General features: G+C 42.6%; 8 protein-coding genes and 2 long non-coding RNA genes across 17 annotated transcripts in view; 6 read left to right on the forward strand and 4 right to left on the reverse strand.

Moving 5' to 3' along the window:
- The window catches only part of LOC146556007 (pleckstrin homology domain-containing family A member 5-like), a 153,186-nt gene extending 137,288 nt beyond the window's left edge, over nucleotides 1-15,898 (forward strand). For 6 of the 7 annotated variants that reach the window (XM_085252358.1, XM_085252362.1, XM_085252361.1 and 3 more), the window contains 3 exons: nucleotides 3,404-3,549; nucleotides 3,849-4,003; nucleotides 12,811-15,898. In XM_085252358.1, coding sequence (XP_085108484.1) covers nucleotides 3,404-3,549; nucleotides 3,849-4,003; nucleotides 12,811-12,845 — 336 coding nt within the window. In that variant the 3' untranslated portion in view covers nucleotides 12,846-15,898. The remainder of the gene's footprint in view (nucleotides 1-3,403; nucleotides 3,550-3,848; nucleotides 4,004-12,810) is intronic. The other variant, XM_085252359.1, reaches the window with a different exon arrangement.
- Nucleotides 15,899-17,421: 1,523 nt separating this feature from the next.
- On the forward strand, nucleotides 17,422-27,167 carry LOC146556008 (zinc finger protein aebp2-like). Its single transcript, XM_085252365.1, has 8 exons — nucleotides 17,422-18,332; nucleotides 24,397-24,625; nucleotides 25,780-25,887; nucleotides 25,972-26,158; nucleotides 26,232-26,356; nucleotides 26,441-26,508; nucleotides 26,614-26,727; nucleotides 26,804-27,167. Exons 1-8 carry the CDS (start codon nucleotides 17,812-17,814, stop codon nucleotides 26,814-26,816), a joined length of 1,365 nt encoding a protein of 454 aa, XP_085108491.1. The 5' UTR covers nucleotides 17,422-17,811; the 3' UTR covers nucleotides 26,817-27,167.
- Nucleotides 27,168-31,706: 4,539 nt separating this feature from the next.
- On the forward strand, nucleotides 31,707-33,853 carry ndufa5 (NADH:ubiquinone oxidoreductase subunit A5). Its single transcript, XM_085252578.1, has 5 exons — nucleotides 31,707-31,956; nucleotides 32,591-32,635; nucleotides 32,808-32,924; nucleotides 32,996-33,061; nucleotides 33,656-33,853. The coding sequence occupies exons 1-5, from the start codon at nucleotides 31,936-31,938 to the stop codon at nucleotides 33,755-33,757; spliced, it is 351 nt and encodes a 116-aa protein (XP_085108704.1). The 5' UTR covers nucleotides 31,707-31,935; the 3' UTR covers nucleotides 33,758-33,853.
- On the reverse strand, nucleotides 33,834-113,566 carry cog5 (component of oligomeric golgi complex 5). The gene is made up of 22 exons (XM_085252575.1): nucleotides 113,508-113,566; nucleotides 113,026-113,165; nucleotides 102,931-102,988; nucleotides 102,398-102,452; nucleotides 92,146-92,215; nucleotides 89,883-90,003; nucleotides 62,402-62,532; nucleotides 59,360-59,519; nucleotides 58,087-58,199; nucleotides 57,901-57,978; nucleotides 54,670-54,751; nucleotides 41,263-41,467; nucleotides 40,179-40,340; nucleotides 39,854-39,953; nucleotides 39,439-39,549; nucleotides 38,917-38,979; nucleotides 37,269-37,372; nucleotides 36,264-36,501; nucleotides 36,095-36,171; nucleotides 35,019-35,145; nucleotides 34,819-34,898; nucleotides 33,834-34,167 (listed from the first exon to the last, which is right to left on the reverse strand). Exons 1-22 carry the CDS (start codon nucleotides 113,551-113,553, stop codon nucleotides 34,059-34,061), a joined length of 2,430 nt encoding a protein of 809 aa, XP_085108701.1. The 5' UTR covers nucleotides 113,554-113,566; the 3' UTR covers nucleotides 33,834-34,058.
- LOC146556011 (uncharacterized) lies at nucleotides 48,655-50,111 on the reverse strand. The gene has a single exon (XM_085252024.1). It carries the CDS (start codon nucleotides 49,964-49,966, stop codon nucleotides 49,358-49,360), a length of 609 nt encoding a protein of 202 aa, XP_085108150.1. The 5' UTR covers nucleotides 49,967-50,111; the 3' UTR covers nucleotides 48,655-49,357.
- On the forward strand, nucleotides 66,431-80,610 carry LOC146556012 (G protein-coupled receptor 22-like). The gene is made up of 5 exons (XM_085252576.1): nucleotides 66,431-66,622; nucleotides 67,940-68,668; nucleotides 69,638-69,782; nucleotides 70,108-70,254; nucleotides 73,290-80,610. The coding sequence occupies exons 3-5, from the start codon at nucleotides 69,660-69,662 to the stop codon at nucleotides 74,340-74,342; spliced, it is 1,323 nt and encodes a 440-aa protein (XP_085108702.1). The 5' UTR covers nucleotides 66,431-66,622; nucleotides 67,940-68,668; nucleotides 69,638-69,659; the 3' UTR covers nucleotides 74,343-80,610.
- Nucleotides 113,567-114,561: 995 nt separating the features above from the next.
- LOC146556013 (uncharacterized) lies at nucleotides 114,562-119,426 on the forward strand. The gene is made up of 2 exons (XR_014889326.1): nucleotides 114,562-114,942; nucleotides 118,578-119,426. It is a non-coding gene; the product is annotated as an uncharacterized LOC146556013 (long non-coding RNA).
- Nucleotides 119,427-121,988: 2,562 nt separating this feature from the next.
- tmtc1 (transmembrane O-mannosyltransferase targeting cadherins 1) lies at nucleotides 121,989-216,113 on the reverse strand. The gene is made up of 19 exons (XM_085251029.1): nucleotides 215,545-216,113; nucleotides 199,108-199,285; nucleotides 188,522-188,595; nucleotides 187,678-187,854; nucleotides 172,218-172,299; nucleotides 170,199-170,302; nucleotides 166,503-166,692; nucleotides 158,987-159,108; nucleotides 157,138-157,305; nucleotides 150,391-150,504; nucleotides 147,598-147,741; nucleotides 144,387-144,495; nucleotides 144,164-144,266; nucleotides 141,983-142,118; nucleotides 138,213-138,357; nucleotides 137,951-138,088; nucleotides 132,394-132,516; nucleotides 124,612-124,689; nucleotides 121,989-124,071 (listed from the first exon to the last, which is right to left on the reverse strand). Exons 1-19 carry the CDS (start codon nucleotides 215,838-215,840, stop codon nucleotides 123,946-123,948), a joined length of 2,607 nt encoding a protein of 868 aa, XP_085107155.1. The 5' UTR covers nucleotides 215,841-216,113; the 3' UTR covers nucleotides 121,989-123,945.
- An 8,946-nt stretch (nucleotides 216,114-225,059) lies between these two features.
- On the reverse strand, nucleotides 225,060-227,606 carry LOC146556015 (uncharacterized). 2 transcript variants are annotated; one of them, XR_014889236.1, is made up of 4 exons: nucleotides 227,187-227,606; nucleotides 226,973-227,090; nucleotides 226,316-226,367; nucleotides 225,060-225,262 (listed from the first exon to the last, which is right to left on the reverse strand). It is a non-coding gene; the product is annotated as an uncharacterized LOC146556015 (long non-coding RNA). The 2 variants fall into 2 exon arrangements; XR_014889235.1 differs by having other exon boundaries at nucleotides 226,973-227,606.
- A 51-nt stretch (nucleotides 227,607-227,657) lies between these two features.
- LOC146556016 (uncharacterized) lies at nucleotides 227,658-233,745 on the forward strand. The gene is made up of 12 exons (XM_085252354.1): nucleotides 227,658-227,910; nucleotides 228,027-228,169; nucleotides 228,335-228,479; nucleotides 228,576-228,619; nucleotides 228,762-228,791; nucleotides 229,105-229,149; nucleotides 229,959-229,997; nucleotides 230,175-230,195; nucleotides 230,296-230,440; nucleotides 230,621-230,695; nucleotides 233,142-233,357; nucleotides 233,467-233,745. Exons 1-11 carry the CDS (start codon nucleotides 227,679-227,681, stop codon nucleotides 233,162-233,164), a joined length of 942 nt encoding a protein of 313 aa, XP_085108480.1. The 5' UTR covers nucleotides 227,658-227,678; the 3' UTR covers nucleotides 233,165-233,357; nucleotides 233,467-233,745.
- Nucleotides 233,746-274,240: the final 40,495 nt, after the last annotated feature.

The raw sequence follows: 274,240 nt of genomic DNA on the forward strand, positions 1-274,240 counted from the left end.
CCGAACTTGACAACGTAAGACACAGACATGAAACGCATGAAGAGCAGGGGAGATTTAACATGGTTGGAAACACGAGGGGAAAATAATAACTAGAAACACTTAGGCATAATAATACAAACTTGATAACATAAGACACGCAGCATGAAACACGAAGGGTGAGGGGAAGCTTAAATACAGGGGAAGAAAACACAAGGAGTCTAATAACCAAATGAACTTAGATAACCTAATGAACAAAATAAACTCAAACTTAAAACGCTGGGTCAAAAGACCCAGGACCATGACAGTGTTGTTGATCATTTTAAAAGTAAGCAGCAGTATTTTAAATTGGATGTGGAATTTAATGGGTAGCCAGTGCAGGTCAGCTAGAACAGGGGTAATAGAGGCAAACCTCCCAGTTCCCGTCATTTTGAACAGTTTGCAGTCTATGAAGAAGGGCCGAGTGAAGACTGAAATAAAGGGAGTTGCAGTAATCCAGCCTACAGGTCACAAAGGCGTGAACAAGCTTTTCCAGGTCCTTATGCGGAACATAATGCTTAGTCTTAGAAATGAGACGCAGTTGGTAGAAACTAGATCTAACTACAGCGGACACTTTGCAGCAACACACCCAAACTGCTAACAGTGTCAGAGAGGGAGCTGGCAAGGGAACCAAAGGCATCACAAAACTGTCCACGAGGAATATTACTATCAAACACAATGATTTTAGTTTCCTAAGAGCCACTCTTTGAAAGCAGTGCAGAGACCAGGCAGGATCAGTAGATCTGTATATCGTCAGCGTAACAGTGATAAGCGATATTGTATTTCTCAAAGATTAGAGAGTAGAATAGGGCCCAGCACAGATCCTTGAGGCACGCCACAGCAGACGGGTGCAGCGGAGGAAGAGCAGGTGCCCAGGTCGACCGAGAAGGACCTGTTGGAGAGGTATGATTTAAACCAACCACGGGCGACACCTCTAATGCCTACAGTATGCTCAAGCCTCTCTAACAAGATGCTGTGATCCACCATGTCAAAAGCCGAGGATAAATGCAATAGAGCTCGGACCGCAGCACGTCCAGTATCAGCAATTAGAAGAAGAACATTAAGGACTCTAAGCTGTGTCAGTGCTGTGACGTGGTTTAAAGGCAGACTGGAATTTATCAATAATGTCGTTCACATCCAAATACGCCTGGACTTGTGAAAGAACTATCCTCTCGACAACTTTAGAGATCGGCCTGTGATTCACATAATTATTACTATCAAGGTTTCTGTTGCTGGACTACGGCATGTTTCAAAGCTGACGGGACGCAGCCAGAGACTGAAGAAGGATTCATTAAACATAAAATACTGGGTCCAATTACGTCGAAGCAGTCCTTGACTATGCGAGACGGGAGGATATCATATATAGGAGTAGTGTTATTCAGTTGTTCAGCTAATCGCTTCAGAGTAAGGAGTGACACGGGCTCAAACTGATGGAGGGTTAATGAACAACCAGGAGCAGAAACAGGAAGCGAGGAAGAGAAGAAACTTTATCTAAGAAGTGATTTAAAAGTTGTTCACAAAGATCCGGCGAGCACGGCAGCAGCATATCAGGACGGGGATTGACCACCGAATTAAAATTTTAAATAGCGTTCAGGGGTTGTGACCATGAGCCAGGATCATTTTTGATAAGAAAGCCGCTTTCGCCATTTTAGCAGCAGTTTGAAATTTCGAGCGGCTGACACATAGGATTTCACAGGATACCTGGAGTTTATCTTTTCTCCACCTCCTCTCATCATGGCGGCAAACACGTCGTAAGGCGCGTGTGGAGTCGTTTAACCAGCGTTGGGAAAAGGCTGTAGGGCGCTTCATTTTAACAGGTGCAACAGTGTCAAGGATAGAGGAGCATATGGATAACAAGGTGTTTGCAAAGTCTTCAACCATATGAGAGGCAGAACAATCAAAAGAAGTGGACGCAGAATTCAGGAAAGACAGAGAGAAATTTGCCACAGTTTCAGCATCAACTACACGTAAAGCAGGAACTCAGGGTGCAGTATTATCTAAGTCAACATGACTGTGGCGTGGTCGGAGATCCCCACATTGTTTATATCCTTGATGCAAATGTCCAAGCCTTAGCGTGGGTAGGTTCATTTACCCACTGAACGAGGTTAAAAGAGTCAGTTAATGCAAGAAAGTCTTCAGCTGACGGGTCGTCCTTACAGCAGACGTGTATATTAAAATCCAGTAATAAGAACACAGCCATGTTTAAAAAGAACAGATCCTACAAGGTCGGCAAATTCAGAGATAAAAGTCTTATTGTATTTAGGTGGGCGATAGACCGCGACACACAGAGTAGCCTAACAGTCAGTCATCTCCAGCAGCTGAGCCTCAAAGCTGGGGTAGGTAGGGGAGGGGAGCTGCTGGAGGTTATTTTTAAAAACCGAAGCTAAGCCACCACCTCGGCCAGTAAGTCTAAAAAAGGCACAGTCTGGGGGGAGAAGCTCGGAGAAGGGGATGGACTCACCGGGGCGAATCCAGGTCTCCGTCAGGAGTAAAACGTCCAGTCCAGTAGTGAGGAAAAAGTCATTTAAAAGAAAGGTCTTGTTCGCCAGTCACCTGACATTTAGTAAAGCCATACGAGTCCAGGCAGCTAGGTCACCACTGGTAGCACGTCGCAGAGCGCTTAGGTTGTTGTGATGGACGCCACGTCTGGAGGACGTAATCCAGGGTCGAACAGGAAGGCATGCAACTGGGTATGGGTAGGCTTGTAATCAGCGGGGCAGATCCACCGATGGCTCAGTAGTTTAGCATCAAAGCGGTCTCCGGAGGAGGGGAGGAAGCGTAGACGGCCAGCATATGGATAATCCGTAGCCTTTGCTTTAAGGTAAGCCTTGAGGCGGACGCGGAGACCCCTCCTTTTACCCCGTTTCCTGTAACGTTTCTTGTGCAGGTTGGGAAGGGGTAACCAGGAAATACTGGTGGAGGAGTCTAGCCGTAACAGGGTGGCGTCACCCAGGTTCCAGCATGGATCGAGCGATGCCAGTAAGAGAATCGGAGATTTAAAAGCGTTTGTCTGTCGTAGGTTATTATTGCACAACCACACGATGAGCATAAAACCAAAAAAATAAGGAGTACTATGCCAAAGTCCAGTAAAAGGGGAAGGAAAGGTAGAAAGCAGAAGCACAGGCGAGGACGGCCAGCCACACACACCGGCGCCATCTCAAGAAATGATGATGTCAATAATGCTGACTCAGAATGACATTAGTCGCCCTTTAACAGGCTTCAGCTGTCTGTACCAACTCCAACAGCACACTTCATATCATACAGTCGTAGCTGTTGTGTAAAAACAGCCACAGTCAGTTTGCTTTGAATCATTTCTTAAACTGACACTGCATTTATTTCCAACCTTCAGATCCCTGCATTCTCTCATGAAAGTGAATCTGTGTTTTAGCTGTGTGAGAGTCAAAAGGTGGTGATCCTGGACTTGGGCACGGAGCCTCAGCGGGTGGAGATTGTGAACCTTGAGCCCTTCGAGGACGATGAAAGCCGAGAGCAAGATCTGACCAGCTCACCTACAAATGCCACCACTGAAAACAGGTGTCTGTGTGTGTCTGTGTGTGTGTCTGTGTGTGTCTGTGTGTGTGTCTGTGGGTGTCTGTGTGTGTCTGTGGGTGTCTGTGGGTGTCTGTGGGTGTACCTATCTTTGCACTGACACAACAGCTTAGAGCTACATTGGAAACACAGCTCACTGGAGCACCAACTCGATAGTATTTGTTCTCTGCTGTCATTACAGAGAAAAGCAAAACAAGATGCTGTAAAAATACTGAGCTACAGTCTGATGTCCATCATTGAAACTAATCAGTCGTTATGACCTGTTCTGCTTCTACCAACTGTAGCTTCCAGATTGTTGAGCCTGAGACTCCAAGCCCTGAGCCCGAGGTCGAAGAGATGACACAACCGTCGAGGGGAGATAAGAACCTCGGGAAGAGCCTGGATTCATACAACCAGCTGACAGCAGACAACAAAAAACACAACAACAGTATTTTGGCATGTAAGTCAAAAGTCTTTCAAAGACCTCTTTGTACCCAAATCAAAGGCATATTAACTCATCACACGTGAAAACATTTACACTGGTTAATCTTACGGCTTACATATGTCTCATGTATATCGAGATCATCTTTTTTAAACCGACGTTAGTAAAAACTGATTCTCAGGTTAGTTTCATTTTTCCACTGGACATTTTGACCTGATACCAAAGTATCTTTGAACACTACAAACAAGACTAATTTATTTCAGCAGTAACTTTAGCTACGCTCTGTATCCTCACCAATCCTGTGTCATTATCCATGTTTCTGTGTGTACGTATGAGGGAAAGTTCAACATTGAAAACTGAAATAAGTCAGAAATGTTGTGTGCTGACATCATCGTGGGGCGTTGCACAGGTACATTTAGAAATATACGAGTTATCCAACAGTCGGTGGATATTTTGGCATTGCATAACCAGAATTACAGCTTATTGATTACTAAGCGGAGAAATCACTTTATTTATATTATTGCAACATGTGAATACATTTGATCAAATGTGTCATTGAACTTTGGCAGATCTACATTAAGCTAAAAGTATAAGATAAGAAGACTGAAGTGTCGGGGATGAAACCTTTGCTGCATGAGGAACTTATCCTTGTTCTTCTTCACGCTAACAGCTGCTGCCAGAGGCTTCAGGCTGTGATGTTTACTGTACACCAATCAAGAAGGATAAGCGTGACCCCTCTTATGCTTTCCTGCCTTTAGAAAGCATCTACATGAGTCTTACGTGACCACTTGTGGTTCGATCTAACTTTCCTCTCTGTGTATATAGAAATAAGTGTTTTCATTTTACATGCACCTTTATGCTGCGTCTAACCTGAAGCTGGAATAACTCAGGTGGCTGCTTTCAGTTTTTTTGTTGTATTGGCTGTAGAGGTGGAAGAAAAGCCCACTCTGTGTGTGTTTTGCTGCAGCTGTGAGATGTTCATTCTGATGGCTTTTGTCGTCATGGACCCTGTGACTGTTTTAGGGAGATGAATATTGACCACTGGGCATCTCGCGGTTCAGAAAGCCATAGAATACTGTCATGGTCCTGCGGCCATGACTCAGTGACTTTGTGTTTGTGTTCCTTATTGTTATTATTCTCTTTATTATTCTTGGGCTGTTTTGGGATGGTTTGTGTTTTGGGATTTTAGATACTGGGTTTTGGGTTTGTGCTCCCTCTATTGGTCCCTGGTGTTAGTGTTCCCCTGTCTCGTCAGGTTAATCAGGTCCAGCTGTGTCTCCCACCTGTGTGTGATTTCCCAGTGTCTCTTTGTGTACTTATAGTGTGTGATTTCCTCTGCTCCTCGTCGCGTCGTCTGTGTTCATACCCTGTGAAATCCCCTGCGTGCTCTCCCTGCTGTTCTCCCTTCATGTTCAGGTTTGCCACTCCTTTGTGTAGTTTATCCCAGTTTAGTTCATCCTTAGTTCTGTTTTGCCATCTCCACTTTATGTTTGATATTGTCAATAAATCGCCTTCACATCTGAGTAAGTGCTGCATTTGAGTCCTCCTTTCCACTCTTCACACGGCCGCTGCCCCGGACTGTGACAAATACACTGTAATGGAGAGATAAGAGAAATACAAGGAAGCTACACAAGACACATGTTTTCTGCTTTGAATGGTTTGAAATGTTTGGAAATGCCAAAATTCTTCTTTCCCCTTCCCCACATCTGTCTCAGAGCCTACAGACATTCTTGGACTTGAAGCTTGGTTTGTCCTCTACGGCAGTGTTTCCCAGCCTTTTGGAGCCACGGCAAATATTTCATGTTAGAAAAATTACACTAAACAAAAATGTCACAAAAAGCATATTAATAATTTCCCCCCGCGCAGCAGGTATAGCTGACTTGGCTCAGGTTGTGCCCAGCATAGCTTCTTTGCTTTCTTCTGACCACTACTCCTGCCAGGGCCTTCATCTGGGTCGGAGTTTTCTGCAGGACCAAGTCAGCCTGACTGGTTCTTTTCAAATATTTATCTGTTACGTGCTGCTATGGGCTCAAAATGTGGTCATAAATATTTTGTATGTGTAAAAAAGATTTGTGTGTGCGTAAAAAAGATTTGTATGTGTAAAAAAGATTTGTGTGTGCGTAAAAAAGATTTGTATGTGTAAAAAAGATTTGTGTGTGGACTTAGAAAAAAAAAACCATGCAAGTTACAAGTACGAATTTTGACCCTATTTTTCTTCCTTTCATCTGATTGGTCAATGTCATGTCAATCACAAATGTAACAATCCAATCAGAGAACAGATGGGTTTGGCTGTCGGAGGGGAGCTTTTTTTGAACTGCAGGTCCTTGAAGGGTGATACAGTTTGAAGCTGGAGGATCTCTATATAAATATCCGATAGCAGCTAGGTCCCCTAACTTTCAGTAGCTGTTGAAAGGAAAAAGTTGTGGTATATCAGTGGTTAGAAATACCATTATTACTTTAGGATTAGTTTAACACAAAGTCAGGGCTGACCCAGGACCATTGCTGTGAGTCACAGTGCGCAGCATAAAAGTCCTTTCACATCGGACGCAGGATGTGCTGCTAATGCTAACTGCTAACTAAAAGCAAAGGATCCAGAATTTGTTGCGCTGGCTGCTGGGCTCTGTGTGCAGCAGCTCTACCTGTACTAGATGCACCTGCTCCTTGTCTTTTCTATCTCTGACTTTATGTCCTCTACAAGAGTTTTTTTTTTTGCTGGTTCTTCAAATGTTCAATAAAAACATGTATGCTAATTCATAACGAAGAAAGCTTTGTAATGAAGACTGTCATTTCCAAAACACTGCCCGCCCCCACCCTGCGTTCCGCAGCACTGTTGAAAAGGCTGTGGAAGTCCCTGTATTAAACACTTAGTCCTGTGACACAAAAATCACCAAACTCGGACGACCACAGACTGTTTTCCTTCGTGGTGATGAAGGAAAACGCTGGGTTGGCATGTAAAAGGGCATTTATTCCCTTCAAAGACCTGCAGTTCAAAAAAAGCGCCCCTCGACAGCCAAACCCATCTGTTCTCTGATTGGATTGTTACATTTGTGATTGACATGACATTGACCAATCAGATGAAAGGAAGAAAAATAGGGTCAAAATCCATACTTGTAACTTGCAGGGTTTTTTTTCTAAGTCCACACACAAATATTTTTTACGCACACACAAATTCTTTTTTACACATACAAATCTTTTTTACAAGTACAAAATATTTATGACCACATTTTGAGCCCATACGCTGCGTCGTCTCACAGCATGACGATTATGTCATTTCTTCTTCTGTTTTACTGGCAGTTGACAACCCATTTATTAGACCAGGTAGTTGTACTGCCCTCTAGTGGAAGAGAATGTAATTGTTCTGCCCGTTACTCACGCCAATCACTTAGAGCAGGGGTGTCCAACTCCAGGCCTCGAGGGCCGGTGTTCTGCAGGTTTTAGATCTCACCCTGGGTCATCACATCTGAATCAAATGATTAGTTCATTATCAGGTCTGTGAAGAACTTCAAGACATGTTGAGGAGGTCATTTAGCCATTTAAATAGGCTGTGTTGGATCAAGGATCTAAAACCTGCAGGAAACCAGCTTAGAGTACTAATCAGGTAGAACCAGAGGCTGTATCCCAATTCAGGGTCTGCAGCCTTAAAGGCCGCATTTTAAGGCCGATCACGTCACAGCGACGCAACGAAGACTGTCCCAATTCAAAGGCTGCACGAAATGCAGCCCTCAAATGCGTCCTTCGTTTCCCCGGATTTGAAGGATGGGTCCGTGTATCCTCCATGGCCCAACATATCCCAGACTTCATAGCGCGGCGGTGGGTGTGGATAATTTTGCCGGAAAAAAACGGCGGATGGCTGAAGCGGGGCGGAAGAAGAGTAAACTTTCAAAAGTAAGTACTGAATATGATGTCACTTATTTATGTGCGAATGTTTAATAACGAAGAACATTAAACATTACTGTTGGCCACATGTCGGCAAAGTTATGTGACATTAGCGATGTTTGTACTAACTTGGTTCTAAAGCCTTTACTTTAAAATATACGGCGTTCAATAGTCGACCTTAATCTTACAGAGAATGTGATGATTTTATGGATAATTAAAGTCAGTCATATATCCACAAACACAACAAGCTGAAAGTCAGTGATGCTGCTCGGTTTGCAGTCCTGAATATCACGGCACAAGCAGGATCCACTGCACTGTTAATGTTAGCTATGTTATATTGCTGCCTCTGTTCGGTGGTGTCGAGCCAAACGGACTTTAACGTGTGTTTGAACGAGCTGACGGTTCACTCGTTAAGCTGAAAGAAAGATGCTTTAATCACAGCAGTCACACATGTGTCCACTGCACCATCTGGGACTCTTCTTGTTTACACTCGTAATAACACAAACACTAAATCCTGCTTCTCTGTGCTGTTGTGTAGCAGTGTGTACACCTGAGACTGTCACCTGTCTGTCTGTCCTGCACTCTCTCTCTGTTTCTTTCTCTCTGATTGTGGAATAAAAGTATGAACATGTGTTTATAAGTTACACTTGTGTTTGAATCCTGCAGCTTATCACACATTTGATTTCCATGTGTGACGACTGCAAGTGTCCAGAGTGAGGACAGACTGAGGGACCCACTGCTGCACATCATCTGTGAGGCTTTGCACCCCTGATGATCCACCAGGACAAACTCAGCAGTGTGTGAGGAAGAGGAGGAGGAAGAGCCAGCAGCAGCTGACAGATGGAGAGAATAGACAGACTGTTCCCTGTTTGTGAAGGACTGCTAGGAAAGTTTAAAATCACTAACTGTTCAAGGTTCTTCATTCGTCACATGCATAGTAATACAAGTACAGTGCAAATGTTTGGGCAACCTTGTTAATAGTCATTATTTTCCTGTATAAATTGTTGGTTGTTGCGATAAGAAAATTTCAGTTAAATATATCATTTAGGAGACACACACAGTGATATTTGAGAAGTGAAATGAAATTTATTGGATTTACAGAAAATGTGCAATAATTGTTTAAACAAAATCAGGCAGGTGCATCAATCTGTTGTCATTTTATTGATTCCAAAACCTTCAGAACTAATTATTGGAACTGAAATTGGCTCGGTAACCTCAGTGACCCCTGACCTACATACACAGGTGAATCCAATAATGAGAAAGAGTATTTAAGGGGGTCAAATGATAGTTTCCCTCCTCCTTTAATCTCCTCTGAAGAGTAGCAACACGGGGGTCTCAGAACAACTGTCAAATGACCTGAAGACAAAGATTGTTCAGCATCATGGTTTAGGGGAAGGACACAGAAAGCTGTCTCAGAGATGTAAGCCGTCTGTTCCCACAGTTAGGAACATATTGAGAACATGGAAGACCACAGGCTCAGTTCAAGTTAAGGCTCGAAGTGACAGACCAAGAAAAATCTCAGATAGACAGAAGCGACGGTGAGAACAGTCAGAGTCGACCCACAGACCTGCACCAAAGACCTACAACATCATGTTGCAGCAGATGGAGTCGCTGTGCATCGTTCAACCATTCGGCGCACTTTACACAAGGAGATGCTGCATGTGAGAGTGATGCAGAGGAAGCCTTTGCTCTGCCCACAGCACAAACAGAGCCGCTAAAGCACATTTGGACAAACCAGCTTCATTCTGGAATAAGCTGCTGTGGACTGATGAAAATAAAACTGAGTTATTTGGGCATAACAAGGGGCGTAATGCATCGAGGAAAAAGAACACAGCAGTCCAAGAAAAACAACTGCTGCCTCCAGTAAAATATGGTGCTGGTTCCATCATGCTGTGGGGCTGTGTGGCCAGTGCAGGGACTGGGAATCTTGTCAGAGTTGAGGGACACATGGATTCCACTCAGTATCAGCAGATTCTGGAGAATCAGTGACAAAGCTGAAGCTGCGCCGGGGCTGGATCTTTCAACAAGACAACGACCCGAAACACTGCTGAAAATCCACTAAAGCTTTCATGCAGAGGAACAAGAACAACGTTCTGGAACGTTCATCTCAGCTCAGACCTGAATATTAATGAAAATCTGTGGTGTGAGTTAAAGAGAGCTGTCCATGCTCAGAAGCCATCAAACCTGAATGAACTAGAGATGTTTTGTAAAGAGGAATCGTCCAAAATACCTTCAACCACAATCCAGACTCTCACTGGAACCTACAGGAAGTGTTTAGAGGCTGGAATTTCTGCAAAAGGCAGATCTACTAAATATTGATTTCATTTCTTTTTTTGTTGATTTTGTTTAAACAATTATTGCACACTTTCTGTAAATCCAATAAACTTCATTTCACTTCTCAAATATCACTGTGTGTGTCTCCTATATGATATATTTAACTGACATTTTTTATTGTAACAACGATTTATACAGGAAAATAATGACTATTAACAAGGTTGCCCAAACCTTTGCATCCCACTGTATAACACACAGTGAAATGTAACCTGACACGCTCCTCGTCTGTCCTGAATCAGTCTTATTAGGTAATGTTCAAATAATGTTATCATCCCAGTGTTTCCAGTGTGGGAGAAAGTACTCAGGGCCTTCAAGTTACACACTATGAAAGGCAGCAACAAGTTTAATGTTCAGAAAGTCTGTATCAGCAGCAGAATGGAGCTAAAATAAATGTTGGTTTCAGTTCTATGAAGCTTTGAGTATTTTGGATCAGTAGCTGCTGTGTTTGTTGCATCATATTGCGGTAACTGTTTATATGCTTTATATATTCTGAGCTAAGTTGATCTATAGTGTTACATCATATTCTATAAGGATGTTATGTGTTTGTAGACTTTCTGCCCAGTTTGACCCATTTAGCAGACGTCAGCCTGTTTAAGGCTCTGATATCTATTCTGTGTGACTTACAGCAGTTATGACATGGTCTGATTTTCTCACCCAATAAAGGAATATTTCATATATCAGTCTACTCTTCATTCTATCAGACACAGTTATCACAGCTCCTACATTTGCTTTTTACACATGTATGTAAGCATTGAGCCAAATTTAGTAATGCCAACGTATTAAAACAATATTTGTCTCTTATATATAACACATCTATAGATACACTGTCAAAGATACTTGTCTTTGAGTGAAGATTTAAGGAAATATAAATAAATGCAACTTGAATCTTTACTGCAGCTCAGTATTTGACACAGAGTTCAAACTCACTGCTGTAATAAATCATAATGATTAATATAATAACTTTAATATTGGTCATATTATATTTACATTACCACAGTGAGATGACTTTAGTCTCATGAACAACATCAGCTAATTGTTATTTACTAGCTAATCTTAAATGACTGTTCAGCACAGAAATGAAGCCCAACAATCGTGTTTTACAGTCCTGTGGTCTCAGCCTCAGATACTCAACTAATCACACAGAGCTCATGTAGAAACAAATGAACAAATATTTTCTCCTTCATTTCTGTCAAACAAAGCTGTTTGAAATGTTTCCAGCTGTTAGTGTCATGGTTGCTAGGCAACCTGGGCAGCATAGCGAAGGCTAGACCGTCCCATTTCAGAAGCCTCGCACTCCCGGCCTTAGCGGTCTTTGAGTGGGCGGCCCTTGTGGACCGTTAAGGCTGCAGACCCTGAATTGGGATACAGCCAGATAATCTTCCACGGCACACCTGATCATTTTTCACGGCACACCGGTGTGCCGCGACACAGCTCTGTGAGACCTTACATAGACAGGTGGGCAACTCTCAGAATCATTTCCAATCAACTGAATTTACTACAGGTGGACTCCAGTGAAGTTGTTGAAACGTCTAACAGATGACCAGTGGAGAGGGGATGCACCTAAGCTCAGTTTTGAGTGTTATGGCAAAGGCTGCATTACTTTTTAATTGTAATACATTTTCAAAAATTTCAAGCCAACATTTTTCACTGTGTCATTATTTAGTAGAATTTTAGGTGAAAGAATAATTGGATCCATGTTAAGGCTGTAACGTGACAGCATGTGGAACGAGTGAAGCGCTACGAATACTTTCCAGATGCACGGTACAATAAAAACCATAAAATACTAATTAAACACTTTGAATCAACTTCTGTCTTATGACTGATTCATTTCCCGTTAAATATTGACTAATGACTGTTTGTCTCCAATTCATTTCATCTTTATATACAATTGACTGTGATTCTTAAATGCAGCTGAACGTCTTTAGCCTCAGGTTTATTTTTGGACTTACATGCCTCTGTACACTGCTGGTGTACAGAGGCATGTTTTTGATGCTTATACTGTAATCTCCAAATTAAATACACTGTAGAGCATAGTGTCTACTAGAACATGTGCAAAGCTAACAAAATTCACCCCCCATTTTATTAACTACCAGCGTTTGTTAATAATGTTCAACCATATAATTAGTGTTGTTATAGACTGTTATGTGCTGGACCCCCAGCACTGAGTCAACGACGAAACAAGTTCCAAAGAAAGTTCATCTTCATTCACTGCAAACTACAAACCAAAAGTCTGAAGAAGATTTTCTCTTTAATGTTGTTTGTTTCATTGTTGGCCTTTCACGCCGTGTTACGTAAGATATTATGAAGCCAACGATTATTCTTATTATTTATAAAAAACATCTTGTTTTTTATAATCAGCAGTGCTCTCCACTGTGCAAGTATAACAACAACAACAACAACAACAATAATAATAATAATATACCAGTTGCAACTAAATCACTTTCTATCTTATGACTCACCAAATACTTGTTCCAATTCTCTAGAAGGATTATCTTCTAATACCCAATAGTTTTAGTGTTAATAAACCTACATCGATGGTTAAAGTACTAGTAGGTAAATAAGTAAAAAAGAACAGCACTAATCTAAATTTCATTCTCCTCTTCTTCTCTTTGCAGCGCAGACGTTCACTTTGGTGAGCAGTGACACATGAGCAATGGCGGCCTGGACATCCTCACTGGCGTCCCATTGAGCTCAAATGTATCCAGCCTGCACAGAGCAATGCTTCCTGCATTTACAACTAAATCTGTTGGCACTAGTGTTACGTGCCAATACAGAGACGGAGACTGAGAGGATGATGATTCAGACTGACCGACACCTAGACGACCAGCCATCATATTCAAAGAGGCAGATATTCTGTATCTTTAGTGCTCATTAGATCTGCCGGCACATACTCTGTCCTTAAGCAAAACACATTCTGTGGAGATGTCAGCATATTCTAGGACTGTAAAATGGTTTAGTTTAAAAATTATGTGGTTTAACTACAAAATGCCTGAAGAAGCCCAGAAATTCATTGCTGTAGTGTTACAATAAAGCTTTGTTCAGCGTTCAAACAGCTGTGCAAAATATGATTAAAAGCAAAGTGCAATTCCAACTCCAAAGTTAAAGTACAAGTTATTAAATGTTTAAAAGATCAATTTTATTTACATAGCACCAAATCACAACAGTCACCTCATGAACTGTATATAGGAAAGAAGGACCGTGTAATTGTGCAAGCACTTGGCGACAGCAGAAAGGAAAAACTCCGGTTTAACAGGAACAAACTTCCAGCAGAACCAGTATCAGGGAGGTGCAGCCATTTGCCATGGCTGGTTGTTGATGTGAGGAAGATGGGATAAAGAGAGCCAGAGATGATAATTATTACTAATGATTAAATGCAGAGAGGTGTATAAACACAGAGTGGAGAAAAAAACCTTCACTCTCCACACGTTTCAGAAAGTTTAAGGAGTGTTAAAATACGGGAGCAAACCTGGTCTCAGTTTTTAATGTTTCACGCATCTAATTCAGTATATTGAAAACACTGCATTTCTCAGCTCAGATTTAATGTTTGATATGTTGCCTTTGTACTATTTTTTTTAATTGAATAAGGCTTTAAATAATCAAACAAGTCAAATTACTTTTTACACAGTGCCCCTGCTTTTTGGGAATGTGTTGTAAACAGGAAGGAGTTAACCAGCGAGCAGGTGACCAAACCCCAGATGAAAGGGAAAGGTTTGCCTTTTCCAGGCAGAATGTAGCCACTGCTCTGGTGTGAATACTTCTGAGTAGCCCTGAAAAGCCGAGTGGAGCCTGATGCTGACTGGAAAGGATTTAGACCTCGCAGGAGACGGATAGCGTCCAGTCACTTTTATGGACCGTGTAATTTAGTTAGCTTCATAAAATTTGGGTGGTTTACTGATAATGGCTTTGTAATCTGTGGCACATGAGCAATCCAAAGCATTTCCATGATCCAAAAGGCCCACATATAGCAGAGTAACAAACCATTCATCTTGTAAATGGAAATTATGACACGTGGCTCCTTCCTAACCTCAGGACAAATGGCCAGTCCTAACATAAAGTGTTTGTAAATGTCTTTGGAAATAGCTGGATAAATCCCTGTAATCTAGACTCAGACAGATGTGGTGTAAGGGGGTGATGGAGAAACCAGTGGACTGTTCTGTTTAGTCTGAGGTTAGCACTAACCCCATCAAGTATCTGAAGGGTGTACTCCTGAGTGAGGGGAAACTAAGCAGATTGGACTGGACATTCAGTTTAAGGGTTAAGCTTTTAATTTAATCATCAGTTTTGACATCAAGCACATCCATATATATAAATAGTTTATTTGGCTGAGTTCAGGTGACGTGATATTTTGCAGTTGCTCACTGTATTGTGCCTTTTCGTGTGCATTCGTGTTTCGGAGTGAGAGGCAGTGGAACATGGGACTGAAAGGAAGGAGGACCTGAAGTTGACAGAGATCCCTCCCATTTACCAACCCGGTCATGTTCAAATCTTCGCCTGTGCTTCAACCTTTGTAGTAGCCAGTTGGTCCAGACACTGTCTGAAACATAAACTCAGATTATTCACTTTAACCATTTTTTAAAGATTGTACTACTTATCTGGTAAAAGTGAAAAGAAAAAAATCTGAAAACTTAATGTTTTCCTTCCATTTGTTATGCTACAGCCATGTGCTGCCACTGAGGCAGCGTGTTGTTTTTCTCCAAAACACCATGTAGGAATATTTCTGGGCAGGCAAGAATCTGAGCTAAACCATTGTACAGTCTCACTTTTATGTGTGACTTCTTTTGGATATAATGTAGCCTCATAAAACTGTGTTGCCAAATACATACACGTGTACAGAGCTTTTGATACCTTACTAAGTGCTAAAGTCATCCTAACATAACTATTAAAATAACAGTTATCTATAGTTCTGGTGGATGGGATATTAGCTGTTCCTGAGTTGCTAGAGATGAGTGTACAGCTGTATATATGAGCATCTGAGAAGCCTCATCACAGATGGCACAGCACCAAACGACACAGACGCAGTGCTTTACTTTAACCCCAAGTGGCCGCTAATCTTTAACCTGCTCGGATCTGGATCCTTTGGTTGATTTCAAACTGGAGGGATCCCACATCTTTTACACCTGCAAAATAACAGATTAGCCTTCATTTTAATATAAGTATATCCATATATTATATGAATATTAAGCTGTTTTTTTACTTTAACAAGGTGCCACATCATGCTGCTGTTTGTTTTTGTTTTTTTACAGATTAAGGTATGAAGTTAGGATTGTTTATGTTGAGCAGATGGTTTGAATACCCTGACGTGCTTGCAAAGCCTCACATAATATGCGAATGAGTTGAATTTGAAGTCTACTTTCTCAGTTTGTGTCTCTCTTTGTTTTTCCTCACTTTGGTTTGTATCAGTTAGAAAATACACATAAAAAGGATTTAGTTTGACTCTGTCCTAGGTGGTGGAAACTCAGAAAACGGCACATGTACAAAGCAATAAATAGGTATTTGAAGCCCCAGGACATTTAAAAAATTAAGAGATAAATAAACTGTAAAAAAAAAATTAAGATAAGATAGAAAACTTTATGTACACAGTGAAAAAAGAAGAGTGAATATTATAAGTATAAGAAATTATTATCATTAATATTAGAGTCAATATGCAAAACATTCATTTCTCATCTGTTTTATATCGTGAAATAAATGTTGATGTTCTTAAAACATGCTTGTTTCACTTTTCTCTTTGAAGTGATGCTTTTCAGGGCGGATTCTTTCATCACAATTCTATTTTATTTAAATAGCACCAAATCACAACAACAGTCACCTCAAGGTGCTTTGTATCGTAAGGTAAGGTAATACAAAGAAAAACCCAACAATCATATGACCCCCTATGAGCAGCACTTTGGCGACAGTGGGAAGGAAAAACTCCCTTTTAACAGGAAGAAACCTCCAGCAGAACCAGGCTCAGGGAGGGGCGGGGCCATCTGCTGTGATTGGTTGGGGTGAGAGAAGGAAGACAGGATAAAGACATGCTGTGGAAGAGAGACAGAGATTAATAACAGATATGATTCAATGCAGAGAGGTCTGTTAACACATAGTGAGTGAGAAAGGTGACTCAGAGACACTCAACCTATTATAAGCAATCATTTTAGCATGTGCACCCTCTAAAGCTTTTGATGACTCCTGGTATCAATCACAGGACTCGTTGAAGGACCACACGCCCTGTGGATGAAATGATTATGTCTAATTCTGTTCCACACCACTGTGTGATCTAAAACTGATGGGCTCAAATGTTTTTCTTCTCTGAGGATCAATGAGTGGTGCTCATCTAGGCTTCTGAAGAGAAAACCACTAATCTAGCAAGCTACTGTTACCTATGGGCAACATGTTTGTAGGCTTCCAGTAAAGCTGCAAATATGTGGATGAAGAGCCGACGTCAGGCCCAGAGTTCCTGTTCGATGTTAGTCACCATTTACAGTCTCACTATGAATATGGAAAAAAGAAGATACATTTTTCAGATGGTGATTTACTTGGAAGCAGCCTCATCCTACAGTGACCGGTCGTTACTATTTGCCAACAAACTGACACCAAAGAGATTTCCGGCACATATGTATGTAGAAGTGAAACGAAAACGGTAATTAGTGAAACATACTGGCATACATATACTAACTTTTATTATGGATTAGTCAGCCAACTGGTCTCAAGCCCAGTGTATTGTATTTACCAACCATCGAAAGAAACAGTATTTACTGAAAGCCTGTTTCCATCCACACACAAGCAGAGAAGGGACAGGCCTCCATTTCACCCAAACAATTGATCAATGACGTCAGCACACTTCTCGGCTTCTGTCAGTGGGGTGAGCTGAGATTGAACTCGGGAAAGTGTTGATGCTGACACGAAGGCTCCGAAAAGCTCCTGAGAGCAGCGCTGGCATGAGGAACGCGGAACAATGTGCCTCTTCAGCACTTTCTGCCTGGACTCCTTTTTCTGTTTGTCGGAACACGTGGAGCTTAGAACCACAATGCCACAGATCATGTGTGCTTGCGAAGATGACTCACCCGCTCTGCAAATACAGACATTTATTCATTTTCAAATAAATCAAATCAAACTGTGTGAATATTTTAAAGTCGGTAACCTTTATGGGAGACGCGGTCTCCCATAAAGGTTACGGTCTGGACTGTGGGCCGGTCGCTAGTCTATAACTGGACAACCAATCGCAGTCAAGTTCACACCTACAGGAATGACCGAGTAACCACATCTATGGCTGCGGGAGGAAGCTGGAGCGTCAGGAAACTGCACGAAAGCCCGGATGATGGATTCGCACTCAGACACGTGTATAAGTTACACGTTAACGTCAAAGCTACTTCTGGGTTATCAGTGTTATTCGTAACTTACGGTTAAACTACAAACACGGTCTTCCTCGCGAGTTAACTGAGCGCTAACGTTACATTTAACGGTGAACGACAAAGTGTGCCATCTTCAAATAGACCAGCTTCGGCATCGCTGACGTCGACGTCATCAAACCCCCTGTTGTGCTTTACGCTACAAGCAAGCGTGAGTGCAACAAGGAGGGCAGCCCGAGGGCAACTTTTCCGGTGAAACGTCACAAAAATAGCCTTTGGTGTTGCTCGAAAATGCGGCAGATAACGACGGAAAGAGCCGAACAAGATTATCAGCGGACGTCGAAAGAAAACGACACCGGTGAGACGACCGTAACCGGCATGGAAGGACAGGCCGTCCCCGATCCTAAACAGGAACCGGGCGACAACAACGACAGCAGGAAAGCGGAGACCAGCGGAGTGAGTGGCCGCGATGCGGCGGAGGAGCACGGAGACGCCCCGTCCCCCGTCCCCGACCAAGAAACCGCTCCGCGTACCGAAAAGTCGGCTGTTGGCGAAAGGGCCCCGAACCTCGAACTGTGTGAAGCCGCGAAAAGTCCCGCACAGGGCAGCTTGGCAAGTAGCACCGATTTCGCACAAGAGGGCTCCCGGGTGCTGAAACAAGAACAAAGAGAGGGGGGGAACGCGTCCGCCTCGCCGCCTGCTGACCACACAAAGACCGCGGACAAGCCTGAGCACGGCATCAAGAGACGGGCCAGCACGGAGCTCACCTCGTCGGACGGAGAGCCGCTCAGCCGGATGGATTCAGAAGACAGGTTTGTTGGACTGAGCGGTGGCCTTATCTTACAGCACCATGCCAAGTTCACAGCTTTGAAGCAGTTTGTTTACAGGTGAAAAATGTTCGCTTCCGCCGGGTCATGTAGTTCTTGAACGTCTCTATAGGACACGCTGGTCTGTATTTAGTCCTCTGTAGCGTGTAGTGTGGGGGGAGTGTTGGCTCACAGCAATGCTCGTTACACAAATATGATGTAGTCTCATGCTAATACTAAAGTACAGCTGACCTACATGTCTTTGTTCACCCCCCCGGGGGGGAACCATACCCTCACACGTGCCATCTACCTATGTGATCAATAAACCAGGATAAATTAGCCAAATAGGAGCAGATGTTTCATGAAGGTCACAGTCTGGGATCATTCTCGGTTGATAAGTCTTCTTTCTTTCTTGGATTTGTGAAATAAGCGTTTTATAAGCAGATGGACAGAAAACTCGCACACACTGGTTGTTGCAGATTTTTGGCATACAAGGATGCTTTCATGGAAACTTCTTGCAGCTGTTTTGTAAAAGCCTTCCAGAAGTAGTAACTGAGTATGGATGTATAACCAAGAGGCAGCTGCAGACAGTCGTTGTTTGTCGTGTAGGATTTGTGAGTCATTTTCTACATGTGGGTTTTTGTTGTTCTTTGTTAGTTGGGTTCTTGCTAATCATACATCCATTCTCTGTAAACTATACAGTTTCTTCCTTGTTGTGTCGAAAATATGATGACCACAACTGTAAAGCATGGAGAGTGAGGACCTTTTATAATGCTGAACTTTTTGGATGTGTAGGCTCTCACCACAAACGATTGTTGATAGCATGCTGGGGAACTTGAGTGTCGCTAGCTCCTAAAAATAAGATGCCCACTCTGTTTGCATGAATCAGCCTCCCTCCCAACAACACTCTTAATCAGCTTCTCTCTGCATCGTGTTGTTTTACTTTGGAACATGTCATTTCCTGTCAGCTCGGTTCTCTTCAGTTTTTATAAAGGCATAAACACAGATGACATCAGGTCTGAAAGTGGGACTGCCAACCGCCCTGTGGTTAGTGTTAGCAGTGAAACGTATGGAGGCAGTAAGAGACAGGTCTGCAGGGTTAGCCCGGGGTAAACGCGTCTCACGTGAAGTCTTTATTTGTGTGACACATTTTGACTAAAGTGGAAAAATAGACACCACCAACAGTTTTACACCAGCGGGTCCAATCAGTGGACAACACTCACGCAAAGAAGATGATGTAATTCATAATTTCCAAAAAACAAAACCCCAAACTGGCTGCTTTATGATGAAGCCCAGGTTATAGTGGTTGGTTTTACTGGTTAACTGAAGTTACTCTGTCAACTGTTCATCCACCAAACCGAGGTGACTGGTTTCCATCTGTCTTTGTCATGAGGGTCGAGGTTTAAAGAGCTTCGGCAGTTTGAGTTTAGACCTCGGTCTGTTTGTTTTATCAAATACTCGCTGAAAAGTCTACAGTTGTAAAATGGAGTTATCAGCAGGCTGATGTTATCTGACGGTGTTAGCTATGAGTATCAGCATTTCTAACAGCTGATCAATGGAAATGAAAAACTGAAGAAATGTCAGACAAACCTGTTTGTTTCGCTGGAATAAAAAAGCTCCCTGTAGAGGTTTTACACGTCACGCCGGTGTTGCTCGAGCTGTCGGCCACACTGCGCGTGATAATCACTCATACGTACTTTCACATGGAAATGATCACTGTTTTCTTCTTCCCCTCACAGTGCTGATATTCCGCTGCACATTGTTGTCCAACAATAATCAACGACAGATGTTTTTTTTTCCCCATTTTCTTTTTTCTGAAATAGGAAAAATGATCAGTTACGGGCATCAAATCAATACTGTAATTATTAGAAGTTACCGTGGTTTTCAAACATTCAGGTATCTGTTTCAAAGAAGATGTGACCATTTGAGCATTTTACATTTATCATCTTCATCTGCCTCCTCCAGCACTGCTCCCTCCGTCTCCTCTTCATCCTCTTCCTCCTCACCTAAAACCTCACTCCTGAGCTCTAGTTTGGCTTCTACCAAAGGAAAGTCTACATGAACGTATTTAATCTCGATATTGTTGTGATTGGTTATTTTCAGCAGACGTGCGACCCTCCCGTCTCTGGAAAGCTGACAAGAGAAGGCTAAACAACAACATAACGATCCAAGCTACCACACGTCTTAAACGTTTAAGCTCATTTCTCTCTGATCAACAGTTTGATTTAAGTTTATTTGCTATGTGCGAGTCAGCCCACGTGAATATCAGCGAACAGCAGCGCCTGCTGACACAAAACCCCAAACGTCCTCACCGGTGTTAATCAGAAGCTACGCCGACTCAGTGACAGCGCGTAATAAAAATCAGGTGCTGAGCAGTGACCGTGGTCCTCCACGGACTTACAGTCACATCCTGACACAAAGTGCTGATGAGCATTCAAACCTTTAGGCTTCACATCTCGTCCAGTGTCATTTGAGGGGTTGTTGATAACATACTGATATAAATTGTGTGCCGTGAAGTCGGGAGAAGGATGGCGTTACACTTCACAGCATCAGTAAGCACACTCGGAGGCCCAGTCATATTTATAGATCTTAGGGGTATTTACTTTGGCAGTTATTCTGAAGCATTATCCAAGTTATCTTTCATTTCTGCGATCAGCACGAAGGAAAACTGGTTTGTAAAATCATTTAAATGTAGTAAAACTGAGGAACTGTCCTCTAACATGACACAGCCAGGATCACCATCTCAGCCAGTGTTGAATCCCCCGCAGGCATCCTGCCATGGCTCTATTTCTGTATTGATGATGATCTGTGGTTACCTGTGAATTTTTAAGACTTGCGGTCTTCCTCACTTGAAGTAGTCCTTGTGAGAGCCAGGCCGTGCTCCAGTTAGCCAGTTTTTCACTGCACAGTGTGTCTTTATACTGTTTGAGGTCGTGACCTGTGACAGAAAGTAGCAACCAGACCCGTACACGATCAACTGTCACAAAAACAGCTGCCTGAAGGCGCTCAGTCATGAACCTCGTGGACTGGAGCCTGAACAGAGATTGAAAATGTGACGTCATTCAGGGGTAAAACCGCAAAGGATTCTGGGAACTCGTGGCAAGAGGTACTAGCGCACGCAGGCTTTCAATTGAAATCAGTTACACAGCGATAAAAAGAAACACAAAAATGTCAAGAAGCTGTTGTATTATTAACTGCAATAGCCGGTCGCATGACAGCCACGGGAAGCCGACGGGTAAAGAGATCGGTTGTTATCGGATTACGTCGTTGAAGAGAAATTGTTCAGCCATGTTTCCGAAGTAACAAAGACGCGACGGATGGCCTGGATTGCAGCCATTCAAAGAGCAAATATAACGTCCCAGAACACTCCAGCTCACAGGTTAGTCTGCTCCAAGCATTTACACGAAGGTCAGTCTGCTGTTGTAGTTAATGCGTCATTTTCTTAACATAATTGGTGATATAGGTTACAAGTCTGGCGCTGAACAGAAATTGTCGCGCTATGCTCCTTTATTTATTGTGTTTATTGTGCATAAATAGTGAATTGTCCTGACACAATATTGTGTTTCGCTTCTGTTATTATGGTACATTGACAAAAACATATACTTTTATTCACAGGATAAAACAGTTGTTTTGTATCACTAATTGCCCAGTGCGATTACAGCATACAGTATTATTGTCACTGCTACATTTCTGTGATGAACCAGAAATTATTTCCACTACTAATTAATTACCGTTGAGCTCAAAGGTCCTATTAATAAACGGTTAACGAATGTGTATTTATGACGACGATTTGTGAGACTGGTAAACTTATGATACGTACGATGGTCTTTCGTTCTACACGGTGCATTTCAAGGTCCTGCACCCATCCGTCGGTAAACTGTACCTGGGATTGTTGCAGTGACCTGAAGTTACTAAACTTCATGAGTGTATGCACTCACTCCAAGAACCGTATGATTATAAATCTGAGCGTGGTGAAAGTTGGGCAGCACGCTGACGTATTTTGTCCCTCTGTGTGCTCGTGAGGGTCTGACCCTTTCACTGGTTTGCTTTTTTTCCTCGTATCTTTTCTTTGACTTTTCATCAAGTCTGTCTTTGTACGGACCGGCATTGTTCTCCTTCGTTTTGTACAGAACCTTTTTGGGGGGCAAAGAAAAAGCAAGAATTTATTGGAACCGAAGAATGAACGTTTTGCGGTGCTGCAAATGCTTGCATTTGATGCGGTACTTGGATTGTTTTGTCACGAGTTCCCGGCATGCAATGCACGAAAGTCACGTGGTCTGTCAATCTCTACTGTCTGATGTGGTGTCAGACAGTTTTCCTACACATTAGTATTGGATAGTTTGGATATTGAGATAAATATTCATCGAGTTTTAAGAGTTTTTGTAAATCTTCTGGACTCACGGTCAATTTTCCCTCTAAGCTGCGCGCGTGCGCACTGCTGGCGTCTCTGCGCACAGAAAAAAAATTACCTGAATTGAAATTAAAATTAATATGTCAACAATTCTGTTTTGCAGTGTTAGTCAGTGACTGGCTGCTCCCGTATGGGATCAGAACGATGCCTCCTTATCCCATAGTCCAGCCAATGATGCGATTCACATTCGTGTATATATGCAGCTAATCAACGTGGTTGACTGACAGCGTCCTTATGTGCCGACACCGGTGTTTTAGCAAAGCGGCTGATGTGGAGTGAAGCCACGTTAATGACAACGTGTCCAACCATTGGAGATGTGAGCAGGACAGACGGAACAACTGACGGACAAAGTGTGGACTTTATACCAGTTTGTAAATCGTGTTGATCGGCCACGTAAAACCAGAGTTATGATAAAAATATCTGCAATGTTTGTTTTTCTTCCTGAATACTGTCGTTGTTTATATTTACTGCGGGAAGAAACTGTAAAAACGGCGTTTTATAAGGAAAACGCTCGAAAGCCTGTGAGCCAAAAAACCCACCAGCCTTTCCTATTGGTGGAAAAATGTACCATGTGGGCCAATCAAAAAATGGCAACATGGCATTTAGTTGTTTAGGAAGGGGGGAAGTTTTAGGAGTGACGGCGTGTTTGAGATGTGAGATGTTTGCGACGTTCAGCGTAAATCTTGTGTAGTCAGTGTGTAGTTAGTGTGTAGTGAGTGTGTAGTTAGTGTGTAGTGAGTGTGTAGTGTAGTCAGTAGTGTTGTGTTGTGTGTCAGAACAATGAGTCGCCTGCTGAGTGTTACAGGTGTTACAGCAGTGATACATCTGCTGCTGTCAGGCCTGCAGGTATCAGGCTGTTGTTCTCCTTCATCTCATAGTGGACAGAAATTATTTTTGGAGCGGCACAAATAATCTGTGTGGCATCAGATTTGATGCAGAACAGCTGATTGTTCTGTAAATAGTTTGAAATGTTTGTTTAAAAAACGCCTTGGCTGCATTTTTAGGTAAACAGCTGCAAAACACTTTGTTGTTTGCAAAACTCAGTAACTTTTTTGAAGAAGTAACTATAATTTAGATCATCCAACCATAGGCTCCTAGCACAACCTAGGACTCGAATGAAGTCGAGAGGCGACCGGGCCTTTGCATCCGTGGCACCCAGACTCTGGAATAACCTCCCCGTTCATATTCGCACTGCCGAGTCTATCCAGTCTTTTAAATTACGTCTTAAAACTTATTTTTTTACTTTGGCTTTTGATTCTGTCTAGTTGGCTGTTTTAGCTTGTTGTGTTGTTACCTATTGTTTGTTGTCCTCTTCTATTGTTTGTTTTAACTGTCTCATGTTTTTATTGACTGTGAAGCACTATGGTCAACACTGTTGTTTTTAATATGTGCTATATAAATAAATTTTGATTTGATATAATTAATTGCCCAACATTGTCTGCAAATACAGTAAATAATGACCAGAGTTACAGACTCTCTCCCAGACCACAGCTGTGTACAGCTGTGGAGAAGGCTCTGTTCCTAAACTGGTTTTAGTGGTTCATCCTGCACTGACCCCACCCATCAGTTGGGTGACGAGTGAAATAAAATACTTGACATGCATTTATTTTCATTCTGTCAGATCATATTTTGATTTCTCGTCTTTTGTGTGTGTTTCAGTATCAGCTCCACTCTGATGGACATGGAGAGCACAGCGTCCAGCGGTCGCTCCACCCCCGCTATGCTGAACGGTCACACAGGTGGAGTAGCAGGGAGTGGTTCACTGGTGGCAGGGGGCAAATCTCTGAGCTACACCTGCTGCTGGGATCACTGCCAGCTGCTGTTTCCCAGCAGCCCTGACCTGGCTGAGCACATCAGAGCAACACATGTGGATGGACAGAGAGGCGGGGTCAGTGACACGTTACTGTGTGTGTTGGTTTCAGATGGGTGGTTAGAGGCCAGGCGAGCCATCGTAATGTCAAACCAGAGGTTCCAGTCAGAAACAGCAGATGGTGAAAATGGAGTCTGGACTCAAAACGAGGTTCAACAGACCAACATGTGATCTGGAGTTTCAGCTGTGTGCTGGATTCATACGTCAGAGTAGTTTTGATAGACGCGACGTGTTCGAGTTACACTGAGCTGCCTGTAACAACCTTTGGTTAAGCAGTCATGAGCTCTACCAGGCGACCGCCACTGTTCAGAAAATAAAAAGTGCTAATGCCCACAAAGAAAGAGGAAGTGTGAATTTGGTTTGTTTTCAGTGTTTTTCTGTCTTCTAACCCACCTCCCTGCATTTAGTAGTGAGGGTGCAGAAAAAGAGAACTTCCTCTTAGTATCGTGTAATGTGTGTAATAATGCATAAGTAATGAAGGTACACACAGTATTTATTTAGCACTAGGGTAGACTTTAAGCGACACCGTTTATTTGCCTTCATACCAGCACGTTTCATTCACCCCCGGTGTGAATGTGGGGTTCAGTGTTCACCACCTCCTGAGTAAAACCGGCTGGTTGTGTTTGGACTGATATTTGCTCTATTAAAGCTTTGTGCCAGTCAGTTTGATCCCAAACACAAGGAGAGAAGTAAAACTGGAATAAAGATGTTTGATTGACGTGGAGGTTTGATTTATTCCAGCAGGAAATACGTTTCTGTTGGTCAGAAGAAAGAAGAGGACAACATAAACGAACACAGCCTTAGATGCATTACTGTGGCTCGTCAGCAGTTTGCTGGCTAACCCAAACTAAAGTTGTCTTGCTGGGAGCTTCTGGTTTATCGAGGTTACTGATTGGTTGAATCCTGCTAACGTGTTGCTAATGACAGGCATGCACACATTTTTAAATTTGATGACGTTTTTTAATATTCACTTCAGTTCAGTTTTATTTATATAGCACCAAATCACGACGACAGTCGCCTCAAGGTGCTTTATATGGTAGAGCCTGTAGTGAGGGGACGGTCTCGTTATCGCTCGTGTAAACCTGGTCAGACGTCGGCACTAATGCGCGGTGCATGTTAGTGTGCAGCTCTAGCTCTGCCGCAGTAATGTGTCTTTGTGTTTGTGCCCACAGGTGTTTGTGTGTCTGTGGAAGGGCTGCAAAGTCTACAACACGCCATCCACCAGCCAGAGCTGGCTGCAGAGACACATGCTGACCCACAGTGGAGACAAACCTTTTAAGGTGATCGCACACAGCTGACGTCACGCACGTCACCGTGTCTGTTAGTCTGCCTCGCTCGCGCACTCATGTCTGTGTTTCCTCCAGTGTGTAGTCGGGGGCTGCAACGCCACGTTTGCTTCCCAGGGGGGGCTCGCACGCCACGTCCCCACGCACTTCAGCTCCCAGAGCTCGTCCAAAATGTCCAGCCAGAGTAAAGTCAAAGAGGAATCTCCATCCAAGGCCGGCCTCAACAAGAGGAGGAAGCTGAAGAACAAGCACAGGCGCTCGCTCCGTACGTACCGCACACACGCACAGCGTCCCTCCAGGTTCACACGTTAAATGAATTCATCGTTTCGTCTTTCTAGCACGACCTCACGACTTCTTTGACGCTCAGACCATGGACGCCATCCGCCACCGAGCCATCCTTCTCAATCTAGCAACACACATCGAGAGCCTGGGTAATGGACACAGTGTAGTCTTCCACAGCACGGTAATCACACACACACAGACACACACACATAGCAAACACACAAAGTCCTGTGCAGGTGTGATGCCATGTTTTGTGCGTGTTCAGGTAATTGCCAAAAGGAAGGAGGACTCTGGGAAAGTGAAGGTCCTGTTGCACTGGACACCTGAGGACATGTAAGTCCTCCCCAGCTTCAGTTACACAGAACAGGCCAGGCTGAGTGGGGGAACCCACAGTGTTAAACATGCATGTTAGTGTAACCGTGTTGTCGTTCGCGTCAGACTGCCCGACGTGTGGGTGAACGAGAGCGACAGAGTGCAGCAGAAGACCAAGGTGGTTCATCTGTCCAAGCTGCCCTCAGACACGGCTGTCCTCCTGGACCCGAACATCTACAGGTACGCCTGCAAAGATGCTTTTAGATGCTGACAGAAAAAGAAAACAGCTCTGATGTTTTTACCGTTTCTCTTGCAGAATGTTCTTCTGAGCGGCTCGTGGTGACCTCGGCTGTCGCTCCCTCGTCGGTGGGACGTAGAGGGACTTGTTTGTTGTGATTCGTGTAGCCTCCAGTGTTTTCTACATTAGGTGCTGACTTTACTGAGTGTATGTAAGTGTAAGTAACACAACTAGGCTGGAAACTGACAGCTGTAACTGTAGAGAGAAGCAGTCTTTGTAAATACAGGAGATTTGTAATATATTTTTATACTTTGGATTTTACCTGGACTGTAGATAGACGTCTTTTTTCTGCCAGAACATTTTGGATATTTTAAAAGAGGATATGTTCATCGTGCATACACTGACACTGTTCTGTATGATGTCATTAAACTTGTCCAGTGTCCACCTGCTCTGAAGTCTTTACCTCCTAAAAATCTAACATAATAATATATTATGTTAGATTATAATTTGTTTATATAATAATTATAATCTAACATAATATATTATGTTAGATCTGTACCCACATATATGAATGTATGTGTGTATGTGTATATATATATTTATATATTATATATATATATAATATATTATGATGTAATATATTACTAGTATACTATTACTAATATTAGCTATTATCTATATTTTATAATATATATAGATTTTATAATAAAATCTTATTTTATTTAGTATATAATAAAAAAATATAATAATTAGATTAGATATTATTAATTATATATTATGTTAGAGTCATCTGTATGATGACAACCTTCCACTTATCCCTAGATAATCATTCAGGATACTGGCCCCCCAAGGACTAGAGTTTGAACTTGATGAACAATGAGCATTTTAATAATCTACATTATTATTAATATTAAATAAATTAATATTAAATAAATTCTAACAACAGCTGATCAAGCTTAAACGTGCTGCTGTTGTTTAGCCCGACCTCCGCTGGTTTCCTGTTTCTGGCGCAGAGAAAAGCCGATCAGCTGATCATTGATCAGTTTCATGATTGAATTAGCAACTTTCTAGCTGAAGTAGTACGGCACAAATCGCGTTCCTTTTCATCTCAACTTTAAAGTTCGACCTCCTCGGCTGTAATTGGTCCAGTCCAGAGTCGATCATGACCAACTGGCCAATCCACCACCTTTCATTTATACCGTTAAAAAGAAAAGAAATAAAACCCCATCGGCCCATAAAAACGAAAACTGACGAGCAAATTCATCCTGAGACTGAGTATGCAAACTCAGGCTCTGTCCCAATTCAGGGTCCGCACGCTTGAAGTACGCATTTTAAGTGCGATTACGTCACCGCCACGCGACGACGGCTGTCCCAATCCGAAGTGTACTTCAAATGCATACTCCAAATGCGCCGTCGATTTCCCCAAATATCAAGCGTGGTCCGGTGCACGCTTCGTGGTCCCATATATCCCACAATTCATAGCGCGGCGGTGGGTGTGGATAATTTTGCCGCAAAATACGGCAGAAGGGAGCAGTCGAAGAGTGAACTGTCAAAATACTGAATATGACGTCACTTATTTATGTGCGAATGTTTAATAATGAAGAACATTAAAACATTGCTGTTGGCCACATGTCGGCAAAGTTGTGTGACATTAGTGATGTTTGTACTTTCAGCGTTAACTTGGTTTTAAAGTATATATATCATAATAATCTGACAATACTATAATATTGGCCATATTTATATTTACATTACCACAGTGGGATGATTTTAGTCTCATGAACAACTAATTGTTATTTACTGACTAATCTTGAAATGACTGCTCAGTACAGAAATGAAGCCCAACAATCATGTTTTACAGTCCCGTGGTCTCTAGTGATGGGACGTTCTGTATCGAGGCTTCGAAGCTTGTGTCGAGTAATTGAGGGAGCGTTTCCGCGATGCGCGTATCGAGGCTTGCATCATTTATGGGAGGAGCTGAAAATGATGACGTCCGAAGCCTCGCTGCCCGGCTGTACCACGTGACTGGTTCATGAAGTGGTTCGAACTTTGCCGCGAGATATGACAGCGATATAAACCCCTCAGACTTCATTCAAAATGTGGGTGTTTGATGGAGAGTTGTTAGTGAGAGTTTGGAGACAGTTTGGAGGTTTATGAGAGTGAGGAGAGAAAGTCAGGAGAGAATGGAGCCAGCTAAGAAGAGGAGGATGTCCTCCCCTGTGTGGGAACATTTTGATCTTATTCCTCCCAACAAAGTATGTAAATTTCTACAGAAGATGTATTTTCATAATACTGATGGTGCAATACAATTTATGTTAAGCTGTCTTGACTTTTGTACAAGGTGAAGTGTTTGCTATGTGCCAGGGAGCTGGGCTATAACAACAACACCTCATCCATGCTTAGGCACTACAGAGCTTTGCATGAGAATAAGGGGGACACCGATTGTGGAGCAAGACCAGGTGAGCCATCAAATGCAATGATAATATAGCATGCAGTGATGTTACTAAATGATATAACAATATTATACAACTGTTATAAGTTACGTGTGTGATATTTATATTTGTGCTTTGTTCTCCTGAGGAAAGACAAAGACAATCTCAAATAGATGAAGATCTGGTTAGCATGGTGATTGAGGACTCCCAGCCATTTAGCATTGTGGAGGACAAAGGATTCAAAAGATTTGTTAAATCATTAAATCCTAGCTATGTTCTCCCCACTGAAAAGGTCATAAAAGCAGTGAAAATTTAGTTTTTACAGAATAAAATGTGAACAGGCAGGAGTGTGTAGCTGTCCATACCTCAACGTTACAAAAGCACAACTACTGTCCACACCCCAACCACACCTCACCTCACAGTAAATGATCATTTCCATTTTAAGCATTTCCAAATGATCATTTTCCATACTGCCAGTATAAATATAAACAGTATACTGCCATCACTACAATATACATGTTTTACACACTCCTTTTGTTGTTGACATTTACAGGCTGTGTGCAAAAGGCCACACTCTTCAAATTCATGCCAACTAATATTTTTACGTCCAGTAGGTGTCCTACTGCAGTTTCTCAACAGCTCAGTTACTTCTTAAAACAGAATAATTGCTACGATGCCTTCCAGTCAGGTTTTAGACAGAACCACAGCACTGAAACCGCTCTGACCAAAGTGTTTAATGACATATGTCTGAATACAGACAGTGGAAAAATGTCAGTCCTAGTTTTACTGGATCTCAGTGCAGCATTTGATACAGTTGACCACAACATATTACTCAAACGACTGGAGAACTGGACAGGTCTTTCAGGAACTGTACTAAACTGGTTCAAAACATACGTAGAAAACAGGAAATACTTTGTATCAATAGGTAACTTCACATCTGAGCAGACAAGTATCACATGTGGAGTTCCCCAAGGTTCCATCTTGGGACCCCTTCTGTTTAACATCTACATGCTCCCACTGGCACAGATTATAAACAACAACAAAATAAACTATCACAGCTATGCAGATGACACACAAATATATATCACAATGTCACCAGGAGACCGAGGCCCTGTACAGGCTCTTGGTAAATGCATTGAGGAAATCAATGACTGGTTGTGCCACAATTTTCTCCAGCTAAACAAAAACAAAACTGAGGTAATAGTCTTTGGCGCCAAAGAAAAACGATTACAGGTCACCAGAGAACTTCAATCTATACATCTAAAAACCACAAACCAGGCGAGAAATTTGGGTGTAGTGATGGATGCAGACCTAAACTTAGAAAAACACATTAAGACAATAACAAAGTCAGCTTACTATCACCTCAAGAATATATCAAGGATAAAAGATCTGATGTCTCAACAGGACCTGGAAAAACTAGTCCATGCATTCATCTTTAGTAGGCTTGATTACTGTAACAGCATCTTTACAGGTCTACCTAAAAAATCAGTCAGACAACTACAGCTCATTCAGAACTCTGCTGCTCGAGTCCTCACTAAGACCAAAAAAGTGGACCACATCAGTCCAGCTCTGAGGTCCTTACACTGGCTGCCTGTCCGTCAGAGGATAGACTTTAAAGTTCTGATGCTGGCCTATAAAGCTCTGAATGGTTTAGGACCAAAATACATCAGTGACCTCCTGACCCAGTATGAACCATCCAGATCCCTCAGGTCATCTGGATCCGGTCTTTTATCAGTTCCCAGAGTCAGAACCAGACACGGAGAAGCTGCATTCAGCTTTTATGCTCCTTATATCTGGAACAAACTCCCAGAAAGCCTCAGATCAGCTGAAACACTCAGTTTATTTAAATCCAGGTTGAAGACTCACCTGTTCTCAGCTGCATTTGAATAAAGCACCAAATCCACACTTTAAGCTTAAATTTCAAAACTTACATTTAACTACTGATTTTATCTACTGTTCTGATTTTATCTGTTTTGATTTTATATACTGTTTTGTTTGTTTGTTTGTTTGTTTGTTTGTTTGTTAATTAGTTAGTTAGTTTATTTGCTTGTTTTAATCAATTTTAAATCATGCTTTTTATTTGTTCTTGTTTCTAATGTCTCTGTAAAGCACTTTGAATCACCTTGTTGTTGAATTGTGCTATACAAATAAACTTGCCTTGCCTTGCCTTACTAGAGCAAATGAAGCTTCAAGAAGCTTTGCGCTGGGATGAACCAATTGGATGAAAAGCTTCAGTGCTTCATGAATCTTCATCTGCCCATCACTAGTGGTCTCAGCCTCAGATACTCAACTAATCAAAGTGATGTCATGACGAAAATGCATGACTAACAAAACATTTGTTTCTCCTTCATTTCTGTCAAACAATGCTGTATGTAACATTACTCGCGGTTAGTATCATGGTTGCTAGGCAACCCGAACAGCGCGACGAAGGCTAGACCGTCCCATTTCACAAGCCTCTTACTTCCGCACTTCTCGTACAGTACACACCGTACGTAGTACGCGTAGTGCGCGTACTTCAAGCGACACAACCTCAGCCTGCTTGGATAAAAGCAAAACGTTCAGATGTTTGTACCTACATCCGACCTATGCTATGCTAGCGTGAATACATAGCATGTATATAGTTTTACGCTGCTGTGATCACAGAACAGTCCGCGTTTTCTAATTTTTAACATTTATTACGACAGGAACAAATCGTTTTTCAAAACGCCGAGAAAAAAAAGACAACACCGACGTCATATTTAGCAGCCGGAAGTATCATGACGCATTCCTGACGTCTGGAGAATGGCTGGGCTGCTGAAGAAGGTATGAGTAAAGGTCATGTCTTGTTTTAATGTAAGAAACACAATAAAACAGCTGTATTAGTTTTATTAAGGTGACGGTACTGTCACCTCCGTTTGCGCGCTGTGCATGTTGTGCTAGCATGCTAACTTGATAAGGAGCTAGCACGGCAGTGTCCGGTCAGAGCAGGTGGCAAACTAAAGGAAAGCTCACCGAACACTTTGAATCCGGTCCCACGGTTAAGTCAGCCGAACACCCGTGGGAGCTTTTGAAGAAACTGGTTAAGCCATACTTCCCTTACATGGCTAACTGGAGACCCGAATCTGGACCAACAGACCTGGAAAATAAAATCCCTGCTCAGTGCAAACCTGCCTGTAATGTTAATAAAGTGCACATATTTGAAGGTGAGGGCTGATGGATTTCAGAGAATGTTTTTTAAGGAAGTTCCACATTAGCAGGGAAATGTTGTTGGAGGTGATTAAGAACCACAAGTGTCTCGTCCAAGTCATAAAACCAGCTGTGGAGCTGGTTGTTGACAGTGCGAGCAGACAGACTGAGGGTTGGTTTAGGCCGAGTGCCGATGCTGGAGTCACGTGGTTAAAGGTGAAAGCATTGACATTAGCCACTCTTGGACAGCTCTCCTTTTCCTCTCTTCCAGACGACCGGCTTGGTTGGCCTGGCAGTGTCTCAAAATCCACAGGAGGTGAGCAGCTGATGGTGACTGCACCACATACCTCATTTTTAATCTTTCCCATCGCCTGACTGTGACCAGACTAGTCCTGGATCACACTCGTGTTATCCGTGTGCCGTTTATGGAGCTGTCATTGAAGCTGAGGGAGTTGAGCAGTGTACTCACCCTGTGCTGTTCCTCTCAGCGTCTCAGGATCCTCTACACAAAGATCCTGGCGTCCTTGCAGACCATGCCGCAGGACGCTGCTTACAGGAAGTACACGGAGCAGCTGGTCAATGAGCGCTTCAGCCACGTGAAAACGGTCAGTGTGTGAGCAGACAGACGAATGACAGAGGAGCTTAGATGAACTGACAGGATTTGTGTTCTTCACAGGAACCCGATGTTGAGAAGCTTGAGAAGAAAATTAACTGCGGTCAGATTGAAGAGGTCATTTTCCAGGTAGGTGCGGTCAGTCTGCCTCACTCTGATCAAAGTGATGAAGCTGAGTGGAAAACTCTTCATGTACAAACCTAAAAGTCACGACTTCGTGTTCAGCTCGAGTGCAGAGGGGTGTATGACATATATAGCCTACATACATGAACACAGTGACAAGCTTAGTAACGGAAGGTGTTGGAGCGCAGGTCCAGATCATTCTGGTTCACTTTAATCCAGGGATTAAAATTGAATCCCTGGATTAAAGTGATTCCGACTGGTTTGAAGACTGCTAATACGCTGCTGGTAGTACTGTATTGCTCCCAGGTCTTTAAATGAGCGCGTGGCTTTGTACAGACTGCTGCCTCTTTTATTCTGAGAGTGCTTTTCTCACCAGAGTAGCTGACACACTCGTAGTACAGAGTTACTGTTTGTTTCACACTGAAGTCGACATTAAATCACTGATGTGTTCGGTTGGTTCCCGTCAGCCTTCATACAGACCGGACGGTCTCGGTGAATATGTGAACGCAGTTGTCTCAACTTAACTAAAAAGTATGGTTGCTTTACAGTATTAGTGTATACATTAGTATTTGTGGCTGATGATTTTTTTCCTGCGCGCAGGCTGAGTGTGAGCTGGCGTTATCGAGGAAGATGTCCGAGTGGAAGCCGTGGGAGCCGCTGGTAGAGGAGCCGCCCCCCAACCAGTGGAAGTGGCCCATCTGAGTCTGCGTGTGTAGTGTTCCTGTCATACTGTCTGTGAAGGCAAAACCTGTGCTTTCAATGAAGTACTACATTAAAGTTTTGGAAATATTGCCTTTATTCAGATGAGTTTTTGATGTGTGTCACAAATTATTACTTTTATATCAGCAAGTCTGTTCTAAGAAGCTGCGTTGTCCTCCTCTGTGGTTCGGACGAGGCTCTCTGCTGTTACTGCTGAGATTACTTTTACTGTAAATACTCTCTCTCGACCCCTGGACCACACTTGTTAAAAAATGAGCAGATTATTTGTGGACCCAAACACAGGTCAGGTGCTGGTAGCCCTCTGTAACAGCTGGAGCATGATGGGATAGATGGGGGCGAACTCCTTCCCCTGCCGAACCCTGACTGACTGCACGTAGGCCTCCAGAGCGCCCCTGAGAGGACAGACAGAGTGAGCACATCTGTTATCACAGTGCACACAAATCAGTTGTCATATCTGACTTGTATCCAGCGAGGTGTTCAAGGTCAGTGTAAAGAGTTGGTGCCTCAAAACTGCGAGTCTTACAAGAACAGTGTGCATTTTTAACACGTGTCACATTTGGCCTCTGACCTTCAAGGTCGACAGACTTGAAGGTCAAGGCGATAATAATGCAGCATACAGCCATTTAAAACATTGTTTGTACTGGCAGTTGGTAGGGAACACATGGGGATTCTAAATATGGTGTTTTTGGACCTCTCACTACTTCAAGCTCAAACTAAATGTCTGTTTGATCTTCCTTTGAAGCCAAAATGCACCATGTAGTACAACAAGCCCAACACCTAATGCTGGCGTAAATATTTTTCATGCTATTCTTACCTGATTTGATTGTAGTGCAAACTAATACTGAGTTAGGACTCTTATTGGCAGTCAGCAGTGACTCCTTAAATTACACACACATCAGTCAGTCTACCACTAGAGGGAGCCCATTCATCACAGTAAAGGCCCCCTGAGATTAGGTAATCTAAGATCAGGTAACAGTGGCAGCTCCTGTCCTGTTGTACAGACCAAAGTGTTCTAACAGATGTGTTTACGTCACCGAGCCTACCTGATGAGGCTGAGCTTGTCTCTCTCAGAGGGATGATCATCCAGCCACTGTGAGTACCTGGCGATGGACCACTCTGCTCTCTGTGGGGGACAGGCTTATTGAGATGGTGCACTGTACACACTGCAGAAGTGCCACATGATGATGGACGATTCAGCTTGAACTGTGTGTGCGCGTGTGTGTGTGTGTGTGTGTCTACAGGCCTGGTGAGGTGACTTCAGCTCCGGTGGGGCTCTGGTGAAAAGGAAGTGTAGTAAGGTGCTGTAGGGAATCAGTTCACCGACAGCTGGACTGCTGGCTATCAGCTCACTGGTCTGGAACAGCAGCGGCCTCAAACACAAAGCAAACAGCACTTTTTACCTTCCATGTAAAACATCTGCTGCTCATCGTGTTCATTCAGAAGAAAGACGAGCTTACAGGAAAAGCTCTCTGATAACCTGATGAAAGCCTCGGTCATCTGTGTGAGCACCTGAACGAACACTGAAACTGTCTGCCTACGACTGGTTCCATTTCCCCGAAGAAAAAAATCCAGTCAGAAATCAAATGAGAGTTTTATTAGCTTTTATTTCTATATTTTTTTAATGTGATTTGATCAAGACATTCTTTGATAATATTTCACTTTCAATCTGAAAAATGTTATGAAAGCTTTGAAATAAACATGGTCCGGTGCACCCCGTGGCCCCCTTTACACCCACCCCTGTGCTGCAGGTAACTAGGCCGGCTGCTGTCAGCCTTCAGTATAACTTAAACTGGTGTCAGACTGAGTTACTTTGTAATGGCTGCAGCTTTACTGCACATCGTTTCAGTGTAAGACAAACGGCGGTGGGTCATGTCGGAGTTTGTTGATCAGGTGGTTTGATGAAGGACTCCTGCTGCTCACTTTTTCCCAGTAAAGGTTTTACAAACTGATGCGTTCTCCCAAACTTGGACTGGAACCAGAGCAGGTTTGTGGAGTTTCGATGCTGGATAACTCGCTGTGCCTAAACTCTCAGCTTTCACCAAAATAACATGAAGGTCAACAGTTTCTTATGTAATATTAAAAACAACAATAAACTGGAACTAGTATGTACGTACTGTAGATATGTAGTATTTAAAATGCAGTGTTTTACTATGAAAAATACACAGTGTCTAGGTCAGGACAGCACCGAGTGCATGTAGGTAAAGTCCTGCATGGTTAACATGATTCATCACCATTACTGCCTGTTAGGCCGTAATTCTTTACATGAAAAAACAAAGTGCACCATCTAACTGTGACGACTGTTAATTGAAGCCAACACACCTGAAGGAGCGCAGCATCCTGTAGGGTTTCCCTAAATCAGACACTCGTCTGCACAGAGGAGCCACAGCCATCTCCATCTGACACGCGTAAAAACAGAAAAGTCAAAATGAAAATCGGCCTTTGAGCGAAACAAGGCCGAAGAGCAGAAAACAGATGGCATCTCCGTTACCTGCGCAAAGTCAGCAGCCAGTCTCATCTTGCCCCCCTCCCCCAGCGGACGCAGCAGGCTGCCGTGGCGGATGAACAGCTCGATGGCTCTCTGGGCGATCGACTCCGTGCTCTCGAATATGAAGTCCACACACTGGAAGTGTCTGAAATAGTCTGCCATGACTCGGGAGATAAAACCCTGCAGCTCCTTCATGTACAGAGAGCAAGGAATATCAGGTCTGTCGGGGCTGGACAGAGGCCTGCAGCACACACAGCACATCATCATGTGTTTAACATGTGTTTGCTGTGCATTAACACTCTGAACACAACTGTAGAAAGCAGATCAGTGTGAGGAAACCTGGCTTGGTACATGTCACTCTTTTAGTGATTTTTAGAAACTAGAAGATTTAGTGAGCCCCCCCACACCACACCACACCACACCACACCACACACACACACACACACACTGAGTCTGCACACTGTGGTCAGCCGTTTGCTTGTGGGGGGCCTCTGATCCTTAGAGGTTTCTTTCAAATGTTGTAGGGTTGTTACTGTATGACATTAATCTCAAAACAAGACATTTTTTCTTTATTACCTTCTGTGTGTCACTTTTTGTGTTTGTAAACGAGAGCATGTGTTAGCGTCAGCTGTTTGATTCGTGTTAAATGATGTTGGACCAACTGCTGAACAACAAGTGCAGCCGACGACGAGCAGGACGAGATGAGTCCAGCTGCAGCTTTTGGACTTTAATCTTCATTCATAGCAGTGACGACGTGTTGACGGTCCTAGTCTTGGACTTACTTTCAAAATAAGACTGAATTCAATCTGAAAATCAAGTGTGATCTGTACCGTCAGTGAACCAGAGGCACAGTTCTGACTGTTAGAAGGACTAAAACCACTCATGAAGGTCTTCGATTTTCTAGCTACAACCAATAAAAATGAGTCTGATTCATGTTGCAGGCACATTCGGTCCAAAAACATTCTAACATTATATGTACTGAGCTGTTGTTGATGCAGAGAGGCTGACCCTGAGAAGTCTTCTTGGTGTAAGGTGATAATGATGGCCTCTATGGAGTCGGTGACTGACTGCAGGAGAGGATGCACCGCACTTCTCATCAGCGCCTGAACTCCCTGAACCAGAGGTCAGAAGGAGAAACAGAGTCATGTGACAGGACAGAACAGGAGGACACCAGCATCACGCCTACCTTAGCAACATGTGGAGTCAGATGAGCAGACTCACGCGTGTATAGATGAACTGACATCCACAGCCTAATGTTTTATCACATTTTATAGTGTTACGGTGAAGCTCCAGATGGACAACAGCATGTCGGGCCAACAGTACAGCTAGCAGAGCTGCTAACAGTAAGATGTGTGTAAGATGACAGCTGGAGCATCAGGACACTTAGAAGATGATTAAACTATAACTTTAAATCGAAATGAAATAAAAAATCCCCCTAAACTGAAACAAAAAAGAGATTTTGTTTTAAGAACAAAGATCAAAACATACAAAGTTTTAAACTCTGTGTTGACCTAAATATGAGCCTAATGTTGTCATCACAGCTCTGATAAACTAATGTAAGCTTCAGGCTTTGACTGGAGCCTCCAGCACCTGAGAGGAGTCTCCACGTGTTCGCTCACCCACCCAAAGACAGAATTCAGGTGTTCCAGTCACTTCCACGGCCACAGGTGTATAAAGTTTAGCAACTAGGCAACGGCTCGCTCTTAGCAGCTCAGTGGATTCCAGTTTGGTACTGTGATAGGATGCAACCTGTGCAACAAGCCCAGCTGTGAAATTTCCAGCAACTCAGTGATGAAGGCAATGTAAAAGAGCTTCATGGAGCAGGTTTCCACGGCTGAGCAGCATCTTCATCGCCATATGCAATGCAAGGCATCGGATGCTGTAAAGAACACATCTCCACTGGAGTCTAGAGCAGTGGAGCGAGTGACCAATAACGTTTCTCTGTCTGGGGTGGATGAGTGTACATTTGGTGACTGTCAGAATAACAGCAAGTGTGATGAAGAGTGATTACAGCGGGGGCTGTTTTTCAGGAAGTGTTAAGCACTTCAGCAAACCGAGACATTTTGGACACTTTCATGCAACTTTGTTCCAACACGACTGCACACAAAGTCTTTAAAAACACAGACACGTGTGGTGTGGAAGAATTTGACTAAAGTCCTGACTTTAACCCGAGAGAAAACCTTGGGAATCGTTAGAGTGGAGACTGCGAGCCAGGCCTTGTTGTCAAATATGAGGGTGTGACCTCACAAACCACACGTGACCAGAAGCTGAAGCCGACATCATCAGTTCAGTTTCAGTTTTATTTGTCATATGCAAGTTAGCACAGGGTCAACATTGCAATGAAATGTGTTTGACGAGCAGCAGTCACTCAGCAGCATGGTACAGTAGAATATAATAAAATAAAATAATAAAGAAAATAGAAAAATAGTAAGGAGCAAATATTAGAGAGACATGGTAAAAGAGAAAAGATGACTAAATATATATATGTATCTATAAATATAAATATATGTACACTAGTGATTAAATAAGAAAATCTTGAAAAGAAATATGACGGGAGGTCACAGACACAACTCGAGTTCACCTGTGTGCGAAGACACAGCATTAGTGATAAATACTCGCATACCAGAGAAGTACTTAATTACTGCTAAGAGGATACCTCCAAAGAAGCAGCGAGGGACTCTGCAGCAGCTTGTGGACATGATCCCAAGCCTGAAATGATCTATGAGATAAAACAGGTTAGCACACACACATCAGTCACACACTGCATCGTGTTGAATTTGGGTAAAAGACCATAATGTCACATTTTTTAATCATTCCTAATCAACATGAACAGAAATGTATTGATTAAAGTCTGAATGCATAAATTACATTTGACTGTTTCAAAACTTTTTTCACCCTTCAGAGTTTCAGTGAAACATGAGATTAACGCAGTTCTTACGTTACGCCAACATTATCATCATCATCATCATCTTTTATACACATTTATAGACATGAACTGTCTGGGAGTGGACTCAAACTCACGGCCTTGCATTAGCCTTTGCTCACACAGCTCGCCTGAGCGAGCTATCCCAGCATCCTGTGCCTTTCTTCTGCTGTGACAGTGGGTTAATAGTCCACGGGGGAGAACACACTGTTGCACATGCTGCTGTAGTAACTGGACTCAAGGTCTTACTCCTACCTTGGTGACAGCTTGCTGCAGGCGGTATAGAGTGTTTACTACAGCAACATTCCTCCGCTGGCCCTCTGTTAGTGGACCAATCACTTGGCTGGCATCACCCTGAGTGCACAACTGGAGACAGAGTTTGAGAGGTGAGAGCAAGGAAGGAAACGGCATCCCCACAGCTTTCTTTGTCCTAATGGGTTTACGCTGTGGCAGTGCTAACACAGCAGGCTCAGGGTACATCATGGACACGCTGGCAGCTAACACAGACAGCCACGCACCTTCACCCTCATCAGCGTGGGAGGGAACCACAGCCACATATTTACTATTCTGGACTTAATTCTGTAACTCCTCTTGGAACAGTCTCAGTGATCAACATGAACGCACCTTCAAAGGTTACTTTAGCACTGCACACACTAAGTGAGGTACGCACCAGCTGTTCAGACTTGACACAGAAGAGCTGGACCGTCTTGGCGGCGTTCTTGGCCACAGCCAAAGAGAGGCTCGGATCCACCGAGGCGACATTCAGCTCACTGCAAACAACCAGCAGAGTCAGCGTGCCCGGCTTTAATCACACACAGTGTTTTCACTGATAATGATTCAGAACATTCCAACAGGAAAGAAAAATCATGTTTAAATTTGACCCCCAACCATTCACTAGTTTCTTCTTTTGATTTAATATTTCAATTAACGATCCACTGATCAGTATTACGAAACTACAAACTCTTGATATGTTGGATAATGAAAAGCCTTCACACCTGTTGATGGTCTTGATGATGCTGTCTAGCTCATCGCTGGAAGGCAGGTTGCGGCCCCCCATGGGAAATACCAAGTTGATGGGATCGAAGAGGCGAGAGAGAGACCTGGACAGGTAGGCTGCCTCGTACGGCTGCAGAGAGTCCTTCAGAGCCTTCTCTGGGCTACACGAGCACACACACAAAGATACACACTGAATTAAATTTATTAATTAAACATCATTCAAAATAGAACTGAGATATACACACACACACACACACACACACACACTTTGCTGGTGAGAAGCTTTGAACAGACGGAGACTTTCCTTTAAGGTTACGTTTAAAAGCACAAAAACATTCTCAGTTATCATGGTGTCATCATCGTCATAAAACAAAGATGTTCTCTGTCTGACATAAGTGGAACTGAAACGCCACCTTATCCAATCGTATTACTGTTCAGTGCAGCTGAGTGCTGATTCGTTTAATAACTGTTATACATCGTGACAATGCAAGAAAAGGAAAGTACATAAACTGTTGCAGTTATTCCTTTGCTTTTGCATGAAGAGACAGATGTGTGTAGCTTGTCACTCTACTTCCAAGTATCTGCCCTCACATCCTGTCATTAGTGCACACGCACTAACATGAGAGGACTTTGTGTCTGCCATGTCTTTGTGCCCCATCAGTAACACGATGCCTTTGTTCCTCAGGTTTTTGCTGCACTGTGTACACACAATCCCTCATTGCACTGTTCTCTGTTAGACCTTCTTATCAAACACTGTCCCATCTGTTTTTGCCCTCCGACAGTGAGAACCAATCAGATTGGCTTCACTGAGCAGCACAGTGTTTTTCTTGTTGTTTCTTAACGGTCGTCTCTGCTTCTAAAAATACATTTAGTGAAGACATTTGACCTGTGACCCAGGAAGCCTTCGAAGCTGTAGGAGGACACAAACTCTGCCTGTGAGTCGAGCAGACTTTCTACTTGAATGTTTAACTAAGGTGTGACTCAAAACAAGAAAACTCAAATACGCTCTGAATTCAACTTTTTCTCTGTGCTTCAAACTGAACAAGCTGTTGTGTGCGTGCTGCTGTGTTTGACTGGGCTCACTTGTAGTCTTGTTTCCCATGTGTAAACAGGTCCTGGTTGTCTGTCTCTACTGTGGAGACATCCAGAGACGCGTCCATCCCACCGCTGCTGGTTAACGCTCCTTGCAGACTGGTGCTGTACTGCTGCAGTCGGCGCCACAACTCGTTGTAGAGTCGCAGGAGTTTGGGATACTCCCCTTCAAATGCCTGCTTCAAGAACGACGAGGCTACAAAAGAACCACAAACAGAGAAAAACACACAATTAAAGTTTGGATTCATGAACAGAGTCTCAGTTTTTTCTGAGTGAGACCAGAAAGAGCGATCTCACAGACATCCCGCTCAGCAGACGTTTGCAGGATTTTGGACACTTCACAAGTGCTCGATCAGGTTTCTCTGAAATATTCGTAGTTTTTTCCACAACGTGCACGTTACAAACCGAAGCGCAAAACCATGTCAGTGAGCCAGCAGTGTCCAGTGTACTACGCAAGGGCGTAGATTTGGTTTTGGCATTGATGGGGACGGATGATTCAACCACTGAACCCTGTCCTGTTTCTTATTTTTGTCCTTTTTGTCTTTGCTTCTTGATAAAAAAGGAGAAATATACTTGCCTACATATGCTATTCTGCATGCTTTTAAACCATTTAAAATTACAATTCATAGTTTTATATGTGAATTATGTAATGTTAAATTACTATTAAACAAATGACTGACTAAGTATTTTAGGCTTTAGTTTACTTCAGCCATAATCCATATAAATCAGGTATCATGCTAAAATAAAAATAGCTTCAAATACAGTCATGAACCAACAAGTCATCATCCAATTTCACCTGTGATCTTGTGTCACCATCACTCTCTGAGCTTTGTGTTGGTTCTTCTGTCACCTGACAAATAGGACATACATGACAATAAGAATAAAATGTGGAGCTGCTTCAGTGTTTCTGTCACTTTGTGCAGATCTTCACTCATCAGTAATGTTTGTAGGCTGAGTGCATTTTTAAAACAATTTGTGCAAACTGCACTACAAGGTGGAATATTTGTAAAATCATGACGACCTCATGACATTTTGTCTCAAAATTAACCCTATGAATATGTCAGAGCCATTAGGATGAAATTATTGTGTCACCAACATTTTAACGTTAGACATATAATTCTAACAGCCTCTGTAAACTAATATCCGGGCTGCTCGAGGCTGCCGTTTTCTCTGACAGTTTCAATCAAAATTAGAAATGCTGCTCTGAGACTGAGAGAACTAACAGTGCTGCCTGTTGTGCAGGTAGTTTCCAAAACAGGTTATTCATGGTTACATACAGTCTTAGACTGATGTGGGCCAAAGCCTAGCATCGCCTGTAACGTTATTATGACGGACACATTTTATGAGTGAACTTGACTTTAAGTGACTGACAGGTTTCTTTGAAAAACACTTTCTTACATCCAGGTTCTTCCGTTTTGCTGCCGTCCTCCTCTCCTCCTCGCAGCGCAGGCTTGCCGCTGCTAAAACTAAACAGAGCTCCCTGAAAGGCACAGCCAATCACATTGGCCATATTTGTCACATGACTAGGACTCCAGTAGAGAAGTAATTTAACTCTTTCTGCTCCGCTGGGTGAATGAGACGCTGACAGATCGGTTTTTCTTACTATCGGGATTGTTGTTCTTTACTCGAAGAGATCAAATTATTGGTGGGGACAATTCAATAATCGCAGGATATTGGTGGGGACATGTCCCTTCCGTCCATGCCAAATCTACGCCCTTGGTACTACGGGACATTGTTAGCCTAGCTTAGCATTAATACTGGGAAAAGGACAAAGCGCTAACCTGGCTGTTTCCAACGTTCAAAATATAACCACCTCTATGAACGGGCTTCATGAGACTGGATTAATTTCAATTTAGTGGATTTTACATGGAAGGAAGGGCGAGTGACAGGCTGATCAATGCAGACGCCAACCAACGTGTTAAAGTGGGTGTGGTTTTGGCTCAGCTGAAACAACAAAGAAAAAACCTCATCAATTTCCTGAAATACGTGTAAAAATGTTACACTGACAGGAGGAAATGATACTTGTTAACAGCAAATATATCTGATAACAGAAAGAAAAATACGTCAGATGGAAACAGAGAGAGCAGAAGGACTAAAGTGACGACAACACACAGACTTATGCAACCGAGCCTCCAAATGACCAAATTATTCAACAGATCACCTGTTTTACTTCTGTTCTGGAATTCATCTCTCTCTCACACACACACACACACACACTGTCATGTTCGGAGGCAATAAGACGCAGGGTTCTCAAGCACGAACCACTTTTATTGAATTGTAGCAGCAGTGTACGTCGCTACATCAATTTCTGGAAAAACACATATACCACCGGTCTCCTAGCGACCTCTAGTGGCTGCCCTCATGGTAGCCTTACTAGGACAACATAAACAGATTTCACAACATGTCCCCCTTTAACAAAAGTACTTTAAACATAAAACAGTGTTGTCAGAACGCAGGACATCACGGGGGTAGACTACCCTCAGTCCTGATAAGGGATTATTCTGCCCTTAGAACATAGAAAGGAGATAGTCCTCAGTCTCTGAATCTGAGAGGTACTTTAATCTCCCGCCCCCTGGAAGTCACTCTCACAGGTGTGGTAGGGTGGAGAGGAGACCCTGGGACAGGGATTGGCAATGTCTGCCTTACTGGTGGTTCTTGGGAAGCAGCCGCCCCTTTAGTTGGTGTAGCTGGAACAGTGCTCTGCTGCTGCTCCTCAGGATCAGCGGTGCCTGGGACAGGCTGAAGGTGTCGTCTGTTGCGGCGAGTCACGTTCCCATTCGCCATCTCCACCAAGTAGGATCTCGGCTCCTTAGACTTACTGATGACCTTGGCTGGAGTAGTCCACCCCTGTGGACACTGTGCAAACGAGCTGGCCCCAGTGTTTTCTGGCATTTTCAACTCCTCACTGCAGGCATGTCATGTGCCTGCCTGCTTCAAGTCCTCTACCATAATCCCTGTCCCCAAGAAACCTAGGATCACTGGACTAAATGACTACAGACCCGTGGCTCTGACATCTGTGGTCATGAAGTCATTTGAGCGCCTGGTTCTCTCCCATCTCAAGACCCTCACGGCCCCCCTCCTGGACCCCCTGCAGTTTGCATACAGAGCCAACAGGTCTGTAGATGACGCCATCAACATGGCCCTACACTTCATCCTGCAGCATCTGGACTCCCCAGGAACCTACGCCAGGATCCTGTTTGTGGACTTCAGCTCTGCCTTCAATACCATCCTTCCAGACCATCTCCGAGGCAAGCTTTCCCAGATGAATGTGCCTGATCCCATCTGCCGGTGGATCACTGACTTCCTGACGGACAGGAAACAGCATGTGAGGCTGGGAAAGAATGTCTCGGACTCCCGGACCATCAGCACCGGCTCAGGGCTGTGTTCTTTCTCCTCTGCTCTTCTCCCTGTACACCAACTGCTGCACCTCCACCCACCAGTCTGTCAAGCTAATCAAGTTTGCAGATGACACCACCGTCATTGGACTCATCTCGGACGGGGACGAGTCTGCCTACAGGAGAGAGGTTGAACGTCTGGTGTCCTGGTGCAGCCACAACAACCTGGTGCTGAATGCCCAGAAGACAGTGGAGATTATTGTGGTCTTCAGGAAGCACACAGCTCCACTCCCCCCCATCATCCTGACTGACACCCCCATCACCTCTGTGGACTCATTCCGCTTCCTGGGTACCACCATCACCCAGGACCTGAAGTGGGAGCCCACCATCACCTCCGCCATCAAGAAAGCCCAGCAGAGGATGTACTTCCTGAGGCAGCTGAAGAAATTCAACCTGCCAACACGGACGATGACGCAATTCTACACTGCAATCATCAAGTCCATCCTCACCTCCTCCATCACCGTGTGGTACGCTGGAGCCACTATCAGGGACAAACAGAGACTGCAGCGTGTTGTGCGCTCTGCTGAGAAGGTGATTGGCTGCAGACTCCCATCTCTGCAGGACCTGTACACCTCCAGGACACTGAGGCGTGCAGCTCGGATCTCAGCTGACCCTTCTCACCCTGGACACAGTCTGTTTGACCTGCTCCCCTCAGGCAGGAGGCTCCGGTCCATTCGCACCAGAACCTCTCGCCATAAGAACAGTTTCTTCCCCTCTGCTGTTGAACACATGAACAATAACCGTATGACTGTTCCCACCACTAACACATGACCCTATGCTGTGTTCACTGCATCATTCCATGTTTGGCACTGATCACCACCTGCACTCATGTATATATCATGTATATATCTATCTATCTACTTAGCACTTTTAATTCTTATTCTCATTTTTATTTTCATGTCTATTTAAGCTTAATTTATAACAGTATTTATAACAGTATGTTTGCACTGAAGCACCGCAGCAATTTCCTAATGTTGTAAACCCGCTCAACATTTGGCAATAAAACCCTTTCTGATTCTGATTCTAACGGGATGCCCCATCTAACGAACATGTGTTTAAGCTTGTTAATGACCTGTCTGCTGGTTGTTGTAGTGAGGGAAGCAATCTCAACGTCTCTTGAAAAATAGTCAACAACGACAAGAAAGTTCTTACCCTCAAGCTCGCAAAGATCAGCTGCAATCTTTTGCCAGGGGCCATCGGGCAGAGGAGTAGTCACGAGAGGTTCCCGTCGCTGTGTAGGCTTGTGCTCTCTGCAAAAGTTGCATGACCTCACCTTATGTGTTATTTGAAGTCCAATGTTGGGCCACCACACTGTTGATCTTGCGCTCTCTCTACATTTAGTTAGTCCTTGGTGGCCTTCATGTAATTGGTCAAGGACACTGGGTCTGAGTGCTGTGGGAATTACGATGCGATCGTGGTAGAGCACTAGACCATCTGATTCTGAAAGGTGGCTTCTAGCTGCATAAAAGCCTTGCAGTGGTGAGCTCTTTGCCATTCTCCGAGGCCACCCTTGTCTGGTGAAGATGATTGCTTTTTGAAGTTCTGGGTCCCTCTGTGTTGCTCTACGAATTTCCTCCAACTTATGTGACTTGATAGGTTTGCTTGTCACTACGTTGCTCACATATGCCTTGACCTGGCTGTCTGTCTCGGACGGGTAGCATCCATGCAGTGGATGTCTGGAGAGTGCGTCCGCCACCACTAACTGTTTACCGGGAACATGTTCAGCAGTGACATTGAATCGCATCAGTCGCATCAGCAATCTCTGACATCTCAGTGGCGTTTTATCAAGGTCGTATGAGTTGATCAAAGGCACCAAGGGCTTATGGTCAGTTTGTAGACGTACATGACCCATGCCTTGGATGTAGCGGGTAAAACGTTCGCAGGCCCAGACAGATGCTAAACACTCTTTTCCAACATAGTTTATTAATCCGAGTACCTGCCTGAGTTGTTCTACATTGGTGGGGCTGGGCATCCTGGCAATAGCCTCCACCTTGCCATCATCAGGTTTCACACCATCCGCACTGATGATGTGACCGAAGAACTGTAGTTCATTCTTTCCAAAGTGGCACTTGGACCTGTTGAGCTTAAGTCCTGATGCTTTGATTGTCTGTAATACTGCACCTAAGCGTTGGTCATGTTCCTCTTTGTTAGCCCCGAAAACCAATATGTCGTCCATCACGACGACAGTCCCCTCTAGGCCCTTGAGCAAGGTGCTCATGAGCCGCTGGAAGATCTCGGGTGCTGAAGTTATGCCAAATGGCAGGCGTCTGAAGCAAAACCTGCCCATGGGAGTTATGAACGTGGTTAGTTTTTGGCAGCTGGGATCCAGTGGTATTTGCCAGAACCCACTGGAGGCATCCAAAGTGGAGAAAACTTTAGCCCCTGCTAACTTAGGAGTTATGTCATCCAATGTGGGCAAGATGTACCGTTCACGCTTTACTCCCTTATTCAGACGTTTTAAGTCCACACACACCCTGACCTCATCCTTGTTGCGCTTTGGAGCAGGCACCATTGGTGCACACCAGTCTGTTGGCTCGATGACTTCCTCAATGATGCCAAGTTTGAGCATGCGCTTTATTTCCTTTTCCACTTTTGGAAGGAGAGGAAAAGGCACCCGGCGTGGGGTGGTTACACTGTATGGCACTGCATCTTCGGTCAGCTCGATTTTTACAGGTTCACAGTTCAGCAGGCCAATTTCTCCGAACACATCCTCTGTTAAGTCACTACTGATTTTGTTAACTCTAGTGACTAGTCCCATGCGCTTTGCCACTGTCTTCACCAGTAGGTTACTTGCATATTGCCCTTTTATAACTGTAATCCAGTACTGGTACTTTTGGCTTTTGTACACTGTAGTAGCAAGGAATTTACCCATGCACTTGACTTTTCCACCAGGGCTGTACACAGTTGGCTTACACTGGATAAGTTTGGGTCTCTGCTGTAGCTTATTAAGGGTCGTTTCTGTCATAACAGTGGTGTCTGCGCCTGTATCAATTTTGAAATCAACTGGACTGCCATTTACCAATAGCTCAATGTCCCAGTCGGCATCTGAGCCTGACTCCTCAATGACTGTTGTTTTTGGCTCAATTACTGCTCCCAGGAAAAGCTCCCCTATGAAGAATGAATCCTCATCTGAGTCCTGTACAGCCTCAGCCCTGACCTCTTTTAGCATTTTGGTTTTGCATACAACTTCAAAGTGTCCCAACTTATTGCACTTTCTGCATCTTTTATTGCGGGCTGGGCAGTTTTCTCTTTTGTCATGCACCCTGTTGCATCTTTGGCATTTTGGTTTACTCTCACCATGCTGTTGCTCACGTACCTGATGAGGTTGGTAGTAACTCCTTCTCATGCTGTTATAATGCCTCTGTTTCACCTCATTCACCGTGCTTTCCACTTGGTCTGCACTTTGCTGTTTGACTTGTTCACTCTGGCGTGCTAGTTGAATGGCTCTATCCAGAGTTAAGTCCGCCTCGAGCTGGAGTTTTTGTGAAACATCTTTGTCAATTAATCCAATGACGATACAATCCCGGATCTGCTCGTCTTTACTGCCGCCGAACTCGCAGTGCTGCGCGAGCTCGTACAGGCTCCGCACGAAAGCCTCGACCGTCTCCCCGGCCCTCTGGCTCCGTTTGTGAAAACAGGCGCGGTCGTGGATAACGTTTCTCTTTGGGACAAAGTGCTCATCGAACTTTTGTATAACCAGATCATACTCAAACTGCGGACTTGGCCTGGCCTCCGTAGCAGCAGGAAACACAAATGAGCCATATATTGGTTCGGCATCTCTCCCCATTGAGTAAAGAAACGAGTTCACCTGCACTTCGCCGCTCTCCATCCCTAGCTTGGACGCCACTCGAAAACGGGAGAATCTCTGCCGCCATATCGGCCACTCTGCCAGCTGTGTAAAGTCGAACGGCTCCGGAGGTCCAAATTTAGCCATTTCTTTGTGTAACTCGGCGTGAAGTCCTCAATTCTGACACCATGTCAGAATCAGAATCAGAATCAGAATACTTTATTCATCCCGAGGGAAATTAGGGGTTACAGCAGGCAGCACGCTAATGGCGCATGCGCACTCACAAAGGAACCTTCTGACCAACTTTACACAAACATCACATTGGGCAGACATGTCAGAAGGTAGGCTGATAGGAAAAAAACAACGAAAATACACTACATGAGGTAAGAGGAGGAGAAAAAAAACTCCACTCAGACTGAGCTCCTAGTGGGAGAACAGTTTGATAACAGAAAAAACACCTCAGCACAAAAGCACATGACTATCAATACACCATAGAAACACGAGACAAGCAACAGGGCGGGTAAAGGGTAAGAGAGAGCCGGCGTAGACAGCGCATCCGGTCCTGCAGCATCTGTGCTGGTCCAGTTGACTGCTATCATCCCCGGTAGGGCACAAGCATCGAAGGCGTTGGAAAGGGAGGGGGATGAGTGAGTGCTTATCAGTGTAAGTGTGTGTGTGTGTGTGCGTGTCCATAGTTTAGCTGAGACAGTGTCCTTCGGCCTATCAGGCTAAGTAAACAGTCCTCCAGCCAATCCAGGTGTCCTTCATGGGGTGGGAAGAATAGTCATCACACAGTCGTTATCAGGGAGTTGTTTTGGTGGGCTCCAGCCTTGGGCCTGCAGCTGGAGCCGTGGTGTCCAAATGTTGAATATTGTTGATTTCTCCTTTGTGAGCAGCTCGAATTCTAGCACTCCGAGGCTGGTCTCTCGATCTCCCGTTGAAGAGCTGCGAGCCTCCCCATGATGGTATCAAACTTCTGTTCCGTGGTGTTGTTAGTCTTTTGATTCTGAGACCTCACAACTGCAGTGATCCGTTCCGCGATGTTTTCCAACTGTCGCTCAAGGGTCTCATTTTGAGCAGGCCTCTCTCTGATGTTTCCCCTCATACGCTCAATGGTGTTGTTTTGAGCCTTCACAGCAGCTGTAAGCGTCTGCAAGGTGTTGACCATATTACGTTCGTTGTGAGAGGTCGCACCTCGTCCCGTCGCTTCGAATCCAGCGGGCAGCCTTGTGGGGGTTTGAACAGCCGGTTCCGCTTTCTTATTTCTCTGATAAACCAGGGCTAAGCCAACGCCGATCAGCATGAACCCTGTTATCATGGTTCCGAATAGGTAGATATCTTCAGCGTCCTCGATCGACAGTCCCGCCAGGCACACGGTCCTCCAGTTCTGCCACCCGTCCATCGTGTAACCGGCAGGGAAAGTCCCTCCAGGGAACTCAGGCTCTCCCGAGCCCCGACTTCTCGTTGAGAAAAGGGTGTCAATAGCACTCAGAGACCAGTTGATCAAATCCATAATTCTCTTTTAGGTTTAGAGAACGACAGTGAGAGACTGTTCCAGGGAAAGTAAATTCACACAAGACAAGACAAGGACATAGAGGCGAAGCAGGGAAGATAAGGGTGAGGAGGAGAGGAGAAAGTGCGACCGCCTTCGCTGAGAGCTCAAGAATAGTTCGGAGGCAATAAGACGCAGGGTTCTCAAGCACGAACCACTTTTATTGAATTGTAGCAGCAGTGTACGTCGCTACATCAATTTCTGGAAAAACACATATACCACCGGTCTCCTAGCGACCTCTAGTGGCTGCCCTCATGGTAGCCTTACTAGGACAACATAAACAGATTTCACAACACACACTCACACACACACACACTCACACACACAACACAGAGGCCATGACAGTGAAATGTTAGCGAGCAGCCAAATCCACCTCTCCTGTTCTCACTCGCCACCCAACGCCTCCATGTGACAGCGAGAGAATAATTGCGTCAAAATTATTTACTTTTTAAAATTTATTTATTTCTTTGTTTTTTTGAGGGGCTGCTTTTGTCGATTCATCACCGGTACAGCAGGGGTGCCCAACTCCAGGCCTCGAGGGCCGGTGTCCTGCAGGATCTCACCCTGGGTCAGCACACCTGAATCAAATGATTAGTTCATTACCAGGCCTCTGGAGAACTACAAGACATGTTGAGGAGGTCATTTAGCCATTTAAATCAGCTGTGTTGGATCAAGGACACATCTAAAACCTGCAGGACACCGGCCCTCGAGGCCTGGGGCTGGACACCTGTAGTTTACAGAGTCTGATAAGATGAAGAACACCTGAGGGATGATTACTGAGTTAAACCAAAACCTTCAAACATTTTAAACTTGTTCCAGATGATTCTACTCACCAGAAACACTGAAAATGGTCAATACTGTAATCAATAATCAATACTGACAAAGTTATTACTGAATTTTTTTTTGTTGGTTCTTATGTGTGTTTAAAACTTTGCAGTTAGACACGAGGCCCAGCAACCCCAAAAACCACGCCACATTTCCAAATGCTCATTTTCTTAGCCAAACAAAAAACCTGATTCCATCCACCACCATCTGCTGACAGACTAGACTGAGGTCAGCAAACTCAGTACAGATGCTCAGATACCCTCCCCCTGACTCCCTCCTCCAGCTCTTCCAGGCAGACACAGAGGTGTTTCCAAACCAGCCACACTGACCCATCTCTGCAGCATGCCCCAGGTCTGTCCCCCTGCAGGCCAATCCTGAAACACCTAAACTAAGAAGCGTCCAATCGGGATCCCAGCCACATCCGCAAACCACCTCAAACGGCTGTGGAGGTGCAGCAGATCTGTTTTGAGCCTTGAATGATCAAACTCCTTCTCCTGTCTCTGAGGCACGACCCAAATCCCTGAAGCTCATTTCTGCTGCTTCCAGACACCGTTTCATTCTTTTGGTTTCTGCCCACAGCTTTTGGCCACAACTGTCATCAACTAACTGCATCTCAAAGACAATTTGTAAGCTGTTTGTGAAATCAGAAACAGCATCTCATGTGTGTGCATCATTACAGGGTTATGTGCTAATGTTCACTCACAGCATGTCACACACCAACACCAGTGCAGTTTGCAATGGCTGCCCAACAAAGGGACACGTACAGGGACCAAATAGCTGAAACAGTGAGTCCAACACTATGTTCTGAGATAACCCGTATCAGGACACTCAGTCACATCCCACAAAACAAATTCTCCAGTAGACTTGTATACTTCTTTAAAAGGGGAAGCCTGCCAATCCAGATTCACTGTCCAGCCAAGATAGCCCCACAGCATCGAGAGTCCTGTGGAACTGAGTGTAAACCCTGTAGGGAGAGGTTTAACTCTCTGTGAAGGTCTTCAAGGGCAAAGGCTCAGAGAATCCACACGGCTCTCTGCAGGACAGGGGAAAGGCTAAAGCCGGTAATGTCTGGTTTTACATGCAGACATTTTTATATAAATAGACCAAAAGATTGCAGCCAAACGTGAGTACAGGGACAGGGTGGAGCAACAGTTTGACAACCCTCGGAGTATGTGGCAGGGACTCAACACGATCACAGACTTTAGAGGGAAAACCAGCACACCGCAGACCACGGCCTCTCTGTGTGAGGATCTAAACGTATTCTACGCTAGATTCGACACGGCGAACACCATGAGACCGGACAGTGTGCGCACCGCGGATGACGTCAGTGCGCACACTGTGTCTGAGGAGGATGTGCGGAAGTGCTTCAGGAAGGTGAACGCACGCAAAGCTACTGGTCCGGACGGGATTCCCGGCCGCGTCCTCAGGTCATGCGCGGCTCAGCTGGCTGGAGTGTTCACGCACATCTTCAACCTTTCCCTCTCTCTGTCTGTAGTCCCAGCCTGCTTCAAAATGGCCACCATCGTCCCTGTACCCAAATCCTCCACCATCTCCTCATTGAACGACTGGCGACCTGTAGCCCTGACCCCCATCGTAAGCAAATGCTTCGAGAAGCTGGTCAGGGACTTCATCCGCTCTGCACTACCCGACTCACTGGACCCTCTACAGTTTGCATACCGCCACAACAGGTCCACTAATGATGCCATAGCCCTGACACTACACACTGCCCTGTCACACCTGGAGAAGAGAGACACGTATGTGAGGATGCTGTTTGTAGATTACAGCTCAGCATTCAATACCATCGTTCCCTCGAAGCTGGACAGGAAACTGCAGGATCTAGGACTGAGCAGCTCCCTCTGCAGCTGGATCCTTAGCTTCCTGTCTGACAGACGCCAGGTGGTCAGACTGGGCAGCATCACCTCATCCCCCATCACACTGAACACTGGTGCTCCACAGGGGTGTGTACTGAGCCCTCTCCTGTACTCACTCTACACCTACGACTGCACAGCCACTAACAGCTCCAACATCATTGTGAAGTTTGCGGACGACACTACAGTGGTGGGTCTTATCACCAACAGTGATGAGACGACTTACAGGGAGGAGGTCAGCGCCCTGACCCACTGGTGTCAAGACAACCATCTCACCCTCAACGTCGCAAAGACAAAGGAGTTGATAGTGGACTTCCGGAGGTGCAGAGAAGTACACACCCCCATCACCATCAACGGCGCTGCTGTGGAGAGAGTGAGCAGCTTCCGGTTCCTTGGAGTACATCTGGCTGAGGATCTTACGTGGTCAGTACACACAAACAAAACAGTGAAGAAGGCGCAGCAGCGCCTCTTCTTTCTCAGGAGACTGAAAAGATTCGGCATGAGCCCCCGCATCCTCAGGACCTTCTATCACTGTGCCATTGAGAGCATCCTCACTGGATGCATCACCACCTGGTATGGCAACAGCACCGCCTACAACTGCAAAGCTCTCCAGCGAGTAGTGCGGTGCTCTGAACGGATAATTGGAGGTGAGCTTCCCTCCCTCCAAGACATCTACAGGAAGCGGTGCCTGAGGAAAGCGGGGAGGATCATCAAGGACTCCAGTCACCCCAGCCATAAACTGTTCAGACTACTTCCATCAGGAAGGAGGTTCTGCAGCATCCGGTCCCGTACCAGCAGACTGAGAGACAGCTTCTTCCACCAGGCCATCAGACTGCTGAACACGTCATAGACACCTCAGCTTCACTACTGGAACTTCAACATTATGCACTCCACACTGTATATAAATGCCACTTGTTTTGCACATATTCAACTCTGTATATTTTATATATTTTATTATTATTATTATTATTATTATTATTATTTTTTACTATTTAATTTGTAAAAATGTGTATACACACACACACACACACACACACGTAGGAAAATATTTAGTATACACATCCAGAAATGCATACACTATTATATATTGTACATATATTTATTAGTTTCAGGTTGGCCATTCTTGTATTTTGCTCGTTTGTGTTGTTGTGTTTGCACATCTCTGTTGCTTGTGGGGCTCGCACACAAGAATTTCACTCGCATGTGCTGTGCCAGTGTGCCTGCACATGTGATGTGACAATAAAAGTGATTTGATTTGATTTGATTTGAGAGTGTCTATTCTGTCAATTTCAAGTGCTTTGCGTGAAATTTCAACTGGGAACGAAAATAGATCTACTAATGGAAAATGACAAAATAAATATTATTACAACAAATGATTTGAATGTAGAAATAATGGTCATCATTTAACTTTGTTACAGACATAAAGAACTTGGAGTATTTCTAAAAGGAAGCACGCTGGTATGGTGTTTGCATGTCCGGCTTCCTCACCGAGCACGAGAATGGATTTATTTAGTATTGTTGTTAGCACTGTGGCTTCACAGCACGAAAGTCCTACGGTTCAGAGCATACTGAGGTGTTTCTGTATGCAGTCTGCATGTTCTCTCTGCATACTCTGGTTTCCTCCCACAGTCCAAAAACATGCATGAACAGACCACAGGTGTGAATATTCGAGTGTCTCTCCGCGTCAGCCCTGTGACAGATGGGTAACCTGTCCAGTGTTCTCCCTATGACATCTGGATTGTATGTAAACACAGAAAACAGGATGTGTCTGCAGGTTTGGGACTGAGCTCACCCGAAGCACAGCGCGCTCTGGGACATGGCGATGCTTCTGTTACATATGCACAACACAGAACATTTACTTTCTTACACAACAGCTCGACAAGTGGAACAAACTCTGTTTGAATCTGTGTGAAAAGAAAAATCATGACAGACGGTGCACAGGAGTGAAAACGGGAGAATAAACAGCCTTACCTTCAGTCGCTTTATGAAACTCTTCACTGAGCGTCGTAGTTATATTGTTCCAGAAGGTGTAGAGGATATCAGGTTGACTATCCTGTTGGTAAAACAAAGGAATACTGATTATCTGACACTCGACCACGTCGCCCTGATTAACCAGCGCCCTACAAAAACCTTTTTTTTCCACGTTACAGGAGCGCTTGTTTCCCCTCCATCACAGTTTTTCATGTGATAACAGTAAACCCACCGCACGCCCATTCTACTCACAGAGAAAATCTCTGTGTGACACTTTCCCACGTTTGACGGGTTAAACTCACACCTGCATCGACACACAGGAACTACAATCAAAACTCGTATGAAACATGAACTTGCAGACACATACACACATCAACACACATACGGTAACCTGATTGTGGAAAGTGCTTTAATTATTTCATGGAACCGGGCATGTTCCTGTGTATTGTTCTCAGTGCTCTATTAGAGAAGCATGCTGCAGGTCTGTTGGGCATGCCTCTGACCTCCCACTTTCCCCACTGTCTGCACATCTGTCTTTGTTGGTTTCTGTATTTCTAATTAACAAAAGTTACTTTGAAGTTGGAATTTAGAGACAAGTTTCAATTCAGTTTTTTTCAAATTGAATTAAGTTTTATTTATAACAACAGTGACCTCAAAATGCATTATATTGTAAGCTAAAGAGCCCCCACTGCTTTTATGAGCAAGAACTTGATGAAAGTGGGGAGGAAAAACTCCCTTCAGCGTAACCAGAGGAGGGAGGGTCAGCTGGGTATGAGGGGAGGCAGACAGGACAAAAGTCACTCTCTGAAAGATCCAGATCCATAAAAACTTAATGCGTTCCAGTATTAGCGTCACAATCCGTCACAAAAATAAGGATTTAATCTGCTTCTCAGTAACGTAGAGCCATTCATGGATAGAGCCTGCTCAGTGCTCAGTGAGGACATGCTCAGCAATCTTGGCAGTACAGACAAGTTTTACAGTTCATGCTTATTTTGCCAAAGCAACACTTTGTTAACTCTGGGTTGGTGGATATGCTCCAAGTTTCCAAGCTGTAAATCCAATGTATGTGAATGTTATTTAGAAAGCACAGTCCTTGTATGAGTGGGTGTGAATATTGTATGTAAAGCCCTTTTAGTGTTCAGGTAGAGTACAAAGAACCGGTCTGTGTTTTATTTACCGTGAAAATTCAGGCTTGACTGTGAGTGGCTGATTGCTGGTGTCTGTTCATCTCCTGCTTACAGTATCCTGAACTTATCATCTGATTTTTACAGCCAGAGTTTTAACACTGTGGTTTGGAAATGAAAAGACACGGCAAAAGGTTACAGGGCTGGTAAAGAGTACTGGCAAGGACTGGCTCATCTCTGGGAGTGGGTTCATATCTGGCTGTTGCATTCTCTATTGCAGAATCCACTCGTAGTTACAGTAACTTCATATATTACTGACATATGATTATTAATATATTATTATGATTTTAGGTGAATGACACTGACCAAGTGTGGAGAACTAAACAGAGTTTCATCAGCTCAGTTGTTCAGGTCAGCCACATGTTTGTCACACAGAGATTTTCTCTGTAAGTAGAATGGGCGTGTGGTGAGTTTACTATTATCACATGAAAAACTGTGATGGAGGGGAAAACAAGCGCTCCTGTAACGTGGAAGAACAAACAGGTTTTTGCATAATTGTGTGTAACTGTGCATGAAAAAGCCCCAGAAATGTAACAACTACTTCAGAATCAGCGAGGTGTTATTCAGCTACACTCCTGAGTACATGATGCAAAATAACATCTTCCTCATAATAATTTACAGCTGATTCTGTCACATTTACATGTCTGAATTAGTGTTCAGAACTTTGACTGTACCTTCAACATATTTTCATGTAATGCTTTCAGAGCTGCTGACAGCCAGTCCATTCTTACATGTATACTTGTGTCCATAACAGTGAAGCTGATGGTGCTGCTGCACTGCTGAGGAGACTTGCATTTAGACATGTCATTAGGTCCCAAACTCACACCTCCATCTCTGGGTAATTGGTGAGAGCTTTGTTTCCATAGTAACATTCTCCTGCTTTCATTTCTACAACTCGGTTTCTGTGGAGGCAGGCAAACGAACTCGTGCTGCTGGCCGCTGTGTGAGAACGTGTTTGCACCCGTACTGATGTTTGTCACACTTGAATGTTTCAGATGATCAAACAAATGTAAATGTTAGACAAAGACAACACCAATAAACACATAATGCAGCTTCTAAATGAAGGTGATTATTATTAAACCTGCATGGCCCCCCGGTTATAAAATGAATTAACTGTGGTGTGTCACAGTTTGATTTCTTCAGCCACACACAGGCCTGATTACTGCCACACCTGTTCTCAATCAACAGATACCTTAAATAGGACCAGCCTGACCAAAAGTATTTGTACTCTGTTACTTTACACCTCTGGGAAAATGGAGCCATGAATTCTGCCGTCGACCAAAACATCCTGAAGGAAAGTGTCCCAACATCTGATTGTGACCTCAAGCTGAAGCACGCTTGTGTTCTGCAACAATGATCCAAACCACAGCAGTGAGTCGTCCTCTGATTGGCTTAAGAAAAACCAAATGAAGACTGGTCAAATCCTGAGTTGAATCCAACTGAGACGCTGGTGCAGGACCTTAAAAACACGGTTGATGCTCAAAAACCCTCCAATGTGGCTGAATTACAACAATTCTGCAAATATGAGTGGACCCAGATTCCTCCACAGAGCTGTAAAGACTCACTGCCAGTTATTGCAGACGCTGAGGGGGCCCACCAGGGGGCCATCACTTTTACACGTGCAGATTTTTCACCTTAATAATAATCACCTTCATTTAGAAACTGCATTTTGTGTGTTATCTTTGTCTAACATTTACAGTTTGATCTGAAACATTTAAGTGTGACAAACATCAGGACGGGGCCAAACTCTTTCTCTCAACACTGTATAAACAAATCAAATGGGCTTGATCTCAAATTTGAACATTGTTCCGGTTTTTTAAACACCTCTTTGGGACTCGTGCTTCCTTTGCGAGTGGGACACCAGGGGAACAGAATACTGAAAGTAATTATAAAAATATAATTTACTGAGGTCTGCAGCAAGTATTTTATTTCCATTTGGACCAACTGACATGTAAAGTCTCCTGGTTATTCTGCATGTGACTTTTGCTTGAGTATTATTACTGGGTTTCACTAATGAAACACCAGAGTAGCAGTATAGCTCACCCACCTTGATGATCTCATCAATGAAGCACACGTGAGTGACGGGGTCTCTCTTCTTCATCAGGACTTTCTGCAGGTGCTGTACCTGAAACGACACACAACAAAGATGGCCTCGTACTTAATTCATCAGCCACGCTGGCAGCTGTGCTGTTTTATTTAACGCTCGGGCTTCAGTGTGTATATGTATATGTACTTGTCTGGATGCAGCACATATCTGGTCCATCAGTTTCTCCAGGTTGGTCCACAGACCAGCACGGAAAGCAGCTGTGTTGCCTGGTGTTGGTAGCACTGCTCTGCCAGGAGCGCCTAGAGGAACATCAACCACAAATCATTTCCACCAACAAAGCAGCTTCCTAATTAGATTTTCTCCAGGTTTACTCAACATGTGTCAACGATTTCTTACAAATATAGTCTCATAAAGATTGCAGATTTTAACAAATTTAGTGTGAAATACTGCAGTATATACGCTGGGGACTAGTTTCAGTAATGGAATAATACTGACATACAGTTTTTAATAGTCTTGTGGAGTTCAGTGGCACAGAGGACCGAGATAAGTATTTGCTCATTTGCCATCAAACACATGAGCAACATTCTTAAACCACAGAGTTTAGTACAATGTGCCCTTTGCAGTTACAAAAGCTTCGACTCTACCTGCTTTCCATGAGGTTTGGAAGTGTGTCTGTGGTGTTTGTGGGAATTTCTGGCCATCTTAGCAGCACATTGGTGAGGTCAGACTGTAACCCCCCCCCCCCCACAAACTTGGCACAGCGCAGTGAGACAAGCATCATTCTCCTGGCAGCTGCCAAACCCAGACTGGTCCATGTGGAGAAGCGCAACTCGTCACTCCATAGCTTCGCCACACCACTGCTTCCAACACATCGCTTTGGTGATGTAATGCTTGGATCCAAACAGCTTCTGAAGCTCTGTACACACCGAGTTAATCTGAAGGCCCCATGAAGTTTGGAGGTCTATAGCGACTAACTCTGCAGAAAGTTGGGACCTCTGTGCGCGATGCGCCTCAGCATCCGCTGACCCCGCTCTGTGACTGTACACAGCAGAGGTCCTGTCATTCCCAGTCACTTTGTTGGAATACCGCTAACAGCTGACTATGGAATATTTGGTAGTAAGGAAATATCACAATAGGTGGCATCCCATTACAGTACCAATCTGGAATTCACCAAGTGACCCATTCTTTCACAAATGTTGGCAGAAGCAGTCTGCATCACAAACACCTTCATTTAGAAACTGCATTTTGTGTTTACTTGTGTTATCTTTGTCCAATATTCAAATTGATCTGAAACATTTATGTGCGACAAAGGGGGTAAACACTTGTTCACACCACTGTTTTTCAAACCAACTCATGAAATAGATCCAATTATTAAATGTTCTTCTGTTTGATCATTACAAATTAGAACAATGCACTCAGTGGGCAAACCTTTCTGAAGCACAGTCTTCTTCAGGCTTACCTCTGGGGTTAGCTGGCTGTGTCAGGCCTTTGATGTCAAGAGCACTAGTGATGTTGTCCTGTATGGTGGTCTGGTAACCCCCAACCACATGGCTGATGGTTTCTCTGAGATTACCCAGATTATAGAAGACCTGAAGGGCTGTGCCAACCTGGGTTGGGTTCTGATTATCAAAAGAAAGAGAGGGGGGGGGGGTGAAAATGAATGAGGCGTCGATATCAGCATCTGTTTGGTGACCGCTTTAAAAGCGGTCACCAAACAGCTTAATCTCACAGAACGAAGCAGCTGCAGGTCCACTGCTACATTCATTTAGATTTAGCTTAATTCACACAAGAACAAAAAACATTTGATGGAGAGAAAAGTAACATTATTGTTTTTGTCAGTGTCAGTTATCTTCTATAAAAGCCTTTCTGATAGCATTAATAAGGTCGCTAAAAATGTTTTGGCTAACTTGACCTGCATTACACTTCTTAGCTTTGTTAGCGTCTTTGTTAGGCATATCTACTGTAACACTTGATAAATCCCCGCCCTGCAAACAAGCACACTCACACACAGACACGCGTTGTGAGTCTGTGACTCAGTGCTCGAGTGTTGAATGAATCGGTATCCCGTCTAATCTCCAAGCACGTGCCATGCTAATTCCCATTATGGACACAGTAATCAAAGAAAACATCAGAAGCACTTAGATACAACGTAGCAAGTTAATATGACTGCTACATAAAGCGGAAACTGTCCTCGGCCTCTACTGTGTGCATTCATGGATGTCGATCGCCTCTGTAGGGCAGCACTATCTCTTCAGGATTATATGAGTGCCACGTCTCTCTCATGAAATGTGCCAGGGGGTAAACTTGCCACAGTCTTGTCGTCACAACAACGTTGCCAGAAAACAACCAGAAATACTACAGAAGTACTGGCTGCTGTTCATTAAGAAACATCCTAGTCATTTTTTAATTTCTTCAAACATGTTCGTCAGAGATGTTGAGGAGTTGGTAAGTCTGAACAAACCTGGCTAGCTGCTCTCCTGTATTTCCAGTCTTTATGGTAAGCTAAGCTAACCTGTCCTGATAGCAACCCCAAGAAACAGACAGCCCCCTATCAGCAAGCACTTGGTGACAGTGGGAAGGAAAAACTTCCTTTTAATAGGAAGAAACCTCCAGAAGAGCCAGACTCAGGGATGGGCGGGCATCTGAGAGTTATACCAGGGAGCCAAGGTTTCTTTCTCAGAGGAGTCACAGTATTCAGAGTCATATGCAGTAAAAGTATTCAGAAGGTAACCGACCTCTTTGAAAGTAGTGCGTCGGCACATGGTACCGAAGAAGATAACAGAGAAGGAATTATGTGTCTTTATTTAGTCACAGTTAGGGACATCTACTGTAATGAAATGTACTCCCAACTGCTGTGTTATCCATTATTATACATTTAAATTAAATATTATTAATGATCAGGGAAAAGAGGGTTTTCAAGGAATACTGTGACATGTTTAGTTTCTATGCTGTATGTCAAACCAAGAACCATCCTGAGAGCTGGGTTAACAATCACAGACAGCATTTCTAGAAGCAGTCAGCAGCTGCAGGGTTTCCCCGTCGGTGACGATTTTATCTTTGTGGTTTTATCAGGCAGTTTTCTCTGGTTTGCAGCCAATGGTGTGAAGTTGCAAAAATGAGAGTTAGCACCTTAGAGTCAGAAAGGGCTGAGTTCCAATTCAGGAATGGGCAGCTGCCCCACAGGAGCAGTGGAGTATCTCTGGGTCCTATGCGCTAGGAAAGGTAGAGTGAAGTCGGACACTGGCAGACAGTCGGTGCAGTGTCGGCAGTGATGCGGATACTGCAGCAGTCAGCGGTGATGAAGAGAGAGCAAGCTAAGCCGATGATTTCTAAGCTAATCTGTGTTCCTATGAAACAGTGAAAGCACCAACGGTGCTACGTTTACATTTAGAAACCTTAACGTTAGAGTCTGACAGGACATCAGACGAACCCTAACAGCGCTCTTCAGTGATGTTCATGAAAACAGAGTTACCCATAATATTAACATTATAGACTTTAGCCACTGTTTGTTTTTTTTAGATAAAGAAGAGCAGTGTGGGTTTTTTTGTTGTTGTGTTTTTTTACGTGGGTCAGTGGAGCTCCCACTCACCAGATGGGCTACAGGGTATCTGCTAGCAAAAATCAGAGGACTGAGGTGAATCTCCCACACAGCCTAGCCAGCACGTCCAAGCTTACATAACATTCACAACAAGCAACTGTGTAAGAAGCTGTCACTGTGTGTCCATACAGTACATACAGTATGTGTGATGTGTGCGTTTTTCATATGTGTACACACACACACACACAGCAGTGGTCAGGATAAAAATACTTCTCCTGTGGGTGGAATACACCAGGGGGACAGAGGTGTGTGTGTGTGTGTGTGTGTGTGTGTGTGTGTGTGTGTGTGTTTTTCTATTTCTGGAGGAACGGCTTATTGTCTCGATGCAGACATAGACGTTCACAGGAACCTTACAGTCACAGTCTCCTACTAATCTCCACTCTGTCAGCAGCTGCAGACACTCCTCAGCATCTCTTTGGGTTCACACACCTAAACATGAAATAGCTCTAATGTTGTTATTTCTTCATCACCATAAATGAACTCTTCTTTCGTAGATGTTTCATTATCAAATATTGCAAAAAAAATGTATAACCTCTCCCATAACTGCTGTTTTTAAAGGATCACAAACGTATGATGCTATTTTGTGTTTAACATTTTCACTGCTGCTTGGTGAGAAGTATGTCACACTCTAACATGCACGCTACTCACAACAGCAGCATCTAAAAGCCGTCACATGGAAACACGGTACAGCTCTCACTGTGACTGCCAGCGACCTCCAGAAACCATTTGCCAACTGGTTTCAGAATAGCCACAACCAGTTAGTGGTTGCCAGGTGAAGACCGACTGGTCTCTCAGCCTGATAAGTCACTGACATTCTCCCTTAGGAGACTTAAATCTCAGGCAGCACACCGGGTCTCAGACAGCGCAGTACAGGTAGAAAACAAAAGAACGGAAATTTTCTACCTGGATTTCCATTCCTTGCTCCAGCAACCGCTTGGCCTGGTTCTCCACCTCGAGCCTGGCTCTGCTGATCAACAGCAAGTCGTTCTCGATCACCTCGATGCCACTCAGATCCACACCCTGCGACAGATAGTCTGGAGAAAGCACACAGGAGAATATTGAACGTGGATCTGTCAAAAGTTATTAAAGAGCAAAGCCTGAACTTTACCATCAACATGAGTCAGAATCTGCAATTTAAAACAGACACAAAGTATCTGACTGTTGATCCCGGACAGTCCCATACAGAGCACACAAGCATACAAACAATCTTTCCATTTAGAAACGGTCTCTATTTATTTTTTTGAATGCAATGTTGGACTTGCTGGGATAGGCTCCTCCCCCCTGTGACAGATGGATGTTTCCAGTACACGGCTATGTTTTGATAGATCGAGAGGACAGAAAAATAAAAGGACATCAGCTGTTGAATATGAGAAGAGAGGCGGAAAGAGTGACCGGGACTGATAACAACCCATTTCAGAGATGCTATTTGTCTAGAGAGAGAGAGAGAGAGAGAGAGAGACAGTGTTTACAGGCAGGTGGCAGGATGAGGCACAGAGGACGAGGGAGTTGGACAGGAGCCACCTTCGAGTCAAACCGATCTGTTTGAAGCCTCAGACCCAGTGCGATGGTTTCCGTGATGAAACAGATGAGCTCCATGTCTCTTTGCCTCCTTCTAGGTTTGTGTTTAACAATGAAACTGGGTCTTTTCTGACTCGTGTCTAAATATGCACAGATAATGCAGGCCATGATGTGCTAGACCCAAAAGGAAAAATTTGACTTTTGTACACACGTGGTGAATTCATTCAGCGTATGAAATAGAGAACAAAGAGATAACAGTAAGAGCTACTCTATCACACCACGCATGGCAGGCCCAACTACACCCAATGAGCCTTCACTGCGGTTACTTCCGCATATTTGAGTGGTTTTACACCAGATGCCGTCCCTGATGCAATCCCATTATGATTCCCATCTCCACCCAGAAAAGAACCTGGGATCTTTGGCTTGTTAGGTGGATGTGTCAACCACTACAGTAGCCACTCTAATGGGACAGTGTTACACTTGCTTAGATGACCTTTGCAGAAAACAAGAGTCATGTGGATCTTCAGTAACGCACAAATGGCCTGGGATCTGTGGGATTTTTTTAAAGCACACAACTATTTGCATTGTTTACACACAGGACCAAGTGATGCATGGAGTAGACCAGTGATACTGAATGGAATAAGACCTAGAGGAACCATAGAGGAGACAACAGGGCTGCAGAGCTGGAGCTGCTGCAGTTCAAAGGGAACATAAGAACACGGTCACCCAGAGGCAGAACAATGAGAGCAGTATTACGCGCTTCATGGAAACGTAGCGTTTCCCAGACCACATTGCAGCAGTACCTGGCTTCTGTTTGGCCACACAGAGCTCCTCTGACTCGTTATCATTCCCAAAAAATTCATTAATACCTCCCTGTCAAAGCTGCCAAATCCTTAAATGACATTAAATATAGTTTGATTTTGCTCTGGACCCACGCGTCAGCCACAGAGACTATTTGGTTAGATGTGCAAGTGTGTCAGGAGAGACCACTGAAATATGCCTCTCGCTTTACAGTGTTTCTCATACACACCAGAAATGGCACTGGGTGAATGTCAAACATCACGCTGTTATGACCAAGTGTCATATACTGGACGCTCGGTAATCACAGCAGCTTGGAAACACACCTCAAACTTCTCAGTTTCAAAGGGGCTTTAATTTCATGAGATGCTTCACCTCCCATCTGAGAAGGTGATGATGAAACGTCTTCAGGAACCTTAAAGAAGTCCAGACCCTTTTCTTTCCAAGCTCCTTAGACCACGATGACCTTCTGACTGAGAACGTACGGTTACAGTGTAACCTCGGTTCTCTTAGTGAGAGACTCTCTCTCCACACCGTTACATATGTAACGGTGTGGAGAGAGAGTCTTGATATGCTAGAGAACCTTTAAATTTCAAGCTGAAATAATCCGTTTCTATGCAGATGTTTCAGCTAATTAGCAAAGTTTTTATGAGCCCATACTCATGGTCCTCCTGATAAGCAAACAAACAAGATCGAATAAAAGAAACCTTTATCAGGTCAGCTCACATCTGCACTAAAAGACAAAGGGAAGCATTGAAATAGAAATAAAACTGAGAAATGGATCCATTTGTTACTGTGAAACGTCAAACATACCAAACAAAAACAGGAGACAAAATGACTTTCTTCAAGCTGAACTTAGAAAGATTCTCTGACAAATACTTTGTTGATAAAAGGGGAGATGTGTTGTAACACAAAGCAGACAGCTCTGCAGGAAGTTTTATTTTTAGCTTTCAAGAAGAAGAATGCCTGAAACATCTTTGTAAACACAGCACGTAAAGAAGCACAGAGACTGTGCAGCTGCTGAGCTCAAGGCTATCACAACTAGTCCTTCTGTTTGTCCATTTGCTTAAAGGCACAATGTCAATGATCTCTAATCTTTGGGTATTAGCTCTCCCTCATACATCCTAAGCATTTCAAATAAATACATAATAAAACCAAAGAAATTCATTACCCGTGAAATTAATCTGAATAGGTTTGCACTTAAAGAACCGTATATTTGGCTGGTGGGTGTTCTCATATAAACACACAAGATAAAAAGCTGTTCTTAACAATAATAATAATAAAAAAGCAACTGGGGGTGTTCATGAGGATGAGCGAGATGGGGAGACAGTTCAAAGATATACCTCTATACTCATCAAAATATTCTTGTTTTCACACAAAACTAGGATGTTTGGATGTTATTTAGTGCTTACCTGCTTCCTCTGCAGTTTCAAAGATGGAGCGAGCTCTGAAGTTGTTCAGGGATGACTGTTGGATTTGTGTGTGAAGTATTTGTGCACCGGCATTATTTGTAAACCAAATGTGTGAAGCTTGGACTCTTGGCAATAAAAATGAGACTCTCCCTCTGAAGCCTAACGTCAGTGTCTGTTAATATGGCATTTGTCACACAAAGTTGGTTGTGTATTCCTGAAAACACACTTTTGCTTTCAATGTGCACGTCTGTTTGAAATAGTGGAGACGACGTGTCACTACATTTATGAGCTCTGCCGTGCTTAGAGCAGCATAAGAGTTTAAACTGAGCAGAAATGTTTGTGTTCGGTCTCCTTCCTGTTTTCTCTCACATTTCATGTAAATTGTCATCAGAGAAAAAGCCTGTATTCAGTTCCTCTTCATAACCCCGGGGTCGGCCATCTCTCTCCTGCTAAACACCTGATGTGGCTGAGAACAGGTGGACTGCAGAGACCATCATCCCTGTTACATTTCTTGAATAAACAGATGAAGAGCAGCAGCCAGATGTAGTGAAAAATCATGTTCACCCTACACAAAACAGACACGGTCCTGATCTGAATTCTGATCCAACGTGTCGGGGTTGGCTTTGTCTGGTGGTGCTGTTGTTGCCATGCCAATGACAAGTAGCTCTAATTAGTGCACTCGCGAGCTACGCCGCAGATACGCACGGTGAGCAATAAGGGCAACACCGCAGCTCCTTGAATGGTAGCCAGATCGGGACAATTAAGCATGCAGCATCGGGCAGGTGCTTTGCAAACACAAACACCGGAGGAGTGGCCAAAGTCCTGACAGGAAAGATGCTGTCGTTGGTATCGTCATGGCCACTGCTTTAATGAGGGCAAACAAACTTATGGGGAGATGGTGCAGAAGAAAAGGGAAACAAACAATGACTCCTGCATGCTGGAAACTTATTACAAGCAGCTCAAAACACATATACAGTACAGGAAGAAACAAAGCATGAGAGCGGGAAAAACATTAGGAGAACGTCTGCTTTGTAAACCCAATTAGTTAAGCGCAAAAGAGCAAAAAGAAAAAAAAGAGCAGGAAAAGATGGTTTGATGGTGGGGGGTGATGGAGGGGGCGGGAGCAGTGGATGAGTGGGATGGGCTACTAGAGGTGGAAACGGAGACAGGCTGACAGAAGAAGCGAAGCAGAGCGCAGAGAGAGGGGGAGGCAGGGCTGTGGTCTTACGAGTCCCTCGCTCTCTCTCTGGAGTTGCATGCAGACAGATTTCCACCCAGAAAGGATTCAACAGTGTGATCGCTGCACGACGGACTACTGAGCTGAACCTCACATCACCTGAGGCCACTGCACTACCTCACCTGAGGATGAAGGATCACTGAGAGATGATCTCAGCAGGTAAACTAATGCACATCATCATCATCATATAGTGCTGCTCTGACAGCATGTGAATGTGCTGCACCGTAAAAGGAATTCATTTGTAGATAAACACACACAGCGTGCTGACATGTTGCTGAGCTGTGAGTCACGATTTTCCAGCAGTGATTATTCCGAGCGGAGAATAATTAGACCAAATGAGCGGCTGGCAAGCAGCAACAAACACTTCTTATAAGATAAATGCAGCGACTTTGCTGCCCCCTGAGGAGATGGACACAACAAAATGCTGATACAACACCAAACTCATTTACATGCGTCTTTAGGCTGAGGTCAGTAGGACAAACCTTATCATGTCACAGATAATATGAGCTTAAATAAAAGAGTAATTTTGTGTTCTCAAAGGGGCATTTTTAAGATTACACTACAGCAAATGAAGGTGTTGAACTCTGCTTGGGGACAAACGTGTTGACGAAAAGTCTGAGCTCACAGCACACAGATGTGCTGCAGCTAACACTTATTATTTGTTCAATGTGCAAAAATACTGATGTACCTGAAATTTACCCTGTTTTTAATCAGTGAAGACACCAGATTTATACATTTAGGTATTTTTAATCTTTTAGAATAATCAAAATGGCGCATGCACTGTTGGCTCCAGTAATGTTTTCAGAAATGTATGAATCCTACATTTACATGAGGAATATTGGACCAGGTGTGGCATGATGCCATCATTTCTGGTTTTAGATTAGATTTTTTGTGAGTACAATTTAATTCATTCAAAGTTCAATTACTCAACTGTAGGTCTGTGAAGGTTCTCAGTCATCCAGGTCATCGTAGTCTAAGGAGCTTCTTCAGTTCTAAGGAACTGAAGAAGCTCCTTAGACTACTCAACTGTAGGGAAATTTGGATCTCTATCAGGAATTATCTGATCCGATTAAGACCAGACAGTTTAAGTTCAGATATAGTCATGTGGTGACAAACCGATGTGTGCTCTGTTTTTGACCCATCAGTGTCGTTTCATACACATGAATTAAATTCAGTTTTATGTATACAGTGCCAAACCTCAACAACAGTCGCCTTGGTTGTACTGCAGAGAACCAGCTCGCAGTATTCAGCACTCATTTTGTGAACACCACATGATGAGAACCATCAAAGACAAAAGGCAAGGCATCAAAAACTGATTAAACGCAGACTGTGCACATGAAGAAGACGGCAGAGGGACCAGGCCATGTGTTAGAGGATGATCAACCAGTTGAGTTAAATGATAGAGATGTGATGTGACATCCAGACCAGGAGGAAAACATTTCCTAATAAAAAATATTTCACCTTTTCCTGCCCTAGGGTCATATGGAATTTGACTGAGGAGGAGCACAAATCCTGATGACAGAGGGACATGGCAAAATTCTCTGCTTCAATCAGTTCTTCCAGTCTATGAATGATAAATCAGTGGATGGACTCCGTTAGTCCGACTGGTATATAAGGACTCTCTGTGCATGTGTGACTATCTCGGTGCTGACCTTGGTGCAACACTCCCTGCCCTTGGACCACAGGCCTCTAAAGTTCAGAGCAACAATCAAACAACCTTCCTTCCCCCCATTTTCAACCTTCTCCTTTCAGTGTTGTGCAGAACACGAGAACCTGACAAAGTCTCACAGGTGCGTTAGCCCCTAACGGGACTTTCATAATCTCCAAAGATCAAAAGCTGAATATGTCCTGAAAACCTGGAAGCAGAGCAGAGAGGAGGATTGTTTTGGTGCTGGCATCATTTTCAGGCAGAGATGACACTGGAGGCAACAGTTTAAGCACAACGGACAATGACAGGACAGAGCTTTACATGAAAGACGCCATTGATGTTAGTTCACTGGTGCAAATCACATGCACCCCGAAGAGGGGTGGGTGTGCACTGCACAGACCTTTACCACTGGATAACTGGAACCAGTATCCCTGAACATCAAAAGCTGCAAAAGAGATGGATCAAACAAATGAACTTTACCAAGTCCGGAGACAGTGGAGTGGTCCAACATGCTTCTAATACTGCTAAGCTGGAGAGGACACCGCTAGGAGGAAGTGGTGAGTTTAAACCTCTCGTGTCAGTCTTAGACGATTACAGTTGACTTGTTCCCAACGAGAACACTACAAGTCCTAAAGCTAAAGAACCTGGGTGTACGTGGAACCAATGAAAATGTGTGTTCAAGGCAAAACAAATATATACATAAATGTTTTTATAGATATTTTATATATTAAACAGCTACACTAATGGAAAGCTTACTTTCACTTGGCGTGGCTGTAAACATGGAAAATAACTACAGTAACTGCAAAAAAAAATGTTAAAAACACTCGAGTAAAAGGTCACTGGCTGTTCTCTTCACACACCTGGCCAATAACGACATGCTTTTCTTGGTTAAAGCACTGCTCTTTATACAAACATGTGTCCAGTTCCACTTTGGTAAAATCATTTTAAGCCTTCTGGAGTCTTAGAAATGTTCTAATACAAACTAACCTAACCTTAACCATTGGCACATGTATTTGATGTTCAGGGTTTTCTTTCCCGTTTGACTGCAGCTATCCAAAGACCGTCTTTGGTTTTTACCGAACCCTTTTCAAATTTCTACTAAATGAATTCCTGCATTTTGCTGGTGAATGATCCTTTCAGTCTGAAATCTTATCACACACTTACCCCATCCATTTCTGACGTTTTCAAGACAACGAATAATCATCATGAAAAAGACATGCAAGCAGTTCTGAAGATATAATAGTGTCTGTAATTCTGACCGCTTAACACTGATTTCTTTAACTTGGTTTCCACTGTGAAGTATACATTACTTAAATTAGATTTTCAACAAGCACAATTAAATGATCAAAGAGTAGCAATGTCATGCAAGGGGAAAGCTTTGTGCTTGTAGACGATCCATTCTTCACTAAAACCAAGCGCAGTGTCCTTTGCAGGGTTTGCCGGTTTGATGACACTTGAACAAATCTTTCATATAACTAAGCTTTCACACTTCTGAACAGTCTGTGTTTGTGCAAACTACTCTTCAGGCCTCTTCCTCCTATCAAGATAATGCACACGTCCTCAGTGTTGATGTCTGCAGCCACCATGAGCAACACGACTGTGCTTGACACCGCTGACCCATCTGATCTTGACATGAACTCTTCTGAGGAAATATATCCCATCAGCTTCCAGGTATTGCTGCACCCTTATAGACGCATCTTAGATTGAACTTCAAAAGGAGATCAGAGACTCTGTGACCTCCTTTAACTTCTTTAATAAAATGTTTCTAATATAGGTGCTTTTAAGTAATAAAATTATATTATTGTTTTTAAACATCTGATGTCTTCTCACATCGGTTTCTTTTATCAGCAATTTCATTTTATTATTATTACTATTATTAGTAATATTACACAGCTGTAGGATATTTGCTTACAGTCAAATAAAAAATACGTAATTTAACTTCTACAAAATGTTCAATGAAGCGTCCTCATATCCTCCAATGTCTTTCTGTCGACAGGCTTCTCTGACAGGCTTCTTGCTGTTGGAGATCATTCTGGGTCTGAGCTCCAACCTCACTGTGCTGATCCTCTACTGTATGAAGCAGAACCTCATCAGCTCCGTGTCCAACATCATCACCATGAACCTGCATGTGGTTGATGTGTTGGTGAGTAGGGATGTGCGCCAAAAACAGCTTCACAGCTCTGCTTGCATTGATCACACTATGTGCTCACTGTGTCAGGCAACTGGTTTATCAGTAACTCAAGTAATCCAACAACGAGCTCCAATTCAAACCATCATGTGTCAGAAAGGCATAAACAGCCTCATACCAAAGCAATATCAGCACAGCAGATAATGAAAAGCTGAGTGCGAACATGACAGTGAGGAACACAAAAATGTGCATTTTAGCCTCATTCTTATTTATGCACACACTGCCGTTACCTGCTCCAGCGCCCAATGACCTCTGAAGAAGGCCAACGCCATTTCCTCCACTGCAGTCATCGTTTCCACTAACAACACTATCAGAGTCAGCTGCTAAGAGGCATTTCATAGCACTATGGGTTACCACTGAACGATTCTGAGGTTCTCACATCATTGAGAACGATTATGTCACTAACGTTTGTTTTCTAAGAGTGTAGTGTTGTTTAACTGCTCTACAGGGGAAGACCCTGCAGGTGGAGTGGATGTGATGAATCATAGTCAGCCCATTAATAATACTGTATTTTTAAAAATCCTATGTACTAACCTCGCTAAACCCATATTTTTAAATGTCATGCAAAAACACAAACTTGTAGCACATATCTGCATCTCCATTACAAGCATGTGAATAGGTTCAGAGACTGAAAGCAGCAGTACATTTTGTCCAATTAAAGTTGACACTGAACCTTTTGTTGAGCAGGTAGATGAAACCATATGTAAACAGTAGGGGTGCAACGATACACAAAATTCACGGTTCGGTTCGGTTCGATACTTTGGTGTCACGGTTCGATATTTTTTCGATACAAAAAAATGTTCATGCCTTTTTAATTTGTCATTTATTAAAATTATAAATATATATTTTAACTCAAAAGTACAGTTTTTAAATTTAACCCTAACCCTTGTGCGTTTTTTTTATTTTGACAGCGAATGCGCACCTGCGGACCACTTATGTGCAGCCCTGGTTATTTAGCTCGTCATATTGCAGCCACAGAAATTCTTTTGTCCATGAAACCATAAAGCTGCACTTTCTTTTTGCCTTATAGTCTGATTTGTCATAACTTCTCCGTTTTGTGGTAAGCTTTTCTTTGGCTGTCACTTCTTCACCCTGACCTGTCTTATTTGGCTCAGCAGAACTGAAATGCTTTTACACACGGACTCACATAAGCTCAGCGATTCTCTGCGCGATCAACCTCTCACATGTTTAAGCTGCGGGAGATTTCACTTGTCATGTTTGCATAGTAAGCTAACGATTAATAAGACGATGTCAGAGGAATTGGTGCACAAATTATCATCACTCACAGATCAGTGCTGTCGCTCTCTTTACACAGTTCGCACGATTGCAAAGTGAAAGCAAAAAAACAAGCGCAAATTCAAACGCGACTTCAATATGTCACATATTGACAGTGGCTCACCGATGCCAATGACATAATTACCCAGCTACATTTCTGAAAGAATGCAAAAGCATTGACATATATTTTTCCTTCCTACAATAGCCCGACGGGCAGGGCAGAGAGATTTTGGTAGCCCGACTGGAAAAATCGCTAGCCCCAGGACGTCGGGCTAGCAATATTGCGAGCCCTGTATCTGATTGAGGAATCCCTCATCTTTGGAAAAGAGAGTTTATTACAGAGAAATGGCTCTTTCCAAAATAAAAGCTATACTATCCGCTTCTTCTGGGCTATATTCTCAGCAGCATATTAAACATATCAGGTCCCCATAAGGAGAATCATGTGCTAACAGCTGTCTAAATGACTCGGCTAAAGTTTGTAGCATGCATGCTTGTTGTTTTTGTCTTTGCACTAGGATGTCGTCGGCGTAAATGTGCAGTCATATTCGTTGTGTTCCCACTAGTGCTTTCAGGTTAATCTCGTTGAAATGACCTTAACGCCACAACACGGCAAATCTCCGTTAACGAGCTACCCCTGATCGCCCCGTGCATGGGGCTAGACGGTCAACACGTTAACGAGCTAACTGCGCTAACACACTAGTTCCCACCCATGTAATTGAGCATTGCGTGGCACATCCAACATACCGTTTTACTTTAGTCCATGACGCGCTTACCTTCAGAGTCATGCGTCACATGAAAACCAAAATAATTCCAAACGCCAGATCTGAATGAGGGTGGGGGAGGTTCAATTTGCCATGTTGCAAGGAGAGCTTAACTTCTGTCTCGCTAGCTTGCACTGCGCTCTTCCTTCTGACGATGCTGTCTGTGTTGAGCGCTCAGTGGATCTGCGCTCGACAGTGCAGCCTAGGCGGAGTAGTCGAACGCAGATTCACTGAGCGCTCAACACAGACAGCATCGTCAGAAGGAAAGTTGATAAAATAAATTACAAATTTTGTATTGTTCGATACATATGCGTACCGAACCGAAAGCACTGTATCAAACGGTTCAATATCGATACGAATATTGCAGGGTCTTTATCAAAAACTCGTCCCCAGTTTGGCTGTGCACAGTTCTGATTGTCATATTTAACTGTATGTTTCTTTTCTTCCTGCCCACTCCTGTTTATCAACAGCAGCAGAGGTATACCAAGGTTAATACAGGCAATTAATACCAAACAACACTGTGGGAAAAAACTTAAACAGTTAACAGAAATGCATATTAAAAATACTGGTAGCTGCCAGTGTTACCCCTCAGCCTCACAGTAGATAGATATGATTTCCTTCTTATCTTATTGCAAGATTTTCAGGAAACCAAACCTCTGACCTTGACCTTAAGGTCGAGGTCACTGAAATTTGAGCTCATCTGAGATGTTTAACAGTTGTGCCTATGGTATGAATTTCACAATCCTACGTGGCTTCTTTCTCAAGCTATCGGATTCAGAAAGTTGGTTGCCCGCTCAACAATAACTCATCAGCCTTTTACAGCCGAGGGATAAAAACTGGACTTGGAGGAAAAAATTAAAGAATAAATTCAATAAGCCTGCCTTTAACCAATACATGAAATAAAATCAAACATGTTGCATTTGGGACATGATCTGTCTCCGTCTCTACTTCCAGATATGCGTGTGCTGCATCCCACTGACAACTATGGTGATTCTGATTCCACTGGAGGTGGACACAGCCATGATGTGCTGCTTCCATGAAGCCTGCGTCTCCTTCACGAGTGTAGCAACCGCCGCTAATGTCCTAGCCATCACCGTGGACCGTTATGACATCTCAGTACGTCCAGCGAACCGTGTGCTTACAATGGGCCGAGCTGTGGTTCTGCTGGGATCCATCTGGGCTTTATCCTTTTTCAGTTTCCTCGTTCCATTCATGGAAGTGGGCTTCTTTATCAGATCCAGTTCATATCTTTTGAACCAGACTACAGTGGTGACTGTACCTCATACAAATGAGTACTACACAGAGGTGGGTCTGTACTATCACTTGCTAGCACAGATTCCTATATTCTTTTTCACAGCTGTTGTAATGCTGGTGACTTACTACAAGATTCTTCAGGCTCTTAACATTCGCATTGGAACACGGTTTCAGAACAACTTGCCTAAAAAGAAGCAAAAGAGCAAAAACACCATCTCTCTTAGCACTGCAACACAAGCAGAGTCAACTGAGGTTTCACAGAGCAGTACAGGTGTCAGGGCAGGTGGAAATGCACCTTTGGGCATGCGAGCATCAGTGTCTGTGATTATTGCACTAAGACGAGCCGTAAAACGTCATCGAGAGAGAAGGGAGAGGCAGAAACGAGTCTTCAGAATGTCTCTTCTCATCATTTCCACGTTCTTATTTTGTTGGACTCCAATAACTGTACTCAACACGATCATCCTCAGTACTGGACCCAGTGATCTGGCTGATCGCCTCCGCCTGGGTTTCTTGGTAATGGCCTATGGAACCACCATCTTTCACCCACTCCTCTACGCCTTCACCCGGCAGAAGTTCCAAAAGGTTTTGAAGAGCAAGATGAAGAAGAGGGTGGTGTCTGTTGTTGAAGCTGACCCTACACCAAACAATGTGGTCATACATAACTCATGGATCGACCCCAGGAGAAACAAGAAGGTCACCTTTGAGGACACAGATGCCAGACAAAAATGTCTATGTTCACAGGACGCAGAGTAATGGGGCTAGCTCAAATGTAAATATGTCAAATATATACAATATATTGCTAAAAGGGAGATGGAGATGGAACAGGGGAGAAAAACTAAAGCTAAAATGGTGTGCTGATTAAACAATGGAATGCTTACACTATATTGCCAAAAATATTCCATATTATCAACAAAGAATTCAATTCTGGATTTAACAGGAAGTCAATGAAGGGAAGCCAATACAGGAGAAATCTGCTCTCTCTTTCTAGTCTGACTCTTGCTGCAGCATTTTGGATCAGCTGAAGGCTTTTCAGGGAGTTTTTAGGACTTCCTGATAATAATGAATTACAGTCGTCCAGCCTGGAAGTAATAAATGCATGAACTAGTTTTTCAGCGTCACTCTGAGACAGGATATTTCTAACTTTAGAGATGTTGCACAAATGGAAGAAAGCAGTCTTACATATTTGTTTAATAGGTGCGTTGAAGGACATGTCCTGGTCAAAAATGACTCCAAGGTTCCTCACAGTGTTACTGGAGGCCAAGGTAATGCCATCCAGAGTAAGAATCTGGTTAGATACCATATTTCTAAGCTTTTCAGGGCCGAGTACAATAACCTCAGTTTGATCTGAAGTAAGAAGCAGAAAGTTAGCGGCCATCCAGGTCTTTATGTCTTTAAGACATTCCTGCAGTTTAACTCATTGGTGTGTGTTATCTGGCTTCATGGACAGATAGAGCTGGGTGTCATCTGCATAGCAGTGTAAATGTATGCTATGTCTTCTAATGATGCTGCCTAAGGGAAGCATGTATAATGTAAACAGAATTGGTCCTAGCACTGAACCCTGTGGAACTCCATAATTAACCTCAGTGTGTGAAGAGGACTCTCCATTTACATGCACAAACTGGAGTCTATTAGATAGATATCATACAAACCACTGCAGCACAGTACCTGTAATACCTACAGCATGTTCTAATCGCTCTAATAGGATATTATGGTCGACAGTATCGAACGCTGCACTGAGGTCTAGCAGGACAAGCACAGAGATGAGTCCACTGTCAGAGGCCATAAGAAGATCATTTGTAACCTTCACTAAAGCTGTTTCTGTGCTGTGATGAGCTCTGAAACCTGACTGAAACTCTTCAAATAAACCTCTGCAGATGATCTGTTAGCTGTTTGACAACTACTCTTTCAAGGATGTTTGATATGAAAGGAAGGTTGGAGATTGGCCTATAATTAGCTAAGACTGCTGGGTCTAGAGATGCTTTTTGAGTAAAGGTTTAACTACAGCCAGCTTGAAGGCCTGTGGTACATAGCCGATTATTAGAGATAGGTTGATCATATTTAAGATTGAAGCATTAATTAATGGCAGGACTTCTTTGAGGACGCCAGGTGGACACAAGAGATGAAGGGAGCCACCAGGCTGAAGAAGGAGTCCCATCGGGCTTGGTTAGCCTGTGGGACTCCGGAGGCAGCCGACAGGCACCGACATGCCAAGCAGAACGCGGCGCGGGCAGTGGCTGAAGCAAAAACTCGGGTGTGGGAGGAGTTTGGAGAGGCCATGGAAAAAGACTTTTGGACTGTCTCGAAGAGATTCTGGCAAACCGTCAGGCGTCTCAGGAGGGGAAAGCGGTGCTCTACCTGCACTGTGTATAGTGCTGGCGGAGCGCTGCTGACTTCGACTGAGAAAATTGTCAGGCGGTGGAAGGAATACTTCGAGGACCTGCATAATCCCACCGATGCGTCTTCCGAGGAGGAAGCAGAGTCTGGGGATAAGGGGAATGACCCGTCAATTTCTGGAGGCGAGGTCACTGAGGCAGTTAAACAACTCCTTGGTGGCAGAGCCCCTGGTGTTGATGAGGTCCGCCCAGAGGTCCTGAAGGCTCTGGACATGTAGGGCTGTCCTGGTTGACACGCCTCTACAATGTTGCTTGGAAATCAGGGGCAGTACCCCCGGACTGGCAGACCACGTGGTCCCCATCTTTAAGAAGGGGGACCAGAGGGTGTGTTCCAACTACAGGGGGATCACACTCAGCCTCCCTGGGAAAGTCTATGTCAGGGTGCTGGAAAGGAGAGTCCGTCCGCTAGTCGAACCTCGGATACAGGAGGAACAATGCAGTTTTCGTCCTGGTCGCGGAACACTGGACCAGCTCTTTATCCTCTCAGGGATACTTGAGGGTGTATGGGAGTTTGCCCAACCAGTCTACATGTGTTTTGTGGACTTGGAGAAGGCATTCGACCGTGTCCCTCGGGGTGTCCTGTGGGAGGTGCTGCGGGAGTATGGGGTGTCTGGCCCATTGCTACGGGCCATTCAATCCCTATACAACTGTTGCAAGATCTTGGTTCGCATTGCCGGCAATAAATTGGCCTCGTTAGCGGTGGGTGATGGGCTCCGCCAGGGCTGCCCTTTGTCACCGATTCTGTTCATAATTTTTATGGACAGGATTTCTAGGCGCAGCCAAGTGGCGGAGGGCTTTCACTTTGGTGGCCTCAGAATCTCATCTCTGCTTTTCATGGATGATGTGGTTCTGTTGGCTTCATCGGGTGAGGGCCTCCAGCTCGCACTGGAACGGTTCACAGCCGAGTGTGAAGCAGCGGGAATGAGGATCAGCACCTCCAAATCTGAGGCCATGGTTCTCAGCCAGAAAAGGGAGGAGTGCCCACTTCGGGTCGGGGATGAGTTCCTGCCCCAAGTGGAGGAGTTCAAGTACCTCGGAGTGATGGGAGAAGGGAGCCGGAGATTGACAGACGGATTGGTGCGGCGGCTGCAGTGATGCGGACGCTGCACCGGTCCGTCGTGGTGAAGAGGGAGCTGAGTGTAAAAGCGAAGCTCTCAATTTACCGGTTGAGCTACGTCCCTACCCCCACCTATTGCCACGAGCTGTGGGTAGTGACCGAAAGAACGAGATCGCGGATACAAGCGGCAGAAATGAGCTTCCTCCGAAGGGTGGCTGGCCTCTCCCTTAGAGATAGGGTGAGAAGTTCGGCCATCTGGGAGGGGCTCAGAGTAGAGCCGCTGCTCCTCCACATCGAAAGGAGCCAGCTGAGGTGGTTCGGGCATCTGACAAGGATGCCTCCTGGGCGCGGTGTTCCGGGCATGTCCCACCGGGAGGAGGCCCCGGGACAGACCCAGGACACGCTGGAGAGATTATATCTCTCGGCTGGCCTGGGAACGCCTTGGTGTCCCCCCGGATAAGCTGGAGGAGGTGGCTGGGGAGAGGGAGGTCTGGGCTTCTCTGCTTAGGCTGCTGCCCCCACGACCCGGCCCCGGATAAAGTGGATGAAGATGGATGGATGGACTTCTTTGAGCAGTTTTGTAGGAATGGGGTCTAAAAGACACGTTGATGGTTTGGAGGAAGTAATTATTGAAGTTAACTCAGAAAGATCAATTGGAGAAAAAGAGTCTAAATGAATATCAATGGTACTGAAAGTAGCTGTAGATAATATTACATCTGTGGGATGATTATTGGTAATTTTTTCTGTAATGGTTAAAATTTTATTTGTGAAGAAGTTCATGAAGTCATTACTAGTTAACGTTAAAGGGATGGTTGGCTCAACAGAGCTCTGACTGTTTGTCAGCCTGGCTACAGAGCTGAAGAGAAACCTGGGGTTGTTCTTATTTTCTTCAATCAGTGACGAATAGTAAGATGTTCTGGCTTTGCGGAGGGCTTTCTTATAAAGCAACAAACTATTTCTCCAGGCTAAATGATGATCCTCTAAATTTATGACACGCCATTTCCTCTCCAGCTTACGAGTTATCTGCTTTAGGCTACGTGTTTGAGAATTATACCACGGAGTCAGGTACTTCTGATTAGAGACCTTAGTTTTCACAGGAGCTAAAGTTGTATGCAGGGAAGAAGTAAAAATATTTTAAAAAAAGATAATGGACCTGTGTGGCGACACTACCACTACTACTCCCACTCTGCAACATGTTGGTACAGAGCATTGAGGAAGATAATTATATTATTAAGATTAAGATTAAGATTATGATTATATCCTTAAACTTAGTTACAGCACTTTGTGAAAGACATCTACTCTGATCAAATGTATTCCCCACTGCTATGTAACCCATTATTGTAAATTTATATACCATTAGAAAATGATCAGACAAGAGAGGGTTTTCTGGAAACACTGTAAAATGTTCAGTCTCTATGCCATATGTCAGAACAAGATCTAGGGTGTGATTAAAGTGGTGGGTGGGTTCTTTTACATTTTAAAAACTGAGAGAGACACTAAATTAGGCACAGGTGGACAATAGATAACGACAAAACTGCTTTGTTTTTTTTCCTCATTTTCCAACGAAGGGCAGACAAAGCTAAGTGTCAGCCTTTCAAATGATTTAAAACTGTCTCTGGGTCTTTTGATTGTTGATTAATAATTGTTTGGCAAAGTTACTCACCTATTCAAATCATAAAATTCTGGTGTTCCAATCACTTCCATGACCGCAGGTACATAAGCCCAAGCACCTAGGCATGCAGATTGCTTTCCACAATTACTTGTGAAAGAAAAGGTTGCTCTCTGGAGCTCAGTGAATTCCAGCATGGTAGTGTGATAGGGTACTACCTGTGCAACATGTCTAGTTGTGAAATCTTCTCACTACCAAATATTCTAAAGTCAACTGTTAGTGGTATTGTATTATAGCAAAGTGGAACAACAGCTACTTAATGTAGATCATAGGTAGACCATGTAAAATCACAGAATGCGGTCAGCGGATGCCGCATAGTACACAGAAGTCGCCAACTTTCTGCAGACTCAGTTTCTACGGACCTCCAAACTTCCTGTGGCCTTCAGATGAGCTCAAGAACAGTGTGTAGAGTTCTTCATGGAATGGATTTCCATGGACGAGCAGCTGCATCCAAGCCTTACATCACCAAGTGCAATGCAAAGTGTTGATTGTAGTGGTGTAAAGCATGGCACTACTGGACTCTAGAGAGTCCTTCACTTCTTTACAGTGCAGAATCTCACTTTCCCACCTGGCAATCCAATGGACAAGTCCTGGTTTGGTGGTTGTCAGGAGAATGGCACTTGTCTGACTCTACAGGGCCAAGTGTAAAGTTGAGTGAAGGAATTGGGGTGAGGGATTGTTTTTCAGAAGTCCGGCCCAGGCCCCGAGTAGGGATGGGTACCGGTATCGCACCGGTTCTGACATAAACAGTAGTAACCAGACCGAAAAGCAGCGCACATTTCGGTGCTTTATTTCCCTGAGATGTCATACACTTTGGATTTTAGCCAATCATTTTACCTTTCCAAGGATAGTCGGCAGGCCCAGGTATGTAAGTTCTTTTAGAGCAGAGCTACAGATTAAAAATGCCCAAGGCAAAGCGGTCAAAAGTCTGGCTGTACTTCACAGCAAAAGATGCAAACTCAGCAGCCTGCAACAAGTGCTTTAAGGTGATACTGTGCAAAGGAGGTAACACCTCGAATCTGATGAAACGCCTGGCGACGCATAGCGTTTTGTTAAAAGCCGAGAAATGCACCGTATTTGATAGCTTGCTGCGAGACCTCACACCGAGTGCAGGTGTGGTGCCTGTTATCGGACCCGGAGTTAGCAACATCCCCCAAAAACACGAAGAGGAGAGTCCTGGCCCCTAGCCCTGCCAGTGTAGCAGAAATGATGAGGATGATGATGCAGCAGCAGCCGTTCTTCTCTGCATGAGTAGCTTAATGTTGTTCGTGTGTAATTTACGTTGAGTAGGCTAACCACGTTATTACATTAATGCATGTAAGGTGAACTAGCAAACACCGTCGTAGTTACATGCGGCTGTCTTCATGTTTGATGGCAGGTACTCCCTTCACCCTGGCCAAAAAGGCTAAAATGACCAAAGAAAAAGTGGAAAACAGCTAAACATGAGAAACAAATACTTTTGGCAATATAGTTTGTATTTAGTGAGCTACCTGAAATATAAACTAATATGCCAACTTCAGATAAGCCAATGAGTTCATGTCCCCTGAAAACAAAGGAATAAACAGAAAAAAAGAAGGGTTTTGTATATTTTGTATACACATCACATGTCATAAGGGAAATCACCAGTAGCTTGAGTTTAAGAACTGCATATCGTTTTTTGTTTTTCTTATCTCAGTGCAAAAGAAAATTCTCAAGATAGGCATCATAGATACACGAAGAGAGTAACATATTGGTATGTGCTGTGAAATGTTGTGGAGTGCCAAGGACAATTTAGTCAATAAATGCTCATCTAAGCAGCAGTGTTTGTTATTTTCTGGTAATACAGTATGAGAAGAACATCTGTTCTGTTCATACCTTGATATTGTTTGTTACCATTTGTAATAAACTACACAACAAGTGGCAGTACGCCTGGTGATTTTCCACCTGGAGCAAGCGTGACAAGCGAAATATCATTTCTCCTTCACTTCCTCCCTCACCCTTCATCAAATTCCTATTTTTAGATTTTTCTGGAAATGATGCAAAGGCTTCAAATCTATTGACTCAACTACTCATTCTCTAAAACAACCGTTTTAGAGACCAAACCATTGTTTCTCAGTGGCTCAGGAGGTATAGCAGGTCATCTATTAATCAGAAGGCTGATGGTTTGATCCCCACATAGGCCTTGGGCAAAACACTAACTCCAGTTGCCCTCCGATGCATCCGTCAGAGTATGAATGTGTTCTTAGATAGAAAGCACTTGCATAGAAAAAAACATATGAAAAAGCGCTTGTGTGAATGAGGCAAGTTGTATCAAAGTGCTTATAGTGGTCAGATCGGGTAGAAAAGCACTATAAAGTAAATTATATAAATTATTTAGGTACAGTGCGCATGCCTTACATGCTGTAAAAGTGCCTTGCAAATCACAAGACAACCCTCTTTAGTCCAACCAAAGTGATTCCCGGACCCAGGAGTGTGAAGCACAACCAAAACAAAAGGAATTTAGTAAAGCTGACTTAGTTGTTGGAAGGCAACCTTCTGTTAGAGCAGACAGCACAAACTGAGACCACCGATACAAATGTGTTGCCGTGTTGGAGAGCACTGAGGACTCTGACCCAATTTAACAGCTCTTTGCAGCCGATGGAATTTGTGAGTGAGTGTGTGTTTACATATGTGAGTGTGGTATGAGAAGTGGTCACAGGCAGCTGAAAATACTTGTCCTTGTGAACCTGTTCTGTATCGCTTAATGCCCTGTGATAACTAAGAGTAGTGTAGCACATAGATAACTGATGGCAGTTACATGAAATGCTTCATTATCACTTTTTCTCTTGTGACACTAGAAGGTCACACAGGCCTACGCAGCTACAATTACAACTGGGAGAATCAGCACAAGGCTGTGATGGAGTGCTGACAGAGGGCATCAGGGTCTAAAGGCCACTTTTGTGACCACAGAGAGAATTAAAACTTTAAAATCTGAGGAACTTGGAAAGAAAAGCGACTGGACTTCTTGAAGACGTTTCACGTCTCATTTGAGAAGCTTCCTCAGTTCTAAGTCCAAATGGTGGACAGTCCCACGTATCGCCTTGACAACATTAAAATCACGGTAGGCAATGAATTTTTTGATTTTGAATGATCAAAAAACCGAGATTGAACTATTTGGACCTCCTGACCCTCGTTCCTCTCTTAAGGGTGACCTTGGCCCTTTGGAAAACTCTGTTCTTTGATGGCAGATTTTCATTTGAGAAACAAATAAATTCTGTTGTAAGAGCCATCTTCTTTCAGCTGAGGGCCCTTGCTAAGAACATCTTCTCACCCAGGCTCGACCACTGCAATAGTCTGTATTTTGGTATCAGCCAGGCTCTGCTCTCTCTTCTTCATATTGTTAAGAACGCTGCAGCCCAACTCCTGCCAGGCACACGTAAACACCATCATATTTCCCCAGTCTTGGCTCGTTTACACTCTGCTTCCAGAACGTTATAGAATCAACTGTAAGATTTCATTGCTCGTTTTTAACTCTCTAAAATAGATTAGCTCCTTTGTACCTCTCTGTTCTTTTAACCAAACATACTCCAAACCAAACTCTCAGGTCAGCTGATAAGTTGATTCTGATTGTTACTAGAAGCAGACTGAAACACAGAGGAGACCGAGATTTGTGATTGTTGCACCTAAACTTTGGAACAGTCTGCCTCTTCAAATAAAGATCTCTCCAACACTCGACATTTTTAAAACCCGTCTGAAGACACATCTTTACTCTCTAGCTTTTAATTGTGACCCAGGTGTTTAGCTTTTGTGTCTTGCTTCTTTATTTTTCACTCTGTACAGCACTTTGGTCAACCTGTGTAGGTTTTAAATGTGCTTATAAATAAATTGACTTAAGAGGGTCATTGACCCACTATTGATAACACTCCTCATCACATGAGCTAAGGTGTGAAAAAGGGTGTGGGTCATTATCAGTAGAGGTTTCCGGTGAAACCACTGTCATCAGTCAGGTATGCCCATGCTGGGGGTGGGCATTAAACAACCTGGGGTCAACCTCATGGCTCACAGCTTTATCAGATCTATGATATCCTTCACCCACTAACAAATCACAGAGTTCAAAGCACAGTTTACTCTACTGAACTGAACAACAAGGGGCCTTAGTTGGGACTCCATGTCTCTGAACAAGGCCAAACTGTGAGCAACAGCTTCCAGCTCAGACGCTCAAAGTATTTTATGATGGGAAGCCCTCCTGGCATCAGAAGCAAACGAGTGGCCTGTGAAGAGAGTGAAATCCCAAAGTACAACACCAAGATTACTGTTAGTGTGTAGTATCCACTTTGAAACATACAGATGGCACCTTTGGAGTGATGGCTCTGGAATGACTTTCCTTCATTCCCATGTTTCACCAAATCAGGGAAGTTTTTTTATAAAACAACTAGGTGGGAATAAACACAGACATCTGGGTAATTAAGTGTGTCTTATTGTTCATGCATGTCTTTTTTCAATTATTATTTTGCTTTTCATCTTGGTGTCAAGCACTTTGAATTTTTCTGGGAAAGGTGCTTTATAAAAAACTGAAGAAAGACAGACAACACAACAGAAAGTTTTCAACCAAGAGCCAGAAAGAAGGTTTGACTGGAGGCGCATGCAAAAAGTGTGCAGTGTATTTGCAAACTAAAGAGCCATTTCATAGAGCTCTGTGAAAAATAGCCAAAGCCTCCATGCACTGAGTGTGTTTAGGGCTCTGAACAGAGGTGTGGGCACGGATATTGGCACTGAGCCTGCTTCCAGCATCGCGAGGACGCTTTGCTGATGTATGCAAAGTAGTGCTGTCAGCGTTAATCTCATTAAAATGACATTGACGGCATAAGCGCATTAAAAATTCAAATTCAAATTTTATTTGTCACGTACACAGTCATACACAGTACGATATGTAGTGAAATGCTTGGACAACTGCTCGTGACCTAAAGAAAACAAAAAAGGAAAAGGCTATGAATAAGATAGGAAATAAATATGAAAAATTAAAAAGGGTAAATTTAACTAGGAAGGAATAAAATATAAATTAAGGTTAAAAATGAAATAACTGTACAACACAAATTAGAATGAAGGGTAAATTTAACTGGGAAGAATAAGATAAAATATATAAATTAAAGTTGAAAATAAAATAACTGTACAACAAAATACACATTACACAATATAGAACTATATAAGAATGTATGAAGAAATCTAAATATAAATAAATATATACACAATAACAGCAGCTGTACAAGTATTAACCGGAAATGAAGAATATAGTGACCAGTGTTGTGCAAAAACAAAGTCCAGAAAGTCCAGTGTGTGTGTAAGAACCATATGTGTGGGTCAGTACTGTGTGGTGGTGTGATTGAGAGACTGTATCGCCTGCGGGAAGAAGCTCCTCCTCAGTCTCTCTGTGTTGGTCTTCAGGGAGCGGAATCGCTTTCCTGACCTCAGCAGAGAGAACAGTCTGTTGTTGGGATGGCTGAGGTCCTTCACGATCTTCCTGGCCTTGGTCCGGCACCGCCTGCTGTAGATTGAGTGCAGGTCAGGGAGCTCGGAGCGGATGGTGCACTCAGCTGACCGCACAACCCTCTGTAGAGCTCGTCTGTCCTGCATGGTGCTGTTCCCGAACCAGGTTAAGATGTTTCCCGCCAGGATGCTCTCTATGGTGCACGAGTAAAAGTTCCTGAGCACCTTGGAGGGCAGTTGGAAGTCTCTCAAGCGTCTGAGGTGGTAGAGACGCTGTCGGGCCTTTTTCACCACGGTGTTGATGTGACAGGACCATGACAGGTCCTGCGTGATGTGAACTCCGAGGTATTTGAAGCTGTCCACTCTCTCCACTGGGCACTCGTTGATGACGGGGGTCTGGTAGTTCCTCTCCTGCTTAGTGCTGAAGTCCACTATCAGCTCCTTTGTCTTACTGACGTTTAGAAGGAGGTTGTTCCTCTGGCACCAGTTCTCCAGATTCCTAATCTCCTTCAGGTAGGCCGTCTCGTTGTTATCAGAGATCAGGCCCACCACGACGGTGTCGTCAGCAAACTTGATGATGGTGGTGGAGCTGGTAGTGGCCACACAGTCATATGTGTACAAAGAGTACAGCAGGGGGCTCAGAACACACCCCTGGGGGGCTCCAGTGCTGAGAGTGGTGGAGGCTGAGACATGTCCGCCCATCCTTACTGCCTGTGGTCTGCCAGTTAGGAAGTTGGAGATCCACTGACACATAGATGAGCTGAGTCCCAGATGCTCCAGCTTGGTGGTGAGTGTGGAGGGAATTATGGTGTTAAATGCAGAGCTGTAGTCTATGAAGAGCATTTTAACATAATTCCCCCTTCTAGTGTCCAAGTGAGTCAGTGATGTGTGGAGGAGATGAGAGATGGCATCGTCTGTGGAACGATTTGGACGGTAAGCGAACTGTAGTGGGTCCAGTGTGTCTGGTAGTGAAGAAATGATGAAGTCTCTGACCAGGCGTTCAAAGCACTTCATCACTACTGAGGTGAGGGCTACAGGGCGATAGTCATTGAGAGAAGCAGGGTGGGGTTTCTTCGGGACAGGAACAATGATGGACTCTTTGAAGCATGTGGGGATCACCGACTGAGGTAAAGAGATGTTGAATATCTCAGTGAACACAGGAGCTAGCTAGTATGCGCAGTCTCTTAGGATACGACCTGGGATGCCGTCTGGTCCTGCTGCTTTCCTGGTGTTCACTCTCTTGAAGGCTCTCCTTACTTCATGCTCGGAGATGACGAGCACGTTTCCGGTGCTGGCAGTATCTTCCTGTCTGCAGCCGTTAGCGCCGCTAACACTAGCATTGTTGGAGTCCTTAGCTGCAGCCTCGAAGCGAGCATAGAAAGTGTTCAGCTCGTCTGCCAGAGTCACGGCCGCGTTCGTCATACCGGTTGTTGGTGCTTTATAGTCCGTTATTGTCCTTAGTCCCCGCCACAGGCTCCTAGAGTCACTCTGTTGGAGTTGTGACTCTAGTTTCCTCCCGTAGCGCTGCTTCGCCTCTTTCACCGCCCTCCGCACGTTATATGACGCGGCTTTGTACGGGTCCATGTCCCCCGTCGTGAGTCCCGTGTTGTAGGCAGCGGTGCGGGATCTCAGAGCGTCGCGGATGGTTTTATCCACCCACGGCTTCTGGTTGGGAAACGTTGTGATAGTCTTTGTCTCCACGGTATCATCCGCTAGTTTCCCGATGAATCCCACAACCGCTTCCGTAAACACGTTGACGTCATCGTCGGAGCTGTTTCTGAACATGCCCCAGTCTGCGTCATCGAGTGCGTCCTGTAACGCGGCCACCGATTGATCCGTCCAGCGCGCGACCTTCCTCTGAACCGGAACTTCCTGTTTCAGCCTTTGTTTGTATTTTGGCATGAGGAAGATGGCGGCGTGATCAGATTTGCCAAACGGGGGGCGGGATTGTGCCTTGTAGCCGTCCTTGACCGTAGTGTAGCAGTGGTCCAGTGTCCTTTCACCCCTGGTGGGGCAGGTGATGTGTTGATAAAAGTTCGGCGCTGCGCGTTTGAGGTTGGCGCTATTAAAGTCCCCCGTCACAATAAGCGCAGCGTCCCGGTGTTGTGTCTGGTGCTGTGTGAGTGCCTCATGCAGCTCGCATAAGGTGGTGACCGTGTCCGCTTGTGGTGGAATATAAACGGCACTTACAATGACCGATGTAAATTCCCGAGGTAGATAAAAAGGACGACACATGATGGACAGTAGTTCCAGATTTGGTGTGCAGGAGCGTGTGAGAGGAACAACGTTCGCACTGTTGCACCAGTTGTTGTTCACCATTAAACACACGCCGCCTCCCCTTGACTTCCCCGAGTCCCGTGTCCTGTCCATGCGGTGAACCGAGAAGAACTCGGCCGGCTGGATGGCGTGGTCCGGCACCGCTGGGTTCAGCCATGTCTCGGTGAAGCAGAGGAGATTGCAGTCCCGAATGTCTCTCTGGAACTTTATCCTGGCCCTGAGGTCGTCAAGCTTGTTCTCCAGTGACTGGACGTTGGCGAGCAGGATGCTAGGCAGAGGTGTGCGGTGTGCACGAGCTCTCAGCCTGTTCCTGACGCCGGCTCGCTTCCCTCTAGGCCGCCGCCGCTTCCCTTTGTTCTCCCTCGAGATCTCACTCGGCCAGCTCGGATCCGGAGTTAAAAACTTCGAATTGTGAGTACATTGTATACCAATAGAAACAAGAGTGTCACTGTCATACCTAATGTACCCAATGGTGATGATTTTGCCGATTTAGAAACGCTGAAAACTAACTTAAAAAACAAAGACAAAGAAAAAGTGGTCGGAGCAGTCGTGACGGCAGCCGACCTCACCGGCGCCATCTCATCTTATCTTATATTAACTAATCTCCGTTAGCGAGTTAGTGCCGTGCAGCCGCCCACGATCTGCACTAACGCTTTAACGAGCTGACTGCGCTAACGCGTTGACGCTGTGCAGCCACACACACGGGCCGATCTGCGCTAACTCGCTAATGGAGATTTGCCGCGTTACATGCATTTTAATGAGATTAACGCTGACAGCACGAATGCAAAGCTATCCTGGCTGGGACTCCCCATACTAGCGAGCTGGAGGATCGACCTTTGACCTCTTTGGATCGGCTCCATTCACACCCATTCATACATGCACTAATTTTCTATGTAGAAGTGCTTTCTGTCAAACACATATGCTATCAATCTAACATGGGTCAGTGTCTGGCACCACCAGGAACTGAACCATCAACCTTCCAATTAGTAGATGGCTCTATACATGGGCCAAATAACTCTGAGCCACTGACCTGACAGTTGTTAGGCTGGACGCTGAATTACTATTAGCATTAACTAATGTTTCCACCACCATAACTTCAGTTTTCAGCATCACAAACATGTTGTAATACATGTACGTAAACCGAAAGGGTTTGTTGTTGTATGCAGTCAAACTGTTTCTAAAATGGAAACCGACGGGCAGTCATTCTGAAAGACTTTTCTCTTTTGAATATTCATTATTGCTCATTACTAAGAAAAGTATTTCTTATCCGATTACTTCATTAGTTGATGGAATCATCGATAGACTACTCGATTACTAAAATAATTAATTGCTGCAGAGGTCTTGGGACTGTTTGAAAACTGGAGTTTGTGAAAAGAACTTTACAAAAATAAATAAAAAACTAAACACTCGACAAAGTCTTTTGACTTCTCCTCATCATCAGCGCGTATGACGAAATCCTGTCCGAGTGGCGACACCTATGGTTTAGGAGAATACTGCGCCGCGGGTATAAATGGCTGCATCTGTGCGATGACCACTGCGAAGGGTATATTGGCACCTTAACTGTTCATCTTCATATTTTATTTTACCTTCTGTAGGTTTCTTGTAGATTTTCAGTGTAAAACAAACAGTAGTAGAATGGGATCAGTTGGATTGTCTTCACGTTGGAGCTTGTTGGGCAGACGGTTTGATTAAGGACTCCTGCCAGCTTTGTCCCAGGTTTTTATGGCGCTTACAGTAACAAAAGTGTTACAGTGATGCTAGAAAAGCTTCCTGCACTGCACCTGTTCTTTCCACTGCTCTCTGCCGTGAGTAGACGGACGATAAGTGCTACACAGTTGTGACTTTAACGAACCATCGAAGCAAAAGTTTTACATTTAAGATTTGTTTTTCAACAATTGATTACTCAATGAATTATTTCAGCCCTAACTGAAACCCACAGTGATTCCCAGTAAGGGTCTGTGCTTTGCACAACTGCAATCCTATCATTGTGCTGCCTTTGGTCTCTTCCAGTGTATCAAACAAGCACAGGAGGAGGTAAAAACACACAAAAAACAAACACCTTGTGCTCTGTTAACAGTCTGGTTACTTTGTGGAACTAAAGAGGGTAACGAACATCTTCTGTTCACGCTTTCAAGCCAAAATTCAGGCTAGTTGTTATTTTAAAAAATAAAATGATGTTTGAGTGTGACGACCTAAAACACATCCATTCTTCTAAACTGGGGGAAGCATGCCTCTTCTACTGAGCTTTTCTCTGTTTATGTTTGAGTCTCGTTCAGGTTCTGGATAGTGTTCTGCAGAATCAGCCCGGAGCATGCAGGCGTCACACTACAATTTAAAAATCAACAGTCCTGTCGTCACTGGAGCCACTGTACAAAACTCTTTTCATGTGATTGTATGGACCAAAAATACTTTTATGCTGCAGGGTTCATTACAATATCACATCTAACCCTGAACATCGAAGCGCCGAGAGTTCAGCCGTTTCCAAACTTATAGATATGTTAACCAAGGAAAAACCTCCTAAAAGTGCAACCTGCTGATGTTTTCACAGGAAAATTAAACGTCTACATATTCAGTCCAAACAAATCGAGGTAGCCCCTGAATATGACATTACATGTCTACATATTTGTTCATTTCATCTTCTTTGATGAGAAATGAGAGAACCCGGAGTACCCGGGTTCTCTCCGGGTACTCCAGCTTCCTCCCACCGTCCAAAGACATGCAGCTTGTGGGGATAGGTTAATTGATTAATCCAAATTGTCACTAGGTGTGAATGTGAGTGTGAATGGTTGTCTGTCCCTGTGTGTTGGCCCTGCGACAGACTGGCGACCTGTCCAGGGTGTACCCCGCCTTTCGCCCTATGACAGCTGGGATAAGCTCCAGCGCCCCCCGCGACCCTGAAAAGGATAAGTGGAAGCGAATGGATGGATGGATGGATCTTCTTTGATTGTCTGTGTTAATAAAAACCTGTCTGTTTCAAGTCTAACCTAAAGAAAGTAACACTTCATTGCCTTTTCCACTCAACAACAAGGTGAATATTGTGACACGCTGCGATGATATACCTGCTGCTTGGTCTGTGGTGTGTTTGTCTTCGGGACTACGCTGTTGTTTTTCTCTGTAGCCATTTTTCTCGTTCAAAAGCGACTGTTTTGATTTTCGTGAACGAGATCCTCTCACCACTCATTGACGCAGCTGACTAGCCAATCAGTCGCATGCAGTCTGTTGACTTTACTTGGCCAAGCAGGTACTAAAAAAGTAGCTGGTATCAAATACAAGGTACTACCACCTAATGGAAAACCCAAAAACCAAGCTGAGTCGTGCCGAGCGGACTTGAGTAGGTATTAGTGGAAAAAGGCTTTAAAGTTACCGGTGTTCTAGGTGTCGAGTAGATCTGAGTTGTGAAAAACACACAGCTGCTTATGTAACAGTTGTTCTATGATAGACATGCATGTCCTTACCAAGCTCGTTAAGGCTCTGAGCCGCCTTGGTGATCTCCCTGCTGCCTCCTTGCAGCTGTCCCTGAAGCCTCTTGCTCAGATACAAGATGCGAATGATCCTCCGCAGAAGGTCACAGGCACCCTGCAGCAGTGAAGAAGGGAGGTGTTGAGACGACTGATGTAAACAAGAACTGAGAATTACACAACTAATTCCATTAATTGAGACACGGCAAAAAAGCAGTCAAGAACAACATGTTTCCAGTATGCTTCTCATTTTCATATCGCATTAAATGGTTTCTGTGCGATATGACGACATATATCAAGTGATGAAATTAAAACATCTATTGTTTCATACTATACACTATTGTTTGTTTTGTGGTGTCTCTATGTATAGAGAGCGACAGCACTGATCTGTGAGTGATGATAATTTGTGCACCAATTCCTCTGACATCGTCTTATTAATCGTTAGCTTACTATGCAAACATGACAAGTGAAATCTCCCGCAGCTTACACATGTGAGAGGTTGATCGCGCAGAGAATCGCTGAGCTTATGTGAGTGCGCGTGTAAAAGCATTTCAGTTCTGCTGAGCCAAACAAGACAGGTCAGGGTGAAGAAGTGACAGCCAAAGAAAAGCTTACCACAAAACGGAGAAGTTATGACAAATCAGACTATAAGGCAAAAAGAAAGTGCAGCTTTATGGTTTCATGGACAAAATAATTTCTGTGGCTGCGATATGACGAGCTAAATAACCAGGGCTGCACATAAGTGGTCCGCAGGTGCGCATTCGCTGTCAAAATAAAAAACACGCACAAGGGTTAGGGTTAAATTTAAAAACTGTACTTTTGAGTTAAAATATATATTTATAATTTTAATAAATGACAAATTAAAAAGGCATGAACATTTTTTTTGTATCGAAAAAATATCGAACCGTGACACCAAAGTATCGAACCGAACCGTGAATTTTGTGTATCGTTGCACCCCTAAAATAAATAAATAAATATATATATATATATATATATATAATGTTCTTCCTCTACACCCCCCCAATTTTTGCACATGTCGAGGAGCGTGTCAGGCTACATTTCACTGTGTGTTATACTTGTATAACTATGCATGTGACAAATAAAGAACCTTGAACCTGTCAAATGCTCAGTAAGCCAGCAAGCCTGTCTCCTGTCTGTGACACTGTTTGAATTGTGATCAATGGTTTATCACCAATGTGCTACAACTATCTACTTATGTGAACCGTTGCTGAAGCACAATGACTCAAAGAACAGACACAGCGTGGAGTCGGTATAATCAAAAAGTAGAATAGCAGATGGAGCTACTGCGATGTCACCTATTGGCTGCTCACGTCCAGTTTTGAAGGCTGGAGATGAGTGCTTACACCATCTCCATCTTGGTTTTAAAAGAAAACTGGTTGTGATAAAGAAAAACAGATCTTAAATGGGAAACGTATCTGCGTACACTTTTCGGTCAGTCACTGGGGAAACCGTGAAAAAACTTCAACAACCAAAATAAACCATGAAAAGCAAAGACAGCGGCAGCGCTGACACCGTTTAACACTGAACTTGGCTCTCAGACCAACAACAGCAGGGGCGCCCCACAGACCGGCTGCAGGACATCCTCTCTATACTGCCTCCATCTGACCACAGAGCTCACTGCAGGCAGACGAACGGGCCCTGGAGTGGAGCGGCATAATTCCACTTAACTGTAAAACCGCACGCTGACTGGCCTGGACTTGTCATTGACAAGCCAATAGCCAATGAGTGTGCAGTTTAAAATGTTTTATACAGTCTATGCAAATTATCAGACTTTGTAAAATGTCACCCTTTTACAAATAAAACTACTAAAATAAATCTGCTGAGAACTGTTTTATTTAACCTTTGCACTCAGATGTTGTAGATGATCCCACACTGTCTCACTGACAGCTGCTGAGTCTCATACTAGAAGCACAAAACAGCTGACATGCACAACACAGAGGCATCAGCCCCAGAGGGACTCCTGAAACACGCTGACCTTTTTACAGCTGTTGTTTCATCAATATTTAACCCTGAGTTTCCTCGTCTGCACGAGCAGGAGGCGTGGAGCGCCGTGTTCTCACAGAGCTGCACAAACAGCAGCTCGGAGTTCAGGCCAACAAAAGCCGACCTTCTCGTCTGCACCGTGGTCTCTCTGGGTTTTCAAAGGTTTTTCACTCAAACTGTCACGTAAAGAGTTGTCATCTATCATTTCAAATGACACTCAATCATTTATTCACAAATGACATGATATTCAACTTACCTGCAGCCTGGCGAGCTGAGTGATCCTGGCCACAATCTTGTTGTATGGCTCAACAATCTTTGTCCTTATCCTGGAAGGACATCAGTGTTAGATCAGACAGATAGAGCTGTACTGCAGCAAAAACTGTACCTGGAACAACCTGGAACAACCTGGAACAACCTGGAACCTCACACCAGCTTTTGGAATGTGCATACAGGCTGAGGTTTGTTACGTTAGTCAAGGTGAGTTTCCATGTTTTATTACAATCTGTGGCAATGCCGCACAGTCGACTGAATTTTAATACTAATCATCGGTTCTCACGATTAAATAAACAGAATCCAATGATATCTAAAACATCAAAGAAAATCAAGTTCTCCTTCAATCAGCGCCTGACCACGTGCCTTCATCTGCCCGTCACAGCTGTTTCCTGCACAGTTTAGCTTGACGCTTCCTGGATGTAACACTAACTTAAACCAATACAAAACAAAATCAAATGTCTGCCACTGCAGAAGATGAAGAGTTTGTCCCCCAGCACCTGTGGACTGTGTAATGATTGTGAACATCAACGTGAAAGCGTCTTGACTCGTTAAAGATGTAGCCAGGCGCCACCCTATGCCAGGAGGAAAGAATCACCCACCGTGGTATCCGACTCTTTCTGGAGCAGCTAGTACCAAAGCACACAGTGTTTTTGCTTTCCCAAACACTGACCCACTTTGACCTCCTGTCTATGAGGGTCGGGTAAACTTTGAGCTGCTGACAACAGGAGCAAAATATACATTCTCAGTATCTTTAGCTCCCGTCTGTCCTGAAGAGAATCCCTCCATCTCTGCCCCTTTTTGTTGTTTTCCCTTGGGAATACTGCATCCCATCCACAAATTCTGCAGTCAAACAGTAGCCTGATTTGCCCTGGTTTCTGAATGATAGATACCAAAACTTGGCAAATACTAGAGATGGCACGATACCACTTTTTCATGTCCGATACCGATATCATAAAGTGGATATCTGCCGATACCGATATGAATCCAATATAATGTGTTTTTTAATCAATAAAACTGTTTTTTAATATCTTGCTGCTTTTTGTATAAGTTCATACTCAAGTTAAAAAAACAAAACAAAAAAAACACTAAAGCTATTTTGTTAAAAATACACTGCACCCAAAATATTTCATAGTTCAGTAAAACTGATCAATCTAATAAACTTAAACCTGCTCCATCCTCCCTACTCTGGTATTTTAAAGAGTACTTAGCAGAAATATTAAGCAACCTAACTAATAGGGCTCTAAAACTCCCAGCAACAACAAAAATAAATAAATAAAAAATAGGGAACCACCCTCCACCCTCCACCTTATGATGCTTAATCGACGTAATCAACTTTAATTTGATAGAGGTTGGAAAAAAAAATGCACAGAAATAAATTATTTTTCAAGAATAATTAAAAGTGCTTGCTCCTCCCCTTTGTGAGTGTGGACGCTTCATCTCTTTGCTCTTGAATGCTTTGCTTCTTATATTGATTTTATTGATTTTATTGATTTTTATGCTGATTTTTTCCCTTTTTTCCGTGTGAGCTTACCTGCGATAACTTCTGGACACTTGTAGATCATTAGGACTAAAGTGTTCTTAACAGAAACAGCAACATTTTATGGTTACCTTGTCCTCAGCGCTCCGTGTGTCTGTGGCCTAGACACAGCTGAAGCCTGATTACAGCGTCTGGGCACCGAGCAGCCTCAATAGCCTGGAAAGGTGCTAACCGCTAGGCTAACTAGCAACAAGATGCCTTCCCTCTCCACAGATGACTACCACAGCCTCCTGCAGAAGATTGCAGTACTGGAGACAAAAATTCATCGCTTAGAAGTAAACGTGGAGGTAAATGGACTGTGTGGAAATGAAACAACCTTGCCTTTGATTCAAAACAATGGCGATGAGCAAGCTAGCACACAGCTAAGGAGCACAGATAACATGACCAAGAAAGTAGACTCTGTGCATTATTATAAATCCTCAAGTGATAATCCCCCCTTAGACTGTCTTGGTGCAAAACCAAGACATAAATCATGTCTCCTGGAAGGGGGAGGACGTATCACAGGCAGGGCACAGCGAGCTGAAATCTCTGAAACCGACTGGCCTTCACTTCCTACGAGACAGAGAAGCTCTTCTACCCCTGTATACGGGAGGAAACAGGACTGGACAACCGTGAATAGGAAGGTTAACAACAAACCTCCAAAACAACTGAATGTGAAACTGCAGAACAGATTTGCTCCACTATCAAAGGACCCTGGATCTATATCGGACAACCATCCATCTAAAAGCAGCGAAATAAGGTCTGAAAATCTGTTGAAAAGTGAAAGGCCACAGGGAAAGCTAAAGGCTAGGCCTGAAACTCTGATTGTGGGTGACTCTGCCGTAAAGGATGTACAAAGGATGTGCGGTAAGAACACTAAAGTCCTCTGCTTTCCTAACGATATGGTCAACAACCTGAAGGAGAGAATTCTTCAAATTGCAGATGAATATCCAACTGTGACAAACATTGTTCTGCATACAGGGTCAAACGATGTGTCCAAACAACAGTCGGAGGTTCTGAAACGGGACTTTACTGGATTATTAAATACTGTAAACTCTCTGAATGCAGCTGTATTCATCAGTGGGCCTGTACCGCCGGTCAGAGGAGGAGACGAGAGATTCAGCAGGTTGTTCACACTGAATAAATGGCTTATATCAGCATGTGCTGACCACTCAGTGCACTTTATCGACAACTTTAATATTTTTTGGGAACGCAGGCATCTGTTCAAAGCAAATGGATTTAATTTTAACAAGTCAGGGGTGAAACTGTTCACCTCCAACTTGTTTTATTCCATACGTCATCCATCCGTGCTTGGTGCCAAGGCTGAGATAAACGAGGAGTTATCTCATAAAGAGGAACAAACAGTACTCCAAGAACAGACAAAGCCCAGCAGAAACCTTGAGGAGGAGCTCCATTTGCCCCCACCCGGGAAGAGCCTCAGAAAGGAGAGACATCCATGGCATCTGAGGAAGAGCCTCAGAAAGGAGAGACATCTAAGGCAAGAAGAGGGGTCCCTATTTGCCTCCAACTCTCTCAACAACACCAACGACCAGGACAAGGGACCACGACCTTCCCCAGTCCCCCAAACCCCTGACAGGCCATCACCCTCCTCCCCCTCCCTTTCTCCCTCCTCCCCACACCTGAAATTCACTGAGGAGATGATGGAGCGGGTCAATGCTGGGCTCAGATCTACCCCCCGTCCGAATCCCTTTTTGTCCCCCATAAACCCCCCACCAGAGCGGCCAAAGGTTCGCCATCGAGCCCCACCCTCAACAGAGCAATCGAAGTCACATTGCCCAGCCTCGCCCCCCTTAGTTCCTCTTCATGCCCTGTCTCCGCAGTCTGATGCGTGATGTGTGAAGGGTCCGGGCTGTGAGGATTATGGCAGTGATGACTTTTCCCAGGAGAAGCTGGGACCCTGTTTACTAGAAGGTTTTAAAATTTCTGTACTTTTAGGTGACAGGAGACATGTGGCCTGGTCAAAACACAGAGAGCTGCACTCTAAAAGATCTTTAAACATAGTAAACATACCTTGTGTGCCACAGACTGCTCCCAAACACGAGGGGACAAGTAATACCTCTAAAACACTTAAGTTGGCTTTATTAAACATTAGATCTCTAGCTGGGAAAACATTTTTAATTAATGATTTAATCACTGAGCACAGCCTTGATTTTATGTTTTTAACTGAAACTTGGTTGGACCAAAGTAACAGTGGAGCTGTTCTCATCGAGACGACCCCTCCTAACTACAGTTTTATCAGTGAGGTCAGGGTGAGCAGGAGAGGAGGAGGGGTTGCTGTCTTATTTAATGAATCATTTCAATGTAAGCAGCTATCTCCTGGAAGTTTTCAGTCTTTTGAATATGTGGCTTTACAGCTGAAGGCCCCATCCAAAGTTGTGTTTCTTAATGTTTACAGGCCTCCCAAATACTGCACAGACTTTTTTAATGACCTCAGTGAACTGCTGTCTGTGATCTGTGTTGATTTTGACTGTGTAATTATTGCTGGGGATTTTAACATCCATGTGGACAACCCTCAGGACAAAGGGACTAAAGACCTGAGTAACACTCTGGGCAACTTTGGCTGACTCAGCATGTAACAGAGGCCACACATAATAGAGGACACACTCTCGACCTACTGATCTCCAAAGGCCTGAGCATTTCAAAGGTTACTGTGTCTGATGTGGGCCTGTCTGATCATTACTGTGTTTTCTTTGAAAGTAAAATCTCAGCCCACACAAATATATCACCAACAGTGATCACAAAACGGTGCATAACTGAACACAGTAGTGCAATTTTTAACCAGGTCTTCCCATTAACACCTGACCTGTCCAGAGGGTCAGTCAATGAGCTCGTCAATAGCTTCAATGCTAACATGTTAAATGTAATGGACACTATTGCTCCCATTAAGGTGAAGGTTATCTCTGGAAGGAAAAAGTCTCCATGGAGAAACTCCACACTGGTGAAAAATGAAAAAAGAGAGTGTAGGAAAGCTGAGCGCAGATGGAGAAAAACAAACCTCCAGGTTCATTATGACATTTATAAAGAGAAACTTCACAATTATAATTTACAACTGAGGAATGCAAGGAGGTCCTACTTCTCTGACATCATCACTAAAAACAGCCATAATGCTCGGGTCTTATTTTCTACAGTTGACAGGCTAACAAACCCTCCTGTGTCAGTGGCAGCTGAACTTCATTCGACCATGGCCTGCAATGACTTTGCCAAATTCTTCACTGAAAAAATCCAAAAAATTAGACAAGCAATTGGTACATCAACAGCAGATCCAGGATATGTACTGTGTCCACCAAAAAACTGTTTAAACACCATGAAACAGTTTCAACCTATTAACAGCAAAGACCTGGAGGACATCTTAGGTCAACTGAACTCCTCCTCCTGCTGTTTAGATGTCCTTCCAACAAGTTTTTTCAAAAAGGTCTCAAAGACTTTAGAGTCAGACCTGTTACAGATCGTCAACTTTTCTTTATTATCAGGTGTGTTTCCAGAATCACTAAAAACTGCTGTAATCAAACCTATACTGAAAAAGGACAATCTTGACAAGACACAAATGAACAACTACAGGCCGATCTCAAATCTCCCGTTTTTAAGTAAGATCATTGAAAAAGCAGTTTCTCAACAGCTCAGTTACTTCTTAAAACAGAATAATTGCTACGATGCCTTCCAGTCAGGTTTTAGACAGAACCACAGCACTGAAACCGCTCTGACCAAAGTCAAGTCAAGTCAAGTCAAGTTTATTTATAGAGCACATTTAAAAACAACCAAGGCTGACCAAAGTGCTGTACAGTAAATACAGATAAAAATACAATAGAACACAATTTCGTAAAACACCTCGCTGATCAAAATAAAAAAAAAATAAACAAATAAATTAAACCTTTCTAAAAGCCAATGAAAAGAGGTGAGTTTTAAGAGCAGTTTTAAAAGTTTCTAGGCTTTTGGAGAATCTGACGTGAGGAGGTAAACTGTTCCACAGTCTGGGTGCAGCCACAGCATACGCCCTCTCTCCCTTTGTCTTTAATTTATACCTGGGAACATCTAAAAGCATCAGATCGGCTGACCTCAAAGATCTCCTGGGGCGATAAGTACTAAGGAGTTCTGACAGGTAAGAAGGTGCAGTGCCATTTAAAACCTTAAAAGCCAGCAGTAAGATTTTAAAATCAATCCTAAAAGCAACTGGGAGCCAGTGGAGAGAGCAGAGAACCGGAGTGATGTGGTCTCTTTTTTTTGAACCGGTCAACAGGCGAGCGGCAGCGTTCTGCACCAGTTGAAGGCGATGTAGACAGGAACGATCTAGGCCAGCATAGAGGGAATTACAGTAGTCCAGCCGTGAAGTAATAAAAGCATGGACCACTCTTTCTAGATCGTTCCTGCAAAGGTAAGACTTGACTTTGGCTAAAATCCGTAAATGATAAAAAGATCCCTTAACTACAGAGCTGATTTGTTTATCAAGTTTAAAAGCATTGTCAAAAATAACTCCAAGACTCTTAATGGAAGAAGTGCAATCGGAGGTTAGGGGTCCCAAAAAGTCAAGAGAGAAGTTGGGATCTTTAGGAAGCCCAAACACAATGACTTCAGTTTTGCTTTCATTAAGGTGTAAGAAGTTAAGAGTCATCCAAGTCTTAATGTCAGACAAGCAGGAGAGTAGCGGCTGCAAAGAAACATTGCAGTTCAACCTCAGAGGGAGGTAGATCTGAATATCATCGGCAAAGATGTGGAAGGACACATTATGTTTACGGAGCACATCGCCCAGAGGGAGCAAGTACAGAATAAACAACAGGGGGCCTAGTATGGACCCCTGAGGTACGCCACAGGTTAAAGGAGCTCTGGGAGATGACAGTTCACCAAGGTGAACAGAAAAACTCCTATTATTCAAATAGGACTGGAAAAACTTTAAGACAGTGCCCTTTAAACCGACACAATGTTGAAGGCGGGCTAGCAGTATGTTGTGATCTACAGTGTCGAAGGCTGCTGTCAGGTCCAAGGTTACTAAGACAGCAGCACAACCAGAGTCAACAGTTAAAAGCAAATCATTAAAAACTCTCAGTAGGGCGGTTTCTGTGCTATGCCGAGCTCTAAAACCAGACTGGAACTTCTCATAGAGATTGTTGTTGTCAAGAAATAGCTGGAGCTGCGTGAGGGTGTTTAATGACATATGTCTGAATACAGACAGTGGAAAAATGTCAGTCCTAGTTTTACTGGATCTCAGTGCAGCATTTGATACAGTTGACCACAACATATTACTCAAACGACTGGAGAACTGGACAGGTCTTTCAGGAACTGTACTAAACTGGTTCAAAACATACTTAGAAAACAGGAAATACTTTGTATCAATAGGTAACTTCACATCTGAGCAGACAAGTATCACATGTGGAGTTCCCCAAGGTTCCATCTTGGGACCCCTTCTGTTTAACATCTCCATGCTCCCACTGGCACAGATTATAAACAACAACAAAATAAACTATCACAGCTATGCAGATGACACACAAATATATATCACAATGTCACCAGGAGACCGAGGCCCTGTACAGGCTCCTGGTAAATGCATTGAGGAAATTAATGACTGGTTGTGCCACAATTTTCTCCAGCTAAACAAAAACAAAACTGAGGTAATAGTCTTTGGCGCCAAAGAAAAACGATTACAGGTCACCAGAGAACTTCAATCTATACATCTAAAAACCACAAACCAGGCGAGAAATTTGGGTGTAGTGATGGATGCAGACCTAAACTTAGAAAAACACATTAAGACAATAACAAAGTCAGCTTACTATCACCTCAAGAATATATCAAGAATAAAAGATCTGATGTCTCAACAGGACCTGGAAAAACTAGTCCATGCATTCATCTTTAGTAGGCTTGATTACTGTAACAGCATCTTTACAGGTCTACCTAAAAAATCAGTCAGACAACTACAGCTCATTCAGAACTCTGCTGCTCGAGTCCTCACTAAGACCAAAAAAGTGGACCACATCAGTCCAGCTCTGAGGTCCTTACACTGGCTGCCTGTCCGTCAGAGGATAGACTTTAAAGTTCTGATGCTGGTCTATAAAGCTCTGAATGGTTTAGGACCAAAATACATCAATGACCTCCTGACCCAGTATGAACCATCCAGATCCCTCAGGTCATCTGGATCCGGTCTTTTATCAGTTCCCAGAGTCAGAACCAGACACGGAGAAGCTGCATTCAGCTTTTATGCTCCTTATATCTGGAACAAACTCCCAGAAAGCCTCAGATCAGCTGAAACACTCAGTTTATTTAAATCCAGGTTGAAGACTCACCTGTTCTCAGCTGCATTTGAATAAAGCACCAAATCCACACTTTAAGCTTAAATTTCAAAACTTACATTTAACTACTGATTTTATCTGTTTTGATTTTATATACTGTTGTTTGTTTGTTTGTTTGTTTGTTAATTAGTTAGTTCGTTTATTTGCTTGTTTTATTCAATTTTAAATCATGCTTTTTATTTGTTCTTGTTTCTAATGTCTCTGTAAAGCACTTTGAATCACCTTGTTGTTGAATTGTGCTATACAAATAAACTTGCCTTGCCTTGCCTAAATAGATTCAGCATCTTTCTTCTACAGACTGCACAGATGGTACCTTCCCAAAGGAAAAAGTACTATAGCTTACTAGGGCATATTAGACTTAACAGTTACTATATACAGTAATGGACTTCTATACATTTAAATCAGATTAAAACTTTGGGTGTAAGATTCAGATAATTATTTATTAAAAGCTAGACATTTTAAATAAGAAAGAAATGTCTTTGTGCCCCCTTTTCCCTGTTCATGCCCTATCGGCCCCCCTGGCTAAACTTTGCAGATCAACAAAGGATAATATATCGAGTGCGGGAGAGAGTGTGAGTGGCAGCAGGAGGGAGAGAGAGAGAGAGAGGCAGTCGCTCCATATATCGGCTGTCGGATCAGCATGAGCACTGCTGACGATCCTTTCCATGCACATAGTGGTCTTTTTTCTTTGGTTTCTTTTCAAAGCACATCCAAGAGATGTGAGACACTCGCTTGTTCTCGGTTTTTAGACAGATGCCGTTTTGGTGTTCATGATGTGAAGAAAAAGCTCATCTTTAACTGACGGTGCCCGTCTGTTATCCTCTGCGGCATGACTAAAGCTCTGGTAGCCAGTGTTATCCTGAACTGGCTTTTCAGAAGGCCTGTTTGCGCACTCACCTGTAAGCCTCACATGGTCAGAAAAAAACTGAGCTGGACGGTCTCCAGAATTCTGGTCTTCAATAGGTTCACAGTAGGTTTGTGGGCAAATGTCTCCTACCCATCAGAAGTCCAGGCATTGGGCATATTGTGCATGGGGTGGTCCATAATACCGACTGTGGACCTCATGGACACAGATAATGTCCCTTACGAGCAGTGAGAGGATTTCAGCTGCTGGGTCAAGAGGTAGTATTTTGGCAGCAGCAGCTTTGAGATGAGGCTGATGAGTAGCGGTCTCTGGTGTGGGAATTTCCTGTCTATTATTGGGAATCGAGCTAAACTCGTTGGTAGTCCAAGGGATACACAACCATCTACAGCTTGGATTATGAAGCCAATGGCCCTTCTTCCACACACATTTTCTTTTTTTAAGGACTTCCTCTGGGACACACACTGACTAAACACAGCTTTGAACTTTGCCTTCCCCAGTCCTCTGTGCAGCTGGATGTTGTAATAGGAGAGTTCTTCCTGGTTTGCTCCCCACCTTGCTCCTCCTCTGAAATCCAAGACCGTCATGTCATGCATGGAGGTGGACCGTTAGGAAGAGCCGGCATGCAAAGAGCACTCAGAACAGCGCATTACAGTGTTGCAATCTCTAGCTTTGTGGTTCATAGATATGCAGCATTTTTAATAAATGGAATGCTTTTTGAGGAAACTTTTAAAGAGTGTGGTTTCTTATGAACGGGACAATCCTTGTGTGGATCCATACCAGGCTTCATGGCTACAGTCTCAGTCTTACTGCAGAGTGTCAGAGAGAGTGAGGGGTGTCATGTTGGAGCTCTGAAGGGAAAAGTTTGGGTCTGTTTTCATTTCTGTGTGATAATTAACAAAATGAAAGAATGAGAATAATGGCTAATGAACAAAGTGCTCGTTTGTATCTAGTCCCCTGAGTCAAGTTCTTAAGTGTCTTCATTTTGCCCATGACTAAAGTGTGCATTAACATCTTCATCAGTGACACAGCAGGGAATAAAGGAAGGCCGGGGACCACGACTTCACTTTTACCATCGTCACTGTCTGTAGCAGCTTCTGGCACCTTTGCTGCAGCTAGAGCAGCTTCAGTTTTGCCTCCTTCATTAAGCGCATTAAGAGTTGCATCCATGCCAGCTCTTTCAACCTCCGAGTCTATTTGGCATCTGCTCTGGTGGGAGCCGATTTTGCTTCTACTGGCTTAGAATGACATCGACTTTGCAGCCTCACCTTTAGAATTGATGCTTGACATGTTTCCAGCTCCCAAGGACCTAGAGTGTATCCGGTCCACTGTGATGCTCTGGACGTTTATTCTTTTCACTCTATTGATCTCACCACTACACTTTTTTAGTTCATTGTTATTTTTGTTAACAGACCACACTAGATGCCCAGTTACAGAAATCTAAAGGCAGTAAAAGGAAAACAGTGGGTGAATGTGAAGAACTAAGCCAAACATGTCTACATATTTCCTGTTAACATCAACAGTATATAGACTGGCTACAGTCAGAGGCAAACACGTTTACCTGTCAACAGCTGCCTGTAGAGCACTAATCCTTGTCTGCATCATCTGAAGGACGCCTGAAAACAACATCATAATTTTAGTCCTTCAGGATATTTTGAACTTGGAGCTACTTTGTTACCAGACTTATTTCAAGCAATGTTAGATCTTTCTTTTGGTAAACTGCAGGAACTGCAAGCATCTGAAAAGCCCATTATGAATGTACTCCTTTAGTACTTCTGCAAATGTTACCCATCCATCCTCTTAATGATCAAAGTTCAGGTTCATTTGAAAAGTATAAGTTTAATATTAAAGCAGATGTGGTTTTACGGTGTAATAACAGTAATTAATTCCTTCCTAAGTACCAGCAGTTCTAAAAATAGCCACCGTTCACAGATGATCAAATGTTGACTGTAGTTGAACTAATCAAAGCATGGCATTTGTTCGGCATAGTGATTCACACGATGAAGCCTAAAACTGCTAAAAATCAATTTGTCTGTAAAAGAAGTTGACAGATCTGAATTTATGAGAGTAGCTTGTGGAAAAGTGGCAATTTACCTTCCAGAGACTCTATCCCAGTAGCCTGAGCAAGTAAGTCTTCATGTCTGGCCACAACCTGGAAAATATAAACATAAATATAAGAAGACTGCACATGTTATGGTAACTGTTTGTGCTTTATATGACATATTAATGTTTGATTTAAGTTGCTTTTAGTCACATTTTATATATTCACATTGTTATTTTCAGAGATGAGCAGTAACGCGTTGTTACTGTAATCCGATTACTTTCTTCAAGTGACGACTAAAGTAAGTGTAGCACTTACGTGGAGTTACATAAAGTACCGATGGATAATTACCAAAGTAATAAGCAATTTGGGCTAGTGTCAGAAGACTGAGAACGACTCTTAGAGCTCTGGTACACGAATGGCAGAGAAACCAGACAAACACAGTTATGTGGCTTTAAAAGTACTTTAGTGATGTTAAGCCTTGTAAAAGAAATTTGTAAACAACACAGTATTACAACAGGTTTTAACAGAATGTCAAGTATAAAAATTTCCCCCAAAGTAGCAAAAAAAAATAGAATTAAATAAAATTGTGCACAAGTAAAAGAATTAGTCTTTTTTAAGTCCAAATGGTACCGGTGGGGCCCATAGAATTCATCTGACAAGGAGTGTGTGTGTGATTGTCTGTCCTACCGTACTACTTGTACAGTAGAGGACTGTAGTCCATCAATGTGCAAATGAGTGTGCGTGTATATGTATATCGCCTCCTAGGATCTTGGGTTGGCTCGCCATCCAGTGAACACTGGAACACTCTGGGTTCTGGAATCGCTGACCTGGTCTTTGGATTCGTCCCATATAAAAACCTGACCGCCGTCGAGTGGATGCTCAGCATTTACATGGAGCCACAGCTCAGTAAACCCTCCGGTTTCGCTCTGCCCGATAACAAAAGTTTTAGTCCGTCTGCTCTGTTCGGCTGTAGAAGCAAGAGACTGAAAACTTGGGAGCTGGTACTAAGGAGGGACAAGAGCTGCCTAGAGCTTCACCGATTGGCTGACATGTGAGGAGTGGGGTAAAACAATTGGCTCTCATCAGAGCTCATCAACCCTCTGAGAAACTTAACCCTTGTTTGACCAGAGCATATCATATATAATCTGCATCCCTTCTATGTTTAAATAAATATTTTGATCTCATTTCACTTTCATTAACAGGGACAGTAAGAACAGAACAATGAACATTAAATGTTTTAATTTTTCTTCTCTTTCTGTTTGAGATGATTTTAGGAACTGGGTTACACCCTCCCCTCTTGAATTCATGCAAGTCCCTTTGCATGTCTACTGTGAACTGCATCATCTAAGAACAATAATTCAGCTTTAGAATTTAAAGAGTCAATGAAAGCTGTGGTTAAACCCTGAAATAATGATTTGACCACAGTGACAAGGGGATTTCCCAATTCAGCATAGTCTAGCCTTTTTGGTGGCTGGCGACTTCTTTCTGATCTTCGAACAGGAATTTCTTTGCTTGTTTGTTCATCTCTCTCTTTGTTTACTGTTTCCCTGTCAAATATCAAGTCCTCTCCTTCCTCATCACTCCCTAACATGTCCGAAAGAAGTAGGATTTGTTCATCCCTCATGTCAGGGCGATCCGTAGAAGGTAAGTCTCTTTCCTTTTCAGGTTCGTCATTTCCGGGTAAGTCTCTTTCCTTTTCAGGTTCGTCATTTCCGGCTAAGTCTTCCCCATACAAGGCTTCTCCATAACTCGCAATCTGATTGTCATAAGGTTGGTTATGGTCAGCATGACTGGCTGGAACAACATCGGAGATGGTGTCTGCACAAGCTGGAGCATTACCAGCCAACTTGTCTTGATCTGCAGTCACATCATCTTGACCAAGACTTGATTTATGGGTCAGCAGAAGATCTCGCTTGACAATGTACGCCGAGTCATTTGGCACTGATCTATCTGCAAACCAGTGGACTGAAACAATATCATCCTCGTCCGAGGGGTGATCTGCTCTTTCATTGTCTTTCTGAGTGGTCCGTCGCGTTCTGGGCCTTTTCTTGGGTTCTGGTTGTTCAGGTTTCACTTCCTTGGCTGCAGAGAGGAACCCACAAGGGAGTAAGAGGTCTCTGTGTAGGGTGCGTATGGGGCCATCCCCGCCCTCTGGTTTAACGGTGTAGACAGGGAGGTCTCCAGCTCGTTTCACCACCACATAGACGGTCTGCTCCCATTTATCGGCGAGTTTGTGTTTTCCTCGAATGCGTATGTTCCTGACCAGCACTCGGTCCCCGATTTCCAAGGTAGATGTGGTCACATGTTTGTCAAATCTGGTTTTGTTCCTTTCGGCTACCTTTGCAGCACTCCGTGTAGCTATTCTATAGCTCTCCTCAAGATGGGATTTGAGGTCCTTAACATATTGGGAGTGTGACTTGTTTTGTTGTTCTCTCACAGGTAAACCGAAAGCCAAATCGACAGGCAACCGTGGCTGACGCCCAAACATCAGCTCATACGGTGTGAATCCAGTTACCTCGTTCTTGGTACAGTTGTACGCATGAACTAAAGGCTTTACAAAATCCTTCCAATGTGACTTGTCTTTGTTCTCCAGAGTTCCAAGCATACTTAAGAGTGTTCGGTTAAAACGCTCCACCGGGTTGCCCCTGGGGTGGTACGGCGTAGTCCGAATCTTCTGTATGCCTGCTACTTCACACAGCCCCTTGATCAACTGAGACTCAAAATCAGGCCCTTGATCGCTGTGTAATTTTTCAGGAATGCCATAGTGTACTATGAAATGGTCCCACAGACACTTTGCGACAGTCCGAGCTTTTTGGTTCGATGTTGGGATAGCGACTGCATATTTAGTAAAATGATCTGTGATGACAAGAACATCTTTCACATTACTGCTGTCTGGTTCAATGGATAGGAAATCCATGCAGACTAGCTCGAGGGGTCTTGTCGTCATGATATTCACCAAAGGTGCAGCCTTCTCAGGTAACGTTTTCCTGCGCACACACCTGTGGCAGGTCTTTATCTTTTTCTCCACATCTGAGGACATTCTTGGCCAATAGAACCTGGCTCTGACCAGATCGAGTGTGCGCTCTATTCCCATATGACCCATATTGTCATGTAGGCTTGTCAACACAGACTCTCGCAGGTCTTCAGGTAAGACCAACTGGTAATGTTTATTACCGCCTTCTCTTCGTGTTCTGTAGAGAATGTCATTGCACAGCTCGAACCTGTTCAACTCTCTCAGCAACAGGACTACGTCTGGAAGTTCTTTCCTCAATGTGGGAGGGGGTTTCTCCCCACTCTCCATCTGGGTAATAACATGTCTGATGCACCGATCAGATCTCTGGCTGTCTCTGAGATCTGCCGGTGACAGGTGGGGAATGATGTGTAAGCCTCCCAATGTTTCTTCCTGCTCAAAGCTGTCAGGTATAGCATCTCCAGAAATGGCAAGACTTTCGACAAGGGTTATACCTGCATCATCACCCAAAGCTTCAGAGGTGGTTGAATGATAAACAAACTGTCTCTCACAGATAGCATGAACAACGTCCTGATCGACTGAGTCAATATTGTCTGGATCTGACAGATGTTGTTTTGCGAACTGGCATATCCGGTCTCTCTCTTTTTGAGATGTAAGGTCATCAGGTAGCCTGCCATGAGGACGACGCGAGAGTCCATCGGCATCTCCATTTTGTTTTCCAGAACGATACTGGAGTCTGAAATTGAAGGTAGAGAGGGACGCCAACCACCTGTAACTGGTTGCATCGAGTTTTGCTGAGGTGAGGATGTAGGTCAGAGGGTTTGAGTCTGTGACAACGGTGAACTGATTGCCATAGAGGTAGTCACTCAGCTTCTCTGTTACAGCCCACTTTAAAGCCAAAAACTCGAGCTTATGTGCTGGATAGCGGGACTCACTACTTGACAAACCTCTACTCGCATAGGCGATAACCCGCAGCTGTCCCTCCTGCTCCTGGTATAAGGCTGCTCCAAGGCCCGTAGTGCTCGCATCCGTATGAAGGATGTAAGGCAGCTTTGGGTCAGCAAAGGCCAGGACTGGAGGCGACGTTAGCTTGTCAATGATAGTCTCAAATGCTTTCTGGCATGCAGGGGTCCACCGTCCATAAAACGGCTCCTTTGGATCATGATACTGATTACTCCTCCCTTTTGATTTGCAATGCTTCCTCAGTGGTGGATAACCGGACGTTAGATCGTTCAGCGGTTTCACAATACTTGAGTAGCCTTTAACAAACCGTCTGTAATATCCACAGAACCCAAGGAAGGATCTCAGCTCCTTAAGGTTCTGAGGGACTGGCCAAGTTTTAAGTGTGGCTGTCTTTTCTGGGTCAGTTTCTACTCCGTGTTGAGAAACAACATGCCCCAAGTACCGAACTGAGGACTGGAAGAACTTGCACATCTCGGGGGACAGCTTTAAGCCATACTCCTTTAAGCGTTCCAGGACTTTCATGAGTCTGGCTTCATGCTCCTCAAGGGTTTTCGAGAAAACTATGAGATCATCCAGGAAAACAACAACTTCCTTCAGATTTATGTCTCCCATGCATCTCTCCATAAGCCTCTGAAAAGTACTTGGCGCGTTTGTCACTCCCTGTGGCATACGGTTGAACTCCCAGAAACCTAGTGGACAGACAAAGGCAGTCTTGGGCTTGTCACTCTCTGCAACTTCGATCTGATAATAGCCGGATTTAAGATCGAGTGTACTGAACCACTTGGAACCTGAGAGTGCGGTGAAGGTGTCATCCAGTCTTGGGAGGGCGTATGCATCTTTCACTGTTTGTAAGTTTAACTTACGGTAGTCAACACACAGACGTACCTGACCGTTCTTCTTCCTGACCACAACAATTGGCGAAGAGAATGGGGACTCGCTCTCGCGGATTACTCCAGTTGCGAGAAGCTCTTGCAAATGCTTTCGAACAGCCTCTATGTCGTGCGGGTGAATCGGTCGGGCTCTGTGTTTGAATGGTGTCTCATCTGATAGCTTAATGTGGTGTTTGACCTTGTCCGTCCTTCCAAAATCCAGATCAGTCTGGGCGAAGACCTCTGGCATACTGCTCAGCTTTTGAGTAATGCGGTCTTTCCAGTCAGAAGGGATGGGAGAGTCGGCAAAGTCAAATGTCACACTAGAGGTCCTGGATGGTTCACACTCTGATGGCTCACTCACAATTTGTTTGTGAGATAGGACAGTCTGTATTGCACTGAGTTCTGCAATCACACTCTTTGCTGGGATGGTAATGTCATGCTCTGACTCATTGGAAACTACTACAGGTAGCTTGCACAACTGGTTATTTGGCAAGTCAAGGAGACAGGTTTGCACCAAAAGCCCCCCAGGCAGGGAAGATACTGAAGGATATTCCAACAGGGCAGATCTCTCAGTGTAAAATTCCTTGATTGATACTGTCCCCTCAAGAACGACTGTTTTCCCAGCTGGGACGTTCACTTCATCCTTGCCACGCATCCTCACTAATCCAACGTTTTCATCTGAACCTTGCTTTTGCCGCAACTCCAGTACTTTGAGTACGGTTCTGTACCCATGAGGAATGGGATGGTAGCCCTCTGGGTTTGCCTCTCTGTACATTTCATACACTACATCAAGAGTGTTTGTTCCTATCAATACACAAGACTTCGTTAATGTCCCGGTGTCTGGGACTACTAGAGCTAGCGTTTTGACTTCTAGTTCAGCACCAAGAAAGTCTTTAGGAAAGGTGATTCCAATCTCAACATAACCCAGGTAAGGTACAAGCTGCCCATTGGCCCCTTCAACCTCCAGAAGGTCATGTAGTGGCTCTATCTGTTGCTCAGACAAATACTGGTCATAGTAGGACTTGGTGACAGTGGTCACTTGAGAACCTGTGTCAAGGAGACAACTGCACACCTTACCTTTGATCGTGACTTGACCTGTACTCTTTGTGCCTATGAGCCTCTTAGGTAGTCTGAAAGGTTGTTCTCCAACATGGGATTGCCTCAAAGTGGCCTGTGCTCTTGGTTTAGCTTGACTTCCAGATTTAGCGGGACGATGTTGACCTGCTTCAGTCCCAGTTTGCCCCACAACTGAGACTGCGTCTAAAAATCCTGGTCAGCAGATGGAGTGTTTTGCATCTCCCAAATGCGACGCTTCTCTCTCAATTGCTTCCTCTTATCAGCGACAAGAGTGGGGTCTGGGTCATTACTGCAACTTGCTGAGATGTGGCCATCCTGACCACACTTGAAGCAGTACCATGGTTTTGGCTGGGTGCTCTGCCGCAAGTTGGCAGGCTTCGCACTTGTGACCTTGATGCTAGGTGTTGCCATAGCCATCTCACGTAAATCACACTCGGCCTTGTCCTTAGGCTTCGAGCTTTTCTTCTGTTTCTTTGCCATCAAATTAGTAAGCTGACTCTGTAGGGATGCAACTTGCTTCCTCAGATCTGTCAACGGGTCAGAATCAGATTGAGTCACTGCCTGTAGCTCACTACAGGTGCAAGTCTTTTGACAGTGCGCCACAACCCGCTGCCGGGTTGAGCCAAGGTGTTTCTTCATCCGTGTAGCTTTAGCTGCCAGTCTATCTTCTTCTGTCCGGAGCATTAATAGAAGTTCTGAGAATGTTGGGGGTTGGCTTTTCTTGTTTTCAAGATTAAGATCTGAGAGCAAGGTGTGGTCCCAACATCCACGACAAAACTGCTTGAGAATGTGTTTATCGGCATCCCCAGCAGAGACTCCTCCCCTCTTCAGAGTAAGGTTCAATGCGCCCTGAAGACGGCAGAGGTACGCAGAGGCCTTTTCACCAGGATCCTGAAGAGTGTTCATGAATTGGGCGAAAAGCTCCTCTCCATCTTCCACTGTTCCAAAAGCTGCATCCAACAACTGAAGGTAAGTCTCAGGTGTAGCTTCTGGGCTCAGTCTGTTGACAATGTCAGCTGCAGGGGACAACAAGCTCTCAAAGATCTTTCTAGATTTTTGAAGTTCAGACATGGCAGGGTCTTTCCTGAGAAGTTCGACATGTGAACGCCATGTGTCATAATCTGTCTCACCGCTGGGTCTGGGGATCCTGCCAGAGAATGACCGGAGTCTCATTGGAGAATATGAATGTGCAATCAAGTCATCTTTCTTCACGATGTGTTCCACAATGACTTTCTGAATTTCAGGTGGGTTGAAACTGTTTGCCGCACTAAATGGGCTCTTTTTGAAATCAACAGGTAGGTGTGGCTCCGCACCACCTTGAATCAATCCTACCTGGGGTGGATCTTCAGAAAACTGCTGGCGTGCAATCTCAGAAGTTTCAAGAGAGGGGTGAAGCTGGTTCTCCCTGTCTGGATCATCAACTTGCATGGAGGAGAGCATACATTCATCATCGGTCTCTGAACTCCCAATGATTTCACTGATCTCTGTCATCATCGACTTCAGTACCTCTTCAAAACTTTTGCCACTCAGTTTTGCCACCTGCTTTATTTCATCTAAGTAGGACTTAGTAGCACTGCCACCCACCTTGGCAGTGTAAACGCTGGAGAGAGCTCTTACATGGTATTTTACACCGGGCTTCCCTTCAACTTCATATGTGTATGGCAAAAGATCAGTTAAGGCATCAATGGCGTTACCACTTCGGTACTCGACGATCAGGTTTTTGAAAAATTCTGAGTTTGGATCTACAACTGGGACGGCTCTAAAGGTACCATACTGCTTCAAAAAGTCAAGAACCCCTTCATCATCCAATGAATTGAGTGTACCACTAACAATTACTGCATTGGGGACTTTGATACCTGAGCTCAATACAAAATCCATCTTGTGGCAATAGCAAAAGATGTTTCAATGACAATACACACTTTAAGGAGGTTTCACTGCTGATATTCATGCACCAAAGAGCTCCTGGCTGGCTCGCCACTTTTGTAGCACTTACGTGGAGTTACATAAAGTACCGATGGATAATTACCAAAGTAATAAGCAATTTGGGCTAGTGTCAGAAGACTGAGAACGACTCTTAGAGCTCTGGTACACGAATGGCAGAGAAACCAGACAAACACAGTTATGTGGCTTTAAAAGTACTTTAGTGATGTTAAGCCTTGTAAAAGAAATTTGTAAACAACACAGTATTACAACAGGTTTTAACAGAATGTCAAGTATAAAAATTTCCCCCAAAGTAGCAAAAAAAAATAGAATTAAATAAAATTGTGCACAAGTAAAAGAATTAGTCTTTTTTAAGTCCAAATGGTACCGGTGGGGCCCATAGAATTCATCTGACAAGGAGTGTGTGTGTGATTGTCTGTCCTACCGTACTACTTGTACAGTAGAGGACTGTAGTCCATCAATGTGCAAATGAGTGTGCGTGTATATGTATATCGCCTCCTAGGATCTTGGGTTGGCTCGCCATCCAGTGAACACTGGAACACTCTGGGTTCTGGAATCGCTGACCTGGTCTTTGGATTCGTCCCATATAAAAACCTGACCGCCGTCGAGTGGATGCTCAGCATTTACATGGAGCCACAGCTCAGTAAACCCTCCGGTTTCGCTCTGCCCGATAACAAAAGTTTTAGTCCGTCTGCTCTGTTCGGCTGTAGAAGCAAGAGACTGAAAACTTGGGAGCTGGTACTAAGGAGGGACAAGAGCTGCCTAGAGCTTCACCGATTGGCTGACATGTGAGGAGTGGGGTAAAACAATTGGCTCTCATCAGAGCTCATCAACCCTCTGAGAAACTTAACCCTTGTTTGACCAGAGCATATCATATATAATCTGCATCCCTTCTATGTTTAAATAAATATTTTGATCTCATTTCACTTTCATTAACAGGGACAGTAAGAACAGAACAATGAACATTAAATGTTTTAATTTTTCTTCTCTTTCTGTTTGAGATGATTTTAGGAACTGGGTTACATAAGGGATTACTACTGCAAAAAAAAGGTAATTAGATTACCGTTACTTTCCCGTAAGCACGCTGCGTTACTGCGTTACTAAAACCGTGATTTTTTTGTGAGGGTCTCATGACAGTGACGTAAGCGAGTGCGATAGTTGTGGCAACAGCTGTGTGCAGATCAACAAAGGATAATATATCGAGTGCGGGAGAGAGTGTGAGCGTGCAGCGTTTAAAGCGTGGAAGTACTGACCTTACTTTGAGTTTGATTCCACAAAAAGTGACAAAAACATTAATTAGCATCCGCTGTTCACTGCGTGGGAAGAAAACTTCTTTTTACAGCGAAAAAAACCCCTAAACTTCCAAGCAAGCACCGAGTAGCTACGACGTAATGGGAAACTCACAGAGAAACTCTTCAACTGACCGCTACAACACACCTGGACCAGGGCAAACATCCGCCTGCTATACAGGTGAAAATAGAGCAACAGGACTGCTGAGACTTTGACTTTATTTATTTTCTGCTGTATTTTACTTGCATCTATTTGAAAGACTGAGTGTAAACACAAAAAATATTTTATTTTATGTGCTGGAATGTGCAGAAAATAGGTTTAAATGTTAAACTAATTTCTTCCAGTCAGAGAATGGTGCATATAATTTAATGTTTGCTTGATGCATAAAGTTAAAAGATTAAAACTAATAAAACAAGTTTTAAAAAGAGACTTTTCCATTTGATTACATTTTGTATGACGGATTAGGCAGAAAGTAGAATTGGGCTGAAAGATCTATCACTTTATCACCTATTCAGGTTGTAAATCATGTTTTTAACCAAGTAACTAATTACTTTTGAAAATAAGTAATCAGTAAAGTAAAGGGACTACTTTTTTGGGGAAGTAATCAGTAATTAGTTACTGATTACTTTTTTCAAGTAACTTGACCAACACTGGTTATTTGATTCTAACTTTCAGCACTTCTAAAGTGGCTAAAATTTCAGTAGACTACCTTAGTGTTGGTATTTATTGTTAAAACAATAATAGTAACTTTTTAATGGCTTAAATTTTGTTGTGACGTCCAGCATCTTGCCCAAAAATACTTTGGCAATCATGTTTTGCATTCGTCAACACATCCTACAGGTCAACTCAGGATAGATCCAGCGCTCGTCCTGAGTTGTCACACTGATACAGACATTTAAACTTACACTGGGTTCATCTATTTGGATCTGCTTAGTTTTCTCACAGTAATTTGGGAATGCTGGTTATTACTGAAAGTTTATAAATTAGTGCATTCTGAGGGAAACAGTGGCCCAGGTGAGCTGGATTTGTACCTGGGTGTGTAGCTCCTTGTCCAGCTGACTGATGCCTTGTGCCAGCTTGGCCAGCTGTTCAGCGATTACAGCATGGTGAATGGCCTGAGCGGTGTATGTCTTCACATCAAAGTCCTTTACTAGGAAATCAGCATAACACTCTGCAAACACAGCAGTCAGTTTTCAAGCCATTAACTCTCCCAGTCTCACATATTAGACAGCGAGCACATAATCAGACACGTCACTGTCTAATTATACAATTAGCGACTTGATGGGTACCAAATGTAGTTTCTACTTTTTTTTGTCACAAATACTAATTTAGCCAAATGAATTGTACAAACAATGCAAACCAGGTTATTGATGTTAATGTCGCTTCTTCACTGGCTAAAGAATTTTTTACAGTCCTGCGAGACTCTCGCAGCTTTTGATAAAATGCCTTCAAACGATCGACGATCGTATTTAAAGTCGATGCACCAATTCTGTCATGATAAAACTCATTTTACCATCCTTCAAAAGTGAATTCGTGGAAGCTTCTCTACCGTCCTCCATCTTGACAGTTCCGTGTGTGACGTAAATGTGACGGAGTCCGGAAGCTACATGAATCTTAAAGGGACACACAACCAAAGAACTCCCCACAAAACGTCTCTATCGCCCCCTGGTGTCTGGCTGCAGTATAGGTCATAAACCCCGTCTCCTTCATGTTAGCGGATGGGATTGAGGTCAGACTAAAACAAAGTTCCCCTCAAATACATTTTTTCCCAAAGAAAAAAAATCTGCCATTATTAGCACTTCTTATCTTGCTGATTTGTGTTCAAGGAGTTTCCTTTCTCATAAGTGTAATTCTAATAATTCTAATAATTCTGAATGGCATTAAATTGGTGCAACGTCACCATAACATCTAAGATGAGCAGTCGTCAGTTAATCTGTGCACATGAGTGATTTTACCCTGATTAAAGAAATAACTGTGAGCCTGAATGTTGATTAAAGTCATGCAGACATTAGATCTGCTGCTCTGACTGAATTGAAGGATGTTGGGACCTGCAGCTGAAGATGAGACACTAAAACAGTTTATATAAGAAACTGAGAAAAGTCGCCAGGCTGCTCAGTCACTAACCAGCATTACAGTTACTGTACAATTATTATTACTGTACTGTACTCTTAGACTGTAATGCACGTGCATGAGGGGAGGGGGGGGGGGGGGAGCACCTGGCCCTCTCCTGATTGGTGCCCGAAGTGCCCTTTTCTTTATTTTCTATGTGTGCATGTGGACTCCTGCCTGTGCCCCTCAACAATAGCATTTAACTATTAATCACAGTTTTGCTAATCAGAGGGATCTGGCTTCCATCAGTCACATGATGACCATTAGCCAATGATCGTCCTTGACGGCAGAGCGGGCTGGTTACGAGCCGGGAACAAGCTCTCAAAGAGCATGTGCATGTTTTGCCCATTGTTTTGCCCATTGAAGCCAAAACGTCTCTATCGCCCCCTGGTGTCTGGCTGCAGTATAGGTCATAACCCCCCCCCCCCCTCCACGTTAGCAGATGGGACTGGGGTCAGACTAAAATAAATTTATTCTCCTCAGATTTTTTTTTTTCAAAGATTCTTTCTTTTGTTTTCAATAGTTCTCATCACGCTGATTTATGTTCAAGGGGTCTCCTTTCCCATAAGTGTGATTCTAATTCCTAGAGTGGTGATGTTAAATTGTTGTGAAACGTCATCATAACAGCTTTGACTGGCAGCTGCAGTCACGGAGAAACTTGCGTATCTCTGTTCGGGAATAGCAGATAGAGCGTAGGCTCTGAGAGGAGTGCCAGCGTTTACGCTACGAAAACACGACCGAGTGTTTTAACCTGACAGCCTGAGGTAGTGAGGCCTCGTGAGGCGTTTCAGCACATTCCCAAAACTGTATCTGTTATATTCTCTCTTATAACTTAACTGGTAAGTAACGACGCCTTCTTTAGTTGTAGTGATTTACTTTAATAACCAGTCTAAGGAAAGGCGCAGGCATATCAATGCGCACATACACCACACTTTGTGTTCTCTACTATGTAACAGAAAGTAGTACCACAAACTATAAACTGATTTTACTAAATACATAACAGTATCGATACTGTGTCGACACAGTGTTGCTGTTTTGCTCCATACTGACACCTGCTGGACCTTAAATATCATTGCAGGCAACTTACTTGAGACTCACAACAGACACTGATTCAATGACCTAGTCATACTTGTTTACACTGTAAGGTATTGTACTTTCCATGGAATCATTTTATATCTTTTACATTTCAAATATTGTGAATGACATTAAGTGAAAATTAAAATGAAAGTATTGTGAATATAATATTACCCATTTAAATGTAATTGACTCAGAGTTTAAGAAAAATAAGTTTATTCAATGTTTTTGCATTCAGTCTATTGTGTTTTTTTGACACCATTTCCCCAGCTTTGGAAAACTCAGAGGCATAAATGAAGCTGGGGTACACAAAAACTGTAAAGCCAGGTGGAAAAGGTTCGGATGTCTTCCTTTTCCCCCAGTATGTTAAAGGATCCTCTGATCTTGGAATGTTTCTCTCCGACACTCTCCACAATACTAAGGGGTTGGCAGTCTTTTATAATAAAATTCAGGACTGCCTGGTCCAGAACAGTCTTCCTAGATGTTTGATTTCAAAATAATAAAACACATTTTAATAAAAAAAAAAAAAAAGATGATAAAGCTGTTCAGTGTCAGTATAGGCCTACCTGTGTTCATTCTCGGTGTGTTTATCTCCTCATCTTCATGTTTGGCTCTGTAATGCCTTAACACTGAGGAGGTGCTTTTGTTTGTGTAAGAAATGCAGAACAGATGCGACATTTAACCTGCATAAAATAAAATAAATAATTTACACTGCAGGTCACATTGCTGTTTTTTCTATTCTGATAGATCACACTGAAACAAAGACAGACTAACTATTTGCAGTTAAAAGATCAAAATGATCCCCCGCAGCAGAAACATTTCTTTTTCTTTCGGGCTCCATTTTGTTATGGAGAGATGTGTATTTTTTTTTTTTATCTTTGCGAGAGTAATTTTGTCTTTTTTTTGGTGGAGACTCGTTCCGTTGGCAGATGCGGATGCGGTACCTTTTAAACACAGTTTGGCGCGTTGGCAATGAGCGATACAGCAGCTGTATCGATCACGTGACTTTTTCTTAAAGCGACGCACGCACCGATACAGGTTTCACTCTGTGAGCTTGATACATGCGTCGGTGGGTACAGGTGATCAACCACTTCTCCAAAGCTTCTGGCCTACAGCTGAATATTAATAAATGCGAAATTCTAGCTCTGCATGAGTGTCCCCTGCAAGCAATAAATAATATACACATCAAAAAAGAGGTGAAGTATCTGTGAAGTATTTGGAATACTTGCTGAGAATGCAGATTTTGACCTGTTGATTAGGACGTTTTTGTTTATGGGAAAAAATTTTATTCACAAATGCAGATACTTTAAAGCTAAACCATGTATAAACAGATGGCTGAATGACTTTAACTTTCCCTGGCGGGTCGCGGAGTATGGGGGTCACTTGCCCCTCCCTTCCTTCCCTCCCCATCTCCAGCTGCCTCCCTCTTCCCGCTCCACCACAACCACCCACACATGCAGGGCCTTGGAGTAGGGGTATGTCACCAGGGTGCAGAGGAGGCTACCCCCCTGTCCCCTTCTGGCTGCCTCTGCCTCAATTTTATCCCACAACTTAGACATTCACATTACTCACACTCTCATTACACATACATATAGGACCTTGGGGGTGGGCACGCTACACGGACTCCAAAAGACCATCAGGGTGTACACCTCACCCCTGGCGTTGTTGCCCACCTCTCAATTTTGAATACACGTAGACATTGAGGGCTAGCAGGAGGGACTATGCGCTTACCTGCTGCTCCTTGGCAGGTAGCTCCATGCCCTCCTGGGTTTTAAATGCACCTTAGAACACACATACATCAACACTACAATGAGTGGGTGGAGGGAGGTTTGGAGTCTTCTCTCACCCCCGTTCTCTGCGGCCTGCTGGAGCAGGGGGGCTAGGAGGAGGAGTTGGCCGTCCGACTGCGGTCTGGAGTGTGGGGCCTCCCTGCTGCTGCGGAGTCGGGGCGGTCTGCCTCTCCCCACCGCAGGGAAAAGGGTAACACCACCTGGGTCTGGGTGCAGTTCCCCCCTCCAGGGGCAAGGGTACCTAGACCCGGTTCGTAGAGTACGCTTGGGGAGTGTGATCGTGTGTACGGCGTCTCTTTATGTCTGTCTCCACGTTGGTTGAGTGTGGAGTAAGTGCATATGAGAGCATGAGGGTGGGAATGGATGTTTGTGTCTGTGTGTGCCTGTATGTCTGTGTCTATATGTCAGGTTGGGTGTCAGGCGCCACCTCTCTGGGGACATCTCAGGCCCTCCAAGGTTTGGAGGCCTATCTCCCCCTACCACCACTTCCCCTGCCAGTGGCGGACTCCCTCAGACATCGGTGCGTTGGTGGTTCTTTGTGTCTGGGGATGGGCATCCAGGTACACACCGGCTCACTCCTTGGCGGCCGCTTGTCGGGGCCTGGAGCCTGGGGCTCGCTCGGGCCACTTCAGAGGTGGGGTGCCCCCGGCCTCTCGGCCTGGGGCTCGGTCACTCAGGCACGGCTGGCTGCCGGCGGAGCTCACGGGTGCGTCACTGCAACTCCCCCTGGTTTCTGCTCCGCGGCTGCTGAGTGAGTCCTCATCTGGGACTCTCCTCAGCTCTTTCTGGGACAGTGGCGCGGCTGCCCCTCTGTTGGTCTTCCTTGGTCTCTTGTGTTCTGGGGGCCTCTGGATGTCTGGAGTTTTGATCTCCTCCATACCTGCTTCATGCCCTGGAGGACGGGGCTGTGGCCCCCCCACACCCTCTAGCAGATTATTACATGAAGGAACCTTTTAAAAAAACAAAAAACAAGCGCGTCCATGCTCACAGGTGTACACACGGGTGATCACACCCACAAACTACACCCTTTTTGGCTCCTACCTCAAAGCACACTGTGTTCTGTTGATCTTATGTGCTGCACAATAATGTTTAATATTTAGTATTTACTGTCATATTCCCATATATCATTGTGATGCTGTTTATTCTATTACTCTTGTTCTCTTCTGCTTGTTTTCTTTTTTCTTTCTCAGCAGGTGATCCAGGTGATTGATATATGCATTTTTTTTCTCTGCCCGTTCTGTTGGTTTTTGTTTTTTTGCCCTTCTCCCCCGTCCCTCTTCTCAGCTGTTTCTCTTTCCCTCTTTCTTTCTCCCCTTCTTTCCCCCAGTCAAGTCTGTCCCGTATTCAGCAAGTGAAAATAAAATAAACAATAAAAGGTGAATCAAATGGACCATTACGGCAAGGCTGGGATGGTCAGTTTGGTAAAGTAAATCCATTGGGCATCTTTCTTTGCCTTTAGACAATAATTCTGATGGCAAAAGAGCCAAACGGGACAGGCAAGAGGAAAAAAAAAGAAAAAAAGAAAAAGAAAAAAAAATCAGCTTTATTTCAATTTTGAGGGATAAAATTTATATTTGAGTTTGATGGTTCTGTTGTCTTTGTGATTACAGGAGCTGCCTTCAGATTCAGACCTCAGCAACACCCAGTGACAGCAGACAGATCATCCAACATCAGAATCAGAATCAGAAAGGGGTTTATTGCCAAATGTTGAGCAGGTTTACAACATTAGGAAATTGCTGCGGTGCTTCAGTGCAAACATAGTGTCATAAATAGCACTTAAATAGACATGAAAAAACATGTTCACATGTTAACTGCAAAATGAACCGATGACAACAGTACAAAGGTCAAAGTACCACACGTGCTGTAGTGAAAGCTGCAGCTGTTTTTGTCATGGTCCTGGGTCGTGTGACCCAGTGTTTAGTCTATTTTGATGTTTATTGATTGTTTAGGTTCATTAAGGTAGTCCAGCCATTTGTATATATCACCCTTGCATTACGTCTCCCTTGCCCTTCGTGTGTTTATGTCTGTGCGTCTTGTACTGTCAAGTTCATGCTGTCAGTATTGTCACCTCCCCCTGTACTACATCTCCCCGGTTCATGTCTCATGTTTCCTGTTTTACTTTGAAGGCCTGCATTCACTGTCAGTGTATTCAGTTTCACTCCTCCTGTCCTGTCGTTAAGTTCATGTGTGTCAGCTGCGTTCCCATGTGTGGCCACTTCCCCTGATCATCCCTCATGTGTATTTAGTCTCTGTGTTTCTTACAGTCTGTGTCGCGTCGTCTGTGTTCCCACCCCCCGTGTTTCCATGCCCGGTCTGTTGTATTCTAAGTCATAGCCTTACCTTAGTTCATTCCCAGTTTAGGTTTCTGTTTAGTTATTGCTTTTGTGCTGCCCTTATTCTTGTTTGTTTCTCTTGTGTTACCAGCCACAATAAAAGGCTCGCCTTCTGTTAAAGCTCACTCCCGTCTGCTCACTTGTGTACGCACCTGGGTCCATTACACGCATTCTCCACTCGGTTCGTCACAGCGGACCGTGACAGTTTTATTGATAAAGTTCCATCCATCCATCTTCATCTGCTTTATCCGAGGCCGGGTCGTGGGGGCAGCAGCCTAAGCAGAGAAGCCCAGACCTCCCTCTCCCCAGCCACCTCCTCCAGCTTATCCGGGGGAACACCAAGGCGTTCCCAGGCCAGCCGAGAGATATAATCTCTCCAGCGTGTCCTGGGTCTGCCCCGGGGCCTCCTCCCGGTGGGACATGCCTGGAACACCTCATCCAGGAGGCACCCAGGGGGCATCCTGCTCAGATGCCCGAACCACCTCAGCTGGCTCCTTTCGATGTGGAGGAGCAGCGGCTCTACTCTGAGCCCCTCCTGGATGGCCGAACTTCTCACCCTATCTCTAAGGGAGAGGCCAGCCACCCTTCGGAGGAAGCCCATTTCCGCCGCTTGTATCCGTGATCTCGTTCTTTCGGTCACTACTTGATGGTATCGTAAAACCATTAAAATATATATTCAACTTGTCGTTTCAAAAAGGAGTTTTTCCACAAAAAATGAAAGTTGCTAAAGGTATTCCCATTTACAAAACCGGTGAAAGACATAATTTTACAAACTATAGACCAGTGTCAATACTCTCCCAGTTCTCTAAGATACTGGAAAAACTCTTCATAAAAAGATTTGACAGTTTTGTGGAAAAATATGAATTAATGACAGATAGTCAGTTTGGGTTCAGAAACAACAGATCAACAGCTTTGGCACTGATAGATTTAATGGAAAAGATAACGGAATGTATGGATAATAAGAGGTATGCGCTCTGAGTTTTCTTAGATCTAAAGAAGGCGTTTGATACTGTTAATCATGAAATTCTATTAAAAAAACTGGAAAAGTACGGGTTTAGGGGAGTGGTTTTGGAATGGTTAAAAAGCTATGTAGGGAATAGGCAACAATATGTACAAATAAATGAATATAAATCTAATTTGATGGATATAGCTTGTGGAGTACCTCAAGGTTCAGTACTGGGTCCAAAAATGTTTATTATGTACTTAAATGATATCTGCAGAGTATCGGAGATTTTAAAGTTTGTAATATTTGCAGATGACACAAATATACTGTGTGCAGGTGGGGAATTGCCACAGGTTTTGGAAATGATCACACAGGAATTAACGATATTAAAGAAGTGGTTTGATATAAATAAATTATCATTGAATCTAGATAAAACCAAATTTATGTTGTTTGGAAACCAAAAGAAAAACATCGAAGTAGAAATATGTGTTGACAATGTATATTTAGAAAGAGTAAATGAAATAAAATTTCTTGGGGTGATCATTGACCACAAGCTCTGTTGGAAGCCACACATTACTTATGTTCGGGGGAAATTGGCACGGGGCATTGCCGTCCTGGGGAAAGCAAAGCATATGTTGGATCAGAAAGCACTGCACATTTTATACTGTGCTTTACTACTGCCATATATGAGCTACTGTGTAGAGGTCTGGGGAAACACATACAAAAGTAACACACAAACAATAACTATAATACAGAAAAGGGCCATTAGATTAATAAATAATGTAGGGTACAGGGACCATACAAATGCACTCTTTGTCAAAATGCAAGCTATTAAATTCCAAGACTTGGTGAAGCTTAAAACAGCGCAAATAATGTATAAAGTAAGAAATAAATTGCTTCCCAAAGAAATCTGTAAATTGTTCATAGAAAGAGAAGGTGGGTATAACTTAAGAGGGAAATGGAATTTAAAAATACAAAGTGCTAGAACAACTTTAAGAACTATGTCAATTGCAGGAGTTAAATTATGGAACAGTCTAACAGAAGAAATAAAAGACAGTCAAAACATAAAACAGTTTAAAGTAAAATATAAAAACCTAATTTTAAATAAGTATAAGAATGAAGAAAACGGGGTTAACCCAGGATGGTAATGTTGCTGGTAATGGTGTTGCGGTTCTTTTTTGGTTGTTTTTTTGTTTTGTTTTGGTTTGTTGTTTTTCCATAACTTGTGTATCTGCAAATATACACATTCTGTATTTTTCATATGAAAGAAACTATACTGTGGTGGGGCTTGCTAATTTCTTGTTTTTGATTTATGTATGTTATGTTTTGTTTTACTTCATATGTTTATATGTTTCATATGTTGTTTGTTTAATTTAAGACAAAAAAAAATTAAATGAATGAGAGGTAAAACTTGAGGGGGTAGGGACAAATAAGTAAATACTTCAGCCTACTCCTTTTCAAACAAATAATGGAATGATATTTTGTAATGATTGTGAAGGCACATGTTTGAAATGTTTGAAATAAAAATGAACTGAACTGAACTGAACTACCCACAGCTCGTGGCCATAGGTGAGGGTAGGGACGTAGATCGACCGGTAAATTGAGAGCTTCGCTTTTACACTCAGCTCCCTCTTCACCACGACGGACCGGTGCAGCGTCCGCATTACTGCAGCCCCAATCCATCTACTGAGAATATTTCATGTTTTTTTCTTAGACATTTAAAAGAAGAACAACTCCAAACACCATTTAATAAAAGATATATTTTATTTTCTTGGTGCAACCCAGTCACTGCACTAGTCACTTCACTTTCATCTCATTGGCATTCCACAATAAAATTCACTCGAGAGAATCAATAAAACCACAACGATCAGCGAAACACCATTCCTCAGAGGTTATGTTGCACATGAACCCACAAGTTGGAGCTCCACACAGGAGCCGACACATTAGCTTATTCTACTTGCTGAAGACTTGTGACATCAGGCTGTTTATTCTAGCTTCTGCCATAAGTGGAGATCAGATAAATATGATTTAGGTAATCTAGAGAGGAAGCAGCTGTTACCAGAATAATGACATTTTAAGAGAGCTTTACACATATATTCATTTAAATATCCCAGCAGAGTGGGATCCAAATGAATCTGTCCTTATTTCCCATTGGGTTATACAAATATAAACTTCACTTACTTTGCAGATCTTTAAATAACCTTCTTTAGTTAATATAGTTACTGATTTAATCATGAGGCCCAAGAATGGAGCTCAAGTATGATAGCGGTGTGCGTTGCTTATCTTAGCTGAAAAAACATTATAGACAGAGGCAATCTGATGTCTGTAATGAACTCATTTAAATTTTTATTCACCATCTGATGTTTGCTCATTTTCAATTAGAGTTTGGAAATTTTATTTTCTAAAAATGTAAAGTTAAAAGTCTGAGGACAGACAATGCTGCAAACAAGACAGCGTAACACTGCCTGTGTGATTTTTGATGATGGACACAATGTATCAGAGAATACAATCATGTCATTGTTACACTTATACCACTGAACAATGTACAAGGAACCAGTCAAGCCAAAACTTCCTTCTGCTGCAGAGAAGTTCAGAGTTAGCAGTCTGAAAGTCCCCAGCTGCTGGAGGGCAGGAGCCATAAACTGTAACAGCAGAAATGGGACTACTTTTGTGTCCCGTGGATACAATATCAGAGCATCAAGACACTGTTTCAGCAAAGAGCTCCTCTGCTGAATTTCAGAGTTGCTCAGAGTTAAATGTGCCTGATTGATTCCAACTCCAAAGCCACATTGTACTACCACTCATTTTAAAATAATAAGTAATCAATAAAAACTTTGCTGAGACGCTTCATTTTGAATTGATAAAGAACAACAATCCAAATGACAGCACGTTCCAAGAGTTTGTGTGAGTTGGTTTGCTGTGATACTGACGGAGATGGAAATCATTGCTGGCTGGGATTTGGAATTTTCAGAAGCTGGAAGTTACCAACATCATAAATGTTTGGCTCTGAGGCTTACCAACAGTTAGGTTACACTTGGTCTTGATTTGAGATTTGTCTTCAATATTAATTCATGCAAAAGCATAAAAATAATCGATACACCTCCGTTTATGGGCATTGATTCACAAAAATGTCTTTGTGTGAAGTGTAGGTGTCTTATGTCAGGTTGGGACATGGTTTGTTTGCATGAAACAGTGGGCTCTGATGTTCTTCGTGTCCATGAGCTGAAAGAACCCCAAAGCAAACAGGTGACTTCTGAACCTACATCATTTTATTATTCATACCTTAGGGTCAGGAAAATACCTGCCCACTCGTTCCCTTCATTAAATCTGCACACTTTTATTGCATTAATGTAAATATGTGAATCATTTTCAAAGGCAGAGCACAGAGCTCAGGAAGATCTCTGATTAAGTGCCTTAAAGAAAATGAAACGCAAATGTTGAAAACAGATATGCATGTTGAAGAAAAGCTGATGCAGGCTGGTAATGCACAGAGCTCTTACCAGCTTCTCTTTGTATCCTTCAGGAAAGGCTTTGGGCCTGTAGTTGGGGGCCAGTCTCTTTGAAGGCCCGAGAGGTTCACCCTACTTCTTTTCTCTCCTACCCATCGTCGTAACAGACTAAGTTTATTCAACAGTCTTAATGGGTGGTGTTTGGGCTCCAGAGCAAGTGTTTGTCCCACTGTGTCGTGTCACTGGCACCAGTCTACACAGCCCCTGTCAGTCTCCTCTCCAGTCGGTCCAGCTTGGCAAGGTTTTCCTTCAGAAGTTTGGAACCTGGACTGAGAAGGAGGGCGCGTTGGTAGTACATCCTGGCAGCTGCATAATCTCCCTAAACAAACACACACATATTACAAATCTGATTTCACATTAGACCTGCCTGCTGCCGCTGAGCTCTGCCATTAGGTTGAGGTCATTTTGAGTTGGGTTTAAATCTGCCTGACCTGGATCAAAATCACAGCACAACACGACACTGTTTTTGCTAGCAGCTTATGTGTAGTTCAGCTTCACAGCTGTTGCACATGTTTCCATGACCTTTTTGAGACAGAAGGGGGTGAGTGATCACCATGAATGGGCGTGCGGTTTGGGCTCAAACTGGTGGATGGGTCCAACAAGGCCCATTTCCCAAGGACAGCTGTTGGTTTCTGTCAGCCTCTAACATGGTTTCTGTAGTGGAAGACTTGGGCAGTACGAGCCAGCAGACATCTTGGGCAACCACCCCAGTAGTGATTTAGAGAGTGAGGTAGAGTGGACAGAACTTTATATAGCACAAACATCACAGTACATGCTGATGCTCGCAGATGTCGGACACATGTAAAGTTTGTCAGGAGTGTTCAGTTGTATTGTCAGATTTTAAATGTGTCTTTTCTACCTTGATGTGCTGAATTCCTCCCATGTTCATCCAGGCCTGTGATTGGTCTGGTTTGAGCTCAACAGCGAGCTTGTAACTCTGGTGATAGAGAAGAGGACTCAGTTATCTCTGGGGGCAAATCTCAGGTAAACACATATTATTTTTGTTATAATGCAACCAAGTACAAACCTTGCAGCTTTGTACCTGGTTGCTTCAGTTGCTTTCTGAAAATTACTCAAAGGCTCACTGGTAAATTTACCAACTGATAGCAGCAGCTACAACACTGGGTTTTCCATTCACAACATTTTTAACAGCAGAAGTGGGACCGGACTCAATATGTCTTGATGCATGCTCAATCATCCAGGTGAGTAAATCCCAAACGGTCGATTCTGTTCATCTAGACCATCCAGATGAACAGAATCGACCAGACTTAATAGTTAGTTGGTCAGCTGGTGTAGGTTGCGGTTACACCTAAGCCACATAACCCACAGCAACACATGCTAAAGGTTCACTACTGGGTTCAGATCTGGAGAGTTGGGCTCCTGAACTTCTCTGAACTCAATTTGTAAGATCTGACCATTCAAAAAAGACACAAATTTTGATGGAGCGCTGTAATCAAATCTCTGCCATTGGTTTCAATAACTTATTGAGTCCAGTTTGACTCCATGACATTATCTGGCTAGAAGAGACCTTTAGAGATGGTCATGAAGGGATCCATATGGTCAGAAACAACACTCATCAGTCAGGAAGACAAACATGTTCTAACTATAATTTGTGACATATCACATGATATGCCAACCTTTATACCATTTTATAAAGTGTTGTTGTATTTAGGTGATTATGTTTCAGCTCGGCAGCATCCTGGAGATCCTGTGACTTCAATTCAATTCAATTCAATTTATTTATACAGATCACAACAACAGTCGCCTCAAAGCGCTTTATATTGTACAGTAGATCGTACAATAATAGATTCAGAGAAAAGCCCAACAATCATATGACCCCCTATGAGCAAGCACTTTGGCGACAGTGGGAAGGAAAAACTCCCTTTTAACAGGAAGAAACCTCCAGCAGAACCAGGCTCAGGGAGGGGCGGCCATCTGCTGTGATTGATTGGGGAGAGAGAAGTAAGACAGGATAAAGACCTGCTGTGGAAGAGAGACAGAGGTTAATAACAGATATGATTCAATGCAGAGAGGTCTGTTAATACATAGTGAGTGAGAAAGGTGACTGGAAAGGAAAAACTCAATGCATCATGGGAATCCCCGGCAGCCTACGTCTATTGCAGCATAACTAAGGGAGGATTCAGGGTCACCTGGTCCAGCCCTAACTATATGCTTTAGCAAAAAGGAAAGTTTGAAGCCTAATCTTGAAAGTAGAGATAGTGTCTGTCTCCTGAATCCAAACTGGAAGCTGGTTCCACAGAAGAGGGGCCTGAAAACTGAAGGCTCTGCCTCCCATTCTACTTTTAAATACTCTAGGAACAACAAGTAGGCCTGCAGAGCGAGAGCCAAGTGCTCTAATAGGGTGATATGGTACTACAAGGTCATTAAGATAAGATGGGGCCTTCAGTTTTAGAATACAACAGGCAGTAAGAGATTAAAATTATAATATTATAAACCAGTGCGTTTGATTGAAAGTGTAAAATTCAAACTGCTTCTCAGGCTGTTAGCCTCACATTGGCTTCTTTAGACACTGTGCTGATGCTGTGAAATAAAACATCCCACGTGCACAGACATGGCCTTCTTTGAAGCTTCAGTGACCTCAGATGACCCCCACCCTTGTTTCTTCCAGTCTCTTTTTCAGTCCATCAGCGTTTCTGGCAGAATCATCAGTCTCTTGCAGTTCTGTTTGCTTTCTCTCCTCTCAAGCCTCCTCAGAAAGTCATTTCAAGTTTCCTGTATCCTCCACAAATTTCCTTTGCAGATTGCATCTCAACCATCGGTCTCGGATGACTTCTTGTGAGTGTGCCAGCAATTCTGAATGGGTGGAACTTCCACAGTGGGAGGAAGGCCAGCAGGCAGGGACAAGCCTGCCTGACTTTAATCACATTAATGACCTGATTCCTTTCAGTTCACTTTCTGCTGAATTTCCAGAGATTGCTCAACTTTACAAAAACAAGAACAAAAAAACGAAACCTCGATGTATACCCGAGTTCAACGCTATGTTCACTCCAAAGAAGACTCCATCTTTCTCTGTGTCATCTCTGTTGATGTGTGGCATGTGCAATAAATATATGATGCCAAGAGAGATCAGAGGAAAGACACAGGAGAGCCTGATGAATCTGCACTTAATAACTGAGGAAATTAAGCAAAAATAACAGCAAAAAAAACCTCTTGAATGACTTTGGGCGGACCGTGCATCGTACCGTGCACCTTTGTTGTGAGAGCAGTTACAAATGCTATGCACATTGTAGAGAATGAAGTTTAAGCACACAGCACAGCATATTTTGGACATAGGTTTTACATCATTCCCTACTGATAAAGATTTCCACCATTGCAATTAAATTTAAAACTACACTGATAATTAATAGATAAACAATAACAATTAAGTCACAGAAAAGTTGCTGTTTTTTCATTATCCACTCAGAAATGTCTATTTTTCACAGTGGATCCACAGCATGGGGAGAAAAGGACATTTTCTGAGCAGGATTTTTTCTGTCATTTTACACATTTATTTATTTAGGCTGGAAGATCAAAGTGCACCCGGTGGAAGTGCGGTGCAGGGGCTTTGTTGCCAGTACAACAGCAAAGCTGCTTAGAGAGAATGGGATCAGAGGACAGGCGCAACGGCAGGCTATAAGAGAACTAGCTGACACTGCTGAGAGGACCAGTCACTGGCTATGGTTAAAAAGGGCTGACATCACTTGGGCAGCTAAGGCAGTCAGCTAACCGCGAGAGAAAAGAAAATACTCTGCTCTTCTCCCCTCTGCTCTTCTTCCCTTTTTGGGAGGCAGTGGGGAGGTAGAGCGTACAGCCCGATCCGGCGGGGAGGTGTAGGAAGCCAGATCGGGCGCCCCACTTCCGGCTCTCCGCTCTGCTCTCTCCTATCTTGCTAAAATAGCAGTTTAGCCAGAGGTTAGGTTATGCTTTGTGCTGTTAGCTGCTTATTAAAAAGCACTAGTTACCATCTAGTACTGTTAGTGAATAAACCTCCTCTGTCAGAAACCTCTAAAAGCTCCCTTTTTCCTTTTACATCTCACCCTTGGTCAATATGGAACGCCAGGACTGCCATAATGAATTAATTAAATACACCATTAAATAATTAATTAAATGTGGCAATAATGAATTAAAATCGGAAATAATTAATTACGTAAATATTTACGACACATGTAATTGATTAATTATTGACACATTTAATTAATTATTGACATATTTATTTAATTAATGACATAATTAATTATTAACATATTTAATTAATTAATAACACATTTAAATAATTATTGACAGTTTTAATTCATTATTTAATGATTTATTTATTTAATTCATTTTGGCACTTTTGTCCCCTTCATCTCTCCCCTTGAAATAATTTTATCTGTCAGCCTCACCCATCAAACTAAGTGGGCGGGGTTAACGCTGCCATGCAGCTTCTCTAACATTTGATTGGTTGCCGTGCAAAATAAGTCAAGACAGGTCGATCCTAGATAATCGATTGCTTGTGTAGACTTGGGGCAGCCAGGTATCCCAGAATGCATTTCAAATCACAGGCAGCAATGGTGGTGGTGTAGTTTTAAAATACCCCGTTTTTCTGTCACCAACTACACTTTTAACAGTGTTTTAGCCACGAATGTCGCACCGTAATCTTCACACGTCTGGTCAGGTTGTCAACATAGAGCACGTTTGCAAAAGTGCTCAGATGTTTTCAGAGATGTCACTCGCTCTGCTAACAGTCAGCTGACAGAGTGCACCGAGCTCACAGCCCCGGTGTTCCAGCTTAACTGTTTGTTTGTTTTTTTAAGTTTTTTATAGTTTGTTTTTTTTTTTTTTTGTTTGTTTTGTTTTGTTTTTTTTTGGGGGGGGGTTACGTTAACCGGTTTGTTTATTCCACTCTCCGTGTTCCACATGTTGCATTCGCAGATTCTCATTTTCACCGAACGATCGTCTCTTTCCGCCTGGTCTTGTGTCTCTGTGCTTCTGTAACATAAAGAACGAGCTGACATTTTTCTCACGACACCAGCGATCAGCTCAGCAGACCCTCAGTTTACCTGCATGCATCCTCCTCCTCATCTGTCAGCTGTTTAACACCTGCTGCTAATTCAAGAAACACGCCCACGTTACCTGGTGATAGTCACAGTTTAACTGGGCAGCCGGCGCTCGATATAAAGCAATGTCAGCGCATTTTTCTGCACAAGATAAGTAAATATAGTGTTTTCCCCGAGCGCAGAGCTGCTGGAGCTTGTTTCCTTACAGAGCACTTTATAGGCGAACAGCTTCATCAGCGGCTGATGTCCGATCACTGGCACAGCTTTGAAACCTCACCTGAGTTTTAGCTCTCAGTGGTTAAACGCTGGACTTAATTCACTCAGGTTTTGTCTGTCGGGTCACGTTTACTTCGCTGTTTTATTTACAACTGAGCAAATCGGTTTGGCTGAGGTTAAAGTTACGTTTCAGAACTGCACAGTTTTACAGACGTTTAATGGTTCACATGTGTTAGACTGAACCATTCGCTTTTCTTTATCTGGTGTGTTTTGGATTTAACAGTGAATTTTGAGAGTAAACTGACTTATAAAATGTTTTAAAGAAAGAAAAGAGAAGGCGCATTTCCACCGAGAGGAGCAGAGTTTGCAACAGCGTGTTCATCATGCAGACTGCAACCTGGACAGAAATATTATATCATCTGTTTTTTAATAGTTATTCAACTGTATTCTAAGCACCAGCTGTCTGTTAGAATTTTTAGAGTTTACTTAACTAAAATAAATGAGGTTAACATATAATTTGTGTGATTTTTTTTCTCCTTTTTTTTTTGGTGTTTCGGTCATGTTATGTTTACCTGTCAAAGGCTTGTTAGAAACTATGAAACACATGGTGCAGACTTCTGGATGTTAGACGAAAACTAATACTGCTCATGAATGAGACTAAAGGCAGGAAGGTGTCCTTTAAAACTAAACATGTTAATAGGACCTCCCTGTTTATATCATAGTTTATGATATAGCACGTGTATTTCAGTAATAGCCTGCTGATTTCAGTGTAGTGGTGAACAGTCACACAGCTCACGTGGGCGTTATCTGTGATACTCCTTAACTATAATTTATCCAAGTTAACTTCAGTTAACCATTCAGACGGTTCTTTTGCAATGACAAGCATAAACACTCATGTTGCTGGTAGGTTTCCGCTGTGCCAGCTGTTTACATTACAGCTGCTTATGCAGTAACCATGGTAACCACGGACTCTGAGCGGCTGGATCGACGGAGGTCAGACAACAATTTTACATGTATGATCTTAAAACAGGACACAGCCACTATACGTGCTGGCCTCATATCAAATGTGAAGGCAGACTGAGTCTATGTTTGACGTTTTTTATATCTAATCTTCCTTTTCAAACATTTAAACAGCAGCGAGTCTGCAGCTGAGGGAATACAAACTCAAACTGTCCGAACAGGTTTGTTAATTTTGTGATTTATTAAATGTATAACTGTTATTCTAATCTGCTGCTGAGTCTCTTACGCTGATGAAAATGCAGAAAACACAGATCACACCTGTTCAACCAATCACTTTCATTCCACTTTGATCTGCGACAAACTGACGGTTCATCTCTGTTACAGTGTTGCGTTAGACTGCTATATTTTTGTGTTCTTTATGCTGTAGATTTTCACGTCTCTGGAATAGTTGGCAGTAATACGGATGATTTCCTGTAAAATCATATAGATATGAGCCGTGACATATTCGTAGATGACAGTTAGATAGTCAGCTGGGAAACTCTGTGTTAACTCATGGAGCTGAGGATATCGTGGATATGCTGACCTCGCTCCGTGGTGTACAGGGCCGTTTACCCTCATGATTAATATTCACAATAAAAATATTAGCCGAACATCATGAAGTCTGTATGTGTTTCATAGTGTCGAACAACCTTTGTACAGTTAAAGCCAGCAGTTACTACATGACGGAAACACCAACGTTATTTCTTTTATGCGTTTATACACAGGTCACGCTGATTACTGAACAAAAACCCAAAGATCAGCTGTTAATTGAATTTATTTGCTCTCTCTCCTCCTTAAACATGTTTTTAATGTTAGTTATAATTCAGAATTGGCGACTGAAACACGTAGGACACATAAGAACATCAGGAAACAAAACTCCGATAAATATAACCTCAGTAAAAAAAGTCAGTGTCAGCGGGGGTTATTACAGCTGTGTACCAGGCCTGCGCTTTGCCAGTGGCAATAACAGCTCGATTGCTTGCGAGGCGAGCGGGTCTATCCCACGCTTTGCCGTCAGACTGGGCAGACATCTCCGAAATCATTGAAGCACTTTTGCAAAGAGGCTGTATCTTGACAAACCGACCAGACACATGAAGATTAAACCACTACATTCTCGGCTAAAAAAATATTAAAACGGTATTTGGTGACACACAAACAGGGTTTTTCAAAGTTCAGTTCTGTTAGCTGCCACATGCCGGTTGTTGTGTGCTAAAACCAATGGCCACCAGGCCAAAGCAATGGTTTTGACTCGATCAGCGTTAACCCCGCCCCCTGAGTTTGATGGGTGAGGTTGACAGATAAAATGGGTGAGACCTGGTGAGACCAGAAGGAGTCAACTGTGCCAAAATGAATTAATTAAATACACCATTAAATAATTATTTAAATGTGGCAATAATTAATTAAAATGTAAAATAAATAAATACTTAATTAAATGTGTAAATAATTAATTAATTACATGTGTCGTAAATATTTATGTAATTAATTATTTCCAATTTTAATTAATTATTGCCACATTTAATTAATTATTTAATGGTGTATTTAATTAATTCATTATGGCAGTCCTGGCGTTCCATAGGGTCAACACACATTCATATGATGATGTTACCAGGCCTCTGGAGAACTCAAAGACATGCTGATGAGGTCATTTAGCCATTTGAATCAGCTGTGTTGGACCAAGGACACATCTAAAACCTGCAGGACACCGGCCCTCGATTCGCCACCCCTGCTGTAGTGGGAGGAAAAACACTCTACAAGACAACTTGATTTCGCTTTGATTTGTGAGTCTAAAAAACAGTTTTGCTGATCAAATTTAGTGATTTGTTGTAAATATCTTGAGAAGATTAGCCCAGACCAGAAAAATACTTTGTTTAAAAGTAAAAGTAAAAGTGACTGAGTTAGCATTAAGCACAGTTGCAGACCATGTAATTTTGTACCTGGCATCGTTTCTTACATTCAGGGTTCATACACCTTTTTCGGGGTCAAATTCAAGCACTTTTTAAGGACTTCCAGCTTTTCCAGCCCCCCCCCCACCAAAAAAAAGAATGCATGTTTCAATTCGCATCACCTCAGTAAGACCATATGAAAAGATAGTTATTTGTGGTGAATGAAATACAGTTACACTTTCCAGCACTTTTAAGCACCACATCTTGAATTCAAGCACTTTTCAAAACCTTGAAAAGACAACATTAAAATTCAAGCATTTTCAAGGATTTCAAACACCCATACGAACCCTGTACATTACTGTTTGCATCACAGAATCAAACACAGACAGAGAGTCATCATTAGCAGCTACAGAAAATCCATGTTGCTTACAGGAAGAAAAAGAGAGAAAAATATGAGAGGGGAAAGATGATAAGTCTGTGTGTGACAGAGAGTGCAGATTGTAGTACCTCAAAGGCTCGGTCCAGCTGGTTCATCTCTCTGAGCTGGTTCCCTTTGGAAAAATATAGCTCTGCTCTCACTGTCAGGTCACTGGGATTCTGCTGCAGGGCCTTGTCCAAAGCCTCCAGAGCCTGGAACACACACACACACACACACACACACACACACACTCTGCAGGTGAACAGACCTGTCGAACTCTACATGCTAGTCTGACTGTATGTGTGTGTAGGCTCTCGGTCAAATGTGGCAGTCTAAGGAGCTTGGAAAGAAAAACATCTGGACATCTTCAAGTTTCTTGAAGATGTTTGATGCAAGATGTTAGTGGGGATTAAAGTGCTCGGAAGGGGATCTCAAAACTGCATTGTAGGAGGCACTTGGTGTTGTAAGCCACCCCCTCTGTTCAAACATAGTCAATCACACTCCTTTTTTAAACCATGTGAACATTGGCATCCTTGAAAGAGTGACCGTTATCCTTTAAATGCAGACGTAGAGGTCTGAGCACTGCTCGCTGCATTACACAGCATACTCTGTTTCTGTTTGGGCTTGCTTTATGTGTGTGTTCCCTTTCTTTCCCTTCTGGCTTAGAGGGAACATTTTCTTCCCGGTGTTGTAGGGTCCTGATTACTCCAAGTTTGTGTTCCCGAGGATGGTGGGCGTCAAAGAGGAGATACTGGTCTGTGTGTGTTGGCTTTAGGTAAACGTCAATGTTGAGGTTTCCATGAACAGTGAAGGCATCAAAGTTTTTAAGAAAGTGCTATTACTATTTTGCTTGTAAATTAATAACTTCACCTGCAGTTTCTCAGTTCTTCTTTCTTGCTTGGTAAGAGAAATCTAGTCTTATCTAAGCTTGAACAAGTGCATTAGTATCAGGTTCAATGTCTGAGGTGAAAACGTTAAGTATAATCACAACAGCAAATGCAGGATCCGACTCCCATTCTGCCCATTCTGCATCTGAGAACTTCTCCCTCTCAGATCTGGACAACCATCAGTTGTAACAGCTGCCAGTTTGTCCCATTTCAGTCCAAGTCCATTCAGGCCTATCCGGTCACTTCCTTTAACTACTTACTTTCTGTCACAGTGCCTTTCATTGATTGCATTGCTGCTAGCTCTCCTGTAATCACAAACTTTGTCATTATCCTACTTACAAAAACTAATCAGCGGGCTGTGACATCACAGCTCTAGTCCAGAGCCAGGGAGAAAATGTCAAAATTGCTTGTTTATTAACTGAAGCTCCAGATCGTGAATTTGAAAACATTCTCAAATGCTTCTTTTTTGTTTTTGCTTTGTTTTTTTAAATCAGTGTATATTAACATGGCAGAGTCTACCAACGACTCTTTGATAAACTCTCTATGAGAGAAAATGTTACTGTTATGGTAAATGGTAAATGGCCTGTATTTGTATAGTGCTTTTCTAGTCCCTAAGGACTAAAAGCGCTTTACACGTTCAGTCATCCACCCATTCACACACACATCCACACACTGGTGATGGCAGCTACATTGTAGCCACAGCCACCCTGGGGCGCACTGACAGAGGCGAGGCTGCTGGACACTGGCGCCACCGGGCCCTCTGACCACCACCAGTAGGCAACGGGTGAAGTGTCTTACCCAAGGACACAACGACCGAGACTGTCGGAGCCGGGGCTCGAACCGGCAACCTTCCGATTACAAGACGAACTGCCAACTCTTGAGCCACGATCGCCTGTTATTTTGGGGCAGATTTTTGTAAGAAATTACAACTGAATCCTAATTTCCCATTGGCCTCATGGGATGGTCAGGGAGATGAGGATGATTTAGAATGCATAACAGCGTCTTACCCATATGTTAGGAGGTTTTTCTCCTACACATACACATCTACATACATATAAACTTACGTTCAGTCTTGTACTGTATATAAATAAGATTCTCTACCACCTTGGTTTGTGCAAGGCATACATTCATGTATCATCATTCAACACACGAATCATTACACTCCAGACTTGACTGATTGGTAAGATGTGCCGAAGGAGTGGCTGTTGCTGGGTTGTCTGCCAGACTGGAGGAGTCTTCCCAGCACCTCCAGACTACATGTAGGGATGGGTACCGGTAAATGGTAGTAACCAGACCGAAAAGCAGCGCACATTTCGGTGCTTTATTTCGGTGGTTCTTTTTTTTTTTCCCCTGAGATGTCATACACTTTGGATTCTAGCCAATCATTTTACCTTTCCAAGGATAGTAGGCGGGCCCAGGTACGTACGTTCTTTTAGAGCAGAGCTACAGATTAAAAATGCCCAAGGCGAAGTGGTCAAAAGTCTGGCTGTACTTCACAGCAAAAGATGCAAACTCAGCAGCAACAAGTGCTTTAAGGTGATACTGTGATACTGTCAAAGGAGGTAACACCTCGAATCTGATGAAACGCCTGGCGACGCATAGCGTTTTTTTAAAAGCCGAGAAATGTGCTGTGTTTGATAGCTTGCTGTGAGACCTCACACCGAGCACATCTACTGCGGGTGTGGTGCCTGTTATCGGACCCAGAGTTAGCAACATCCCCCAAGAACCCGAAGAGGAGAGTCCTGGCCCCTAGTAGCCTGGCCCCTGCCAGTGTAGCAGAAATGATGAGGATGATGATGCAGCAGCAGCCGTTCTTCTCTGCGTGAGTAGCTTCATGTTGTTCGTGTGTAATTTACGCTGAGTAGGCTAACCACGTTATTACATTAATGCATGTAAGGTGAACTAGCAAACATCATCATAGCTACATGCGGCTGTCTTCTTGTTTGATGGCAGGTACTCCCTTCACCCTGGCCAAAAATGACCAAAGAAAAAGTGGAAAACAGTTAAACATGAGAGGTTTTTGGACAAAGTTTGTGTTTTTTCCATTGTTTAAGCACTGCTTCCAGCCAAGAGTGATACCATATATGCCCCATAGCTGCAGAAAAGGCTACCATTGTTATCTTTTTACAAAAAAACAGCTACACATGAGAGGTTTTTGGACAAAGTTTGTGTTCTCCATTCTTTAAGCACCAGTTCGAGCACCGTTTAAGCACCGGCACAGTTTCAAAAGTACCGGTTTGGCACCAGTATCGGATAAAACCTAAACAATACCTAACCCTATCTACATGTCAAAGAATTCTTAGGCAAGATACCAATGCATCCTTGCAGGAGTCCACTCTGCAGGTGGGGGAGAGACATAGGAAAGGTGGAGAATAAACTTAACCTGGGTGTCTGTTGTCTTGTGTAGTATGGGAGACGATTGAATGTTGGGGTGGGTACAGTTTCCTCTGCGGTGGGGTAGGGTGGGCTGCCCCGGGTCCTGTGGGGCTTGGCAGTGCTACCGTAGGCCCCGGTCTGGATGGACCTGGGCTCCCTTGCCTTGGTGGGTACCAGAGGACGGGGGTGCCTACTGGGGCCAGCGGGGGAGCTGGCCCTAGGGAGGGGCATCCTCCCCTCCCTCCTTTTCCTCCCCATCCCTGGCTACCTCCCTCTTCCCGCTCCACCACACTCACCCACACAGGTAGGGCCTTGGGGTGCGGGTGTGTCACCAGGGTGCAGGGGAGACATTCCCCCCCCTCTGTCCCCTTCTGGCCACCTGTGCCTCAATTTTATCTCACAACTTAGACATCCACATTACTCACACTCTCATAACACACACATATATATATAGGGCCTTGAGGGTGGGCACGTTAACGGCGTCCAGTGGACGGTCTGTATACTCAAACCTACCTCTGGCACCGGTGCCCACCTCTCAATTTTAAATCCATGTAGACATTGAGGGTTCTCGGGAAGGGCCGTGCTGACACCTGCTGCTCTCTGGCAGCAGCAGCACCATGCTCTCCCTTGTTTTAAATGCACTTTAAACAACACGCAGCAACACTACACATGAGCGGGGGGAGGGAGGTATGGGGTCTTCACACACCCCCGTTCTCTGCTAGCCATCGGGGCGGGGGGGCTGGGAGGAGATGTTGGCTGTCCGATTGGCCTCCCTGCTGCTGCGGAGCCTGGGACGGTCTGCTTGCCTCCACCCCGGGGGGAAGGGTAACATCTCTTGGGTCTGGGTTCTGTCTCCCCCTCTGGGGGCGAGGGTACCTGGACCCGGGGTATAGAGCATGTTTGGGGAGTGTGATTGTGTGTACATGTCCAATCCTTACGTTGGGTGAGTGCTGAGTGTTTGTATATGTGTGCATGAGGGTGGGAATGCATGTTTGTGTCTGTGTGTGCCTGTTTGTCTGTGTCTATATGTCAGGTCGGGTCTTAGACTCCACCTCTCTGGGAACTCCCAGGCCCTCCAGGGCCTATCTCACCTCACCACACTCCCTGCCGGTGACTGATGCCCTCAGGGGTCGGTGCATTGGTGGTTCTTGGTGTCTGGGGCTGGGCACTCAGGTATGTACCGGCTCACTCCCGGTGGCTACCTGGCGGGGCCTGGCGCCTGTTGCTCAGTCAGGCCTCCTCCGGGGTGCGGGGGGCCCTCGGGCCTCCGGCCTCTGGGCCTGCGGCTCGGTTCACTCTGACACAGCTGGCTGCCGGCAGAGCCGGTGGGCACGCCGGTGCAGCCCCGTCTAGCTTCTGCTCGGTGGCTACTGGGTGATGCCTCGTCTGGGGATCCTCAGCCCTTCCCATGAGGGTGGCACGGATGCCCTCCGGTGGTCCTCCTTGGGCTCTCGCACTCTGGGGCCTCTGGATGTCTGGGGCCTGGATCTCCTCCATGCCTGCTTCATGCCCTGGGGGGCGGGGCTACGGCTCTCTACATCCTCTTGCAGACCATTACATGTGGAAACCATTTGAATACAAGCGCGCTGATCCACACAGGTGTGCACACGGGTGTTCACTGTTCGTAGACTTAAATTACACCTTTCTTGGCTGCTACTTCAAAGCACATTGTGCGCTGTCTGTCCTGCGTGCTGCACAACAACATTGAATATTTAGTATTTACTGCTGTTTACACTTAGCTAGATTAATGCGATGGTGTTGTGTTTAGTATGTTGCTTTGGGTTTTTTTGCTTGTTTTCTATTCTTCTTCTCTCAAAAGGTGATCCAGATTTTATTTTTTCTCCCCCCCTTTCTCACTGTCCCTCTCCCCTTCTGTTTTTCTTTTCCTTCCTCTTTCTTTCTCCCTTTCCTATCCCTGACTCATGTCTGTCCCGTCTGTAACAATTGAAAATAAAATAAAATAAATAATAAAAACAAAGGTCGATCAAATGGACCAATACGGCAATGCCACGATGATCCATTTGGCAAAATAAATCCATCGGGTATCCTTGTTGGTCTTCAGACAACAATTCTGACGGCTAAAGAACCAAATGGGACAGGCAAAAAAAAAAAAAAGATACCAATGCATCGGAGTGTCAGTGGATACAAGTGTCCTGATGACTCTTGTATGAATATTTTTGAGAGTGATTGCAGCTTGTACTAAAAAGTGCTTTGAGTGCTCAGTTGGAGTAGAAAGGCGCCATATAACTACCAGTCCATTTACCATCTCTTCTGTCAAACTGGGTCATAAACACTGACGGCCGTACACGCTGCTGGTGCTAACACAACAGATTCAGAAAGATCATTAGCAGTTGCTCTTATGTAAAGCAGACGCGATACCTACCTCTGTGTAGTTGCCACGCTTGCTGTAGATTGCAGACAGGAGGCGGTAACATTCTATGCAGTTGCCTTTTCTGGATATGACATCGAGCATCATCTTCTCTGCCTCTTTGGTACGACCAGCCATTGCTAAAACCTGAGCCTGAAACATACATAGAGAGTTTTTGTGTGAAACAAGTTATGGTTAGCACGTGGTCTCCTTTCCAACTAACGCACAAGAAACTAAATGCTATTCTTAGTAAGTCTGAGTATGTATGCCTACTCACGAGAGCCAGCCAGATGTCGGTGCTCTCCGGTTGCAGGGCCACAGCTTCTCTGTACACCTGCAAAGCCTCCTCGTAGCGACCTGTGTTGTAGTATAATGCTCCAAGTGGTGTCAGAATGTCCACCTTCCTTGTCACCTGCAGTGCCCTTCATACAAAGGTCAAAGGTCATGGTTTTCAATGGAGGGGATTAGAGACTCAATGGTAGACAGACTGGCATCTGAAAACAACTGTATTAAACCTCATTTACCCATTCACACATAATTCAAGAAAGCACTTTATTCTATGCATTTTAACCTTTTTTACTAATGGTTGGATGGATATCAGGGTTTCTGTGCAGGGGACTCGGACCTGTACATGACCCACTATATATACAAACTTGTTGTAAACCCTGGAGTACTTCATCTGAATGTCACAACTTTAAAGGGTCCCAGAAAGACGCCAGCTTTTTGATCCCCATAAGAAGATTATTCTCTTAACCCATCCTAAATATTAGGACCAGTGGGAACCTCCAGTGTTTAATTCCAGTTATAGGTCTATGCCTCGGTTAAGGACTCAAAGTTCCTCAAAGAAATCCTTGCATGAAGCAAAATTCAATTCAATTTCAATTTTATTCAAACAATGACAAAACACAACAACAGCAGGTGCCTCAAAGCAAAGTGATAACAACTGAGCAATCGTGCTTAAAAGTGTTTCAGTAATTTGATTGCCAATATCAATTTAATTTCTGGGTTCAGACTAGGACTGGGCGATATATCGAGTTTTTAAATATATCGATATGAGATGTGAGATGTGACAATATCGTTTATATCGATATAGTCTATGTTACGTTATAATTATACTTGTGGAGCTGCAAGTTTGCCTCTCTTTCGTCCATTTTTATTTTTAGCACCTGGCGACTCTTTTTGGCTTCTCATCCGTAAATACTCTGCATCTTTCACGTGATTCAGTTTATTTTAAAGAGTCTCAACAGGATCTTCAGCTTTATTGTGAAAGGTTAATATGCAAAACAAACAAGCAGACGGCGGAGCCATGCCATTGTTTTACTGTCGTTGTTGCTAACGGCAACACATAAAAACAGGCGCTTGTCCGTCCGTAGTGTGGTTATATTACATATAAGAGAAAGAGAACTTTAACAAATTAATAAAGCCACTACAGTGACCATCAAAACGATAAAAAAATATTCCCGTAAACAGTTTATTTTGCGACACCACGAAACAAACGACAGCGTAAAATGAAACGATAGACGTTTTTATATCGTCATCCGATATATATATCGTTATATCGAACTGCCCTATGCTCAGCGTCTGTTAGTTTACATTTTGACTGCACAATTGTGAGCTTTTTGTTATGGACAAAAACAACATTGTTTTATTTTATTTATGGAGCATTATTATTTAATAAATGCTGATAATTTATTTCTGAGTAATTTTTTCTTGTACATCTGCGCTGTATGTTAATAAAAGTGCCTGTGTGAGATCTGGGACACAGCTTTGGCGAAGAACTCTCTTTTTGTTCTTACTTTATGGCTTTAAAAAAATATCGAGATATATATCATATATCACCATCCAGCTAAAGAATATCGAGATATGAATTTTGGGCCATATTGCCCAGTCCTAGTTCAGACCACAAGAACAACCCGCAGAAAGAGGAGTCTCTCTCTGTCTGTGCTTCACTCCATGCTATGTCTCTCTCTGCTGTCTGGTATTCCAGCACGCAGTGTAACTAAACTGATTTCTTTTGACACATATCTTTTCCCAGAACAAGTGTATGAACAGAGAGACGCATAAAAAGGCTCAGCAGGATCGCCCTGAAGTGCACTCACACATAGACTTTAACTATGTTGTCGTTTCTTCCTTTGAAAGAGAACAAAGGCATTAAACCTGTCGCTCCAAGTGTCCCACTTTTGAAGAAATTTCTTCCTGCTTCGTCATTCGAGCTGGAGTTTATCATCTGTCCCATCCATTTTCCACAGACACTGACTGATGCCGTGCACAAGAAAAAAACCCCTCTAACCTGTTACTCGAACTGCTGTTTGGGAGGGGGAGGCCAGCAGCAGGAAAATGACTGGGAGGGTGATGTAAATCCATAGTTTATGCAATCGTTTTCACACCTTACCTCATGTGATTAGGTAGAGGACCAATAGGGCGTCCAGGCCCCTCTTAGGGACACACACCCATAGGGCTTAAAATCTGGAACTGTTCACCAGTTGCTCTCAGAGCTGAAGAAGCTCCTTGAAATGAAACTTAAAGTAGTCCAGACGCTTTTCTTTCTAAGCTCCTGGATGACTGAGAACCTTCACAGACATATTCTCTACAGAAAGGGGAATTTCACTGGTCTGTCCCAGTTAAGGTGAAAGTGGGCTGTATGTGGCCCGCGAAATGAGTTTGATGGCCCAGTCTACACAATGAGCCAAGATGTCATCTAGGAAACATCTAGAACACCCAAAAGTTTGTGCTTGGATTCTATTTGGTGATTTCAGTGTCCCTGGTAACTTTTCTGGTTTGAGTTTCTAGTATTCAGTGTGAGAGTTTTTCTCAGCAAATAAAACTTCTGCTTTGAGTTTACCTTTACACGTACAAGTCCTGCATTTGGGCCTGCCACAGCACAAACCTCAACAGATACTGATCCAAAAACAGCTGCCCTCACAGGTGATATGTTACATAGCAAAGGGGGACTGGATATCGGCATGAAACAACACTCAACAACTTCAGGAAAAGCATTTTGGAAAAAGAAACGTGCTTCGATGACTCTTCATCATTCATTTGTATGACCTGGAATTTATAGATACAGAGCAATATTGGTGGAGGCAGCTACAGTTGTAGCCACAGCTGCCCTGGGGCAGACTGACAGAAGGCTGCCATATCGCGCCATCGGCCCCTCTGGCCATCACCAGTAGGCGGTAGGTGAAGTGTCTTGCCCAAGGACACAACGACCAGGACAGAGAGAGCAGGGGATTGGTTACAAGTATTCTAGCACGATGTGTAAGTAAACTGATTTCTTTTGACACATTTCTTTTCCCAGAACAAGATTAGAGAAATGTATAAATGTCACGGTCCTGGGTCGGTGACAGTGTTTTGAATTTCGTACTATTAGTGATCTTCGATTTTCATCGTGGCTTATGACTGCTAGTGTTTTGGTTTCTGTTTTGTATTTCTAGATGATCTCTAGTTCTTAGGTTTTGGTTCCTGTGCCCCTCATGTTTAGTGTAGGTTTAGTTCTGTCATGTTTATTTTCTTGTTCCCCAGTCAGTCGTGTTTCATCTTGCAGTTTGTTACTCCTGTCCCTGTGCTCCGTGTTCCCTTTGTTCAGGGTCTAGTCCGGATTGGATTTTTGCTTCTATTATCCTTTTTACTACAGTGCAATAAAGATGCCTCTTTTAGTTTATCATTCTGTCTCCGGGGCCTGCGTTTGGGTCCTACATCGTGCCTGCCACAGCACACCATGACAATAAAAAGGCTCGACAGGATCGCCCTGACGAGCACTGGCAAAGACTTTTGCTCCTTTTCACGAGAAGAAATGTGTTAAACTCGCCACTCTGAGTGTCTAATCATATGAGAGAGTTTTTCTGACAGGAGCTGAACAACAGAGTTTTGTAAGGCTCTGTCGAGTGTATTCCTGTCGTGCACTGAGGATTCTATTATTTTTGGATCCTGTCAATTCTGAATGTTCTGAACATGTATGTGAAACTCATTTTTAGCCACACGGCAGCACAGATAGGTACTTTTGCTGACAGATACTTTTGTTCTTCTTAGAAAAACTATTTTGCTCACCTTTTGTACCAAGACTCAGCTTCTTTATTCTCATTGGACGATCGGAGCAGACGGCCCAGGTTTACCATGGCTACGTAATGTGCCGGTTTGAGTCGCACAGCTTGCTGGTAGTGAGCAGCTGCCCGCTGTCCTTCTCCTGGGGGAAACGAAAGTGTAAGAATGAATGAAAAGAGGGAGGAAAGGAAAGAAGTGTTATGGGGAGGAGTGAATTAAAGAGCACGCTGGTGTGTCACTTCCTATCAGTGAAGAACATTGGCATTGTATTAATTTGCAACCCCATCAGCAGCCGCAAACTACCGTAAACAATTTCAGTTGCTGCAATGACATTTCTGCAAAATGGACTTTGATGTAGGGTGTCTTTTGAATTTAACCCTCTGTAGGTTGATAATTTTTTTATTTCCATCGAACAATCTCCAAAAGTTGATTCTGTTCATCTGGTCGTAGCGTTTTCAGTGGTACAGTACATTTGCATAATGACTGAAACTAGCACCTCCAAGCTCATTGTTCCTTTAGTGGGCTGGTTTCAGTCATTGTGCTGTACTGTTTATAAGATTGGGGAAAACTTCAGTCAGCTGAGACTGAAGAAGCCACTTGGATGAGTGATGAAACATTTCTCCCACTGAAAATGTCCAGATCAACAGAATCAACCTTTGGAGATTTACTTACCTGATTGAGAATGCATTGAGACGTCCATCAAACAATGTTTTTTGAGCAGTCTATAAGCATATACTTTGTGAAAAAGGGCAAAACAGTCAAAATATTGACCAGTACAAGTAGCTCTCTGTCCATGTTTTTCTTTCTCAGTCCCTCTTTTATTTCCATTCTGTTCTCTTTCTGTTAATACATATGCAAAATATGCGGTATAATATATGGTAATGCTCAGCCATTATGTTACCACATTGTCCCTAGCATTTGACAGACTCGGGTCTGTTTTTTAGCACAAACTTTTATTTTGGAGAGATAATCTCATACAATTCTTCCACTGAGTGGACCCGAGTGTCAAGGGGCTCGGTCCGTGACCCAGCATTTTTGAGTTTTTTTGTATTTTTATTGCTTATTATATATTGATATAATGTTAAGTTCTAATATCATAATTAGTTTGTCTTCATTGGGTTTTTGCCTAGTTTATGTTTCTTCTGTGTCTCCTTATTTACTAGTCTTCCTGTCCTCTGAGTGGTTTGTTTTACTTTAAGTTACAGTGGCTTGGAAAAGTATTCGGCCCCCTTGAACTTTTCCACATTTTGTCACATTACAGCCACAAACATGAATCAATTTTATTGGAATTCCAGGTGAAAGACCAACACAAAGTGGTGCACACGTGAGAAGTGGAACGAAAATCAGACATGATTCCAAACATTTTTTACAAATAAATAACTGCAAAGTGGGGTGTGTGTAATTATTCAGCCCCCTGAGTCGTAGAACCACCTTTTGCTGCAGTTACAGCTGCCAGTCTTTTAGGGTCTGTCTCTACCAGCTTTGCACATCTACAGACTGAAATCCTTGCCCATTCTTCTTTGCAAAACAGCTCCAGCTCAGTCAGATTAGTCGTTACCCTTGTATCTAAGTCCTCTGCGTCCCTCTGTTAAGTGTCAGGTCGTCTGCTCGCCTCATGTCTATGGATTTTTCATGTTTTGTCAAGTCTGCGTTTTTCATGCTTCTGTTCAGGTTCATGTCACAGTTTTCTTGTCTTGTTCTAGCTGTTCCCAGTTTAGGTTTATTATTCTTTGCCTCAGTTCGCCTTTGCCTTTGTTTTTGTTATCACCCTAAATAAACGGTTTGCCTTATGTTACACTTCATTTTTTGAGGTATGAACCCGCTTTTGGGTCCACACCTCAAACACCCCCAGGTGCTCCGCCGTGACATAGAGGTGCTTTATATATGTATTTTTCGTTTTTCTTCCACCAGTTTAATATTTGATTACCAAAGGGCCAAATACTTACATTCATTTTTTGAAATTGTTGCTAAATGTGAATTTCTCTGGGGTGTTAATCAGAAGCCCACTCAAATTTTGATACAGTATAGATTATTATATTAAGGCTCAGTTCTCTGGCTGTGGGTTCATTTTTAAAATTCTGAAAGGAAGAAAAATGAAGTCCTTTAAAACAGGCTTATATATGGTCAGTGTTTGAATCTTTTAGTTAAAGTAAGCCTGCGTTTGGAAAACTGGAAGGTTCAACTCACCCGTATCCACCAGAAACACGCCGTAGTTGTTATGCAGGTCGGAGCTGTCGGGACAGTTCTCTATACCTTTTAAATAAACTTCATTGGCTTCAGAAAAGCGTTTCTGTGGGAGAACAAAGAACAATCAGAAAGGATTAAAAAGAGTTACAACAGCCTTTCAGGCACAGTAATAGAATGTGATACATTACAATGTATGTACATTTTTGTTTGTGGTTTGAGTTACCTGTTCAGCATAGAGTGATGCCAAACTGGAGTAAGCATCAGCAAAATGTGGACCAAAGCGAATCGAGTCCTTGAGCAGAGCCTCAGCTTCTTTCTCCTTCCCCTGAGATCTGTAGACATCACTCAGCATTAGCATCATTATCATCATCATCAATTCCATTAACAGCATTTTTATCATTATATCCTCATTATCATAATAACAGCAATACTCTGTTATCGTCATTATATAGTGTTTTTCAACTCTGAGTGCTCAAAGTATTTTGTTTCTACAAGGAGGAGATAGCTCAGTAGGTAGAGTGTTTGCCCCATGAACCCACAGGGGTTCAAATGCACCGAATACTGCTCCCCCGGCGCTGTGTTGGCGGCTTCTTGAGGAGAGCCTTAATTTCAGGATTTATCCATGGCTGGAGGTCATCCTCCAAAGGGCTGCAAAGGTTGTCCCACACAGTAGAACGGAAACAGTCCCTCATAGCCTCTTCAGTCTCTGCCGACTATTTCCTAACTGTGCCTTTCACAACTGGTTCTCTGTGTACTAGAGGTTTATACACAGGCTGGAGATGAACCAGGTTGTGATCTGAGCCCCCCAGGGGAGCAAGAGGTGATGAGCTGTATACCTCCTTGGTGTTGGCATACAATAAGTCCAATGTTTTATTGTCTCTGGTGTGGCAGGTAACATACTGGGTGAAGGTGGGGAGAGTGGAGGACAGGGAGATGTGATTAAAGTCCCCAGAGATCAGGAAAAGGGCCTGAGGGTGCTGTGTTTGGAGTCTGCTGGTTACAGTGTGCAGGACCTCGCAGGCTGCTGCAGCGCTAGCAGAGGGCGGGACATACACAGCTATCACAATGACATGTGTAAACCTTCATGGTTTACACACAGATAGTACGGTCTCATGCTAACCGCTAGCAGCTCAATGTCCTTACAGCATAGCGTCTCTTTGATAGATAGATAGATAGATAGATGCCCAGAGTTACACCATCTATCGTTCACAAACACAGCCAGACCCCCTCCTCTCTTCTTACCACTCTCCGTTGTTCTGTCGGCCCGGATCAGATGAAAACCATCCATGTTTACGTGTGAGTCCGGAGTTAGCGCAGTTAGCCACGACTCTGTGAAGCTGGATTTAAAAACAACCACTGATGTAGACTGCCTGATGTGAAGAGGAAGATCGTTCCAAAGCTTCGGGCCACCATAGAGAATGCTTGGTCTCCTCTAAGTTTCAGCCATGATTTAGGGACTGAAAGCAACACCTGCTCATGAACAAGGGGGGGCACAGGGCAAATATACCCTGCCAGACCAATTAAGGATTTAAAACCACTAAGAGGATTTTAAATTAGATTCTAAATTCAGTTCAAAGCCAGTGTAAAGAGGCTAGAACCAGAGTAATGTGCTCAAATTTTCTTTTACCCGTTGTGTCACAGATCACACCCAGTGGCAGGAGACACAATGAAAACAGCAATGGCCCAAGAATAGATCCCTGCGGTACGCCCCATAGCAGAGGGGCCACAGAGGATGAAGCCGAACCCAACTTAACAGAAAAGCTCCTGTTAGAGAGATATGATTTTATTCACCAAAGTGCCAAGATGGAAAATCCTACACAATGCTGTACTCGAGACCAGTGTTGGTCAAGTTACTTGTTAACTAATTACTGATTACTTCCCCAAAAAAGTAATCCCGTTACTTTACTGATTACTTATTTTCAAAAGTAATTAACTACTTAGTTACTTAGTTACTTTTTAAAAACACGATTTACAACCTGAAGAGGTGATAAAGCGATAGATCTTTCAGCCCAATTCTATTTTTTCTGCATAATCCATCATACAAAATGTAATCAAATGGAAAAGTCTCTTTTTTAAAATCTTGTTTTATCAGTTTTAATCTTTTAACACGATTTACAACCTGAAGAGGTGATAAAGCGATAGATCTTTCAGCCCAATTCTATTTTTTCTGCATAATCCATCATACAAAATGTAATCAAATGGAAAAGTCTCTTTTTTTAAATCTTGTTTTATCAGTTTTAATCTTTTAACTTTATGCATCAAGCAAAAATTTAATTATATGCACCATTCTCTGACTGGAAGAAATTTGTTTAACATTTAAACCTATTTTCTGCACATTCCAGCACATAAAATAATTTTTTTTGTGTTTACACTCACTCTTTCAAATAGATGCAAGTAAAACGCAGCAGAAAATAAATAAAGTCAAAGACTCAGCGGTCCTGTTGCTCTATTTTAACCTGTAAAGCAGGACTGGGGGTAGGCGGAGGTTTACCCTGGTGCAGGTGTGCCGCGGTCAGTGGAAGAATCCGCGAGTTTCTCTGTGAATTTCCCATTACGTCGTTGCGCACTCTGTGCTTGCTTGGAAGTTTAGGGGTTTTTTTGGCTGTAAAAAGTTTTCTTCCCACGCACAGCGGACGCTAATGTTTTTGTCACTTTTTATGGAATCAAACTCAAAGTAAGGTCAGTACTTCCACGCTTTCAACGCTGCACGCTCATACTCTCTCCCACAATTGATATATGATCCATTGTTGATATGCACACAGCTGTTGTCACAAACAGCGCACTCGCTTACGTCACTGTCATGAGACATTCTTGCAAAAAAAAAAAAAATCATGGTTTTAGTAACGCAGTAACGCAGCGTTCCTACGGGAAAGTAACGGTAATCTAATTAAAAGTAATCAGATTACAGTAACGCGTTACTGCCCATCTCTGGTCGAGACATCAGCAGGTCATGATGCACAGTGTTGAATGCAGCAGTCATATCCAATAAAACAAGCACTACATGCTTACGACAGTCCATCGCTAACAGAATCTCATTCAGGTCTTATCTTGGTGCTAACCAACTCTTCATACAGTGGATCCAAAATCTACTCAAAGCGTTTCACTTGTTCCACATTTTGTCATGTTGCAGCCTTATTCTGAAATTAAATTCTTGTAAATTTATTAAGAATAAAAAACTAAAAAAATACCACATACAGCCTTTGCCATGAAACTCAAGACTGAGTTCAGTTTTAAAACTAAACTCAACTGAACTCAACTTTTCAGAGCTGAGGGAAAACAGAAGCTTTAAGCAGGAATTGAATGTTGCTGATGGAACAATAAGGCATAGTAAATAAATTCAAAAAAGTTCCCAAAAGTTCAACGTTCAAACCAAAATTAGAAAGTAGTGATGAGTGGTGGTCACGTTTCAACCTTGTTGTTTGTGTATCTCTTACTTAAAGAGGTTTCCCAGGTTAAACAGAGCTCGGTTGTGCTGAGGGTTGGTTTCCAGTGCTTTCCTGTAGTACATCTCTGCCTCCTCTGGGCTGCGAGTCAAAGTGCCAAGATTATTCATGGCGCTGGCATGACGGGGGTATAACCTGAGAGCAGAGGAGGATGCTATTGATCAAGAACATTTTGTATAATCAGCATTGGAGAATGCTGGAAAGCACACTCCAATTAACTGATAATAGTCTTATGTGTCAACAACACTTGCCCTACCTGAAACTTTGCGCATATGTGAATCTTATGACACGCTCTGAAGCCATGTTTCATCCCCTCATGAAGCTTTTTATGAGGAGGCAAATTTTTAACACGTCAGTGGTGGCTTCAGAGCAAGTTAAACACGTATATATCTCTGACTGCCATCTACATACTCGTTCAAGTAAAGGACGCAACTTTCATACAAATGAAGTTATTGATATGTCAATGTTACTCACCAGATTATAAGGCACACTGTCAATTTTTGAGAAAATTAAAGGATTTTAAGTGCACCGTATAGTGCGGAAAATACAGTAAGTAAAATTGAACTGAATTTACTAAGAATTACATTATTGGGAGCCCCCAGCAGCCTAAGCCTAAAGCAGCATATAGTTAGGACCAGCCCTAACTACATGCTTTGTCAAAAAGAAAAGTTTTAAGTTTGATGGTGAAAATACAGGGAGTGCAGAATTATTAGGCAAATGAGTATTTTGTCCACATCATCCTCTTCATGCATGTTGTCTTACTCCAAGCTGTATAGGCTCGAAAGCCTACTACCAATTAAGCATATTAGGTGATGTGCATATCTGTAATGAGAAGGGGTGTGGTCTAATGACATCAACACCCTATATCAGGTGTGCATAATTATTAGGCAACGTCCTTTCCTTTGGCAAAATGGGTCAAAAGAAGGACTTGACCGGCTCAGAAAAGTCAAAAATAGTGAGATATCTTGCAGAGGGATGCAGCAGTCTCAAAATTGCAAAGCTTCTGAAGCGTGATCATCGAACAATCAAGCGTTTCATTCAAAATAGTCAACAGGGTCGCAAGAAGCGTGTGGAAAAACCAAGGCGCAAAATAACTGCCCATGAACTGAGAAAAGTCAAGCGTGCAGCTGCCAAGATGCCACTTGCCACCAGTTTGGCCATATTTCAGAGCTGCAACATCACTGGAGTGCCCAAAAGCACAAGGTGTGCAATACTCAGAGACATGGCCAAGGTAAGAAAGGCTGAAAGACGACCACCACTGAACAAGACACACAAGCTGAAACGTCAAGACTGGGCCAAGAAATATCTCAAGACTGGTTTTTCTAAGGTTTTATGGACTGATGAAATGAGAGTGAGTCTTGATGGGCCAGATGGATGGGCCCGTGGCTGGATTGGTAAAGGGCAGAGAGCTCCAGTCCCACTCAGACGCCAGCAAGGTGGAGGTGGAGTACTGGTTTGGGCTGGTATCATCAAAGATGAGCTTGTGGGGCCTTTTCGGGTTGAGGATGGAGTCAAGCTCAACTCCCAGTCCTACTGCCAGTTTCTGGAAGACACCTTCTTCAAGCAGTGGTACAGGAAGAAGTCTGCATCCTTCAAGAAAAACATGATTTTCATGCAGGACAATGCTCCATCACACGCGTCCAAGTACTCCACAGCGTGGCTGCAAGAAAGGGTATAAAAGAAGAAAAACTAATGACATGGCCTCCTTGTTCACCTGATCTGAACCCCATTGAGAACCTGTGGTCCATCATCAAATGTGAGATTTACAAGGAGGGAAAACAGTACACCTCTCTGAACAGTGTCTGGGAGGCTGTGGTTGCTGCTGCACGCAATGTTGATGGTGAACAGATCAAAACACTGACAGAATCCATGGATGGCAGGCTTTTGAGTGTCCTTGCAAAGAAAGGTGGCTATATTGGTCGCTGATTTGTTTTTGTTTTGTTTTTGAATGTCAGAAATGTATATTTGTGAATGTGGAGATGTTATATTGGTTTCACTGGTAAAAATAAATAATTGAAATGGGTATATATTTGTTTTTTGTTAAGTTGCCTAATAATTATGCACAGTAATAGTCACCTGCACACACAGATATCCCCCTAAAATAGCTAAAACTAAAAACAAACTGCAAACTACTTCCAAAAACATTCAGCTTTGATATTAATGAGTTTTTTTGGGTTCATTGAGAACATGGTTGTTGTTCAATAATAACATTATTCCTCAAAAATACAACTTGCCTAATAATTCTGCACTCTCTGTAGAGACTGTGTCTGGCTCCCAAATCATGGACTGGGAGCTGGATCCATAGGAGAGGGACCTGACAGCTGAAGGCTCTGCCTCCCATTGTACTTTTAAATACCCTATAACCCACAAGTAAACAACCCAGCTAAGAGCAACGCGGTCTGTTGGGGTGTCACAGTACGATGAGGTCTTTAAGATAAGATGGTGCCCGATTATTCAGAATCAGAATACTTTATTGACAAAGTATTTGCTTCATATCTTTACATGTATACATTTCATAAATGTATACATGTAAAGTCATTTATTTATACATAAAATGTTGAGGCTAAATCAGATGTGTTTTGACCATGGACGACACAAAATATGGGGGAAGCTTCTTGGTTTAGAAAGTGAAGCCAGCAGAGTGGAAAGCTGTCCACATTAGTATCACTTTATCCAGCATGGGTTGTGTGTTTTTTACTGTACTTATGTATTCCTCTAATGTCCATTGCTCGCTTCCATAGAAGCAAAAGTATGTTTTGTGCAAAAAAAACAACAAAAAAAAACCTGAGGGCAGTGGTGTAGTGGTGAATTGCCTCCTGGTGCCGACCGGCGTCTTTCAGGAAGTTGGCATAGTTGTAGTGGACTTTGGCATTGTGAGGCAGCGTCTGGATACCAGAACTACAATAAGGAAAAAGAGCATGTGGGAAAAAAACACTTTTTGAGGAAAGTTCTCTGCAAACTGAGCAAATGTGCAAATTTGGTTTGATGAGTGTGACAGTACTAGTCTGTGGTAACTGAGCAGTGGCTAAATTCTAGGAGCTCACTGGTCCTATAATTTAATAAACGTCATAAATAAATAACTCTGAGATACTGATATCTTTGGCATATGCATTGTGACTGGATACAACATTAGAGCCACCTGCCTAGTCCTGTGTATGTAACCTTCATTCCTGGTGCAGGACACCAGGCTGATGTGTCCTTGATCCAACACAGTTGATTCAAACGGAAAAATGACCTCAACATGGCTGTATCCCAATTCAGGGTCTGCAGCCTTAAAGGCCGCATTTCACGTCACAGCGACGCGACGAAGGCTGTCCCAATTCAAAGGCTGCACAAAATGCAGCCCTCAAATGCGTCCTTCGTTTCCCCGGATTTGAAGGATGGGTCCGTGTATCCTCCATGGCCCAACATATCCCAGACTTCATAGCGCGGCGGTGGGTGTGGATAATTTTGCCGGAAAAAAACGGCGGACGGCTGAAGCGGGGCGGAAGAAGAGTAAACTTTCAAAAGTAAGTACTGAATATGATGTCACTTATTTATGTGCGAATGTTTAATAATGAAGAACATTAAACATGACTGTTGGCCACATGTCGGCAAAGTTATGTGACGTTAGAGATGTTTGTACTAACTTGGTTTTAAAGCCTTTACTCAGTCATATATCCACAAACACAACAAGCTGAAAGTCGGTGATGCTGCTCGGTTTGCAGTCCTGAATATCACGGCACAAGCAGGATTCACTGCACTGTTAATGTTAGCTATGTTATATTGCTGCCTCTGTTCGGTGGTGTCGAGCCAAACGGACTTTAACGTGTGTTTGAAAGAGCTGACGGTTCACTCGTTAAGCTGAAAGAAAGATGCTTTAATCACAGCAGTCACACATGTGTCCACTGCACCATCTGGGACTCTTCTTGTTTACACTCGTAATAACACAAACACTAAATCCTGCTTCTCTGTGCTGTTGTGTAGCAGTGTGTACACCTGAGACTGTCACCTGTCTGTCTGTCCTGCACTCTCTCTCTGTTTCTTTCTCTCTGATTGTGGAATAAAAGTATGAACATGTGTTTATAAGTCACACTTGTGTTTGAATCCTGCAGCTTATCACACATTTGATTTCCATGTGTGACGACTGCAAGTGTCCAGAGTGAGGACAGACTGAGGGACCCACTGCTGTACATCATCTGTGAGGCTTTGCAGCCCTGATGATCCACCAGGACAAACTCAGCAGTGTGTGAGGAAGAGGAGGAGGAAGAGCCAGCAGCAGCTGACAGATGGAGAGAATAGACAGACTGTTCCCTGTTTGTGAAGGACTGCTAGGAAAGTTTAACATAACTAACTGTCTGTGCTGAATCAGTCTTATTAGGTAATGTTCAAATAATGTGATCATCCCAGTGTTTTCAGTGTGGGAGAAAGTACTCAGGGCCTTCAAGTTACACACTATGAAAGGCAGCAACAAGTTTATATGTAAGCACTGAGCCAAATTTAGTAATGCCAACATATCTTTGAGTGAAGATTTAAGGTGATAGGAAATTTAAATAACTTGAATATTTGCTGCAGCTCAGTATTTGACACAGAGTTCAAGTTCACTGCTGTAATAAATCATAATGATTAATATAATAACTTTAATATTGGCCATATTATATTTACATTACCACAGTGAGATAACTTTAATCTCATGAACAACATGAGCTAATTGTTATTTACTAGCTAATCTTAAATGACTGTTCAGTACAGAAATGAAGCCCAACAATCATGTTTTACAGTCCTGTGGTCTCAGCCTCAACTAATCACACAAAGCTCATGTAGAAGCAAACAAACAAATGAACAAATATTTTCTCCTTCATTTCTGTCAAACAAAGCTGTTTGAAACGTTTCCAGCTGTTAGTGTCATAGTTGCTAGGCAACCTGAGCAGTGCGGGGAAGGTTAGACCGTCCCATTTCACAAGCCTCGCACTTCCGACCTCAGCAGTCTTTGAGTGCGCGGCCCTTGTGGACCGTTAAGGCTGCAGACCCTGAATTGAGATACAGCCATGTCTTGAAGTTCTCCAGAGGCCTGGTAACGAACTAATCATGTGATTCACGTGTGGTGACCCAGGGTGATGTCCCCCCGACCCCTGCTCTAAAACATAAAGCAGATATTCAGCTTTTCACTCAAAATGTTAAACACAAACTAGTAATGGTTAGAATTTTCAACTACAACTACAGTGGGGCAAAAAAGTATTTAGTCAGCCACCGATTGTGCAAGTTCCCCCACCTAAAATGATGACAGAGGTCAGTAATTTGCACCAGAGGTACACTTCAACTGTGAGAGACAGAATGTGAAAAAAAAAAATCCATGAATCCACATGGTAGGATTTGTAAAGAATTTATTCGTAAATCAGGGTGGAAAATAAGTATTTGGTCAATAACAAAAATACAACTCAATACTTTGTAACATAACCTTTGTTGGCAATAACAGAGGTCAAACGTTTACTATAGGTCTTTACCAGGTTTGCACACACAGTAGCTGGTATTTTGGCCCATTCCTCCATGCAGATCTTCTCGAGAGCAGTGATGTTTTGGGGCTGTCGCCGAGCAACACGGACTTTCAACTCCCGCCACAGATTTTCTATGGGGTTGAAGTCTGGAGACTGGCTAGGCCACTCCAGGACTTTCAAATGCTTCTTACGGAGCCACTCCTTTGTTGCCCGGGCGGTGTGTTTTGGATCATTGTCATGTTGGAAGACCCAGCCTCGTTTCATCTTCAAAGTTCTCACTGATGGAAGGAGGTTTTGGCTCAAAATCTCACGATACATGGCCCCATTCATTCTGTCCTTAACACGGATCAGTCGTCCTGTCCCCTTGGCAGAAAAACAGCCCCATAGCATGATGTTTCCACCCCCATGCTTCACAGTAGGTATGGTGTTCTTGGGATGCAACTCAGTATTCTTCTTCCTCCAAACACGACGAGTTGAGTCTACACCAAAAAGTTCTACTTTGGTTTCATCTGACCACATTACATTCTCCCAATCCTCTGCTGTATCATACATGTGCTCTCTGGCAAACTTAAGATAAGATAAGATAAAACTTTATTAATCCCTCGGGTGGGTTCCTCTGGGAAATTCGATTTCCAAAAAAGCACAGCACCGACAGAAGTTACAGTTACAGAATGTTATATATATATATATATATATATATATATATATATATATACACACACACACACATACACACACATATATAAATACAGAGACAAATATAAATAAAATATACAAAGGGGATCAATAGAATAAATAGGAATAAAAAATAAAAATACAAGTGATGTCACGGACCCGGTGCCGGGGACTCGGGGTTCGTGAACAGTGTGGACCTTTATTGTTATTAGTGTATTGGATGTATGTTTGCTGCACTGTGCTCTTGTGTTCCATGCTGGTGTGTGTGTGTGTGTGTGTGTGTGTGAGGCTGGAGGATGAAGGACAGCCACCTGCAGGCCTGATGGGTGTGGCCCTGCCAGCTGCTGGTCACGCCTAGCTTACCACACACCTGCTTCTGATCAGGATCGTCGGGGGAGCTACTTAACAGAGCGATGGAGCTTCCTCCGGCGCAGGATCGTTGAGTTAGACTCCATGAGGACAGCGGAACACAGGACTGCAAGACACACGGGGTGTGTGAAGGCACAGGGGCAGAGAGCACGGGATACCAGCACTTGGGAGAAGACACGTCACGGGAGTCGAGGGAGCACTTTTGGAGATTTAATGTGTGGTGTACAATTACCTCACTGTAAATAAACCCACTGTTCATTCCATTAAGTCTGCGTTTTGGGTCCCTTCTCCTACATCCCCCACGGTCTGCCCTCCAGACCGTGACAAGTGAATTGCACATTTCAAGTATTGAGTCTATTGCACTGTTGACTATTTACAAAAGTATTGCACAAGGTATTGTACAGTGAGGTGAAGAGGCAATACAGCTTAGTTGTTCCCCCCTCCTTTGTCCTCCTGTCTCCCCTCCCTCTCCCCTCCAGAGAGGAGTTAAACAGTTTGATGGCGTGTGGGACAAAGGAGTTTTTAAGTCTGTTAGTTCTTGTCTTGGGGAGAAGCAACCTGTCACTGAACAGACTCTTCTGGTTGTTTATGGCCGTGTGCAGAGGATGCCCAGCATTGTTCATAATGTCCATCAGTTTCTTTAATGTCCTTTTCTCTGCCACTGTCACCAGAGTGTCCAGCTTCATGCCGACCACAGAGCTAGCCTTCCTGATTAGTTTCTCCAGCCTGGATGAGTCCTTCTTTGCTGTGCTGCTCCCCCAGCACACCACAGCATAGAAAAGTACTCCAGCAACCACCGACTGGTAAAACATCCTCAGGAGCTTCCTGCAGATGTTAAAAGACCCCTATCCCCAAGCCATCCGTGCCCTAAACACACACACCCGCCCTCTCACATCATCTATAATTGACTGAGACAGGACTCTTCCAGACACTAAACCAAGGCACAATGTACATTCCAATTCCTTTAATTTTAAATATGTTTATATTGTCTATCCTGTAAAATAGTCAGATATCTATTCATACTAATGTACAGAATTCACCTGCTTGCTGCTACTACTGTACATTCACCCAGTGTATATACTAATACAATTTTTGCACATGTCGAGGAGCGTGTCAGGCTACATTTCACTGTGTGTTATACTTGTATAACTATGCATGTGACAAATAATAAAGAACCTTGAACCTTGAACCTTGAAGACCTCAGCCTCCTGAGGAAGTACAGTCGGCTTTGGGCTTTTTTATACAGGTGCTCTGTGTTGCATGACCAGTCCAGTTTATTGTCCACCCACAGCCCGAGGTACTTGTACGTGTTGACCACCTCCACCTCCTCCCCCTCTATCTGAACCGGCAGTGGACCTTCTCTGGACCTCCCGAAGTCCACAACCAGTTCCTTAGTCTTTGAGGTGTTGAGTTGCAGGTGGTTTGTGTGACTCCATGCGACAAAGTTCCTCACCAGACTTCTGTACTCCTCTTCCTGATCATCCCAGATACACCCCATGATGGCCGTGTCATCTGCAAACTTCTGAATATGGCATAATTCAGAGTTGTAGCAGAAGTCAGAGGTGTACAGGGTGAAGAGAAGAGGGGACAGCACAGTTCCCTGTGGTGCTCCTGTGCTGCTGACCACAGTGTCAGACGTGATGTCCTTCAGCCTGACGTACTGTGGTCTGTCGGTGAGGTAGTCGGAGATCCAAGCCACCAGGCAGGGGTCCACCTCCATCCTGTTCAGTTTTTCCTGAAGCATACAGGGCCGGATGGTATTAAAGGCACTGGAAAAGTCAAGAAACAGGATCCTGACCGTGCCTTTTCCCCCATCCAGGTGTGAGTGGGCTCTGTGTAGGAGGTACAGGATGGCATCCTCCACTCCGACACCCGCCTTGTATGCAAACTGTAGTGGGTCCTGGGCATGTTGTACCTGTGGTCGGAGGAGGTTGAGGAAGAGCCGCTCTAGAGTCTTCATAAGATGTGACGTCAGTGCCACCGGTCGGAAGTCATTCAGCTCATTGGGCCGGTTCCTTTTGGGGACCGGGACGATGCAGGATGTCGGATTCAGACAGGCCCGTCTGAATCCGACATCCTGCATCGGACATGCACTGGCTTCAGCAGCGGAACACGTCTGGCACTGCGGGATTTGATTCCCTGCCGTTGTAGTGTGTTACTGATGGTGACCTTTGTTACTTTGGTCGCAGCTATCTGCAGGTCATTCACCAGGTCCCCCCGTGTGGTTCTGGGATCTTTGCTCACCGTTCTCATGATCATTTTGACCCCACGGGATGAGATCTTGCGTGGAGCCCCAGATCGTGGGAGATTATCAGTGGTCTTGTATGTCTTCCATTTTCTGATGATTGCTCCCACAGTTGATTTGTTCACACCAAGCTGCTTGCCTATTGTAGATTCACTCTTCCCAGTCTGGTGCAGGTCTACAATACTTTTCCTGGTGTCCTTCGAAAGCTCTTTGGTCTTGGCCATGGCGGAGTTTGGAGTCTGACTGTTTGAGGCTGTGGACAGGTGTCTTTTATACAGATGATGAGTTCAAACAGGTGCCATTCATACAGGTAACGAGTGGGGGACAGAAAAGCTTCTTACAGAAGACGTTACAGGTCTGTGAGAGCCAGAGATTTTCCTTGTTTGAGGTAACCAAATACTTATTTTCCACCCTAATTTACGAATAAATTCTTTACAAATCCTACCATGTGGATTCATGGATTTTTTTTTCACATTCTGTCTCTCACAGTTGAAGTGTACCTCTGGTGCAAATTACTGACCTCTGTCATCATTTTAAGTGGGGGAACTTGCACAATCGGTGGCTGACTAAATACTTTTTTGCCCCACTGTATATGAGTAGTTTCACCTTGCAGCAGAGCTGGAGTCATAGAGTCTGTTTTCTTAGATTTCTTAGCATGTCATCCGTTATATTTTCAGATTGCACTCTTTTGATGGAGTAGATCTCTCTGCTGATCTAAAACTTCAGTGTGAGCTGATAACTGTGACTAAAGTACACAGGAACTCTTACAGGAACAGGGCCTCCCTGGAGAGCCACACATTGTTCTGATGGACAGTCTTCCATGAGAACAGCAGGACCAGTAGCAGCATGGACACACTGAGAACTGCGGTGCCCCAACGGCCAACCGACGAACACAGACGACCAAGTCCATGAGCCACCAGGATACAGTAACCCATGCTGCGAGAGGACAGACAGTGAAGGAGGAAGAAAGAGAAGAGGAAGGAAGCAGTGGGAGGTTTGTGAAGAACAGAAAAGTTACGTTGAAACCAAGTACACCATTGTTTTTCCTGTGACATTACCAATAAGTTTGATGTGTCACATGGCCCTCTTCCTATTGAAAAAAACAAAAGTTGTATCCAAGATGGCCGACTTCTAAATGGCCACCATGGTCACCACCCATCTTGAGGAGTTTGCCCCCTCACATATACTAATGTGCCACAAACAGGACTTTAATATCACCAACCATTCCCATGTTGTTACGGTGTATCCATATAAATGGCCCATCCTGTACATACTAGCTGTATACAGCCACAACCCACAACCCTATATAAGGAAAAAAGTTTACCTTGAAGTAAACTGAAGAGACTTGTGATTATGTTGTAAGAGAGAAGCCTACACCACTAAGACAAGAAAGGAGAAAGTTTTGACTGAAGGAACTTAAATTATTGTCCATGGTCCAAGGATGAATCCAGAAAAGGGGGTTTATAAATAAATAAATTAAAGCAAAATAAAACGCGATGCTGAGGCTAAAACAAGCAGGTAGCTGAAAAGTAGTTTTTGGTTTGCTTGTTTTTTTCCAAATATAAGTTTAAAAAACCATTTGGACTCAAAGTCCTTCTGAAAAAAGTACTAACAGGCCAGAAGAAAAAGACGAATACAGGTGAAGGACAAAGAGCATGTCATGGCTGGAATTTCCATGAGGCTCCTGAACCTACCTGGGATCCGCCCCTGGACAGGGCCACCTCCTCCAGCTCCTGCACACCTGGAGCCAATTGCAGGCAATCAAGCCAGAGTGATTTAAGCCACATGCTGACATTCATTTAACGCCAGTTTGTCATCGACCCATTTCCTGGATTTGTCTTGGCTCGTGCTCTCCCTTCGGACTCAGGATACCATCATTCTGAAAATCACTCTATGCCTCACCTGCCTGCCCGCCATCACACTCCATCTGAAGACACCGGATCTCAGGTCAGCCTTTCCACGCCATTCAGCTCCCCTGGATTCTCGTCACCCCCCCTCTCAACACTCTGTCTCCCCTACTGCAATATGACTGTTTCCTGCCCAGCTCCAGTCTGCATCTTAGGCCCCGTTTCCTCGCCCTAGTTCTGCATTCCCCTAGCCACTTTTTCCAGGCCGCGCCAAGCTCTACGTTTTATTGCTTTTGTCCTTGCCACATTTACAGAGCTTAAGTCTAATAAAATATTGTTAAACCACCTGCTGTCTCGTCTCTGTTCTGGGTTTCTGCGCCTGAGTTCAGTTCAGTACAGACCACTCGGTCCCGTGACAGAGCACTTGGTTTGTCAGGTAAGATGAGAAATGCTAGAATATGTTTACATTAAGGCTAAAGCTTAAATCTGTGATTTATTATTTTTGTTTTCCTAACATACAAATTCTAATTGAGCTTTTTGTGGCTTATTTTTGAAAAGCTAAATAATGCTTAAGAGGTAATAATAATCATCATAATAACAATAATAATAGTTATTATTATTATTGAATATCACATTGTGTCAAAGGTAATTTATTAGACCAAGGCAAACCATCTCCACAAAAAGATATCATTGTTTTTTAAAGCAAACAAACATCAGATGTAGAGCTGTGCAATTAGTAATCAATTGCCAATAGTCTGACACGCACTCACCTCGGCATGTAGAGAACCCTTTCAGCCACGACAAATCCAACCCTAAAGAACAGGTTACTGGCAGGAATGAAGGGAAACACCAGAAACAACAATCCCACCAACACCTCCCTACTGTCTCGCCTCTGTGGAAAAAGAGAGAGAGATGAGCACAGTCACAGCAAACAAATCAAACCAAAAAGTTCCAAGTGAAGAAGCTTCAAACACCATGTGTGAGAAGTTTATTCATTTGGCAGAAAAACTATGTACATTACTCAATAACACATCAAATACACTTGAGAACAGACTATTTATTTATCAACACTGAAGACCGGCATAGAATCAAAGGGTGAAAGAAAGGAAGAGCAGACGTATCAGATCATAATCCACTGTTTCTGAGGAGGTGGAAGAGAAGAATATATCTGTAAGGCTGAGTTACTACAAAATGGGACCAAAAGTCAACAAACGTCTACCAAGACAAACACAATACACACAATTTAAAACTCATGAAACATATCACCTCCTGAAGATTAGCTCCATTGTCAGCATGTCAGTTATCCACAAATTTAAACTGGAGGAAAAAAAGATTTCCTTAGGACTTGCTGAGGAACATCACTGTTTACTTCAGTGTCAGTATAAATCCACTGATACCTATCCGTACATCTATAGAAGCTAAGTAACAGTTAAACTGTCAAACTTTTAATTGTGCAAATATATTGTTAGGCGGTAGGGCTGGGCCATATTATACCGTTCACGGTAATACCGGTATAATGTTAGGCAACGATAGGAAAATGAAATATCGCGATAGAATATGAGTGAAACGCGCATGCACAGTGCCTTTGTTTTCATACGCACATGGCCGATTGTTGAGTGAAACAGATGAACCAGAATTGGTTTGTACAAATGGTGCAACTTCAGTGATGTGGAACTGGTTTGGTGTTTGTCCGTCAAATACACGACAAAGCACATTTTTTTGCAGAACATGCAAGCGGCCGTCGTTATTGTCGGACTAAGATGCTCTTAAATCTGGGAGTAATCTGGGTCCTAAACTCCGTACTCCTCAGTTCAAACGAACACTGCAGCATCACTGAGAGTTAAAAACTGTCTAAATTCTTTCATCTTTAATAAAACAATCAGCATTGCTGCTTTACCAGGTGTAACTATGAAGTTTAACTTCCAGGCATCCATGAAAACAAAATTTATTACATTTAACGGAGTTAGAAGTTAGCAGGAAGCTAGCGGAAGTTAGCTCGCTAGTTTCGCTAGTTACCTAAACATGATATTGCATGTTTTGACTGAGAGATTTCTGAAAAAAATCAAACGTACAGCTCTGCTATCACTTCCAACATAAATGAAGACAGGAAACTAAACAGCAGTGACGTTTGTAGGGTTACTGAAGTTGGGCTAGCTGGTATATAATCATGTGCTACGTGATCGCTAGCGACACAGCTATGTTAGCATAACATAAACAGTGAAGCTGGAGGACGAACACTAACACTTTTCCACTTATAAAAGTTAACGTTAAGGTTCCTCATGGTTAGAGACAAATGCAATCGCATGGCAGGATGCTGTAAAAGGACCAATCTTCAGTCAGGAGAACAACTGAGATAATCCATCCACAATACGAGGTTAGTCATTAATATACTGCAACAACATGGGAATAGAGCAGCTGCCAGAGAATTCAACATTAATGAATCAATGGTACAGAAGTGGAGGAAGCAAGAAGAATGAGTTTAATAAAGTTTGATTTATCTGACTGCTTTGTTTCGCTTAATGTGCCTTATAATCCTGTGCACTTTATGGTCCGAAAAATACGTACTGCACACTGCAGTTTAATGTTGCAAAGCACCTCTTTTTAACTTCAGTGGATATTATACATGGTTATGCTCAGGATATGTCAGCCCATTTTCACTGGAAATGCCTTTTGGTTAAACTTTCAGCAAGGAATTTGCATTTGCACTGTTACATTTTTATAAAGCTTTAATGTACATAAAAACCAGCTTCTTGTTTAAGTGAAAATAAATGGAAGGTTGTCTTTTTGCGCTAGTAATGTTGTGGAGTTGTATTTTGTCTCGCATCAATTATATCGTCAGTTATATCGTTATCACAAATTTTCAAATATATATCGTGATAAATATTTTTGGCCATATCGCCCTGTTCTATTAGGCGGTACAGTTTACTGCAGTTAACATTAACAACCCGCTAGCTGCAAATGATCACGTGCAGTTCTGAAAGCAGTGTGGTACAAACAACATTTGAACTTGAATTCATGTTGTTTGTACCAGACTTGTTCTCCAGACAGTGAAGTAGGACCGTCTCTGTCACTTAAATTCCAGTGAATTAAATACAAAATGTTTGAGAAAAACTTATATGTGTACATTCACAATTTCCAACCTTCCCTTTATTTCAAAGGCTAAGTGATCATCTGCAGAGGAAAAAATTTGCCACGGTGTGGTGCACCAAGGTATTTTTTAAATGGACCCAAGAGCAGACACTGCAGGAGACAGAGTGAGCCTTTATTAGGGCTGAATGAAGGCAAAAAACAAAAACGCTAAGAAGAAAAACAGAAAAAGACAACTAAACTGAGTACAGGCTATGAACTACTATGAAACTGTGAAAAACTGAAAACTATGATGAGTATGGTGTGGAATAACAGAGGCCTTGACAGTGAGTGAATGGAAACACAAATAAAATGTCCATCAAAAGCACAGGAGCGCAGGGAACAGTTCATAACTCCTCAGGGGGCCAACCCGGAGGGTGACGGTCCAGAAATTCATAGTTCATTTGATCAGGGGGCCGGCCCGGAGGCCGACGGCACAGGAGTTCATGGTCAAACAGTTCCGGGGGCCAACCGTGCGGACGGCAGCGGCGTAGAAACAGTTCCGGCGGCCGACCTCGACGGCGATGACGTCCAGCTGGTGGCCCGGAGAGTGGCCGGTAATTCCGAGGTGCAGAACGTGGCCTGGGCGGTGGCATAACAGCCACAGGACCAGGCGAAGCAGACGCAGAAGCCGGACCAGGCGACGCTGAAGCAGAGGCCGAGGCCGGACCAGACGAGGATGACGACTCGGATGAAGCTGGACCAGGCGACGCTGATGAAGCCGAAGCCGAAGCTGGACCAGGCGACTGCGTGGGCGGAGACACGGAGGCCGCAGCTGGCGTGGGTGAAGACACGGCTGCTGCAAACGTGGATGAGGCTGCTGGTGGAGCAGCTGGTGGCTGAACGGGCCCCTCGGACCCTCCAGCGGAGACAGGAGGCTGAACGGGCCCCTCGGACCCTCCAGCGGAGACAGGAGGCTGAACGGGCCCCTCGGACCCTCCAGCGGAGACAGGTGGCTGGTGCGGTTCTCCTGAAACCCCAGCTGACGTGGCATGAGGCTGAACGGGCCCCTCGGACCCTCCAGCGGAGACAGGAGGCTGAACGGGCCCCTCGGACCCTCCAGCGGAGACAGGTGGCTGGACGGGCTCGCCAGAACCCCCAGCGGACGAGGAAGGTTGCTGGACGGCCTCCTCGGGCCCTCCAGCTGACGAGGCATGAGGCTGGTGCGGTTCTCCTGAACCCCCAGCTGACGTGGCATGAGGCTGGACGGGCTCCTCGGGCCCTCCAGCTGACGTGGCATGAGGCTGGACGGGCTCCTCGGGCCCTCCAGCTGAAGCAGTGGCAGGACCAGTAGGTGCAGAGACTACTGGCTGAACAGAAGGCTGAGCGGGTGATGGAACAAATGACTGAGCTAAACACTGGGGAGCTGGCTGAGCTGCACAGTGGGCTAACGGCTGAGCTAACGGAAACACAGGAAAATGAACTATGGACTGGGCTGCTAACAGAGCTAATGACTGAGCTATAGACTGAAAAGCATGCAGTAGTGATGGTGGCGATGGTTGTGGACTGAACTCTCCTGAGCCTCTGGAACACAGGGAGGACTGCTGGGGGGGGGGGGGGGGGGGGTTGCCTGAGCCTTCAGCAGAAACAAGAACTGGTGCAGGCACCTGCCGGACACTAGCCGCTCCCACCCGAGGAGTAGGTACGGGTGCGGAGACGGGCTGTATCCTGGCTGACCTCACCCTGGGGACCGGCATGGGTGCAGGGGTGGACTGGTTCACAGCCCCCCTCACCCTGGAAGCCGGGACAGGCACCGGCAACGGCTGGGCAACTGCCCTTCTCACCCGAGGAGCTGGTACGGGTGCAGAAACTGACAGAGCCTCAGCTGGCCTGGAAACCAGAGCAGGGACCAACTGGACCTCAGTCTCCCTCACCCGAGGAACTGGTACGGGTGAAGGGGCACGCTGGGCCCGAGCTGCCCCAGGAGCAGGAACACGAGCAGGCAAAGGAGCAGGCTCAGAAAAAACAGTCTTAGAATTGGCAGGCTTAGGGTTAATATGTACCGGGTCGACAAAAACAGACCTATCAAAAATGAACTTAGCATTTTTCCCACAATGTTTTTCAGTCTTTGTTTTAGCAGGTTTTGACGTCCTCGGGTTAACAGTCTTAGAGTGAGCTGACTTGGGGATGACTGAACCAGACTTGACAAAACCTGAACTGACAGAACCTGAACTGAGTGTTTTAGACCTGGTGACATTGCTCAGTTTTTCCTTTAACAGCATTTACAGCCTTTGGCGAGTGCTTATTGTCTGTGATTTCTCCCTGTTCAAAGGGAGCAAAATGAAAAAACTTTTCCCAGTCTATGTCATCATCCAAAAGGGAGACTCCAACAGTGTCTGGGGTGAGTTTATTGTCCTTTTCAGTTATGGCTTCAGGTGGGATGTGTGAAAGGCAGTCATTATAACTCACCACCGGGAGTTGCTCAGCAAGTGAAAAGTGACGGCGGCGTGAGCGTCGCTTCCTCTGAGGAGAGGAAGCTGACGGGGCATACAGTTGAGCCTCTGACGTGCGGGACGGCAAGGCAGAGGCTGGAGCGTGAGCATCCGAAGAAAAACAGAGCACTCCCACCTCCCACCGGGGCAACAGGCGGAGGCTTTTGGCAACTTCGGGGACCTCCAAAAGCCAGCCGAGTTCCGCGGAATATGTGCTCAAAATCCGGAGCGCGCCACGGCTTCCAGCGGAGCTCCTCCTCCAGCTGGGCGAGGGCTGCCTCCTGGCGCTCATACAGCTCACTGTCTGCTGGGTCCATGTAATGGTCGTAGTCTTCTGTCATGTTTCGGCTGTGTACAGGCAGGAGAAGGACCCAAACGCAAAACTCACGACAACGAAATTAAACTCAAAAAGCTGCTTTATTGCAGAATGGCATGGAAAACTAAACTGGGACATGGATAACTAACACACAGGGAAACACAGCCATGAGGGAGACTACGACACTGACAAAGAGAAACACAGGGCTTAAATACACAGAGGGATAACGAGGGAATGAGACACAGAAGGAGAGCACAGCTGGGAGTAATCAGGCATGGACGAGACAAGGGAAGCAAAGCTAGAAACACTCACATGAGACATGGACCTTCAAAGTAAAACAGGAAACACACTGACTGAACTCTAAACATGCAAACTTAACAGCAACTGAGAAGACAGACTATAGGGACCAGAAACATGGTACAAAGAGGTCACAGTAGACACAACATTGAACACAGGGAAGCCATATTACAAAGCCAAAGAACTAAACCTATGATAACCATAACTGAAATCTAGGGAAACAAGAAACAGTACAACAAAGGACTCAAAACATAATCCATAATATAAAAACACGAGATCTCTTCAAAATAAAACAGGAAACATGAGAGGCAGACATGACAACATAAGACAACAGACATGAAACACACGAAGGGAAAGGGAGACTTCACAGGGGTTGAAAACACAAGGGGGAGCTAATAAGCAAATGAACATAGGAAACCTAATAAGCTTAAACATACACTATAAACATCAAAAGAACCAAAACTCAAAACACTGGGTCATAAGACCCAGGATCGTGACATAAATGACTGTTCAGTACAGAAATGAAGCCCAACAATCATGTTTTACAGTCCTGTGGTCTCAGCCTCAGATACTCAACTAATCAAAGCTCATGTAGAAACAAACAAACAAATGAACAAATATTTTCTCCTTCATTTCTGTCAAACAAAGCTGTTTGAAACGTTTCCAGCTGTTAGTGTCATGGTTGCTAGGCAACCTGGGCAGCGCGACGGAGGCTAGACCGTCCCATTTCAGAAGCCTCGCACTTCCGGCCTTAGCGGTCTTTGAGTACGCGGCCCTTGTGGACCGTTAAGGCTGCAGACCCTGAATTGGGATACAGCCATACACACTAGGGGTAATCAGGGGAAGGAAATAGCTGACACAAATGAACCCAATGACGTTACAGGGGAAGTGAACCTAAACACAAAGATAAAGACACAACAGACTCTTTCAAAATAAAACAGGAAACACTAAGAACATACAAAAATCAAAGAATAAAACTAAAATACACAAATCACTGAGTGTTAGTGTTAGTCAAATTTTAGCACAGAAATGGCTTTAGTGAAGGTTACAAATTATCTTCTTATGGCCTCTGACAGTGGACTCATCTCTGTGCTTGTCCTGCTAGACCTCAGTGCAGCGTTCGATACTGTCGACCATAATATCCTATTAGAGCGATTAGAACATGCTGTAGGTATTACAGGTACTGCACTGCAGTGGTTTGTATGATATCTATCTAATAGACTCCAGTTTGTGCATGTAAATGGAGAGTCCTCTTCACACACTGAGGTTAATTATGGAGTTCCACAGGGTTCAGTGCTAGGACCAATTCTGTTTACATTATACATGCTTCCCTTAGGCAGCATCATTAGAAGACATAGCATACATTTACACTGCTATGCAGATGACACCCAGCTCTATCTGTCCATGAAGCCAGATAACACACACCAATTACCGTAAATCCCGGACTACAGAGCGCACCTAATTAAAAGCCACATGCTGTAATTTTAGAAAGAAAATTAATTTTGTATACAGAAATATTACACCTGAGGATTTTTACCGTTTAATTTAATCCGTAAGGTAATATAAACATAGTAACATACAAAAATACATACTGCAAATGCTTTTTTTCCCCTCGAACAGCGCCTGTAACACGGCTACCTGTAAGTATACGTACGTATTGGTAACACACAAATTACGCTGCTTATGGTTTTTTTACGGAACAGTGCACAAACAACATTACAACGTCTCTTAACAACCGGTAAAAATATATACCGTATATATACTACTTATCAATTTTATTGGTCTACTATTACCAGGCAAAATGTTTTTGACCGCATGAAAAAAGATATGCATTAGCCGCACGTCAGTATAAGCCGCAGTGTTCACAGTGTGGGAAAAAAGTAGCAGCTTATGACCCGAAAACTAGAGTAGTTAAACTGCAGGAATGTCTTAAAGACATAAAGGCCTCCAATTTTCTGCTCTTAAATACAGATAGAACTGAGGTTATTGTACTCATCCCTAAAAAACTTTTATGCCCTTTAAATGACACATTTGAGGGCAGACAAGATTCACGAGGCAGCAGAGATCATGGGAAATGTGATCTAAAGCTTTTTTGAACTACATTTCTGTTCTTACCTGCAGTGAAAAGATGCAGTGCAGGCATAAAGCAATCATCACTACAGCCAGCAGCATAGTGGCCACATTGCGCACATCACCCAGCGATTCCACCAACATAATGCTGCCAACCTGCCAGTCATAACACAGCACAATGGGGGCCAGCAGCAACCAGGCATTAAAGGACAGCAAATATGAGTAGGTTAAAAACCTGTGGAGAGAGGTTAGAGAAAAAAGAAGAAAAGGACAAAGATATAATAGATGCTTGGTTGTCTAAGGTTACAACTAATTTAGAATAATCTAATAAACTGACATTTAAAGCCCAGTCAAAGAAACCTATAGCAGATCATGGTATACTGAATCCTAAACGTCTTTAAAAGAGTCATGCTGCAGTTGCTGCTGGTGTTCATGTTTGCTCTGATTTAGTCTTTGTATTCTCCCCTTTTGTAAGTGCAGCACAGTATTAAATCCCAGTTCTTTTGTGTTCTTTACGGCCAAGAAAGACACAGGGCTCAGAGTGGTCAAACTGAAACAATGATCTTTAATTTTACATATCTGGGATATGGAGACCTGAACACAAAACACACAACCCCAGGTCTGAAGCACAAACGGAAGCCTAGTTATTTATATACTTGCTCTCTACGTCACACCACACTTTAAGTTTCGATCGAACAGCCTAGTTGGTTTCACTTTCTACTGCAGTTACCATGCTTCTGCAAAACCATGTCGTTTCCTGTCAACACTTTTGGCACAGAGTGTACTCAGAGTTAGGCCTTTCTTATATAAAGCAATATAATCAACATATAAGCATTTAAGATTATAAATTTAAACCTCAACAACAGTTATTATCAAACCTGTGTGACTCATGTATTAATTCTGAAGATTTGTTGTAGCTACCTGCTTCTATTAAAACAGCAAAACTCAACAGTGAGAACTGACAAACAGGACATTGAAGGCTAAAACACCTCTTAATTGAAAGAGTAATTTGGCACCCAGACTTTGCTGTCTGCTTTTATAAATTACAAAATTCAAGAGGCAATGTGTTTGATATGTCAGTAATAATTAATTTGATCCTCAAAGCCTGTTAGGACGTTAAAGTGGTTCAATCTTTTGGCAGAAAGCATCTTTGGATACTTCCAAACTATGGGCACTAATGTGTTACAACCTCAACTCTTTTAGATTTTTCCAAGTAATGCTGACACCACCAGTGGGTAGGAATAATGGTAAATGGCCTGCATTTGTATAGCGCTTTTCTAGTCCCTAAGGACCCCAAAGCGCTTCACACTACATTCAGTCATTCACACACACATTCACACAATGATGGCAAGCTACATTGTAGCCACAGCCACCCTGGGGCGCACTGACAGAGGTGAGGCTGCCGGACACTGGCGCCACCGGGCCCTCTGACCACCACCAGTAGGCAAACACGGGGTTAGTATCTTGCCCAAGGATATTTGGCATGCAGCCACGAGGCAGCCTGGGATCGAACCACCGACCTTCTGATTAGTGGCTGACCTGCTCTGCCACCTGAGCTACAGCCAGCTAAATAATGTAAACTTCATTCTACTCCTTTTTAAAGTATATATATTTTGTGGTATATTTGTGGGAACTTTATTTTTATTTTCTATGTTGTTTTGAATTTACAATGTATTTTCTTGCTTGTTGTTATTTCTATTTACATATTCAAAATAAAACAATTGATCAGTCAACCAGTCAATCAAAATGTGCAGTGATTTGTGCCAGTTCATATACAAAAAAGGTTATGGTGCTTTATATTGATTTATATTGATAAACATATGCAGATACATTAACATTAATTAAAACTAGATACAATATAAAAATAAGAATAAATAATAAATAAATGTCAAACTTTACTACAGTATACAGGGTTTACCAGATGAGAATTTCATTCACTGTTAAATGCTGTGCACGGAGCACACGTGCTAATAAGAGAACACACAGTCTTGCCAAAAAGAAGGTTTTCAAAGGACTTCATGTGGTCCTGTGAAAAACTAAGTACATCCTTATGGAATCCAAAATACATGGGTAACATGAAAGACCAACACAAAGTGGTGCAGACGTGAGAAGTGGAACGAAAATCATACATGATTTCAAACATTTTTTACAAATAAATAACTGCAAAGTGGGGTCTGCGTAATTATTCAGCCCCTTTTGGTCTGAGTGCATAGGCAATTGTCTATGGTGTGAAAAAAGTGTGTAAAAGCAGCAGGATATATATTTCAGTTCTGCTGAGCCAAATAAGACTGGTCAGGGTGAAGAAGTGACAGCCAAAGAAAAGCTTACCACAAAACAGAAAAGTTATGACAAATCAGACTATAAGGCAAAAAGAAAGTGCAGCTTTATGGTTTCATGGACAAAATCATTTCTGTGGCTGCGATATGATGAGCTATATAACCAGGGCTGCACATAAGTGGTCCGCAGGTGCGCATTCGCTGTCAAAATAAAAAACACGCACAAGGGTTAGGGTTAAATTTAAAAACTGTACTTTTGAGTTAAAATATATATTTATAATTTTAATAAATGACAAATTAAAAAGGCATGAACATTTTTTAGTATCGAAAAAATATCGAACCGTGACACCAAAGTGTGTGTGTGTGTGTGTGTGTGTGTGTGTGTGTGTGTGTGTATATATATATATATGGGCGATCGTGGCTCAAGAGTTGGGAGGTCTAGTAAAACGCTATACAAATACAGGCCATTTACCATTTACATACTTAAGGCACATATTAAACAAATATGTAATAAATATCCTGTCTCAGAGTGACGCTGAAAAACTAGTTCATGCATTTATTACTTCGAGGTTGGACAGCTATAATTCATTATTATCAGGAAGTCAGGATGAAAATCCTTCAATTATTCCATAATGCTGCAGCAAGAGTACTGACTAGAAAGAGAGAGCATATAGTTAGGGCTGGAACAGGTGACCCTGAATCCTCCCTTAGTTACGTTGCAATAGACGTAGGCTGCCAGGGATTCCCATGATGCACTGGGTGTTTCCTTTCCAGTCACTTTTCTCACTCACTATGTGTTAACAGACCTCTCTGCATTGAATCATATCTGTTATTAATCTCTGTCTCTCTTCAACAGCATGTCTTTATCCTGTCTTCCCCCCCTAACCAATGACAGCAGATGGCCCCGCCCCTCCCTGAGCCCTCCCTGATCAATTTTAATTATTATTTTATATTTAATTATTGATGACTTGCTGATCTGCTTTCCATTTTTAATTTTCTTTATCCCTCCTTTTGATCTCCTTGCAGTGCCAGTATTCCTATATCAATTTTTTTATTTTTATGTCTTCTTAAGTGTTTTATTTTCTATTTATTTCCAATCTCTGTCTTGTGCAATAATGATAAGTCTTATCATTAGTGGCTACTTAAACACAATGCACAAAAAACCCCAAACAGGTTAGTTAACGCTCCTATTGTTCATTTTTGGAAGCGGCTTGTCATAAATCAATGATGTAGCATAAATCGGCTGCCTGGACACATCAAGTTGTTTTTCCCCGTGTATCAGATAGTTCAGTAGCGCCAGGCCTCCACTCCCGTCCACCACTGATATAAAAACCATATATATGTATTTATGGTTTACCGGACAATATTTCAATGTTAGAAACAAGTTATATGGATATTAGAAGACTTTTTAGGACAAAATGTTCAATACCAGATTCTTCTGTCTCCATCTGAGTGTGATGCTGACCTGGTGAGAAAGTGAGGTGAGAAGGAGGCGGGATTGTCTTGTTCAGAAAAAAGCGGCATGGATCCTCCCATCAGCCAAAGCCTGAAAGACACGATGATCACTACCTGCAGGATAGAGGAGAGAAACATCTCAGCAAGCCACTCCTTTTTAGACGAAAGTCTTTCCAGGGATTGTGAGTCTACAGCAGGCAAAAAGGTATTGAACATATCACCAATTCTCTAAGTAAATATCTTTCTAAAGGTGACATGGAATTCTCATCAAATGTTGGAAACAGCCTGTCCAGACCACACACGCAAAGACATTAAACCATAAATTATGTGTAATCATTTCCATTCATCCTTTCTTCAATTATATGAACCATGCCAGTGTCATATTCTGAAAAACAGCCCCACACTTCCAAACTTTTCTTTTGATGTTGTGTTTTTGGTGATTTTTGATCTGCAAACATGCGTGTATTATGGCAGAGTTCAACGTTTACCAGACCATTCTTCTGGGATTTCACAGGCTTATTTAAATGTTGCTCAACAAACTAAAGGATGTTTTTGCGTGGTGGATGTGCATACTTGCCAAGGCACTTGACTGCATCACTTATCATTTTCTTTAAAACAAGACCAGTCATTACCTGCGGATTCCAGGTATTTCTGCAGCTCTCCACAACTGCTCCTTGGCTCTTGGATAACTGATAGTTCTATTCACTCCTCTGTCTGAAACAAGGCAGGGAGGATCTGGTCACAGCCAGTTTATGGTGAAATAATGTTCTTCCCACTTCCCAGTTATAGATCCAACACTGCTCAATGGGACATTCAGTGTTTAATCATTTCTTCTGTAACAATGCCATCAGCATGTTATGAAACAACAGGGTTGTGAAGGTCATAGGAGACCTCAGCGGTTTTACCCGTCATGAGAGGTTTCGTGTGCGACACCTTGGTAATGTCGCACCATTTACAGGCCATCAGTTGGAACTGAAGCAGCTGGTGTTCATTTGCACTAAGTGGCAGGACTGATTTCTAATTACTGATAGATTTCAGCTGATGCCATGAATTTCCATGGCTTTTTGCACCTTCCCTGTACAATACTTTCTTTTTTTTACAATTATTATAGGTGTTTTAAGGCTGTAAAACCCATCACTACACACTTTATACACTTTTTTCAGACAGGCATGAACATTTTCACACTTTTCTGTCTTGTTTAAACTCTCAAAGTTCAAATCTTCGTAGAAAAATAAGTCCAGTATTATAGAATGAAACCAAATATCAAACCCTGTTTTCAGGCCAACAACACGGGAATAGAGCAGCTGCCAGAGAATTCAACATTAATGAATCATTAAAGAATCAATGAGGAGTAGGGGAAGCAAGAGGAATGAGTTGAGTAAAGTTTGACTTATCTGACTGTTTTGTTTTGCTTAATGCACCTAATCCAAAAAAAAAATAGGGTAACTAGCATGTCCAGAAGTCCAACTTTTTGTGCAATGGATAGCATCTTCCTCTGCCCTTTCGGTGCTACCATAGGAGCCTTTGATGGTGCAAAATGTTTCGTCAACAGTGTTGTGTTTGTTGGAGAGAAAACTTACAAACATACAGTATAGCACCTCAGAGTCACACTGCTAGTGATTGAAGATTTATATAAATTTGACAAGCTGAATGCATTCTGGAGACACAGCACAAGATTGATTGATAATTGTCTACAGCCAATCAGGATGCAGAACACAATGGCTGTTTAAAAAAAAAAAAGAAAATAAAAGAAGAAAAAGTATGGAAAATTGCCCCCCAAAAAATCCACAAAACAGCGAGGCCGCGAAAGGTGGACCACATTATAGCGATGGAATAACTTAATTCTTGGAAATCTATGGTTTCATTTCTTTGAATGTGTGGAGTTGATGGGTTGTTACCAACATTTGGTGATAAATTCATGTAAATAGCTCCTTTAGAAATATATTAACACAGAACATTGGTGACGTGTTCGATGCTTACTTTACCCGGTATATATACACTGCAAAGCTATGCACACACAAATACTCACATAGCCGGTGATAAGGCAGGCTCGTTTGATGAAGGGGCTACAGATGTGGAGGAGCTCCCTGAGTGTAGAACTAGACAGGTGACTGTGAGTCAGAGACAGACAGACAATAGTCAGAGTAAAACAATAAAATTAAGTTAGAATTTAAAAAAAAACACATAGGTGTCTATGACAGACTCAATTTTTAACAGCAAAGTTATAGTTTATGGGAATAAAGAGCAAAAAATTGTCGTAGAAGGGAAATAAAAACAGGAATTATGTATAATGTCAATTCCAAAAAATGTTGACTGCAAATATCTTTTTAAAAACCAAACACTTTTTAGCCACGTTTATTTTTGTAATTTTTTCTGTATTCTGTATGATTTAACTTCCGTTTGCCTTGTATGCTTTTGAAGCGTTGTTTCAGTTTAAGCATTTATTGGTTTTCTGTCCGACTGTAAATGAAAAATTTATTTTTGAGATTTTCATGCCATTGCATTTTGTGTTAAAAAATGTCATAACATTTTTAGGGCCCGAGCACTGAGAGTGCGAAGGCCCTATTGTATCTGCTCCGTTTATTATTAATTATTATTAGTAGTAGTATTATCATTATTAGGGCCCGAGCACTGAGCGTGTGAAGGCCCTATTGTATTTGCTCCGTTTATTAGGGCCCGAGCACTGAGAGCACCCTAAACCCTATTCTTTGATCCCCATGATAGAACAGAGAAAACCCGACTCAGAGTGGTCAAAACATTTATATTTCTTTATTCAATCATCTTCTGGAAGAGAGAGCCCTGCACAGCCCCAAAAGCCAGTTGCAGAAACTCTAACATTAGAATTTAAAAATGTGTCTCATATAGGTGTTATTTTGGTCCTTTACACGTCACACATAGTTTCATGTTACTAGTTCCTCTTTTTGTCTGGGTGTCCTGTTTTTATTTATATGCTTGTATAGCTCTACACCACGTGTCAAAGTCAAGGCCCGCGGGCCACATCCGGCCCGGCGGACATTTATATCCGGCCCGCGAGATCATTTTATATAGATGTACTATTATTGTTATGCATGACCCGGCGATATGAGGTGCTAATAATATACAAACTACAGATCCCATAATGCAGCGCTGCAGCCTCCGTGCTGAACGCTAGGCTAACTGGGAACATTCCCGCGTCAATCAAGTCAAACTTCTGTTATTGCGAAGCTAGCCGCTCACAATGGTGGAGAGAAAAGTTGATTCTGAAAGCAGAGCCTTTCAGCGCCAGAGACTGAATATATGTTTACAGACATGCTGGTAAACCCGTGTGTCTTATTAGTGGAGCTAATGTGGCTGTAATGAAGGAATTTAATTTTAGACGGCACTATGAGACAAAATGTCAGGATAAGCTGAAAAACCTAAATGCAGAGCAGAAACTACAGAAAGTAGACGAGCTAAAGAAGAATCTGACATTTCAGCAGAGTTTTTGCACCAGAGCAAAATCACAAAGTGCAGGTGTTGTGAAAGCAAGTTTTATTGTAGTAGAGGAGCCAAATCAGCCCGGTACCACTCTGAAGGGCTGCATGATGAAGCTGTGCGACGTCTTGTGTCCAGACAAAACGCAGATTTTGGCAAATGTGAGCCTGAGGAGAAATACGATTGCTGATCGGGTTTGTGAGATGGCCACTGATTTAAGAACACAGTTGTGTGAAAGAAGCAAAAAGTTCATTGCATACTGTCTGTGGATGAAAGTATAGACATGATGGACATTGCACAGCTGGTCATCTTCATCCGTGGAGAGGAAATATTGAACATTAAATCGATGCACGGGACAACGACAGGAAAAGACATTTTTTAAAACGTATGTCAAAGTGTAACCGACATGAAACTGCCCTGGGACAAACTTGTTGGACTTACAACAGATGGAGCGCCGGTGTTGTGCGGTGAAAAAAGCGGACAAGTCAGCAGGATGCAAGTAAAGATGCAGGATCACTGTACCGGTGAGTTAGCAGCATATCACTGCTTCATACACCAGGAAACGCTGTGTGGTAAAGTCCTAAAAATGGAGCATGTAATGATCTGAAGGCCCGCAACACCGCCTTTAGGTCAGGAGATGCACATGCCTACGCCCAGGGCTAATCTAAAGAAGGGTATCAAAAAAGCCAAACACCATTACAAAAAGAAGGTAGAAGAACACTTCTCTAACTCCAACCCCCGATGCAGGTGGCAAGAACTCCAGACCATTACAGACTACAGGACCACCAAACCCTCCCCCGTATCCTCTGATGTCTCCTTCCTCAACGAGCTCAACAACTTTTATGCTCGTTTTGAGCGAGGGAACCCCACAATCACAACCAAAGCAGACATGACGCCAAACCACCAACCTCTGACTCTCTCCCCCACCGATGTAGGAGCGGTGCTGAGCAGGATCAATGTCCACAAGGCTGCAGGCCCTGATGGCATCCCCGGGCGTGTTCTCAGAGCGTGTTCTGGGGAGCTTACAGGAGTGCTGACAGACATATTCAATCTGTCCTTGGCCCACGCTGTGGTACCGGCCTGCTTCAAATCCACCTCCATCGTCCCGACACCCAAAAACTCCAACCCATCTAGCCTCAATGACTACCGCCCAGTAGCCCTCACCCCCATCATCACTAAGTGCTTAGGGCAGCTGGTCCTAGCACACTTCAAATCCTGTCTCCCCCCCACCCTGGACCCCCACTAATTCGCATACCGCCAGAACAGGAGCACAGAGGATGCAGTCTCCATCGCACTGCACTCTGTCCTCTCACACCTGGACAACAACAACACCTACGCCAGAATGCTGTTTATAGACTTCAGTTCAGCATTCAATACAATCCTCCCCTCACAACTCATCAGGAAACTGACAGACCTGGGCATCAGTTCCCTCATCTGCAAATGGTTACTGGACTTCCTGACCAACCGCCCCCAACATGTCCGGCTGGATAACCGCTGCTCATCTACAATCACAATGAACACCGGTGTACCACAAGGCTGTGTGATGAGCCCTTTCCTCTACTCCCTCTTCACCCACGACTGCAGACCTGCTGATGGTTCCAACACCATCATTAAGTTTGCAGATGACACCACGGTGATTGGCCTCATCAGTGACAACGATGAGACCGCCTACTGGGAGGAGGTAGATCGTCTGGCTGAGTGGTGCGACACAAACAACCTGCTGCTCAACACCGAGAAGACCAAGGAGCTCATCGTGGACTACAGGAGGAACGCTGACCCACATCCACCCATCTACATTAAGGGGACAGCTGTGGAGCGTGTGAGCAGCTTCAAGTTCCTGGGAGTCCACATCTCCGAGGATCTCATCTGGACGTCCACGCTCACCTGTGCCTCTTCTTCTTGAGGACTCTGAGGAAGAACCACCTGTCCTCAGACATCCTGGTGAACTTCTATCGCTGCACCATCGAGAGCATCCTGACCAACTGTATAAGAAAGAAAGAAGTGTACTTTATTGGTCCCCGTGGGGAAAATCCCTCTCTGCATTTAACCCATTCACTCAGTGAAACAGTGGGCAGCCATTGGGCACCCGGGGAGCAGTGTGTAGGGACGGTACCTTGCTCAGGGGTACCTCAGGGTAGCTGTTCAGGGGAATCGAACCCCCGACCTTCCGATCATGGGGCCGCCACTCTACCTACTGAGCTATCCCTGCCCTACAACAGGGTACGGGAACTGGTACGGGAACTGCTCTGCCTCGGACCGGAAGGCGTTGCAGAGGGTCGTGAAAACTGCCCAGCGCATCGCCAGAGCACCACTTCCTGCCATAAAAGACATCTACAGGAAGCGGTGTCTGAAAAGGGCTGGGAAAATCATCAAAGACCCCAGTCACCCATCACATGGACTCTTCACCCTCCTGCCCTCTGGGAGGCGCTACAGGAGCCTCCGGACTAAGACCACCAGGTACCGGAACAGCTTCTTCCCCACAGCTGTCAGACTCCTGAACTCTGCGCCCTCCACGCCACCCACGTCTAGCGCGCCCTCCACACCGCCCACGTCTAGCACGCCCTTCACACCGCCCACGTCAGCGACCAGTGCTTCATAGGCCATGTGCCACTCCTAGCTGTTGCTCACCGGAGCAGTGCCGTTGCCGTCGGACCCGGGGCAAGCCGCCGGAGGAGCAGCGCCGCCGCCACGGGGCCCGGAGTAAGCCGCTGGAGGAGCAGCGCCGCCGCCACTGGACCCGAGGAAGGCCACTGGAACCGTTTCGCCGCTACTGCCGGACCTGTGGCAGGCTGCAGGAGGTACAGCGCCGCCACCTCTGGACGCGTGGCAAGCCACTGGAGCTGCAGCTCCACTGCCACTGGATCAGTGGCAGGCCCCCAGAACAGTTTTGCTGCTGCTGCCGGATCCATGGCTGCCTGCCGGAGCTGTAACGCTGCCCCCACTGGACTCGAGGTCGGCCGTCTAAAGCGTCCCACTGCCGTCACGGGACCCGAGGTAGGCCACTGAAACTCTTTTGTTGTAGTGATGGGCCGCCTGAGACTGTTTTGTGGCGTTTTTGTTTTTGTTCTTTTTGCACCGCTGCGGGATGCGCGGTCTGACTTTGGGACTGTGACCTGGGAGGGGTTGTTGATTTATGGTTTTTGCTGGTTTTGGTTCTGCAGTGTAATGACACACTCAAGGGAAAGTACGACACAGAATGGCCCGCACAGTTTATTAGTTCCATTCCTGAAGCAACGCCCAGCTTGAATTTGCTTTCATTTATTTTTTCTGGGGTTTTTGGCAGCATGTTCATATTTCTAACTTGCATAATTTTGACAGGATATATTTTTATGAAGAGCAAAATATTTAAAGTTAAAGTTTATTTTTTTAAGTTTATTTAATCTGGAATAATATTCCTGTCTGTTTTTATTAAAAAACATTGTTTTAGTGTGTTCAATAAATGTTTATCTTGTTTGGCCCGCGACCTAAAGTGTGCCTTGAGTTTTCGCCCCCTGTGCAATTGAGTTTGACACCCCTGCTCTACACTAACTTCCTGTTTTCAGTCTGGCTGAGCCCTTAGTTTACGAGTCAAAAGTGGCCTTGCTTTACAAGCTTTTATTACTAACATACATTAAACATTATAATAAGAAAATAAGCACTAAGAATATATTAATTACATGACACTACCCCACAGTTACAGCATGTCTGACTGCCTGTTCATGCAAAAATATATGAGTTTAAGCATGTGATGACAAAGGCCTTCTATTATGTTGTTTGTCATCACATGTCACAGACATCTGGATGATCATTTGGAATAAACAAAAAACTCAAAACTTGTTACTTTATCCTTTACCTTTAGTATTATTATTATTATTGTTCTTATTTTACATTTTTCATTGTTAGGCATTAGGTTTATTTGTAGTTGTCCTTTCCAACTTCTTTCCCTCTTCCATGTTACTGTGTCAGCTTGCCAGCATCTATTTGGGGTTGGGAGTGGAACAGAAAGTAAGGAAATCCAAAGTGCCATTAAAACCAGGAGAGGTTCAAATTCAAATTCAAATTCAAAATTCAAATTCAAATTCAAATTCAAATTTTATTTGTCACGTACACAGTCATACACAGTACGATATGTAGTGAAATGCTTGGACAACTGCTCGTGACCTAAAGAAAACAAAAAAGGAAAAGGCTATGAATAAGATAGGAAATAAATATGAAAAATTAAAAAGGGTAAATTTAACTAGGGAGGAATAAAATATAAATTAAGGTTAAAAATGAAATAACTGTACAACACAAATTAGAATGAAGGGTAATTTTAACTGGGAAAGAATAAGATAAAATATATAAATTAAAGTTGAAAATAAAATAACTGTACAACAAAATACACAATATAGAACTATATAAGAATGTATGAAGAAATATAAATAAATATATACACAATAACAGCAGCTGTACAAGTATTAACTGGAAATGAAGAATATAATGTCCAGTGTTGTGCAATCCACATTATGTCTTGTGCAGTGCAAATATGCTTAAAGTGATTTAAGTGATGAAGTGAAAACAATGTCCAGAATGTCCAGTGTGTGTGTAAGAACTATATGTGTGGGTCAGTATTGTGTGGTGGTGTGATTGAGAGACCGTATCGCCTGCGGGAAGAAGCTCCTCCTCAGTCTCTCTGTGTTGGTCTTCAGGGAGCGGAATCGCTTTCCTGACCTCAGCAGAGAGAACAGTCTGTTGTTGGGATGGCTGAGGTCCTTCACCATCTTCCTGGCCTTGGTCCAGCACCGCCTGCTGTAGATTGAGTGCAGGTCAGGGAGCTCGGAGCGGATGGTGCGCTCAGCTGATCGCACAACCCTCTGTAGAGCTCGTCTGTCCTGCATGGTGCTGTTCCCGAACCAGGTTAAGATGTTTCCCGTCAGGATGCTCTCTATGGTGCACGAGTAAAAGTTCCTGAGCACCTTGGAGGGCAGTTGGAAGTCTCTCAAGCGTCTGAGGTGGTAGAGACGCTGTCGGGCCTTTTTCACCATGGTGTTGATGTGACAGGACCATGACAGGTCCTGCGTGATGTGAACTCCGAGGTATTTGAAGCTGTCCACTCTCTCCACTGGGCACTCGTTGATGACAGGGGTCTGGTAGTTCCTCTCCTGCTTAGTGCTGAAGTCCACTATCAGCTCCTTTGTCTTACTGACGTTTAGAAGGAGGTTGTTCCTCTGGCACCAGTTCTCCAGATTCCTAATCTCCTTCAGGTAGGCCGTCTCGTTGTTATCAGAGATCAGGCCCACCACGACGGTGTCGTCAGCAAACTTGATGATGGTGGTGGAGCTGGTAGTGGCCACACAGTCATATGTGTACAAAGAGTACAGCAGGGGGCTCAGAACACACCCCTGGGGGGCTCCAGTGCTGAGAGTGGTGGAGGCTGAGACATGTCCGCCCATCCTTACTGCCTGTGGTCTGCCAGTTAGGAAGTTGGAGATCCACAGACACATAGATGAGCTGAGTCCCAGATGCTCCAGCTTGGTGGTGAGTGTGGAGGGAATTATGGTGTTAAATGCAGAGCTGTAGTCTATGAAGAGCATTTTAACATAATTCCCCCTTCTAGTGTCCAAGTGGGTGAGTGATGTGTGGAGGAGATGAGAGATGGCATCGTCTGTGGAACGATTTGGACGGTAAGCGAACTGTAGTGGGTCCAGTGTGTCTGGTAGTGAAGAAATGATGAAGTCTCTGACCAGGCGTTCAAAGCACTTCATCACTACTGAGGTGAGGGCTACAGGGCGATAGTCATTGAGAGAAGCAGGGTGGGGTTTCTTCGGGACAGGAACAATGATGGACTCTTTGAAGCATGTGGGGATGACCGACTGAGATAAAGAGATGTTGAATATCTCAGTGAACACAGGAGCTAGCTGGTATGCGCAGTCTCTTAGGATACGACCTGGGATGCCGTCTGGTCCTGCTGCTTTCCTGGTGTTCACTCTTTTGAAGGCTCTCCTTACTTCATGCTCGGAGATGACGAGCACGTTTCCGGTGCTGGCAGTATCTTCCTGTCTGCAGCCGTTAGCGCCGCTAGCACTAGCATTGTTGGAGTCCTTAGCTGCAGCCTCGAAGCGAGCATAGAAAGTGTTTAGCTCGTCTGCCAGAGTCACGGCCGCGTTCGTCATACCGGTTGTTGGTGCTTTATAGTCCGTTATTGTCCTTAGTCCCCGCCACAGGCTCCTAGAGTCACTCTGTTGGAGTTGTGACTCTAGTTTCCTCCCGTAGCGCTGCTTCGCCTCTTTCACCGCCCTCCGCACGTTATATGACGCGGCTTTGTACGGGTCCATGTCCCCCGTCGTGAGTCCCGTGTTGTAGGCAGCGGTGCGGGATCTCAGAGCGTCGCGGATGGTTTTATCCACCCACGGCTTCTGGTTGGGAAACGTTGTGATAGTCTTTGTCTCCACGGTATCATCCACTAGTTTCCTGATGAATCCCACAACCGCTTCCGTAAACACGTTGACGTCATCGTCGGAGCTGTTTCTGAACATGCCCCAGTCTGCGTCATCGAGTGCGTCCTGTAACGCGGCCACCGATTGATCCGTCCAGCGCGCGACCTTCCTCTGAACCGGAACTTCCTGTTTCAGCCTTTGTTTGTATTTTGGCATGAGGAAGATGGCGGCGTGATCAGATTTGCCAAACGGAGGGCGGGATTGTGCCTTGTAGCCGTCCTTGACCGTAGTGTAGCAGTGGTCCAGTGTCCTTTCACCCCTGGTGGGGCAGGTGATGTGTTGATAAAAGTTCGGCGCTGCGCGTTTGAGGTTGGCGCTATTAAAGTCCCCCGTCACAATAAGCGCAGCGTCCCGGTGTTGTGTCTGGTGCTGTGTGAGTGCCTCATGCAGCTCGCATAAGGCGGTGACCGTGTCCGCTTGTGGTGGAATATAAACGGCACTTATAATGACCGATGTAAATTCCCGAGGTAGATAAAAAGGACAACAGATGATGGACAGTAGTTCCAGATTTGGTGTGCAGGAGCGTGTGAGAGGAACAACGTTCGCACTGTTGCACCAGTTGTTGTTCACCATTAAACACACGCCGCCTCCCCTTGACTTCCCCGAGTCCCGTGTCCTGTCCATGCGGTGAACCGAGAAGAACTCGGCCGGCTGGATGGCGTGGTCCGGCACCGCTGGGTTCAGCCATGTCTCGGTGAAGCAGAGGAGATTGCAGTCCCGAATGTCTCTCTGGAACTTTACCCTGGCCCTGAGGTCGTCAAGCTTGTTCTCCAGTGACTGGACGTTGGCGAGCAGGATGCTAGGCAGAGGTGTGCGGTGTGCACGAGCTCTCAGCCTGTTCCTGACGCCGGCTCGCTTCCCTCTAGGCCGCCACCGCTTCCCTTTGTTCTCCCTCAAGATCTCACTCGGCCAGCTCTGATCCGGAGTTAAAAACTTCGAATTGTGAGTACATTGTATACCAATAGAAACAAGAGTGTCACTGTTATACCTAATGTACCCAATGGTGATGATTTTGCCGATTTAGAAACGCTGAAAACTAACTTAAAAAACAAAGACAAAGAAAAAGTGGTCGGAGCAGTCGTGACGGCAGCCGACCTCACCGGCGCCATCTTATTATCTTATATTTCTTATATTTCAGAACAGGGATTAATTCAAAAGAAATGACCTCAATGCCATATTTTATTTAGGAACCCTAGAGAGCACTTTGAAAAATAACACATTCTTATAATTTCACCCTCAGATGAGCCAAGCTACGACTGTCAGGGAAGGTGATGTAGGTACAGAGCATGTGAGAGTGGTTAAGTTAATGTCTCTTGTCTAGATGAAGGCACAAGTGGGATCAATGGCAAGGTGTAGAGATTCAGTATCTTCAGTCTTCAGTGGACACTCCATTTCTGGCACAGAACACCTGTAAAAGATGGTCGGGTCACCTCCTAAATCGACAACTTCAGCCTGTCAAACATAGTAATGGAGCAGTATGTTTAAAAAAAAAAAAATCTAATTAAGCATGCACTCAGCACCCTAAGAATTATTATGGTAGTTAAACACAGTGATAGTCACATATCATATCACTTCAAACAGAGATGATCCAGTAATGCTGCACTAACGAATTAGACTAACTATTCACTTTAGCTAAAGTTATTAAGCTAGCTAAAGACTTGGGATGTTGTGTAAGACATAAATAAAGCTAAAACACAAAGGTTTGGACACCGTTTTGCATGTTTCCCTACTGTAGGGGTCTTTGGAAGCATACAGGGCTCTGAGAGGGTGACAACTTTGGAATTCTACTAGAAACAGTCGATCATATTTGTTTGTCAAAGCTAAATCCAGGGCAAACTACGCTAAATTAGCGTTTTTAGCTAACAGCTACAATAAGCATAAAAGTTACTGTACGGCTATCATTTGTTAACATGACGCTTGTTCTTATACGTGTAATACATTTATTACCAACCTGAGAGTTTATCCGCTGGTCATTTGACATGACGAATGACTTCTGAAGTCTTAATTCAGCTCATGATGCTGTAGATTCCCGTCAGTAACACTTTCGGTCCGTTAGTAAAACGTAGCTCTATTAATCTGCGCTCGATTACTCTTGAACCTGAACCGGATGTAAGTCCCAAAAAACTGGATTTTGGAACTGAAATTGAATTGTAGAACTGAAACTGAATGGTGAGAAGTGAATCTGAAATTATTTGAGAACATAAATTTTAATTGATAAAATACAGTTTCAAAACAATTGAATTCATTTTCAAAATATAAAATTCAATTTAAAGTTAGTGATGATCATTTTCAAACCAATAAATTGAATTTCAAATTAGGATAATTCATATTCAGTTTTTAAAAGCATTTATTCAAGTTACAATTCAGATTCAATCCAAGCAATTCAAATTCTAATTTAACTTATTCAAATACAGTTTCTGATGGCACAGATTTCTGCCCATAGGAGTCACTCTGCAGATGCGGCTGAGAAGGTTCAGTTGATTATAATGTAACTTGTTTCCACAGCACACTTGAAATTTTTCATATGCTTATACTTACAAGTACTTATATTATAAAAAACAGTGATAGAGGGACTTGAAAATGGATAGTTTTATCTTTACAATAATTTTGTTTACAAGTTCCTGTTGTAATGAAATACTTTTATTTAAGTATTAGAGACGTCATAGAACCATGAGGCACTTTGTCATTTTGATCTGAGGGATGACGTGAGCAGCAGCAGAGAAGCTGTAGCAGCAGTTACTTTCAGCAACCACAATCTGCTGTATCTTGTCTGTACACAGACGTTTGTGTTAATTTTACCTCATGAATCACATCCAATTTTTATACAGTGGAATTAAAAGAAAAAAGAATCAGTCATTGCAATTTGTGTTCTATTGTCCTAGTTGTCCAATACTAGGCAGATTAGAATTAATTAATTATATTATATGAGCTGCTGTAAGATCTAGCTTTTTTCATTTGAGGGAATTAGCCAAAATAAAGCCTATCTTATCGAAACAGCATTTTGAGACAGTAATCCATGCCTTTGTTACTTCTAGGCTGGATTATTGTAACGCACTTTATTTTGGGGTTAGTGATGCGTCCATTAGGCGCCTGCAGGTTGTGCAAAATGCTGCAGCACGTCTTTTAACTGGAACAAAAAAGTTTGAGCACATTACCCCAATTTTAATTTCACTCCATTGGCTACCTGTACATTTTAGGATTGTTTTTAAAATTCTCTTATTTGCTTTTAAATCTCTTAATGGCCTGGCCCCCCCCTACCTCTCGGAGCTACTACAACCATATACACCTCCCCGTTCCCTTAGGTCCGCCAATCAGCAGCTCCTTAAGGTACCAAAAACTAAGTATAAATCTAAAGGTGATCGTGCTTTTGCTGTAGTTGCTCCAAAGTTGTGGAATGATCTACCCTTGCATGTTAGGCAGGCCTCTTCTCTCTCTGAATTTAAAAGTCTTCTTAAAACATATTTATTCGCTGAAGCCTTTGGCATTGATTAGAGGGGTTGACTAAATTTGTTTTGACATGTTTTAATTTATTTTAGTTTTTTAGTTATTTATTTTATCTTATCTCATTTTAATTTGCTTTTAGCATGTACAGCACTTTGTGAACTCTGGTTTTATGTTAAAGTGCTTTATAAATAAAGGTGGTATGGTATGGTATGGTATATTATGACATTAGAAATTAAAATTCTAATATCAAGCCCACGATGTGAAAAAAAAATTCTGCTGCTGTTAACAGCAGGATGCCAATTTTCTGTAACTGGGGAAAAAGGAAAGGAGCGAAGGGATGGAGGTGTGCATATCTCAGGGAAGATGTGGTGAAAGTAAAACACTGATTTTGATCGAGTTCAAAATCACCAACACTGTCTAATTTTTGCACTGAATCCAACTCAGCCTACATTTCACTCAGAGCTGAAAGTTTTCACATTCCTCACTCTGTATGGAATTTCCTCTCCTGTTCCTTCATTGTACCCCTTAGAGGGTAATTAATTAATTAGTAAGTATTAGAGATGGACCGATCCGATATTACGTATCGGTATCGGTCCGATACTGACCTAAATTACTGGATCGGATATCGGAGAAAAATAAAAAATGTAATCCGATCCATTAAATATCACGAAAGCACCTCGCAAAACTTGCAACACGCCGTAACTCACCTCAGAACGTTAGCAAGTCGGAGCAGTATGCATCACGTGATAGAGCAGCTGTGGCATGCCGGACCTGTCGGTGGTCTGGATAGCATGTGGAGCTTCGCTAGCAACCTGGCATTTCATCTCCGACAAAGTTATCCCCGAGAGAAGTAAAGCAAGTGTGTAAGTCCATCTCTGAATGTTTGTAAAGCATTCCCACGTTAAGCTTAACAAGTGACTGCCTCTCGCTCTCCGGCTGCTACTTCAATCGTGAAACTGCTTAAATGATCAGCTGATCGGCTTTTCTGTCGTGAGTCTCTCTTGTTTGTTTTTGGCCCACTTTGCACCAGAAAGAGGAAACCAGCGGCTGAACAACAGCAGCACGTTTAAGCTTGATCAGCTGTTGTTAGAATTTATTTAATATTTCTTTCTACACCAGGATCTTTTTCTACGTAGCTGACGCTGGTAACTGTGCAGGGGCGGATCTAGCAAAGTTTAGCCAGGGGGGCCGATAAGGCATGAACAGGGAAAAGGGGGCACAAAGACATACTTTTCTTTCTTATTCTCATTTAAAATGTCGAGCTTTTAATAAATAATTATCTGACACCCAAAGTTTTAATTTGATGTAAAATGAATAGAAGTCAATTACTGTATATAGTGACTATTAAGTCTAATATATACCCTAGTAAGCTATAGTACTTTTTCCTTTGGGAAGGTACCATCTGTGCAGTCTGCAATTTTGTTGAAGAAAGATGTTGAATCTATTTAATATTTCTTGAAAAATAATTGATTTCTGTGCATTTTTTTTCACACTGCATCAAATTAAGGTTGATTACGTCGATTAAGCATCATGAGGTGGCGCGTGAGGGGTGGTTCCTTATTTTTTATTTATTTATGTTTGTTGTTGCTGGGAGTTGGAACCCTATTAGTTAGGTTGCTTAATATTTACGCTAAGTACTCTTTAAAATACCAGAATAGGGAGGATGGTGTAGGTCTAAGTTTATTAGATTGATCAGTATTGCTGAACTATGAAATATTTTTTTTGTATACAGGTATAACAGAATAGCTTTAGTGTAGTTGTTGTTTTAAACTTGAGTATGAACTTGCAGACTTGCAAAATGCAGCAAGATATTTTAAAAAACAGTTTTGTTGATTAAAAAACACTATATCGGATTCATATCGGTATCGGCAGATATCCAAATTTATGATATCGGTATCGGTATCGGACATAAAAAAGTGGTATCGTGCCATCTCTAGTAAGTATGTCATGAGTCATCACGTTGGGATGTATTATTGTGTGTATTGTAGTGTAGTGTAGGGTCTGCCTTACAACATAAAGCACCTTAAGGTGACTGCTGTTGTGATTTGGTGCTGTATAAATAAAACTGGTTTGAACTGAACTGACGTATAGTTGCACTTCTAAGAAGCTATATAATGTGGTTGAATTACTGGAGTCTTCTTACGGTAGAGATATTATATACTGTTTCTATGAATATGTAAAACTGAAGAATAAAGTACATCAGAAAAAGTGATAGTCCTGCTTCTAGTAAAAACAGTCTCTTTTTCCATTCAAGAAACTGCCCTTAGATGCTTAACTAATAATCTTAATTATTTCATATTTGTCTAAAACAACAATAATATGAAAAAATGCATAAAATATCCCAACAATTGTTGTAATAATTTTTTTTTTTTTCTATATATGTATTTTGTAACTAACCCTAACCTCCTTCGTGTCAAGCATGTGCATGCTACAAAAATATGGCAACTTTAAATAATTAAGCATTAACTGCAGAAAATAGCAGATGTTTTGGGACATTCACCTAGCTCATATTTGGATTTAATTTTAGCAACCATTCAGTGGCATGACTTACTCTTTTCTCCAGCTTTGCACTTAGGTAATGCTAATGCCAATATATAATATAATATACAGCATAACTGTATTGGCTTTACATAAAATATTCAAAAAACTAATGTAGTTATTTTTCATAAGATTGTTTTCATTATGTATGATGATCATTTTTACGCAGGAATTTGTCATAACTTTGAATAAACCCTAACTCATTCGTTGCACACTTAAATACAATCAAAGGGTTTAGTTTTTTGGACAGATGTTGTATGCAGTTTATTTTGAAAAAGTTTTTTGTCTTTTGAATATTTATAATTTCCCATGAATAAAAAAAAAGTATTTCTTATCCAACTACTCAATTAATCAAAGGAATAATCGATACTCTATTATTAAAACAATCATCCCTAGTTACAAGTATTTAGGTCAAGTTTGTTTATTATAGCACATTTCCAAACAGTGCTTAACACTGTAAAATGCCACTAAAATAAATAAAATGCACAACAATGATGCAGTAAAATATAGAAAAACAAATAAATACAATATGTCAATAAAAACAACTAAAACAACAACAACAACTAAGGCTATTAAAGTCAATGTGTGTTAAAATCCAGACCACAAAAATGTCTCTTTATTAACGATTTGAAATGTTTGAGCGTTTGTGCAGATCTAATATCAGGAGGAAGACTATTCCAGGCTCTGTCACCACAACGAGTTTAGACTGTGGAACAGTTAAAGGTTGGTTAAAACATATTCTTGGATTGCTGTAGAAAGTGCTTGAAAGGTCCAGGTCAAAACTAAGCCTAAAAATGGTTGTGTGGCTCTGGGGAGAGCAGCCAAAGTGCACAACTGGGAACCTGACAAAGAGTGAGTGTGTGGGGTCAAGGGGTTAATCTGGCTCTCGTTTAATTCTTATCTTTTAAATTCACTGATGGATAAAAAAAAATCCCCTCAAACTGCCTGCTGGATCTTTTAATCTGGTAGATTTAATCTCGTGTACCTTGGACAGCACTAGCACAGAGAAAGGATGAGCAAGAGCATAATACAGTAGAACACAATGTATGTATAGAGGAGTCACCAGTTACACAAATACAAAACATACTCTGATATATTTGTGTTTAATTCATTTATATTGTGATAATTATTGCCAGCTTTTTTGAATCAGTCAGCCCCTAACACTTCTAGAGTAAGCTTGTTCACTTCCTGTCCAAAGCAAGTCTTTCAGAAATATAGAATGAAATGTGAAGACGGATAAAACACAGATCATAAAAAACAGATTGGGTGTAAAGATGTCTAAATCAAACCTTGACCTTTACACAAGACTTACACTAGACCTCTTTATGAAAGCTGTCATTATTGTTTCAATATAAAAGTGTTTTTTACTTGGAGAAAGTAAAACCCAACAGAAGCTTTTCAGTGATCTACTCTTTATGCGCACGGTGCCTGAAAAAGCTCATTTTGTCTGCTAACAAACAAATTCTTTATGGTTGTAGTGGTAGCTCACAGGTGTTAGAATTTGCTGAAAAACGATGCCCACGTTCAGCAACATGTTGGCCAGATAAAAGAAGATGGGGAAAAAATAAACAGGAAGAAAGGAAGAGCCTGTGTCCTTACTACATGAGAGGCTTGCGGCAAAGCACCAGGGCGTCGTAGAGCAAGCACACTCCAAACACGGTGATGCCTGTCTCTTTCACCAGCATGGCGCAGGTGCCCAGCAGCAAACTGAGGAACAGCGAAGATGACGACACCGTGAAGGCCAGCGAGTCCTCAGAGACACGCCCACCCACACTCCTGAGAGAGGAGACGAGACAAAAGTATGAGAGAACAAAACAGCTCGGCTTTTGTAAAGTCACTAGCTTCAGGACAGCTTCTGTTCGTTAAATGTGACGTGGCAGTCATGTTGCAGCACGTCTAACACAACGACAGAAATCACTTGTTACATTAGCTAAATTTAGATGTTTTTTATGGCTGTAATTAAGAACTGTCAGACCTGCGTGTTCATAAGCTTTTATATGTTCAGCTGATATACTGAACATATAAATTATACACTAATAGGCTGTAACACTTCCTGTATGTAAATGAGACTAAACATGATGTTTTTATGAACAATTTTCCATCCATCCCGTAACAAATCTAACTATGGTAACAGTAAAAGTACTCTGTAAAATCTTATGTGCTTTGAGATTCTGTTCACTTTTTAAACACCAAGCTGTAATCATAAACCTCACAAAGTCATATGCATTACACGACTGAACATGAGTAACAAAACCGTTTAACATTTTCACTCACTTGTTAAAAATAATTCAGTATTACAACCACCCGTTTGTAGGAGCTTTCCAAGTTTATTCTATTCACTCGATCTGCATCAGTCTCTCAGGCAGGCCAATCTAATTTACAGTTGCAAATGTGCATAGAGAGGTTGAGGATGGTGTTGTCTTACAATAATCTAATATCTTACCTAATATAGGAGAGGAATGTCAGCAAAAACAGCAGACAGGCCAACACATCAGCTCTACCCACGATACCAGACACCTGCGAAACAGACGTGCACAGATTTGAGAGATTACGCATGTGCCAGAATGCTCCATTGAGGACACACTGCTGGATGTCTATGTGCAGCCCATTACTGTTGCTATGCTACAGTGAGCTGCACATCACTGTCTCAGTAGAACCAGCCTCTGTACTTTCCTTTCAAACCTTGAGAGCGATACGCAGTGTGACCATGGCTCATGGTTACTGGTGCCAAGAATAAGTATTAAGGCTTTTCTATAATGTCTGATCACACACGTGTTTCCGTTGGGCAAGCATGATTTGTTCATAAACAATTCTCCCCAGAACTTTACTTAGACTAACAGGTCTGCTACTGACACCATTAAAAACAGCATTCTTATTTTTTGGAATTGGAATTCTTTCCGATTCATTCCACTGCGATGGAAATAAGCTGCATGCCAAACATCTATGTGATGTATAGGAAGGGACACAAACTTGGCTGCAGCTTTGAGCAGTTTACTGTCTATGTTATCAGAACCTGAAGATGTATCATCAGGAAGTGATATTAATAAACGCTCCATCGTCTCAACATTCACTGCCTCAAACTTAAATTGGCATTGCTTATTATCCATGATAGCATGATAGGATGGGCTCTCCTCTACTCATTTTAAATTTGTTATTTTATTGCTGTAGTAAATCTTGAAATATATCCTTAGCTTTACTTATAAACATTCCATCTGTGCTGATGTGTGGCACCACCAGAGCATCACTCTGCCCATTATATTGGTTAAAACTTTCCACATCTTCTTTCTGTCCTTATTGGCCTCCTTGAGCTCATGTTGATAATATAAATTCTTCTTATTAAAATATTTGTCTGTGTTAAAGTTTATGTATGATCTACGAAAAACAATCTCTCGTGCAGTTTTCAGTGGTTTCATTTTCTTGGTCAAGCCTACAAGATTATGGTCACTATAACTAACTGGAACAGAGACAATGTTTAAGCATTGTTCAGGAACATTTGTATATATATGATCAATACAAGATGATGACCTATGACCTGCCTCTGTTGACCGTCATCCGCGTGGGAATGATTACCATCTGAGACAGACAGCAGTAGATGCTAATGAACTCTTCTTTTTCCTTAAAGGACAAGAAGTAGATGACCAATTAATATTAAAATCTCCAAATAAAAATATGTCCTTGTCTTCCATCTTTCCAACATTTCACAGATTCGTTCTACATACAACGTATTGCTACTAGGGCGTCTGTAGCAGCAACCTACCAATAACAGCGTGCCATGGAGCGGGTGTAACTGAACCCACACGATTTCCAGATCGTCAAACATTAAGTTCATACGTAGTTTGCGTGCCACATTGTCATTAATATATATAAGGCAACACCCCCTCCAAATCTGTTTAAGTCTTTCCTATACAACTTATAACCATTCATTTCAAATTCATTATTCTCAAAGGCAGCACCTAAATGTGTCTCAGAAATGAGTTTGTTGACAGCAATGACTGAATTTCCTGAAACTTATATTTAAGGCTACAAATACTACCATGAGCTACTGAAAAATATTTTGCGGAGAATCCGGGAATAAACTGATCAACCATAACGGCTAGAAATCAGAATCAGCATTCTGATTCTGATTTCTAGCCGTTAAATGGCAATATTACTGAAAGTGTAAATGTTAAATCCAGCATTCCGGGACCTCGGTTTAACAATAAATTTATCATGTTTCAGGACGGCAATATCACCTCTGTCTCTGGCCACTCTCAGCTGTAGTAATAGTTCTTTCCTCTTCTTCCTGATCTTTGTAACCTGACCACAATCTGCCTGGCTCAGCCATACGTGACCGCGTTCGATTTGAACGTGTCGCTGTCGAGGCCCTGCTGGTTCTTCAGCAAGTGTTGGACTTTATCCTCTAATTCAGGGGTGGCCAACCAGTCAGAGACCAAGAGCCACTTTTTTTTCTTTTACTGTGTTACCGCAAAGAGCCACATCATACACATGGGCACACATGAACATCACCCATCCTCCCTCTCTCTCACACACACACACACACACACACACACACACCTCTGCTCAGCCAGATTTATTGTAAATGTCACACACCAACATGATAATGACAGAAATGGACTCCTACAGTACTAAAACCACAGGCCAGTCATTTTCAACAATGAACATTGTGTGCACTGTCTCACACACACAAACTCTCAGTTTAACCAAGTCCACAAACAAAAATATAATAATCTACAATAGCATTTACTTCTACAATGCATGTTGTTTAGTGGGACTTCTGGCATTCCTTGCCTTGAACAATCCTCTTCAAATCTGGCTTGTATTCCGTTGTTGCCACTCGAAGCAATTCGAGTGTCAGTCAGAACAGATCGATGCTTTGATTTCACAGACTCGCAGACGTATGTTGACCCAAACATTGACAGTATCTTAAGCGCGGCCCATTTGACATTGGGGTATTTTTCCATTGGCACACTTTTCCAGAACTCAATGGTCCCTTCCCTTAAAGCAGGTTTCAATTGGTCCTTTTCACAAAGATCGATCATCTCCAACTCAGCCGCAGCTTCATCTGTGACTAGCGGGACTTTCAAACAGCCGGTCTCTGCATTAAATCGGTCGACGAGGAACGTAATCTGTGGCCTTTTCAATTGTAGATCATGGAACCGGGTCACGAAGCTTTCGTGCAAGTTTTCAATCAGCGTTGCATATCTGGCTCTTTGCTTACTCAGGGCAGCGCTGGCGACTTGCCCGCTGGCTTTTAGCAGTGGGAAAATGCTATAACTCCCTTTTGAATATGTCTTGAACAGCTTCAGTTTGTTGACAAATGCAAACACACTTTGCACCAGGTCAGGCAGCATTTTTAACTTACCCTGCAGGGTCAGGTTCAGTCTGTCCAAGTGACACAGCATGTCGACCAAAAAGGCCAGATCCATAATCCACTTGAGGTTCGAGAGCTCGGGATAGTCCTTCTCTTCCATAAACAGTTTCACGGCATCCAAAAGCTCAAAGAAGCGAGAGAGTACCCGGCCTTTTGACAGCCACCTCACAGTGCAGCGGCAGGTCACCTGGAAGCCCTTGGTCCAGCTCAGCAATGAGATTCTTGAATTGCCTGTGGCTAAGCGCATGTGTGCGGATATAGTTGACGATTTCCATCACAGGCTTCGTGACGTTATCTAAATTCAATGATTTAGACACGAGTTGCTCCATGTGGATGATGCAGTGGATGATCCAAAAGTCAGGAATAGTTTGGTCAGCTTTGCACAGCCCCACAAGCCCGTTCACAGATCCCATCGTGGCTGGTGCTCCAGCCGTGGCTATTGCAGTTAATTTTGTTATGGGCAGATTTGCTTTTTCAAATGCAGCCATCATGGTTTGTTCACATCTATGCCACGGGTTCTGTCTTTTAATGGCACAATATCCAGGAGCTCTTTGATCACACAATCGTTTGACACAGACCGTGCAAATATTGCCAACTGAGGCTTGTCTTCTATATCACAACTCTCATCCAAAGCGACACTAAAATACTCACATGCTTGAAGGTCAGAGTGCAACTGTGATTCAATAGCCGTGTTAATGTCCGATATTCTGTGTTCAACAGTGTGGCGGGACAGTTGGACGTCTGATACCACGCGGTTTAATTTGTTGTTTTCAGGAGACAAGATTTCAACAACGTCACTGAGGCATTTTTTAACGAACTCCCCTTCATTGTATGGCTTTTTAGCCCGTGCAATGTTCCCAAGCCAGCTGATAGGATGCGAGCGTTATGGTCTCTGACCGCTTCGTAAATTTTTGGAAAAACTGTATCTGCTTTTCTGCCTGACTTTTCAAAGTGTGCTTGTGAAGTTCAGTCCCTTTTGGAAATTCCTGGTCGATGTTAGCATGGAGTGAGCTGAAGTGGCGCTGAAGATTTGAAGCTTTGAAATGCACTAATGACGTCTGACATATAAGGCAGAATGGCTTACCATTGCGTTCAACAAAAAAAAAATATAAACTCTCCCACTCTGTTAAAAACGTCCTTTGTTCATCTTCATATTTTCTTTTCACTGTGCATTTTTTCCCTGCCATTTTAAGGGCGAACTTGCTCCTACTGGGAAATTTTGCAGTATTTTCATCTCACACACATGGCCATTTGATGAAAATACAGTATTGAACTCAAGTGAAGCGAATGTGCACATTTTAAAACAACAACACAAAAAAACCTCAAAACACAAACACAATCTTTGATATGAATGTAAGAGCCGCATGAAACCAGGCAAAGAGCCGCATGCGGCTGGAGAGCCGCGGGTTGGCCACCCCTGCTCTAATGCTTCCCAAGTTTCTGCATGTTCGTCTATTAATCCATCCACCACGATGTTATTCCTCCTCTATTCATTTTCTAAACAATCCAACTTGGTTGTTAACTCTTTGGTTTCCCCGCATATGCTGCTGACCACTAATTCAAACTCTTTCTTTCAATTTGCTTTTAATACTTTTCTCTTTGGTTTGCAGCTGACCGACAACACCATCCGTGAATTGCAGGCTGGACTTAACATCCTGTACATCCTTTAGAATGCTGTCTAATCTTTTGTTAGTTCTGTCTACAATTAATTGAACAAATGACTTGAAGTCATCTTGCTGACTTTGTTCCTGGTGAACATTACTTGTGCCAAACACTGGATGATGATCTTCAGCTTTCCAAGGGCAAGCTATTTAGATTTTTGTCAATTAACCTACTGTTACTTGTCCAGACTGCTTGCGTTTTAAGTGGAGGGGCACACACTTTGAGCATTACGTGATCATGTTCACATGGTTGTGGGAAGCCAAAATCATGATTATGATTAAAATATGTATAACTGTGCAGCCCTGGCACTAACGGATCGCCATGCTCATGGAAACATGAGCATAAAATGTCACGATCATTAACGTCAGCCCCTCAGGCCATCCTCACGAAGTCTGTTTGACAACACTCACACCAGTGGCCTGGTAGAGGTCAGCTTTTAGGCTTCTGTTAGTGCTCATCCTGTTTCTACTTGCAGAGAGGAGCAGATACCGGTCTTGATGATGGGTTAAGGACAGTCTATGGCTCTGTCCTGCTCTCCTAGTATAACTGCCTGTTTATACAAAGCCAGTCATCTGGGAATGGCACGCATATTTGTGCAAACCTTTGTAAGGTCTACAGAGAAAAAAACAAGTGAAAAACTGAGAAAATGAGGAGGGAAAGCTGCCTCCACCCGTACAACCATTCCAATTTTGGGGACTGCCTCACTGTTGCCCCTGTAGTGTACCTCTTGTTATTTCACCCCCTTGCTACTTAACTGATCAGACGGATGGTCTAGAAGTTTAAAGCTGGGCATACACTGCGAATTTTTCAGTCGCGTTATTCAGCTCCTGCTCAAACTGTATGATTGAGTCTCAGGGGTTGGAAGTTCGTAGGTCAGGATGCAGGGTCTCTCACCAAACGGCCCGATGCTGTGATGCGACCTGAGTGCTCACACTGTACGTACATAACATGAAGCTTATAACACAAAATCTGTGTCTCGCTCTCCCTCTCCGTCTTTCACTCACACAGACACACACACCACCATCAACTTTGCTAAATTGCTAATGAAAAATATTGAACAGGCAGCTACAATCACGACGGCCGACAGGTTTGATTTTCTTGCAACCAAACGACTGCTGATAGGCAGCTGGTCGTGAGGTGTTAATTGCTTCTCGTTACGCCACGTATACTACACGATGCACGCCTAGGGATGGGTACTGGTATCCTGACATAAACGGTAGTGACCAGACTGAAAAGCAGCGCACATTTCGGTGCTTTATTTCGGTGCTTTATTTCGGTGCTTTTTTTTCCCCTGAGATGTCATGCACTTTGAATTCTAGCCAATCATTTTACCTCTCCAGGGATAGTAGGCGGGCCCAGGTACGTAAGTTCTTTTAGAGCAGAGCTACAGATTAAAAATGCCCAAGGTGAAGCGGGCAAAAGTCTGGCTGTACTTCACAGCAAAATATGCAAACTCAGCAGCAACAAGTGCTTTAAGGTGATACTGTGATACTGTCAAAGGAGGTAACTCCTCGAATCTGATGAAACGCCTGGCGACGCATAGCGTTTTTTTTAAAAGCCGTGAAATGCACCGTTATTGATAGCTTGCTGCGAGACCTCACACCGAGCACATCTACTGCGGGTGTGGTGCCTGTTAACGGACCCGGAGTTAGCAACATCCCCCAAGAACCTGAAGAGGAGAGTCCTGGCCCCTAGCCCTGCCAGTGTAGCAGAAATGATGAGGATGATGATGCAGCAGCAGCCGTTCTTCTCTGGGTGAGTCGCTTAATGTTGTTCGTGTGTAATTTACGTTGAGTAGGCTAACCACGTTATTACATTAATGCATGTAAGGTGAACTAGCAAACACCGTCGTAGTTGCATGCGGCTGCCTTCTTGTTTGATGGCAGATGCTCCCTTCACCCTGGCCAAAAATGACCAAAGAAAAAGTGGAAAACAGCTAAACATGAGAGGTTTTTGGACAAAGTTTGTGTTTTTTCCATTTTTTAAGCACTGCTTCCAGCCAAAAGTGATACCATATATGCCCTATAGCTGCAGAAAAGGCTAACATCTTTTTACAAAAAAACAGCTGAACATGAGGTTTTTGGACAAAGTGTGTGTTCTCCATTCTTTAAGCACCGGCACCGTTTCAAAAGTACCGGTTTGGTACTGGTATTGGATAAAACCTAAACGATACCCATCCCTATGCACGACACGTTATTAAGGCGAAACTCGGGCTGATCCCCAAAACGGTCACACAACTGAAAACTCGGCTCAAAATGGGCCAAAAATTGCACAGTGTATGCCCAGCTTACCTGACTCGATGTCAAACTCTTATTAAAATGTGTTGAGTTCATTTTTGAGCAGTGTTGTTCTCATGTGGCTTCTAAGCACCTCCAGATGTGCTAGGTGTAACTGAGAGAGAGGTTGTAAATATCTATTATCTATAACAGCCACAGACAGACAGCCCCCATTCCAAAAAGAGCACCTGTGCAAAATGTACATAAAAACCTGATGAACAAAATGATTTGCAAATACTGTAAACCCCCATTTTATTCATAAAAGAAAACATTCATGGAAAACACGAAGTTCACAAAATATATATTTATAAGAAACAAATCAGCACTTTGAATTTGATGGCAGAAACACATTAACACAAAATACATTTTTCACTCCTATTAGTATTTATCAGCATGTGTGTTACAGCCAATTAGCAGCTCCTCATCCTCTCCCCCAACCGATCCAAGAGTTTGGGCCTGAGATGAGCATCAAAGTCTATGCAAGACTGAACTAGCTGTTTCATGCTTCCTATTCTCACTTTGTTTTCTACTGCGTAGTCTTTCCAGTTCACTCTCTCTGTCTCTCTCCCTCGCTTCTTTCTCTTAATGTCTCTCTGTCCTGTTACAGCCCCTGCTGCACTCAATTCCTATTTTCTTGCCCGATCTCTCTTTGCCTGCCTCTGATTTCCTTTCATCACCCTCGTGTGCCAATTTCTATACAGCTCTTTTTCCACGCTACACATTCATCTACCCTCCCCTTCTGCTCCTTCCATCTCCAATTTCTCTGCAGCGCTCCTGTAGTGAACGTCTGAGCCCTTTGTTGTTGTCTCACCTGTTGAAGTGAGTGAGAAGAGTCGTAGACTGTAAGCTTACAGAACTTGACTCACCACCTCTCAGAGGCAGATCAGGAGAAATGTTGCCCTTTGGGAATCACATGGAGGTTGAGCTGAGGGCACAAAGAACTCAGAGGACTGATAGCCAGTGATGGGAATAACGGCATTACTTCTTTCATTAACGAGTAATCTAACTAATTACTATTCCTATCATTACAACGCTGTTACAGTTACTAACAAGAAAATGCGTTTGCGTTACTATTCTTCAACTAACAGACGGTTGAAGCTGTGTTCAGCTTACCGCACCTTATACCAGCTGCAGGAAGTAGCTGTAAGTAATCTGGACGCTACAGCTTTAAGTGGCTGCGCGCTCCCGCGGACGGCGATCACGATCACTGTCTAGAACAACACCTGGAGCTAAGGGGGCAAAACAATCGCATGAGTGCTGCTGTTTGACTGAGGAAGAATAAAGTAGTCGTGGTAAGCCAATCACATGACCACTTAAAGACAAAGCAACAAGGTGACATATACCAGTGTATAAACTGTGTTGATAGGCCAGTAAAACCAGAGTCATGATAAAAAATATATACGCGTGTTTTTCCTCAATAGTTTGGTCACGTTTACTGTCTAAGGACAGCGCAGCGAGCACTCTCTGCTTATGAGCAAAAAAACAAAACAAAAAAAAACAGGGGAAGTTTTAGGAGAGAGAGAGACAGCAGAAAAACAGAGAGAAGGAGTTTTGAGATGTGAGAGATTTGTGACGTTTAGCGTGTTTGGAGTGTGTAGTTAATGTGTAGTGTTGTGACAATGAGGCGACTGCTGTCTCCAGGTAGAAACAGTAGTGATACACCTGCTGCTGTCAGACCTGCAGGTATCAGCCTGTGATGTTCTCCTTTATAGTGGACAGAAATTATTTTTTTGGAGTGGCACAAATAATTTGTGTGGCATCTTATTGAAATTTGTCTGATTTTAGATCAGTTGTGTTAATACAGTATGTCAAAATGAAAACCTAACTGTAATTTCAGACACGAAAATCAAAAGTAGTTAAAAATGGCCAATTATACCCTGGACCCCAGAGGGTTAAACTTTTTTTTTTTGTTTAGGCTAACGCAATAGTTACTTTTCAAGTAATTAATTACTTTTAGAATATTGTAACTCAATTACTAACTCAGTTACCTTTTTGAAGAAGTAACTAGTGACTATAATTAATTACTTTTTCAAAGTAACTTGCCCAACACTGCTGATAGCAGGATACCTGAGCCCTGCTGTGTTTCTCAAAGCTTTGCCCCCGTAGCTTGATAATGCTTTCTTTCTCCTTTCCTTGATCCTTTGGCTCTGACAGGGAAAAGTTGCTCCATTTGAGGGATGATTTTAGATGAACAAAATGAATAGATAATTTAAATAAATTAAACAATCTTTCTTCTTCTTCTTTCATATATTGCAATCTATTTGTCATACAAGTTTATATCGTGAAAAAAATATGAATACTCAGTGAAGAAGTCAGTCAGAAATCAGTTACTATTGCCTGGCCACTGATTTCCTCTGCATACCAAGATGGTCAGCGATTTCATCACCTCCTTCAATTGTTTGTTGTCATTTGGTTTTAGAAGCATTTTTTGGTTGTCATTTTCTAAATCTGTTAATGACTGAAATATCATTATCATTAACAGATATACAGTAATTCTCCAACTGCCCCTGCGGGCGGTCTATCCTTCAAGCTGAGGTCCTCTACCAGAGGCCTGGGAGCTTGAGGGTCCTGCAGTATCTTAGCTGTTCCCAGGACTGCGCTCTTCTGGACAGAGATCTCTGATGTTGTTCCCGGGATCTGCTGGAGCCACTCGCCTAGCTTGGGAGTCACCGCACCTAGTGCTCCGATTACCACGGGGACCACCGTCACCTTCACCCTCCACATCCTCTCCAGCTCTTCTCTGAGCCCTTGGTATTTCTCCAGCTTCTCGTGTTCCTTCTTCCTGATGTTGCTGTCATTGGGAACCGCTACATCGATCACTACAGCCGTCTTCTTCTGTTTGTCTACCACCACTATGTCCGGTTGGTTAGCCACCACCATTTTGTCCGTCTGTATGTGGAAGTCCCACAGGATCTTAGCTCGGTCGTTCTCCACCACCCTTGGGGGCGTCTCCCATTGTGACCTCGGGACTTCCAGGTTATACTCGGCACAGATGTTCCTGTACACTATGCCGGCCACTCGGTTATGGCGTTCCATGTATGCCCTGCCTGCTAGCATCTTGCACCCTGCTGTTATGTGCTGGATTGTCTCTGGGGCATCTTTACACAGCCTGCACCTGGGGTCTTGCCTGCTGTGATGGACCCCAGCCTCTATGGATCTGTGCTCAGAGCTTGTTCCTGTGCTGCCATGATTAGTGCCTCTGTGCTGTCTTTCAGTCCAGCTTTCCACTGTGACAACTTGGTCTCTACAATAATGACTCAGTTTCTAACTGGAACACAGACCATCAGCTCCACCCAGACATATGATCTCATCCCAAAATACAGGAGAAAACACAGACACAGATTGATGCTTCATGAAAATCAAAACCTTCATTTTTGAAACCTGGCAACAAGGGGAATGGCTGTCTGACAAATGTGTGACAAAAAGCAACAAAACGAGCAGCGGGAGCAGCTTAATGAAGATAGACTTGAGAAGATAAAAGTCACTGCTCTGTTGGTTACCATTTCAAATGAATGAAATATCCTGTGACTATCCTGTGGTCAACGTTTCAACTTAGAGGAGGAAAAATTTATCATTTTGAATGAACCTCTTTGTCTGAGATGTTGAAGTGGAAACCAGTTCTAGTGGGCCAGGACAGTCAAGTTCAATATGTTTCATGTGATAACTGAAACTCTGTTGTCATATTCCCCGAGCAGCCTGTAACTTTATGGTTATACTCACAGCCTCGGTGTGGACAGGGTGCACGGTGAAGAGGAGCGCCGTGACGAAGGCCAGGCGGCGGTTTTCAAACACGTGGCACTGGCATACGTGCATCAGCAGGCAGGTTACGGTGCAGTGCAAACACACGTTGACAATGTGGAAATACAGAGGTGTCATACCACCCAGCACGATGTTCAACCTAACAGAGAGAAAAATTCAGCTCTGTGAGATGGACAAAGTATAAAAAATAGAAATCTTAAAATATCATTAAGAGAGTGAAAAATAAAGTTTAATATCTTTATTTTTCTCAAAGACCGACACTGTTAGGGGACAGCCTTGTCTAAAACACATGCACATCTTTGGATTTACTGAGACAATTCCTGAAGTAAATTCGGTTCTGTGTTCGTGGATAAGGTGACCGTCTTATAATTCTTAACAGAATCTCAGTTTTCACAGTGGCATGAATTTCAAACACAACATGATTGCTTTGAAGGAAAATGTTAGAGCAAGTAAGTGAACATTTTGTCCTCAAAGTTGATGCATTATACTGGAAAGATGTTCATAAAGCTATTCAAAACATCTTTAGCACATATTTACCCTTTGATTTCAAATCTATATTTTAGGATACACACCCTCAGACATAAAGAGTGCAGAATAAATACTTGGTCTGCTGTTGGCTGCAAGTAAAAAGGCACTGACCAAAAGATGGCTAACACAGGATTCACCAACAATTAAACACAGCTGGATTGATGTAACTTGAGAGATTTATAAGATGAAAAAGATAACTCTTTTTTAGTGAATTTAGAGTATGAGAAATATATAAAACACTGGAGAAAATGGCTCTGCTATGTGGGTTCTATGAGGCTGGGTGTTAGGCCTGGGCGATATGGCCTAAAATCCATATCGCAGTATAATTTGAAGCATGTGTGGTAATGATATATATCGCGATTTATTCTTTTCTTCTGTATCTTACGCACTTAAAATCCATTACTTTTCTCAAAAATCGACAGTGCGCCTTAAGTATGAATTCTGGTTGTGCTTACTGACCTCGAACCGATTTTATGTGCTACACGGCGCTCAAACCTCTGTCAAAAATGTTTTAGTATGGCTTTGGTAAGCTACGAAGCCGCACCGTTTGATGAATTGTTGTAGTCAGGAGCCTTGCGGAGTAATCTGGGTCCTAAACTCCGTCCGTTTCAGGTCCCAAAGTCAAACGAACACTGCAGAATCACTGAGAGTTATAAACTGTCTAAATTCTTTCATCTTTAATAAAATGATCAGCGTTGCTGCTTTACCAGGTGTAACACTTAAGTTTAACATCCAGGCATCCATGAAAACAACAGAGTTAGAAGTTAGCAGGAAGTTAGCTCGCTAGCTTCCACCTAAACATGATATAGCATGTTCTGACAGAGATTTCTGAAAAATCCAAACGTACAGCTCTGCTGTCATTTCCAACATGAATGAAGACAGAAAACTAAACAGCAGTGACGTTTGTAAGGTTACTGAAGTTGGGCTAGCTACTATATAACGATGTGCTACGTGATTGCTAGCGACACGGCTATGTTAGCATAACATAAACAGTGAAGCTGGAGGATGAACGCTAACTTTTTTCCACTCGATAAAAGTTAACGTGAGGGTTTCCGATGGTTAGGGACAAATGCAATCGCATGGCAGGATGCTGTAAACGGACCAAACTTCAGTCAGGAGAACAACTGAGATAATCCATCCACAATACGAGGTTAGTCATTACCTCCTAGGACCTGGCGTCCACATATGTGGACATCACATTTTGGGTTGTTTAGACCAAAATACTAAATTTTGCTCTACAAGGGCCTGATATCCACTTATGAGGACATTATACTGCCACTGTTCTATCAAAATTTAAAGCGAATGTCCTCATATCACTCAATCAATCTTTATTTATAAAGCACTTTTCATACAAAGATGTAGCACAAAGTGCTTTACATGGTTAAAAGCAGCCCACCCCACCCCGCCCTCCAACTCACTCCCCACACTCTCATTAACATAAACGATCATGGATACATACACCCCCCCCCGCACACAAACACACACACGCGCAGACACACACACACACACTCACATTTAAAGAGTAAAATTGGGCTGGGCACACATGAGCCAGGTGAGGAAACACTATCACAGGGAGCCATCTGCACCGGGAGCCGGTCACAGACCGCAGCCTCCAGGCTGGGCACACAGCAGGAGGGAGGCAAAGAAGGCCCCCAGCCAGGCTGAGAAGTCCCACAGAGCCCCAGCAGCACAGCCCCGGTGCAGAAAGCCCCCTCCGAGGAAATGTGGATCTTGTTTTTGTCAGAAACAAAAATCAGGTAAAAAAACAAAAACAAAATAAAAATCTGGTAATTCTTTGTTTTTACATTCATCGGGTCCCAATCAACCCAAATAGCAGAGAAAAATTAAAAATGCATGCCATGAAAGAGTTCGGGTCTTAGGAGGTTAACATACTGCTGCGTGGGCTGGGCTGTAGTTGCCCAAGGGTAAAAACTGAGCTTTAAAATGAACAGTGGTAATAAAAACCGAGAGAGGGCGACAGTGATCACTGACTGTTTTTAGGGGCTTGTTCAGATTAAATAGAACAAGATGCAGAGCATTAAACATGTCAAAAGTACAACAGCTTTAATAAAAGTCTTTTTGTAGCCTTAATGTTACAATCTATCCACTTAAGTCTATTTACAACTGGAATATAAACTGTTTAAATTTACATTTCCTGAGCAAATTCTAATTAGTGATGCCAAACCTAACGATCTTTACTTCTCACACGTGATGCTTAAATAGTTCCAGCAAGGGTTCAAGTAGGTTTATCGACACACCAACAACAGCCAAGCACATTCCTAAAGGTGACAGATACAACAAACGAAAAACAGCCACCCTGAAACCAGTTAAGGTCTTATCAGTAACTTATGGAAATATTCCATAAGTGAGTGGAGGTGAATTTCAAAGGAGCAGATCAGTTCAGTCTGACATTCACAGAGACATCACATGTTCTTATATCTCCACAGAGTGATGTGACATCCTTCTCTTCAGCTTTAGCATATACACAGCGCCTGAGGTACAAAGGCTGTGGGATTTCTCGCCACATGTTTGTAATGGAGGAACATAGTTGACACACACTCCTCCAGGAAGCAGGTCCCAAATCTTTCACACGGCAAGCTAATAAAGGTGGTGTGAAGAAACGGCTCTCCAAGCTTCCACCCAAAGCGGTGAGCCTCCTCCCTGTGTGAGCAAGAAGGCAACAACTGCCACTCGTGAGAGATTACCTTCCTACTCCATTGTCTGATCAAGACACACTCATTAAGTGCGTTTGTCTGTAAATCTGGGAGCAGATGCTTGTGGAAAGCTGTAAGCCACGCTTTTCGCTCTCATGAGATGCATTAAGTTGCTAGTACTTCTTCAAAAACTATATTACCAGGGAGAAGGACAACTAAGCAACTGCTTGAGAGGCTGCAACAGTCTAGAGCAAATAGAGTGTCATCAAACAAAGAAACAATCCTGCTGCTTGACCAAACACACACACACACACACACACACACACCTTGCTGATTTAAGGCCCCAGTATACCCGCCGCAATGGTTGCTTCGCTCACCGGAGAGGTGCACGACCAGCCGATTTGGCCATATTTCAATGAATGTGCTGCTCCATTCAGAGTGGGATGGATGCAGTCTCTCCTAATAAGACCAGGTATCCTTCAGAAAGTTTCCCAATTAATTATAAAGCCCACATCGTTTTCTGGACACCACTCAGACAGACAGCAATTTAAGGAGAGCATGCAGTTAAACATGAGGAGGGGACCAGAGAAAACTACAGAGTCTGACATCCAGAACTAGAATACGTAAAAACTCTTGCTGGTGAGGATTAACTTCCTGAGTTCAGTGTTTTTGGATGTAGAATACATTGATACTGATACCGCTCCTAATTTTTCAGTGTGTGAGCTGGATATCAAATCTGAACAATGACAATTTCTTTTTCTTAATCTGACTTAACTCATTCACTGCCATTGACGTCTATAGACGTCAATTGAAAAACTTACGTTGACTGCCATTGACGTCTATAGACGTCAATTACGTTTTTCAATGGGAGGGGGCAGGTGTGGGATTTGAAGGGGAAGGTGACTGGAAAGGCAGAAAAACCCCAAGGGCACCTTACAACACCGACCCTGATAGCAGGCTAGACGGTGACCTAGGCAGGCACCAACTTGAAAAACTGAAGCCCACCAGCAGTAAAAGTAGACCTGCAAGGAGGTGCAGGGTTTGCGCACGTAAGGGATTGCGCAGTGAGACAAAAATGTGGTGCAAGTCTTGTTGTGTGCCCTTGCATCCCGGAAAGTGTTATAATGATTACCACACAAAAGTGAATTATTCATTGTGAATAAATGTTTCACTATGTACATTTTATTTTTTCATATATTTGTAAATGAATTGTTTTGATAAAACATAACCTTTCTCAGTGTTATTTCTGTTTTATAGAAGTGAAAAACTATTTTATATGTTAGAGGTGTCACAAAGCAAGAAATATTAGTGTCAAAGGCACGTTTCTGCTTGAAATGTATTTTTCACAAAAAGCTCGTTTTCTCCCTTTTTTTGGTCAAAACAGGCATTTTTGGTGGAACCCACCTCTCTTCTACAGCGGATTACTAAAGAATGGAAAATGGTAGAAACAAGCTTTTTTTTTTTGGATGAAAGAAGAGAGTCTGTTCTTCATTTTGGTAGGTTCAGCGTTTATATGATCATAACACACAGTTTTCTGTGGCTCTTCAAAAATGAGTAAAAATGCTCAAAAACCCTGGCAGTGGGGAGTTACCTGATTTGAAAATGGCTGGCAGTGAATGAGTTAATATCGGTTTTATTGCTAACAAAGGCCTTTTCACATACTGGATATGCAATTCCATCTGTTTTCTCCAAAACGTTTTTGTCCCACAGGCCTAGAGCATCTGGCAACTGCACTATTAAGCAATGGTCATCAAAAATGTGCATTCCCTGACCAGTTGTGAGGTTATTTACTGCTGCTAAGTAAAAATTAGTATACAGTGCTGCATCATAAACCTCTTTGTGACTGCTTTGGTCACTCACAGATAGCGGCAGTCACCTGCAGCTTGCATGGAAGACGCTGACTTTTCTTGTTCCTTCAAATTGATCAGTACAGAAGAAAGCTATTTTTAACTGCTCCCTGTTTCATGGGAGGTCACCACAGCAGGTAGCTCCACATGTTTGACTTGGCAGGGTTTTTTTGGTTTGTGAAATAAATAAATAAATATTTATTATTTAATGCTGATCGAGTCAAAACCATTGCTTTGGCCTGGTGGCCATTGTTTTCAGAAGGTGTTTCTGCACACCAACAACCGGCATGTGGAAACTACCAGAACTCTACTTTGAAAAACCCTGTTTGTGTGTCACCAAATACCGTTTTTGTTCAATAATCAGCGTGACCTGTGTATATACACATAAACTTTATTAAAATAGATAACATTGGTGTTTCTGTCATGTAGTAACTGCTAGCCTTAACTGTACAAAGGTTGCTCGACACTATGAAACACATACAGACTTCATGATGTTCGGCTAATATTTTTATTGTGAATATTAATCATGAGGGTAAACGGCCCTGTACACCATGGAGCGAGGTCAGCATATCCACGATATCCTCAGCTCCATGAGTTAACACAGAGTTTCCCAGCTGACTATCTAACTGTCATCTACGAATATGTCACGGCTCATATCTATATGATTTTACAGGAAATCATCCGTATTACTGCCAACTATTCCAGAGACGTGAAAATCTACAGCATAAAGAACACAAAAATATAGCAGTCTAACGCAACACTGTAACAGAGATGAACCGTCAGTTTGTCGCAGATCAAAGTGGAATGAAAGTGATTGGTTGAACAGGTGTGATCTGTGTTTTCTGCATTTTCATCAGCGTAAGAGACTCAGCAGCAGATTAGAATAACAGTTATACATTTAATAAATCACAAAATTAACAAACCTGTTCGGACAGTTTGAGTTTGTATTCCCTCAGCTGCAGACTCGCTGTTGTTTAAATGTTTGAGAGATATTAGATATAAACAAACGTCAAACATAGACTCAGTCTGCGTTCACATTTGATATGAGGCCAACACGTACAGTGGCTGTGTCCTGTTTTAAGATCATACATATAAAATTGTTGTCTGACCTCCGTCGATCCAGCCGCTCAGAGTCCGTGGTTACCATGGTTACTGCATAAGCAGCTGTAATGTAAACAGCTGGCACAGCGGAAACCTACCAGCAACATGAGTGTTTATGCTTGTCATTGCAAAAGAACCGTCTGAATGGTTAACTGAAGTTAACTTGGATAAATTATAGTTAAGGAGTATCACAGATAACGCCCACGTGAGCTGTGTGACTGTTCACCACTACACTGAAATCAGTAGGCTATTACTGAAATACACGTGCTATATAGGGGTGGGTTTTTATAATCGATTTATTGATTAAAATCGATTCTGGCTTGGATAACGTAAAATCGATTCATTAAAATCCTGAATCGATTTTTTAATATAAATTTATTTTGCCCGAAATGCCAGAATCTCAGGTGAAAGATCACAAAATTTAAACAACCACCAAACAGCTAAGACAGTAAATGAGAGCAGGTAGACGGATTCTGCACAAAGATGTAAACACACAGCGCGGACCTGCGGATCAGAATCAGTGAGATGTCTCCTTTCTCAGCTGACGGTCGGGGCTGAAAGCCGACAGCTCGCTGATTCTGATCCGCAGGTCTGCGCTGTGTGTTTACGCCCTTTTTGCACTGATTCTAAAGCTGTTAGTTTGATGTCTCTCCAAACAATACTGACCAAACCAGCAGCAAAGAAGATCCAAACTACGCTTCACATAAACATCGTCATGAATTCACTCTGACTTTTCCTGTTTTGCTTCCACCACGATAAAAATCACACTTCATACACAGCTCTCTCCCTCTCTCTCTCTGTACTTCAAGAACAGTTTCCCGTCTAAAAATCTGTTTTCTTCATTATTCGCTTGCTTGTTACGCACAGGTCTACCGCTGTTTACAGGCTGTCGGACGACGTTTTTTTTCTTCGTTTTATATACTTCCGAAAAGAAAACCTAATTTCTGCCATTCAATACTGAACAAATTTAAAGTTTTTAAAATTATGCAAAATGCAAAACACTTAGCCGTGTCTCTAATAAAACCGCTGTAACTTCAAAGGTAACGTTCATATGTTGATTAATGGTTTTCTTTCGTTTTTGATGTACTGCAGAATATTTTTATAAAATCCCAGGCCAGGAAAAATCACCTTCATGTTTTTCTGTGTTTTATCTTCAGCTACTTTGACACAAAGGCATCTGCTGTGACGCTCACACCTTTGATAAAGTCTTGTGTGTGTCAGCTTCCTTTTTATACATACAAAAATATGTAAATGTGCTGATCTGAATTATAATATTTCTGACTGTCAAAATTTCCCAAATTCAAATCGAATCGAATTAAATCGAATCGTGGATAGAATCGATTCGGGACCTTGTGAATCGGAATTGAATCGATTCTAGAAATCAGTGACGATACCCAGCCCTAGTGCTATATCATAAACTATGATATAAACAGGGAGGTCCTATTAACATGTTTAGTTTTAAAGGACACCTTCCTGCCTTTAGTCTCATTCATGAGCAGTATTAGTTTTCTTCTAACATCCAGAAGTCTGCACCATGTGTTTCATAGTTTCTAACAAGCCTTTGACAGGTAAACATAACATGACCGAAACACCAAAAAAAAAGAAAAAAGAGAAAAAAACAAATCACACAAATTATCATTTATTTTTAGTTAAGTAAACTCTAAAAATTCTAACAGACAGCTGGTGCTTAGAATACAGTTGAATAACTATTAAAAAACAGATGATATAATATTTCTGTCCAGGTTGCAGTCTGCATGATGAACATGCTGTTGCAAACTCTGCTCCTCTCGGTGGAAATGCGCCTTCTCTTTCCTCTTTGTATAAAAAAATACTCCTGACATGTACGGGATTCACTACAGGTTTTCGCGTGGGCAGCGTATGTCCTTCTCTCCTGGATCGGCTGGAGCTTTCTCTTGGCGCCTTCCCAGCTTTGACAAAAGTCCAGCTGGGATAACCACATTTACTCAGGACTTCTTGATGTGATGTTCTTCTGCCTCCCTGGCTGCTGTGTCAGTGGGGATGGCGTTCGCTTTGTGTTGTAGCGTCCTAATGACACCCAGTTTATGCTCCAATAGATGATGAGAATCAAAACTTAAATACTGATCCGTATGCGTAGGTTTACGGTACAGATCAGCTTTTAGATGTCCCCCATTACTGATGGAAATCTCACAGTCTAAGAAGGCTAACTTGCCACTTTTCATATCCTCCCTGGTGAATTTGATGTGTTGGTCCACTGATTTAATGGTGATCCGTGAAATGTGGTACGTCCTGAGATTTGATTTTCACCCAGGTGTCATCCACATATCTGAATCAATGACTTGTTCCAGAGTAGGATAGCAAAGCCCTCTTTTCCACTTCTTCCATACTGTTTATAAGGTTGTGGAAACCTGCAGTCAACTGAGACTGAAGAAGTCATTTGGATGAGTGACGAAACGTTTCTCCCACAAAACGCTATGTCCAGATGAACAGAATCAACTTTTGGAGATTTACTTACCTGGATGATTGAGCATGCATCAAGACGTTCACCTATAAAGTGCTCTGTTGGGAAACAAGCTCCAGCAGCTCTGCGCTCGGGGAAAACACTATATTTACTTATCTTGTGCAGAAAAATGCGCTGACATTGCATTAAATCAAGCACCGGCTGCCCAGTTAAACTGTGACTATCACCAGGTAATGTGGGCGTGTTTCATGATTTAGCAGCAAGTGTTAAACAACTGACAGATGAGGAGGAGGATGCATGCAGGTAAACTTAGGGCCTGTTGAGCTGATCGCTGGTGTCATTAGAAAAATGTCAGCTCGTTCTTTATGTTACAGAAGCACAGAGACACAAGAACAGGCGGAAAGAGACGATCGTTCGGTGAAAATGAGAATCTGCGAATGCAACATGCAGAACGTGTAGAGTGAAATATGTAAACAAGCTGGTTAACGTATACATACATATATTTACAACACACACATACAAAGCAGTTAAGCTGGAACACCGGGGCTGTGAGCTCGGTATACTCTAGCTAGCGACATCTCCGAAAACATCGGAGCACTTTGCAAACATGTCCTATGCTGCAACCTGACCAGACATGTGAAGATTACGCCGCTACATTTGCAACTAAAACAATACTAAAAGTGTAGTTGGTGACAGAAAAATGGGATCTTTTCAAACTTTATGCCACAACCATTGCTGCCTGTGATTTGAAATGCATTCTGGGATACCTGACTGCCCCGAATCCACAGTTGTAATCGATTATCTGGATCGACCTGTCTTGACTTACTTTACATAGCAACCAATCAAATGTTAGAGAAGCTGCAGTGGCAGGGTTAACCCCGCCCCCTGAGTTTGATGGGTGAGGCTGACAGAAGGGGACAAAATGCCAATATGAATTAAATAAATACATCACTAGATAATGAATTAAATATGTCAATAACTAGTTAAATGTGTCATTAATTAATTAAATGTGTCATAAATATTTATTTAATTAATTATTTCCAATTTTAATTAACTCATTCACTGCCATTGACGTCTATAGCCGTCAATTGCAGTGAATGAGTCAATGGGTTTAACTCATTCACTGCCAATGGCTGGCAGTGAATGAGTTAATATTGCCACATTTAATTCCCTAGGGCCTTTTCTATTGCTGCTCCTAATGTCTGGAACAATCTGCCCCAGCGCATTAGAGAGATCACTGACCACTTTTAAAACACGTCTTAAAACCCATTTTTACTCCTTGGCATATGACACATTTTATGGTTTTAGACTTAGAGACTTAGAGTTTTTTATTGTCATTTTATTGTCATATGCGTAAGAAACACTGAAACAGAAACATTGTGGGTCTGTATACAAGAGCAGTTATATAGTACAATAAATAAATAAATACAGGTGGAGGGGCTATGGTCATTTAGGGTAGAGATGGTAATTTTACTGAGACCAAGATATTGCACAGGACCGAAAAATATTGCACATACCAAAGATATTGCACATGAGCCAATAAAAAAAATATATTGCACAGAACATGGAAAGACTGAGATGTTGCAATAGCAGCGTCAGAGTGGATGTGTTGGAGAAGTCTGTTCACACTCTCAGTTTGCATTAAGAGTTCTGACAGGCGCTGCTGGGCTTTCTTCACCAGGGCAGATGTGCTTGTGGACCAAGAAATGTTCTCAGATATGTGGGTGCCGAGGAACTTAAAGGAGGGCACCCTCTCCACATAGTCACCTTTTATGGCTAGGGGAGGGGGATCAGTTCTTGTTTTGCGGAAGTCCATGACCAGTTCCTTTGTTTTCTTGGTGTTTAGGGTGAGGTTATTGTAGCTGTAATCTAATTTGCTGATTTTATTGTTTTAAATGTAATTCTAATTATCATTTTATACTATTTTATGTTTTTGCTATTTGTGCTGATTTTATTACTTTAAATGTCATTTTAATATATATGGCAATTAAGTCCAATATGGAAATATGGGGCGATCGTGGCTCAAGAGTAATCGGAAGGTTGCCGGTTCGAACCCTGTTCCAACAGTCTCGGTTGTTGTGTCCTTGTGCAAGACACTTCACCCATTGCCTACTGGTGGTGGTCATAGGGCCCAGTGGCGCCAGTGTCTGGCAGCCTCGCCTCTGTCAGTGCGCCCCAGGGTAGCTGCAATGTAGCTTGCCATCACCAGTGTGTGAATGTGTGTGTGAATGGGTGGATGACTGAATGTGTAAAGCACTATACAGGCCATTTACCATTTTTATAATCTTATATTTTTTTACTTATTGTATCATTTCTGGCATGTCAAGTGTACAGTTGTTCTGAAAGTGCTATATAAATAAATTGCTTGCTTGCTTAATTAATAATTTAATGGTGTATTTAATTAATTCATTATGGCAGTCCTGGTGTTCCATAGAGCAGTGGTTCCCAAACCTTTTTCGCTAGACCCCACCCCCCCGCGCACAAACACATCCTCCAACCACAAACACCCATATTTTGCTCCATTGCAGTTTATTTCACACCTCAAACATTTAGTAAACAATTAAGCAAGTACAAGTAAACTGCAATAAATTACAGGTAGTAAGAAAATAAACTACTAACTCTTTTATGCTATGTCCACACCTACACGGGTATTTTTGAAAACGCAACCCAAAAAAGGAGTTTTAAAAAATCTCGTTTTCGGTGATTCCAAACGCCGTTTACTTGTGGACGAGGAATATAGAGTTCTTCACGCAGCGTCAAATGTATGTGCCTTTTTTCACGTCACGCTCTGCGCCACGTTATTGTTTATACGAGATGAATTGCAGAATGGCAGATAGTCAGATTAACAGTATTTTGTCTCTATCTTCAGGTTTTACACGCTTACATTAGGGGTGCAACGATACTCGTATCGATATTGAGCCGTTCGATACAGTGCTTTCGGTTCGGTACGCATATGTATCGAACAATACAACTTTTTTTATTTATTTTATCAACTTTTCTTCTGACGATGCTGTCTGTGTTGAGCGCTCAGTGGATCTGCGTTCGACTACTCCGCCTAGGCTGCACTGTCGAGTGCAGATCCACTGAGCGCAGCGCAAGCTAGCAAGACAGAAGCTAAGCTCGTTGCAACATGGCAACTGCCTCAACGCTACCCGAAACTGAACCTCTCCCACCCTCATTCAGATCTGGCGCTTGGAACTATCTTGGTTTTGTGAAGCATGACCCTGATGGTAAGCGCGTCATGGACAAAAGTAAAACAGTATGTCGGATGTGCCACCCAATGCTCAATTGGTGGGAACTAGTGCGTTAGCGCAGTTAGCTTGTTGACGTCGTCCAGCCCTAAGCACGGGAGGATCCACGGTAACTTGTTAACGGAGATTTGCTGTGTTATGGCGTTAAAGTCATTTTAACGAGATTAACGCTGACAGCACTAGTGGGAACACAACGAATATGACTGCACATTTACGCCGACAGCATCCTAGTGCAAAGACAAGTGGAAGCAGACAAAAACAACAAGCACGCATGCTACAAACTTTACCCGAGTCATTTAGACAGCCGTTAGCACAGGATTCTCCTTATGGGGACCTGATATGTTTAATATGCTGCTGAGAATATAGCCCAGAAGAAGCGTATAGTAGAGCTTTTATTTTGGAAAGAGCCATTTCTCTGTAATAAACTCTCTTTTCCAAAGATGAGGGATTTCTCGATCAGATAGATTTATTTTTTTTATTATTTTGTTGTTTCAGCAACATTAAATTTAAAAACTGTACTTTTGAGCTAAAATATATATTTATAATTTTAATGAATGACAAATTAAAAAGGCATGAACATTTTTTTGTATCGAAAAAAAAATCTAACCGTGACACCAAAGTATCGAACCGAACCGTGAATTTTGTGTATGTTGCACCCCTAGCTTACATATACACACGCAGTTACTGTCCCTCCATTTAGAAAGGCAGAGGCCTAATTATTTTACGTGTAGTTGTTTTTTTCCTGTGTAATAACAAACAAATTTCCCACATGTGGGACTAATAAAGGTTATCTTATCTTATAATATTCAACATTGCTATCAATGCATTTTTCAAAAAAAAAAAAAAATCCTCTCTTTGCAAAATGGGTTCAAAAACATAAACAACTGTGAGATACTGTTTGTCCGTGATTTGGAGAGCCCAGCGCGTACTCACGACGAAGGGAAAAGCAATTCTGCAGGGGAGAAGTATTTGGGAAATACTTTTTTTAACTTTTGAAATGCTGCTGGCTTACCGACACGGAAAACTTTAAAAAAACAAAAAAACAAACAAACACACACTCACTATGAGAGAGGAATAAAATGTCTGATTTGATTAATGGCCCATCGTATCCCACCAGAGCTTTATGTCTCGCAACAGCCATGCTCTGTAACTAGGGTTGCCAACCGTCCCTTAAAAAACGGAATCGTCCCGTATTTCGAAACAAAAGTACACGTCCCGTATTGAGCTAATAAGGGACGCACTTTGTCCCGTAATACAGTGAGAATCAAAAGTAGTCTATAAATGTTAATGGAATTAACGCTTTGTTTGAAAACATAATTCCCAGCCCCTCTCCTGATTTGTGACCAATGAGCTGACAGCACACTTATGACAATTCGAGTATGACAATTCAGATTACCGCTCATCTCATTGGTCGAGGAAAGGTCGCTTACGGAGAAAATACCGGAAGACAACAGATGACCATAACAAGAAGCATGGCCAACAGGGAAACAAACGCCGACACTGCGGTGCAAGTCTCGGACGACAGTACACCTAAAGCTGGGCAGACACTGTGCGATTTTTTCAGTCGCGTTATTCAGCTCCTGCTCAAACTGCACGATTGACTCGCAGGGGTTAAAAGTTGGTAGGTCACGATGCAGGTCTCACACTATACGGCCCGATGCTCTGATGCGACCTGAGTACTCACACTGTGCCTCCATAAAATGAAGGTTATAACAGAAAATCTGTCGCGCTCTCCCTCTGTCTTTCACTCACACAGACACACCACCACCACCATCAAGTTTGCTAAATTGCTAATGAAAAACATTGATCAGGCAGCTGTGATTGAGCAGCAATGTAAATCCAACTATTTTCATGGTTGTTGTGGTCGTGATAATTTTGTGAGGCCACATCGAAAAGGCTCGGATGAGCTTTCCAAAGTTCTACAAGTTGTGCCTCCATCGCTTGTGTCCAGATCACACGCTGCACAGCCGTGCTGCGCCGTCTTTTTCGCTGACATTTGTGTTTGCGCGTGCGCAGTGTGACAAACTGCGGTGACACCCTCACGACCAAGCGATTGATGATCGGGAGCTGGTCGTGAGGTGTTAATCGCGTCTCGTTACCCCACGTATACTACACGACGCACGATGAAGGCCAAAATCGGGCCGATCGCCAAATCGGTCGCACGACTCAAAAATCGGTTCAAAATGGGCCAAAAATCGCACAGTGTGAGCCCAGCATTACACTCACACAGACACACACACCACCCCACCATCAACTTTGCTAAATTGCTAATGAAAAACATTGATCAGGCAGCTGTGATTGAGCAGCATGTAAATCCCACTATTTTCACGGTTGTTGTGGTCGTGATAATTTTGTGATGCCACATCGAAAAGGCTCGGATGAGCTTTCCAAAGTTCTACAAGTTGTGCCTCCATCGCTTGTGTCCAGATCACACGCTGCACAGCCGTGCTGCTCCATCTTTTACACCAACGTTTACGTGTTTGCGCGCGAGCAGTGTGAGCGGCTGTGATGAGACCCTCACGAGTGATTGATGATCGGGAGCTGGTCGTGAGGTGTTAATCGCTTCTTGTTACCCCACGTATACTACACGATGCACGATGAAGATCACTCAAAAATCGGCTCAAAATGGGCCTAAAACCGCACAGTGTAAGCCCAGCATTATAGCAGCAATGTTTGTTCCCCTCAGAGAAAGGGAAGAATGGGAAAAGGAAAACACCTGGCTGGAAAAAGTTAATATGGGCATGTGCAGTGAATATCAGCGCTATGTGGCCAGAAGTGTGATAATATAATTTATTTTGTGTAATAAACAACTGCAAGGATAGATGATTACAAATAGATGACTAATACATAAAAGTAATACATAGATGAATAATGATGATGAGTTAAGATGCGTAATCATGGGAACAAGCGGGTTTACAAACAGGAGCAGCTGATTAGCATTAGAAAAGCTGAAATAATACCTCAACTGAAGCCAATTGTACTAAATGCACTAAATGTGCACTGTTACAAGAATGTTTTTCTTTCTATTGTTTTCTATTATTTTAAGTTAAGCAGGACAGAGTTCTTTTAAAGAAAGATTTACTTATATTCTCAAAAGTTAAGCATGACAGGCTTCTGTTTAAGAAGGAGACCTGTTTTACTGTGTTAATGTTGTCATTTTGAGCTAAAAATAAATGGCTAAATGATCATTTGTTTCACATGTGTTCATATCACAAAGAATAAACATCTACTTAAATCAAATTCAAGTCAAATGGTTAAAAAAATAATTTCACACACAAAAAAAGAGCTAGAAAATTCACCACACTGGGAAGGGTGAAGACAACTGGGTCGCCCGGCCCTGGCCACGAGGTGTCCCTTATTTATTTTTCAGGGAGTTGGCAACCCTATCTGTAACCGGTCCCGTACCAGCAGACTGAGAGACAGCTTTTTCCATCAGGCCATCAGACTGCTGAACACGTCATAGACACCTCAGCTTCACTACTGGAACTTCAACATTATGCACTCCATACTGTATATAAATGCCACTTGTTTTGCACATATTCAACTCTGTATATTTTATATATTTTATTATTATTATTATTATTATTATTATTATTATTATTATTATTATTATTTTATTTTTTTACTATTTAATTTGTAAAAATGTGTATACACACACACACACACACGTAGGAAAATATTTAGTATACACATCCAGAAATGCATACACTATTATATATTGTACATATATTTATTAGTTTCAGGTTGGCCATTCTTGTATTTTGCTCGTTTGTGTTGTTGTGTTTGCACATCTCTGTTGCTTGTGGGGCTCGCACACAAGAATTTCACTCGCATGTGCTGTGCCAGTGTGCCTGCACATGTGATGTGACAATAAAAAGTGATTTGATTTGATTTGATTTGAACTAACAAACTGCCTAATGAGGAGGAAACGTGGGGAATGATGGAAACATAGGTGAGCATTTATCTGGAGGCCATTGTGCGGACTGTTTACTCATTATGCTCTTCCTTATCAGACATTCCCACCCTGTTAAGGAAGCCCGACTGGGTACTCCCCACCCTCGCTATTTCCATCCATCGACGACCCGAGCACAACAGACCAGCCCACTCCAAAACCGCTCCAACCACTACTACATCTCCACCCATACAGTACACCTCCAACTACACCACCAGACTTCAAGCACCTAAAAACCTGCGCAACAGGTTCCACAGATGTCTGTGCGATACGTGAAACTTGAATCAAAGTAGTAACGTGGGCTGGACGGCTGGATGTGCTGAGACAAGCTGCTCTGCACGCTCCAACTCTGCATAGAAAGAACTGGAAGCGAGACTCTCGCTGTAACATTCCTCCCGAGAAGACCCTGCCTGGTATCGGCACATAGCCGGGGTTAGCAGCGTTCGGCTATTGCAAAGTTCAGCATTTCGCTACAGCAGCCCGTCCCTACGAGGGACAGCTGGATGACGTCAGCCCGAAACACGCGTTTACATCGCGGAGCTGTCGATCCAGCAGAACGACTAGCACTAAGTGTTGCTGTTCAGAGCTCCAGGTAAGGCGGGAAGGCTGAGTTCCGAGAACTTACTTGAAGGTGAGGATGCACAGCGGTCTGTAAGACTTGTGGCTCGTGTTGTCCGCCATCCTCTTGCCCCAAAAGTCGTCGCTGAAGATGTTTCTGAGGCTGGAGCCAGGTCGGACGTCCGGATTGTTGACGATAGCCCACACATCGTCGTGCACCAACTCCCCGTGGAGAGAGTTGCTATAGCACAGGATACACAGGGCGGCCAGCGCGATGTAGCGACCCGCAGCCCACACCGTCTCCGGACGGACCGTTACCCGCGACTGCTGGCAGAATTTCTTGTCCCGTGCAGACGCTGTCATGTCGGGCCTGGCTTTCCCCGCGGCTCTGGCGGACTGAGAACGGGAGTAGCAGAGAATACGTCCATTCCACCTGGAGTGTAGCGGCTCTGTGTTCTGGGGACAGCAGGGATGGTGGAGATGTACTTTGTTGCCTTTAGGTTCTGTGGGAGAATGTCCTACTAGTAGGCCATTCCTAGTATTAGAAAATGTGAAATCGTCTTTATTGTTTTTATTTCTGTTATATTTACATTACTCTTTTCATAAATAGTTGTTTCATATTTACTATTAACAAACCAAAGAGTAATCTGTTTTGTTTACATACAAAGGTATGCACTTGATTGGTCGTTCTTGACCTTGACAACATCAAAGACAAGTACATCAGTTGCCCCCTTAGAGTCTAGTCTTTTTTGGAGGGGGAGGGGCAAAATCGCTGGCAATATCGTTATTATGTTGTTTGGTTTGTTGTACACCTAGTGTGACTTATATTTTTGAAAACAGAACGTATGACATTGCTGCTAACAAATAAACAGACACGACAAAAGACTGAAATAAGAGGAAGAAAGTAAATGGAAAAAAATTGCCCTATGTAAGAGTCTATTAATAGATGTTATTGGTGGACCAAAGGCAAGACGAAGCCTCCGTGTACGAGCTTATGTGAAGAACCTGAATGCGACATCAGCACAGATCGCGCCTGCAGACGCATGCGCAGGAGACGATACCTCTCTCGCCTTTTAAAATATCAGCCGCAGATAATTAATGCAGGCGGGGCCAAAACTGCACGAGCCCATCATTGTGAACGCGCTCACGTGAGCTGTCCTCTTGCTCCGTGCCAGCCGGACCCCAAACAGCAGAAGCGGCAGAGTCCTTCTGTACACCTTGCTGCCTCGTCACATCTGAGAAATTATTATTATTGTTAAGGGAGCATATTTTCTGATACACAGACTTTAGTTTCTAACATCTCCTGTTCAATTCTGTGCAGTATTTCTGGGTTGTTGTATTTTTGGAGGGTTGTTATGGAAGCAGACCTTTTTGGTTAATGCTAGCAGAGCTCTCACCAGCTTCAATCATCTGTAAGACATACTGCATTGTTTAATACCGCGGTCAAGTGAGCCCTCACTTACGAAGACACAGTCAAGCTAGCCGCACCGCCAGCCGCACCTAAAATGTTGTTGCACTATTCTTATGCATATTACGGTATGGGTCTTTTGTGTCCTGACACTATTGTACTTCACAATCCACTCCCCCATACGGTAAAAAAAATAAATTTTTCCTGGCCAAAATATATTTCAAATATATGGTAAATATATTTTGTATTTGTGATGCTCCAAAAAAAGATTTTTGAAATTTAAAATATATTTCTTTCAAACCAAAATACATTTCAAAAGATATTTGCGTTCAAGAAAATACATTTCCAACCTTTCAGTAGAATATATTTCAAAGTATCCCTTATCTAACCTCTTTGGACCTGGCGTCCACATATGTGGACGTCACATTTTGGGTTATTTAGACCAAAATACTCAATTTTGCTCTACAAGGGCCTGATATCCACTTCCGAGGACATTATACTGCTACTGTTCTATCAAAATTTTAAACAAATATCCTCATTTGTGGCTCTTATTTTTCTTAAAAACAAAAATAAGTTAAAAGAAAATCTGGTAATTCTTTTTTTTTTTACATTCATCGGGTCCCAATATGCCCAAATATCAAAGAGAAATTAAAAATGCATGTCGTGGAAGAGTTCGGGTCTTAGGAGGTTAAAATGTATTTAGTGCCATAATAATAATAAAAGTAACAACATCTGCATCTAATCACATCTGCAAACACAGTTGGATTCAAACAAAACACAGTCAAAGGTCTAGCAAGAATTAGGTTATTTATTCATTTGCTTACAGTATTTCACATTAGACAATATTAGCATTCACTTGACTTTGAAATTAATGGTCATTGATACAGTACACAAAATACAACTGCTATGTACAGTTTAGCTTTTGACAATATATACAATATACTACTTAAAGAAACAGTCCACTTTTTTTGAAAATAGGCTCATTCTCCATCTCCCTCAGAGTTAAAAAGTTGAGTTTGACCATTAAGTCTTTGGTCTTTTTTCTTTTTTACAGATTATACAAAAATCATAAGCACAATGTTCATTTTGTTGAGCAAAATTAAACAGCACTTCAAATTAAGCGAACAATCAGTTACAACAGTTATTATGCTCATGATTGGCTGTGTGCCACTGATGGCAGGGTTGTTGGGTGTGTAATCAGGCAGCGGAGGCGGCGTCTGGGTTCAACATTTTATTTTAGGCTTTACAGCGGAGCTCCATCTTGTTCTCGCTCTCTACTTTCTTCTTCTCCTCTTTCTCTTACCCAGCCTCATTAGCGACACCCCTGGTCTGACAGGGTAACAGCATGTACTAATTTTCTTCCCTTATTATAGAACCTTGTAAACACAACATCTCCCCCTTTTCTCAAATAATACTCTTTCCCTTGTAGCACAACCTGAAACATTCGACAGCCTTTTACTTTTGAGGGAATTAGTAATTTCAGAATAGTATTATATATATATCCTGATAAAAGAACTGTAATGGCAAAGTAAACGTGCCCCGGATCAACCCTGAATCAAAAGGAACAACCATGTGCCCTCTTCTCAGCTTATCAGAAGTCACAGCTGGAATTAAAGATAACTAATGAAACTCAAATGCACTTTCCCTTCACAGTCATTTCTCACATCTGCATATTTCTCCTTTCTTTTTACCTCTGAACTATTTCATAACAAAGTCTTTTGTCCATCTTGGTGGTTGTCTGTCCCTCTGCAGTGTGGGACGTGTAGCAGTCTGTGCTGAGCTGATGTTTTCTGTCTCTGTATCAGCTCTTTGTGTGTGTTTTGAGTTCTCTGGGACAAGTGAGAGACGTGCTGCATTCCATCTTCTCCCATCGCTGAGGATGAAAGAACTCTCACCCGTCTGCTGCTGTACCTCCAGCGGCTTGGTGTATTGTGGCTCTCCTTTTCCCACATGGAATGGCTTTCGTACTCTCACTGACGCACCCACAGTCACTTTAGTAGGTTTAGCACCTCTCTTTCTGTCTGTATAAAGTGCACTTCTTTTCTGTGTCAATGTCACTTTGGATCTGATGTGGTCATATTGTCCAGCATCCTTTGGTGGTGGCAGAATGTTGAGTTTAGTCCGCATGGCACTTCCTCTGAGGAGCTGGAAAGGGGACTCACCGGTTGTCGCGTGGGGAGTCGCTCGATAACTTTGAAGCAGTTCTGTAACCACAGTTTTCCATGGTCGCTGAGTAGCTTGTGCTGTCTGTATGGAGTCCTTCAGTACTCTATTAAAGCGCTCCACACATCCATTTGCTTGAGGATGATAGACGCTTGTCCTGATGTGTTTTATGCCCCTTTCAGCGAGAAACTCAGCAAAGGCAGCTGAGGTGAACTGCGGACCATTATCAGTTGTAATTTCATAAGGGTTTCCTTCACGGGCGAAAATGGAAGTCAGGAATGCAATCACTGTCGCAGTTGAGGCGTTTGGTGTGAATGCGACTTCAGGCCACTTACTGAAATAGTCAACTAGTGTGATGGCAAACCTGCAGTCATAGGTTCCTTGTTCAAACGGACCAACAATGTCGACAGCAACATGTTGAAACGGACCCTCTGGGAATTTGATGGGTTGTAACGGTGCAGGTGAAACAGCTGCAGTCTTGTCACACGATTGGCAGGTTGTGCATGTGGACAATATTTCGTGGACCAGTTCATCCATGTTTGGCCACCAATATAGATCTCTCAGGCGTTGTTTGGTTCGGACCATGCCTTGATGTCCTTCATGGGCTAGGTGCACTACTTTTCCTCGCAGAGATTTAGGAACAATCAGCCGTGTTCCTCTAAATATCAGCGGTGACTCTGCTGCCAGTTCATGTCGGACCAGGAAGTAGGGTTTGACATCATCTGGTAAGGATTTTCTTACTTTCGGCCAGCCCGAAAGAACGATCTGTCTTAGTTTTGTTAATTCAGGACAGTCTTCACATTCTGCTTTGAAGTCAGCCAGTGGAAGCGCTGTTAGCTGAGGAGAAATTTCAGCAATCTCTGTAATTAAGTCCTGTTCAGAGTCTTCACTTGTGTTTGTGGTATGCAGGGGAACACGGGACATACAGTCAGCTATAACATTTTGGCTTCCTGGACGGTACTCTAAGTCATACTGGAAACACATCAGTCTGGCTGACCAACGTGCTATCCTCATGCCAGCTCTGTTCATCCCCTTAGTACTTAACAGGGTGGTGAGGGCCTGGTGATCAGTTCTCAGAGTAAATCTGCGTCCCCATATGTACGTCCTCCATCTTTCAACGGCCCATACGCAGGCGAGGGCTTCTTTTTCAATTGTTGAATATTTCCTCTCGGCTGGGGACAGGGTGCGGGAGCCAAAAGCAACAGCACGTTCCTCATTGTTTGAGTTGATCTGGGTCAGAACAGCTCCAAGACCATAATCTGACGCATCAGTGGTGATGAACGTTGGCAGATTTGGGTTGAAGATTGCCAGTGCTGGGCTTTTTAGTAGCATTTCCTTCAGTTTGTTGAAGCTTTCATTTGCTGTATCAGTCCATTGAAGTTCAGCCGTCTGGCTTGTCCGAAGTAACTCACGGAGTGGTTCAACCACAGTTGCATAGTTTGCTAGGAATTTGCTGAACCACGAAGTCAAGCCTAAGAAGGAACGAAGAGCAGCCATGTCCTTTGGTGCAGGGGCTTTGGCAATGGCAGTCAGGTGGTCTGGGCTGGGGCTCAGGCCATCCTTGGAAATGACGTGTCCCAAGAACGGAATAGATGTCTGTCCAAATGAACTTTTGTTGAAGTTGATCTGCAGACCGACATCCTTCAGGCGTTGGAGGACAGCCTGTAACCGTTCATCATGCTCTTCTCTGGAATGTCCATACACTATTATGTCATCCAAGTAGTTCTGTACTCCTGTCTGGTCTTTTAGGACTGTTTGCATCATCTTTTGGAAGGCAGAAGGGGCTGAAGCAAGTCCAAATGGAACTCGGGTAAACTGGAAGAGTCCTTCATGGGTTATGAATGCTGTGAGGCTTCGGCTATCAGGGTGAAGAGGTAGTTGGTGATAAGCTGAACTTAAATCAATCTGGCTAAAATGTGTAGCCCCAGCCAGCTGTGCGAACAAATCCTCCATGTGAGGAAGAGGGTAACAGTCCATGATCACACTCTTGTTAGGTTCACGCAGATCCACACAAAGTCTTAAGTCTCCCTTACTTTTTCTTCCAACCACCAGAGGACTCACCCATTCAGCTGCATCCACTGGTTCGATGATGCCTGCTTGGAGTAGACGTTTCAATTCAGCTGACACCTCCTCACGTATGCTGAGTGGTAGACGCCGCAGTTTTTGGCGAACCGGCTGTACTGTCTTGTTCACTCGAACTTTGTGGATAAACCCTTTAACAGCTCCGAGATGATGGGAAGAAGAGGAATCAATGTTATTCACCATGCATGTTTGTTTACTGGCTGGTGCTCCTCTTGCAGGATCCTCTCCTTTGTTGATGACTTTTCCAGCAATGATATCAATGTTAAGTGCTTTAATTAAGTCCAACCCCAGCAACGGTGATCCATCTTTAACTATGAAGAATGATCCTGGCACTTTTCTGTCATTGTTTGCAACCCTCACTGAAGCCTGTAGGCAGCCAATGACAGGCAAGTCACCTTTTGCATAAGTGACAAGCTTAACTTTCGGTTCAGTCAAAGCGCAGGGTGCAAAATGTTCTTTGTAGATGGCTTCTGGGAGGATAGATACTGAAGCTCCTGTATCCACAATTAACTCCAGAACCTGAGAGTTTCCCTGTGGTGTTTCAATGTTCATTTTGCATGTAATCTTATCACATGCTGCAGTCATCAGTTTGTGATCATCGACACATAAAACTGTAAACTCAGGAACAACTACTTCCCTGACCACTGCTACAGCTGATTTACAAACTCTGGCGAAGTGCCCTTTTTTGTTGCATTTATCACATTTTACTGTTGCTGCTGGACAGTTTTTATCATTAGCCAGGTGTTTCTCGGATCCACATCTGAAACAATGACGCTGTTGCTCTTTATCACTTGCCTTTTTGTGCCATTCTTTAGATGTAGGTCCCCGAGCTTGAGCCAGTCGCGCTCCTCTTTTTCCCCGAAGACGTGCGTCCTTCACCTCCACAGCTTGTACTGCCGCAGTCTGGGCCGTGGGCGCAGCAGAGAGGAGTGTAGCATTCTTGACCATGCAATAGTAACTGCCTTGTCCAATGTAAGGTCCTCCTCCAGCAGCAATTTTTCTTTAACAACACTGAGATTAGCATTAGCAACAAGTTGATCCCGAATCATTTCACCCTCCATTATTCCAAAACCACATGGCACAGCTAATGCTCTGAGGGCGGCAACATACTGGGTCACCGTTTCATCAGCCCGCTGAACTCGCTGTCTGAATGTGTGCCTGCATGCCACTACGTTCACTTTAGGGACAAAGTGGTTTTCAAGCGCAGTCATGGCTTCAGCAAACGTTGTACCTTGATTCGGCAGTGTGTAGAACAGTCGTTGTCCCTCTGGTCCCAAGCAATGTAATAAGACGGCTCGTCGTCTCGCCTCCGGCCATGCATCTCCCGTAGCATTTATCACTAGCATGTAGTTCTCAAAGAATTTGCGCCACGTCATAAACGGTATTGGCGGCTCACCCGCATGTTGCAAAAAGGGCGGTGGGCTCGGCACTGAAGCGCTCATCTTCGTCGCCAATTTGTTGGGTGTGTAATCAGGCAGCGGAGGCGACGTCTGGGTTCAACATTTTATTTTAGGCTTTACAGCGGAGCTCCATCTTGTTCTCGCTCTCTACTTTCTTCTTCTCCTCTTTCTCTTACCCAGCCTCATTAGCGACACCCCTGGTCTGACAGGGTAACAGCATGTACTAATTTTCTTCCCTTATTATAGAACCTTGTAAACACAACAAGGGTATTTTAGATGTCCTGTGGATCATTGATGATGTTCCTTTAATGATGCAATATAATATAGCACTTAATGACTTAATGTAATGTATATCTGACGTTTTGCCATTTAATGTTTAATTATGTATGGTTTTTTTTATGAACTGGTTTAAAATCACTTCAGAAAAATACCACATGGCAGAAAATCATGTTTTCTCGTGTTTAACCTTATTTAAGGAATTCACACTGATTAATGCTTCTAAAAATGTAATTGACTTTTAGTTTTTCAGTGTGAATGATCAGACATTTGCATTTGATCTCTGCAGCAAGAATACCTGTCAGATGCCCAAGGCGTTTTGATACTGGTTCAAAATAACTTGGATTTGAGGCACAGAGACTATGCTTTGCTCGTTCATAGAATCTTCCAATGGCATAACACGTCTCTCCACTTTCATTTTGACATATTACAAATCGTTTAATGTTAAAGAAATTTTGATCATTATCATTCAACATAACAGTGAATGAATTACGTTTGACTACACGACTGTAATCTTCTGAGTGAAACACCTCGCCATTTGTAATGATTCGTTGAAAGTACTTTACTCTGCTCCTTTGTACCCCATAACGACTCAGTGCCATATAGTCATCCCTCCTAATTAATCGCACTTTAGGGTGATTAAGTGCAGTGATACCATGTGTGCGAGTTACATCTTTTAACTGTTTAGGTCTTGTTAGAGATTCAAATATCTCCTTGCATTCATTTGAGGCATCTTTCAGTAAAGTCTGGCCATAAAATGGTAAGGCCTTCTGTAGCCAGAACATTTTTACAATCTGTAGCGCAACCCCTTGAGTGCTTTTGATCATGTCTAGTAGTTTAGCATTGTAAGACTCAAACACAAAGGCGGAATGAGCCCACAAAGGCCCCCAGTTAACTACACTCCTTGGTAAATGGAGGCAAAGATGTACATTATAAGACAGATTAGCTTCCCCATAGAATACCTCCATGTCTTTCACAAAATCTGTTAGAAGTGCCTCAGACTCAGTAATCTGCTCTCTAGTTATATTTTCGCCCAACAGAAGGGATACTCCCTTGACTAGTTTAGACCAGTGATTCAGTAGTGGTTCTGGCAATACACCTTTCAGTACAGGTAAGCTATAATAAAAGAGCCACATATACATATCATGGGCTTTCCAAAATTTCCTCAATGTGACAGACCTTGGCACACGAGGTACATTACATGGCGGTTTAATCTTTAAAAGCATTTCATCTAACAGTTTTGTAGACCTGCCTATATACCAGTGCTTTTCATGGTTTTCACTGTTTAACCACAGCCCTGTTACAGTTCTTGCAACACCCAGAAGTACTGAATGCATATAGTCTGGGACAGACCCTTCGATAATATCAAAACTGGGAAGTCTACACAACATACTTGGCCCTTTAACACCCATAACAGCTTTACCAGACTGTAGCGCAGCTTCTACAAATTCATTAGTTTGTTCCTGATTGCGGAGCTGAATGTCCTTCTGAAAAGGATATACACGAGTGAATCCTCTGCCTTTTTCAACTACCTTTCCTTCATGAAGGCAGTAGGAGCATCCGTATTCACCATTAAACTGTTTAAAATTTTGGATCAGAGGTCTGGCAACTGAGTCACTCATTAGAATTAGAGGGATTACTTTGGTATTGACAGAAACGCCTTTGTCATCTTCCCATGTGAAACCACTGTCCTGTAGGCCCACACACTCATCAATGAAAGGTTTTAAGAAACTTCTCATGTGAGGCTTCTCATCCCCGAACCATAGTGCACAAAGGAGTACATTATCCTGTCTTGTTTTCAATGGCAATTCATTAATGGTGCAAAAAAGGGGCCAAATACTACAAGGGGACTTTTTAAAAACTGGCACACCATCACAGCTAAATGTTAAGCTGAGGGTTTGAAGGGCCGTTTCTGAACCACTTAAAGCTTTCTGATACAAAAAACCATCACAAATGTCACTGAGAGAAGTAGATGTTTCTGTTTGCCTTCCTATTAATTCATCTGTAATTCCTGGCATTCTCAAGAGATTTTTGAGTTGATCTTCCAAGGAGAGGTATATGAAAAAGTTATTGGTAAACCTACTTGCTTTGTCATAGGTGCTGTTGCATTGAACACAATGAACTTGGTCCAGTTCAGCTGACATTATATTACTGCACTGTTCACACACATAACAGATTTTCATGATGTCTTTTGTATCATCAAAAGCTTTGTAAAATGAATATTTTGTCCTGCATGCTGAATCACTGCCACCAACAACATTAAGGATTTTCATGATATCTTTAAGACAGTCATTGGTCAAACTGTGTTTGAGCTTAAGTGCCAGAAGTAGTAGTTGATTTTGCTCTTTAGTTTGACCTGAATCCACTGGGACCTCTATCTGAACAGGACCTGCAGTGCACTCTTCATCATTAGTCATCAGCAGAGTTCTGTCTTCTGGAAGGGTGTCTGGGATTTCCTTGAAAAGAGAAGCGAGAGAGAGAATTATGGGTCCTGTAAGCAAATCTTCAGTGTAAGAGCATTAACCTAGTGGACTCATAGACGCATTCATGTCTATATCGGTGAGATCTGCCCTGTAACCGTCTTCTCTGTATTTATGCATCTCTTTTTTTAACATTACAGCAGAAATTTGAAATTGGTCTCATTCACTAATTGTGCACTATTTGACATGTCCATTCAGTCTTGCCAAAATTTAAGTGTGCTTAGGCTGTCAAAATGAATGCTTAGTGCTTTCTTTCATGATAAATTCTGTAAGAATATATGATTGCAGTAGAAAGTAGAAATTACCGTAAAAATCATAATTAGAACAATGATTACTTGTTTTATTTTTTCTTGTTCAATGCACTAATTCATGAATATTCTTTAAAAAATAATGTCTAGAAATGTAATGATCTTTTTGATTTCATTTCTTGACTTGAAAATTCAACTAACTATTGTGTACTTATTTCGACAAATCTATAGTCCAATATTCAGAATAAATTTAATTTAGGTTTATGCATTAAAAGTGTTTTCATTACAGTTAACCCAAAATGTTTGTATTCCAACACTAACCTTAAAAAGAGACCAATAAGATTATTATTAATATTAATATGAATCAAGCATTTATTATTTGGTGTAACTGAGGTAATTAAATGCTAAGGGATAAGATAAAATGGATGATAAGATAAAAGGAATAAAATGTTCTTTTGGTAATCATCACCCTCAAGTTGTTCTAAACCTATTTCTTTGTTCTGTTGAACACAAAAGAAGATATTTTCAAGAATGTTGATAACCAGTTTCTTGTCCCTACTGACTTCCATAGTGTTGTTATTTCATACTATGTCCATACTATGTCAATGGGGACCAGCAACTGTTTGGTTATCAACATTATTTTGTTCAAAAGAAATTCATACAGGTTTATAACAACTTAAGAGTGAGCAATTGATTAGAGAATTTACATTTTTGGTTGAACTGTTCATTTATGAATTTACAAAAATGCAAATTGAACCACCAATCATATCATAAGGCATACCTTTTGACATTCCTTGATAACATTCTGAAGTTCTTCTTCTGCAACCTTAATTCTGAAAAAGAAAATATACAATAAAGAAAATAGAAATTGCTTATTGCTATATTTGAACTCTAAGTGAACTGCTATTAACATGATAAAGATGTGATCACTTATAAAGATGTTTATTGATCAGTAATAAGCAGATTAGACATAGCCTAGCTACATTCCCTGTTTAAAAGAGCCAACTCCAACTCCAGATCATTCATTTGGGAGCCAGAGTACCTTATGGTATGGTAATTTATAAAGATAATTTTTTCCTTACAATTTTCATTGTGGCTATTAATTACATTTGATAAAATTTACTTAGAATGATGTTTATACCATTGTTTTAAGCAACTGCATGTCCTATTTTTACAAGAACATAAGCTGAAAACACTAATTGAAAATCCTTCAATGCTATTCTGGAGTATTAAGCCCCAAATGTCTATTACACATTGGCTTTGTTTATTCTTGATAAAAAACAAACAAACATCTTAAGCATGCAGTGGACGATTATTTGCCACTTTGAACGATTACATAATTGTGGCATCCTTAGTGATTGCCACTAGATTAATTGATTGATTGCCCTATGGCATTCGTTAATGTTAAAGAGTGAGGGATATTACATTACCAACACACCTTTCTTTTTGTGCCCATCTCCGTTTGGTTCTTGAAGGAATTTCCTCTTCAGGATCAGTTAGATAACGTTTATACGAAATCCTTTCAGGAGGCTCGCTCATTTTGACTCACACGTGACCTGTTGATGACATTAAAATCACATTGAAGAAAACATCGAGGATTGTAAAACAGAAACTGCAACATATAAAATAAATGTAGTGAAATATATGCTTACCGAGCAGTTTTCCAGGGAGTTCGCAAAATTGCAGCGTCTTCTTCCGCGAGCGTCTGCACACGCAATGGAGACCTTAACAAAAACTTTAAAAACTTAAACATAAAGTCCCAAAAACGTCCGTCTTTGTACGTCACAGGATTAATCGAAAAAAAGGTACTTAAAACAATATAATATGTTTTTTCTATGAAATCTATGCTCACCAGAGATTATTCAAAAAATGCAGCGTCTTCGTTCTAGATCTGTAGGTTGTGTGAAAGTGTAAAGGTTAATGAGCGGAGCAGAGTATGCGCATGCGCGTTGCCATTGTGCTTTTTATAAATAAAGATAAAATAAAAAGTAAATATTGAAATATTCCCAAACATGTGCAATGAACGCGCAAAAAATATTAATAATAGTAATAAAAAAAATTATTAGTTGTTGTTTCTTCCCCCCCCCCCCCCCCCTTTTTTTTTTTTTTTGAAATATAACCGATGTTTGAGGCGCAATTTCCGAATGGCCGATATACAGACGGGAAGACACAAGCGGATAATGTTCGCGTTAATTAAGTGGTCGGAAGATGGAAAGTTCTCAATTCTGCCAACTGAACACATTCGGGATTTTGATGAGGAGGAATACTTAAACGGTTTGGAGGAAAAGGACGTTTATTTGGTGGAGTGGCGACAAGGCGCCAAGGAGCCAAAAGGCGGGTGGCCGGTCTATGAAGCCTCCATCATTAAGCTAGCAGGTGCCTTTTCTCCAGTATAATATTACTTTATTGTCGCTTATTTGTTAATCAAAATATGTAACTTAATTATATTATGATGTACTTTAGCCTTTTTTATTATTATTCTGCCTCCTCAGAAAGGGAAAAAACTTTGCAAACAAAGCTTAAGGAAATCGAAGAACAACTACCCAAGCCAGAGGTGCTTAAGAGAAAAAGTAAACCTTCTATGAAACTCCTTGAGGCCACAGAGGTCACAGACGAACCGGCAGCTAAGAAAAAGGTGAGTGTTTCGCCACGCGTACACACACAGACATATATACTAATATATATATATACCTGTTTTGTGTATATATATATGTATGTGTAACCCCCCCTAACATTTTGAGATCATTCCTTCATACAGAAGGTGGCTTTTAAAGAGAGAGTTTTTTGTTCCATTTCTTAGGCATACCCAACAGACCAACAAAACGATCTAAAGTTATGGAATGAAAAGAAACTTGAACATCTACAGCGTGTCATTAATCAGTTGAGAGAAGAGAACTCGAATCTAAAAAGAGAGAACGATAGGCTGAAAAATGAAATACTTGAAAGTAAGTACTGTACTATTGCATGTTTTATGTGTGTGTTTACACTTGTCATATACAATAACTATCAAAACCTATTCACATTTAATTTCACTTTCACAGAAATCCCACCTCTCCTTCAGGCTACACAGCATTTAATTACCAAGGTTAGAAACAAAGCACAGTTATCCTTCATTAATAATCACTAATTACAATGTTCCACATTTCCTTGCCTTTTTAATCATTTTGAGGCCTTTTGGAGTTTTTTTGGGGTTGTTTAGCAGTAATGTTTGTGCCTATTTATTTTAGCCCATGAAAATGAATGCAGATCTTCCTGACGTAAGTAAAATCTAATTAATTTTTTGTCATTACCATTAATTTTGTTGCTTTGTTGTTTTTGTGCAGTTTGCAATCATATAAACCTAACAAGCATCAGTCAGCAGTGTGCCTAACCTAAACAGATTCTTGCTTTATTCACATATGTAGTTATATGTACTTGTACATTGTACCTAGGGTTGCGACGACTTGGCACCGCCCCATTGTTGTGACAGCCCTGATTGTACTTGTACACTACATCGGAACAGGGAACAGTCTGCCACATTAATGTATTTTTAAATGACTTGTTTCTAATACATCAGTTTTTCTCTTACAGATGTCAAAGTCTCAACCTGATGCTGCCCTCCCTCATCCTCCTAAAGTAAGTATTAGTTGTTGTGGTTTTTTACGCAGTGTCTGTGTCACGTGATATTATGTCACATGCTAAGCATAACTATTGAAATAATAACTGTTTTATAACAGATTTTCCCAAACACTAGCTATGTTTGTTGTCATTCAGACCAGTACTACTGGTTAGACATTGCTTAATAAGGATTGTGTTTTTTTAGCTGCCATCACCAGTGTGTGAATGGGTTGATGACTGAATGTGTAAAGCGCTTTGGGGTCCTTAGGGACTAGCGCTATACAAATACAGGCCATTTACCATATAATTGATATTCCCGATTAATTTCTCATCTCTGATTGAATGCCTTTGTTTGTTTGCCTTTTTTTGACCATAACAAGACATTTTTGCAGGATATATATGGTGAATTTATATGCATAGATACAGTCGTAGTGCTTGACACATGCACAGAGCAGTAGATGGACTAGTAGGGAAATAATTACAATCATGATGTTGATTGCTGATGTCAGTATATATATTTTAGAGGAATGTTTTGTTTTTCACCCAAAATGAACTATATTCTTCAGAAGAGATTTTTTACCCCACTGGATTCTTATATATTGTTTTTTTTTTTTGCTTGTTTGTTTGTTTGTTTTTTCTCCAGAACATGTATGCTGTACCTATTTACTTGAATTGTATAGATATATTTACGTCATCAAAATATGTCACATGACTTACAAGGTTTAGATTGTTGTGCAACATTGTCACATTCTGATATTTATTCAGTGGTTTTATGGCAGTCAATGCTATGTGTATTTTTTTTAATCTTTAAATATTCTCCTTTATAGGTGCCCAACTCTTCATGCAAAGCGTCTGGGGATTCTAAAGTAAGTATTTTTGATTTTGCTTTGTGCCACCGCGAAATGTCAATCTTTCTTATTAAAGTGTAAAGACTCAATCATCTAAGTTATTCTGAGTTCTTCCTTCTTTCATTTAGTTTACCAGTAATACTCTGTCTGTAACAACATTGTTGACTTCATATGTATGTGTTTATTTATTTAAAGGGTTCCAGTGATGCTGAATATGTAAGTAATTTTGCTGAGAATTTAGGTAGGTGCAAACTCAAATGTGTTTTTTAAAAACAATTTATATTGAAACACTCTTTTTATGTGATTGCAACCACAGGTGGAGTTAGCACATGCTACAGGGATAAAAATTCTGAAACATCAGTGGGCTACTGCTCTTCAGGCCCAAACACCCACTTTAATGGTGCGTGTTCTTCTGATGGCCGTCTTCCCACTGGAGGTTTTGATCCAGAGCAATTTAAAAGGTAAACAGCTTTGAAACTTAGTTCCAATGGTTAGCTAATAGTATTTTAAAAAGCCTACTTCTCTGTCACCAGTTTCTTTACCAAAAAGCATAATATTGTAGTTCAAATGTTTAGATGAACAAAGATCAGATTTTTGGAAATGTAACTAGCCAGACACTCAAATGTTAATGCTTTTTATAGGAGGACACAGCAAAACAGACATCGGCGCAGAGCGAAGAACTGCCCTTGATAAAGAAACCATGACAGCCATATATAGTAAGTGAAGACTGTGTATCTAAAATTGCATACTGCACAAGTAACTCACTTTGCAACAATAAAAATTGCACAGATAGGTGATGAAGCATTGAAGTGGTTGGACTCAGACAAAGAAGGTCAACAGATTGAATGCTGGAGAGTAAGGATAGATGACCAAAAGGGGTGTTAGTATTACTGTAATGTGAACTGGATAGACTTTCCATCGAGGGGAAAAAAAAAGGTAAAATTATGTGGAAAATATATCTGTATCTCTATAAACTCTATAGATATATATTAATATATATATAAAATATAAATATATTTTGAAATGTATTTTAGCGCATATATTTTTTGGCCAATTTTTGTATATTTTGAAATATATTTCAAAATATATTTCAAAATATTTTTTTTTACCGTATGGGCCCAGTTTTGGTTCATCTCCACTTTTCACCCTGTGATCCACAGCCCAAATTACTGTACGATTCAGAGAAAATTAACAGTAAACTTTACCCAATATACAGTACTGTACTTTTATTATCCTCATCTTTGAGCTCAGATTACACAAAAACTGTAAGAGGTGACACTGATATTTCTCTAGATTCTGGCTCTAGGCCATCTCCACTTTTTACCCAGTGATCTACCCCAAATTACTGTATGGTTTTCCAGAAAATTAATACTAAAATTTACCAGATTTACAGTACTGTACTCTATATATTCTCATCTTTGACATCAGATTACAGGAAAACTGTAAAAGGTGACACAGATATCTTACTGGATTCTGACTCTGGGTGACCCCCACCCTTCACCTTGTGATCCACGCCCAAAATTACTGTACAGTTTTCTGATAAAATTATAACCTAATCCATTACTGAACAAATACTAAAACATAATATATATACACTCAACAAAAATATAAACGCAACACCTTTGTTACTGCTCCCATTCCCCATGGGATGGACGTAGAGATCTAAAATTCATTCCAGATACACAATATAACCATCCCTCCCAAACAGTGGTCACAAATCAGTCCAAATGTGTGGTAGTGGGCACATCTGCTATACTGAGATAATCCATCCCACCTCACAGGTGTGCCACATCAGGATGCTGATCTGACATCATGAGTAGTGCACAGGTGTACCTCAGACTGCCCACAACAAAAGGCCATGAACACAGGTCATGAACTGTGGGTACCGGTATGAGGAGAGAAGGGGGACAGGACTGGATGGTGGGTTAAGGTTAGGATTTGGTTGGGGGAGGGAATTGCTAAAAGTCCTCATCTCGTCTTCAAATCCCTTCTTTCCTGTATTAAGGAGAATCCTGCGACAGTCCGTTCAGACCCCTCCCTGCCTGAGGAGGGGTCTGAACCGGGTCGGGTAGAAGCTGGAGTGGAAAATGGGTTAGGGTAGAAAGGGAAGGGTGAACTGCCAGACAGTCACACAAAAAGCAAGCATCTCCTCCTTGCACTGAAGTGGCTGCAATCAGCTGGAGGTCCAGGCTCCAGTGGATGAGGGTACAGGTACTCAACAGGTACAGGGGGCAGCCACGGCATGTTGGTCATGAACTGTTGAGATGGAGATGAATGGCTGCTGGGGTAAAAACCAAACAACCCAACTATGGAAGGCTCCTCACATACCCTCGAGGATACTGGGCAAACCCCACTCAATGAGGGCACCTCAAGAGCCGAAAGAAACATCCAAAATTATTGTTTTATATTATATTATTTTATATTATATTATATTGTTTTATAAAAAAAGCAAGAAAAATCTTTTCATTTCAGACTGTTGAGGCACACTTGGTTGAGTGGAGCTTCAGTGGCACTGTAAACTATCTGAAAACACATTCACTTCAGTAATTATAATCTTTTAAATGGAAGTAGATCAAACAAGCAACAAGAAAAACTACTCTCGTTCAGTGTAACAAAAAGCACTGTAACAGCTTCATATAGCAGAAGCTTCTCCTGACCACTGGAGCATAGCTGATTCTATAATGAACAGAATAAACAATTATTGAAAGAAGAAGAACTTATTTCTGTCCAAAGGACCTACTGAGCATTGGAACTTAAGAAAGGTGAATCACACCACTACTCTCCTCCCACTTTTCAAGGCTTATGGGGATGCCTCATTTACACACTGGTTCCACTGTTCTAACATACACATTGCTGCTCTACTAGTCGAGTGAATGTTGTCCTTCTGTGCCGAATATCACAGTAGGAAGTGCAGGAATCTGTTCATCTAAACCTGTAATAAAGTTGTTAAGATGCAACATTGTGGCTTGTTCTTTACAAATAAGGGCCTTAGAAAGATTGCTGACTGCTCTGCCTTTAGTCCCATTTTCAGCTCCATCACTGGTATTCAGTCCAAAGTTATAAAACCAGATTTTCCACAGGGTGCTTTCTCCAGCTGGGCCTCACCGGGTGGCAACATTTCGCTCATGGAAATCTGTCGATCTGTACCCCTCTGCTTTATAGGACGGAGGAGTCTGTGCACATAGGAGTCACCGATGATCACAGATATTTTCTTCACATGAAGATTCCAGTCCTGCAGTTTCCTCTGTGTGTTGGGGTCTCTCGTTGGAGTGCAGACCTGTTGTTCTGGTGAGGATGGTGAGGAAGGAAGACAATAAGAGGAGGAGTCCTCTGTTATTCTTGTTTGGAGGCAGGTCTGCACACAAGGTTTCAATCTGTGTAGGTTTGTGAGTGTAACTCAAAGCTGTATTGTTTCAGTGAGGGGTTGACACGGTTATTCAGCTGTGTCGTTTCCCTGCTCACCTGTGGCTGTTGTTCTGGTTTACAGGGTGTGTCACTGCTGATGTGGTAGCTGGATTCCAGTCTGCTAGCTTGGCTATAACCACCGCCTGGTTCTGGTCCAACGACTCGGGCTGGAGACGGCGGCCCAGGTTCCATTTCTCCCAGGATGCTGCCATCTCAAAGGGGCCTCTCTAGAGAACTGAAAACAAATTTTAAACTCATACTCTATGCTTTGGTTATAATAGTCATGAAGGATAAAAATTGATCTCTGAGCCGAGTTTTTAGCATCTCCTCAATTAGAGTCTGTGTCCTTCTATTGAGATAGCTGGTCTAATCAAAGTTACTAAATTTGTGGTTATTTTTATTCAGAGATTGATGATAACGGTCTTCTGAAACATTTTTCTGATGATCAACCGCTTTAATAAGTCTGTAAATTTTGCAAACTTTAATAAAAAAAAGTGTGGATCATCCGATTGTACTCTATTCCTCCGAGGTTCAGCTCTTTCATTCAGGGTGGATTTTACATACCGTTTGTCTCTGGCCACTCCTCGTTAAAATCTCCGATCTCCACCAGTCTGTACAAGGTAACAGATCGTGTTGTTTTTTCATGTTAGGCTTCTTCTGGGTTAGGCCTTCCTGTTGTTCATGGTGGAAGATGGGTGCCTTTGTTGACCTAGGAGGGATAGCTGGAGACAGGTATTCTGAAATTGCCTTCTTTATTTTTTTTAACGTAATTTGAGATGGGCTACGTAAAAGGTATTTGCACATACCAAGGCAACTCTTTGGATTCCCCGTCCATAAACATCCGACAGTTCTGAAACATGGTTTTTTCCACACAGAGGATGGGAGAGGAGGAGGGGTGAGGAGGGGAGAGCTGGATGGGGAGGGTTCTGTGGGTTCATAAAATGGAGGTGGTCTGGTCTGATGGATTCCTCAAGCAAACGTGTCTGGTGGCAGTTTTATTTTCACCTAAATAACATTTGGGTGGGAGGAATCGGATCCACCGCAAGGCTTCTTTTTAAACAATTTTTCCCCGTTGTCGTAGCCGTTAACTTTTTAAGTGTTGTGTCTATCCCGGTATTGTTTAGTGGAAGTTCTCAACAAGAGAAAACATTTGCCAGTGAAATAATAAACCATGTTTTAATAGTATTGATGGTTAAAAATAAACAAATACAATTGATAGATAACATATATAAATAAAACCATAGTCATTAACTTTGTTTGTAGTGTATATACACACGCATGCAATCTTTTATACACTATTTTACAAATTCAAGGAGTTCATATACTTAATATAAGGATGGATAAATACATAATAAATAAACTATACTTATTGTATTGTTTAAATGCTATACAACGTTATAAACATATACAATACATTTTTTCCATTTATTTACCACTGTAAATGTTCTATGTACCACTTAGGATTTATGTCAACTTCTCATCTCTATTGGCAGGTTAAACATCTCTATGGATGAGCTTTATGAAGAGTGTGTCACTGCAACCAGCCTTCTGAAGCACCTCACCAAAGAACATCAGGAGAAGGAAAAGTGGCAGTCCAAGGGAACAGCAGAGAAGTGGATGGAAATTCTTCAGGCAGCTGACCTCCCCAATATGCAGGCTGTTGTATCCTTTGTACTCAGCATCCCATCTTCCACTGGGTTTGAGGAGAGGATTTTCTCTCTTATGAAGAATAAGTGGACTGATGTGCGGAAAAAATGTTCTACTGAATTAATTAGAAGTGAGCTCATTGTCAGTCTAAATTATGATATGTCTTGCTCAGAGTTTTACTCTGCAATCCTGAACGACAAACAACTCCTAACTGCAGCAAGAGCTAAAAAAAAAAACACAAATGGAAAAAGTAGTCTGTTTCCACATAATGTAGCATTGAGCTTGAGTTCATGAGTTTGTTGGATTTTTTTTACTTCAACTTTCAGCTACAGTCAAGGCCTTTGAGGCACAGATGTTGTGTTTACAGGTGTTCCACAGACTGTTTTTTTTTTACTTTTCTAATTGCACTAAATGTGCACTGTTACAAGAATGTTTTTCTTTCTATTGTTTTCTATTAATTTATATAATTTTAGGTTAAGCAGGACAGAGTTCTTTGTGTTAATTTTGTCATTTTGCACAAAAAGTGAAGCGTACCAGTCTTTCGTTTAGGAAAGAGACCTATTTTATTGTGTTAATGTTGTCATTTTGTGTTAAAAATAAATGGATAAATTATCATTTGTTTGCCATGTGTTCATATCACAAAGAATATGCATCTACTTAAATGAACTTCAAGTCAAATGGTTAAAAAAATAATTTCACACACAAAAAAAGAGCTAAAAAAAAATTCACCACACAGGGAAGGGTGAAGACAATTGGGTCGCCCGGCCCTGGCCACGAAGTGTCCCTTATTTATTTTTCAGGGAGTTGGCAACCCTACTTGGAATTGAAAAATGCAAATGACCAAAAATGGTCCCACAGTCAAATTTCATGTTTGTGTAATTTTTGTCACGGTCCTGGGTCTCCTGACCCAGCGTTTTTAGTTCTTTGTGATTTTTGTATTATTGTACTTGTGTGTGATTTATTCTATGGCTTCTAGTTTTGATCCCTTGCCCTTCATGTCTCTCTGTGTCCCCTCTGTTCTGTGTAATTGTGTGTCTTTGCATGTTTGAGTTTCTTGTTTTCTGTCACTCTGCATTGTGCATTATGTTCTCATGGTTGGTTTTTTGTTACTCTCTCTAGTCTAGTCTCTTGTGTTCCTAGCTGAGTATTTCCCTGTGTATTTTGGTTCTTAGACCTCTGCCTTATGGTTTATGTCTCTGTATTTCTTAGTTGCTGTCTCCACTGTGTCAAGTTCGCGTCTCTGTGTGATACTTCCTGTTTTACTTTGATGATCCGTGTCTCATGTGAATGCGTCCTGCTTTGCTTGTCTCGTCAGTCCTGATTTCTCCCAGCTGTGCCCTCCTTCTGTGTCTCATTCCCCTCGTTACTTCCCAGTGTATTTAAACCCTGTGTTTCTCTGAGTCAGTGTCGTGTCGTCCCTCATGCTGTGTGGATCTCCCTGTGTGTCTCTCTGTGAGTTTTCCAAGTTCCCAGTTTAGATTAGTTTGTATGTTTTTTCCCTGCCAGCAAATAAAGCTGAGTTTTGAGTTCACCTCCCTGAGTCTGTGAGTCCTGCACTTTGGGTCCAACTCCTGCCTGCCGCACAGCGATTCATGACAATTTTAGACATTGAAGTTCTTCTTGTGAATAACCTTTTGAAAAAACAAGTAAACTTCAAAACTTATTTCTACATTGAGAAACACTGCCTATAAAAGGGCAACACTTCTCAGTTCACTCATTTTGGACCTAACATTCAGACCATCAACATCTCTCTACATTGGGGATTTACCTGCAACACTTCTCAGTTCACTCATTTTGGACCTAACATTCAGACCATCAACAGCTCTCTTCATTGGGGATTTATCTTCTTTGGACCTTAAGGTAAGTTCAGTAATTTTTGGTGTGTGTGTGTGTGTGCACTTACTTGCTGTGTTCTCGTATTTACTACCTGGTGGGTTCCACAACCTGAGATTTCACTCACCTCGTGGGGTCCAATTTTTCCGGTGGGGACCGAGCGCCGGTCCCCACAGGCACAAGCATTGCAATGGATAGAAAACAGCCTCCTGATATGCCTAGTGCGATTTTTTTTTTTGAAAAGTAAAATTGGTCCCCTGGAAGTGACTTTTCCTGACAACGTGTGTAAATGTGTGTGTCGACTTGACGCCCTACTGTTGAAATGTGGTATTGCAAGTGTGTAAAATTGGACCGGTGGGGCCATTTTCCTGACAAAGTGTAAACTTTTAAACTAGGTCTAACTTTATATTTTATGAATGCATTTACATCAAAAGCATTTCTTAATGATTTGGGTGCAGTTTTGAAGGGTTGAGCATTCTGATATGTCACTCCTACGCGATTAGGCCCCCCAAAATGTACTTTCAAACTTCCCTATGTAATTGCATTGCCTTTTCTCCTAACTTTGCGGTCATGCTGTGAGTCACAGGAGGGGCGTAGAGGGTCAGAAATCGGGTCACTTCATCGCCAAATCACCCTCTTCAAGACATAAGTGTTTGCATTCTGATACGCCACTCCTACGCGATTAGGCCCCCCAAAATGTACTTTCAAACTTCCCTATGCAATTGCATTGCCTTTTCCACTAACTTTGCGGTCATGCTGTGAGTCACAGGAGGGGCGTAGAGGGTCAGAAATCGGGTCACTTCATCCCCAAATCACCCTCTTCAAGACATAAGTGTTTGCATTCTGATACGTCACTCCTACGCGATTAGGCCCCCAAAATGTTCTTTACAGTGGTGACCTTTGACCCCTTGGTTCTCCAGACTTCCAGAGGGCCTTCTATAGGCCCTGTATCCCAGCCAACAGGCACCTTTCTTTGTATCCCAAGATGCAATGACCCACTGCTGATTTACAGGACCACGGGTAAGGCCTGCAAGGACTTTTGAAAAAAACTGACACCTTTCATCCTTTTTGAGTCAGAGGGGTCGCAAGGGGGAAAGGTGAAATGCATGTATAAAAGTGGAAAAAAATTGTTGGATAAGTGCGTATTCTGGTGATCGCAGGAAAGACAGAACAATGTGAAATTCAACATGCTTTTACTCTTTGATAACCCCTTCTAGAATCTTGGTTTGAAACACATGCAGCCATGGGTTTGATGTTTTCCTGACTATTCAGCAAGTTTTGGAGGGAAAACGTGAAAAAGTACTTTCTAGTAGGGCTGGGCCATATTATACCGTTCACGGTAATACCGGTATAATGTTCTGCAACGATAAGAAAATAAAATATCGTGATAGAATATGAGTAAAATGGGCATGCGCAGTGCCTTTGTTTTCATATGCACAGGGCCAAAAAAGCATGGCGGGAACAGAGAATGAGAAGGGGGAAAGCTGATCGTTGAGTGAAACGGATGAACCAGAATTGGTTTGTAAAAATGGTGCAACTGGTTTGGTGTTTGTCCGTCAGATACACACCAAAGCACATTTCTTTTATAGAACATCCAAGCGGGACGTCATTATTACCGTAATTGTCGGACTATAAGGTGCTCATAAAAGCCTGCAATTTTCTCAAAACTCGACAATGCACCTTATAATCCTGTGTGCCTTATGTATGAATTCTGCATTCCGTACCATTGATTCATTATTGTTGAATTGTCTCGCAGCTGCTCTATTCCCATGTTGTTGCAGTATATTAATAACTAACCTTGTATTGTGGATGGATTATCTCAGTTGTTCTCCCGACTGAAGTTTGGTCCGTTTATATCATCCTGCCATGCAATTGAATTTGTCCCTAACCACCAGAAACCCTCACGTTAACTTTTATCGAATGGAAAAAAGTTAGCGTTCATCCTCCAGCTTCACTGTGTTAATGTTATGCTAACATAACTGTGTTGCTAGCGATCATGTAGCACATCATTAAATACCAGCTAGTCCAACTTCAGTAACCCTACAAAAGTCACTGCTGTTTAGTTAATTTATGTTGGAAGTGATGGCAGAGCTGTATGTTTTAATTTGTTTCAGAAATCTCTCAGTCAGAACATGCTATATCATGTTTAGGTGGAAACTAGCGAGCTAACTTCCTGTTAACTTCTAACTCTGTTAAATTTAATAAATTCTTTTTTTATGGATGCCTGGATGTTAAACTTAGTTGTTACACCTGGTAAATCAGCCAGACTGATCATTTGATTAAAGATGAAAGAATTTAGACAGTTTTAACTCTCAGTGATGCTGCAGCGTTCGTTTGCCTTTGTGACCTGAAGAGGACAGAGTTTAGGACCCAGATTACTCCGCAAAGCTCCTGACTATGGCAGCCGTAATGCTCCGACAATCCATCAAGCGGTGCAGCTTCATAGCTTACCCAAGTCGTACCAAATCATTTTGTGACAGATTTTTGAGGGCCGTGTAGCACATAAAATCTGTTCAAGGTCAGTAAGCACAACCAGAATTCATACATAAGACGCACTGTCGATTTTTGAGAAAATTAAAGGATTTTAAGTGAGCCTTATAGTGTGGAAAATACATTATACAGAAGAAAAGAATATATCGCCATATATATTGTTACCGCACATGCTTCAAATTATACCGCAATATGGATTTTAGGCCATATAGCCCAGCCCTACATAGAAGTAATTTTCCTTTATATGTCTACTGTCTTTAGCTTATTAATACAATAAAGATAAAGTTAAAGAGGTAATACCTTTAAAAGTAAGGGGGGAAAAACTCAAGGTTGCATTCAAAGGTGGACTGTGGGGTATTTCATTTAAAAAAATTATATGAATGAATGAATGAATGAATCAATCAATCAATCAATCAATCAATACTTTACAATTTATATTGCACATTTAAAGACCAGAGGTACACCAAAGTGCTTCTCAAGAGTAAAATATGAAATAAAATTTATTACATATGGGTACGATAGCTGAGTATAAATACACTTCCCAGAAAAAAGTGCTAATTAACCCGGCAGTACTATGTTAAAAGAAATATTTCACTCCTGTTGTAAAAAACCCTGTAACACAGTAGGTTAAAACTACATACAGATTTAATAAAAGTACAGTGTATCAATTGTATTTTAAAAGATTGAATAGATTCCGATGTGCAAATATCAGCTGGAAGACTGTTCCAGAGGTTAGGTGCAGCAATGTCAAAGGCATGATCACCTCTGGTTTTCAGCCAGGACCTAGGTTGCACCAAGAGCATTTGACTCGATGATAGAATTGCTCTCCTAGGTGTATACAGGCGGAGAAGTTCAGTTAAATAGCAAGGCGCAATATTATTTATCATTTTGAAGCAATAAAATCTTAAAAACAATCCAATATTTAGTGGGCAGCCAATGTAGGTCAGCAAGGTTTGGGGTAATAGAATCAAACCTAGTACCAGTTAAAAGGCGTGCCACTGCATTTTGGAAAAGTTGTAGTTTTTGAAGAAGGGCAGATTGGAGGCCCAGGTAAAGGGAGTTGCAATAGTCTAATCTTGAAGTAACAAAGGTATGGATAAGTTTTGCAAGATTTGTCGTAGTTGGTAAAAGCTAGACTGTACTAAAGAGGACACTTGTTTATCAAGTTTAAAGGAACTGTCCATAAGAACACCTAAGTTACGTACTGTATCAGAGAGAGGTAGCAAAGGGCCCAAATATATCGGCTAATTCTCCCCGAGGGATGTGGCTATCAAAGACAATTATTTCTGTTATCTTTTTATTTAGAAAAAGGGAGTTACTCTATAACCAGCCTTTGACCTCCCTCATACAATCAAGAAAGCAGCGTAGTGAAGATGGAGTATCGTCAGTCAGATAAAAATAGATTTGAATATCATCAGCATAAAAATGAAAAGAAATGTTATATTTGTCAAATATAGAGCCCACGGTTGGAATGTACAATGAGACCAACATAGGGCCCAGAACAGACGCCTGGGGCACACCACAATGAAAAGGGGTAACAGAAGAAGAGTAGCTCCTCATCGCAACAGAAAAGGAACTATCCAAAAGATACAATTTAAACCATTCAAGGGCGCTTCCTTTAATGCCTACTAAACATTCTAGTCTTGTTAGCAGAATGCTGTGGTCCACCACATCAAAGGCTGAAGACAAATTCAGTAAAACCAAGAACACAGGGCTCCCTAAATCCGCAATTAAAAGGTCATTTAAACTCTGCGCAAAGCCGTTTCAGTACTATGACGTGGTTTAAACTAGAGATGGCACGATACCACTTTTTTATGTCCGATACCGATACCGATATCATAAATTTGGATATCTGCCGATACCGATATGAATCCGATAGTGTTTTTTAATCAATAAAACTGTTTTCTTAATATATTGCTGCATTTTGTGTAAGTTCAAACTCAAGTTTAAATAAACAACAACACTAAAGCTATTCTGTTACACCTGTATGTAAAGAATACACTGCACCCAAAATATTTCATAGTTCAGCAACACTGATCAATCTAATAAACTTAAACCTACTCCATCCTCCCTATTCTGGTATTTTAAAGAGTACTTAGCAGAAATATTAAGCAACCTAACTAATAGGGTTGCAAACTCCCAGCAAAAAAAAAAATAGGGAAACACCCCCCACCCTCCACCTCATGATGCTTAATCGACGTAATCAACTTTAATTTGATGCAGTGTGAAAAAAAATGCACAGAAATGAATTATTTTTAAAGAATAATTATATAGATTCAACATCTTTCTTCAACAGAATTGCAGACTGCATAGATGGTACCTTCCCAAAGGAAAAAGTAGTATAGCTTACTAGGGTATATTAGACTTAACAGTTACCCCCGCGACCCGGCCTCGGATAAAGCGGATGAAGATGGCTGGATGGATGGATGATATTAAAATATTAAAACTTTGTGCGTAATATTCGGATAATTATTTATTAAAAGCTAGACATTTTAAATGAGAATAAGAAAGAAAAGTATGTCTTTGTGCCCCCTTTTCACTGTTCATGCCCGATCGGCCCCCCTGGCTACACTTTGCTAGATCCGCCCCTGCACAGTTACCAGCCGTCAGCTGCGTAGAAAAAGATCCTGGTGTAGAAAGTTATATTAAATAAATTCTAACAAAAGATTATCAAGCTTAAACGTGCTGCTGTTGTTCAGCCGCTGGTTTCCCCTTTCTGGCGCGAAGTGGGCCAAAAACAAACAAGAGAGACGAACTTGCGACAGAAAACCGATCAGCTGATCATTAAGCAGTTTCACGATTGAAGTAGGAGCAGGAGAGAGAGGGAGAGATAGAGGCAGTCTCCATAAATCGGTTGGAGACTGCCAACGTGGGAATGCTTTACAAACATTCAGAGATGAACTTACACAAAGCGCTTTACAATACCACTATTCAGTCACTCTCACATTCACACACTGGTGGAGGCAAGCTACAGTTGTAGCCACAGCTGCCCTGGGGCAGACTGACAGAAGCGAGGCTGCCATATCGCGCCATGGTAGGTGAAGTGTCTTGCCCAAGGACACAACGACCAGGACTGTCCGAACTGGGGCTCAAACCGGCAACCTTCCGATCACAAGACAAACTGCCAACTCTTGAGCCACAATCGCTCCAATATTCCTGTGCTTAAACTGCTGTTTTAAAAATAAGTGATCCATTTTCCTTTTTTGGATTTGTTTTTTAATAATTTGTTTTGATTGACAAATAAAATTTAAAATACACAAAGACAATCAACTGCGAAACAAAAGCAAGCCTACATGAAACAAATGTGTGCAGATGAGAGTAAGCTGACATTTCCAGACTTTTCTGGTCCCCATGATGACCATGCCCATCCCCCAATAAAGTGTGTGCCTCAGCAGGTGGAGAGAATCTTGTTTGCAAAGGTTACACCTTTCCTGAATTTTGCGGTCCCCACGTTACCCATCAGTTTAGCTCCACCCCTGCAGACACTCATTTCAGCACGTGTAGCGATGTTAGACGGAAAAATCAATTTGTGCAAGGACAGCGATTACTCGATGGAAAGCAGGTAAGTCCACTCAAAACTTTATTACTCCTGTTCTCAATAGATGCAGGGACGTTCCAGAAAGCTGTTTATGAGTTAAATTTCTTAACTATACGATTTTTTTTCGTAGGTGGTGTGAGGTTAGCTAGCTAGGCTAGTTAATTAGCTCTGCGGCCTAAGGCTTACTGAGGGATGACGATGGCTCATTGACACTCGTTTGGTTGTTTATTTACTGTGTGCTTAATTTGACCTATTTTACATTGGAACTAACTTTAAAAGCCTAAAGTCTTGAGATGCTCAGGTATTCAGTGGTGGAGTTGGCGAAATATGGCGTTATTTTTGTGCCACTATTTTGAGCGCACGTCAAAAGATTTTCCAAGTACAAGTGTTGCATTTTGAAGAGAAATTTATTTTGAGCGAAGAAAAGCTAAATTCCAGCAAACAAAATTCGTTGCTGCGTGCAAAAAATGTATTTCAGTGTTTGCTATTATCCATATACACACACAATAACAGCCCCTCTCGCTCAGTTTTTGCATTTGCTCTTGCTAAGATCTCTGTGGACCCGCTCGCAGTGTGTCGCTCGCGCTCTCAACATATCTGCCCATGTGCGTTCAACTCTTTCTGTACAGCGTTATATTTGTGCCACAGAATGCGTTTAGTCCAAAACTCAAACGAGGCAGTGGAAGAGGAATGCAGAGTGGCAGAGTTAGATATATCACTCTCTTTCGATCACAAAATAAACTTTTAAGATATTTTAAGGCTAGAATGTTGCTGTGTAAACTTCAAATATGTGCTTGATTTAGAGAGACACCACATATTTGCATTGTGTTCTAACGTTTTCGGACATGCCTGTTACCCACCAGCTGACCGCACAGCTGAACTGGCCATCGGCTGATAGTGATTTTTCATTTTTATGTTTGTTTGTTTTTGTAACGGTATTGTCACGGCTGGCGGGGTGAGCCGTGTGGTGTAGGAGAAAAAGGACCCAAAATGCAGGCAGCGGACTGGTGATGAGAGTGATGATTTATTTACAGAAGAGGAGCGACCGAACAGGCAGTGAGAAAAGACAAATGACTGAAAAAACCTAGACTGGAAAAACTAAATGACAAACCTAAGCATGAAACGTGGGCTGAGAATGCAGCGAGCCGTAGTTACACCGAGAAACACAGACGATCCGACGATGAACAGAAGCCTACACACTAGGTGAGGAGATGACATGCAGGGGTGGACACAGCTGTTACTAATGGACATGATGAGAGGCAGACCTACAAAGTAAAACCGGAAACACACAGACTGTTTTGCAACAAAAACGCAGGGACCTGAACAGAGCACAGAGGGGAGACACAGCTGGGAGCAATTAGGCTAACGAAACAGGGGAGAGGTAAAACTGAACACACTGACATGAGACATGAACTTTCAGAATAAAACAGGAAACTAACAGACACAGAGAACCAGACAGGACACTGAACTTGACAGGCAGACTCATGAGCTGGGGGTTAGACTCATGGGGCTGTTATTGTGTGTGTGTGTGTGTGTATATGGATAATAGCAAACACTGAAATACATTTTTTGCACGCAGCAACGAATTTTGTTTGCTCGAAATGATTTTCTCTTCAAAATGCAGTACTTGCAAATTGTTTTTACTTGCGCTCAGAATAGTGGCACAAAAATAATGCCATAGCAAAAGTGGATGGAAGCTGTGAATACAAATATTTATTTATTTTTTAACATGGTCAGCATGTTTAACATTCACGTTCAGTTGCAGTGATTCTGTATAGCTTGTCTTCTGAGTAATTCTGATTAGTTCCTGTTTGTTTTGAATCCATATAGTTATCTATTTGTTTAACATCACACTGTGCCTGGAGACCAAGGTCAGGTGCATGAGGCCTAGTGAAACTACATTTGTGTAGAAACATGGAGTCTGCTCAACCCACTGCCATCTCAGCAGTTTTATTGAAACAAAACAGCTGCTTCTGTTCTCTAGTTTGGTAAATGGCCGGCACTGTGGACCTTTTTAGATGATCTGGACCACAGCAGTCTTTAATGGCAGCGTCTTCAGAATTTGTATGCACATATGTAAAATTAGTTAAGTCATCTGTCTGGGCTCAGTTAGAGAGGTAAACAAAACGCACATGCCTGGTGTGTAACATGGACAGAACCATGGGTTTTCCATGCGTGGAACGTGCACGCAGCTACAGATCCTGTTTGGATCCGTGCAAGTCGGCAAAGAGCTGCGGCTCTGTAGAAACTGTTTTCTTCTAAGCTGACATGCTTGACGATTTGTGTGGTGCATGCACCTGTGTGGGGAGCCTGCCATGAATATTTAAATATGAGTTAAGGAGAGGGTCACTTGCTGTGGGGGGATAGAACTGTGCACCTACAGGATAACTGCTTACAACAACACAGCTGTGGATTTAGGGAGAGAACATACATGTAAATAGAAACTGTTAAAAAAAACCAGTTTAATCATCTCAGTAAAGTTTATTATTGCTGAGAACTTGTGCTTTTTCAGAAATACAGTATGTATGGCTTTTACAGTGATACCTCTGCATGCATGTATATTTAATGTAATTTTCTCATGTCTAACTGGTACACTATCCAGATTCAAAAAACGTTTGGATCACCTGAGGGATCATCATGAAAAGTGCTCAGAGAAGTACACTAAGTACATCAATGCCCAACAGGTAATGTAAATCTGCTCATGCAACTGTTTTTTTGGATGCATTATATTGTGAGCCAAAGACCACATGACCGGTTAGTGTTCTGAATCAACAGAAAATTCGCTTGATCAGTATGTCGTTATTTTTGTGCTACTATTCTGATCGCATGTAAAAACAATTTGAGTGCACGTAAACATTTTTTGCAAGTACAAGTGTTGCATTTTGAGGAGAAATTTATTGTGAGCAAAGAAAAGCTAAACCAGAGAGTAATATTTCAAACTCTGCCACTTTGCGTTCCTCCGCCACTGCCTCATTTGGGTTTTGTTTGCTCGAATTTAGCTTTTCTTCACTCAAAATAAATTTCTCCTCAAAATGCAACACTTGGACTTGCAAGGTTTTTTTTTTTTTTTTTTTTTTTTTTTAAATTTCGTGCGCTCAAATTGGTGGCACAAAAATAACGCCATAGATCAGTTGTAGGTTTAGCTTCATGTTGAGAAAGTGATACAAGCTTATTTTGCACTAGTCTAGTGTAAGTGTAGCTGCAGTTTACATTATTTTATCATTTGTTCTGTTTGGAGCGGTGCTTGCTTGATTTAAAGCTGATCTCAATCCAGAGGCCTGCATTCTGTTTAGTGAGGCTTTAACATGTGTTCATGTGTGAAGAAAATGCTTTTTTTTTTTAAAATATTTTAATTTTTTTTTATAATTTTTATTTAAAGCTGCGTACAGTTTTGCATGGCCCTCGCCTCTTTCCCATATTTCCATACACAACTGCTAATTTGCTGCCCAGTGCAGGTCATCAGAGCAGTAGCATGTTTTTGCTCCGGTAGAAGGACATGTAGGTTGTGAGTCAAAGTGTGGGTTTTTAACAAAGTGTTGGTCTCCTTCTGGTCTTTCTTTTTTTATTATTATTATTATTATTATTATTATTAAAGCTCACAAGCATCCATTTCTGTGAATGTTTTAATTTAAAATGGTATGCATTTCCAAATGATGCTTGGTTATGGGATTGCAAAGTTAAAGAGTTAAATCCTCCGCAAATGTGGAGATCAGGGGTCATGTTCACAATTATCCATGGGAGAACCATTACAGTAATTCACATCTGATAGTCTGTAAGCTGTGTTTGACTGTAGATGTCAAACTTGAGTCTAGAAATGGTAGAAGCAACAAATATGATGTTGCACTTAAACTCAACTTGTTAAGTAATGCTAGATTAGGGTCTACTCCCCACTTGGATGGTTGTAATTTATGCCTCCTTGCCTTCATGCTGCTGTACCTTTTAATTTTTTTTTTTTTTTAAGCAGTTTTTCACATTTCAAAAGAAGGCATTAAGTGGCATGGGGTTTCATTCATTTTTAGAAGAAGAAAAGCTTTTCTTCTTCAGCTTTCTTGAAACTTAACTCCAGAGAGGAAGCCCTTGATAGATTATAAGGAACCGTTTGCCACAGTTTGAGTTTCAAACAAGACACACTGCATATTAGTTTTGTGATCACAGACTTCAAGATATTTGACATGGGTCCACCTTTAGTGCCATTTACCATCACTGTTTTTAACTAATGGTTAGCTGGAAAATAACAATGCAGTAGCTTTCAAGAACAAGGGTTGGACAACACTGTGTAAAGTAAATGTCTTAGAAATAAAAAAATTTTTTTTACTTGAGTCATTTTTAAACACATTTGATTCAAAAACTTAATTTGTATGGCAGATAAATGAAGTAAGGTTTTGATTGTAAATGTAATTGTTAACAAAAAAGAATTGGTCTTTGGTTTTTGCTGTCTCTAAATGAGAAGATAACGAAAGAATCAAACACTGGATCTAATCAAAACTGTTACAGAGCCTTAATATTGCAAATCAAACAGTAAGACTGTAGCAGACTTTAAGTAGAAAGTACATTTTTAAACTAATGTGAAGTTATTAAAGGCTTTTTTTTTTCTGAGCTCAAAGTAACCTGTTTTGTTTGTCTCACTGCAGGAAAACAGCTCAGATTCTGACAGCAATGTAATGACAGTTACTGGTGAACCACCTCCTGTGCTAGAAGATCCTGAGGTTCCCCCCCTGGAGAGAACAGACAGCATCTTTGTAAGTTTGCTTCATGATATCATCTATACACCACCAGGATTAGCTTTACTTTTCTTAGATATAATGCTTAGTGCATGAAATACTCAGGAGTGTTAATGCTATATTGATACTTGAACATCCTTGTTTTTGTTGTGCTTTAAAGTTTAACACTTAGAATACAAGGTCAAATAATTGTTGGCCTGGGTTTGAGTTGAAAAGTAACTTACATTTTAGTCATTTCTGTGGACTTCTACAAATGCCATTGTTTAATTTTAAATTGTGAATAAAGACATGTTGAATTTGATTTTCAAAGATTTTTTTTTTTTAATTGCCACTGCTGCACAAACATGAAATTTGGTCCTATTAATTGTTTGTACCTAAACTACTGCAAAAAATTTGAACAATGTGGGGTTTTTATTGTATATTTTCCAGCTGACACAAGACTACCTTGATCAGCTCTCCAGGGTGTCGGATGAATTGGAGATCCTTTCAAGTTGCGTCGAATGGACTGAGGATGAATTTGTCCCACCAAAGGAGCTGATGGAGGAAAGCAGTTCTGAAGGATCTGTTGATGTTCCTGCTCAGCGCCCAATGAAAAAGAAAAGAAAGAAAAGAAAACCTCACAGGACTTCGAAAAGAGCCAAACGGACGATTACTTGCTCAGACAAAGATTCCAGGAGCACAGAGAATGAGAAGGACACCAAAAGAGCCAAACGGACGATTACTTGCTCAGACACAGACTCCAGGAGCACAGAGACTGAGAAGGACACCAAAAGAGCCAAACGGACGATTACTTGCTCAGACAAAGATTCCAGGAGCACAGAGACTGAGAAGGACACCAAAAGAGCCAAACGGATGATTACTTGCTCAGACAAAGATTCCAGGAGCACAGAGAATGAGAAGGACACCAAAAGAGCCAAACGGACGATTACTTGCTCAGACACAGACTCCAGGAGCACAGAGAATGAGAAGGACACTAAAACAGGTAAGGTGTCTGTCATGAAGCTGCAGAAAAAGGAGGATGGTGGAAGAATTTACAGTAAGAAGCATTATTGTTGTTATTGTCCGATTAGTTGCCATAAAATGGCAAGGCACTTGGTGCGGAAACACAGTTCTGAAACAGCGGTTGCAAAAGCCATAAGCTACCCTTTGAAATCAAAAGAAAGAAAACTGCATTTCGATCTCATCAGAAATAAAGGAGATCGTGCTCATAATAATGAGGTCCTTAAATCAGGAAGTGGTACCCTGATCCCAAGTCAGCAGGCTTCCAAACCAGTGAATGCATCTGACTACATGCACTGTATTCAGTGTCAGGCACTACTCAAAAGGAAAGCATTATGGAGACACATGTCACGATGCAGACTCTCACAAAAGTGCAGTAAACAGAAGCCAGGCAGAAGTAGAATTCAGTCCATCTGTGCCTTCGCACAGCCTGCACCAGAAGGCGTGAGCCATAAAATTTGGGAACTAATAAATGTGATGCATCAGGATGAGATCTCACAAGTTATAAAAGAGGAGAAAACAATCATAAAGCTTGGAGAGCAGCTTTACGCTAAGCATGGCCACGACAAGTCGAAACATGAATACATTAGACAGAAAATGAGAGAGATGGGAAGACTGGTTAGATTTTCAAGAAAAGTGGGTCAACTTCAAAGAATGGAGGACTTTTTTAAACCCTCCAACTTCAATGTGGTTGTGGAAATGGTAAAAAATGTGTGTGGTTTTGATAATGACACCAACACTTACAAAACTCCGTCTTTGGCTCTCAAACTTGGTCATAGCTTGAAAAAGATTGCTGATATTCTGGAGTGTGAGGCACAGATGTCAGAGCATGTTGATGAGCAGTTTCTTGAAAACATAAAGAGGACGAGAAGTCTTCTGGAAAAGAAGTGGGATGCGTGCATTTCATCACTTGCCCTGCAAACTCTGAGTGAAAATAAATGGAACACACCGCAGCTTCTTCCTTTCACAGAAGATGTGAAAAAGATGCACATGTATCTGGATCAGTGCAGAGAAGAATACCAGAACGAAGTGAGAAACAACCCGGACAAGAAAAACTGGTCCAAGCTAGCTAAGATAACTCTGTGTGAGCTCATTCTGTTTAACCGCAGAAGAGAGGGGGAAGTTTCAAGGATGCCATTAAGTGCATTCACACTTAGAGACACGTCAGGAGTTCAGTCAGATGTTGTGACCGGTCTTTCTGAGTTCGAGCAAAAGCTCTGCCTGCACTTTCAACGGATCGAAATTAGAGGCAAGAGAAACCGCAAAGTTCCCATCCTTCTAACTCCAGACATGCTTTCATCCATGGAAATCTTGGTTGCTCATCGCCGGGTCTGTGGTGTGCCAGATGAGAACCCCTTTTTCTTTTCAAGGCCTGAGGCAGAGACTCACCTAAGAGGATCAGATGCCATTAGAGAGATCGCAAGGGCCTGTGGAGCTGAACATCCAGAAACTCTGTCCTCCACAAAGCTAAGAAAACAGGTTGCCACACTCTCCACAGTTTTAAATTTAAGGGACAACGAAATGGATACACTTGCAAATTTTCTTGGACATGACATAAGAGTTCATAGAGAGTATTACAGGCTACCTGAGGGGACTCTGCAGTTGGCCAAGGTCAGCAAAATCCTGATTGCCATGGAACAAGGCCGTCTGTCAGACTACAAAGGCATGAACATGGATCAAATCCAAATAGATCCAAATGGTAAAAACACTAGGCAATACTGGTGATTTATTTCAAAGTAAATTCTTAGTCATTGTCTTTAATGCTTTTTTATGCCTATTTTTCAGAGAAAGTACTTGATTGTCCTGATAGCGAGGTCTCTGACACAGAGGGGGACTCATCTTTTTGTTCACCAGGAGGTGGGTTACAAACACTGCTGTTTTTCACTGCCAACATACTGAAACAATTTGATTCACAAGTTAATGATTCAATTTTACAATTCAATGTCATTCCGTTATATATGAATTTTATAGTTCAAACTTTCCATTTAAAACCAATTTTGATTATGGCACACTTGATAAACACTTAACTCATTCACTGCCAGCCATGAGTCAACGTATGCTTTCAATTGACGTCTATAGACGTCAATGGCAGTGAATGAGTTAATGTCTAAAATTACTAGATTTATGCTTTTGATGAAGCAATTTTGCATTTTCTAAGTAAAGATCATTTCAATATCAATGTTTCAAGTTTAATTAATTTTTTAAACTTTGCCAAGTAACAAAGAATTTTTAATTCCATGTCCAAATTCAGCAATTCATTGCAGCATCTTTTTATTTACAAAGGATCATCAACATCCAAAAGAAACCAACAGCTGACTGGAGAATCTACAGACAAAATACTGACCATTGTTTCTAAATATCCAGGCTATACTTTACACTTTTCCCCCTGTGTGTCCCAGCAGGATCTTCAACACCCCAAGAAAAGCAGAACATGGAGTCAGACAGTTGCAGCTTTGAATCAGGTATCTAACACATGCTAACAGATCACATTAAGAAGGCCTATCATCACCATTCATCTTTCTCCAAATTCAGGCCACTATAGGCTGGGGTAATGGTGCCGGTGTGCTTGGCTTGCCATCCTCGGTTGTGTCTGTCTCGCCATTGTTTTTTACCCTCCCTTTTTCCTTTACCTTCACTTACGTACCTTGGCACTGTTTTGGTTTTTTTTTGTTTATTTATTTATTTATTTATTTTTTTATCTTTACTTTTCTAGTTGTTTGTTTATCTAGTGGTTGTGCACTGATTACATATGACAGGCAAACACTTTTAAATCTTCATTCTTACCATTCGTTTCGGTCCGACCACTGCTGGAGTGTGGGCAGCACTAATCTACCACAACTGGATTCGTCCTTCAGCTTCTCCTACCTACCCCTCCCTAATCTCCACAAGAAACTGAAGCGAGAAAGAAGTGTCCGTCACGTCCGTCTCAGGGCCAGAATTACAGACCATGTACATGCTAGCCTGGACACTCCATCCTTTTTTTCCCTCCTCCCTGGTATGCCAGTAATTTGGGCATATTACTGGATAGCTCATTTCAATTTGACAAGTAAGTGTCTGCTGTAGTGAGGTCTAGTTTTCATCAGCGGCGCCTCATTTCTAAGGCTAAGCACTATATTCCTTATAATGACCTGGAAAAACTTATTAATTCGTGACTTCCAGGTTGGACTACTGCAATTCTCTTTAAATTGGCCTTTCCTCCTCCCTTCTCCTTAGATTGCAGACTGTCCAGAATGCATCGCATACCTCGCAGCAGCTAGCTCGGGGTGTGGGGGGGCGCAGAGATTTAGAAAATGTTTAGAGTCCACCCTCATTTCTGCTGCTCCCCCTGCAAATAAATTTGGGTGCTTGGTGTGAGTGAGACTGATACAGAGGAAGGGTTAGATGGAGGCAGATGATTTGCTGCGGAGACCCCTGAAGAGAGTAGCCAAAAGAAAAGAAGTACTTTTCTCTTTCTCTCTCATGTCTTGTAAAATACTCTTTATTTTATTACCAGGAACCACCAATTCGAATGAAAAAGAGCATACAGTGGAGCCTGAAAAGTGTCCCTCCAAAACTGGTATTTCACAAACTTTATACTACACTTTAAGTGCTTCTCAAAAATGCCTGCTATTTTGTGCTAATAATATAGTTTGTTTCTTGTTTGTTTTTGTTTTTTTTATTTTGTAAGTGAAAAATGTAAACAATATCGTCCAGAAATATGTGACAGCCTTTCAGCTCACAGAATCTTTAGATGTCTAAGAATACCTGCATCTTCAAGCAAAATCCAGCATTTAGAGGCTCACACACATTCTGCAAAACCTAATTAACATTTGAATTGTTTGCTCTTTCATCCATTTACTGAGATTGCTCCCACTTGACTCATTAGAACATAGGTGTCAAACTCTGGCCCGCGGGCGAAATTTGGCCCGCAACCTAATTACATTTGGCCCGCAAAGCCATACCAAATTACTATTAGAGCTGGCCTACTGGTATTATACAGCTAATATATATATTGTTTAGTATTAAGCTTTGCTTGTTCCATATTCAGTTTTTCAGCAAAACGTGTTTGAGTCCATAAGAAAAGATTCATTCTTATATCTGGAGGAATAAATATATTTCAATAAATATTAATGTTAGCCCGCAACTTTGTTCCAGTTTTGAATTTTGGCCCACTGTGTATTTGAGTTTGACACCCCTGCATTAGAAGTTCTTGGACAGCCATATTTGATGACTACAGTGGGAAAGTCATCGCCAGTATTAAAAAAAAAAAACAAAACAAAAAAAAAACGAAAAGTTATCAACTGTGCTAGATCAGTCTAGCAGTCGGTGTTAACATGTAAAGATTTCTTTGTAAAATTAACTTTATAGATTTCGGTTTCATTTTGTTTACCTTTATGTAACTTGAGATATTAGTAGTGCAGACATAGTCAATGTCTAAGCTGTCTGGAGAGAAGTTTCTTATTCATTCATTTATTTATTTTTAAAAACAGGCTCTTTGGTCACACCATGGATGATGGAGTCAGACAATGATACTCCTGTGAAAGGTATTTTTACAACACATGTGCACCTCAAGAGTTATGGCGATATTGTTTTTTTTTTTTTTTTTTTTTTTGGGGGGGGGGGGGGGGGGGTTTGGTTTTTAGGTGGACAAAAATATTTAGTGTAGGTTCAACTTTAAAAATGAGAATCAGACAAGAGATTTACCAGCTTTTATTTCCAGTTATTTACATCTGGCTCAGACAATCAACTTAGATGATAATGTTTGTTTAAACTAAAGATCCACCAATATGTTTTTTTGTTGTTGTTTTTTCTCAGGGCCGACATCAATTATTATGCAGTGAACTATTACGTGTTATTTACTTTATTCAATGTTAATTCTTTCTGTTCAATATGTTTGCTTGCATGAAAAATGGGTGGGTTTAAACAAACTTTGATCTTTTAAATTGTTCATCAGGTATAGATGTAAAAACCTGAAATCCTGATAGGAAAATCTGCGGTCTGATATTTATCTTTGAAGTCAAACCCAAAGGAAATCAAACCTCTTTAGGTGACTCAAAAAGAAGAACTAGGCCTAACTGTCCAAATTTTTTGCAGGGGACTGTAAATCTGTTTAATGATTTCATTGTTCCTCCAGCATTTGTATAACACCATACAGCACAGGTGTCAAACTCCAGTCCTCGAGGGCCCAGTATCCTGCTTGTTTTTGAGATATTCTTGCCCTACCTGCTGCTGATTACCTGGATCAGGTGTGCTTTGCCAATAAGAAGCTACAAGGGCAGGCTCGTTGGAAAACAAACAGGATACTGGCCCTCGAGGACTGGAGTTTGACACCCCTGCCATATGGGGACGTTTGTCACTTTTGAGATATTTACATGCAGTACGATACCTCCTCTGAAGTGGCAAAAATAAATGGGGGTTACTTTTTATTTCACTTGCTGGCATGTTGTATTTTCACTTGTTGAGTTTCCTATTTGCTTGTCTGTCCCTCACACCCGTCTAACCACTGTGCTCTGGAAATCACTAACATCAGAAATATCACTTCACATTCTCTTTTCAAATCCTCACTTGAGACTCATTGGTTTATATTTGCTTTCAATCTACAAACATAACAGCAGTGTCACTGTTTTTCTGTATTTTACTGCTTGTAATGTTGTGCAGTGTACTTGAGTGCCCCTTCAATTAAAATGATTACAGACCTATTAATACCTTTGTGTGTTCTCAGGAGCTTCACAGAAGAGAAGCTGGTCAGCTGTGGAGACCCGTGCCGTAGAAAAAACATTAAAAAGCTTCATAGAGAGTGGGAAAGTCCCTGGAAAGGCGGATTGTGTTTCATGCATTGAAGCTTCACCAAAAGAACTGGAAAATAGGACATGGAAAGCGGTGAAGTATTATGTTAAAAACAAAATAACAGCACTGAAGCGCAACAGTGCTAAAAGACTATAAGTTTTGGGGTCAAATGCATACCTGCACATTTCGTGGGCTGTTTGTTTTGTTTGTTCCTTTTTTCATGTTAAAGCTTGTTTAGTTTACACACAGCTGGCCTGGTGTAAACAAAATTGATTGTTTTCTTTGCATTTGTGTACAGCAGAACTTTTTCATTTCATTTTGCATTGAAGGTCAGTTAAAAAAATGTTCATGGCTGTTTTTACATTGTTTAAATTTTGAATAAATTCAACACTTGGCCTTTTATTTTGAAATTAAACTCTGCCATTTGCTAATATTGAGGTGCCATGTGTATAAATAAAGAGTTTAAACACGACAATTGTTTGGTTTGAGAAGTTTAAGTGCGGTTGAGTTAACAGTTTCAGCACAGCTGCTGTACATGGTAGGAAATGTTAATTATTTCTGGTGAAAAACAAAGTTTCTCATTTAAAATACAGGAGGGTCCCCACGGGAATAGCAAAATTCAGGGGGTTTTTCTCCATGTGAGTGTTTTTAATATTTTAAGTGATTGTCCTCTTTACAAAAAATTTACATGAATTTAGCAATTAAAATTAATTTTCTAAACCACGTAGAAAAGGTGGATCCCACCAGCACCCTCTCAATCAGGTGGTCCCACCAGGTAGTAAAAACGGGTGTGTGTGTGTGTGTTAGTGATGGGATTTCCCGCTATCCTGGAGCACTTCTGTTGTCTTTTGTACGTGTTTTGAGTTTTTATGTGCTTCTGAGTTGTTACGTGCTTCTGAGTTTTTACGTGTTTACATGTGTTTTGGAGTTTTTACGTGTTTTTGAGTTTGTACGTGTTTTGGACTTTGTACATGCTTCAGAGTTCGTACGTGATTTGAAGTTTGTATGTGCTTTGTCTCTAGGGGCCACCGTAAATATACTTTTATTTATTCAACTTCTGTTGTCTTTTGTACGTGTTTTGAGTTTTTACGTGCTTCTGAATTTTTATGTGTTTTCATGTGTTTTGGAGTTTTTACGTGTTTTTACGTATTTTGGACTTTGTACATGCTTCAGAGTTCGTACGTGATTTGAAGTTTGTATGTGCTTTGTCTCTAGGGGCCACCGTAAATATACTTTTATTCATTCACTCTACATAAAATGTAATAAATAAATCATATAAAAAAAAAAAATCAACTATTCACATTTAAACTTTCAACTATTTAAATTTTCAGCGTTTTCCTTTTACAAATTTAAAGTGAAAACAACACAAAACACTGCAAACCACAACACAGTGCACTTACCTGCTGTGTGTGTGTGTGTACACTTACCTGCTGTGTGTGTGTTACCTGATTTTTATTGTGTGTACTTACCCAATTTTTTTCTTTTTACTTACCAGATTCCACCAGCCATGGAGGATGTTGCTAGGGAGAACATGGATGATTTGGCCACAGCATTTTTGAGTTCCTCCAGTGTTTCAGATTTCCTTACTGACCCAGAGATCCTCATTCCTCTGCAGGCTAGTACTGTTGACAATGCTGATGAGCAACTAGATGCTGAGTTCGATTTTGATGGCATCGTAATCGAACTGAAATGGCTGGAAAGGTTGAAGCTGTTGTTTTCAAAGTTCAACCTTTCTCTCTACCGAATCCAACAACTGCGCAATTCTTAGCATTTAATCAAGAAACATTTTGATCTAACCAAGTTTTCCATGCAAGGCCTGGAAGTGCTACACAAGGTTCGAGGCATCGACCTTATTGAGCTGGACGAAGGATTTAAATTGCATGTTGTTGCAATTCCCAGATCCCTTGTTAGGGTGGACAAAGCCTTTCAGTCCCCGGGATATTTTCTCACAGAAACCATTGAACTCATCAATGGTATGATGGTCAACTTTGTGGAGAGTCTTAGAACCCTCCCAGTGGGAGATCTTGATCGACCCTCTGTACAGAAGACAGTCCTGCAGAACAAAGGGTACATGAATGTCCTACCTCAGGATCAAGAGTTCGTGCTTTGCACTATTGACCAGTCCAAGGATTTGTTGCATGAACATCCGACATTGGATCTCCATTTTTTTGTTTACAAGTTTGGCCAAAAGTCACGTGAACCACTCATTTTATCCAAAATCACGGATCTCCAGAACATCGTTCGGTGTTCTCTGCATGTGGCGTGCAATTTGATTCCAGATGACACCAACACCCAATTTTTTTGGTCTAGAGCTGGTTTACAGTTGTTGGTTGGGCCAAGAGCAAAACTTTTCACCGCCATGTCCATGCATGAGTGTGCAAACTTTCAGACAGTGCTGGATCAACATGGGCTGGATGTTGCTCCAGCTTTGGCTAAAATTGCCAGACTGCCGTTTGTCACCTTTTGGCAGTTTTACGTGGCCAGTCCACACACCCACTATCAATCAACTTTCCGACACCCAGTAAGTGGGTTGATAGTGAATTGTGGGCTGAGCCACCCCAACTACCAGAAAGCTATTCACACGCGTGCGGAGGATTACTACGTCACATCTTATGAAGACCCTAGAGCGGCTCTTCCTCAACCTCCTCCGACCACAGGTACAACATGCCCAGGACCCACTACAGTTTGCATACAAGGCGGGTGTCGGAGTGGAGGATGCCATCCTGTACCTCCTACACAGAGCCCACTCACACCTGGATGGGGGAAAAGGCACGGTCAGGATCCTGTTTCTTGACTTTTCCAGTGCCTTTAATACCATCTGGCCCTGTATGCTTCAGGAAAAACTGAACAGGATGGAGGTGGACCCCTGCCTGTTGGCTTGGATCTCCGACTACCTCACCGACAGACCACAGTACGTCAGGCTGAAGGACATCACGTCTGACACTGTGGTCAGCAGCACAGGAGCACCACAGGGAACTGTGCTGTCCCCTCTTCTCTTCACCCTGTACACCTCTGACTTCTGCTACAACTCTGAATTATGCCACATTCAGAAGTTTGCAGACGACACAGCCATCATGGGGTGTATCTGGAATGATCAGGAAGAGGAGTACAGAAGTCTGGTGAGGAACTTTGTCGCATGGAGTCACACAAACCACCTGCAACTCAAACCTCAAAGACTAAGGAACTGGTTGTGGACTTCGGGAGGTCTAGAGCAGGTCCACTACCGGTTCAGATAGAGGGGGTGGAGGTGGTCAACAAGTACAAGTACCTCGGGCTGTGGGTGGACAATAAACTGGACTGGTCATGCAACACAGAGCACCTGTATAAAAAAGCCCAAAGCCGACTGTACTTCCTCAGGAGGCTGAGGTCTTTTAACATCTGCAGGAAGCTCCTGAGGATGTTTTACCAGTCGGTGGTTGCTGGAGTACTTTTCTATGCTGTGGTGTGCTGGGGGAGCAGCACAGCAAAGAAGGACTCATCCAGGCTGGAGAAACTAATCAGGAGGGCTAGCTCTGTGGTCGGCATGAAGCTGGACACTCTGGTGACAGTGGCAGAGAAAAGAACATTAAAGAAACTGATGGACATTATGGACAATGCCAGGCATCCTCTGCACACGGCCATTAACAACCAGAAGAGTCTGTTCAGTGACAGGTTGCTTCTCCCCAAGACAAGAACTAACAGACTTAAAAACTCCTTTGTCCCACACGCCATCAGACTGTTTAACTCCTCTCTGGAGGGTAGAGGGAGGGGAAACAGGAGGACAAAGGAGGGGGGAACAACTAAGCTGTAGTGCCTCTTCACCTCACTGTGCAATACCTTTTGTGCAATAAATAGTCAACAGTGCAATAGACCTCAATACTTGAAATGTGCAATTCACTTGTATTTTTATTTTTTATTCCTATTTATTCTATTTATCCCCTTGGTATATTTTATTTATATTGTCTCTGTGTGTGTGTGTGTGTGTGTGTATGTATATATATATATGTGTGTGTGTATATATATGTATGTATATATATATATATATATATATGTGTATATATATATATATATATATATGTATGTATATATATATATATATATATATATATATATATATATATATATATATATATATATATATATATATATATATATACATACATACACACTCTGTAACTTCTGTCGATGCTGTGCTTTTTTGGAAATCGAATTTCCCAGAGGAACCCACCCGAGGGATTAATAAAGTTCTATCTAATCTAATCTAATCTAATCCACATGCGGGACCTTGCCATCAAGTCCAAATGCAACTACCCCTTGCGCATTGAGATGGTCCAGGGGCTGGATGAAGAGGATTTAGGAGTACTGAAGGAACCCATTCCTGCTCACTCTTCCGGATTCCTAACATCCAAAGTTTATTGGAGAACGTCCCAATGCTCGTACCTTTCCAATGGAAGGAGGAAGAGTTAAGCCTCCAGTCTGTCCTTTCGCAGTGTCTAACCCACATGGTTGAGGAGCTCTGGCAGCTGGGCCAACAGCACGAGGGCAAAGGTGGGTTCCTGCCCACGTGGAGAGCCTTTCAGCTAGAAATAGCACTAGAAGAGGCATTCCATGGACACCCCTTGTCTAACGTTGACATTGTGTATTCCTCTGCTCTGGGCACAAGTTCTCGGCATGAATTCAGTGCCACACATGTCCGGGGCTTCATGGCGCTTGGTCCTGCAACTGGGCCAGCAATTGAGGACACACCTCCCCCTTTGTTACACTGGACCAAGGATCCCCTACAGGTTCTTCGAGTTCACAGGGTGTTTTCCCTCACATGTAACATGGGGTGTGAGCCTGCCGTAATTGGTCCCTCACTTCTCCTCCTTCTGCTGCAAGACGTTTTTCGGCGAAATGAAGAGATCCCCGTCGCTGCGCTCCAGGGAGCCAAGTGCCCTGAGAATTTGAAGGGACACGTCAACCTCTCCGCATTGGTTGAGAACCTCGCCATAAGGGACTCTTTTCCAACACCTTTCACCTTCTCCAGGGCCAGGGTGCTCATTGAAGATTGTGGCAAAGATGTTCAAGAATGCCTGAAGGCTGGCTTCGTTGAAATGAAGATCAGGTGGTTCCCCGACTTGAAATTTCGTGATCTCCGGGGAACCCGTAAGGCAACTTGGAACTTCGTTGACTTTGTTGAAGTCCACAACGATGACCAACAGCCTTCGGTGGAGGCACGGTCATCAGCCATGGTTGGAGATATTTCAATGGAGATGGAGCGACGTTCGCTTTGCTATGCCCGGAATCTTGACAGATACAAGGAACATGGCATGCCATGGTTGGTCGATGTACTGAAAAGGCTTCCAAAACAGACCGATCCTGAAACTCAGAAGAAAATTCTCATTCTGGTGAGTTCAGTTGGCCTCCTGATGAACCGGGATTTCATATCTTTTGAGAAATTCAAGGATCTGCTACTCGAGCTAAAGGTCAGTCAAGCGGACCTTCAGAAATGTAAGATTCTGTCTACATCTCCATGTCAGCATACGTTTGGATTCACCCTGTACAAACTGTACTACGACATCCCATATCGTATGGTGATCCATCCAGTGCATCCAAAGAAGAAGCCTCCAACACTGCAACTGGAGCTTGATCACGTGGAACTTCCCGTCCTGCTGGAGGATGAAGAGCCTCAGGTTGTGAGCACAAGCGCAGTGTTCATCCCTGCCAATGTCAGCAGGCGTTGGTCAGAAATAGAGATAGGCTTTGTGAACACGGACCCTTCAGTCAGGGTAAAGAATGCATATGCACAGTATGTGCGGGATTGCAAGGCTGCAGGCTTGTCAGCCCGGTCTTACCAGGCATTTGTCAAGAAAAGACTGCACTTGGTGTCAAAGTTGGACAAATAAAGAATCGGTGTTACAGAATTCACCAATCCAGTGCTTTTTCAAGTTATGATGTGATGAAAAACTTATTGTCTTTTTTTTTTTTAACTAAGTTTTGATTTTTTCCATGTTACACGAGTGTGATACCATGTTACGGTTGTAAACATGTTTCCAAAATTGTTCATTTTACCTTGTTTGCTTTGAAAACTTAATTCTTGTAATCAAACAATAAATGTTAGCTTTGTAAACATCTGATAATTCTGTTTTTGACATCATGTTCTGTTAAAAAAAATCATTGTTGAGATGAAAATAATATGTTATTTTTGTAAACATTTGTGAGTTAAAACGAAAAAAAAAAGTTAAATGTTCCAAAATCCCTCCCCCCCCCCCCCCCCAAAAAAAAAAAAAAAAAAAAAAAACTACCCTCACATGGACTCTGCCTTGACGTGGCGTGAGGGCTTATGTGTTCCTAGGGAACACAACCAAAGAGTCCAAAAGGGTTAGGGAAAACAAGGTGTTAGGGGAAATCAAATTTGGGAGCATGGACCCCGAAGGTCAGGGTTAGGGGTTAAAAAGCCAGGAGAGGATGGGACAAAAGTGGATTAACTGAAAAAGTAAGAGGTGTAGAGGGACAGCAGAACCAGGCCTTTGGAGCACTGCGTCATCTCCTGGTCCACACATGCCTTCAGGAGGCACTGTACAAGGGGAGAGTAACGAGTCGTCTGTTGCCACAAACAGTACAATCGCCTTCTGCCTCTGTCATTCTCTTTCGTTTGTTTGAGCGTTTGTTTTTTAAATACACAGCAAGTGTCACTCTCTCTCTCTCTCTGTCACACACGACAAAACATGTTTCTCAGATCTGGTAGAACAGTAGCTGATATAATGAACAGAATAAACAATAATTGAAAGATATAATAATTCTGTCACACACTACAGCGGTTGTCAACTTATTTCTGCACAAACTCACCTCACCTGGGAGACATGAAAAATATTATGCATCTTCACCTTAATAGGCAGAACCAGCTGAACGGTAACAGGATTTAACTTTGCTTCCGCTGGGAAAGGACCAATAAATAGAGAATATAAACCCTTCATGCTCCTTTCAAGCTCCCCTACCCTGATACTATGTACATTTAAGATAAAGCGTTTTTTGTTTTCAGTATATGTAAAAGTATGGCTTTGTTATTCTATGTAATAATTTCTGAAAAACCTTTAGTTATTTATTTTATAAAGTGCATTTGCTATGATTTCAAGTAACACGCTAACAGCTTCACTGCTCACCTTTTGCTCTTATAATCCAGCCAACCTTTATGTGCTTGAGTAAGAAAACGGTATCTCACTGTACAGTAACTGATCAGCCAGTATGGTTTTAGGAAATTTTGAATTAGGCAGAATGACATTTTCATTATTGTTTTTATTTTTTATTTATTTATTTATGTATTTATCTTTGCTTTACCACCCTTCTGAAATCTCAGCTGAAAACCATATTCTCCATGGTAATCTGTTGTTACTGGGACGGTGGAGGCTTGGGATGTAATGCCATCTTTGTGCAAACTGTCATTTGGTATCTCTCCCTTAATTGCTGGTCATTGATGAGCAACATATCGATGCAGCTATCTGTCCTATGTACAATTATATAAACATACAGACACACAGACACCTTTTAAGCCCTTGTCCTCTGATCAGGTGTCCATGTAGCATTTACCTGGACCACTGTCGCCAAACCATCTGTTTCATAATACATGTAATGTTTAATCTGCACTGGTCACTCCACTTTATTGTCATTGATATTTATATTTAAAAGTGCAATACTGTAATTTTCTGCTGCTCATTCCTGTGCAATATCCCATCTGCCCTCCCGTCATATTTCTTTTCAAGATTTTCTTATTTAATCACTAGTGTACATATATTTATATTTATAGATACATATATATTTAGTCATCTTTTCTCTTTTACCATGTCTCTCTAATATTTTGCTCCTTACTATTTTCTTATTATTTTATTTTATTATATTTTCTCCTACTGTATCAATAAAACACGAAACGGTGAACGTAAATAATACAATTTGAAGCAGAGTGAAATTTGGAAACATGACACTTTATTTCAATACGTAAATTAAAACAAAACAAAACAAATGTAAAAACAGCTGTGTTTTCTAAGAATAAAACCACTGCATAAAAAAGCCCATGCAAAGAGAAGAGGAAAAGAACAGATAAAATCTAAGTCAGCTGTCCAGCCACTCCAAGTCTTCCCCTTCACCACCATAAGATTTCCGAGTTACTCCATAGTCCCATAACACCTCCTCACCAACTGCGATGTCCTTCAGGGCAATGAAAAGTATTGTCTCCTGGACTTCCGGTGTGGCGGTAGAGCAGTATGGTCGCATAAGTACAGAGCTCCCGTAAGCCAAGTAGATAAACTCCGCTAAAACACGAATTGAAGCGTGAGACAGAACAACTTTGGAAGATGAGCGGAGGGACAACAAAAGCAAAGAATAAAAAAACTACGGACACCCAAGGTAAAGACATAAAACATCCGAACAACGAGGACAAGCTAGCACCTGAAGCTAATATGGCCGCGCTTCAAAACGGACTGGATTGTATTAGCAAACAAATTCAATCACTCCAAAATGAATTGAAATCAGACTTCACGACGTTCAAAGAAGAAATTACTGGCCAAATGAGACACGAACTGTCTAAATTCAAAGAAAATATCGACCAGAAGTTTAAGAGCATGACTACAGAACTTAAAGAACAAGAAGGGAAATTAGAAGCTGCGCTGACGCGCACGGAAGAAATGGAGACGTGGAGCCACGAGGCCAATCAAACCCTAGGGTTAGGTTAGGGGAAATTGAAACTCCTCCCTGCACGAGGAGGGCAGGAGTTGGTGCACGCTCCGCACCATGACCCTTCCCGAGACCCGTTACGTTGTCGCCACCCCATCTACCGTATCCGGCAGTCCCCAGGTCCGAATTGAGGTAAGTACCGTCCTTTTCTTTTTTAGGTTCAGGTAAGTACCAAATTATATTTAATTTTTCCGAATTTGTGTTTTATTTGTCCTGTTCTTTAGGTTTTTTAACTGTTTTTTAATAAAATTTGTCTGTGCTCAATGAATTTAGTCTCTGTGTCGTTTTTGTTTCCAATTTTTAGGCTTTTAAACTGTTTTTATCCATAAACTATCCAATTTTTAGGTTGTAGATTTATGATAGTCAATTTTTTAGGTTTTGAATCTTTTAGGCCAGTAAATCAATATGTAAATGAAAAAACATCAAAAGAAATCCCCCCCAAAAATAACAAACTAAAACAACAAACAAAACCACTTTTTAGTGCTGACGCATGGCTGTAGCTACGTTTCGGCTGGATTGTGCCTTCTTCAGGCTGTGCACATGCGTCGCTGGCCAAATCAAAATGAAGAGACTCTTCTCTGCCCCTCCTTTTATGTGCTGTGGCTCCTCCCTCCAGCAGCCGCTGAAAGTACCGGATGTACGTCACTTTGCTTTTTTTCTTTTTTTGTGTTTTTCCCTTTTTCTTTTTCTGGTTTTTCCTTTTTCTTTTTTCTTGCTGCTTACTTTTACTTAATCCTTTGCTTCCCTTCTTTCCTTCTCTCCTTTCCTACCTTTTCTTTGCCTTCTTCCTTTTGTCTCCTAATCCCTGCATCCCTTCCTTTTGCCTTAAAGTCCCTCCTTACTCTTCTCCCCTCCATTGACTTTCCTTTGACAGTCCCTGTTTTCTGGCCTCTATTTGTCTTTACTTTGGCTTTATTTCTTTGTCTTTGTGGCCCATCTATAATTTTCCCTCTCTTGGGGTATCATCATCCGCAACTGGGGATGGAATTGGGGTACCTGTACAAAGGGGTCAGCATTGGGGTTGGGGTTAAGGTCAGGGCTTAGGCTGGGGATGGGACTAGAGATAGGGCATCAGTCATGTGGGTTAGGACATTGGTTATGGCTCCGTCCCCCCTGGGGGGGACCGAAGAATGCACGGTCCTTCCCTCCTGGGCCCCTCCCTCCCCGGTTCCATAAAAACCAGTCCTGGTCTCGAGATTGGGGTCGATAAGTGTCGGGCCGCATACGGGAGCGACCCCTCCTCCCATAGCGGACCTGCTGCCACCCTTCATCAGCCATGATGGAGGGCCAAGCAAAGTTTTTTCAATATTTTTTTGTTGTTTTTTGTGTTTTTTTAATGTTTTTTAAGTTTTTTATTTTTTAGAAAAACCAAAAAAGAGAGAATGAAACTCTTCAAAATTAAAAATGCCCTGGAAAGGGTTCAAGAAACTAAAAATGCCCTGAAAAGGGCTCAAAAAAAACTAATCGTGTGCCACTGTGGCGACGTTTCGACCAAATGTGGTCTTCTTCAGGCCTGGGCACACTCAAAACTAACTGAAATACGTCTGCTGCAAAAAAAGCGACTGTCTTCGTCGAAGGGCAGCGAAAGAATGAGCCTGGCCTGCAGGCTCATCCCTTAAATAAGCTCTGGCTCCAAAAGAAAAAGAAAAAGAAAAAGAAAAAGAAAACCCCACAGTACAAATGATTTTAAACGTTTTTAAACCTTACCCACAGGATTTTAATGAATTAAACCTACACCATATGAACTGATATGAACTAAATGGTGCGCATATATATAAAATAAAATTACTATTTACACACAAGTTTTTAAACTCAATATTTACACATTCATGACAAGTATTTATTTATTTATTTATTTATTGTGTTACATATTTTTTTACATATGTTTTTACCAAGTATTTAACAAAATAGTGGGGATGGGGGAAAGGGGGAGGGGGATGGGACTAGGGTTAGGAATAGGAGTAGGAGTAGGGAAGGGAATTAGGGTTAGGATATAGGACAGGGGTTGGGACGATAGGTTAGGGTTAGGGCTAGGAGTGGGAGGTGGTTAGGGTTAGGGTTAGGGGTTAGGGTTAGGGGTTAGGGTTAGGGGAAGGGGACTGAGCCTGCCACCTCTGTGAGGCAGGAAACGCACGGGCCATCCCTCCCGAAGGAAACCCACCCTGCTGGTTGTCACGATTACGGGAAAGCCTCCGCCTTTTCCCGTATCGGACGGTGGTCCAACCTGCTGAGGCCATCCGGTCCTCAGTCTTTGGCAAAGTGTTGTGTTTGTGTTGTTGTGTTTTCTATTTTGTGTATTATTGTAGTCCTTGTAATGTGGGTTCGCCTTTGTTATCTAAATAATTATAACTCTTATTTGAGCTTTTATGTGGCGAGATACAAATGTCAAAATAAAAAGAAAAAAAGAAAAAAAAGAAAAATTAAAACAAAAGTTTTATTTAATTAATTACAAAAAACAGTGTGCCGTACGCGCAACGTTTCGACCCTGTAAGGGTCTTCCTCAGGCGCTTGGCACACAAAAAGCTACAGAAATGAGGCTGCAATGCACAAGGCTGTGGCTATTGATGTTCACTCCTCAGAGTCCAGAGTCGAAATGAGCTCCAAGCTGACTCCACCTCCCTTTATACCCTCCCCTCTGTGTGTGTTTTTTTAGTTTTTTAAAACCAAATCTTTCCAATTGTGTTGTATTGAAGCCCATATTATCCTGTGTATATAAACCATTTTTAAGATTCGAGTGTATATATGAATTTGAATATTATGGAATCCCTTGTTTTAAATATTTAATGCTTTTAACCGTATTTGTTTTGTGTAAATGTTATTTGTTCAAATAAACTGATTAGGGGTTAGGGTTAGGGTTAGGGGGTTAGGGTTAGGGTTAGGGGGTTAGGGTTAGGGGTTAGGGGGTTAGGGGTTAGGGTTAGGGTTAGGGGGGTTAGGGTTAGGGGTTAGGGTTAGGGTTAGGGAATGAAGACTGACTCCTCCCCCCTCTTTCGAAGGCAGGAGGACGTGCACGGTCCATCCCCCAGGTGACCCGTTGCTGCTGGAAGTTGGACCGCCCAGGACGCCCCTGGCGCCTCCTGCGACGGACCACCGTCCACCCATCCTCATCATCAAAAAAAGCCATCGAGCCCGATGGGCTTTTTAATGTCTTGTTGTTTTTGGCAATTTATGAAATGTGTTGATTTTTATTATAGTGGTATCGCCTTTGTTATATAGTAATAATGTCGCCTTTGGTATCTAAGTAATCAAAAAGTAAGAATGGTAATGAAGGAAATAAGATAAAATGAAATAAAAATTTTTTTTAGTTCTTTTGTTACGTATTAGTTTTGTATTTATGAATTAAAAATAAAGTGAATCAAATTAAATTAAATAAAAGCAAATTGCAATATGTGCCGCCGCGACGTTTCGGCCCTGAAAAGGGCCTTCTTCAGGCTATGGCACAAAAAACAAGCAAAACAAACTTCTGTGTGTTTGTCTAGTCTCTGTGATGTTGCTCCTTCTGTGTCTCAAGGCGAAATGCCCTTTCTGTGTGTAGCAGCTCCTTTTATACCCTCTGCTCCAGTTAGATTTTTCATTCGTCTTTTTTATCCCAATTGCCGTTTTATTTAAATAGCCCTTTCCCATTAGTTTTTAAAAATGCTTACTCCATGAATTATGATAATTCCCAGCATGTACTTAATTAATGTAGGCCCAAATCATTTTTAAACCCAATATTAAAAGTCCAATTTAACATGAAATGTCTAATAATAATTTTTAATCCCAAAATTTGTGTCAAATGTTATTACCTATGAATTTTTTACTTGTAAATTTTTAGACCCCCAAATTCTGCATGCCCCTTGCACGTGAACTACAAATATGAAATTTTAAATCCAATAATAACCCAAATTATTCAAAATATCAAAATTAAATTATGAAGGGTTGCAATTCCCCCATTAATTTGTATGATTACAATGACCCATTGTAAACATTGAACCCCTTCCTCTTCCCATCTTCCCAATAAGGGTTAGTATGGGGGGCGGGGAGTGAAATGGGGTATGGGGGATATGGTTAGGGTTCGGGCTGGGTGTGGGGGGTGTGGTTAGGGTTAGGGCCAGATATAAGGGTGGGGTTAAGGTTAGGGCCAGTTGTCAGGGTTGGGCTGTCATAGAAAGATATGGGTAGGGCTCAGATTGGGGAAGGGGTTCCAATCAAGGTGGAATGGTTAAGGTTAGGGCCTGAGTTCAGGTCAGGGGTCGGTAAGACAGAAAGTCTCGCCCGATCACACCAAACCCGGTCATACCAATCCACTAACCATCGTCTCCCCATCAACGTTATCCTACCAATATCCAAATTACCGGAATCTAATGTTTAACCCATCTGGTTCTTTAGTATCCAACCGATAAATCCATCTTCTTTCAACCTTCTTTCTCTCCCAATCCGTCCATAGGGCATTCCTTTCCAAACCAGCAACTCTCAGAGACTTATAGCTATGACTAATAAAGTGTTCTACCAGTGGAGTATGCCTTTCTCTACGATTTTTAATATTATAACGATGTTGTGTCATCCTCAACGAAATCGAATTCTTAGTCTCTCCTACATATTGTATGCCACATTTCACACAAAAGATCAAATATACACAATTTGTGGATTGTGGCGTGAATCTCTGCCGTACAGGAAAAATTGTCTTCTTGACCCTGTTTTTGACAAAGGTCAAGGAACAGAAAGTGCCGAACAACACTGTTGGCTTCAAAAATTGCTGACTCGTCAGCCTTGCTCTGACCAAGTAGTCTTTTAAGTTTTTATTCCTCCTGTACGCTGAAATTACTGTCCTATTTGGCAAAACTCCTGTGTTTATCATTAGAGAATCAAAATTTTCCTTCAACTTTTTATGCATTTGAACATTAAATAACGAATATGTGGTTATAAGTGGGATCCGATCCCCTTCCAGTGCCTCTTTCCGGTCCAAAAAGGATCTCAAGCACTGTCTTAAAAATTGACGAGAGTATCCTCTCTTTCTCAAAGCGACAAACAATTCCTTGACTGCTTCCTGGAAGTCTTCCTGTCTCGTGCAAAGGGTTAGGGTTAGGGTTAGGGGAAGGGGACTGAGCCTGCCACCTCTGTGAGGCAGGAAACGCACGGGCCATCCCTCCCGAAGGAAACCCACCCCGCTGGGTGTCCCGATTACGGGAAAGCCTCCGCCTTTTCCCATATCGGACAACGGTCCAATCACCTGAGGCCATCCGGTCCTCAGTTTTAAGTCACTGTGTGTGCTTGTCCTTTCGTGTTGTGTTTTATACTGTTGTTGTTTCTGTGTTTTGGGTTCGCCTTTGGTATCTAAATAATTATAACTCCAATGTGAGTTTTTATGAGGCGAGAAAGCAATATATAAATTGAAACAGAAAAAAATCAATTTTAAAAAAATGAAAAAAATTGAAAGAAAATTTAACTAATTAGATCAAAAAACTGGTGTGCCGTACGCGCAACGTTTCGACCCTGTAGGGGTCTTCCTCAGGCGCTTGGCACACAAAAAGCTACAGAAATGAGGCTGTAATGCACAAGGCTGTGGCTATAGATGTTCACTCCTCAGAGTCCAGAGTCGAAATGAGCTCCAAGCTGACTCCACCTCCCTTTATACCCTCCCCTCTGTGTGTGTTTTTTTAGTTTTTTAACCAAATCTTTCCAGTTGTGTTGTATTGAAGCCCATATTATCCTGTGTATATAAACCATTTTTAAGATTCGAGTGTATATATGAATTTGAATATTATGGAATCCCTTGTTTTAAATATTTAATGCTTTTAACCGTATTTGTTTTGTGTAAATGTTATTTGTTTAAATAAACTGGTTTTTAAATTTTGCCCTATTATATGCCTTTTTAGATATAAATATGTTAATGTTCTACACCATGAAATCGTATTGTAAAAATTGCTGTTGTTTTTAATTCGCTGTTTTTAACATTTTACGTGATTCCACGGTTTTTAATGTAGAAATCATGGTTAGGGTTAGAATTAAGATAGGGGAGGGGATACAGGGTATGGTTAGGGTTAGGGGGTTAGATGGGGGTCGGGTTAAGGTTAGGATTAGGATGGGGATAGGGGTATGGTTATGGTTAGGGATCGGATGGGGATAGGGTTATAATAATCACTCCAATTACTGTGGTTAGGGTTAGGATTACACCCCCGGTTGGGGTTCCAACCTTAATGGGAATATGCCCGGGGTTTGGGTCTGAATGAGAAAATGGGGTGTCCTTCCCCCAGGACTTAGGGTCCAATGTCGGATTACCCCCTTTCATTCAGCCCTGACGCTTCCCTTGTCCCCAGATTGAAAATCCATCTCCTTTCACATTTTCGTCTCTCATTGTCTGTCCATACCACATTCCTTTGTAACCCCGCAACTCTGAGATTCCGCCAGCCATGTAAAATAAAATGCTTCACTAATAAAGTATGAATTTCCTTTTTATTGTAAATATTGTAACGATGTTGATACATTCTGACCGATATGGAATTCTTAGTCTCGCCAATGTACTGTGCTCCACATTTGACACAAAATATCATATAAATACAGTTATTTGAACGGGGATTGAATCGTTGCCTGATTCTAAAGATATTTTTGTTTATTCTATTTTTAACATATGGCAATGTGCAAAAATTGCTAATTAACTTGTTTTTATCCACCCTTTGTTGTATGGGTTTCAATCTGGCATGAACTAGCAGGTCCTTCAAATTTTTATTTCTTCTGTATGCGGATATGATTTTGTGATTATCCAATATTTTTTGTCCCCCAATTATATCCTGAAAATTCGTTTTTAGTCTATTGTTCATAATTGTACTCATTTTGGAAAATGTTGTTACCAATGGAATAATTTTCGTAGGATCCGGTTCCTTTTGGACCTGAAATGTTTTCAAACAGTCCCTCAAAAAGGATCTTGCGTATCCCCTTCTCCGAAGTACTGTAAATAGTACTCGAACTGCCTCCAAAAAATCATCCTCCCGTGAGCATATCCTCCTGAACCTAATTAGTTGCGACTTAATTAGTCCTTTATATGTATGAGCCGGATGAAAACTTGATTTGAATAGAAGTGCGTGTGTATCTGTTTCCTTGAAGAAGACTTTTATATCTAATTTATGAGTTGTGTCAAATGTTGGTCCTTTGTAAACTGTAGTATCTAAAAAGTTGACATATTCCGAATGCAATGTGTATTGTAATTTAATTGAAGGGTCATGTGAATTCAGGATGTCAAACCATCTCTGAAAACCTTCCCTCGAACCTGTCCAAATTCCCCAAATATCGTCCAGGTAACGCCAATAATGTAAAGGCCTCTCGGGGCAGTGGGCAAAAGCCTCCTCCTCCCAGACGGCCATAAAAATATTAGCGTAAGCTGGCGAAAATTTCTTTCCCATCGCTGTCCCTTTAATTTGCAGGTAGAATTTCTCATTAAATTCAAAATCATTTCTCATCAAATTAATCATCAGTAAATGCAAAATTTCTTTATCCGGTCTAGTAACATCGGGGTATTTTTTAAATATCTTTTTAACTGCCGCTATTCCAGCCCCTGTATCAATGTTTGTGTACAAACTTTCCACGTCAATAGAAAAAAATATTGAATCCTTTGGAACCGATAATCCTTTCACTATGTCCACAAAATGATATGTATCCTTAATATACGAAGCGTGTCTCAAAGAGAGGGGATTCAAATAAAAGTCAATAAATTCCGCCGTCCTGTACGTTTCGCTCCCGCAATCCGATACGATCGGCCTTCCTGCTGGGGTTGCAAATGGGACCGGCCAAGTGTTGGGATCTTTATGAATTTTTGGCAATAAATAGAACCTCCTTGGTCTCGGCTCCTCCTGTCCCTTTAAATATTGCCTTTGTTTACTATTTATGAATTTGTGTTCCCAGAGTTTGTCCAAAATTTTATGAACTATTGGAATTGTTTTTAAATATATGGGTTCGTCCAATTTTTTATAATAGATAGAATTGTTCAATTGTCTTTCCCCCTCTTGTATGTATTGATCTCTCCCCATGATTACTATTGTACTTCCTTTATCTGCCGGTTTAATTACTATATTCTTGTCGTTTATTAATTCCCTTAAAGCCTTGACTTCGTTTTGTTTCAAATTTCTCCTTTCCCTGTAACACTTGAAATATTTATTAAAATCCTCCCTGTCTTTTTTTATCAACTGGTTGACCCGGGGATGAATTTTATCCGGATGCGGAACCCAGGAAGATTTCCCTATGAACGGCTTAGGTCTCCGTTCTATGAAACTGTCAAAGTAGGACATCAACTTGATTTTGCGATGGTACTCCTGCATATCCAATTGTAACTGTGCTTTTTGTTTCTTGTGGACATCTAATGTCGGAATAAATGTCAATCCCTTATTCAAAAGGTTCTCCTGTGCTCTTGTGATGTTGAAGTTCTTTGTCAACACTATGACATTTTTACCTGCTACAGGATCCGAACCTACATTTTGCTCCCCGCTCCGACTCGACGGGATTTCAAGTTTAAAATGTTGCTCCAATGCTCCAGCATTGCTCGACCGGTCTCACGGGTCCAATGTACCAGATCACCCTCTGTACCAAATTTCCTGTACGGAAGTGGAGGCAGGAATGGCATGTTCTTGCGAATATGGGTATTAATGATGTCTAACACCCCACGTTCTTCCCCCGGTAGTCCCGCTGAGAAGTTTATAACTGGCACCCAGATTTCTGCATACGGAAATTGCAGTTTTGCTGCCCGTACTGCTGCCTGGAGTTGCTTTATGGCCGTTTCCCTAGCCTTCTGTTGCTTGGAGTTGATTCCTGCCGACAAGACCACTTTCTCAACGGTCACATGTTTAGTTGCCTTTGCAATAATGGCCTGAATGTGTCTAAAATTGGCCCCTGGGTAACTCTCAATTTGCAAATCTGGGATCGAGTGTGGTGGTATTCTCGACAAATTTGAGTCTCCAATAATGAGCCATTTGCAACTAACACTCAGACCCCAGTCAACCATTTTCCGTTCCGTGACAATGTGTCTCCTGACCTTGAATCTTTGTTGTTGTTGTCTCACCACAGGAGTGCCACCTTGTGGGGAAGCCTCCTGGGCTACGGAAGTTTCAACCAGCGGTGATTGGCCAGAGGCTGCCTGGTCCTCATCACTGTGGAATCCAACACTTGGGACTCCTACTTCTTCGGTTGATCCGTTCTGTGTAGCAGGATTCATCCGATTTCTTTCGGAGCCTTCCTGCTGTCTGTCCTCTGCAGATTCCCCCGCCAAATCCGCTAAAATAGCTAGGATTCTATCATCATCAAGGGGTCCAGTAGAAGACGAGGAGGAAGAAAAGGCAGGGGAACACCTAGGCCTTCTACTCAACCTTCCCCGCACCGTTCTGCGACCTTTAGGAGGTTCAGCTCTAGGTTGGTCACTCGTTCCCTCCCCAGGATCTGGTGACCAGGGCATCATCCCCTGCATCACTCCCGCTTGTGGGGTCATCCCCGTTCCTTGTGGGGTCATCCCCGTACCTCCCTCCTCAGGGCTGTCCCCTGTCATGGTGGCCACTGTGTGGGACTCCGGTCCCGACTGCACCGTCCTGTGTTCCAACCCCACCCTCTGCTGTTGTTGAGGGGCTGCGGTGGTGACCGCTTGGGTGCCACCCATTTGTGCATCCCCTGTTTGAGTGCAGCCATCCGTTCGTGCTCGTGTCATTGGACGATCTGACGAGGTGCGGACCATTTGAGGCTGGTCCTGAGTAACCCCTCTGTCATCCCCACATGACGCAATCATTGCCTCCGCATGCTCAATAGACTCATTTTTCATGCGGGGCAAGTTCCTGTGGGCCCACCGAGTGGCAACATTGAAGGCCTCCTTCCAATCCGGGACAAGATCGTTGGCCAACTCCGCCAACATTTTCTCCAACCCTGCCCGGTAATGATCCTCCAATATAATTAGGGTGTTATGCCCCCAGTTCATGGCATTTCCCAAGATCATATCCGTAGTGTGTGTTGTGGGAGCCGCTGGTTTGATCATGTTTCCCAAATGCTCCACCATCCGTGAAATGGTCCTAGGTTCGTCCTTACCTGGAGCTGGGGCGACATTTTGCAAATGGTGCACCATTTTAATAATCCCGTAAAGCTTACGCACTAACCCACCAAATGCCGGGTCTGCCGGACGACGCTGATCCTGGTTCACGCCCTGAACCTGCCGTCTAGGGATGAACCGGACAGTTTGGAAGGTGTTGCTGCGAGCAACAGCCGCATAAGAGCGGGATTGCGGACCACGGTAGCGGGTGGGTCCTCCGGAGCGAGGCACTGGCAAGTTAGGGGAAGGGGACTGAGCCTGCCACCTCTGTGAGGCAGGAAACGCACGGGCCATCCCTCCCGAAGGAAACCCACCCCGCTGGGTGTCCCGATTACGGGAAAGCCTCCGCCTTTTCCCATATCGGACAACGGTCCAATCACCTGAGGCCATCCGGTCCTCAGTTTTAAGTCACTGTGTGTGCTTGTCCTTTCGTGTTGTGTTTTATACTGTTGTTGTTTCTGTGTTTTGGGTTCGCCTTTGGTATCTAAATAATTATAACTCCAATGTGAGTTTTTATGAGGCGAGAAAGCAATATATAAATTGAAACAGAAAAAAATCAATTTTAAAAAAATGAAAAAAATTGAAAGAAAATTTAACTAATTAGATCAAAAAACTGGTGTGCCGTACGCGCAACGTTTCGACCCTGTAGGGGTCTTCCTCAGGCGCTTGGCACACAAAAAGCTACAGAAATGAGGCTGTAATGCACAAGGCTGTGGCTATAGATGTTCACTCCTCAGAGTCCAGAGTCGAAATGAGCTCCAAGCTGACTCCACCTCCCTTTATACCCTCCCCTCTGTGTGTGTTTTTTTAGTTTTTTAACCAAATCTTTCCAGTTGTGTTGTATTGAAGCCCATATTATCCTGTGTATATAAACCATTTTTAAGATTCGAGTGTATATATGAATTTGAATATTATGGAATCCCTTGTTTTAAATATTTAATGCTTTTAACCGTATTTGTTTTGTGTAAATGTTATTTGTTTAAATAAACTGGTTTTTAAATTTTGCCCTATTATATGCCTTTTTAGATATAAATATGTTAATGTTCTACACCATGAAATCGTATTGTAAAAATTGCTGTTGTTTTTAATTCGCTGTTTTTAACATTTTACGTGATTCCACGGTTTTTAATGTAGAAATCATGGT

The sequence above is a fragment of the Mchenga conophoros genome, linkage group LG17 (assembly GCF_057382185.1).
Source record: "Mchenga conophoros isolate Kocher_MC1m ecotype Shallow Benthic linkage group LG17, M_conophoros_male_GT1.1, whole genome shotgun sequence".
In the NCBI taxonomy this organism is placed as follows: Eukaryota; Metazoa; Chordata; class Actinopteri; order Cichliformes; family Cichlidae; genus Mchenga; species Mchenga conophoros.

Coding starts and splice junctions, on each gene's coding strand:
- ndufa5 (XM_085252578.1), top strand. CDS start 31,936: ATGGCTGGGCTGCTGAAGAAG. Junction 32,925..32,995: donor GCTTCAGCCACGTGAAAACG/GTCAGTGTGTGA, acceptor TGTTCTTCACAG/GAACCCGATGTTGAGAAGCT. Junction 33,062..33,655: donor TTGAAGAGGTCATTTTCCAG/GTAGGTGCGGTC, acceptor TCCTGCGCGCAG/GCTGAGTGTGAGCTGGCGTT.
- cog5 (XM_085252575.1), bottom strand. CDS start 113,553: ATGGAGGACGGTAGAGAAGCTTCCACGAATTCACTTTTGAAGGATG. Junction 39,550..39,853: donor GTGTCAAGTCTGAACAGCTG/GTGCGTACCTCA, acceptor CTCTGTCTCCAG/TTGTGCACTCAGGGTGATGC. Junction 36,502..37,268: donor CACCAAGAAGACTTCTCAGG/GTCAGCCTCTCT, acceptor TGTGTGCTGCAG/GCCTCTGTCCAGCCCCGACA.
- tmtc1 (XM_085251029.1), bottom strand. CDS start 215,840: ATGACAGCGTCTGCACGGGACAAGAAATTCTGCCAGCAGTCGCGGGTA. Junction 199,286..215,544: donor CTGTGCATCCTCACCTTCAA/GTAAGTTCTCGG, acceptor TCTCTCTGTTAG/GTTGAACATCGTGCTGGGTG. Junction 144,496..147,597: donor AACCTGGGAAACCTCTTTAA/GTAAGAGATACA, acceptor TGATGTCTACAG/ATCTCAGGGGAAGGAGAAAG.
- LOC146556016 (XM_085252354.1), top strand. CDS start 227,679: ATGGCCGATATACAGACGGGAAGACACAAGCGGATAATGTTCGCGTTA. Junction 228,620..228,761: donor CACAGCATTTAATTACCAAG/GTTAGAAACAAA, acceptor TATTTATTTTAG/CCCATGAAAATGAATGCAGA. Junction 230,696..233,141: donor AACCATGACAGCCATATATA/GTAAGTGAAGAC, acceptor TCTGCTTTATAG/GACGGAGGAGTCTGTGCACA.
- LOC146556011 (XM_085252024.1), bottom strand. CDS start 49,966: ATGGATTTGATCAACTGGTCTCTGAGTGCTATTGACACCCTTTTCTCA.
- LOC146556008 (XM_085252365.1), top strand. CDS start 17,812: ATGCGGCAGATAACGACGGAAAGAGCCGAACAAGATTATCAGCGGACG. Junction 18,333..24,396: donor CGGATGGATTCAGAAGACAG/GTTTGTTGGACT, acceptor TGTGTGTTTCAG/TATCAGCTCCACTCTGATGG. Junction 26,159..26,231: donor CAAGCACAGGCGCTCGCTCC/GTACGTACCGCA, acceptor TCGTCTTTCTAG/CACGACCTCACGACTTCTTT.
- LOC146556012 (XM_085252576.1), top strand. CDS start 69,660: ATGCACACGTCCTCAGTGTTGATGTCTGCAGCCACCATGAGCAACACG. Junction 69,783..70,107: donor TATATCCCATCAGCTTCCAG/GTATTGCTGCAC, acceptor TTCTGTCGACAG/GCTTCTCTGACAGGCTTCTT. Junction 70,255..73,289: donor TGCATGTGGTTGATGTGTTG/GTGAGTAGGGAT, acceptor CTCTACTTCCAG/ATATGCGTGTGCTGCATCCC.